Here is a 256,979-nt window from a genome sequence, read left to right as displayed (position 1 = left end):
GTATGTATTGTAAAACTCTACCCAAGCAGAACCTAAGTTTAAGATAGCCAAAAAGGGCATACCAGAAGCATCCTGGTGAAGATAAGAGAATGCTAATGTCCGGAAGACGACTGGGACCTGGCCAAGTAGAGGAAAGATGAAAAGGACAACCTGAGGAAGACTTCTTACTTCATCTGAGGAAGACTCCTTACTTCATTAGGCCGACCACCAGAGGGGGCGGCGCAAGCACAGAGGAGGCTGATGTCATAATAGATTGATGCAGCAATCTTTGATGCATATGTATTAGTCAATGATGTAATCTGTGTTGAATATGTATTAGTTATGAAATTTTTAGTGCATAAATTGCGAACGCGATGTGACGGGAATCGGAACCAGATTTGGGTGCGTACCCCTGGTTCCCGGCGCCTCAATAAAGCACCTCATATAACCATTCCAGGGGTTATGTGTTTGTCTCGACGCTAACACTTATGCGAAGACACCCTATGCCAGTCAGGACAAACTGACAAAAATTAGAACAGTAGCTACTATACTTTGTGTAGCACAACTAATGTTATGTTTCATACACTGAACATGCTCACAGCAGAACTTTACAGGGGTGAACTCTACAAATGCTGGCTGGTAAGTAATGAGGGGAGATATTCAACTAAAAATCTTCTCTATGTGCATAATAATAACAGGGAGAACATGCTTTTGCCATCATTTGTTTCATGGAAGCAGGTTAGATACAATGTCTGAAATAAGCTTCGAAAGCCTTGTTTTGTCACTACTAGTTGTATGTCTATGAACCAATAAACTGTACTAGGTCTTTGTTCAATTTTACTGCTGATGAGAATGAGACTGCCAAATTTTTGTTCCTTTAATATTTGTTGTTTGGCATTCAACCTGGAAAGATAATAAATATTACTTTTCTATCATTCAAATAAATAAAACAATGAAATTATGTTCAGAGGCAATAACCACGATGATACTTACACGTGACAAAATGCTTTCAAATGATTCTGTCAGAGATCTTTTTGCTTTGTTCTTTAACATATCTAATCTGAATCTTGAAGTACTGCTGGGCACTTCATTTACAGCATTCTCAGTAGGGGGTTGTGAAGCCTGCAAGTGTTTAAAAATATAAATGTGAAATACTCAACAGCATGGAGCAGGATCTCAGTGAACAGACTGAAGACTTCCATGACCTGGATCAATACTTTCTCCTGGTGTCCTTGGCATTTCATGCCTTTTGATCTTTTGATACTTATACTAAAATTTAACAAACTATCCTAACATGAGACCAGGAAATTCTCCTAAGGGAAATGTATTGAGTGTAGCAGCTTCAGAAGAAGTGCCCCTTCAATAAGGGGCTGTGTTGGAAAATTTTCTTTAACAACAAAGTACAATTGTACAAATTCCAAATGTTTAAGTGTAACAGATTAGAGATTGCTGAACGGATTTACTTTTCTTGCCAAGAAATTAATCAAAAATGGTGAAGCTCATAATTAACAAAAACTCTCAAGTGTCTCCACTATATTAAAACAGGGCTTCTTAAAGGTCAGGAAGATGTAAAACAATCTAATTTTTCTATATATTTCACCAGTTGAAATACTTCCATCTTAAAGCTAACAGTCTATTTAGAGTTTTGCTTTTTAAATAAATATTTCAGTTCATTTTTAGTGCTTGCAAAGACCAGTGTAGCAAATACAAAAGTGACTCTATGATGCAAATATTACCATTCAAACCTAATACCTGCAGTTGATACCAGAGTACAATGTTCAGTGTTGTTTTGGGGGTTTACCTTGAGGCTGCTCTACCTTTTTAGCTCTAACTTCAGAGCTCTGAATGCTTATTTTCTTTTTACCTTCACTCATTTTATCCACAAAGGACAAATTGGATGCTGCTTGCTATTACATTCTTATGAAAAAGACACTTAATTTGAAGGTCATTTTTGTTAGATAAAACCTATGTACTAGTATCAGGTTTTAGGGTTGGTTTTGTTTTTACATTTTTCCCTCCCCTGATTTAAATATTAGGAAATAAAAAATTATGAAAAGGAGTAAAGTGAATACCTTTGCAGAAAAGAAGGGAACAAGGACATCAGGGTGTTATAGGTTAATAATTGCTGAGACAAATAACACTGCCAGTGTACACATGTTCAAAGGTATCTGCTATTACACAGTGCTGGAGATAAATTATCAGAGTAAATATAAAATGTTGTGCTAAGACAAATGATGGGCTAAGGGCAAGTCAACTCTGTTGTTAAAGCACTGGCATCTTTGCAAATGTGAGATTAACCAATTTTGGTTCCAGAAACTGAGTAAACAGACTGCAACAGGCCTTAGGGATTTCCAAATCACACAGAAGACATATAAAGATATTATCTTGCTTCCTATATCCCTATTTCCAAGCCATTCATGACTGACAACTATTTGATAATTGGCTGGCATTAGACCAAATAAAAATATTTCAGGTACGATGATAGAGGACCTCAGGCAATGTTTCTTTCTGTCATACCACAACTACAATGCTCTTTTCTTAAAAGCATATTTCTGGTGAGATGCCCAAGGCAAAAAATCAGAACAAAACATGCAAAGGTTCTTACTGCTTCCTCAGGGAGGTCAATAGTTAGCCAGTAAGCCATAAAGAAGAGATTAGCAAAGTGAACAAACAGTAAATAAAGACTTGCTGCTATGTCCCAAATTTCTTCTGGGTCTCATTATACTCCATATATTTACTTGCTAGTTTATATCACAAATGGACAACAGCAGTCATCATGTTGAAATTATCAGCCAGCAGTGGTGGGACAGCCGAGATTTTTAAAAGGGTCAAATAACTGGAACCGAAAGTTTTCAGAGAACTGGTGCTGATCCTCTTTTAAACACAGACATCCTTGATGTGTCTCAAGTTAGTTAGTTAATCACAAAACAAGGCATCCAAAATCACTATCCCTTCTGAAAAATCTTAACTGTGCTGTATAAATAGCCAATTAAACAGCACTGATACAACCTGATACAGAATGAAAGGTAACACAGCTCTGCAGAAACGGATGACTTGCAGATGTGGTTTCTGCAGCAATCCTACTCAGCTACTCCTCCTTGAGGCCACTTCAAACGGTGGTTTGTACACAAGAAGTAACTTCCAGCTATCAAGTAAATGTAAATCTTTATCAAGAATCAAATCCCTTCTGTTTGTCAGGACACTGACTCATACATACAGTGGGATGGCAAATGACACAGACTATCTGAGAACAATTACAAATTCGTTCTCTCACACACAATGAATTTTCATTGCAGTGACAAGAAAGCAACAATCAGATCAGTGGTCTACCTTGTTTGCATACTTATCTCCTAGGCCTGAAATCAGACTGTACTAAGTACCTCAAAATCAGATATGCCTGTTGTGGCAAAGAACAATAATCATAAGCAAAGCCAGTGTTCACCGCTCCTGACAGTCTGAAGTTCCAAAATGCAAGCAATGGAAATTCGCCTTTGGAAAGGTATAAAAATGGAATGGAGTTGTTTTTTTTTTTAAAGATGGATCCTCCTTACACAAACTAAAACTTAGTGATTACTTACTTACCTGTTTTGCTTCTCCAACATGGACATGGTCCTTCTGTTTTTCTTCATACATGTTTCTCAAAACAGAGATAACCAACTCATTCTCTTTTTGATCATTCCTTGGTCTTAATTTCTTTAATTGAAAACACCACAAGCACAGTAATTATACATTTTTATAACAGTTAGCAAATATTTATTCTTTTCATCTTGCCACTGTCAATACATCACTAAGGTAAGAACCAGTTTAACTTCGTTAATGCTACTACTCCAGTCCACCAGAGGACACCAGTGTCCCAGGCAAAGAACACAGGTATGGAAACACTTGACCTCACTTCATGCACAGCATAATTTACATGGACAACTCTGGAGGTGTTAAATTGTCAGAAGCATATTAAGACATAAAAAATAATTTTCCAATCTGTTTTTGATGTAAAGAAAACCAAAATACTGTGGTTCTGCTGCAAAACCCTTCTGCTAGAAAACCTCAACTGGACGTTTCAGTTTTAGGAAATGACACAGGTATTTTAAAAATCAGTGCACAAGGTGAACATATGTTTCCCTGCTGCATTCTATTTAGATCTGAACTACTGTAAATGAAAATATTTTTAGAACAAGTTATTATAGAATTTAATCCCAGAAACCTAACTTTTGAAAAGTATATGCTGTTCTAACACTACTGATGTAATGCAGCAGATAACTTATGAATTCGGTAATGCCAAGATAGCGCATCAGATTAATAAGAATATCTTTAGAAAGACAGTTATCGAAAAATGCAAATCATGGTTACAACATACGGAGCTCTGAGAATGCTACAACTAAAATTTCAGGTAGTCCAACTCAAAAAAATCAGCTGAAAAAGGCAGACAGGAGAGACATACCCTTGGTTTGACCCAGTTAAACATTTGCAGACTCTCATCAGAATCAATTAACAGTTTCCTGTGACTACTAGAAGCTTCAGACCTTTAATATGTGTACAGAATACTAAAAGGCAACAGTGCCAGCTAGCTACTATATACTAAGAAATTACTTAGGTCATGGAATCAGTCCCACAGAGTTAACTTCCAAATTTGGTATTGGATGATAAACTGCCACAAGGAAACACACAAAGAGACTGAAATGACTCAAGAGAGGAAGGAAATATTATTTTTAAAGAGTCTGAAATTCCCTGTTCTTCAATAGTGTGCCAATCCCAAAGACATTTCCTACAATGTTCATCTGTCTTACACCCACTATGCTTTCCTCTGTGCTAAAATGGATTTGATTCAGAAGATAGAAAGTTAAACTTTTTTAGTTAGTTTGACAAGTATTAAGATCAAGGATAAATTTTAAGCAGGAATTCTTTTGATCTGGGAATGTTACAGTAATTTTGTTTGGTCAAGTTAACAGTTGAAAGTTCTCACAATGTAAGTTATTTTGCTTTCACCCACAAAAAATGTGTGCATTTTTACTCAGCAAGAAGTCAACTCTTTTCATTGAAAGCAGAAGAAAAATGAGTAAAATGAGACATGGTTATAAAAGGACAAGTTTTTAACAGCTCTAAAAAATAATGATATTGAAATTAAAGCACAAGGTGATTAACAGTTTATTAAATGAAGATAATTCACAAAAACACCCACAACTTCAGTGCTTAATGCTGATGTTAGCAAAAACATCAATTGCTTTAAAATCTTGTAGAAAACACAGAGTTTACCTTAACCTCTTCAAAAACAGAGGCCTGCTCCTCGTTATTTAGTGTTGTTAGATGCTTTTGTAGTTCCAATTTAGTCTTAGAAGGGTGTAACCCTGCCAATAACAATAAAAAGGAACAAATCACAGGGTCATATTTGTCAGAATTAATCAATCAACATAAATATGCTTGTCAGTTATTTGAGCTGACCCGTTGCAGTGATTTCATAATGGGGCATTAGAAAGAACTCTTGGTTAATTTAAAGCTGTTAGTGAACTCATGTCTTTAAAATGAGGGACATGAACCCTGTAACAAGGAGATTTACTGAGCACAGACCAGGATTATACTCTTAGCTGAAGATTCCATTATCACACAAGATAAAATAAACCCACAATTGACTGCATTTTAGCAGATTGCTTTGCTGGTGGTTTCTTCAGTACTACTTAGATTTTGCTAACGGTATAAATATGATTTCCATTGATTTTCTCCAATTTGTATACCCTAGCCTCTTCTGAAAAAGAGTAAATTTACTGCATACTAGTAAACTTCTTGCTGTGCCTCTCGCTGACAACATTTACTGAGGGACAGTCTAAAGCAGACTGCTCTCTCATTCAGATTATTTTTCCTGCTCTCATCCTGGATTAATTTCCCTTCCTCTATTTTCTGTGGAAAAAGAGCAGACCATCAACAGTATTTTGTACTTCAGTTTCTGATCATGGTATTTCTCCTTCAGAAGCAGATGATATATTTAACCAGATGGCATGATTAAAGGCATTAAGAATCCTTTGCCTTTAAGAAATTACTCAAAAATCATAGTAGTTGATACAAAAATAGAGTGAAAAGTACTTTTGGAAGTTCTCCAGTTTCATCAAATTAATACTAGATAGGTTTTAGCCCAACAAGCTACGGTCATGTGATCTGACAAGCTGCTGTTGCCCTTTATTCACTCAAGATATTACTTAAACAAACAAAATCCAACTGTGAAATTTGCTGAAATGCAAAGAGATTTTGTTTGTTTTGTTTTGTTTTTTTTCCTTTTAACTTGTTTTCTTGTAACACCTACAACTCTTAACTGCTGCATTTTCACGAAGGGGCATAAATCAACACCACAAACATGTGCATACTGCTTGGTTCATGTTTATGGTAGTGTAATGCTGGTATTTAAGTGGATTCCATAGGACAGGGGGTCAAAGCTATTGCAGGATATATTCTTAAGGAGTTTCTTACCTGCAATTTTCAGCATTTATGCAGCTAATAGAGCCATGCTAGCTGCAATTCAGTAATATTTAGACTCGATGAGTTTTCAAAAATTCAACTAAAATATAAGAAAGGAGTTTAACTTTTCTTTAGAAAATTCTTATTACCTTACAGATAACTTGACATTGCAGTCTGCTAAATAAAAAGACTGGCTTTCAACCCTCCATCCCAAGTTCCAGGCTCTTTTTAAGCATTCATTCCCATAGAGTTTAACATGTGAGACTGTCCCCCAGTAAAATTACTTGAAGAAATATTCAACTAGGAAGTTTTTAAACCTCACCTTCTATCTTTTCACAGAGTTTATGCAAGCTTTGCATAGGACATCCTTCACAGAGCTGGGGCTGTGCCTTGGAAGTCTGTTGCACAGCAGCTACGGTGAAAGCCTGTTTCAATGTCATCATGATTTCATCAACCTGAAAAGAGTAGAGTGCAAAAGAACAGAATTTCACTCTTCCACTGAGCTTCTGTTTTCCTTAACACAAACACAACAGTCTTTTAGAATGATACTGATGCTTGTTTGGGAATGTGGTTATGATTAAAAAGAAAAGCTGTTCCCCTGTCATTTCCACACACAAACACAAAGGGAAGACAAAACTTACTGTGAAGTGATATCTCTCCAGGCCACCTAATTTTATGACTGTTGTCTGTGATAAAAAAGCTTACTGCAGTTGTGATGCACTAGCCTGACCTAGAGCACAGTGTAGTCCTGATTTTCTGAATGGGTGCACTATGAAGAAATCCTCTTCCCAAAAAGAGGAATACAGTCTTAACTTCGTGCAATTAAAGGAAGCTTTACTGGATTTTAAAGGGGATTTAAGCTTCTGCCTTGAAAGCAAATTATAATTCTTTTGCTATGTCAATTGCATTTTAGTAACTTTTATGTTAGTATTATGTACTAACATACATGCTAGTACTTTTATGTTAGTACTATGTACTATAAAGTACATTTATGTTAGACTGCTATGTTAGTTACATTTTTGAAATAATTATATTTCCAAGCAGAGCGGGATTTAAAGACATTCAGCAAAACAAAGAGCATAGAGCAACAGAAGACTTTTAGGGCCTACTGTTCCATTAGGCACTTACCAGTGCTTCATCTGTACACTGAAACACGTAGCAAACAAAGTGGAAGCCTCCATTTTCTGAAGACTCTCTGCAGATAAACCCAAAGTGATCCACATGTCTAATTCCCTAGTACAAAAATAACAGTAATGAAGCAGTCACATGTACTTTCAATGTTTTGTGCCTGTATTTCTTCAAGTAACAGAAGCATGAAAGGCCCAACAGCATTACAGGTAGGTCCCATATCACTGTTACAGCTACATTAAAGTCATCTGGCCATTAAAAATCTATTCTATTACTTCATGAATCTTAAACTTCACTTAAGCCTAAGGTTGTTTGTTGGTTTTGGTGGGGTTTTCTTGTTGATTTTTTTCCTTTTTTTTTTTTTAATAGATCCATTGGAAAACACTTACAGAGATGAATAAATGCTATTCAAGAAGTATTTTACTCAGTTTTAGAAATACCAGGGGGGCAAAAAGTTCACTCTGTTTTTCTTTTCTTTTGCTTAAGTGGTCAACAATTGCTTTACATTTCTAAGAGCAAATGAAAGCAATAGTGAAAAATGGATAAACATTTTTTTAATCTAAAAAAAAAGCTTGGCTAGTAAAAAAAAAAAAAAAGAAAATTATTTAATATATGACTTAAAGATCACACATGGAAGCATCTATTTTCCCTAAAGGCATGCAAATTCAGGTACAAGCAACCCGCAACAGTAGATAAACATTACATCCTGGCAAAATGCTAAGAAGGTTTTTTAATTGCTGGGAATTTTTTTCTTTTATGAAAAGACTTTCAGATGAGTAGAGTTGGGTGATCACAGTGCATGTCTCCTCAATGCACCACGCTTGTTTAAATTAAAAACCCAGCAAGTCATACTTATGATGATGAATTACATGCACAGTGGTACAGTCTGCTTATAGAAATGCAATTATGCTCAGCACCATCTTAGTACCTGCTAAATGTTATAGCACAACAATATTAAAATCAAATAAAGAGAAGCAATACATTAGTGTATCAATAATCATAATGATGAATCACAGTAAATTAGAAATTTTAGTGAAATTTAAACCGTCTGAAGATGCCAAGCAGGAGTTTGAACAACTGTGCACCAGGCCTTCTGAAATCTTAAACCAGAGGTGATCAGGGTGTCCATCCTAGATTGTATTATTCATCCACTGCACACAGAAGTGAGTATTTATCTCAGAATTTACAATGCAAAGCAAGAGAAAATAACCATGGTTTTACAAAATTGCTGATTAACTAGCAACTTGTCATAGCAATCACTGACACTGCTGAGATAAGAATCCATTTGAAATGCTAGGAGACAGGAAGGAGTATGTGAACATTTACAAGTGGAGAATATAAAAATAAAAAAAAAAAGAAAAAAAAAAGAAAAAAAGAAAAACAGAGAGAATACACTGCACTCTTACCTGAGAACAAAAGGATATTTCTTTAAAGCTTTTCTCAATTGCTACTTTTTTTGTGTCAGGACTGATAAGGTAAACTTCAGACTGGCCAATCTAAAAAGAGCAAAGTAAAAATCAAGATGATAATAAATACCATTACACTTCCTTTTGTCTCGCTATAAAATGTTTCCTGGATATAAGTCTCTATTTTTTCTACCTGCATATTTAGACCAATCAGTGTATTCTTACCAGAGAAAGCAAAAATACTGAAACAACACTGATTTGGCATTCAGAGCTCCCCACATTACTGAATTAAGATTTACTTTCACAAGACAAGAGACTGAGACTTTAATTAGATGAGAGTAATATTATACCATAAATAACTTAGTTTGCACTGAGAAAATACACTCACACTCCCTTTTCTTATTTTCTGCAGTCTTGGCACATACCACATTTCCAAAAAGCTAATTAATCCTAAAATTTAAGTCCAAGTGCGTGCCTCTACCTATATTCCACCTGATTATTATTTTTTTTTTAGGCTTTCATTTATTTATTTAAGATATAAATACCATTTAATTTAAAGGCTTTAACTTGAACTATACAAAATGAGCTTACTGGAGCCCATTTTCTAACTTTTAATTTAATCTGTGGGCTGTTTGTACAGCAGTGACCCAAAAGCTCATGCTAACTTTTGATGGCAGAAGGGCATTTTTAAGGTGAAACTGCTGTTTTCAATTTTTCAGCTTCTTTGTATCGTTTTAACAGATAGAATTTAAATTCCTCATATTTTCTAGCACATCAAAAATTCTGCAAAGGACAAGTCTTATATCAGCTTTTAGGGAAGATGGGTGGAATCGCAATACATTCAGGAGTGTGACTTAACAACAAACCTGCTGAAGCTTCAACCACTACCAAATCCCAAAAGATGCACATAAAAACATCAGAAGCACCAATATATCCATAATTTCTTAAGGAAGGTGGAAATCCTGTGTATGAATGAAGTGAGATGTGCCACACCTGTGTGTGTCTAAAAATGGTCACCTTCCACCTCTTCTTTGACTTCAATCAGTCACAGTGATTTTCCCCAACCCCCTGTTCGTTTCCTTGTATTGTCCCCAGGCTGACCTCGTGTGTGCTCATGGGTTATTCCTTCCAACACTTACTCAGCAGCCCCCTCCTGCTTGCTGCTGCCTTCCCTCCCTTAACTCAGCCCCACATACTCCTTTCACACTTGGTCCCAGGGCAACAGGGATCATTTGAAGCCAACAGAACAAAGGAAAAAAATAAATAAAACAGAGCCCAACAACACACCCCTTCTCCCCCCCCCCCCCAAAAAAAAAAAAAAGGGCACAGCCAGGTGAAAAGCCTAAAATGAATTTAAAAAATCCTAAGAAATTGGGTAGGAAAGCAGTTCTTCAGGAAGAGACACCAAATCTGAACTGTCTGGACATGGTGAGGAGAGTCAGCAGGTAATGTTTTTCACACCTCATACACCAACTAACCTCTGCTGCAGACCTGGATAAGATCCAAGGAAGAACTTTAACTGTGAAAATACAAACAAGTTTTTCCCTCCTGATGAACTCCTGATGGAGTTACTTTTAAGAGCTTAATACGTAGCCATACACAAACTGATGAGCAATTGATTGACCTGTGCACACTGCATGCATACCATTACTTAGAACCTGCTGACCATGGGGGATGGCTAACCAACAAATTCAGCTCTGCCATGAATTTGTGGATACCAGAGGTACAAACCACAGTTACTTCACTTCCTTATATTCAGCTGAATTTACACTGACTGAATAGCAAAAGAATACAACTGTGCATTCTAAACAATATTTTCCCAGGCAAAAAGCAACCCAAGATAGAAAGCAGATCAGCAGAACCTCACAACTGGGAAATGAGCCTGTCAGCAGGTGACTGACATTATATTCAGGCTGAAGCTGCATGTGTCTTTGAGAACTGTTGCATCTATTTAATACAAATTAAAAATGCACTCACTGGATTAAGAAGATCTGGACTTTGACCAGTCCATCTATAATATAATATCCCTATCCCTATAGCATGTGCCACAAATGAACAATGAAGTCAGGAACTGTTTAAAAGTTAGGCATTATTATAAAGGTTGTCTATATTTTCTGTGTGAGATACATGCTCAGGGAAAGTAAACATGGAATTGTTTTTACTGTGGCATAAAATTTCTCTCCACCTTCTTCCACTTCTCTCTCTGATGCCAGCCTGCCACAACTAACCGGAAGTTTTAAAACAGGTATAGCTAACTATGCCTCTTTTTTTGTGTGTTACCTTTTACAGACATAACACTTAAAAGCAATGCTTCTCTTCCCCTCCTCCAAAAAACCTGCTGTAACTGCACCCACTCTGCTCTGCTGCTGTCCTTAAAACCTCCCAGCCCCAACAGCAGCTGACAGATCCAAGATGATCTTAGCCAGCGATCACAATACCAGCTCCAGGCTTGCATTCTGTTCACATGATACAAGATATATATATAAAATGTTACATAACTTATATATCAAGATGATTGTAAGAGAAGCAAATAACATTCTTTACTTCTCAGGTCTTAAAAAATTATTTTGCTGCTCACCTATCAAGGCAAGGCATTGTTAGCCACACAAAAGTAGGCCTGCAGTAGAGGCAGGTGTGGAGTAGTCTAGGAACTTACTACACTACTCCACCATTACCCAGGCATGTTGGCAGCAGAACACCTCCATGAATTATGCTGCCTATCACAGGACATAGAGTTTACTAGCCCCCAGGCATGGTTTGGCCCTTCTGCTCTAGTTACAGTTAACTCATTCACCTGGAAATTTATTTCTGCTGTTACTAGTTAGTGTAACTGTACATATCATTTTGCAATTGTATAGCTACCTGCTAACTTGCTGCAGCTTTCTAAAAGCTGTTCTTAGAAGCCAAATATTACAGGTAGTGCTATTTTAAACTATTCAATATAAACTGATTTTGACTATGTAAAACAATTTACACTGACTAGCAATGCTTTCTAGAGAAATAGGCACGTTTAAGTTAAGCTGTGATAATTGCAATTAAGTTATTAAAAGAAGTAACAGCCATCTGTCAGAACATCTCCTTTGGTGTTTGCCACTCCAAACTCCGAGATGAGAAAGCACCAAAAGCTGCAAATTTTGCTTTACCGTAAACAACATTGTCCGGTTTTCTGCAATGTCTGTTGGCTGCACAACACTGTGTCCATAGACGAGTTGACTTTTTAGGTTCAGTGAAATGGCATCTTCTTCGAAAGACCTGACAAAGCTGCTACTCCTTTGGCTTCCCTCTTGCAAATCCTTCTTAAAAGCAAAGGAACGCAGCCCAGGCTGGGAAAAGGATTTCCTAATTGGCCTTTTCTCCTCTTCTTCACTGACCAAGGGCTGGAAAACAGACCGAAATCTGTCGCTGAAAGAGAAGCCTCCAAAGTTAGTGGCAGTTTCATGTTGTTGAGATGATGAGTTGCAATCTGATTGTTTTGTACAACTTGCACGATTAAATTTCTCAATGCATTCATCTATGAGTGCTGGAGGTGCATTTTTATGTGCTACTGTCACCCGTCCACAGAACAGCACCTCAAACTTTTTGGCAAAAGGGTCTTCGACATCTGAGAGATTACTCTGAAACTCTTCCTGACGAGCAATTTTTCCAGCTTGTCGAATAGAACTTATGATCTCAGGCACCTAGAAGAGAGGAAAAAAAAATACACAACATTAGCATCTGGTTGTTTATGACAAACAAGTCACAATATTAAGAGGTGCTTCCTGCTGTTATTTTTCTGGGATGGCTAATTTGGGTTTGCTTTCTGAAAGACCAGTTGAAGTGATTTGTATTTGTCCAACATGCACATTATAAAAGTTAAAACACTGACTATTTGATCATTTGTCTCCCTGCCAGGAATTCACCATCACCAGCGCTTTGTCAATCTCCAATACACTATGTTTTCAGTAAAACTTTTGCACCTGAAGGAAGCAGTATAATGTGACAAATTCAAACTCAAAATGAAAAATACTTCAGAAAGTATGAGAGAAGCTACTGACTAATTACTTGGGAAAGTTATGCAATCTGTTATTTTTCACTCCTTTCTCTTATTCAAGCATTCATGTTACTGAGTCTCTTGTAAATTTGCTTTCATCATCATAATAGCATATTACCTTGTTATTGCAGTTTGGTGTTTGGGATTTTATTTTTTTTAACTGTAAATAGGTGTGTTTTTCAAAGAAACATTCCTTAATTTAGGTTACATTTTTATTCTACCATCCTAGATGATACTCTAAAATCTGTCTGCTGCAGCCACAGATGTTAAAATATATCCAATGCATAATTACAAGTATATTAAGTAAAATTAAACAGTCACAGTTTCTGATGTGGTTGTAAGATGGGAACATGCATATGTTATCTGTTAAACTGCTGTGGGGCTGATGCTTGGTTTTTGGTTTTGACTAGCCAAAGAATATTACAGTTCTTCTGCAGCCTGTGCTGCTTCTGTAATGACAAATGCAGGGCTACCATCTATGTTTACAACATATAATTCTGCCAAATTTTTAATTTCCCCAAATTACTCTGAGAAAAAAAAAAAATCCATGTTAAGTGCGCCAGTTTCCTGACAAAACAAATATCCTCTGTCAAGCATCAGTTGGAGCTTGCTTGCTTACAAGTAGCTGGTTGCAGAACGTACAGAAAGAAGTCTGAGAGCAGCAGACTAAAACAGAAACCCAAAAGAACCACATCCTCTATGAGAAAAAGCATCCCCAAACATTAAGAAAAACAATGCTTCAGAGACATGATCTCTGTCTTTCCCAGACATTTCTATGGTTATCCATGGCTTAAGCATAATGCAGTAATGTACATAAACCAATGGCAGAAACAGCAAAGGATTCCAAGGGGAAAAAAAAAGGCTGAACAGTGAAAACTGAATGGTGATCTTCTGGGTGCTCAGAAAGACCTCAGTAGGACTTTTTTAGAGACAAGGAAGCACAGATATATAGATATGGATAAATAGATAAGCATACACGCACATAGAGCTAGTGGATTCAAGAGAATAAGTAACAGATTATAAAATAAGACAGACAACACAGGAAACATTACTTCACCCCTGAGTGCAAGGAATGAGTCATGAGCTTATCACTCACCAAAGACAGAGGTAAGAAAACAGGGTCATGACTTCAGAAGTCTCAGCTATGTCATGAACCTTTTAGAAAGCCACTGTGAGCTCAAGGCTCATCTCAGTTTTACCTACCTTGTACTCCTTCAAAGACCCAATTTTTAGTTGCATAATGTATCAGGATGACAGTGAAACATAAAACTTTGTTCTACCCATATTTCAAGTGCAACTGCTTTAACATTTTCTAATAAACACATTTTACTCTTGTGGGGGTGTCCTGTCTCACCAGCCACAGGCAATTTTATTTCCAAGTTGCCTGGAATACAGAGAGACCTGCAATCCCACCTCTGCTTTTGCCAAGGCTGCAGAAGTGACAGCAAAGGAGTGAGGTATTTTCTGGAAAACACTCACTTTCCTAAAGCCAGGAACACCACCTCTCACCCAGGCAAAGGGTGCCACTATCTTAGCTAGCACAACCCATGCGGACAACTATATAGTTTCCAGCAGCACAGGTGCTACAAGGCTTATAGCTGAGCTAAAAGCCCAGACAAGGCATTAGGGATCCATCACAGATGTGTAGTTATTGAATTTGATTTTTTTAATGTCTTTTGTTATCAAACACCTTGGACATTGACAAAATTGCTGTTCAGCAGTGGCTAGACTTCATAGACAGAGAGTAAGAGAAAGACACTACATCACAGAGAATGACTGCAGTAGTTAATATGCTTCAGGTCTGAAAAGACCTAGGAGGCCTGTTGATGAAAACCAAAGGGAGTATTTAATTATTTATTTTCACATATGCTAAGGCTTGAATTACGTCATTTGTAAGTAACAGCTGGCTTTCGTGCTACACGTACTGAAAAACACTGCCTCCTCTGTTCCTGCTTGTTAACAAAAACCAACAAAACCCCCCTAGAACAACCAAACCCACAGCCTGTTACTATAATTTTATTCCTTCTGATTAGGCAACTGATGCAGTACTACTGCTACAGCAGAAGCAGCAAATCGTCACTTCACTTTCCTCTGACCCTTAAGCATGTTAAACTTTAATCTCCATTAGTATAAAAAAGCTACGATGAATGAGATAGATATTTCCCTGGAACTGTTCTTGGCCTGATCAGGATTTGTGCTTTTTTAATTTACCTGTACATTTACAGGTCTTTTATGCAAGCATCTAAAAACTAAGAATCCACAGGCTCTTCTGCATCCTCTGAATCTGGCACTCTCAGCAAACTTGGATGCTCAGTACGTGAAGATAAAGTAAACACTAGTTTAAATAAAGAGGGTGAGACATAAAGAGGACACCTGTGAAATGTAAATAAATACATAAATATTTTATAATTCTGTCATATTATTAATATAAACAATATAGGCTCTATCCTGGCAAATGTTTATTAACCGCAACTGGAATTTTTCCAGGTTAAACAGCATGCCACTGGGCAAACAGTAACCACATCTCTGCAAACCTCCGGGAATTAATTAAGATGTAAACTGAATCAGGTTTTACGGCTCTTCAATTTGTATCAAGAAGGAGCAAGAATCAAATTGTTCCTGAATTAACTTAATGGTTGTGGGGTTCTTCCTGACCATAAGAAAGTCTTTTTTTATAGTAAGGGTGGCCACGTGCTGGCACAGGTTACCCAGAGATTGCAGTCTCCACCCTTGTAGGTATGCAGATTCTGACTGGAAATGACCCTGAGCAATGTGCTCTAGCTGACTCTGCTTTGAGCAGGGGGCTGAATGAGGTGACTTCCAGAGGCCTCATCCCATCTCAGCCTGGTGACTTAGATACCAACATCTCCTGTACAGACATACAGGAAGTTGGTGTCTACCAATCTGAACTTGCTAAGACAGTGGGGAAGGACTGCTGCACATGCATGCAATTTCTTCCTGCCACACAAATTCTCTTTTCTCGCCTACTTCTATTCTTAACTGTTTTTAGACTTGATTCTCAGTATAAATATGTAATTACTGGATAAAGATTATTTCTGTAATCAGAAAAACAACTGCTGATGACCTAAAATTATTTCTCTAAGCCCACAAAACTAAGTATAGAACAACAGTGTAAGCAACAATGAAACTTTACTAAACACAGAACATTACCTTCTCATCACTCAGTCTGGGCCCAAGAGGACTGGTGAACAGAAGACACAACTGAAATATATTAGGAAATGTTTTTGCATTTAGAATGTCTGAATTAGATACAGAAAAAAATGTGTCTATAACCCTTAAAACTAACAGTGGACTGCTGTGATTTATTTTTTTTAAGTATGCCATGCTATTTCTGCTACAATGAGAATATTTATTTTGCAGAGACAAAGCACGGAAATGAAATGCTGAGTATTCTTGTGACTTGATTCTTGGGTAATCAAGCAAAACAGAAACCAATATCTAGAACTTCCTAATTCACATTAGTCTGCTACAAGACAAACAGCTTCTATGCCATGAACCAAATCATGAGAGAAGGCAGTAATTTTTAAACAGGCACAGATTTGCTGCACCTGAAGAAGAAAGAATAGCTCTTCCCCTTCACAGAAACAGTTACATGAAACCAGGAGTCACCCTGAAAGTATACATACAAACATATAGTAAGATATCAATGCCTTTAGCCTCTCAGTGTATTTGAGAAAGCGTGAGAAACTATTCTAACGAAAAAAAGCTCAGGAACAGCTGAGTGCAACAGCTGCCTTTTGGTAAATACGGGCAGACTAAAAAAACATGATTGTCTGTTTCTTTAATACACACTAGATAAGAAAGCAAAGCATGCCACAGAAAAAGAACTGTTAACACATCAACTAGCCAGGGCTCAGGAAAAAAAAACAACCAACCAACCATTAGATGCTGTGCAGGGTTTATACCTACAAGTCTCTCCATAAGGCAGTGAAGGTCTCAAGCACAGACTGAACTATTTTAAAGGAGCAGGTGGCTTTGTTTAATATAAAACAGATCTGAGAGTTATCAGGAATTAGTCTTACACAATAAACTCCATGAATTCTTGGGAGACTGAAAACCATTAGGGTCAGATCTTGAGCTGAACCTCAGAGAAGGCCTCACAAGAACAGAGCCTCAAAAATCTTTCACAAAGCTCTTGAAACAAGTAGATGTTTTTGATTGAGTTTTGCCTGCCTACTCAAGAATGAGAAGACATCTGAATTATTTTTAAGTGGTTTTACGTGCCTTTTTTCCTGACCATAGCAGGCTCAATAAAATATGTCAAGAAGTCAATATGATGTTTGCTGTTAATACCTTTCTGTCTCTATTTTACTAGAGTGCTGCTACAGGAAAAACAGGGTCTATAACTATGTATCTTGGGAGAAGACATCTAGTTCTAACAGGACAGACAGCAGTACTTCTGTCACCCATAAGGTATTTATAACCATGGAATACTTTGTAAAAGTAGTGGAACACAAGAAAGGAAAATCATTTTTGAGAGATATTAAACATTTATAAAAAGATGAAACAGCAAAGTATTTATTTGCATTTTTAAAAGACTGCATAAAATCTTTGGGCGTAACCTCTGAGAGCACAGCCCCCCACATAAAGCAAGACAAACTCTCAAGTTAGATCCAACTTCAAACTTAGACGAGACACTGGGGGTCACATCCACCCGAGTTCTAAGTAACTCCAACAACGGGGACCCCAGAACCTCCTCTTCCCCATGGGAAACCTACAGCTGGCAGAAAAAACAAGAGCAAGACACTATCAGCTGAGACTGAATCTTGCCTACTAGTTTAAACAAAGAATGAACTAAAAGTTTCCAGACAAACCTACAGTCTTTATTGTTTTGCTCTTCTACTGAAGAAAAAAAAAGTTCTAAAGGTGACAGAATTTCCCTCTTCCTTGGGATTAGTAGAAATTCAAGGTAGAAAAGAATTATAAACTTTCCCATTTACAGTTCAGTGAAAGACCTTTTATACTCATGTCTTACCTCAACAGTCCTCACAGGTTTTTTTTCTTCTATTATCTTGCTTAGAGACTGCTCTACAGCCTCCTACACCTTGCAGACTTTTTCCAGCCATTAAGCTCAATTCTCATTGTCCGAAGTTTCACCCCTTTACTTGTAATCAGCAGTTCCATGATACACTTTAATTATTAGCTTTCTTCCTTTGCTATTTGTTGACATTTATTCCTCCCACAAAGCCACTTTCAAACCAGATTTAATCCAGACAAAGGCAGAAAGATTAGTTTCTTCAGTTCCTGGATGATGACCGTCCATAGTAAACTCCCATCAGTTTTTCTTTGCATAACAAATACATGATGGATAAAGCAAAAGTGAGAATAATACCAACACTTCTTTAAGTATTTAAGATCAGTGGTTGGATTGGGAGACAGCTCACCTTTGCTCCATGATTTCATACCTCAGCACAAATGATCCAAAACTTTGCTGCTGTATCCTCACTACTCATAAAACAGCTATAAACTGTGCCACTCTCTGCAGCTTCACCAGTCATGCATGTTGGTCCAACTCATTTCTCTTTATAGTACCTAAAATGCACTAAGTGTCTCATTTAACCAGGGAACCTGTGGATCTTTGGAGAAAGGAGAACAGGTCAGAACGCAATCAGAGGGCTGGGAACGGCAGCCAGGCTAGCAGCCAACCAGGCAAACCACACCACAGGCATGCTGCTCAGGAAGGACCCTGAAACCAGACCTGCAAAGGCAAGGCAGGGATGTCATTCCAACTTTGATAAGGGAAAGCTCAAAGCCTGAATAATATCACCACAGACCTATGAAAGGAAAAAAAAATTATACATGTGTCTACTTTCAGGGGCAGTTTACTTGGTTAGGTTTAAACAGGTGCTATACAGAGAATGGGATAAGCGAAGGTGATGGGGCTAAGACTCAAGTTTTGTAGGTATGTATGTAAGAAGCTGATGAGCAAAAGTTCACTAAAACCCCGAAGTGGCAGAAAAGAGTCATGTGTTTAAATCTAGTTCTTTTGACTTTGAGCATGGTAGGTGAGTGACACTCATGTCCTCTGAGATGACTCTGACATAGTAAGCACCAAGAATGGAGCTCCATGTAGCCAACACGTACTCTTACCGTTTACACATCATCATAAAAAGCCATAAAGTTGACTAGACTTCCTACAAACATCAGGTAGTCAGATGCTGCTTCCAGAAGACTGCTAAGTAATGCAGACTGATTCTGTGAGTACTGTTTGTAACTTTCATGGTATCACATTCCTTTTAATATTACAGACAAATCTCAGCTCAAGAACCTTCCTCATGACTCCTCAGACAGATGGAAAAGGTTACACTTTTTGCAAGTCATGTGAGTTGGAGAGCACTCCAGGCAATCTGAAGTTGCAGAAAAAGGTTTTCTTTTCTTTCTGAAAGAACAATATTTGCAGAATCTGTTTATAGGTTATTGTAAACAAGCTCAGAAATAGAACATAATTGTACCCAGTGTTCTAGTGAAGCTGGACTGCTCTGTTTTGTGGTGGTACTTCCTCCCCGAGATGCACCATGCTGCTAATACACTTTAAGGTTTTCTTTCTCACGCTCTCAAGACATACCTTCCTTGAAACCCAAAATACATCAAAACCTGACTACTTCCCATAAATAAACCACCATGTCCCAGACTGCTGCTTACTTTTAGACACCTCCCCATGAAAATGAATAAACCAAAACTAAACTGCAGCTGACGGAAGTCCTCCACGGGGTTTTAGTATACCTCCAAATGCAACAGCACCTGACTGGCTCTGAAGGGGGTATTCCTACAAAATCTACTTTTGGGAAACCTATTTGTATATTCTGCCCTATACCTGGAAGATTTATCAGATGGCATTCATTAATTCATTTTTCCCAGCCCCCTCCTGTCTTTACAATACAAACTCTTTTTATCTTGTCCTGTTTCATCAGTTCCTCCATTCAGGACCATAAACTGAACTGTGAAATAAAGCAAGTCAACAGATATTTCAAATAGCCCATTAACATCTTCATAGTGTTATCTTCTCCATCTTTAGTTTCAGTTTTCACATAATTTCACAAATGAAAACAGCACCTGAAGACATTAACGTCTTCAAAGTTGGTCAAACCCGCAGGATTCCTGGCTCACATTTTACAAGGAGGTAATACCTGTTGTAAAGTAATAGCTAGAAACCTCTGTGCTCATGCATTATCAACAGAGATTAAATCCTTTTTTAAGGGTGTGGGAGTAGAATTCAGCTCCTTTCACAGGGTTGAGACAGGCCTAGGGGCTGAGTTGGAGGCTATGGGGTGGGAAACAGAAGGAAGCCTATTCTTAGTTATAAAAACACAGCAATGACATTTGAAAGTTTTTGGGACAAGGACTTTTTTCTTGGTGGGTTTTGTTTTGTTTTTGCTTGGGGGGAGGGGAGATTCTTCATAGTTTGGTGTTTTTTTTAACTGAAAGGCAGTAACAGGATTTAAAACAGGAAATGAGTTACCGAGAACATTCTGGGGGAAAAAAAAAAAAGGCATCTATTTATCAGATTAAACTCCACTTGTACAATATCAGACAGGCTCTCTCCCAGTCTCCTTTGCTCTCAGGCTTCTGTCACAGTTACCAAAATTGGTACAACTGGCAAAAGAAGAGCTACAAAACAGACAGAAGTGAATGCAACTTCTTTCCAAATGATACAAAGCCTGAAATTGCTCTGTCCTTTTAGCAATATCCAACTGCAAACAAGAAGGGAGGAAAACTCCATTTGCAATTTGGGTCCTTCTTACAACTGAAGTTATTTCTGATAGAACCTTCTTGGCCTGCTGATCCAAATGTGTGTCAAAATCCCCCCTCCCCTCAAAATATATTCTTGAGGTTTACACAGGGGATAAGGAGGATTATCCTATGAATACTTTTGCTTGACATGACACATAAATTAGCTCTACCTGCAATAGCGTAAAACATCCATCTCTTTGACAACTCAGTAAAACTTCGGGAGGAAAAGGTCAGCCCAGGGTCCTTCTCCCTAGAACTGCGGGGGGAAGAAGGGGGCAGAAGATTTTCATGGGAAGACTTTTTGGAACATTACACTCATAAAGGCCTCAATGGAACTGGAGTGTAGAAGCTGATGAGCCTTTTCCAGAATTCTGCCTGACTGGTATAAAATGCCAGTGAACTGATTTGCTCATGGATAAGCACGTATTTGCTGCTTTGGTGTGTAGTAGTACATTTCAGCTGCCACAGGTGACCTCGCAGAAGAGCAGGATGGGAAAGTTATGGTTAAACATCCCATGAAAACTACCAAAACTTCCACTTAAGAAAAGCAGTTATTTAGTTCACTAGTTTTAGTCCTTTTCGGATGTAAAGCAAATGGCTTCTCATGTCTAGGGATTTTTTGAGCTTTGGTGTTTTTTTTCTAAGTTATGCCTTCTAGTGATGCTCTATCATCAAAAGGTTTAATGGGATTTTAAAACTTGTCAATTAACTACCTACTTCATGAAATTCACAAGTGCAGTTGATACTAGTTTGTATTTTTTTTTCCTAAAATACCTTGCAAACCACACAAAATAACAATGTATGTATTTCTGAAAATTAACTTCCTTTGAACATAAGGTGTTTGCCAGCCTTTGGTTCCTACATGAATAGTCATCTTAAGAACATCTACACCTTTTATGGTACTGACATAGGTTAAAGTTTTATAAAGTTGAAGTTTAATGCTACTGTACATTAGGCATCCCTAATGTACTATGCATTCAATAAAATGGAAGAAGAGTAATAATACATCTAAAGAGCTCTCAGACTGTTAGCAAGACCTTTGCTACATATGAAGCATATAACGAAATTGTTAACCTACAGAATTAAACTGTATTTTGAAACAAACAACTCACAGAAAGCTTACTGACTTCCTATGATTCCTAAGGACTATTTACACTAAAACACTCATCATGTAATTTGAATTAAAACTATTCAGCTTTATGTGAAGAGATTTAGCTACAACAGGATAGGTCACGTTTTAACTCTCTTGGAAACAGTTGCTAAATTGTTACTGAGGACAGTGGAAAACACATTGTTTTCCTTAGGTTATGTTGCATTTACTGGAAGCTATCAGTGCAATGTTTTTGGGCAGAAAAAAAAAGGGTAATCTGTTTATTCAAGGTCCCCTCTATTAAGATACAGCCAGATCACATTAGGGAAACTACCAATTCTGCCTCCAGAGGGAGGAAAGGACTCCAAAGAGTCAAGGATCATTGTCCTAAAAAGTCAGTTCTCCTAATTCCTGCTGATGATAGACAAACAAGACTCTACTTCCCTTTTGTTAAAAGACAAACCTCTTAAAATTTTACAGTAGCTAAGAAGTTCAAGTTTTCTGTATTCTACTCTTCCTCTCAGACCCAGATTTGACAAAAATCTTGCGAGAAAAAAGAAAGAGCTTGGAAAAAAATGCTTTTATAGAATGGTTGTTCTGTAAGTCTTTACATCAGGTGCCTGTGAAAGTCACTGTAAGAAACCCAGAATGTCTGAACTAAGTACATAAACATGGTAGAAAAGCGAGGAAAGGAAAACCAATGGGATACTAGAGACCTTAAGAAGTTATTTAACAATGTATTCAGAGAAGACAACCAATGTGAAAAATGTGCTGTTCACTTAACAGACTGCCTGCAGGACTGCATTTCACTGCAAAGGCCATCATGTATGATAGGAATGCATCAGCTGCAGTGCAGGGTTACAGACCCTATGTCTGGCAGTCCTGCAATACCATCCTACGCAGCACTACTGCACTTGTCCATGCTTTTGGTCATCTTAACCAGATCTCATATCTTCATTTGAATGTTAGCATCTTCACTGGCTGTTCTCTTACCACTTTAACTGTTATAAGGCACCCAAGCATGCTCCTTGTGTTGACAGTCAATAGTGAATTTGCATGTCCCAACATAAACCCCAAGATGTCAATATCCTTTTTAGATAAAGCTGCACACTGTTTTAAGGCCTAAATGGAGAAGAGTTGTCAAAACATTGATAAAAGGCATCATCAAGACAAACGGAGCTATGGGATCACTCCTGGAAGCCACCCCAGAGCTAAGCCATCCTAGAAATACCCAAGAACAAGAAGCCAGAAGAGAAGTTTTAGCAGTGCCTCCAAATGATGAAAATGCCATGACGGTTCTCCCTGCTGACAAGAATTCTCATGTTTATGTCCCGTGCCAAACTCACTACAAACCCACAGTGGTACCTCTCTAGATCTGCAGCCTGTACCAACAACTGTTTTGGTCATCTCAGTTCAGCATATAGCCAACATCTCAACCATAGCTCAGTTCAGCACTATTACCTGGCCTGTGAAGGCGCTGCTACTTGGTCTCAGAAGCAGTGCTTATCTAGGAAAACCTTAGTAACTAAAGAGTAACATTCCTGACATCATGGACCAGATGGACTCAGCAGCTTTATAGGGACTGGTCCATGCACTTAGATAAGGGTGATGGTATATTGAAAATGTGGGATCTGAGCATGACGTGAATGGTATGGAATAAGGGGTGGATAATGTCCTGGGTTCAGCAGTAGCAGTCATGTTTCTCCTTCTTGGTAGCTGGTGCAGTGCAGTGTTTTGACTTTCGGCCTGGGAACAGAACTGATAGCGATGTTTTGGTTTGGCCAAGGACTTTGTGAGCCTCATGCTCTGCCAGGGAGGAGGGGAAGCCAGGAGGAAGCAGAGACAGGACACCTGACCCAAACTGACCAAAGAGGTATTCCATACCAGAGCACATCATGCCCAGGGTGTAACTGGGAGTTAGCCGGAAGGGCTGGGAGACGGCAGGGTTGGAGGAGGTATCGGTGAGAGCTTGGTTGGGCTGGGGGGGGCGAGTTATCGGTCGGCTGATGGTGAGAGGATGTATTCTCTTCCCTTGTTATTTCCTTTATCATTATTATCATTGGTGGTAGCAGTAGTGATTTGTGTTATACCTTAGTTACTAAACTGTTCTTATCTCAACCTGTGGGAGTTGCATTCTTTTCGATTCTCCTCTCCGTCCCTCCGAGAGCAGGGGGAGGGCAAGAAAGGGGGGGAAGTGAGTGAACGAATTACCTGACTGGGTTTAAACCACGACACTATGTAAGAAAGCAATACAGGAGAAAAAGGAAGAAAAAAAAGTAAAACCACAGTATGGAAGACAGTGCCAGACTGATTGAAAATGGAAGATATTCTCAAGATCATGTGTCTTTCTGGAGCTCCTACCATACATTTGTATTACCACTTAATAAATACCAAATTTGATCCACAACGTACTTTATTTGGCCACAATTTACAACAATACCCACATAAAAAAGCCAGAATCTGGTCTCTTATGAAATTGCTATTTTAAGCCTACCCTGTCTCTTCCAACAGTAAGTTTTCCACTATTCCTTTTTGTTCTTTCACTCTGTCCCTCAGTTTAAGGCTGGATTCCTTTAGAAAAATGGTGAACCAGACAGACAAGCACCAAACACTGAACTAAACTAAGCTGGACACTATGCTGTCACACCCCTTCCAGAGTGACTGAATCCTGACCTTCACAATATTTCCAGAATATTCTATACTTAAACACTTACTTGCTGAGGAAGCCCAAAAGGGTGTGGCGAGTATACAACATTTCTAAAGCACATATGTCACAGACTTACAGCATCTCCACAAGAACTGGAGGGCGATACAAGGATGATGTTCTATGAAGCACACAGACTAGCTGAAGGGAAGCAGGAAGAAAGGAAGGAAAAAAAGATTTTGAGGCAAGACTCCTTTCAATGCCAACTTCTATCCCCTCCAACAGACTCTATCAGCACTAAGGACTGCTGATATTTCAGCCACACCTAACAGACAAGTGGACTGGGCCTCTTGGTGCTGTTCTTTAAACATACATGAAAGCATTATCAAATCTTTAGAAGTAACAGAGAATACTGCCTGAACTGTAACAATTATAGCAACCTACAATAATTTTGTGTATAATTCTGCACTTTATAAACAAAACATACCATCAGCTCCATAAACTGTGTTTCCATATAAAAGAACATTTTTCTTAAGTGTACAGAAGTCAGCCTCCAATAACTGCATGTCACATGGAAATGGCAATTGCTTCCACAGAAGCTAAATCCTACAGATCCAAGTGGGACTTAGCCAAAATCTGAAATTCCAACACATATTTTTGGTTCATGTTCTAGATAACTGTGATCAGAGTTTTAAAGACAGGCCTCTTGTACATAATTGTCTAAAACGCCAAAGCACTTCTACAAATCTCCTTCTGCATGGCTTGCACCTGAGGAAATTGGAAGGTATACAAACATTCAAAGGAATAAAACAAACATGAAACATTTAGTGTTAACCATCCAAATTTCCATGGCAACAGCTGCAGTGAGCTCACCTTATTGGTACTAGAGCAGCAGAACAATGGTCCAGTAAATGTAGAGGCAAATGCTAAGATCTAATAAAAGTAAGATATTTGGTTACAGAGCTCTTTGAAATAAACATACAAACTCCCCAAAATGTTTGACTGAAAAAGGGGCTGTTTAGTTCAGCTCAGCTGTGCCACTTTCAGTAGCGGGGAGTGTGCCTGTGCAACTACATGCAAGTAGTCTCTTCTCCCCAAACCTGCAATTTCACAACATATCTACCTGAAAATCCTGTTTGGTTACTGCGTATCAAAGGTTCCCCTTGGAAAAAACATATGTTTTTGATTACAGTGATGATGCTGTAAAGGCACAAAGAGAAGCATCCACATGTCCAAAGCCAGCAACTTTTGAGTTGGGAAGAAGCTTCCAGATATTCAGCCAAGATGAAGTTTTGTTTCTTAAATGCAACCATCAACACATGCGCTTCCAAGCACACTGCCCTGAGAATGGAAAGCAGTACATGTTTTTACTCTCTCTTCACACTGGTTCAGTTAATGGCAGGCAGAATAGCTCACAGGAACTCTGGACAACCTCTTCAGGCCTGAAATCCTTGCAAAGCAGGAGCCAAAAGCAAAACAAAACCTCTCTGATGGTCCCCCATTCCTTGAATCAGGGCCATCTACTGGAAAGCTGTGTATATGCCGTTTGTCCAGGTTCTCTAACTGGATTCTCAAGTATTATATAGCTATGACTACACTATTTTAATTTGGACCAGGAATATGTTTGACAATGGAATCTCCCAATCTGCTTCTTGTGTGACAGCATTGTGGAGCTGTCACAAAGTGACTGAACAGCTCCACAATGTCCATTTAAACAGAACTAAGCCTTCACTTTGTGACCATTTCACTGCAAACAGGCGTCACAGCACTAAGTTAGGGCTAATTGAAAGTAAAACCAACTTCCTTAAATGAGGTACACTACCTATCCTCAGCACCAGCAGTTTCCCTTGAATAATCTGTTACTATATGCTACTTGCTAAAGTAGATGCAACCTACAGGTGACTTCATCTAGGTTACTGTGCAGCTTTCACACATCTGGCCAGCAAATATTGGCATGGCCTTTTGGAAATCTGCAGGCACAAGAGAAAACAGGTAGCAGAAACGCAGTTGTTAACACTCTAGTCCACTTCAACAGGATAAAGGTGCCTGAAACTCCCCTCTTGTTCCTCAGGAGCCGTGTTTTCATGAAGATTTTAATTTAAATCTCTCCTATTAAAATTTCATATTTATGCATTAATTCATCCAGGATTTGTTACTGTAACTTGGTTAAAAATTAAGCATAACCAAAACCAATGCAGATACAATCCAGTACACAAATAACTCAGTGATAAAACCGATACACAGCGGTTAATGTAATTCCTTGCCTCAGCTTCTGCTCTCTCAGTTCCCGCTGCTTTTTCCAGCTCTGCTGCCTTACCTCCCCATATAAATTAGTAAACAAGCTCATATTTGGGCACATCTCTTGACATATTTTGTGTATCTTTACTGATATGCAAAATACTAACAAAACCAAGGCTAAGATTTTTTTTTTTCCTCAATCACTGCCATCCATGAGAATTTCAGCTTGAACAGTTGAGCTGTAAAGGCTTCTAATAATAAAATAGAATCATAGAATAGTTAGGGTTGGAAAGGACCTTACGATCATCTAGTTCCAACCTCCCTGCCATGGGCAGGGACACCTCCCACTAAACCATCCTGCCCAAGGCTCTGTCCAACCTCGCCTTGAACACCGCCAGGGATGGAGCATTCACAACTTCTTTACATATACATATATATATATATATAAAGTTTTAATTCAATTAACAGTGTTTCTATTGAAGATTTACTTGTTAAGCCACTAGTCAACCTCCGCATACTATACACAACCCTAGCTCCTTCAATTTCAGTAAGTCTTTTAAACCATTTTATTTTAAAACCTTATTTATTAGTTGGCACAGAAAAAAACATTCCAACATCCCCTTAAAGCAGAGGTTTCTCACAAGTGCTGCAGCTTCTATGTTCAGGATGATGGGAAATTACAAACTGGAATTATCTTGAAGCTCTATGATCTGATCTGTGAAGAGGTGTTTTGCCTGACTTTCTACTTGCGGAACCAAGAGTCAAACTGCTGCTTTTGTGTTCTCAGAAACACCTCTAGTGCACATAAAAGACTGTTTCACTATAGCAGCATTCCAGAAAAGCAGGCTATGATGTGAAACAGTATTTTAGATCGTCAAATGCAAAGCAAATAAAGTTAAACAAACCCTTAGTTGTACTGTCCATCTCTGATGGGACCTGGAGTTTTCCCTGGTTCTGCAAGATTTACTAACACTTTTGTTACTGGTTTGGCCCAAACCATGTCAACCACATTAAGAGAGCTAATAGCACCGATTTCCAGAGAGCTCAGCAAAGGAAAGCAATCAGTCTTTGACTGGAACCTAAAAGATCTGTTTTGAATTGCAGGGGGCAGGACCTGTACAAAACAGCAAGCTCAGCTACCTTGTCAGGCTTGGCTTGTTATTAAATCTGAAGGTCAACATGAACCCAAAAGTAGACACTCATAAGAAATTAATTCAAAAACGCATAAATGATTCAGTAGAAAAACCTTGGTAAGCTGCAATCTACATGGCCAGGAATTTCACTACGGGAAGCCCCACTTCTTACTAAGCACCCATAATGTACTTTACAAATGCAGAGGACACTGCCCTACTCCATCTGCCCAGCCACGTAAAAGCCATGCGAGCCAGACTGTATTCTGTCTTTCTCCCATCGAACTGGGGATGTCTAAACAGAGTGGGTGCAATTCAGGCCTGGCATGCAAAAAAGGAAATGGAAGGATGAAGAATAAAAGCTAATAGCTCCAAAGGGAACATAACTGCTGAGTAACAGGGGTTTAACCAAAGGACTGAATTCATTTCAAATGCTGAGTGCATATTCCTCAGTCATCACTCAGACCCCCACGGGGATGGTGGGGAGTGACTGGCATACAGAAAACAGCACATTACAACCTCTTGGCACTCAGTGACAATCTGCATTTGTCTGAAAACCTGTCAATTGGTAACAACATTTTTTCCCCAGCATAAACTGACTTGGGGAGCAGCAACGTAGTGTTCTCTGACGGGGGCATTGTGCGAACTCAGACACTAAAACCCAGCTCCGGCAGAAATCCGAACATTCTCTTTGCTGCATTGCTGGCATCTGGCCTGGGAGACAAGTGAGGGTCTGTCCTTCCAGCCTTACCCACAGTATCTATGGCTTCAAGGAGATTTTTCCACAAGTGAAACTGTGGCATTTGAGCCTTTCTTCCCCAGTGACTCCTAATTCTTCCCCAACACTAGCTCTCTATTAACTCTCTGATTCTTGATATAGTATCCAAGTAGACAAACTCCTTTACAAAAAGGGCTATCAGGGGTAAATGCACTAGCACAAACAAGGGTTGTACCCCATAGGATACCACCAACATTTATTCACCTCCCAAAATAATTTACCAGCTTAGTAGTAAGGTGGGCTTAAAAAGTAAGGTGGGCTTAAAAAGTAAGGTGGGCTTAATATAACTCCTAAATTTATTTGGCTTCAGACAGTGTTAAAATGCCTGGTTATATGGGCTCCTTAAGAGACCAAACCTCGATTTGTCTGGCTACAATGCAAGTCATTCACTGAGGGATTAAAGACACACAAAGGTGCTCAACTTTCTGGAAGCTGTGGTGAAAAAAGGCAAAGAGACATGTCGGCTGGAACAAAACATCCTCCTAAATGAGTGTGATATACCCTAAAACTGAACAGTAAAAATGCCAAGATCACCCTTTCAGAACACTTAAAAAGGAAAAAGAGGAGAGGGCGATTTCTTGGGCTTCCTGATTTCCAGTCTCTCATTCCTTCTCATTCTGCTCCAGAAGGCAAATCAATTTCATTTTTAGCTTCTGACCTAAACTAAGTAGGTTGCTACTCCCATGCATTCTTTCTCCCTCAGAGGCCTACTAGGCACTCTATTCTACTATTCTCGCTTAGAGAATACTAGAAATAGTGGCAAAACACCAGCAAGATCAATTCTAACACAGCATATCAGGACTCTTAAGAAAAGTAAGTGGCATTTCCAATATTACTATAATTACTACTCCAGTAATGTTTCATGGCACAAGCTGAGCAACCAAGCCTTGCTCCACTGAATAGCATAGAAACTTTCTTTTTTTGGTGGCTTGAGAGCTTCGTAATTGAAGCAGGCAATTTTGACCCAGCAGTTCTTAGAAAACAAACCCACAATATTTCTTGCTTTGCTATTGGGAATTTCAGAGCATCTATTGTGAATATACCCTAAAATCTGTTCTTCAGAACAGAATAAACTCAAATAATCAGCTTCTCAGTCCATAGCCCAAGATAGCCAGGCCAGCTTAGGGGACAGCTATGTTGCAAACCTGCCCTTTTCTGCCAGTGCTGGTGGCCCATTCTCAAGAGTTTCCTCAGGCTGCAGCCAGAAACCTGATGGGATCTTCTGCTCAGGAGGGAACCAGAAGCATCCCTTTCCCACCTGCTGTCTTGCAGGTTGGAGGGAGCTGACCAGGGCTGATTGATTCACACCAGCAACATCATTATAGAGACACTTTGGTTTAAATAATGTGACCTTGCTTTGCATTTTCCCTTAGCTGTTTTCTTTACTCATTCCTTGTTGGTTTATAATCCTTTAGACAAAATAAGATAAACTGAGCTTTTATATTATATATGGAACTAGAAAGACACACTATATATAAATTGCTTACCTAACTGAGAATCCGAGGACACATTTACTCAAATTCTCTTTATATACAATTTATTACAGAAACAGACATGAAATTTCTCTTAACAACTATCACTGTACTATTACCTCCTACTAATGAACTAATGTTGTGCAAATGCACCACAAATCAGTAAAAATCTTCATTTCTATGATTTTTTTATTTGCCGAGAGCTTTGATGTTTTTCAACTCCAAAATTATTTCCTTACTTTTAGTAACAGCTATTGCAGTGAACTAAACTGATTATAGATTAAAATATGTGTGTCTACAAAAGTGACTGTATTATCTACCTACAACAATGCAAAGCTAGTTTACACTTTCAACAAACTGTCTTTTAAGGTGCTTAGTCAAAGGTTTCCCTGAAGTGAACTGTCTGACTTTGTATAAAACTGTGCAGGAAAAACAGGTATAACTGTTCTGTTTTATTTAAATAATTTTAGGAGACTAAAACAAGTCAGTACTTAAGAATTCATTATCTACCGAGTCATCATGTAAGTGGTTCAGCCAGCATCCACATGGCCAATGTGGGCAACATCAACCCACATAAGACTCGAGCAGGGCTTTATCCTCCAGCCCAAAATGGGCCCTACGTCTTGTCCTGGCAGTACCTCAGAACTCATCCCCAAGGAGCCTGCAAGTAGGTAGAAGACAAGCTGGGTAAAACAGAACGTAAAAACCTGTAATGAAGACCTATTAAAAGGTAATGTTTATACAAACACTAGGGACCAATTTTATAGTATATGGGAGTAAATTACTTCACTTGTAAGTATCTGCAGGCCTGAGGTGACACTAAGCACTCATATTACTGGATGTAGGGATTACTCACTTTTAAGTAATAGATGCTGGGGGTCGGTGTTGCTTTGAGGAGGGCAGTTTCCCCCGCCCATGTCATGCAGTCGCTCCCTGTTTTGGAACAGGTTACCCTCTTATAAAAACTGGAAAAGCTTGCATTTGTGTTGAAAGCCTACAGCAGTAGTTCCTACATTTTTATGGATCAGATTTTGGCAGGGAGGAAAGCTTTCTCCACTAATAAGTCTCATTTTATATTTCTGAATAGACTGCTTTGCTTTCCCTCCCAAATTAGCGCTGACGATTAGCGGACATTAGAAGAATAAAACTAAACACTTGCAAGGAACCAACGCTGCAATAATTAGTTTTGAAAGCCCAGAAAGCATTCCTTAAAGCAGTTAGAAGTGTGTTTCTGCAAGAGCTTCTGTTCCTCTCTCTAAAACACAGCCAATTCTGTGAGCTACATGTTCTGCCGTGTACTTCTTCCAAGACTAACTTCTCTGACTAGCTGCTTTGTTCAGGTGACAGGTGAACACCAAGAAGGGGAAACAGCCCGCCGTTTGGTGGCATCCCCGCAGTACTTACTCAACAGTATCACTCATTTTTTGTCAGCAGCCACTGGCATGTTTGTAAGAGTTGGCATGGAAATCAGCCAGGATCATTCCCATGGATAACATGGCAAATCAGGCCTCTCACATCACCCAGGAGACAGAGCCACAGCGATGACAGGAAAGGGAACTACTTTAACAAGCACCCCACCAGGCAGCTCTTTTAAGCAGATGAAAAAATGCCAAGTGGAAAGAGGAAATGGTATGTTTCTATCTCTCAGGGCATGGCTAAAGTAGATTTTTGTTAAGACAGAACAAATCCTTCTATCTCAGAATCTGAACAAAGGCAACACAGTCACACATGAAACACCTCCCTCTTACTGTCTTCCCGGGTAGGCATTTCACCTGTTACATATTCAGGAAGAAGGATGTATAACGGTAATTAAGCAACAGACCATTTACACCTGGCACAACAGAAGGGAGAACCAGGTTTTATGTGGTCTGCCTACTAGGCTAGGCTGCCTGTTAAATTTCAAGATAAAGTCTTATTCCACCCCCCACCCCAGGTAATTCTTCCAAAGAACCCCCAGTTCTTGGCTGTCATACAGCTGTTTCTCCTGCTTGTCTGCTTCTTCATGTTATACTGTGCCTCACAACAGGGTATCATATACAGCTCATTTTATATTCAGAATGACTGTTTCTTTGAAGAAAAAAAAAATTGAAAATAGCTCAAAATTATATTCTAGATTTCTTTAACCATCTGTATTGCTTTGCATCTGCATGTTTCACAGAAAATCCTACTGAAGCCCCAGGCACACAGATGTAAAAAGCCAGCATGACACATGCATGATCAAACTTAACACAAGTACGTCTTCCATTAAAAGCTAACTTATTGCTCTTCATAAACTCAGAGTATGACAGAACCCCGGAAAAAAAAAGGTCAAAACAAACAGTAGGAGTGCTGTTACACATTCTCCAGAGCACTAAGAAGCCTTAAGACTTCAGGGGGCAGCGAGACCCCACTTTCTGTGCCGTTTTAATTACAGTTTTCTACAGACCAGCAGCAAGGTAAGCATAGCCCGCCAGGACTGCAGCTGGGGTGTTAATCTCTCGGCCCAAGCCATGAGTGTTATCAGTTTGCTTCTACTGCTCAGTTTAAGCGCTTCTCCTGTTCCCTGGCTGAACAATACAGCAGAGCTCTGCTCCCTTCCCAGCGACCGTTGACTTGCCTTGAAATTAAGCGCGAACATCTGCAAACTCTTAGGCTGGACTTTATTTCCCGAGAACGGAGTACGGGGAGCGCGGTGCCGCCTACCTTAGACACCCAGCTGAACAATGGTGACATCCTACGAGCTCCGGCTCGGCGGCCGGCCGCGATCCCCGCCTCTGGCGGCTCCCCTCTGACTCTCCCCGCTGCCTCCCGGCTGCCGCCTCACTCGCTGGGACAGGAGCCAGCCCGAAACTTTCTCTGCTGCCGCCGACTCCGGGCGCCGGGCTCCAGCCGGCAGGGCCGTGAGCTGGCGGGCCCGGGAGAGTCCCCGCGGCGGAGCCGACTGCTGCTGCGGGGCAGGAAGGGAAGCGAAGGGAAAGGAAAGGAAGGGAAGGGCCAGGCGGGGGGCCGGGACCGCGTCCCGCCTCCGCCGCGCTCCGCCTCCGCCGCGGCGCCCCGGGCTACGGCCGCCGGTCCCCGGGAAGGAGGGAAGGGAGCGGGCTCCCCCCCGCAAAACCCCCGAGAGCGCAAGCAACCGCCTGCTACCTCATCGCGATGTCTTTCTATGAAATTCGGCGCGAACGACAGCATTCGCGACTGTTAAAAATCTCACGCGGTTCACATAACTTTCTGGGAATACGCTGGCAGTGAAGTCTGACTTAACACCAGCATCAAAACTCATCTGTTGGAAATCACTGCAAAACGTTACGCTTCCAGTCAGGGTCGCCAATCATGTTAGCTAGCGGCATCTGACATCACGCACTAGCAGCTCTGCTTCCAGAAATAAGCTGCCGAAGAAGAGAGCTATAAAACCAGCCCAGCAGAAGTCAATAGTACATACATTCCTCGCAGGTCAAGGGAAGTTACCTGCCACCCAGACAGGAAAGGTGGTCAGCCCTGTTGTTGCTCTGGCTGGACTGCCTGTGAACACACCCCCTGCTTATTAGAGTAGGGCTGCCTGAAAACAACTCATTTTCCTCCATTTGGAGGAAGGGCATAGAAATACGAAAAAAAAAAAAGATCTGGATTTCACAGGAAATAATCCACTGGGCCCCACGTAACAAAAAGCCCTTTATTTTCCATCACCTCACAGAAACAAAATGCAGAACTAGATTTGCAAAATCGTAACAGGAAAGCACAGTGGTCTGTTCTGCACTTGTGCCCAATAAAATTCAACTGCTCAAAATTAGACGTTGAAGTGCCAAATTCACCTCTTTGCTTTGCGGAAAGAGCAAAGGACAGTCACCTGGTGGAAGTATCCTGCATGTCCTTTGCTTAGGGCAAATGGAATAACCTCCGGGTTTACAGCTGACACTGTTCCACTTAAATCTAAGGTATTAGAGGACCACAGAAGCAAGAGTGACACAAATGCACAGGGGCTGGGGAGCAGCAGAGCCAACCTCACAGCTCAGTGAGACATAAAAGGAGCAGTTTCAGCTCCTGCCCCAGACTGCATAATCCTGCAACTGAGAGGTGTAACACCTACTCATGCTGCACTAGTGAGTGCTGTAGCACTAACTGTGTCTAATGAGCCACAGGTGGGCTGAGAGGGCAGCACAAAACAGTTCCCAGGTCATTCCTGCAGCAAACAGTCCTAAGCATGACAATTCCATCCACTTCCTCTGAAGGAATAGAGAATCACAAAAGAACAAACCAGAATGCTAATGCAGAACAGTAACACCTACCCAGAAAAGGTGCCACAAAACAAAGGACTGCATCTGTGAAGAGTGGTATCTCCATCATGGCAAATAAAGTGGTGATAGGCTGAGAATGGAGGTATCCAGCTGCAGTAGATGCACGAGCCAGTGCATGGCAGTGCATTCCCATGCCCTGGCTCTGCAGCCCAGCTGAGCTGATGCTGATAGGACTGGGGAAATCTGTTGCCACTGGATGTTAGCACTCTCTAGAGAAACAGGTTTTAATCTGTATATGTATATGTACAGTTTTTAATCTAGAGAAACAATTTTAATCTGTAAACTTAAGTCTTGACCAGTTTCACTGGCTTGCTCAAAGACACACAGTTAATCAGAAGAAATCTGATGCAGGAATTTGAAATCCTCTTCCTGAGCTACATTTGCCAAGGAGCCACAAAATACTAACCAATATGAGCTAATAAATCAGCATGCAAGTTACTCACAGTGACCTTCTCATGGTTGGAGAGCCCAAAGGTCCTGCCTAGACCTATTTTTAATCAACTGACAATCTACGCTATAGTTTCTTGAACTAAAACCATAACAAATACATTTGACATTTTCATAAAGGAGAATAGAGTTCCATTTTCTAATACTTCTACGGGTTAAAGTAGAGGTGATTCACAAGCCAACAGCTCATTCTGTGAGTACAATAATGGCCATGGGCAGTTTGATTGCACAGATATTCTTAGCCATAAGCCCAATTAATGACTAAATATGATCAACACTTATTCTGATGGCGGTCTCTAAAGGTTTCTTAGCATGATGGAAGGAGAAATTTTGACTGCTGCTATTGTTCATGATATATAGAGCACACACATGAATAAGTGACATCTGTTCTCAGGGCTTTAAGTGAGATACCTTCCAAGAACACTAGAAGTATTACCATCTGAAGTACAGAACTGGGTCTGCTTTTATGTCATAGAGCAACTGAGAGCAGGAGCAAGGCAGAATGTTCCTCATTATATGCTGCTTACAGCTGTACAGTATATTCACCATTTGGTGGTAGAATTAGAGTTGCATTTCTCTGAGTATGAACAATATTATTTCTAAATAATTATTTCTTCCCCTTTGAGGAGATCTTGCCTGCTTGGGAGTTTTTCCAGCTCCCCCTTCTTGACTGGCACCCTTCCACAGTTTTAAACTAACAGTACACGCATCTCCTCTGAGTCCACATTAAACTCTGATGTTAGTCAGAAGATCTGGCTTCTCATCCTGGTTGCAACCGGCTCCAAGAGTGTCAGAGTGACCCCAATCACCTCATACTACTTAGTTTCTATTGTGTGCAATTGTTATTATAGTGTTGTGTGATTTTAAATGCACTCTGAAACCCACATGCTTCTATAAAACTAGGAGGAAGAGTGTTGTTGTGGTGAAAACAATGAATTAGGAGATAGAGTAACAGTGAATGTATTCCAGTTTCTGCTAACATGATTTTCAGGCATGCTACATCACTGCTCTCTCTGCTTTAGTTTATCTGTTAAATGAGATGATATCTGCCAACCTTGAAGGCAGAAGGAGTGGGCACATTTGGCATTAGGAAATAGCTAGCACCTAGGCTTAAATGTTCAGACATAAAAACTTTTGGTAACACATGAAATTCTTCAGTGTAAATGAAGAGGTCACTCACTTTCCAAAAAAGATAGATTTAGTAATGCAGTAGGAACAATAAGTGCATTCATTTTTCAGGGTGTTCAACTTTCTAAAAACAGAACCTCTTTATTTCTCTATTTTAAGTTTGGCTTGTGCAAATAACTGTCTCTCCAAAAATACTATATATCCATTTTAGGTAAATGGAAAAATTCAGGGCCAGGGAATAACATCTGTATTTCATAAACAGTAAGTAGCACTTGACACCACCTTATCTAAATGTATGATCTTTTAAATAACAAAACAAAATCCTCATTCCTATGAACTGTTCCATGTTATCATGGAAAATATTATCAGGATATTTGTGGCTGTTTTAAAATAGTAGCAATTAAAATACCTCAATGCCACAAATTAGTTACATTGTCAGAAAGATGATCTTTCAGTTTTACAGATATCCTTCAGAAATTTACACATATACAACTACCCCCATTATTTCTTCTCCAAGAAAACTCTCTCCATTAAAAGAAACTGGAGATAAGAGATGTGAGATATGAGGAAATATTAACAAGAAAGGAGGCTGAAGTCAGCCTTTCAACACAAGAGTATTTTCTGACTCATTCTCTGATTTCAGCTTTCTTTAGGTTTAAGGGCTGTTAATATTTTTTAGAGTCTTCACAGTATGTCACCACTGAACAATGTCTCACAAGAAGTTGCATTAAGAGCATAGCCACCTGAGAACTGGCCTCTCCTGTTGATTTTCTGTTAACTTTGGTGGTGGTTTTACAGCACACCCCATTCCCTTTTGAAGCTTTTTTCCTTTGAATTGTACTTAATTATGTTTTGGCAGCTATTCTTTTCATTAATTATCCCCTATGCCCACATTCACTGACCCAAGTTTCATTTATCTCTTTTGTTTCTCTTAACACAAAAAGGCCTTTGTAAATTCAGCTGAAAAAATGCAGTAAAAGAATATGCCTGCCAGTAATTACCAGTATCCATTACCTGGTCTTTGTTTAAAACACCCACAATTTTTATCCTTTATTATTTAGTTGTCACCATTAATTAGGATTTCCTCGAGTTTCCTCTCATCCCTTACCATTTCAAGTAGTAGGCTAGATGGTTTCTATTTTATAGAACCATATTTTACAGAGGAAAAGATAGAAAGAAAGAAACTACTGTGAGAGTACTGTTTGTCATGTGAATTTAAAATGTAATCAGGTTTGGTTCTCAGATACAGCTGTATTAAAAGATACCGAAACAAAGGTGTCTATTTAGGGAAATCTCGGGCTTTTATATGACGCAAGATGCAACAAATTACTCATCTGGATCCACTGAACAAAAAGAATAATGAATTCTCTTTGATTTCATCCTATCCAAAGGCTCAATCAAACCTGACCAGCTAGCTTCTGAAAAGATACTGTGGTGAAGAAGAGTGAGTTTTGATACATCTTTTTTGCCAAATTATAAGCAACTTCCTTTTTTCTCAATACAAAATTAAATAAAAGATTAATCACAAAACCAAACTACCTTACCAAACAAGATCTGCATCAGCTCCCTGATGAGAGAGAACAGCAAGACTTGACAGCTAATCACTGCTTAGTAGTGGCTGTGCCCTTAACACAAAGTGCATAGGTGCCCACCACCCTGGACTGCGCATCTACACTAAGATGAAATACAGCTCTCACCAGAGAAAATGGGATTACTTTCTTGGTGGTTTCCAGATGCTCAGTGGAAACAGAAATGGCAATGTTTTGGGTAACCTTTGTACTGTTAGTGAGTTAAGAGTGCAGACTGAAGTTTTGCCTATCTGCTAACCAGTAGCAAATACGAAAAACCCTAGACACTGGGCCAGTGCCCAGAGATAACATGCTCCCCATGTGGCAGACAGAAGAGAACAATTCCTCACCAGAGCGGTGGGCACCGACTCAGCAGTGGCATCCTTTCTGCACTCTCCTGTAGGTTTTATCTTATATATGATTGTCTTCCAGCCACAAAATCTGTAACTGCTGAAATGCTTTAATTCGAGTGACAATAGCATTTCCTGCTCATGAATGAATAGTAGCATTGGTGATGAGTTATGTCTTCTTCCCTACCAGCAGTACCCATCTTCTCTCCAGCAGAGTGTCAGAACATGAGTGTTACAATGTGCTGAGGCTCATTTGGGATCCTTCGTCTCAGCAAGAAGACTGAGGGAAGAAGGGATCTGTGAAGGGAAAGGTGATCCCACAACATGTAGGAGAGAAGCACAAAAGGCCAACAACCATGTTGCTCAGCAGACAGTGAAGTCCTCCTTCACTGTTCGCAAGTGCCCATTCACAAACATTAAGGTCAACTAATTCAAAATGCTCATCTGGTCTGAAATAATCCTACCGCTTCAAACATTTCCAGAAACACTGATGAGTAAACTTTGGATTGGCAATCTTTATGCTGGATTGAGTATTTTCTGTCCTCCCACACACAGCCAAAAAAACCCCACAAAAACCAAAATAAAAACCTAAAGCTGTCAGGAACTTTGCCATGGTTTCTGACTAATTCTGCTTAAGCATAATTGTGTATCTGCCTTTGACCAAGATCAAATGTGCACTGCTGAATAATTCGATTGTGATCAACTGATCAGATCCCTGTAAATGGGTGAAAAAAACGCACAGCCTGAATCTGCAGATAAGTCCAGGAGACTTGTAAAGAGATCACTTTGATGTGAATAGTTGTATGCAAAAAAAAAAACCCCACAAGGACGGTGTGGCAAATGAGCTACGGAGAAAACTCACCGCACAGTGGGAAACTGCCACGCAGGGACATCAGGAGTTCCACACATTTATAGTGTTGCAATGGGGGGGGGGGGGGGGGGGGGTTGGGCAGCTGTGAAACTGGACCAGGAAGAGTAGAACACAGGCAAACTGGAAAACTAATCTGCAGGAGCAGATTAGAGAGCTCAGATCAAATGGGGATGTTCCCAGTGTTTAGTGACAAAGGTACAAGTTGAATCCTTGAGATCATCAACTAGGTATTGACTGTGGTTGAAATAGTTGGAAACCTCACATTTTTCTCAAGCTGAACTCTCCAGGCTGCTGAGATGGCTCTAGGAGAAAGAGCATCAGCCCTCACAGAGATGAGACACACCTGCACACTCACCCTGACACAACCATAAAATACTAATGATGCAGGAGGGCTCACTTTACAAATCCCTCTGACAATAAGGCATGAAGGATGTGAGAATTAAATTGAAATTAATGTCCCCTGGCACTAGATATATGTCCATGGAAGGACTTCCCACCCTTTTCCTCCAGCTTCCTGTGGATTCTTTGTGGCAAGCACTGAATGATACCAGGAGAAAGGAAAAAGAAACCACAAACCTCTCAAAGTTTAAGAAGTATTTTGTAAAATGCAATTAACTAAAGGTTATAATTAAAGATCTTGAAATGTGTATGGTTAACCCAGGTTACCCAGATGGGAAGACAGACACTTCATTTGAAAATACATCCCATTTCCTTTGTGGAGAAGGACTCTCACAACTCAAAAAAAGTTAAATATTAAGCACTTCTACTTACCATAATGGCTAAGTTATATAGCAAAAAAGGTCTAGAAAGTGCTCAGGAAGACAAGACTATGACCAAAACATGACAACTCTCACTTTACTGGTTAAAAACATAATTATAAAATTTACCAGTTCCCCAGGTGCTATGGGAGAGAGACATTCTATGAATGCCTATTTCCATTACATAGGACTTCATGTTAGTGAAGATGTCCATATTCACTTTATCCTACTAGAACACTCTAGTAATGAATAATATAAATCATGCAATTTTGTGTGCACAATTTTACAGTTATAGCTTAGCTCTTGGTTCACATAACTAACTATAAAATACCCCCACCTAAGCATATTATTTTGTGTAATTCAGTTGCAACAGCAGGAGACTAGGAAACTAGAGTTCTACAGTATTGAGAGCCATGAAAACTAACCAGTCTTCTCAATTCTCCACAATTTATTTAGTAACTTAATAAATCTACTTGTAACAGTATTGATTTCTCATAACTGAATTCAACCACAATCCCCATAGACAGTACACAGATTCTGCTGGACCTTTTGTAGTACAGGATACTCTAAAGAAACATCCATTTCAGTACACTGAAAAAAACAGTATAAAACTTTGTTAAACTATTCCACGTCCAACCCATAATATTCTTGGGTTTGATGGAAAGAGCTTAATAATAAAAATATCAGTTCAGGTTTATCTCTCAGCATGCAGAGGGTCCATAACTTACCTACAGTCAATGAAGCATTATTGCAATTTACATATGATGAGCACCTGGGTGTAAAAGCCATTCATTTGAGAAGGATCCGATCCTGCCCCCACTAAAATCACACACCAAGTTGCTACTACATCCTTATGCAGCCTAAGCACAGATAACAAAAAGAGGAAACAAATACCAGATGGTCCTGTTCTTTTCCAGAATCAAGCTGAAGAAATTTCAATTTCTGTAACGTTGCCTTCATATCACAAGCCACACTGCTCTAGTGCTCTTGGACAAAACCCCAGTGGGAGAACTGCAGCAGCCTGCTGAGCACTACAGCAGCTCCTCACAGCTGATCAACAAGTGCCCTCAACAACTCACCCAGCCCTTGCTCCACACAGTTTCCCATCACCATTTGGTTACAAGCTTCACCACAGTCCTTCCCTAGATATTTCCTGTGTAATATGGAATTGAGAATACCACTGGAACCCACTAAAATAATAGTATAGTAATTTGTATGGTGCATAAAAATCTACCTTTTTATTGAATTATCTGTGATTTTTATTTCACCGTGTTGTGCTGTAGATTATATTCTTTCCCAGCTGTCTTGAAAGTGGAAAGTTTTATCAGCAATGTTCCCTTGCACATGCTTTTAACTTACTGTTTCTTATCTCTCCCCTTCCTACTTTCCTCTCAAGGCTTATTAACCCATCTAGTGTTCCTTTGGCAATGATGTGGATTCTTGTGCTCTTGTGATTGATTTTATATATTTTCGTCTAAGTCATACTATCTTTCAGTTACAGCAAAAGCCACAAAATGGCAATAAACCATCTTTAAAACACGAGATTCAAGTACTGTCTCTTATTGATCTGGAAAAAACACCTTCCCCACCATTCAGTTAGGTTTTCTATTCAGAAATTTGCAGCTCCTGGTTTCATTACAATGTTCCACGTTCAGTTATTGTAAGCCAACACTGTTCTAACTCCTAAAAACATGCTGGAAAACACTTGTGAAATACAAGATACAATACAGAGACTTTCAAAATACAGTAACAGGACTTGTCCTTATGGCTTTTTTGTGGTTTTGATAAAGCTGCATCACTTCAAAGGTCTCAGAACGTATTACTGTAAGACATCACTGCACATTCTGGCCACATGTGCTGACTGTGCTTCCACTCCCCTGCCACAACAATGGAAGCCTCCATATGCTGAGTCAGCTATCCCACAACCCACGCAGACTGAAAGCATTCCCTCACTACATGGGTTTTTAACCATGTTTTATCACTGAGAATGTCAGACAGCTATGTCATCTCATGTAAGACTCCTGGAGTAGGTGAAATTTAGGAAATGTGTACATATTTTCAGGAATAAAGCCCTTTCCTCCTTCCTCGGTATTCCCAGTATCAATAGGGAATTCTAGCATTCCAGAAGAAACCTGCACACAGCTGGAAGGATGGTCTGGACAGCAGAGCTCTTCACTGAAGCAGTAAGTTCAGATATCTCTGCAACTTGTGAGTCTGAGGTCACATATTTGAATGTGTTCACAGGCACAAAGACCCAAATGAATAAGTGAACCTCAGAAGTTAGCTGAGCAGGGTCTTTTACCCCATGACGTAAGAAATTCCAGGTCTCCTGTTGATTTCAATCATAATTTAAGAGTGGCATGTAGGCCAGCTTTAATTTGTTTTCCCAGTTGTTTCTAAGATGCAAATAGATCCATAATGTCATCCTCATGCACATGTTTTTATTTCACTCACAACCCAGCTGGGACTGAGCTCCAGTTAAGACTAAGGCCTGCAAGTCTAATTCACCTGATGTCTCAAGCTGGCATCAGGGCTTCCAGAACAGACTGACATGCCTGTGCATATGTGTGTGTGCAAAAGTCAGGTCACTGAGGGTTACCCAGGCAAGGAAAATTTGTCACATACACAGTTTTTATATGGCTTGTTGGAAGTGCACAGTCTCAACTTGTGTGAAAGGATTTATTCCAGGACCTTGACGGTTTGAATTAACAAGAAATGTATCTATATCTCAGAAACCTATGTTTTGTTTGTTTGAGGTTCCTGGGAACTTTTCTGACTTTTCCAGTCTGTGCTTGCTTAAGGACATTCTATTAAAACACAAAAACTGAAATAAGAAGGGGCAAGGAAAAGGAAGGAAAAAAGAATTAATTTTAAAGAAACACTTGAAGCATGCCTTCTGCAATACACAACTGGCCTGCAGAATGCCCATTGAAAACCTCCTCCCAGTAGAAAGAAAGCCTGAACATGAGCAATGCATGCACTCTGAGGTTTATTGTTCCCTGGATGGATCTAGTTCATTAAGGAGTTAATAACATACATCTAAAGAATATTCTGAAGTTTCTAGAAGGTCAGCTTTGGTCCTTATCCAGCTACAAGCACATTATATCAAAGTCAGAACATGACTGAGAGCTGATGTTTTCATATCTATCAGATATTCTGCTGAGGGCAACTGAGACATCCCAGAACATTAGCTGATGCCAAATACTAACCCCAGTTCAGCATGTGTCTTGTTTTGTGAATTTCATACCTAAGAATAAACTCCAGGAATACTAATATTTCAGTTCTAGAGACAGCATCTTTAGTTACTGTTGGTTCTTGTACTAGCTTGCGCCATAGTAAAATATCAACTCATTACCATACTTTTACAGGCATTTAGTGCCCAAACAAAACAAACCCAACAACAAACCCCCCAAAAACAAACAAACAAACAAACCACACCAAAACCACAAGGAGAACCCAAGAATTTCATAAGGACAATTTTTTGGGGGAGAAAAAAACTCCAAAACAAACAAACACAGCCCCCCAAAAAAACAAAAACACACAAACCACACCAAATCAAACAAAAACAAAACCAAAAAAAAAAAACAAAACCAAACAAACCTGACTTAAAATGGGAATGACAGTACTGAAATTCTTATCTAAAGCCCACCAGGGTCTTTTAATTAATTTCAACCAGTCTTAGATTAAGCCTTCAGCATCTCTAAGATAAGGTGAGGAGGTCTGCTGCTGGAAGCAACAGGAGGAGAGGTGAAAACTGCTACAGCCATCGGAGCAGCTTACATTTGCTCTGGACAGCCACTAAGTGGCACTTAAACACCTCATCTTAAACCACGGTGAATCTGCAAACCTGTGTGGAGGGAGCGGAGGGAAGGGAGGGGGTGCGTGTAAAAAGGAGTTATGCGCTCTGGAGACTAATCCCTTTTAAGAACAGTGAAGTTCACTTCCTGCAATTAGAGAAACTTTCAAAGGGCCTGACTATGTATGAAAATTCTGTACAATGCTTTGCGGGAGCAGAGCTCCGCAGAAGCAGCTGCTTTGCCTCCTAAATCCCACTCCTGCTTTGGGAATCCAAGTGCCTCGTTAAAGCAGATCATTAGCTTCTGTTGTGCCATTTGAAATATGCACTTAAACCATGAAAATGAAAGTGTCTCATCGCCACTGGACTGCAGGTGAAGCTAAGGCAGCCTAGTATCTGCTAGCAATGCCTCTGAAATCAGTTTCAATTAGAGATCTCTGCAGGGACCAAATGCTACTTGTACCTGCAGATGCACATCAGGGGTTTCAGTAGTCATCAGAGAATAAAAAGTGATGGAGTTTTGCTCTTCCTAAGACATCAGTACATTATTGCTTCCTAGACATATGTTATACTTCCATTTGTTTTTTTAATCAAAGAAAGAAACCTAATTTTCCTAATAGTGGTGTTAATCATCCTCAATATGTTAATGCATTATAGTTATCATTTTTCTTTTTATCAGGTTTTAAAAATCCTTTTGCTTCATTAAAAATCTTTTTAAATAATTACAGAAATTGGAAACCATTTTTTCTTATATGAAGTTCATTGGAAACTGTCACTGGAAAAAACCTTAAGATAAACCCAAGAAGAATAATATATTAGGTATTTTAGGTGCTAGGCAGGCAAGTATCTACAAACATGTTCATTGTCATTATTGGAAGTATTTCTGTTGTCTTCAATCAAACTAGTCTGAACTTTAAAGTGCATACAGGTTTTCAGCATCAAAGACTCAGAAGTAAGACATGAACAATTCGCTTTTTAGACTCTCAAAAAAAATATCGCAGTTTCAGTTAGCCATGGTTTTAGATGTAAAATACATCACCAGGTTTTAGTTGCAAGCTGGTGTTCACCTTTGTCCTGAATGTGGCCTCCATAAATCTCAAATTAAGAGTTATGAATTTTATCTTTTGTTCTCTCTTCCTGTGAAAGCTCTTTACATTATTATTTAGAAGCACAGCATACCAGCAACAGAACAACTCGACAAGCCACAGTGGATCATGGTTACTAAGAATGCAATTTTTAAGCACATTCTGCACGTGTGAAACTAGCTTTGTGGGGTTCTTTTAAAGGCTGAAACGAGAAGCTTGCAAATGCAAAGCATTTAATCACTCATGTAGAAGGATCAAATTTAACTGGCAGCAAAGCTGTTTTTATGACCAGCAATAGATCTCAATTACTGTCACTCTGGGAAAAGTGGGGGGAGGGTGGGAAATAAGAAAGTCCACATCAACCAGCAGTTTCATACAAAGGACAAACCAAGTATAAACCAGCATTATCCACTCAATCCTTGTATCGGATCCTTGATTATCAACCTTTAGGGCAGACACACATATCCATTTAAGCCTGTATTTGTCCAGTCACACAAATCATTCTTTAGGCAAATATTTCCCACAGTCCTTACCATCACTTGATGCCCACAGAGAGGGTAAAAAACCCCAGAAATATATAACAACAGTGCCTGCACTGGGCAAGGGAAAGCACTGGTTTTACAACAGTGATTTGTTACTGTTAATTCACTTTGACATATAACAGGATGGGAGATTGTGCGGCTAAAGTAAATAAGCAGCTATATATGCCTCCTCTGCTTTGGTTTTCTGCTCCACTACAGCCAGAGAACCCACATCTGATGACCTTGAGGGCACAGATAAATATCAGCCCAATGCAGGCAAAACTCTAAATAAAAAGCCAATTGTATGGAAAAATAATGAGCTATTTCAGGAAGGTGATTACTCAGTATCATAATTTATGAATTGATATCTTCATATTTCAATGTGGACGGCTTGAATTTGACAAATTAGGGCCATTTTAGAATCTGGAAAAAAAAAAAATACAACCGCCTGAATATGAACGTTTAAATAGAACCAAGTGAGCTAAAGACCAAGCTTTTCAGAGAAACTTGTGAAGCAGGGAAAATAGGAAGGTTTTGGTTTTACTAGTCTTCAGGAAAATCAGTGATGTAGGACCCAGTCCTATAATCTGATTCATGCCAGAACCACTCCTGAGTCTGTCTGGAGAGATTGTACTAACATACATGACAGATATAACCTTTGTTTATTCATATATTTGACAAAAGCTATCTTCCCACATGTCTAAAAACAGATTGTACACACTCTGAATGCCCTCTTTCATGAGCTAAATTACACTGTCCTCAATATGTTGTTGTACTGTGTGCCATGAAAACTAACACTGTATTAAGTAAAACTGATATTTTATTAAAACTGTTCTTTTTCAAAGCAGTTTCACTCCCTCCTCTCCCCTCCTCCCCAGAAAAATGTGCTTTCTGGATTTAAATTGCGTACAAATATCATTGTGCCATGTACCCACAAAATTAATTTAAAAACATCATAAGCGTGCATACATTATATTCCTTAAAATCATTAATCAAAATAAAAACCATCTACTAAATCAAGATTAGGCTGACTTGCGCTTGGAAGTCAATAACACAGCATTCTTTCAAACCCCGAGTCTTAATTTAATTTCAGCAAACCACAGCAGTGGGTAACTGCTAGAAATACACTGGAGTTCCTTTATCATTAATTATTGCTCTTTGTAGTATCATAAATTCAGCTTAATATCCAGTGTTACTATAGATCAAACAGTACTTTTTATACTCTTCATTATGTATATGCAACCTGGGTTTCTAGACTCATTTTCTTTCTCACTCAGAACTTTCTCACAGGTGCAACTCCCACTTTCTTTTTTATTTGCCCAGAAATTTCTGTGGCTGTGAGTCGGCTTGAAGATGCAGGTCTGACTAGGCTTAGGCTCCAAGGTGGTGAGGAGACCCATTCACTTACTTTGTGTGTATTGCATTTGACACCTTTGCAGAAGGCAGACTTTACTGCACTACAGTAAGGTGAGCTGAATAACTCACCTGTAACCTATTTTGTTATTGTTACCACTTGTGAAGCGAAGGAATTTAATATGTTTAGTGCTGGGGTAATGTGTTGATAAACATAGCCTCTCATCTCAAGACCAACAGTGTACTTTGAGAACTGTGTGGACTGAAAGAATACCCAAATTTTCACATCAGTTTTCCACAGTAAGTTATCTTCAAGCTTTTCAATCAAATTGGAAGACTACAGCATCACCAAACTCTTGCAAAGTTTAGGAAGATGGTCACAATATTTTGGAATATTTAAATTGCTCTGAACTGCCCCATTGAGTGATACCACAGTGCAACATGAAACTAGAGGAAAAGCTGCACTCAGACTGGGTGAAGAAGATGTTAAGAGTGAGCTTCTCTTTGGAGATATGCAAGGAAGCTCTTCACTATGTGAAGAGGAAGTTTCGGAAGGAAACTGACTTTGGAGAATGCTTTAATATTATGGCTCCAATTGCCTGTACTGGACTTCATAGGCTGTAACTATCAGACCTTGTCAGACAAAAGGAATGGTTACCAGTCAGGTCAGAAGCTTGGTCACAAATCCGCTACTGAGATTTTTGCCTCAGTTCCACTGTTTTGTATATCTGCTACAATCCCTAACAGAAAAAGTGAAGGAACAATAAATAATCTTGGTGTGAACTCTGGCTCTAAAATGAAATGCCCATGGCAGCATAAGTAACACATAGATACTTTCACTATTATTTAAGTTGAAAAATTCGCTAACAGTGTCATCTGATGCAGAATCTTATACTAATCAGTCATTCTGTAGCAGAAATTTCTGCATGATTTAGAAAATGGAAGAAATCACAAGAAAATATAATTTCATGTTGCTGCCACTGTAAGAATGGGAATAGGCATCTCCTTACAAACCATGTGATTAATTTCATCTTCCTTGGTAAAGACTTTAAGTCAGGAAACAGCATTGGTATTGCACAAATGACTTCCTCCGTGTAGCAATCATAGATGAGGTTGAGGGAAATCACACACTATTTCTTGTAAAATAAGGGTGAAACAGGAGCACTTAGCTGAGCCAGGGTGGCACAAAGTCACTCTACCGTCTGACAAGAGCCCCATAAAGGCTTGGGACAATGCTGCTAGAGACAGGTTCATTGTCCACTAAAGCACCCTGAAAGAAGAAACATACATGAATCCTTTGAATAGATCCCAGGATAGAGCTGGTCTAGTCACAGTTATGCTCTAGGCTCAGGAGAAGTATAAATCCTGATTAATTGTGAGAGTGTCCAAAGCACAGCTGGCTGTTTGAATTACATAGGACATGCTGTTAAGACTTACACAGCTAAACTTTGACCTACTTTATATACCAGGCTATGTATGTGCACAATTGTGTATTTGATGTTTCATTTGTTCAGCTAATTTTTTTTTTCTTCTGTTTTTTATTGTTAGGGTTTTGTTTCTTTTTTTTTTTTTTTTTTTTTTTTTGGTGGGGGAGTGGGGTGTGGTGTTTTCTTGTTTTTTTTTTAACATTAATTTCTGCAGTTAGCATCTGGGAGACAGGCGAGACTACAGTATTAGCAGTTTGCATTTATGTAGATTTCATCAGAAAAAAACAAAGGTGAATACAAACAGGAGGCAGAAACCAGCCAAATTAAGCTCTCAGCTGCACTGAAATAAGTCCAGTTTCCTCATTTTGTTTCAGCATTTTATGCTTTTTTTCAAAAGGACAGTTTTAATCTCAGACTCATCAAGCAGTAAAATACAGTAGGAAAAGATCACCTCTATCTTTAAAATTATCTTTAATTGCCTGAATTCTTTTCTGAAAGGGAAATGGTGCTATTAAAAATGAGATACTCAGTGAGGCCACATCTTAGAGCCTAATGTAAAAACAAGTTGTGTAACAATCCTCAGTCATGAAGCTAAGCCTCACAACAACTGCTCTGGAGTTCACTGGGCCCTGCCATTCCTTTTATAGATAAATAATGTGAAGTTCACTCACATCAGTTCTGTGCAGCTCACAGGGAGCTACGTGTTGATTATCTGAAACCAGCTTCTCCAGCACATAATCAGATCACAAACAACATGTAATAAGAAGTACTGCATTCCAGGTAATACAGCATGATCTACTTAAGTGTGTAAGTCCCTCACAAAAGTAGGTGAAGGTTGTTTAAAAAACATAGTAACTGTTAAAGCAATTAGACCCAGAAAATGAAGACCTCTAACAAAAGGTGAGATTACTGTTGTAATCAAACAGCTCAACAGCAGGGCATTAATGCTTCAGCCCCACCCTCAGGCAGAAATTACTCAGTCATCAAAACTTCCACAAAATGAGGGTGAAGGGATAAAACACTCCACTATCTGTAACTTACTGAAGTTATGCATAGAGAAGGAAGGAAAGCTCCATATCCAACAGATCTGCTTAGAAAGGTAACTTTAACCCATAAAAGTTCTCCCTATGCAGTGTAAAACCATCCTTCTAGTACTAAGTGGAGTGGAATGATCTCTATATCCACGTGCTTGTTTTCAAGTAATGTGCAAAGGAGCAGTCTGACAGGAAACTTCTTACATCCTCTCCTATTTACTGCTGCACCAGCAGGGAAAGTCAGCCGTACACTGACATGATGATCCAATGGAAATAATTATACAAGATCCTACAGAATGAAGACAAAGACCACAGTGGTGCTCTGCCTTTTCTTTCATTTCTGAGGAGGAATAGAACAAAGAATTTCTTGCAAAGAATCCTGACATTATTTAGTGTTAATTACCTGTCTACTGATTTCTAAAGTGAACATACTGGTAATGGAGCAACAATGAACCTAACAGTCCTGTATTCATATCTAGAAAAAACATTACATGTTCCCACACCCCATCATTTTTTAGCTAAATATTACCCAGGAAAAGAAATCATTTCCCATTAACAAAATCCTTTCATATTAAACAGTAAGCTAACCCCTCATTAATCAAGTGTATGTTCTTGCTCAATATGTTCTCAATAAAACCACAGGTAATGGACTATAGTTAATGAACTCCTGTCTATCTGCAATGCTGATGCTAAAAGCCTGAGCAATCCTGGATTTCTACCTTTCTACCACCTCCAGTGCTATTCGTCTGTCTGAAGGAACTTCAAGTCTCTCGTACTCCTCTTCAAAGGCCTTAGCTGTTTAGTCTTCTACTCACCTACTTTTGTCTTAACATACTAATCTTCCCACTCCTCCAACAGACACCCCTCTGTCCTCTTTAATTCTATTTACCCTAAGGTGGGAATATATTCAGAATTTGTAAAGCCACAAAGTATCTTTCACTCCAAATTCTGAGTCAGACCTGCCCTAACGTGAGAACTCTACCAAATACAGCAGTACTACAGATTTATCTATGCAGATACAAAGAACTGTAACTCCTGCAGTTTACAGAATTATTGTAATTGTAAAACCAGTTGTTTGGGGTTTGTTTGGCTGCTGTTGTTTTGCTGGGTTGTCATGCCCATGCTCCTTCCCCCCCCCCCCCCCCCCCCAAAAAAAAAAAAAAAAAAAAAAGAAAAAGAAATAGACTAAGTGCAATTGTCCCTAAGTTTGGATGTCTAAGACTACTGGGTAAAGAGTTCATGAGAGTCTGCTGTGTCACATAGGTGGCAAAGGTCCAATTTCTCAAATTTGTTTCTTCTGAAACTAAACATAAGCTGCAGCAACATTGTGTTAAATTCTTCATCCTAACTCACTCACTTTTAACAAACAGCTCAGTTTGTAACAAAGGTATACAGTGCACTCCTATGCTTGCAAATTGGGTATCTGCAAAACAGGTAACATCATTTCATCTCTCTTGATAAATATAGAAGTACCAATTAGCTAAAACGCATTACACAACAACAACTCAGGGCAGAGTAACAACACCCTATAAAGCGTAAGTGATTTACTTAAAGGTAAGATTAATCAGAAATCACACTGAATTTAAGTACAACTGGCAGGGCTTCATTTTAGAAGATGAGAAGAACACTTGACATGCCCGTTATCATTTTGTTAAAACATAGATCCACAAATGCCAATTAGATGTCTACCTCCTAATGAGGTACCTAGCCTGCAAAAAAGTCAGGAGAAACAACCCTTGCAATCAAGGCAAGTTAAGAGCCCAGGTGGAGGGTAGTTTTTGAAAGGACACAGAGCTGTGCGAACCTATGACTAGGTAGTTAAAATAGGCCTCAAAAATTCTGGGTGTTTTCTCCAAAAAGATGTAGACACAGCTGCAAATTTAACAGGAGACTTATTTTGTTATCTCTAATTTCAAACATGTCTAGGGAAAAGTACTTCAATCCTTTGTTGCAAAAGAAAATGCACCAGGGATGATCAGTGCTGTGTACTCACCATAATCCTGTAAAATCATGAGCAAAAATAAGCGCATGAGAAAACTGCAAAATGCATTTACCAATTCAATGCCAAGTTCTGAAACATCTATTCCTTATTTCTGCTCCCTTACATATACAAATTTGGTATTAACTTGACAGGATTTCTCACTTGAATGCTTATGATCTACAACATATTTGCCTTCTAATTTACCGGAACTGACTTTTTATCTGGGGTGGATTTAACTAAACCTGTTTCCATATGTTTTGAGCTCTAAGCTCGAGACCGTAGATTTGGAACCGTACAATGTTTTTCGATTGCGCAGGTTGGCATAAATCCCATGTGTGGTGTATATACACATAATACCTTCACGGTGCTTCGGCAGGACATCTCCTATGAGTAAAGCAAGCAGCATGTAGTAATAGGCTGTTTTCCAACATTATAACTACAGTCTGCACTCAAGAGGTGAAGGATATGTCACTGGTTTGTCCCCAGTAGGTCACAGCAGCTTTTTGCCAAATCATACTCACGTTATGAGAGTTACTGTCTCACAGTGGCCTCAAACAAAAGAAGAGACTATTTTTCCACCTTTTCAGCAAGGACACAACTTGTTCCTAAGAAATGCAGACTGAGACAAATCTCACCCACAGCGCGCAACATGCACACCGAACTCCTGTCTCACACCATGCAGCAGAAAGCCTGCATGTCACAGTCACAACACTGCAGTGTGGTCGGTCTCTCATCCTCCAACACCTCTCACGAGGCTCTGGATTACAGAGCTAGGAAGAGGTTTCCACAGTGTCCTGTGGTTGGAGGTATCCTACATACCAAGGATCCACCTTACCCATTCCTCCTTCTGAGAAAGGAGCTATCTCTATTTCCCAGTCACACAGGTCTCAACTCAGGAAAACAGAAATTTGAGAGGTCTGACTGTAGGATTAGATAAAGTTCACAGTGACTCAAGGGTGAAATCCTAGCCCTAGTGACATCAACAGAAAAACTCTCACTGACATGAGGGAAAAGATTTCAGCCCATATCCCAAATGTGAGTGTTTTTTAAGCTGATGAAATTCAGGCTCTGATTCTGTAGAAGATATTTATACACCTTTCACTTCACATATTGTACAGTTCAAACTCAGTGGAACCAGTAACATCAAGTAAAGTGATGCTTGTCAGTACATTTTAGTGAGATCCAATCTCTAATTGTAAATACAAGCTTAAGATCTTACACTGTAGTGAAAAGTTTCAAACAGCACAAAAGCAACTCCAGTGCTGCTTGCTCTGGTGTTTTTTTTCTTTTTACTTACTTTTGTCTGATCATCAGCTTTAAATACATAGCAGATGCTTTGATGACTTGCTGCTCCATCCTTTATCAGACAAGCAAAGTAGCTTGGATCGTGGCTGTTGTGTATCAGTTTGTGGACATGCTGTGGCTTGTATTCAAACAAATCTGAATAATTCAAAGGGTCCCACTGCTGGATTTTCCCAGTGTCTGGTTCACATCGCAAACTCTCTGGTGAAACATACAGTCGGATTTGGCTGACGCTAGGTTCTTCTTTGGAAGCCCTTGCACTGAGCATCCGGATCTCTGCCACAATCCAAGGCAGCATTGACATGGTGGTTAGGGAATGCACTGGCAGAGAACCAACAAGCTGGAGACTGAAACTTGCTGAGAAATCATTTGATATGTGGTGCTTCTTTACTTTGAATGTAATTGGCTCCATTTTACAGTCCTTTACAGAACCTGGACTAATTCATCAATATTTCAGTTCCATGGAATGACTTCTGTATGGTTCTTTGATTAAGGAACAGAAGATTTCTGTAAGGAAAAGAAATAGTTATGTAGGTGGTGGAACCCTATTACAAATGAACTGGCAGTAACACAAATATTTGATAACATCAGAAGAGACATACTGATCCTCTACCATGACCTATTCAGCACATTTCCCCTACATTGGACCTTATCATTTCAGATACAACAAACATAACAGTAATAAATTCATTGCTTAAAAAAAAGTCAGTCCTAATTTAAAAGTTGCTTTACAACTCTTGCTAAACCACCTAGTAAGTAACCAGACTCAAAACCACACATTCTTTCTAACCTGTGTCTGTCTCATGGCAGAGGTACATGGATCACAATGGCCTGTTTCAATCCTATTATCACAGAAAAAACTCAACTGAGCTTTTCTGACCTTCAGGACAGTTGAAGGCAGTGCTTGCTAAGACACATTCACATTTGGGGAGGGAGGAAGGTCATCTTCCTTGTTCATAGGTAGACAATTTTGACTTTGGCTACTAACATGGGGTTGTTTCCTTGGGTACTTTGCCAAGTGATCATGGGCTGTTACCAAACAGACTTTTTCATTAAATAACACCCCAGAAATCTTCATCTGGAAAAGCTAGTAGCAGTCAACTGACTGACTGCTGATAAAGCTACCAGATAGCAGAGATAAGCAACAATCTTTACAGCATCTCACTAAAAAACATGATGATTCACAACTCATGATTACATTTTGAGGCCTGTCAGCCAGCCAGGAATACTTAATGTGTGTCACATTGATGTTGTATCATTTTCATTTCATAGAATATCAAATGGAACCAAGTTACATACAACCCTGTTATACCCAACATATAGTACCACCACTGCTGTTACTACATATTAGTTGGTTTAGTAACAAAATTCAATAACTGCATTTATCTGTCAATTTCATTTTGCAAAATATAGTCTATGAAAATGTAGATTGGCATGTGTTTTAAGTCCTCATTAATTGAACCTGGCTTTCAGCTGTTACATTATTTTTGTGTGAGACTGATGAGAAGCTGACAGGCCTGTAATTGCCTGTGTTTAAATACCATGACACTAGTTTACCCTCGGCCTTCTGAGAATTTCCCATGAAAAGACCTATTAAAAACAACATGAGCAGTCTGAAGAACTCCTTATGAAACACTTTCAATTATATTTGAACAAGTATTTAATAAATGGCATCTGTTTACTGTGGCAACAATATTTCGTGTCTTTGTTCATCTACAAGCATGATCGAAAATAGCAGTATTTTTCTCATGAGTTTTCATCAAACTGTGTCCTTTATTTGTCCTTATAAAATATTTTCAAGCTGAGTTTTTAACAGTGTTTCACCTTGTTGAAAATGAAAGGAAATTTAAGATGGAAATTCATTTTGAACTAAACAAGGTTTTAAAATACAACCAATTTACAAATGTCCACATGGGGGAAAATGTTTCTACAGTAAATGGCAAACTGTAAAAGCAAGAGAACTGCAGAAACCCTGGGGTTGGGTACATTTACTGGTTTGGAACTTCTGCATCTTTTGACAAATGAACTCTGTGGCAACATTACCACTCCCAAGGATGACAAATTTAGCAAGAGAATACAATAATGCAGGTTTTAAAGACACTATTTGAAGAAATTATTATAAGTAGCTTTCTAGGTGTGTAGAACAATTTCTTCAAAAGCCTTTTTATGAACCTGGAGGGGAAGAGGAGAGAGAGATGAGGGAGGTGTGGGGGAAAAAGGCAATGAAAATCCAGAATTTGGATGCCGCATTTCAATTATACGACAACTCTTTTTCTTTTTTGTTTCACAAGCAAGCAAGAAAATAACCATCTTTAAGATGAATATAAACGCATCGAAACGTATGGGATAGCAGCTTCACAAAGCATTTTTAATACCTGATCAACATAGACTGCTAAACACAATTGTCATTATAGTTTTGCATCTGTCAGGAACCAAAGTGGTCTCGTCTTCTTTGACAAAATATTACAAATTATTTTCTTCTTAACTGTAACAATGAAAAATAGCTCTGCAACTGCAGGGAAGATCATGATCATTCTTAGCTACAATGGTGTGTAGTCCAAAACACAAGGTTTGTAGCTTTTAGTGTTCTCGGTATTTAGTGGCATATACAATAAACTCAGGGTAAGAAAACATAAAAACCCTTCATTCTTAGCTAAAACCAGGAGAAGCGAGCTCCTACATGGGTGATGACCTATTAGCCATGTACCTTTTGTAACCATATTTCTCAGAACTCTTTTGTAAAAAATGCCATTAAATAAAATGCAAGTAAAAATACAACAGTCATCCTGTTTTTTAAATCAACTTTTCAAGGAAGAGAAGTTTCATTTGGATTACCACCATCTACCATGCTCTTTTACTCCAGACCTGCAAGGCACTGCAGCCTCAAATATTAATAAATATCACAATATATTACTTTGTGTGCTGACTCTAAGGACTGACCAGTATGTAAAAAAATTAGTTTGATACTCTGTCATACTTAAACAAACACTGTACTGCTGGAATGTATTTAACATAAATGCAAAACTTCTTGGCATTCACCTCTCAAACAAAATAAACACCTTACAAAGTCAACAGCATAAATACTCCTATGTCTGTATTTATTATTTCTAAAGAAAAGCAGTTCATACTAAATCAAAGCAACTAACTAGAAGTCAGAATGCTAGGGTTTTATTTTCTTTCCTAACATTAAGAGAGGCTAAAAGTGCAGTTTCTCAGGGCACTAATTTAGCAGTATCAAAAGGTCTCATTATCTAACCCATATCGTTCTGTACGCTACTGTTCTGCATGTTTCTTCTCCCTTTTCCAGTCATTCTTTCCTTGTTTACTCCTCCTGTCATCCTTATCCTAATTTACATGCAAAGGCCATCAGAGATTACACCAATTTCATGCTGCCAGAGTTAATGTCCTTTAAGTTTACACCAAGGACTAGGTTTTACTTCCAGACCATGAAGTATTTATGTACATGACTAATATAGACCTAAAAATAGTTCTGTACATCTTAACAGGCCTATTCCCAGCCATAAAATTAAGCACACATTATGACTGAAAAGTGTCTGTGCTCTGACCCATTCCCGTCTCCCCCAACTCCACCACTTGGAATTTTGGCACCTTCGCCCATGTCTGGTTGCCACCACTCAGTTCATCCTCTTTAAAACTTGGCTGCAGGTGCTGTACCTGTTTACTACCCATATTAGTACAGTAGGCTTCCAAGTGTCTCACTGATTAATTCACAGCTTCTTTAAAGCAAATGCTTATTTTGCCTTTAATCCAAGAGAGAATAGAAAAAGAATAAAAATAAAGCCACCCACTTGTTTCTTTCCACCTAAACTTTGATCTTCTGTTGACAGCTTTAATTGCCATTCAGCTCAGTTATTCTGGGCTGGGAGAAGATTGCCAGACTTGGCTTTGCACACAGGCTGAATGGCTTCCGTTGTTCTCCCAGTTCTCACAGACTAACTGGGACAGCTCCTCTTTCTCCCTTCCATCAGCATCTTCTGAAGGATGTGAGGTCGGCTGATGCCAACCTTACGAAGTTTAACCATGACAAGTGTAAGGTCCTACACCTGGGTCAGATCAATTCCAGGCACAGCTACAGGTTGCACAGAGAAGAGATTCAGAGCAGCCCTGCAGAGAAGGACTTGGGGGTGTTGGTTGATGGGAAAATGAACATGAGCAGGCAATGTATGCTCACAGCCCAGAAAGCCAACCGTATCCTGGGCTGCATCAAAAGGAGCGTGACCAGCAGGTCAAAGGAGGTGATCCTGCCCCTCTACTCTGCTCTTGTGAGACCTCACTTGGAGTACTGAATACAGTTCTGGTGTCCTCAACATAAAAAGGACATGGAACTGTTGGAACAAGTCCAGAGAAGGGCCACGAGGATGATCAGGGGACTAGAGCACCTCCCATATGAAGATAGCCTGAGAAAGTTGGGGCTGTTCAGCTTGGAGAAGAGAAGGCTGAGTGGGAACTTTATAGCAGCCTTCCAGTATCTGAAGGGGGGCTATAGGGATGCTGGGGAGGGACTCTTTATTAGGGCCTGTAGTGATACGACAAAGGGTAATGGGTTAAAACTTAAACAGGGGAAGTTTAGATTGGATATAAGGAAGAAATTCTTTACTGTAAGGGTGGTGAGGCACTGGAATGGGTTGCCCAGGGAAGTTGTGAATGCTCCATCCCTGTCGGTGTTCAAGGCCAGGTTAGACAGAGCCTTGGTTGACATGGTTTAGTGTGAGGTGTCCCTGCCCATGGCAGGGGGGTTGGAACTAGATGATCTTAAGGTCCCTTCTAACCCTATTCTATGATTCTATTTCCCTTGCTCTTGCACTCGGAGCTGAGAAGAGCTTGAAGGGCACTCCTCAGCTAACAGCTTTGCTGCTGTCTGAGAAATGCTAATATTCTCCAAACTGTATCTTAATTTTGCCACCGTTTAGCCTGCTTCAATTTATCTATATTTGCTCCATCAGCATAAAAACAGCCAGGCAAACTGTAGCACATGTGATATTTACATAAAACATGCTAATAAATTTTACCCCACCTTCTATACTAGGAGACACTAGACCGACTCACTAATGTGAAAAATATACATAGGAACATACGTGTGCTCTTTGTCCCCAACTTCTCTTTCACTGTGATTAACCCAGCCACTTCCCATAAACAGGGAGCAGTCTTAGAAAGCGCGCAACACTACACTGACAGTCCTGTAGCAAAATCTGATAGTGGTTTTCATCAGGCTCTTCTTCTCCCAAATTAAGTTGTATTCTCATATTTTAATGTCACCAGAAACTGAGAGGAATGCCTTCAGAGAGAAGTCAAGGTGATGGCGGGACAGATACAAAAATTAGTACTTCTGCCATTCTGAACCCCAGGTACTTGTCTAAGAAGCTGTGCATCATGCAGGATGGCACTCCTCAAAACTCAGCTTAAGACTATCACAAGGACTGAGGACAAGATACAGGCTCTGGGTGCCATTCAGCTAGATAGGGACAGGTAAGCTTTGAGTTTAGGAAGAAGAATCTTGTGGGGTACAGAGAACAGACTGTGTTATTAACCTGGGAGGGTGGGGCACTGGAAATCAGGTTTTGGCAGCTGGGGGAAAACGATGTAGATTTGGGATAGACTCAAACAAATACAGAAAAAAGGCAAAGAAGGGAGAGAGGTTGATCTAAACCGAAAGAACACACACAAATTAAAGGAAAAAAAAAAAAGTAGAAACTACATCAGTGGTGAAGAGTTACCCTTCTGCTGTTTCTTCTGGACAAAATATAGTACAGATATGCAGCCAAAAGTTCAGACTCATGTTCAGAATGTAGGTAACTACTGAGCTAAGCAATCTTTCACTCTCCTCCAGCTTGTCTCCTGATTTGGTAGCATTCATCTGGAGCTGGAGTGCTGGGATCCACAGGAGAACTGATGAGTTTATAAGATGTGTCAAGCAAGGAAGCAGTCAGAGCTTCCAGACTTCAATGATTAAATGAACTTGACCTATGAACTGTTGAACAGAAAGATCCCAGCTTCTCAGCTCATCTGAGGAAGATGCAGTTCATCTGACACAACTGTGACTTACTCCCTCAGACTGCTAACATGACAGCAGGTTTTTTCTGTAAGACAGTTTTTATTTCTCTTCTCTAAGAAGCTAAGCAAAACTTCCAACCATATAGCAAGGTCTTGTGAAAAACAGGTAGTCTTAAAAAGCACGAATTTGTTCAGCTCTTCTTTGCATGACTTTAGTGCTGAAACCTGCTCGCAAACGGAACCGGAGGCACTGGTACCAACTGCACTTCACCGCTGATTATTTTAGCAGAAATATCATACTACTTAAGGATTATGAGGAGCCCTGGCCTGCAGCCAGAGCTCTGGAACGCAAGCCAGAGCTAAATACCACTTCTCTCCTCTCTCTGACCCCGACAAAGATTTACATTGTCTTCACTCATGCTGACAGACTTCTCTATCCACCTAGCAGGACATATATAAAAAAACACAAATGAGAATATGTATTAGGTATGTCAAGATATGTCACTGCTGAGAAGTGGTCCTTTTATGTTTCCATCAATATGTATGAAATTACTCTCTTATCTACTATCACAACATCATTCATTACATTGTTGTATGGGGCATCTAGTTGTAAGCTTTACCTCTTTTTTTTTTTTTTTTTTGGGGGGGGTGTTTCAAGCAACTTTTTTGGCCTGTTTTCTACAGTTAGATAAGATAGTTTAGATACCATAACACAGGTTGCTCTCCATTTTCAAATAGTTCTTATTTAACTGAAACTGATAGTTGGAATCACGACACAGCCTTCTGTTGCAAGATGTTCTTTTTATCTCATAGCTACTTATCTGCTGTTTCCTTCTGGAGCTATGGCTTGCTGTGTGCAAGAGCAGGTGCAAGTCCAGAGAACAATTCACCTCAGAAATTACTTTTAATTTCCTCTTTCTTTTTTTTTCATATACATGCATTAAATGCTGACTTATGACAGATTCTTTTCAATGCCTTCAGCAACTTCAGACATGACCCTGAAAAATGTTTTACCACATACTCTGAGCAAGCCATTTGGCTTTGTGGTAGGAATCACATACAAGTTTATGATCAACTATCAAGTTAAGAAAATAGCTCACTGTTCCCACCCTTGACAACTATGTCCCTAATAGAGTCCACAGAACTTAATATACTTATGACTGAGGTCTTCTGAGTCAGCCTCAGATGGGCCTGGACACAATATTGGGCTGTTCTATCATTGCAGTGCACTGTAAAAGAAAGCTTGTTAGGTAAACAGCATTCTGAATGCCATACCTTTTTTTTATTCAATTGCATATCCACAGCCAAATACTTGCATCCAACTTTTCAGTTAATCAAATTATAAAGAAAAAAAAGTGTTGAGTCACCCACGTACCACTCAATGTGTTTCACATTCCTTCCAGCTTGTCATTTTTCTTACCTGCAGCATTTCTACTTTTGTGTATTACCTATGACCACCAGCATTTACACGAAACAAGCTGTGACGAATTTCCATTTTGGCATTTACAAGTGTTAAGAGGATAATCACAGTTATTGGCTCCGAGGTATTTGCTGTTAGGGAGACGAATATATTTATTAATTTTTACCCACGATGTTCCATTCAATCTCTGGGCTTAACAGCAGACACAAATTCCACCATCTGCACTCCTAAAGGTTCAGATCCGCTGTATTAGCCTCTCTCCCAAACACAAACACAGATTCGAAGCTCCCAGTCTTTTCAAACTGCACTATAAATAACCACACTTGTTTCATACCTCTCGTGAGCACAGTTTCAAGAGATCATCCTCGTGTTAATTTCGTATGCGAATTTAAAGGGCCACCAAAATAGTGCGCCAGCGTGTGAGATTTTAAGGTTAATCTCAACCGTGCTGCTGTAGGAGAGGTTAGTTTCACCCCTACGGAAAGAGTCGCTGTGTTGCTCTGATAAGGAGCAGGTTCTGGGAGGACTTACACTAAGCGACTATGCATTGATGGAAGATGCAGGCAAGAGTGAGAAAAAGAACTAAAAGCAGACGGTAGCTCATCAGGTCAACGGCAAGTTAAATTCAAGCAGGTCTTTCGGTCACTCCGACTAGAGACCTGCTCTCCCAGCTCTCTGCGAGCTGACAAGCGCGGCACCGGCTCCCCAACGTCCCGGCTCCGCTCCCGCCCGCTCCGTCCTGCCCCACGCAAGTACTGTCCCCAGGCTGCGACTCCACCGGGGGCCCGTTACGAACCGTCGGAGGAAAGGGAGGAGGGCGTCCGCCCTTGCTATCCTCGCCGCCGGCACGGAGTGGGGCCCCGACCTCCACCCGCCTCGCAGCCGTTTCCTTTCGGCCGGGTCTGCCTCCTTCTGCCACCTCAGGGTCCGGGTACAGAGCCCGGCCCGGCCCGGCCCCGCCAGCCCGCAGCCGCCCTTTGGCGGGGTGCCTCACTTCTCGCCTCAACTCCTTCACTTCCTCAAAGCTAAAAGCCGCTCTCCCTCTCCTCACCCCCCCCCCCAAACGCGGCTCGGCCCCGCCAGCGCCGCTTCCCCGGGCCGGCCCTCAGCAGGGGCACGGTGTCCCCCAGTGCCGCCCCGGCCACATCCCGCCAGGCCTGGAGCTGGAGCTGGGGCTGACCGGCCGCCTCTTACCGCCGCCTGACCGCCGCAGGATGTGCTCGCTGCAAGGAAGTGCCTTTGGCGGGGAGCAGCCGCGGGCTGTCAGGCGCCGCCGGCCCACCTCCCGCTGAGGGGCGAGGGGCAGAGAGCCGCCAACGAGCCGGGGGAGGGGAGGCCACACCAGCGCCTCCGCGCACCGGCAGCGCGGGCGGCCCGGCCGGGCCAGGGGGCTGCTCTCCGCCTCCTGTTGCTGTCCGCCCCGGTCGGGACGGGGCCGAACGGGCAGCCCCGCCTCTACCTGCCGGCGGTCCGGGCGGGGGAGGTCGAGCCGCACGACCGGCAGCTGCCAGTAGCCGCCTCCCCGCTCCCGCCCAGCCAGCGCGGGCGAAAATAGCAACAGGCGGCGGGTCCCCTGCCAGGCCGCGTGGAGAGGGACAAGCTCGCGACAGGGCTGCCGGGGACCGGGGGTACCCATATCGCGACAGCGGGCAGCTGAGGCCCCTTATCCCGGCCCGTTTCATCCCTCTCAAGGAGCATTTCGGCGACGCGGCCCCGTGTGCCTGTCACAACCTCGGAGCCTGTCAACTCCCACAGAAAGTATGTCGTTATCGTCTTGCCTGGTGAGCCCGGGAGGTTGACTGAAGGTGCGGGCGCGGAAGGTAAGGCGGGAGCCGCTCTCAGGGGGAAGTTTCCTCACAAAGCTGGAACTAGCCCCACACCTGGAACCTGAGGTGGTCAAGTCCCACTCGGTCTGGGGCCAGTCTTGCCCATGGGGCAGCCTTCCACAGGCTCAGCTTCTCTGAATCGCCTCACACCTTCCTCCACCTCTTCCACACATGCATACATATATTTATATAAAATCACTGTAGTTGGCACTAGTTGGTCTGTAAGTTGCCAAAGAGGATCTGGAAACCTAATTGAATACTCCCCTGTGAGTGCTCTTTCCAGATGATCAAGGTACCTCACATTCCCATTCTGCAAACCACTTTTACACTCAATTAATTTCAAGTCATCTTGGCAGTAGGACTGCTGATGTACTTACTTTTAAGCCTGTGCATATTTCTAGAATCAGAGCTTTCTCAGGGAAATTTGCTCTGCTGCTGCATGTGTACTGTTCTGTGAGGGAAACAGTCAAGTAAGCTGTCAAACACAAGCACAATGTTTCCCCAGATTATGAAAAGTCACATTTTGGTATGTAAACACGTCCCTACTTGCAAAGTGTGTGGTGGCTGTACCTACATGGCTTTTGCTTGCTTGTTGATTGTTGATACATGAATTGAAGTGTGAAGCAGCAGTTCCCTCAGAGCACTTGTTCCCAATCTGCACTCAGTTCATGGTTTGCTGCTTCTTCATACATGGGAATAGGTATGAATGCCTCTTTTAGTGACATCCTTTACATTCCTTAGGAATGGGAATGCCACCTCTCTGCAAACCATGTCTGTCTTAGTTTTTAAACCATCGCAGCTAAGGACAAGGCTTTTACTGTAGTTATCACCCGCCAGCCTCAGTATCTGAGACAAGTGTGTCCTTTTGCTCATTGCAATCCCTGCTGCCTATGCATTACATGACTCTAGTCATGTTCTAGGAGACAGTGAACTGCAGTCCCACTCGGATATCTCCAGCACTTCAGACAAGGCTTATACATTACCAGATCTTTTTGCTGCTTCATTGGGTGACTTTCAGAAGGTGGTAATGAAACAGAAAAGGATCCTACAATACTATTTCTTGCTGATTGGGAGATCCTTGAACCACAACAGAAGTCAACGCTAGAGCATCACAAATACAAATCCTTTCTTCCTCCTCTTTGATAGCTGGGAAAGAAATCAGACTGTGCTTGAGCTCGCTGACAGGGCCCTCTTATTTTTCTCATTATCTCTGGCTCATATATTTTAATTCTTTGCCTAGCAGACTTTTTCATTCAAATATGCATGAGATATTTCCTTACAGTTAATAGGAGATGAAACAAACCTGGAGTATTTATATTTGGCAAACACCTTGAAAAGCTGTTCAGGAACAGCCAATTATCTGTTTAATCCCACCAATTCCTATAATACTTAGTAAGGTGTGGTAAAAATATATTATTTGAGTGCTTCAAAATGAAAGTAAATTTTGGTATAACATTTTGTGATAATTTTATCTACCTAAAAATTTCCAAGTAATAAAAATACAACATCTGTCAATGGTTTTAGAAGGTATTAGTCTGATGTCTGCCACCAGCTCAACAATAGATGAAAACAGTCATAGTAAGAACAACATAGGACTAATGAGATAGAGTGGAGAAACACACAGGTCACAGTAAGCATCTGGAGTAAACTCCACCATGTTCAGCTGTGTACATGTAAGTGACCATTCATTTCAGTGCTGGTAATAGAGACTTAAAACAGTGCTATGACAGAAATCAAATTGTTTGTGGAGAGGTTTAGAAACAATGCACAAGAAAAAGTTTAAAGCTGAACCAGGTGAAACAAAGAGCATTTAGGTATGAACACACTTTGGTGTGACTGGTGATAGCAAGGAAAAAAACAGCTCTTATGGATAAAAGAGTGCTTCTGAATAGTCATGTGGTAAAGCTGCAACTGAACTATATGGTCTGTCCTTGCAGTAGGAGGGTATTTCAATGTTCCATAGCTCATGAGCTGCATAAGGTGATACGGATATGCAAAAGATGGGATTGTGCATAAAGTCACCTTCTCTTTGTGTTTTTAGCACCTATTAGGTCTAAAAGATGTAGTCCTGCATTCTCACAGTTCAGCATCCACGCTTTCCTGAAGATAGGTATTTAAATACTCTGTCTTGTTACATCTGTTTATCCAGAATACAGGAAGATAAGTTTGTTTCTTAGTTAGCTTGAGTATGGCTGAGAGTGTGCAGGCTGCCTTCCATGAAATCATCAATCAGCCTTCTGGTCTGACGATTGAACTGCATTCCTTCCCTCTGCTTCCTAATGAAAGTGTTACACAGGGGGAAAACCCCAGTTTCATTTGTGAATACAAGAAGAGGACCAGAAGTGGGGCATAAGTTCCAGCCTGTAAAAATTAAACGTTTCCCTATATTCCAGGGGCTGGAATCCCTGTATTCAGGTGAAAGCCCTGAGCACCAAACTTACTAATAATTTTTGCTTTTCTGATTCAGTAAATCTCTGTTCATTTTTCCTTCACAGGCTAGTTTTTCTTTGCAGTAGACTATTAACTAAAACATACCATCACATTAACTTCTTCAGACTGAGGAGGGAAATCAGCCTGGGGTTTCCACATCCTGCAAATGTAAAAGGACACCAGTTTAACCATTAGCTCTTTGTTCAGTCACACTTCCAAAAAATGCAGAGAAAAAGCCACCATTGCCTTTTGTACAGAACCTGGATAAACAGGCTTGTATGAGGCATGCTATGGCAACATGTGGGGAATGGAGCCTCACTTGTAGGCTAAGGAGAAGCATCTACTCACTGGATCCCAGTTGGGGTAGGATTCTATCCGGGGACAGATGACAAGCGAGTTGAGGGTCTGTGGGTGAGAATTAAGGGGCAGGCTGGCAGGGGGAATACTGTTGTAGGTGTCTGTTACAGACCACCAGATCAGGGTGAGGAAGTTGACGAGGCCTTCTACAGGCAGCTGAGAGCGGCCTCACAGTCACAGGCCGTGGTCGTCGTGGGGGATTTTAACTTCCCTGATGTTTGCTGGAAGGACCACTCAGCAACCCAGCCGCAGTCCAGGAGGTTCCTCCAGTGTATGGATGATAACTTCCTCCTGCAAATGGTGGATGAGCCGACCAAGAGAGGAGCGCTGCTGGATCTCATCCTCACTAACAAGGAGGATCTGGTTGAAGCAGTAAGGGTTGAGGGCTGCCTTGGTTGCAGCGACCACGAGATGGTGAAGTTCAGGATCTTGTGTGGTAGGACTAGTAGAATACCAAGTAGAATTGCAACCCTGGACTTTAGCAGGGCAAACTTTGGCCTTTTCAAGCAATTGCTAGGGGAAATCCCATGGGCAAGGCTGCTTGAAGGTAAAGGGGCCCAAGATAGTTGGTTGACATTCAAGGACTGCTTTTTCCGTGCTCAAGATCGGAGCATCCCGACACGTAGGAAGTCAAGGAAGAGGGCCAAGAGACCTGCATGGCTAAATAGGGAATTGCTGGGTATGCTCAAGTGGAAGAGGAGAGTTTACAGGTCATGGAAGGAGGGGCTGGCCACTTGGGAGGAATATAAGGCTGCTGCTAAAGGATGTAGGAAGGCAGCTAGGAGGACTAAGGCATCCTTAGAATTAAACCTGGCAAGAAGGGTCAAGGGCAGCAAAAAGAGCTTTTTCAAATACATGGCAGACAAAACTAACACCAGAGGCAATGTAGGCCCACTGATGAACGGGATGGGTGCCCTGGTGACAGAAGATGCAGAGATGGCAGAGTTACTGAATGCCTTCTTTGTCTCTGTCTACTCTGCTGCAGGCAGTCCTGAAGAGCCCTGTACCCCTGAGACCTTAGATGAAGTCAGGTCGAGGGAGCGGCTTGCCTTAGTCGATGAGGAATGGGTTAGAGATCAGTTGAGCAATCTGGACATCCATAAATCCATGGGTCCAGATGGGATGCACCCGCGGGTGCTGAGGGAACTGGCGGAAGTCATTGCTAGACCACTCGCCATCATCTTTACCAAGTCTTGGGAAACGGGAGAGGTGCCTGAGGACTGGAGGAAGGCAAATGTCACTCCAGTCTTCAAAAAGGGCAAGAAGGAGGACCCGGGTAACTATAGACCGGTCAGCCTCACCTCCACCCCTGGGAAAGTGATGGAACACCTTGTCCTTGGTGCCATTTTAAGGCATATCAAGGATAAGAGGGTTATGAGGGGCAGTCAACATGGCTTCACCAGGGGGAAATCATGTTTGACCAATCTCTTAGCCTTTTATGAGGAAATAACACGGTGGATGGATGATGGCAGAGCGGTGGATGTGGTCTACCTTGACTTCAGCAAAGCATTTGACACAGTCTCCCACAGCATCCTCACAGCTAAATTGAGGAAGTGTGGACTGGATGATCAGGTAGTGAGGTGGACTGTGAACTGGCTGAAGGAGAGAAGCCAGAGAGTTGTAGTCTATGGGGCTGAGTCTAGTTGGAGGCCTGTAACTAGTGGAGTGCCTCAAGGGTCAGTACTGGGACCGGTATTATTTAATATATTCATCAACGATTTAGATGAGGGAATTGAGTGTACTATCAGCAAGTTTGCTGATGACACTAAGCTGGGAGGAGTGGCTGACACGCCAGTAGGCTGTGCTGCCATCCAGCGAGACCTGGACAGGCTGGAGAGTTGGGCAGGGAATAACTGGATGAAATATAACAAGGGAAAGTGTAGAGTCCTGTATCTGGGCAGGAACAACCCCAGGTTCCAGTATAGGTTGGGAAACGACCTGTTAGAGAGCAGTGTAGGGGAGAGGGACCTGGGGGTCCTAGTGGACGACAGGATGACCATGAGCCAACACTGTGCCCTTGTGGCTAAGAAGGCCAATGGCATCCTGGGGTGTATTAGAAGGGGGGTGGTTAGTAGGTCGAGAGAGGTCCTCCTTCCCCTCTACTCTGCCCTGGTGAGACCCCATCTGGAATATTGTGTGCAGTTCTGGGTCCCTCAGTTCAAGAAGGACAGGGAGCTGCTGGAGAGAGTCCAGCGCAGGGCAACCAAGATGATTAAGGGAGTGGAGCATCTCCCTTATGAGGAAAGACTGAGGGAGCTGGGTCTCTATAGTTTGGAGAAGAGGAGACTGAGGGGTGACCTTATAAGTGTCTATAAATATATAAAGGGGGAGTGTCACGAGGATGGAGCCAGGCTCTACTCAGTGGCAAACAATGATAGGACAAGGGGTAATGGGTGCAAACTGGAACACAAGAGGTTCCACTTAAACTTGAGAAGAAACTTCTTCTCAGTGAGGGCGACGGAACACTGGAACAGGCTGCCCAGGGAGGTTGTGGAGTCTCCTTCCCTGGAGACATTCAAAACCCGCCTGGACACATTCCTGTGTAACATTATCTAGGTGTTCCTGCTCCGGCAAGGGGGATTGGACTAGATGATCTTTCGAGGTCCCTTCGAATCTCTAGCATACTGTGATACTGTGATTGCACATCAGTCCAGATTTAGGCTGCATGTGCCTAGCCATGGGTGAGGGCACAGCTTGGGGCTGCCCAAGGGTGACTGTGGGTTCACCCTTTGAAGTACCACAAGGCAAATGCGAAGTTTTTTAAGTTTCCACCGAAGATGCTTTCAAAGTTCAAGTCTCTCTATAGTTGGGCAGCAGTTGAAAGCACTAACACTTTGGGTTATGAATTTGAATGCAGGCACCTACATTATGCTTCAGTTGCATTATAAAGCCTCTGTGCTTCTCCCTCTGGATGAATTGTACATAATGATGGATTTCTATTGCTATTATGTAAAACAGTCTAAGTCTTTATTTGTCATTTGTTTCATGTAAATCTGTTTAGTACCTTATTAAGGGCATGATACTAACTGTTTTGCAGTCCTTTCACTTAAGTGAGCTCTGGATGAAGTACTACATTCTTATCCAATGATGTTGTATCTCCAGATGCTATTTTTATATAGTTCCAGACATTTCATAAACAAAATTTGAATTATAACTGTTATTATAGCACATTTGCCTACTTCATATGCTGTAGGAATGCATGCCAGCAACATTAGTTAAGGATTATCTTTGTAGACAAGAGGCTTTCTGTTATCACTGATCATGAGTAAAGTATCAAGAAAGAGTTGAGCTACTGTTACAGATCCTGCCTGCTGCTCTCTCTGTGGTTTTGCACATTTCAGATGTCATCATTAATCCTCCCTGCCCTTCATTCCCATAAATACATCTGAAAATTACTTACCAGTGATGGTTTATTTTAAGCTTTTCCTTTTGTTTGGAAGCTGCTGTTGCTATGACATCATTTATATTACAATTTATTTAGGTGGGTGTTAGGATATGATTGGACAGTTTAACAGGTTCATCCCATTATGCGCAGTGTTCTGATAGTGCATGACCTCATTACCTGGCGATTGCTATACAAAAGAGAAATGTTGGCTTCCACGCAAAAACGCTGTCCTTGATGAATTTGAGTGCTTATGTAGTGCAAAGAAATACCATGCAGGAAGGCAGTTCAACTTCATTTAATTACTTTACTTTTTATTACTTTTGTACTTAGGGGCAGAGGAGAGTTTTGTTGGCTATTATTTTTGTTTACAATTAAGTTTTATATATGGCATCCAGGTGCCTTCAGCCACAGAATCCTGAAAGTCTCCAGTCTGGTAAAGACTTAGGCTGGTGCTTAAATATGTTAGCTTGGTACCATTTTAATGTTGCTATTTGCAGTGACTGTTAAACAAGGACATCAGGTTTGCTTATTTTTGGGGTGTCAAAATAAATCCCACAACCACTGGAACTTTGAAAAGCAATAGCAAGCAGGAAATGTAATTTACAGAAACTTTGTAGGTGAATTAGTTACAGCTTTAAGCACATACAACATTAAAATAATTGTTTATATATTAAATATTCTTTTATAGTGAATTCCAGTTGTACAATTTGTCATTATATAGCAAAAGTCTCAAATAAATCCTTCTGCAACTCAAGTACAATACTTGTGTTTTTCATAATATGCTGTGGACGAGGTTCACAGCCTGTAAGGAAGATGAAATGCAGTTACTTCCATTTAGCCAAATTGGTCAAAAAGTTTACTGGGGGAAAAAAAAAAAAAAGGGTGAATTTAAGTTGTGGCTAGTAAACAAACTAATAAGTTTCAAATGAAGTCCATCAGTCTACTCTTAAAGCATTACAATGTTCTGGGTATTTTGGGACAAGTTTTTAGTACTATGCTAATTTCTTCTCCGTCTAGAGGCACTTTCCCCCTAGCCCCATAGGCATGATTCCGTATAGGATCAAACTTGTACAGCATTCATTGGAATTATGTGTCTTAATGTGGCTCATTTTTCATGGTTTTGGTAACTTAGGGGTGTGTCTTACTCTAGCAATAGTTAGGGATTCCCTGATACTTGAGTTCAGTCTGGGCTGCAAGCATTCTTTATTCTAGTCATGGCAGTTCCCATTTCTGGATAAAATATTAGTGCTTCTGCTCCCAGTTCAAGGCTGTTTATTCACAAATTATTTAATGTCTGCCCTGGGACTAATCATCTCTAAATTGGCTGCCTTATCTTACACAACATTTTGATGGAGGAATTAGACCAGCTGTGAAGAAGCTGTAGCTGCACACCCATTCCAACTTGCAATATTAAGTTCTTTCTATGGTATACTTTTACTGCCTTTGTTTCGGTTCTGTATTTCAGTTCTAGATCCTCTTTCTCTGATGCAAGACAAGGTTAGTAAATACTCTAGCAATGAGAAGTTTAATCTTGTAATTCTGTAGTTTGTCATAGTTGTTCAATGAGCTTCATAAATTACTGTGAGGTGTTTTTTTTTGTTCCCCCTACATGAAGTTGCGAAATTCTGTTTGGAACAGAGTAGGAAATGGAGAAGTAAATCCCCTGTCCCTGGGAAGACAGAATGATACAGATTGGGTCATCATCTTGACCATATCTGTACTGTTTCTGAGGATGCTCTAAAGCCATCTTAAGGATGTCTCAGTATGTGTCAGCTCATTGCTGTCCCCACTGCCAGACTTCTAAGACATTTGCAGAGTTCTCCAAATGCATCCGCTCAGTGTACAGCACAAAATCTCATAGGCCTTTGTGGGATGGCTGTAAAGGCCCTTTGGTCTTGCCTTATACTGTATTCACCTCCATAAGACCTTCTATATAACCTAAAAAAGGGGTTCTCAGCCTGATAACAATAAATCACAGTCATGCCATCCCAATACCTGGTAGAGATAACCAGTTTAGGGGATCAGTTAGGTGGAAGATGAGAGAGGGATGAGAAGGTTCCCTTTAAAGGTCTAAACAAGGAGAATTATGAGGGCAGTGGTAGTAGGGGCAGCAACACCATGATAGCTCTATTATCAGCATGTTAGCCGTTTTGGGTCGGAAGGGGCTGTTTAAATATCATCTAGCCCAATTCCCTTGCAATAGGTAGGGACATCTTTCACTAGACAGGTTGCTCAAAGCCCCATCCAACCCAGCTTTGAACACTTCCACGCATGAGCCAGCCACAGCTTCTATGGGCAGCCTGTTCCACTGCCTCACCACCCTCATCATAAAATTTTTTTGCCTTATATTCAATCTAAATCTACCCTTTTTCAGTTTTAAACTGTTACTCCTTGTCCTGTCACTACAGGCCCTGGTAAAAAGTGTCTTTCTTAAAAGTCCCCCATATATACTGAAAGGAGGCAATGAAGTGTACCTGGAGCCCTCTCTTCTCTGGGCTTCAACTCTCTCTCTCTTCAACTCACCTGTCTTCATAGGAGAGGTGCTCCAGCCCTCTGCCTGTTTCTGTGGCTCTCCTCTGGACCTGCTCTAACAGTCTTTCTTGTGCTGGGATCTCTAGAGTTGGATGGCAGTACTCCAAGTGGGGGTCTCACAAGAGCAGGGTGGAGAAGGAGAATCATCTCCCCTGACAAAGCCCAGGGCTACAGGCTTGTATAGGTGCACAAAGTCCCCCTTGCCCTGGGTATAGCTCATCAGTGCCCAGACTGAAGGCCCTGCCCCAACCTGCCTCCTCCAGAACTGTTCCTCTGGCTGTGCTCTTCAGCATGGGACCCCATACACACAGAGATGTCACTGGTGAGTACTACACCTGTGGTACATCCATCCACACTGTGGTTTAAAGTCAAATACAGCCTCCACAGGTGGAGGCTCCACAGTCTACCCACCCCATATGCCCTAGGTTTGTAGCATATCTAGGCTGCTTAGAGAGTGTTTTATGTTTATCATATGTGTACTACAACTCTTGCTTCAGCAAGATATGTGTGATGTCCCTGCCCATGGCAGGGGGGTTAGAACTAGATGATCTTAAGGTCCTTTCCAACCCTAACTATTCTACGATTCTTTGATTTTTCTTTCAAGAAGCTTTTGTCTTTAGCAGTCTGGAAAATGATGCACACCCCACCATGATACACCCCCTATTGCTGTATCTTCTGGCAAAGGTGCTGCCCTGTCTCAATCTTGATACTCAGTCCACAGTGATCACACTGTGAGAGACTGAATACCGTAAACAAATCAATGTCAGAAGCATTGACCAACATCATCTGACCAGCCAGTGAGCAGTCTGGTTTGGAAGGTTGTAAAGAGATATTTGCTTTGAAGTTCAGACTGCAGTGCAGTGCAGGAAACCATGTTTTGCAAGAGTGGCCTGTGGTTGAGTCACAAGACACATGTTCAACTCTACCAGAGTTGAACTCTACCTACACCAGAAATTCAGGTATAGGTCCAACATTTATCCTTCCACTTCTCACATAGCCAGTACCTCGAAATAAGGTGCCTTACTCTGTTCTGGGGACCATATGCCTGTGTCTCTCTCTCCTCCCCCCAGCCTGACATTGGCTAGAGAAAGGCATGGACATTCAGTAGTCTACTTGTTTTCCAGAACTGATAGTGCAGCTGGAACATAACACCCTACATCAACTGCTATCCTGCACACACAAAAGACAGCACTCCTTCAAGAGGATGTTCCACAAACATAAACAAGCTTTTACAGGAATGGCAGATAAAGCAAATTAAGGACAAATTAGGAGAATCAGATGTCCCAATCTTCCATTCTGTTTGTCATCCTCCTGCTTTTTTCTTCTAATCAATGTGCAAAAGAAATATCAATAGCATGTTGGAGCTATTCCTTTAAGCTTTGTTCTCCTACTTGAGTACTGGAGTACCCAGTCTCCACACTCTATCTCAATTTAAGTTTTCCCCTTACCTTCTTCTTTTCATGCCTCCCTCCTGCCTTTTCATAAATGAAAAAAAGCATGCATGACCTCATGTGCTGAGGGGCAGGAAAGAGGAAAAAAGGAGCCCTTGCAATAGCAAGGGTAGGGAGCAGTGGGTAAGTTTCCTGCTTAATTTCTCTTAATTAATATTAATTTCAAAAAAAAGATGACAAGCCCCAACATTTTAAAAGTCTGGTATTGTTGCCTTCAGATTTCATACAAAGATTGTTTAATCAGAAAAAAGTCCAACAGATTAATAGACTTTCTGGCACAAGGTCAGGTGGAAAGGGACTGGTGATTGATTATTTTTTTTTCAGTGTCTCAGGAAGTTCTACTTTCCTTTTGAGAATCAGTTCAGATTTACAACATGCCAAATGCACTGTTTTAGCACATGTAACATGCATGAAAAAATGTCTGACATACTGCGTAGCTATTTTAAGCCTTTATTTTGTCCTTAGCTTTTATTTTCAGAAGGAAAGGACAGCAGGAGTTCATATATGCAGAAATTTCATGCAGTGTGACAAAGCTGATTGCACTGTAGTCAATACTGAGATTCCGTTGACAGTTATTACCATATTCATTAGGCCCTAGGGTCCTATTTTGGAGTACAGACTGTATTATTCAAGGCACCAAATAAACATGTATCAATAAAAACCCATCTCATCTTTGGTTTAGTACAGAAGAAATGGGAACAGAAAAGCTGAGGGTCTGAACAAGCACTTTCTGCACAAACTAACAGCCAATCTTTTTAGCTTTTTACTTGAAAGGACTAGGATTTTATTAACAGCATACTCTTTCTTCAGTATCCTTGTTATTACTTTAAGTTAATTTTGTATGCCACACAGATGGAGCTTGATATGAATGATGCAGACATTGCCTTTGACTCTGCACAGCCAAGAAAAACTGACATGACAGCCCCAGAATACAGGGACTACTCCTTTCTTGTGTCCTCCAATGAATACACTAAAGTCTGCAAGGTGAAAGTAGGCATCCGGTGTTTCTTTACCCTCAGCTAGCAAGGTAAGTTAGTATTTACTGTGGACGGAACAGCAAGTTTGTTATTTTATGAATAATTTGCTAAATTTGATATACACTTGGTCTGGCAATTAGTCATTCTCCATGGAATAGCAGAAAGAGTTCTGGCAAAGAGATTTCTTTACCCAAGAAATACTAGGGCTGTTAGACCTGCACTGATATCTAAAACAAGTATTGAAAATGCAGGAAACCCTTGTATTAAAGTCAACTGGTAACCTCCAAATAACCTTCTTGGACTCTGCAAGTGCAGACAACAGCATGCAATAAAATGGAAGCTTCTGCTCTAAATTAGACATGCAGAGTTCTGCACTAAATCGTGGTAGCGTACAGTGTGACAGGCTCCAAGGCTGCAGTATGCACTGAACTAACTATGCTCAGTTCAGCAAAGCAACAGAAAGGTGTTGTATGTAAATACATTATCTTAATATGTTCATGGTATTGAAAGGCAATTTAGTACACTTAGTATCTCTAACTTGGAATAATATTTTTAGTCCCACAGCAAATAGGTCTTCAGCAAATTCACTATGAATTTCTTGTTCATTTGGACCTAAATCTCCAAGAAAGATCACTATTTCTGAAACATCTCTCCGAAGTTTGTCAAAGACTCACCACAGGTTTACAGTGCTTCTTGTGAACAGAATTTGCTTTGCAAATCTAAACCTAGATAAAGTTGGATAGTGTGATGAGATTACTCACACAGAAAAGAAATAAAAGTCCCCACAAAACAGGCTGCATTTCGAAAATCAGGATATTACTTATTTAATTAAAACAAGTTTTGATTGAAATACATTTGCAACTTTTATTTCATAAGGCTTGTAGGTCAACTGATTGGGATTTTTTGGTCCTTCAAAAGTAAAGGTACTTTCCTTCCAAAATAAAATACCAGATCCAAGAGTACCCAGAATAACCCTCAATAAAAGCAGAAGTCTTTTTAGTTGGGTTCTGAGATGTTTGGTCCTAAAAATCCTCACTACTTAAATAACGCACTTCTAATGCTACAGAAGCCAATTAAGGCAGTAATTTTGCTATTTTATTCAGTCTTTCGTTGAAGATTATTTTTTTCTGGTTGAAAGAAGTGTTTTTCAAGAGCATTGACCAATTCATCTAGTTCCTTCTTCAGCTGCTCAGCGTCACTGAGAAAACAAAATCCACACAAATATAGAAACACAGTGTCACAGTGAAGAAACAAAAAAGCGTATTTTCATTCTGAGGAATTTTTAAGTCTGTTGCATTTTTTAGACAAACATTTGCTATTGATATTAATATGTACACTTGATTTCTTATGTTAATGCACTGATGTTCACTTCCAAGTGATGCACATGCATAAAGGTACTTAAGACTATGGAGAAACATAAAACTGCAACATAATCTAAAAACAAACAGCCAGTTTGAGTTCAAATCTTTTTTTACTAAACATATGTGATTAGAAATGTAACTTTTATACTTGCAATAGTATCTGCAGATGAATTTTCATCTGTGAAACAGCATAATTTTCATTATAGAAGTTAATAATTGCTTATCTTTAAGACTATATAATTTCCAAGGGTGTCACTCAAGGATATAATTGCTAACCACAGAAGGGTTTAAAATATATTAGGACACTTTATGTATAGTTATATAAGTTTTCACTGAATGCAAAACTAGGTTCAAAGGAATTTCAGTAACAAGAATGCATCAACAAATTTTGTACAATTGAAGCTTTATGCAAATACCTTTGCTAAATTAATGACTGTACTAATATTATTTGATCATGGTGAGCCCTTTCCCTACCAAAATAATACCAAAAGCCACACAGCCCCTATTGCACAGATTTGACTGATATTGACTGACAATACCTGTTTCCAGGAGGTGCACAAAGTTCCGAATAGTATTTGATCTTTGGCTCCGTCCCACTGGTTCTCATTGTGGCTACTCCTCCATTAGCAAAAGTGAAAGTTATCATTTGGCTACTTTTACTAGTGGGAAGTATCTAGAAATAGTAAGAATAATTGTTTTAGAAGCTTGGAAAGTGGCTATAAATAATGAATTCAAGACAAAACCCATGACTTGATGTTGTATAATACAGCTAAAGGATCATGTAAAGTTAAGCTTTGTTCTGTTTTCATCATTATGGTCTTGAATCCACAACAGGCAAATGACAGCCTTACCCTCAGCCTAGAATGTGGTTGCAGTACAATGCTGCTAGGTAGCTCATTTCAAATCTAGTCAATATTTTTACTGCAGATAGAAATTGCTCTGTGATGGCATTTTCCAGGAGGAAAAGAAACATAAACTGTAAAACTAAAGAACCCAAAGCCACATCTCAGTAGACAGTTTAACTGAAGAAAATAATGCAAGATTGCTGTAGCAAGACAGCAAGATTCTCCTACCTCCCTTGACAGTCTGTAATTCTGGAGACAAAAAATACCACAAAACCAAACAAAAAAACCGTCCCTCCCTCCACCCTAACCTTCATTTCCTCTCACCAGGGCAAAGCAATCATCCCCAGTCTAACTCATTTTAAGACTCAGGATGTCACATAAGGTTTAGAGTGTTTCTCCATAGAAATTTTTATCTATGTGTATATACATACTTCTATGATTTATATATAATTAAAAAAATATACCTACAGCCTTTTGATCTGGCTGACTGCTGTCATACCCAGTAGTTAGATCCCTTATTCCAGAAACTTTAAATCTACCACAAGATTTTGGGTATGTATTTTTTCCATCAAAATTTCTAAGATTGTCAAAAAGCTGTTGAATAACTTTTGGATCATGGCAGATGAAATATGAAGCTTTGGTAATATGGAAGCCATATCTGTGAAGACACAATACAAATGAATGGAAGAAACAGTGTTCATAGAGTTGTACACCATACACATTATACAACTTTCTATAAAGCAAGAATCTCTTCTCATGTTTACCCAACTCTAGCATCAGTTCCCCCACTTTCAATCTTAAAAAGGCCTTGACAGCTTAATTGTCCTAATTTGCATACTTCAAAGAAACTTCTGTGCAGACATCTTTTCCTTTCAATGATTACAAATCAGAAAAAAGTCATTATTGCCTTGGAAAGATATAATCACCATAGGAGAACACTACATCTAAACAGCCTCTTTGAAGGGACTTCAGTTGACCTTTTCTGAGTAAAACAAATTCCAGACTGTTTTCTCTAGTCACACTTCAGAAGCTGCTCTCTCATTAAAGCATCTCTACTTAACCAAATTGTTCTGAACATTAGTTTTTTTACCTTATCTGTTTGCTGCCAGGTAGTATGATGCAGAATCAGCATCAAACACAAATGACCTGCTCATACAGACTTTTCAAAACAGCACACTGTTGAAAGGCATACAAGCCTGGACTGGTTGTTTAAGTGAGCTAAAGATCAGCACTTCATTTGTTTACAAGGTGCCAGGAAATGTCTGAAGGACAAAATCTTTTCATTAATACTAGGATGTTCCTTTTAGAAACCTGAAAGATTCCTTAAATGGGGTCATGTTTATAGCAAAATGGATGGTCTGTAGTTGGTAAGTCAGTCTTGAGAATCCAGCAAGGGAATTAACAAAACCTGTCCTATAACTTAAAGGAGTGATGAGTCTGCTAGGACTGTCCTCTTTCCGTGATCTGCATTTTCTTCTTTGAGATCTCCTTTCTATAATTCCAAAATACAGAGCAGTTTCTTCTGCTTCAACCGGAACTCACAAAACAAATCTGACAAATAACAAGTAACAAGGAGCAGAAAACTGCAACATTATACTACCCACAAATGAAAATCAAACACACATAAAACAAAGCCTCCCTCAAACAAAACAAGAATCCCCCCTCCAGTTCTAGTTATCAAACATCAATTTAATACGGAAGATTTGTATCCTTCCCTATAGCATAAGCAAAGAGTGACTATGCACAGTGACATCTTACTCTGAGGTGCATCTACAGACTGCTTTCATGCTAAATATGTTCTGACTTTGAGAATCCTCTCCAGTGGCTACGTACACAGCAACACAGCTAAGTTCCACTCAGGGAAATCTTCTGAGGGCAACCTGAAGCAGGTGTTTATTGAATTAGTATTTTAAAAAAAGAGAAAGTAAAAAGTAGGCGTGGGCCAGAGAAGGATAATCCTTTGAAAATACACTTCCAGCTACTACTAATTGAGAGAATTGTAACTTCAGATGCTATATGTGCAGCTCTAGGCATGAATTCCTCTTCCATGCACTTATACCACTGCTTCTGGAACCCACCTAAACTGCCATGTACAATAGCTGATAAATCCCACAATTTATTTCTGTAGGCCTTTGAACACATGAAAGAAAACAAGAGAAAAGTAGTGCCCCAGATTAAAACCTCTCAGAGGGATATCCAGCTGTATATAGCCAATAGTTATGGCCAGTCATGGCACTTTGGAGCAATCAGCTCAAATTCCAGTATTCAGGAGCAGAAAGAACCACCAGCAACCAATGTATACTATTAATAACAATAAAAAAAACCACCAAAACAACCAAACCAAAACCAAGAAACATACACAAAATAAAACCAAAAACTGGAATAATATCATAAAAAGCCTAACCTTAGAGCCAACTAGAATTAATTTAATCAGAAGTTGCCCTGCAAGCAGGACAGAGCAAGCTGGCTTCTATGAGTATCATAAATATGCCAGAGCTGCTTAGACCCATTCTGCCATCAACATTTTTGTGCATCTGGCACATTTTAGCAGCAAGAAGCACTATGCTTTCTACCACATAGCAATACTGCTAGCCAAAACCCAGGCCAATCTTCTGTAAGAGGATTCAAGAGTAGAACTTCCCAGATAGGCAAACATAAATACCTCAAAAATCTCATTAGTAAGGTAATGTTATTAGTTTTAAAATGCCTTAAAATGACACAAAATGAAGTCATGAATGTATTCATGCCCAGGAGGGAGGACTGCTTTCTAGATGGGTACTATGGTACAATAACCCAATTTTTATTTTTTTCATATACTATAGGTGCCATTGAGTCCCTATTAACCACAGTATGTGGAATGGAGAAAATCTGAAAATCAAACAATTCTAATTGAACTCACTCATCATAGACAGCTTTCAGCTGCTGAGACAAAGACAGATTTCTGGTTGCCAAAAAGCTAGCCATCTCTGCCGTTATCACAGCAGCGCTGACACCATCTTTGTCCAGAACAGCAGGACAGCACATATACCCTAAACAAAAGAAAATATAGAGTTAAATACAGAGTTAAGCCAAAAGTGGAAAAAAATTATCTTCTAATCAGTGTTATTTTTGATAAGCAAGATATTTAATGGAATTTCATGACAGAGGTGGGTTTTTATCTTATCAGTGCCAGATGCTCCTGAGTGCTTTTGGAGCTCTCATGAAGGAGAAATGCCACACTGCAAGTAAAAAGCAAGTAGAGCACTTGGTCTCAATTGTGATTGCCCTTACATGGTAACATATGGTAACACTGATAATGATCTGAGAAATCAGTCACATTTTCCCCGGTTTTCAGGTACTGAGATAGTCAAGAAATAGCTTTATAGCTTTACAATTTCATTTGCATGAATTCATAGCTTTTATTCATGGCTTTCCCGTTTACAACTTGGAGGAGATTTTACTTTAGTTTATTCTCATTTAAGCTTAGCTTCAAACTGTCAGGTAAATATACTCGAAGTCTGAAAAATGTGTTTTGTTTGGGTTTTTTTAAATAGCTTGTGCAGAATTTGCAGCCCAAGTCTACATAACTATGCTACTGAAAATACATACATCTAGCCCACATCATCATACTCGGTGCTTAACAGAGACACAAAGGATTAAAACTAGTAATATTAATCAGACAAATGGATGATTATCATTTACTCACTGGAAATACACCCGTTGTGTTGAGGACACCTTTACACTGCCATTTTTTGCAGTAGTCCTACTTTCACTATTTTACAAGGTACCAGAACATAATATTTTGTTTCTTACCTATAGCTTCCTCAAATGCAAAAAGAACAGCTTTTCCCTGGTCCATTAGCTGTTTGGCACGGTTGCCCATCCACTTGAAACCTGTCAGGGTTTCCTATGGCAGTAAGGAGAAAAGAAAAAAAGGCATTAAAAATAAAAACAAATTTTTACAAAGATGTGACACTGTGTAGGAAAGCAAATAAAAGAACATGGAATAATGTGTAACTGTTGCTTACCTCAAAGTGAAAACCTTCCTTGAGTGCGATTGCTCTCAGGATTTTGGAAGAAACAGTACTGGATAACATGTAGACATCTTTAATGGCATGGGTATCCCTGTTGTTATTTTTCCAGCAAGTGAAGATCCACCAGCCTAGAAGAGCTCCCAGCTCATTTCCAGAAAACACTTTCCATTCGCCACTGAAGGGGAAAAAGAATAGAAAGTACATGGATTTAAAGGATGACTCTGGAGGTGGGGGGAAAAAAAGCTATTGGTTCTTCCATACACAAATAGTAACAAATAAACCACTGCATGTGAATTCCAAGTTACAGTAACAAGATATATTGTGTTCATTATGAACAATCAAAAAAATTTCTCCCCCCAAAATTCTCCATCATACGTACCAGCTTTTGAGTTTATCCAAAGATGAAATGATATTTCCATCAGGTTTTAAGTAAAACAAAAATATGCAGCAAATTATAAAATTGGTAAGACAAAGCACAGAGACACGAAAGCAGAATTCTCAAGAGATCAATATTTTTAGTTGAATCAGTGACAAATACTTCCTATTTAATCACAAACACATCAATTTGTCATTGAGAAGATTGGAAAAAATCTCAAATGTGTGAAAAAGATTAACATTGACATGTTGCTAGAAACAAGAAAAACTGGAAGTAAAAGGGAAATACAGTTGTCAAAATTGCCTAAAAATTCCCAGTCACAAAAGGGGACAAAGACACTGCCAAATTGACAAAAACCAAGACCTACAGAAACAGTACCTGTTGTGAAAGAGGAGCAGACTCAGTCTCCTGCATTTATTGATGCCAACAGGCACAAAGCATTGCACAGCGACAAGTTAGTGTAAGAGCGCTGAGATAGTGTGCTCTAGCAGGAGTTTCTGTCAAAGAAGAAGTATACAGATACTGTAGAAGCCTATATTAATATTCAGTTAGTGTATGAACAGCTACAGCAGGAATGTGAGGACACAGGACTGACAGGAGACAACTAAGACTAGCTAAACAGTTAGCAAAGAGGTAGCAGAGTGAGATCACTGTGCTCTAAATGGTGATACATAAACTAGCACCCCCTCTTCAGGTGTCAGATAGCTCCACCTTTTTAGACAAAAAGAATAATTTTGCATTCTTGCTTTAACCCATCATAACTAGCACAAACTGAAGCTTTTTATGCCTTTTCCACAATGCTGAATTGCTAACTGAGGCTGGCAGAAGTCAAAAACATTAAACCACAAAAAATTCCAGCTAACACTGCCCAAGATGCAGCAGACTACGAATTAGCCCTTCTCCTAAAGGCAGAGAAGCCTACTTAGTTCATGCTGTGAGGCTAATGAGTTGAAAAAAAGCTCTCCAAAGCCCCAAAGAAAGCACCGCCACCTTTGAAGCTGCTACAAGACCAAAAGAGATTATCTTGTGAGCAAAACTGACATTTGCACTGTCTCCTTTTACTGGGTTTTTGGAATTTGTATAACTGGCACAGGTTCAAATATTTGCATCATCTGCAATCACTGAGGTGAGCAGGCACCCATCTCATCCCTTGGCTACTCAGGACTGTTGTCATGTCTTTATATCTCTTTTCTGGCTCTCATGTACAGGGAACTCATTTACACTATTTCTGCTCCAGGCCCAGCAGCAGATTTTTGTTCTGCTCCTCTCTGAGCTAAAAATCTTGAAGTTTCCATTTATTAAAGACTTAGAATTTCCAACTGCTCAGATTAGTTTCTGCTTCACCAAGGAAGAGAAAAGAGAAACACCACTATTTGTAGATATGATACCAAGTGCATACTTCGGCTTATTTTCATTCATCAAATTAACCACAAAACAGAAATGCAAACAATTGTAGAAGATACTGGGATACACAAGGGGATGGCAATATTAGGTCAAGAACTACAGGTTACACATTCCATTCATCTGAAAAAATATATGAAAATTGCTTGTTTGAGCAAGTTTACCTTCTGTGATCCCATTCTTTGACAGGTTATACATAGATAAACAATTCATGTATAGCTGGTCCTTAAAAGCAAGGGTACTATACTCATTTGGCACTGAGAAGTGCCAAACACTGATAAAGCTTAAGGTGAAATGCAGTACATAACATCATGTATAAAAGTGGACAACTGAGCAAAAGGGGCCCAAATCACCTAATAATTAGTAAAATGTTTGGTCCAACATTCAGGAAAGAAGCAGCTCACATGAATAACAGAGATGTTCCCTATTTTATAAAGGTTCTCCTGAATATTCAAGTTATTCTTTAATAAACATAGTATGAACGAATATTTATCAGTCTTATGAGAAAAATATCTAACTGAAAACCCACCTTTAGTAATGTCTAGCACAGTCACAGCAATTCACATGCTTCTGTGCATGCCTCAATTACAGCATATCAATTATTCATTATTTATTTGTACAGTGTCTAATATTAACCATTATTTCATTTACTGCTCCCACTGTGGTCTGCTTCATACAGTCCTCTCACATTTCTGTGTGGTTTTAGTCCAAAAACAACGACTGTGACTACTCCATCTTCCTTTGGAACACAGGTAACGAGAATCCCCCAAATGAGCCTAGCCTTTAAGTTAAAAATGTAATTTTTTTTTAATTACCATACCTCTCTTGTTTCTCTGCCACTGCAAGTCGATCAGCATCAGGATCATTTGCTAAAATGATTTTTGCCCCATCTTTTTCAGCCAAAGCAAAAGACAATGTCTGGAAAAGCAGTAAGCAAGTGTTAATACTCCCAGATACTTTCTTTATAGGTTTTAAGTAATTTCCCAATTTATTTAATCTCAAGAACCCCAAATCATGATCTGTCTCTACAAAAAAATAAACTCTGAGCCTGGCAGCAGTAGAGAACAGTCAGGGTATTTAACTTCAGGTACATCATTCCACTTCTGCAGCCTGAGCCAAACATTGTTTCAATTCAACCCGATCCTTTAATAACAAAGTGTAGCAGAAATACTTGTAGCAGGATTTCTAACCACCTGTGAAAACTTCTCCTGCTGCCGGTATTGTATCATAGAAGTTTAGTCTTTGTATTTCAGATGTAAACTGTAAAAGCCTTCCAAAACCAACTCTGATGAGGTTTTTTTATTATTTTTTTTTTTTAAGGAATTGTATCACTTAGTTCTCTGTGCAGATGCTGCCCATTTTGATACAGCACAGGACAAAGTAGTTTAAAGTTACAGCTGATTACTACCTGGCTGGTGGTTCAAAAGAGTTACTCATTTCAATGAAAGGGTTCCAGCTAAGTGGTCATTAAACATAAGGCTATGAAAACAGAAACAAAATAGTCCTTCCATGAATATTTATAGCCATGACTTCTGGAAGAAAGGAAACACTGCTTGAAAGACATTGAAACTCTTTTTTTTTTTTTTTAAAAAAAAAAAAAAGAAGGTATTTATTTACCAGAACACCTTTGCCTTCTTCTGGATTTGGATACTTCACTGTGGGAAATTCTGGATCAGGATCCTTCTGCTCCGGAACAGCAAAAGGTGGGCTAAGGTCAAATGCCTTGAAGGCCAACTGCACAAATTTATGACCTACACCATGTACAGAAGTATGAACAAATTTCAGGTTTGTTTCCTTGTTTATATTCCTGAAATGAAACAGATTAACAGTAAACATGGATATGGAAGGATATTATGCACAAAATTCACTATGTTTGGACACAGATGACTCGGTATACTGTCTTTCAAAATTGGATTAGCCTCATTTTTCAGCAATAAGTCATTCTTGATATCTAATATCCTCATATGTGAAAATCTCTGGGATAAGTTATGTTGTACACTCTATACTCAACTGACCAATAAGACTTTTCATCTCCATCTCTGGCACGCAAACTCCTAAGGAGACATTTAACTCCTATTCTGAAAAAGCAGCATAATTTTTCTCATATTCCTAACTTTCTAGTAATTCTTACTTTGTTTTTAGCAATTGTAAGAATATGGTTACTGATGGTTAAAATTTTGGTAAGTAAACATATCTAACAGGTTGCAGGTTATCTAATCCATAAACCAATTCTACATGTTAATCACAAAAAGCAACAACCATTTGACTTTATGGAGGAAGTGACAGGAAAAGGCTTGTGCAAGGTGCCCAAGGCCACCAGGAGCACATGCAAAGCTAGAACAACAGAGCAAGACCTCCTGCCAGAACTGGCTTAACAGCCTAGTTCACCGTCTACCTTAAAAGCCCATTTTAAGGTTGCTGGACCATTACTGTCAGCTCAAGCCCAGCTGCACAAGACAGCTGCAGTCTTGCTGTGGCATTTGGTTGATGCCTGGCCATGTGAATACAGAGAGATGATATAATCAGAAACTAATTGCTCACGTTGCTGGGTTCAACTTCTGCCAGACCAGCTTTATGAAATGGCTTACTACATCATCCCACAGCTGACAGTGCTGTGAAGCAAAGAAAGAATGTCAGGGTCACAGCTGCCCTGACTTCCATCAATTTAAACTGCCTCACTGAAGTACTAGATGGAAAATCCAGTATTCTTAATGGAGTTAAAACCAGTTACCTGTGAAAGCACTGTTTCTGTATGTCTTTGAAATACTCCTTATTGACCATGGCATATGGATCATGAAGTAGCGGGCTGCTGTCAATCAGTTTGTCATCCCAAGCCTGAGGCCATGGCTCTTGGTTCTCCTCAATAGCCTGAGAAATTCCTTTGTCATGAGGAGAAATGATCTGAGCACCATTTTCCCAGTAAACCTAAATAATAAATAGGGTGAGTATTTGGTCATTGACATTGTAGGATAATTTGGTAATTTTTTTTTCTAAGGTGCACTGCATTTGGTAGAGTATTGCAGTAAATTAGGCTTAAGTATAGCCAGAATATTCCCCTGCTCATATTCTCAGTGTTCCCTCTCACATCCCATTTTTGTTCTATAAAAAAAGCTCCTTAATTTTATCAGAAGATATCCAAATCCAAAATGAAACACAAAACAAGACCCAGCTCATTTACTGAGAAGACTCAATTATCAACCTGTCTGCTTGCCTTGGAATTGATAACTTGCCCAGGCTATGCCATATACTTTCTCCCAGATTTTGAGGTATTGTCACTAGATACAGAAGAATTCTTAAGAAGAGAAAGTGTACAAAAGTAAAGAATTAAGGAGTGTCCTGGGTTCAGCTGCATGGTTCTGAGTTACCGGCTGGGCTTAAACCACGACAAGGAGAAAGGCACAAAAACTTTGCAGCTGCGTACAGCAGCAGTGTTGCCACAACAGCAAGCACAAATACAATTAAGTTTCAGGACCTTCAGTCCTTGTAGTCTTTTGTTTTTTGTTGACTGTTTACACATCCAGGAAGAGATGTACTTATTAAGTTTTACTTTTTGACAGTTGTTTGCACACTTCCTCCTACTGATGGTTTACAGACCACAAGTTTAAGGAGAGATACCTAACAGCATCTGGGCCATGCACATATGTAGCCCAAATAAAAAAAAGCATTAAGAAAAAACTAAGTTGATTAAAAAAGCATTTGATAAAACACCCAAAGAAGTTATCATGATCAATACATGAAATATTAACAAAAAAATCAATTTTAAAAAGACACGAAGTTCTGGAAGGAGGGACAGCAAGAAATCATCCCTGCTAATGCCTCGTTTTTCTATTAAGAAGGCAAAAAAGATCTCCCAAATTCCATTTTTTTTAATTTTGGAAATAGTCCGTATATGACCAGTCAAGCTATGGGGTGACTGGCATTGAGGCAACTCAGAAATGTTTTTTTCAGTGGAAAGCAGGTTTCTGTTATAGAAAAAAAGTGACAGTAATAACTGTGTCACTTAGCAAAAGAAAAATGTACAAGAAATCAATGGAATTTATTCAAAACATTTTGTGCAAGCAACTTATCAGGTTTCATGTATTTTTAATTCTCTGGGTTTGTCAAATGAAAGAGATACTTTTAAATCATGAATTGGAGCAATTATTAGTGCTTTTGAAAAGAGGTAAGTTAATATTTTAAAGTGTTCCAAAGTATGCTTACCTTCCTGCTTTTTAGAGATGAGATTTTAATTATTAGTAAAACATACTACTAGCTTTAAATACATACATCTAGAAGAGATCAAATGGTCAACTAATTTGGTCTATACCGTGATAGAAACTATACATCATAGTACTGGTGTCTCTACATGGAAAAAAAAATGTTTGAAATAAACCAGAAAATAGATCATATAGGAATACCTTGTAACCATTATCTTGTTTTGGATTATGGGAAGCCGTAACCATAATTCCAGCACAAAGGTTCAGATGAGTTACTGTGTATGGCTGTAACAAGAGAAAGTTATCTGAACTGAAATGTTTAAAATACTGTATTATTTATTCTCATCCATATGCAATACTTCCATACTGCTGAGTGAAGAGAAAGCCAGTGTGCGATTCCTACAGACTGACTCTCTAAAGCAGATGCTAAGTAGAACTTGCTCCACCAGCCCCTATGTGGCACAACTTTAGCCCTTGCTTTTTTGTGTGCAACTTCCTATTTGCACATTCTCAGTGCTGTTTCAGACACTTTGTGGATCTTTAGAGTAGTGTTTTTATAGAAGGAAACCAGGTGCATGTGTTGCCTACTGTAGAATGTAAATTCTGTTGGGATAGTGACAGAAGTCTGTATAGAGTGAATTACAGCTGAAGCAGTCTCATGCGTGCTATATTTTGAGAGCAGTCCATGGAGCAATTACTCCATTGTGGTTGAGAGGAGAACTGTTCAGGACAGAGCTCTTATAAATTAATCCAAAACAGATGGTGTGACTTAAAAATAAAGCATTATTTGTGACAACAGGTCCAGTTCAAGTCCTGGATCTTTGATAGCAAATACAATCAACTGCAGTTCTTGCAACAATGCTTTCAGCTGCACTATGAAGAATCTGACCCTAAATCTACCAAAATTTGTATCAGTACAGGACTGCTGCATACAAAGCCTTCATCCTGCTGTGTTCTCTTTGCAGCACTCGCTGGAATAACTGGTAATAAATAGGAGAAACTTCCTTTAGTGCAAAGGTAGAGGTTTTCTTTATTGCTTTAGAGGACTGACACCTAGTGATGTGATGGTGAAAATGCGGACACATTCAACAACCCTCCCGGCACATCACTGCACTCCAACTACCTGTAGTAGCTATTTAAAAAGGCTACTTTAGATTCGATACCCCCCCCCCCCCCCAAATGACAATAAAAATAACCAACCAAACTGTAATGTGCCTACATGTTTCAGACTTCAGACTCCGCAGCAATCTAGAAATAATGAGATGTCTTTTACAAGAAATCTGCGTGAAAGCAGGAATGAAGAGAAACACATCCCAGTGTCACTGACATTCCACTAAGCTTCTTCCTGCTCTTGCTGTGGATATTGTAAACTAAATACAGCTAAATAAACAAGACTAACTGCAGAGAGATCTTAAAAAGTAAAGTGGTATGTCTGTTTTTTTTTAAATGTAAGTAATGCAAGATACCTGACAGAACTTTCGGTATATAAAAAGATATATTAGGGGAACCTACCACAAAAGGAGTTGGTATTATATCTGAGAAGAGATAAACTGGAACTCCTTGGCTGATGAAGGTATTAGCAGCAAGTCTTGCAAACCTAAAGAAGTAAAGATGCCAGGGAACTAGATTCATTTTCTCACCAACTGGATTTCTAGAATTCACAGCTTCCCCCCCCCCCCCAATTAAAAAAACAAAACACAACAACCAAAAGCAACCCCAAACAAACAAAACCCTACATAAATAACTATTATACATACCCAATTTAAAATGTGTTCCCTCACTATTCCCAGCAGACGAAGCGTAACTCCCAAGAACTGCTTTGGCATTAACAGAATATAAAAGTACTATAAATCCCTCACCTTAATTCACTCTCCAGAAAGAGAAAATACTGTTGAAGCAGATATAAAGGCATAATGGATCACACAAGACATCTGCAAAATACTTAAAAACTAAAAGGTACCTTTTGCTACTGCCTCCGCTGGAAAGATGAGCCCGAGCATCAAAACCGATCACAACTCCTCTTTTTTTCAGGTCACTGAAATTCTTCTCAAGGTACCTACAAAATCCCTGGAGACAATAACAAATCCACCTCATCAACCCAATCTGAACATTTAATTTATCACTGCATTAAAATGATTGCTAAGATGTTGATATCTTAAAATGTGAGCATGCATAACATCTTACTGAACTCGATTGGGATTCAGTTTGTCTAGGATCAAGAAACACCAAGAAATACCAAAAACCTTCAAATCAATGTAGTGAAGCAGGACAGCATTTAAGTCCAGAACCAACTCCAGAAACAAATGACGTGATTAGCTGTGATAGATGTCAGATGAGGAAGAGGACAACTGGCCAGTATTTCAGTTTTTCAGCTCAAATCCATCAGTTTTAAACTGAACCTCACCCTTAATAAAGACGTATGTTTAGGACATGATACACCACCACTCTGGGCTGCAGTAATTTAAGGTTTTGGGATTTTTTTTAAGCTCTCTCCAAGCAGATCTACTTTAGGACTTGCGTATACACATATAGCTTCTCTGCATTTATGTAACTTCATACATCCAACGTACACAAAGCTTAGCCAAATGCTGGCTACCTTTGGGGCTATCTGTAGTCCATCAGGACTAACTGATCCACTTGATCTTAACTGTACCTGTGTATAAATTCAATTACAAATCAAATATGGAAAATAACTTCTTCTAATGGTTTAAAGCTTACCCCTACTTGTTTTCAGAGATCAGCACTTACTTAGCTACTAATTAACATTTTTAAAAAAAATGGAGGAATAGAAAAAACTTGTACTTCCATATAATACCCCATTTGCTTGTCCTAAATGAGGCTCTCCCATTTGTATATACAACCAGTTAAGTGAGATAAAGTGCTGAACACAGTACCTGGGTTGTCTGGATAATAGTCAAGTCATTCATGTGGGAAATCCCTGCTCCCATGGCAGCTCTGAGCCCAGCTGTGCCAAACTCCATCCGTGAGCCAAAGTATTTCTGCAGCTCTCCGGCATTTCCTTCAGTAAGCAGTTGCTTCACTATTGCAGAAGTTTTGGGATTCTGTAAATACAAAATTCAGATATTCCAGAAAAGATTTGCTTTGGTTGTTTTTAACACCCTAAAGCTTCTTAACAGAACTGACTTTCTTTCCTGCTCTTTGTACTGGGTTATTTCAGTATCAAAGCATCATACACCACTTCAGGAACACCAGAACTCCTACTACATCTTCCTAATTTGAAGTCAGTACGATCTCAAGTATTACTTATTTTAGATTTAGCTCTTGAACTGCCTTGACAGCAGAATAGATATCACATTCTGGGAACTGAAAAGATTTCCAAGATGTCTATTTTAATATTTTCTGGTTTTAAAACCAAAACAAAACCAAACAAAAAAAGCACATTTACAGTTCAGAGAAGTGTCATCATAACAGAAGAACTACTCTAAACATATAAGAAAGTAAGTTAAGTTGATGATTAAGAAATATTTGGTAGTTCCAAAGCACTAAAGTAGAGTTTAAAAAATAAAATCACCACCTTGCCCAAAGACTGACTAACACCAGGGGAACTAAAGCAGACGCATCAGAAGATAAAGACGATAATTTGCAATATATTTGTGGGTAATGCTTGTAAAAATAAGCACAACTCTCAGGATCAAAGCTCAGCAACTGCAGCTGAATTCTTAAACAGAATGACTGTGCAGAGTGGCGAGGGAAAGGCCACATTGGACTGCTTGCAAAGAGTGAGGAGTTTCCAAGTGTCACAGTTTTTCTTGATATATTGCTTGTTTCAACTCTTTGTCATTATCAACCCTCTGTTTTTCAAACTTTGGAATTAGTAAAGTCCTATAATACCTACACTGCAACAACTCAGTATCATGGGACCTGTGAAGTTTAGTGTTTGATCTTTGAAAACTGATGAGCCAAGAGGACAGATGGCACACTCCAGGCACTAGGCAACAGGGTTATGTGGAGAGGCAGCATCCCTGCAAGTTACTCGTTACATGTTTGCGCACTCTTTACACTGGAGTACAAAGACTACCATATCCAAACAGACTCAAGCTTTGATTTCAAATGAAGGTCATAGACTATACTATTTATTGGATGATTCAGGTATACATACAGTGCAAACAAACAAGAAAAAAAAAAAAAAAAAGGTACTTTCTTCAGCTCCAGAAAATGCTGCAGAACATGCACAGCAGTAGGCATGTGAGTCAGCCTGCACACAAAGGTGTAAGCATTCTGAACACCAAACTAAAATCAGGGTGCCCTAATCACTGACCTGTGCACCTGCTGCTGGACAAACACCATAGTTTAAATAAATTCTCAAAAGCTAAAGAGCCTTTGGTGCTAATGAGCAAACTGTGTAACACAGAATAAACTAAATAATTGAAAAAGGCAGTTTCCCAGATACAATAAGCAATGAGGTACTCCATAACTACTGATTTCCAGTTTAAGAACTACCAATCCAAGAACATGGTACCTGATACTTCCTTGTAGGAGGCTCAACATAATTCTGTGTTATTATAGAGTAATTATATTCTATAATAATAAATATAATTCTATGTTATTACAGAATAATATAGGTCAGTGTAACTATTCTGAATTTAGGTTGTTTAAAAGTTGACCTGAACTTTTTGCTGCAGTATCAGGCCCGCATCTTGTAGGTGAAGCCTGAATGACATCTTTTGCATCAGGCTTTGTACGCTGTCTGGTCACCTTTTTTCCTCTCTGTGAGCGTTCTGCACAAGAGTTTCCTCTTACCATTGAAACAGGCATCTCTTTAGGTAGGTGCTGCACACGTTTGTACAGATGGACAGAGTAGAAGCTGTAATGCCAGTACAGAAAGGCAGCTGGGCAAGGCGACATCCTATAGCTCTCACCAGGGAAATCTTTGTTACTGTTGTTAGAGGGATTATCCAGGTTTGGTATTGACTGTGAAGCTGCAGGGATCCTCCAGTGTTTTACGTCTGGTTAAATGGTGGTACTCACCCAGGTGGCTGCCTAAGTCTCAGAGTTTAGGTCCACATTGTTTGCTACAGAAAACTTCACTGCATTGACTTAGTTGCTTGGGTTGCTCCCTGCTGCTCCCACCTCCAAAACAAAGTAATGGTAAAAGCCAGGCCTTCTGTTTAACAGCGCAGAGGGATTTTTCCAGAATTACTGTTACAATTGTTTATGGCTAAATTCTTCCAAGAATCTGCATTTTCTTTACTTACTGTACGGACAACTGTTCCCATGTTATTTGATTTAAAATTGAAACAAATGTTTCAATATGTTACAATATTGTGCGAATGTTACAATACCGATCTATGCAGCTAAGGAAAAAAGAAACATTAACTTTCCTAAGCAGAAAAAAGAAGCCAGACCCAAATCTTCACAGCATCTCCACTGAAGAAGGACCCAATTGTATCTGAAGGATGAAGTGCTGTGTTTTAACTTCCTTGCTGGTTCTCTCAGGTTCCACTTTTTGTACTCTCAAATAAAATTGGATGCAAATGCAATAACATGGATTCCTGTGAATACAGGGCAGGTGATTTAATACAGGGTTAATTTCCAGCAGTGCTTAAACATCCGTTGGGAACACTTGAGTTATTTACCTCAATCTACAGTGCGGGAAGGTTCCAGAGAGGTTTCATCAGTGCAGGAGGCCCCACAAGGTTTCAGAGTAGAGGGACAGCTATTCACTACACAGGTTTTACTTTTGACAAAAGCAGAAGCTACCTCTTATCCATACTTTTATGACCGAAAGAATGAAGAACATGACACCACTGCAATGAATACAGTGACGAAAACAGCTCTGTAACAAGCTCAGTAATTGCCATCCAGGTACAAACTTCCTGTTAAGTCAGCAGGACTGTCTTTAGCCATAAAGGCTGACTCTTGCAAACTATTATTTTGTAAGAAGTGCACAATGTATCATCATTAAATATTGACTTGGCTCCACACAACAAAAAGGAACCTTTTTTTTTAAGTGTCAGAGTAAATGGGCAAGGGTTATATTGGATTCTTCTTACGAACATGTAAGAGTGCCTGAAAGATGGAAATACCTCATCAGTTTTGAGCAATCAGCAATGGGTATTGCATACTGGTCAATTATTACTGAGTCAAAGGCACAGTCATTACAAAGAGCTAATCTTTCAAAAGTAGAGAGGCTATAAGGGATGCCTCAAGAGGTTTCACAAAATAATCAGAGTAACCAGCTGAAAATGAAATGGTCACACAGAAGACAGGAGAGGTGGGCCAACACAAACCTCATGAAGTTTAACCAAGCGAAGTGCAAGGTCCTGTACCTGGGTCGGAGCAATCCCAGGCACAGCTACAGGCTGGGCAGAGAAGAGATTCAGAGCAGCCTTGAGAAGAAGAACTTCGGAGTGCTGGTCGATGAGAAACTGACTCTTCATCAGGGACGCTAGTGATAGGACAAGGGGTAATGGGTTCAAACTTAAACAGGAAAGATTTAGGTGAGATATAAGGAAGAAATCTTTGTGAGAGTGCTGAGGCACTGGAACAGGCTGCCCAAAGCAGCTGTGAATGTTCCATTCCTGGCAGTGTTCAAGGCCAGGTTGGATGGGGCTTTGAGCAACCTGTTCTAGCAGGAAGTGTCCTTCCCCATGGCAGGGGGCTTGGAACTATATGATCATAAAGTCCTTCCCAACCCAAACCATTCTATGATTCTATGAAGTTATGGAAATAAGAGACCCTTTAAAACCAGACTGTTTTCTCAAAATCAATTATACTGGAAAAAAAAAACACAAACAGATGACGACAATAAGCGTATTGTCACTGGATGTGACACACCAGCAGTTCTGAAAGAAGGGCTGGTTTGGCAGTGCATTATCATTAATAAAACCAGAGCTGGCTAACTGAGCAGTTAACCACTCAAATGATCCTTAATAAAGGATCACAGCAAACTTGAGGTACTTCTAATGATGTCCTTTAGAACCTGGAAAGAGTACTAAAAACACAAAAGAATTATTCAGTTTTCATTGATAATCTTGAAATAAGCAGAAGAGCCTGTACCAAACAAGCCTCTGTGCTGCAGAAAACCCAGAGCAGACTGTATGGCGCTGAGCCCAGGGCAGACACTGAAGGGAGCAAAGGGGGACATGTGTGCCCCAATACACCCAAACAAACATATTTCACATATAAGGACAAAAAGCTAGAAACCCGATATCCTGAATACAGGCCTACATCCAAGTGCGAACTGCAGCAGCAAGCAACTACATTAGCATTATTCAGAACACCACTATGGCAAGATGGTTCTTTAGATATGTGGAATATAGAAAAATACTGCTGCGTGTAGTGCTGTCAAGACCAACACTGAAGACAAAGTCCTACAATGTTTAAGCACCTTAACACGATGGGAAATAATGCATGCTAAAGTGTTCCCAGACAATGGCAGAAAAAGGGAGAAGAACCATGAAACAGGACAATATTGAAGATTTGGAAGTTATCTCACAAACAGTGAGGCCCACTAAGCACTGGGCAACACCACCAGAAAGAAGAGGATGGATTCTGCACTTAACCAGTGGTTTTGAAGCAAGCCTGCCTGTCTTTTGGAAACAGTATTATAGTAAACAAAACCACTGAGGTACCTGGAGGTTTTTAACACCGGGAGACAGACAGCACAGCGATGTGTTCTTCCCTTTAATAATTTAAGCCTACCAAACGTCCCTACAACAGAAGTGGTCAGGAACAATACAGACCCTTTTAAATAAGGAATTCAATACAGCGCCGATACTTAACCAGACCAGCTGGATGTGTCTCTAGATTGAAGAGAGGGCTGCCTCGAGAACTGACCCGGCAGCAGCGGCGGGAACCGCAGACCCCACTGCGGGAGGGGAGGACGGGGTAAGGGGAGCAGCCCGTTTGCCAGGGGCCTCGGAGAAGAGCGGAAAGAGCCAGCAAGTGCCTTCGTCCCCCCAGGCACTGACACGGCTTGAAACCCGGGGCTCGCCCCGCACCTCCTGATGCTTGCCACGCCTGAGCCCCCACCGCCTGCCCCGCCAAGTCCCAGCGCGACCGGGGCTCCCTCCGCCCCTCACCTTATCCCAGAGCAGCCACTGCTGGGCCGCGCGGCGCAGCGCAGCGTCCCCGGCGGAGCCCCGCGCTGCCATGCTGCTGCTGCTGCTGCCGCCGCCGCCCCGCTCCTTCCCTCTTCCGGAGCGCCGCTGCTCCGCTCCGCCCGCCGGGCCGCGCCACCTCCGCCCCGCCCGCCTGCCCCGGCCCCACCGGGATCGAGGTCGAGGTCGGGGTCGGGGTCAGGAGCAGAGCCGGGACAGCTCCGCGCCGCCCGCCGTGGCCACAGTCGGGGAGCCGGGTAACGGCAGAAGCGGGATGAGCAGCGCCGCTTGTCTACACGTACCAAGCTGCTGCCTCCTGCTCGACGTGAGTGACAGGATAGATCTAACGCTGTTGTAGTTTGAAAGTGTAACTTTTCGTGGGTAAGGCTCCTTGGATTCCTTTCTAAGGTCAATGTAAATCAGGGATGACCTCAGAAGAATCTTAATTTGTGATAAAGACTGTAAGCAAAACACAGATATAGTCACCTACTTAATCTTTAAACGTAAGATGCGCATGTGGCATCCTTATTTACTCTTTACTGCTTGTAATGTGATAGTATGGAAAAGCCAAGACCCAGGCAAAGTTTTCAGCCGTGTCTGTCTGTTTGACATGCTAACAGTGTAGCCAATCCTTCCCATGATAAAAATATGAACAAACTGCATTCACCTGGAGGCAAAGAGAGAAATAGCCTGGAAAAAATCAGTTTCCATCTTTCCTTCTCAGTTGCTCTGTCCTGCATGTCCCAGAACAAGCCGGAATTCTGCACAAGCAAGCAGTGTGAAAGGGGGCATGTATCAGTGTACTGACCTGTAGCTGGGATGTTTTTTAGTGTTTAATCTCAAACTTTAGAACATGATGTGACTTCTGTTTCTCCTTCAGTTGCCAACCATCCAACTATAGGAAGTTCATTATGGAAGTCACAGTCAGAGCACTCTACTTCTGCTAATCCCGAGTGAGTGGCTGCAGCCTGGCCTCACATGCCAGCCCCTGCAGAGGGAATACCGGGACAAATCCTGGATGATTCCTATTTGGTGCTGTGAGAAGTTGGCTGACTCCATTCCCACTTTGGGGGGCTAAAAATCCCATTCCTAAGAAGAACTTGTTCAGTATTGTGAATGTGATTCGTGTTGAAGAATGCTTTCTGTTTGTCAACAAACATCCTATATACCACACCCTTTCAAGTCAGAAGTGCTCACTGTTATCAGATGAAACATGTTATTTCTACATGTTTTCATTTATACACTAAACCATCTATTATTGGCATGTATGACTGAGTAGAATAATGAGTACTAATTGGTAAATTTTCATAGAAATAATGACTTGTAGGGTATTTTAAAACCTTCAGAAGTTCATTAATATGTTACCAGAATGTATGTAAAGGAGAAATGGTACACATTGCTTGCGAAGATCATTGTTAATGAATCTCCTCCTGCACTACTGATGAGTAAAAATAACTATTAAGGTATCCCTCTGGAAAAGCTTTAAGATGAAAGATCAGTGGAACTGAAGAGGAAAAAATCAGACACAGAATTATGATGTTTGGCCACTTTTGGGATAATTTGCCTTCTCCCCTCTGGTGCAGGAGGGTACTGACTCTTCAGCAGCAGCACCCCTGGCTCTGCATCTCCCTGCCTTGACACAGATCTGCCATCAGCTGCAAAACTGAAAAAAAGTAAGAAAATAAAAAAGTAGCTAAGTTTCACTCCAGGAAGCTGATTGTGCTCCTCCTGCCAGGGCTAAGGAGCAGCCAAAGCTGCATTGATTGAGTAATTGCTCTGGTTTATAGCATAGTGTCTTTGAGAGAAGTGTGAGCTGCCAAGCTGTTGCTCTTTAAACAGTTCAATAACTTAGCTCAGGTTTTGGCTGCAGTCCCCTGAGGATGCCCCTTTGACCATTTTGACTTCTTGCAACTTTTCTGGCAGAAGTACAGTCCAGAGAACACTGAACTCTCTCTCTTGCATAACAAGATATCTGGCATCAACCTCGTAAAATACTAAGGGAAACAGCAGTCTAATTGCTCTGGAGCTTCATGGGCAAGGTGCTCACTGTCCCAGAGCTTTGCTAGCATCTGTCTGAAGCTGAGCTAGACCAGGGCTGCATAAATGCAGAGAGCTATGGGAGTGACTGGGATTTCCCTGCTTGACTCTGCAGGACAGGCCAAGGTGGGGGGAAATCCCTGGGTGAGGTCACTGGGAAGGTGCAGTACCAGAGGAGCAGACACTCTGGAGCCAGGAGAGTAACCTGCCAGTGCTGCCAAGTCCTGACTCAAACTCTCACAAGGGATATAGCTATCCAGGCTCTTTCAAACAGTGATTCAATGGGAACAACCTGAGCATCCCTTTTGCCCCATGTTTAAAGGATGAGGCAAATGAGGAAGGGGCTGCCCTTGGGGACCATGTCAATGAACTTCTGCCATGCTTCTCAAATGCTGGACAGATGTAATCACACAAAAAAAAGCCCAGCATTTGTGTAAGTGAATAATAATATAAGCCACTAAGACATTGACTTTGCAAAGCATCCTGCCAAAGTACCACTATTGACTCAACTAAAGGAGTGGCAGCAGACAGGAACACATCCATGGAACATCTTTCCCCTGAGTGCCTCAGATTGACTAGTCAGAAGACTAGGAATCAGTCTGCAATCCTTTGGAGGATTTTTAAACCCATGGGTCTCCTGCTGGTGCAGTAGATGTTACTACTACAGATTGCTCTCTAGGAGCAGTATAACTACAACAAAAGAGAAATCCTGAAAGAGATTTAAAGTTTAAATTTCAACTCAATCTAAAGACACAAACAAATCATTCCCAAGTCCAAATAGCATGTGATTTCTGTAATTGTCAGTAATCGTATCATTTTAATAAGTTATATATTTGATGCTACTTTTCTGGCTGATGAGAGGTTTAATATATCTGTATTGCTATCTATTTATATGTCTATCTATCTCTATTTATATGAAAGAGCTTTCATGTATCTGTGTATATATATATTTTTTTGGTTGTCGCTTGGCTGTAAGCTGCCAAGGAAGGCTATGTGTTGCACTTTGTAAGGTACTTCTTTGTCCCAGCTTTCACACTGAAGGGTGTCATTCATCACTGGAAGAAAATCAAAGACAGAAAATAGAAGGAAGAAAAGAGAAACAAGTATGAGATACTGGCAGATAGTTGTTTTGTCTTCTTCCGGTGGTGCTCAACAAGGTGTGAGCAAGGCTTTGCATTCCTATGCATGCCAGAGGAATAAGGGCACTGCAAAGGCAAGAGATGAGACAATCTGTTAATGGTTTGATGTAGACATATTTTCTCCCTTTTTGTCAGTGCCCACATACCAATTTGTCAGATTCAGTGTTTCAGTTAACACCTGAAATACAGATAGCATTGGCAAGTTAGAAGTGCCAGCAATGTCTTGCATTTTCAATGCGTCACATAGGTTCAGCACAAATAATTAAATATTACGTGTGGTTCTTTAGGTAATAGATGAGTTTGGTGTGTGGCAGAATAAAAGGCACATTTATTTAGAAAGCTGGTGTAAGCTGATGAATTCCTCCAAAGAGCTAACAAAAATCAGAAGCTGTTTAAGTGACAGACTACTTGGCCTTAACTATGTTATCTTGAAATTTCATAGGCATCATAAAAAGACACTTCCTAAAGAACCTTTCCATGTGGCATACTACAGCATACTCCAGAGGTCTCCTCCAACCTCAGTCAATCTGTGATTCTGTGATGGGTGAGATGTATATTCTGGCAAGGAGGACATTGCTGACTTCTGCATTACTGTGGTACAGCTACACAGAAAATCTGTGAAATGCTAACAGAAAGTGAGTATCACAGTCCATAATGTTTTCTTGTTATATATGCAGATATTACATTTAAACTCTTCTGCCCAGTTCCCCCATTTTCAGTATGCCTTCAGTGCATAATCATTCTCCACTTACTGCCAATTGGGACATAGTAATTAATACTTGTGGTACCTACAGACACAAAGAAAAGGATTAATGATTATAGGATATTACTGTTATCAAGCTAAAGCTAGCCCTTGGTTCTCCGAACCTAACGTGCGTACACTTTCAGTACACATACACATACAATGTAGTCTGAAAATTTCAGGGGATGTTACTAGTTTCCACTTGCATCACTAGCTTGAAATACCAGTGGGAGGCAGAGAGAAGGAAGTTTTGATTGCATAGCACAGATTGACTGGCAAACAGGGGCACACATTGCACAGTTCAAAAAGCACATACAGCCCTCAGAAGAGGATGTTGCCTTAAATAAAGCACTGTTCTTGTAACCTGATGAGAGGCGAGGGGGAAGCAGGGGAAGAGAAGGAAGGATGTACTGGATATTGTATTCCTGGCTTGAATTTTAGTATTTGTTCTCTACTTCTGTCATCTACCAGCTAACGCAAGAATGCGTCATGTTATTTTACATTTCCTTTTGGAAATTTTTCTCTATTGTTTATTGTAAGCCCCTTGTTCACAACTAGAAGTCTTTTCCAATTTCCACTGTTTAGCCTAAACTCCTGACCTCTGGCAGTTCCCAAATCCTGTGGCAGCTGAACAACTAAAACATGCTTTTTCTGTCTTGTTCTAGACAACACCTAGTTTCCAGGTTCAAGGATGAATTTACTTGCATTCGTTCAACAGACAGAACAAAGTTAGAGTTAATGCCAGTTCTTTTCAAGTGTATTTTGGATTGCTGCCCTTCTCTTAGATGTTGCTTCACTTTTAAAGCCCCAAAATGAAAGTTTTAGTGAAAAATAAAATTAGCCTGACTAATAAATACATGATCTTGAACTCACCCTTATGTAAATGATTCAAAAATTACACTGTGACAAGAATGACGTATTTAATGTTTTGCTTTCACAGAATTAAAGAGTAATATGCACAGATTATTTTGGCCCAATTCCTTTATGAAAATAGTGAGTGGAGTAGACTTTTTTTATATATGTTCTTCAGTTCTGTTGTAATTAAACTTTCTTCCCTTGTTAGTTAGATTTCTTGATACCTAGGTAGACTTACTAAGCCTACAACTTGATTAAGACAACACAGTTTTGTCACAGAAATGGGGTTGAGAGTGATTCTGACAGTTCTCTTGCCCTAAATTACAAAAAGTTTTCCTTTACCAGGATCAGTTATTCAGAATGGAAGTAAAAAAATCTGAAGTGGTTGCAGCATCAATATACTGGATAGGTGTTTGCCTCAACAACAATAAGTTATGGGGATTATAGACAAACTTCTCAAAAATGTTAAGCTTCTAAATCCAACATTCGACTTCTAAGTAAGCTGTTTCTCGAAAGTGCTGAACCTGCAGCAGTTCCCACTGAATGCTTAGGCTTGTAAATGCATGACTGAGAGGCACAATGGCAGTATCCAAGCGGAAAGGCGGTTGCTTTAAAAAACACCAGCACAGTATGCTTTTCTAGTATACAGCTACACCTCACACTTCATACACCAAGTTAAATATTTGTTTTAGTGCCAGCAAAACTGAGCTTATATGCAAAAGATTTATCCAATGTCCCACTGATGGAGGAAATAGTATCTAAAATATGGAAAGGTAGTAGATTCATATTTGTGCCACAAAGCTGCTCTAAGAAGAAGGTAAACATAACAATAAATGCCCTACCTTGCTTTTCCTAAATGAATAAAAAAAGTCTGCAATTAACGATCTGATTTAAAAGAATTAGCCTCTTACTAATGCAGTGTATTTACTCTTGGTAGAGGAGATAAAGCAAATTCTACTGAAACCATATAAGCACTAAATTAAAGGCTACACTGAGAAGTTTGTATAGCAGGTCTTAAAATGGCCTCAAACAACTTGGAAGATTGAAGTACATCTGTTTTTTAAATAGTTACATTTTTAAACTTCAAAAAGTTTTAGTTAAAATGTAGGAATAGTAAGAAATCTGCACTAGGTTCTTGACAAGCTTTGATTATTTCAGTATTCGTGTCACGATTTAATAGGAAAAGGATGCCCTCTCTCGGTCATAGCAGAAATAATTACTGAGATTATCTAATGCAAATAGTTGAGATAGAACTGTATTCCTAGTGTCCTGCCTTGTAAAAAATCCCCATGTTTCTTCCAGATAGTAATTGTTTGATAATTTAGTGCTAGTCTTCCTGTAACTTGAGGACAGAGTTTCCTCTGCTTGTCTTTAGAACTGTGCAATAGAAAACAACTGCCAGTGAGTAAGAAATATCTGCACTGTTCCCTCACACTGTTCCCATGAGGTTTCATTATCAAGGAATGAAAGAAATAATGAGAACATAACAGGAGCACCACACATTTGGAAAATGACCATATTTCCCGTACCTCATTTTGCATAAAACTTTAAGTTGAAGTTGTATCAACTAAAGTGTACTGTCTGAAATCCTACGGTTAATCTATCTGTAGAAAACTTTAGTAAATTATCATAGTAATATGCTTTAATAAAGACTCTGAAATGTCACTATGGGCCTAAGGGTGTTGTTTTGCTTTCTTCTTTCCACGACCTAATTGTTGAAAGGAATGAATGTCGCCATCTCTGAGAACAATTTGTGTCTGTAACCATTCCTGCATTAATAGAATTTTCTGGTGTTATGTGCTTGCTTGGTAAATACAAGTATCTCCCTAGGTATTTGACTCAATGCCTGCATTGCTTGAGAAATTGTTTGGAGATTGGCTTTATGATTAGCATAATTATGCTCATTTTTATTCTTGGTTTACTTGCCAGATACTCAGACTCAAAGCTACTTCCTGCTTGTTCATGTTTTGTAGGTGATAGTCTGGGCATAGGATGCTTGTTTTTCACAGCAAGACTGCTGTGATTACAGGATCAAAAGAAGTAGTAGATAATGTCTTGCAATTCTATGCAATGTCCTAGAATGGAAATGCACTGGAAAGGTTTGAACATGTTTGATTTAAACTGTAGTTTCTTATATAACAACAGCAGCTTCATAACATCACAATCAGTAATTAACTCCTTGCAAACATGCTCTAACTGATTCAGAATATTTCCCCCTCCAGCATAATTACCTGATACCAGTAAGAGACATTTCTTATATATTCTTATATATTCATATAATATTTTTATATTATTCATATATATGACCACAATATAATTATATCTATAATAGGAATTTTTAGCTCATAGTGTAGTGTTTTGAATCATATGGTAACCAAACCTTAGAAGAAAACTAGCAAAAAAAAAAATTTACAAAAGCTTTACTCTTGAGGAAGGGAAGCGTTCCATACACAAAACTGTACTTGCAGATAAAGATGGATAACTGGAAAAGAAGAGGCCTGAGTCAAATTCTTGGGAAGCCTGAAGTTTGTTTGAAACTTCATAGAAATATATGATGTGGTACAAAACCAGCACTGCAGAAACCCTTCTGTACAAGCTCTTCAAAGGGAGAAATATTTTCAGTTCTGAAGGACTATCTTTCCATTCCTAGTTGTGTTAAAATCAGATTTATCCTTAGAATATCTGTCTGGTCTGAAGCAGCAATAACTTTCCATTTAGCAAATGTATCACGCTGAAAAAAGGGAGTTTTATTAAAGTGAAAAAGTTGTTAGTAGGGAAGAGACAGAATCACAGTATAAAGTAACATAAAAGTAAGTTAAGTAATATACAGTTTAAACTCATGGGCACAAATCTGAAGCTTTCATTTGTCTACAAACAAGCCCCAGAGAACCCAAGACAGCTCTGCCTGAGGAAGTATTTATTGCCACTTTGGAAGTCAGGAAAGGGGTGAGGACGGTTTGGTGGCTCTACAGCATGTTCACACTGTTGACATGGAAGAGCCTAAATCTAGTGACATGTAGACAGGCTACAACTGCTATTGAAACCCTCTTTGGTGAACGAACTATAGGTATTGTGCACTGATGACAGAGGGAGAACAAAGTTTCTGTAGGTGCCAGCTGATGAAAGGACCACACTGAATGATACAGTTTTAACACTACATTCTGAAACTTGTTCTTTATTACAGCACTTTACTATTACTTTATTGTACACACTGCTGGTGTATTGCAATGCAATCTGACTGTAGAGGAAACTCTACAATTTCCTCTATAGACGTAAACATTTGCTGGAACAAAGTCTTCCTGACAAAAGCACCATTAAAGAGTTCTCAAGCAGCTCAGTGTCAATATGATGAGATAATGCTTTTGTATTCATTGCTTTAAAGCAATAATCTCTTATAAATTGAAATATTAGTGAGAATGAAGTAAACCAGAAGAATAAATCCCATATATAGTCAATACATACTGACTCATCATCAGTGTGAACACGCACGCTATGCAGGCATAGACATCTGTTCACAGCTTTCTTTTCATGAAGCAGCAGTATGTGAGCCCAGTCACATACCAGATAAATTGTCTGCAAGAAGACTTACTGAATGCACTACTCTAAATTCTTAGTTGAAATGATTAAACACAGCATTCAGCTCATGTTTGAGGCTGTTCAGGCAGTTAGATCAACTAGCTATGTCCCATAGTTTGTTTGGTCTGGCTAAACACCTACAGGCCTCAGCTGCCAATCATTTTGTAGACAGAAATGTATTTAAGGGAAAAAATTGTTTATGCACATAGAAGCAAAGTTTGTCCCTTCAAAAAAGTAACATAATTACATGCTGGATAGCAGCTGTTCTAACTATAGCATGACTAACATTGCTTTTCCTGCCAACCACTTCTTCCTTCCTTAGAGATCTGTATCCTCAGATTCATTTTGCTGCCTCTTATCTCTTAAAGACAACATATTAAAGAAATAGTTACTGTGTAAAATACAGCACTTTAAAGCAGATCCCAATTCTGAGGTAAAGATCTCCCTCATAATGCTCATTTTCTTTCAGAAATCTAAATATTAGCAGATCAGATGCAAATATTTCTATTTGTTGTCTCTCAGGATGCTTCTCAGCGAGACCTTTCTCTGTTCTACCCAGCCAGCAGCAGCGGTATCATTCACATTCATTACATTCTTCAGGGTGCAGTTCTAGAAAAACCCTCTTGTTATTATGAGTATTACTACTTCCTCACTCTTTTCTATTTTTTATGTTATTTTATTTTAAAAAGCAAATTGCACCCTGCCTCTCCCCTTTCCCAAGACATGCTTGTACACTACCTTGTTACCAACAATAAAGATAACACACCATCAGGTTATAGAGAGGACAACACAGTCCTGAAAAGGTTAAAGAAACACCACATAACCCACTGTTGAGTACAAAGGTGTAGTGTTTTTTTATAAGGTGCTGCAGGACAGGACCGACAAGGAGCATAAAGCAGCATATTAAGTTTGCAGCACAGATAACAGTTTGTAGTAATGTAGATAAATAGATTATAAAGAGTCACCACTACCTACAAGTTCCATCTACAGCACTACAGGGTGTAATGAGTGTTTTGACTTCCAGGAATTCTGAGCAATTTTAAAGTTTAGTATAATATTGCAGGTCAACATATTTCGCATTTCATAAAACTTGCATCAACTTAGCTATTATAAAAGCCTTCCATAACCGGTCTTGGTACCAGTAACATGACTGAAGAAATACAAATAGGGTAAGAAGCATTTTCTTCCTGTGGGAATTAATCTTTAAGAAAAATTTGCACAAGTTATCAAAACTTCTTTAAAAGGTGAAGCTCCCCCCAGCCCTTTCAGAAAATCTGATTCTGAGCACTTTGTCATGGAGTGACTTAAAAGAGCTCCTTCAATTACTAAGCACTTCATTAAAAAAAAAAGCTATTTTTCTCATGAGAATAAGCTAAAAACCACTGACAATTAAAACAATTTATATCTCACAGAAAAAAACTTGGCTCTTTTCATTCTCAAAAGCAAAAACCATCTCATGTAAAAAATATTGGAATAGTGTGAAGATTTTCAGTCATTCCACAGCTCCCATTAATGCTTTTGTGATTAAAAAAAAAAAACAACTAAACCCCATAACAGTGTAGATTTTTCTTGTTTGGTTCGTCTTCTAGGTAAGGTAACAACTCACACTGAAGACAAAATTCAATCTTACATTTGGTGAACAGCCATCACGCTCCTGAAGATACCTGAAATACCTTAATTTTATTGCTTTTTAACTGGAGCTCTAGACAAGCTAATTTAATGTGGAATCTCTGATTATTGTGGCTTAGAAGTTTATGCTGTTGTGATGCTGATAATGAAGATAGCAAAGCACGTGTATTTGAAGTGCTGTGAGAATGACAATGAAAATCCACCGAGTTTGCAGGGAGGCAGTGGATAAAAGAGAGGCCTTCAGACATAACATGCCTTCTTTCCTGCCTTGCTCAGAAGTGACTTGATGTTAAATTTTGCCTTATGTAGCCTACATTGCCAGGAAACTAGGTTTACCAGCTAAATTAAAATGAATGATTGTTTTTTAGCTGACATAACCTCAGAAGAGAAACAATGAGCCACAATTTCCATTTCACATTTATTGTAAGACTTATGAGCTATTTAGGATCCTTCTGGGTTGCTGTGATGACCTAGAGGTTCCCAGTAGGTCGGTATTTGGCACTGAGGCACCAAATACAACGTCAACATCACTGTTAACACACCTGGAGAAGTGTTAATTGTCAAAGAAAGGAAGATTACCATAGCGCAAACAAGTAAACCCCCTCCCTCATGATTTGGAATACTTACAGGTAAAGCCACTTGACCAGACAAATGCAAACCTACAAAACTCAGAAAATAAAAAAAAGGGTTGGAAGAAAGACAGAAGGACTGAATGAGACAGAATCCCAGGTGTAACAGGACAGTTCTCCACAGAATTATTTACAATAGATGGGGTTTCTGTTAATTATCCACTGGAAATACTACAGCCATTTGAACACAGAAACAATCAGCACTATAAACTTTACTTATCTGTACATCAGGTGGGGAAAATTCAAGACTGCACAAGGGGGCAAAAATAATCCCCACTGTATTCATCACCCTAAGTTAACTTGAAAACACTACTATCCACTGCTTGAAATGGCATACAAGCAGCTGTCTGTGTGACAGGCAAGGATCACATACCAAAGTTTCCTCATCTGATTAAACCACAAGCTCTTGACGTGGCTACACTGGAGCTGGTAACCTTTTCGCTTGCTAAAATAAATCTGTGTTTCTATTTTAAGGTGCAGAGCAACTTGCTGTGCAATGTTCAGCTGAACTGATCTTGATACCCAGCCTTATTTTTGTGCTGCCTTCCTTAGAAAGCAGCTGTGGACTTTGTGACTGCAAAGTGCATCAAAGTCAGATGTCCTCTGCAAGAGTCAAAGCTTTGTCAGGCTCTTTCAAAAGTCACAAACCTAAACTGGTTAGTGATTTTATTAATAGACTAAACATGCAGTCAACATCTCCCCTCCCTTGCTGAATCAGAATGTTCTGAAATCAAAACTCCCTGATTTCACTTAACCACTCCCAAATTTTGTTCTCATCCATTCTCACGGGTTCATGAAACTACCATAATGTTGTTTCCACATCAGGTTTAGCAATGATGACCACTGAGAGTGTGCCGATTAATCAGCTCTTGTTCCCCTTCCTTTTACTCTGATCACATCTTTTTTTCCAGCTCTGATACTACCTGTGGCCCCAAAAGAATCAGAAAAAATTATCTGCAGAATTTGTTTCCTAACAGCAAAATGTAATTCAAACTATTATTTGCTCTTCTAGACTTTGCTGCTTTTCAGCTACAAATCGCATGAAAGGCAGAGTAAAAAGCTGTGCTGCTTTAAACCACAAATATGAGTCTATAACAAACACCAACTTCACTAGCATCTCTTAGTCTCTCACTGATGCTCCAGTTACCCTTGAGCTACCAGAGGGACTGGTCCTCCTCCTGCATCCAAGCCCTTCTGCAACCCCTGAAAACCAGTCTGGCAGAAAGGCAGGAGGAAGAGCTGAGAGGGAAGCACCATAAAGTATTAACACCAAGTTTAGAGACTGTTACTACCTGATGATATTTTCTCTCAACAGAAGTTACAATTTGAGTTTGATCTTTTGTTTCAAAAACGTGTATTTCATATTTTAAAGGGAAAAAAATCCTCGTCAGAGTTCCTTGCAGTGGAGAATGAAGTGAAGGATCTCACCTTATACAGCAGTACTGTTTTGATTTGGCTTGCACTTTGTTGCTAGCATGGTGTACAGACAAATACCATTGGAAAAAAAAAGTCTTCGCTTTTCTTCAGTCAAAATATTTTGAACTGAAGTAATGTGAAAATATTCAGCAAGACATTCTTACCTTTACCTTGGGACTTCAATAGCTAAGACAAGATTACATTTTATAAACACCAGGTGGAAGTCCTGATTATGGCTAGGGTTTGTAATGTGCTATCACCAGAAGCAAATATTTGGAGATGCAAGGCTTTTGGTTGACTTAACAGTCTTGAGGGATGTTATGGAATAATTTAGGTGTTTATTTTAGGAGGCTGAGTAACTGTCAAATGAATCCTTCGGATAAAGGCCCTAGTACCATATACTGCTTGTATGTTGCCTGTGGTTTAAGTCTAGATTTTTACCTAACGTAATTCCAGGTGATAGATAATATTTCTTTATAATATGTTATACATTATACATATGAGAGATGTGTATATATATCATACAGCTACTATAGATACAATAAATTCTAGAGACATATATATCTATCTAGGCATTAATATAACTCTAGGCAATGACTCTCCTGAGGAAGGCTGGGTTAGGTATTGCTCCTGCAATAATGATAATTAAGGACATGATTATTTCAGATTAGTGTTTGGTGTGCATAGTAGTTCATACATAGTAGTCCACCCTAAAAATACCTTTCATATGTCTGTCCTCACCTTAAAGTATTATTTACACTATTCTGAAATAATGCTTTGCAAGTCTAGGCTTGTACATTTTTGTTTTGGCACTGTGTTAAATCATCAAACTACACAATGTTTTGAGACTTAGACACTGTTTTAAGTATAAAACTCCCCTGAAATAATCACTGAGGTAGCAAGAAAAAGAAAGACAATTACTCAATACCTTTGTGATTAGGACACAAGATACTGTTGACTAGTTTCTGCTGCTCTGAAGATCTGGCTGGCTGTATGAAGCAGAACAGCATCCACAGTTGAGAAAAAAGAGCAGCCAGCCTTGGCTTCCACAACCCTTTGATTAAGGCTCTGTTTAGCAAAGCAAGACCTATGAATTTCAGTCATTTCAGTTCCAGAAGGAAATCAAACAACTTGCCCATATCTGAAGGGAAGGCTAACATACTAGACATTTTGATTAAAAAGTGTCTTCTCCCTCTGCAAACATGTGAACTTGATCCCATCTTTTGTAGTCAGTTTTCTCTGTCATCATACTGCAACAAGTTTGACTCCTATTTAAGAAACAGTTTGGGAATATCTGAAATCATATGCTTTAATGAATGTACTATTCACTTCTGTCCTGCCTCACCACCACTATAGGCAAAACACGTAACTTGCTAAGACTTGATATGTATGGGCATGTCCTAACCAAAATCCTATTCAACTACAAGATGATTTTCATGTTAATTTAATTATCACACACCTACTAAAATCTTCAAATCCTGTGGCAAGAGTGGGTGATATGGGAGAGTAAGCAGGACAATTAAGACCATGGGCTCTGCGTAAAACGTGGGAGATGAGCAGCTCCTTTATCTGCTACTGCTTGAGAACACAACCTACTTGTTACTTTAAAAAAATTAAACACAACACAGTGCCTTCTGGTAACATAATTATTGCTTAAAATGAACTTGTATTGGAGTTACCAGTACAGGTTTTGGAAGTGTGACACTAAAGAGAGGTGAGCTCTGCAACGGTCTTAGTTTAAGCAGGGCAGGTCCCAGTTTGTGGCATTCAGTGAAAAGCACCAGGATCTTTCTTAATGCCACACGATCCTCTTCAAAAACACAGTGCCAGAGTCCATTTGCTTGCTGGGCTTTCTCTTTTTCCTGAGTGACTCCCAGCACTCCTGTTGGCCTTTGGCACTATTTGTTTTCTGAGTATACTTTTTTCTATCCCCAGTGAAAACTCCAATTATTTTAAAGCAAACAGAAGATTAATCTGGGGGAGGGGGAAATCTGACTTCTGAGAATTACATATCTTACCCTTCTGAAGCTGTCACAAACACAGTTTGTCCATGAGCTGTTAAACAAAAAAAAAATTTCTGTCTTAACCGTGATTCAGATCCCAGCTTTGTCCTGATATGAAAGACAAAAATCTGTCGAAACCTTGTCAAGTCCTCACAGTCATGGGGCATTATTTCCTAAACAGCTCTAGGAAGCTGCCCCTTCCAATTGAGATGCTTTCCTAGACTCTCAGCCACCTGCCTCTCCTACCCCATCTATCCCTTGATTCCCTTTCAGTCCTTAAAACTAAATCAACAGGGCTTCAGTTCCACATTCTCAGGTAGCTGATCCGACAAGGCCTTGTCAGTACAATGGAAACTCTGAGCATCAGTAATCAGACAGGATTTCACTCGCCCTTCTCATTTCAACCCCTGTCAATAAACTACTCCACATCTTCCAGAGAAAAAAGAGTTACTGCAAATGCCTCCTTGTCTGAAGATACTGCACAGCTCAGCTTAGCAAAGGCAAGAGAAGACGCTGACGAAATTCCCAATACTCATATTATTTCCAGAAATCCAAACATTTTCTGCCAGAAAAAAACCAAACAAATAATACCTAGCATGTTACATTAAATAAACATCCATAAAACCACACCATAAATGTGGTAGCTAGTACTTTGGTCAACCAACACAAGAAGCCTAACCATATCCGGCTAACAGATCACTTCCCAGATTTCCATCCTATGAAAATGTATGAGGAACTCTTATCACAGTAGTGTGACCTATATTTTTCATTAATAGTTCCAGCCTCAGTAGTATTTTGAAGGAATGTACTATTCCACTTTGCACAGCCAGCATGATTAAATGAAAGCAGCACTTCCTATGAGTAAACAAACATCTAAGCTAACAATTGAAGCACTGGAGTGCTTTTCTAGATGTCTCTTGGAGGTCTACATCTAACACCAATGTTTTTAGTTACTTCTCAAATGTTTAGTCTGACCAAGGACTTTGTGAGTCTCATGCTCTGCAGGGAGGATGGGAAGCAGGGAGGAAGCAGAGACAGGACACCTGAGCCAAACTAGCCAAAGAGGTATTCCATACCACAGCACGTCATGGCCAGTATATAAACCGGGGGCAGTTACCCGGAAGGGCTAGTTCACTTCTGGGTGGGGTGAATCATCCGTCTGCATGTGGTGGGGTTTTGTATTCTCCTCCCTTGTTATTTCCTTTATTATTATTATTATTATTATTATTAGTGGTAGCAGTAGTGATTTGTGTTATACTTTAGTTACTAAACTGTTCTTATCTCAACCTGTGGGAGTTACATTCTTTTTGCTTCTCCTTCTCATCCCTCCGGGAGCGGTAGGAAGAAAGGGCTGGGGTGGGGAGTAGACTGCGTGGTTCTGAGGCCTGGGCTTAAACCACGACAATGTATTTTACAAAAAGAAAGCAACAACCAAACTTTCATGAAATCATAAGGGAGCAAATGCAGTACAAAGCTACTTTTTGAAGAGTCCATGGTAGCCTATTTGCCATTACTAATCACTTTTTATAGGATTTAACTGCTAATCTCTCATACAGCTCTGGAGATAGAGTAAGGATTTGGTCTATAAAAAAAGCCAGAAAATGGGGAGAGGCAAGAAGTCCACTTCTACAGAAGAGCAATTTGGGCATTTGGGCAAAGTCACTCCTGAATTATTGTCTGGAAACTTGATTAATATTTATACTCTACAAAATACTTTGTTACTCTCCTTTTCAAATAAATGTAGAACTATCATATTACAGGACAGGTAATTTGTTATTGATGATCAAATCTCAGAAGCTAGGAAGATTTACTTCAAATCTTATCTGAAGTTTGGAACATCATAAATTATTTAACTTGAAAGAAATCCATCTTTCAATTATTCTGTTTTCCTAATAGGAAATAGCAGGGTTAGGGAAGGTGAGGATTAAGAAGTATCTTTAAACTGGATGGATAAAACAAATCAATAGGATTTGGTTAACTAGAATAATGAGGTTTTTTAATTTGTACTGATCTTCTTACTAGCTCTGGGAATTGGAAAACATCTGCAACACAACACACACTGCAAATCTGTCCCAGGAAGAAGATGGGGAAGACACCACTCAGAAGCACTTTCTGCCCCTTTATACAGGTAGCCAAGGTCCTTGCAGAACCAACACGCAGCTCCAGGTTTCCATGCACCTGTCTCCATGCATCCTTCCAGCTTTCCTGGTTGCTGAAATGCAGAAGCAACCTTCTTCAGTTACTTTGTTACTTTCATTTATGGATGCTTCCAAAATGATTAGAGATTAATAAAACATTTAATATAATATTCATACTTCTAAATATCATTTTGTATGTGCATATACAGCTTTAGCTACACAGAGCTGTGAATGTGCTATTTGTAATAATGCCATTAATGAAGCCAATTCTTTCATGCTTAGCAACTTCACACAATACTGCTGGGATTTCTTAGTTTTCTGCTCACCATCACTATCGTTGATTCCCCAATGAGTACTTGCCCGGCTGTGACAAGTTCAACATCCATCAGATTAATTTGTAATAATGCATGAATGGGGAATGGGAAACAGTGGATTTGGGTTTCATTACCTTAGATCTTTGCTTCACTTTCAATTTACTGAAAATAAGCATTATAATATAAAACTTTAATACAGTATTTACATGCTGATTTTAACTTACCAATTTAACTCTTGTGTGGTGACAGCATAAAACCCAGGGAAAAGCTGTCATCTGTAGGGACTTGGTTTACTTTGTGCTACTTCAGTTTCTGCCTCTACCACACACCAGGTAAGCTAGCCTATACATTGTATGTTTGTAATACAGTTCTCCACAACTTTCAAATCCCCTAGTCTTCTTTTGCAACTTCTTTCAGTGTAGGATGGACTTTGTTGTTTCCCTCTAAGTCCTCTTGTCAAGCTCTGAAGCTACTCTAGTACTTGCTTATGGTCCTCTCTTTTCCTTATATTCCAAGAAGCTAAACTAATAACATGCAACTCCTTATATTCCACTGAAGCCCAAAGATGTTGATTAACTTAGGAGGCACCTGAGCTTCCTAAGAGCCATACCATAGCCTTTAAAGTTTCCCAGGCACTGAAGCCATGTGTGCTTTGATGCTTAGGACCTAGCTAATATCAGAATATGAACATTCCTCTCCCTGAGGAGAGCTCTGTTTACCAGGCATTCTTGGGGAACACCTATCGAGTATCAACAGGATCTGGCATCTCAGGAAACGTAATGGCAACCATAACAGTACTAACAATTAAAGCTAATTGCATCACTTCCCCCTTTATTCCCTACCACAATTGCTATAATGTTAAGCATCCTGGAGGGATGTGCTAGGCTCCGGTAATTGGTTTCAATTATTTTTCCAATCCACATGCCAATGTTTGTAAAGTATGTGCTCTGTTCTTAGGACAGCAGCTGTAACGCTAGTCTCTTCTCAGGCAGGTAGAATAATTACTTAGCTCCAGAATCAAGTCCAGGTGTCTTTACTCTCTCTGGTCCAAGGAAACAGATTTTATCCTTATCAGAGGGACCCATCACAGAGAAGCCACAGTCCTGACCAAACCAAAAATCTAGTGGTTAAATTATTTCTTGAAAGGTGGCAGCCACAACCCTGACCTTACATAGGTACAAGTAAAACCAAAAATCCAAAACTGAATTCTTGCTTAAAAAGTAAATCCTGCAGTCTCTTATTGCATTAGAGGGATAGTATCATGAAAGAGACAGGAAGAGAAAGACATGGAGCAAGAGAGAAATTGCTTCTAGAAAAACACTACCTTTACAGCTTCTTTACTGATATATTCTCAAGCTGACAGGATGAAATATTGTAAAAATTGGCATTTTTTTCAGGTATAGAGTTTAGAATTTTAGAGCAAAACTGTTTTCTTTACAGCTCTGTTAGGCTAGAGAGATTTACTTTTCTGTGTAAGGCAGTACCTTTCAGAAATACATTTACTTTCATCACCAGAAACAGCTGCATACTGGGCAAAGTGGGAAGCAATAACTAGGACATTTTGCTGACTAAAAATTCGGTGAATATAGCTGCTTTGAGTTAGAGGTATCACTTCCAAGTGTCATGGTTTAACTCCAGTAGGCAGCTAAGCACCACACAGCCAAAACCAGTACACCACGGTAGGTTATACTGTCTGGGTCCATGTATTATTTTATAATATATAATTTGCCATACAAATACACAAATACTCAAGTGTCCTGGTTTCATCTGGGACAGTCAATTTACTTCTTAGCTGGTACAGTGCTAAGGATGAGAATAATGTTAAATAACACACTGATGTTTTAGTTGCTGCTGAGTAGTGCTTACCCTAAAGGAACCTTTTGTAATGTTTTGAGTGAGGTTTATTATTCTCTCTAAAAGCTGGCAGGTGGTCTCACAGACCTTCTACTGGCAAAGCTGATTTAAGAATTCCCCTGTGCCCAGGGGTGTTTGTTCCAGTGGGTGAAGAAGGACAGGAAGATGCTGGCTCAGAAGCTGTGCCAATTCACTGCTTGTGGGCTGTGTTGTAAACCCAGGTTAGTTCTCTAATTGGGTTTCTTTGTGGGTGTTTTTTTTTTTCTCTTGGTTGTTTTTTAACTACAACCCTTCTGAAGTCAGAGGGAGGCTCTGAAACAAAGGGGACCTCTGAGGAGCTTGTTTCATAGAGTCAATTTGGTTCAGAAATCCTGCTGAGTTCTGCAGTTACCTGTGAGTTGGGCACTACAGTGCCACACTTCACCAAAGAGAAAAAAAGGATTCCCCCTTGCCCTGAGTCCATCTCCTTTAGGGCAGAGTGCAGCTGACACAGAAACACACCCTCAAAAATTAAAAAAGAATAAATCAAAATTTAAGAGACAGAGCAGACCCATCAAGGGTAAGCAGCAGTACTTTCTGTAGGAGACCCAAGAGGAAGAAAGATTTGTTCTTGTAAGTGCAAAGAACCCCATCCTCCTGCTTGACTTCCTCTTCTATTGAAAAGGACAGTTAGTTTTCTTTGTTAATAAATATGTGAAGTTTCCTCCCAGTTCTTCATATCTGAGAAGCTCTTGGTTATCTATTTGACTGAGAAGAGGCATTTCCAATTACAAACATATTCATTAAATTCCTTAACTTCTTCACATTGAGCACTTGATATAAAAATTAAACATGGGAAAAAAAAAAATCAGCAATTCCTACTTATTCTGCTTATGTACTCTATTCTGTAACTTTAGTTGTTTGGTTTTTTGTTTGTTTGTTTGTTTTTTTTTAATTGGGCTTTAATACATTATCTTGATTATCCATGTTATAACTGTTTCTGAAGCTTACATCATCTACTCTCAGGACTGCTGTACTGCCTTTTCAATTTGGACACTTCTGATGAGCAAACAGCAGTCAAAGTCAGCTAAATTATTTCAGAATTTGCTTCTACCAGGACTCAGCCTTAAACTGTGAAAGAACTGTAAGATCATGGTACTAATAGATGCTAAAAATGGAAATGTAAACAAGTACGTAAACAATAAATAGTGCCCTGTCACTACACTCAGAAAATGCTGCTTCTCTGGAAAGGCCTTTTACCCTTGTGCCCAAATGGATAAAAGAGACCTTTTTTATTTTTTGCTTGTCAGCATGTTTATCTCAGATACATCCTTGTATCTTCATACATGTATCTTTGGAAGAAAATAATTGCATAAAAAATAGTGGCCACAGTCTAACATGAATAGAGCTGACAGTCAAGCACAGAGGGAAAGGGTTAAAACTTTGGTTATTTCCAGAGTGCTTTATGTTCTCAAGTGCACATATTGTACCCGATGTACTATTTTTGAGGACATAATTTTCTGCGGATTTTCTTCACAGAAAGGAAGCCAGGAGGGGTGTAGGGGAAAGGTTTCAGGTGGGCTGATTGTCCCAAACAAGAAGGTGCAGTCTAGTGTACTGAATCTAGCTTTGGATAAACTCTAGTTAGTGGCTGGCAAGGATATATCTATACACATCATTGGCACTAGATGAAAAATATCATTCAAGGATTTATCTGCCTTTATAATTACTGCAATATGGCTTCTTAAATGAATGGCAATTTTTGCTTAGGTATTTAAAATGAGTAAAAGCAAGGAAATACACTATTTAGATCAGAATAATTTAGAGTAATATATTTGGAACTACACGGAAGCTACAGCTGACTCTGCCTTGATACAAGAATATGACTGAAAGAGGGGAGATTTAGTTTAGATATTAGCAAAAAATTCTTTACTATGAAGGTGGTGAGGCATGGGAACAGGTTGCTTAGAAAAGATGTGGCTGCCCCATCCCTGGCAGTGTTCAAGGCCAGGCTGCATGGGTCTTAGAGCAACCTGGTCTAGTGGAAGGGCCCCTGCCCGTGGCACAGGTTGTGGAACTAGATATAGATGATCTTTAAGGTCCCTTCCAACCCAAACCATTACATGATTCTACGACTTGGTTTCATGCCATGTCAGTAGGGAAGTCTAGTTGCAGATGCTGAAATACAATGTGGGCCAAGGTTTAAGCATGGGAATTAGTTTACCAGAGTGTAAAAACTTTGTGAAAAACTAAGCAATAAAGGATGAATTTGAGGCCTCGTGGATGGGAAGAGGTAAGAGGGTGAGTGTTAGCTATGTCCCCATGCACTAAGGGACAGCTAGTGCAGGGTCATAACTAGTTTCTGAACACTTGCATGTCCGTTTTGAATGCTGTAGTGGTGGCAGTAACTTCACAAGACCCTGAAGCCCCTCGGCATAGCAGACTGCCGTGCATGTACACCACGTAGCTCCAGTGCAGCTCTTACAACAAACAAGCTCCCTGGAGGTGTTGGGGAGCAGGGCCCCTGACGCAGAACTGTCTTTGCTGTAAGCTCCTCAGCCTTTGTGCAATGCCACACCCTGGCAGGAACGGTGCTCCCGGCATGGTGAGCATGGCCACCAGAATGGCAGACCAGCCTTCTGTGGCCACAGCTGAGAGGCACCGGTCTCAAGGACACCCCTAAACCTGGGTGGAAGAGAGACCCCGGCCAACTTCACGATGGTGGCACAGCACTCCCGGTGTTTGCTCAGCCTGCCCCGTGTCCGTTAGGAAATGATGCCCCATCTCCATCTTGCCTCCCTGCTGCATCCCAGCATTGCCTTTCCGAGGCTGAAGGGGCCGGGCTCATAAAGCCTCCTCTACCAGCTACGATACTGAACTGCTTCTGGGGCCGGGGGACACCGCGGAACTACCCCCGCAGGAGTGCCTAAGAAACGCCTTATGCCCACCGCAAGATCAGACCAGGGGTCAGACCGAGCAGCCGCAGCCTCGGATGTCCCCGCCACGGCCACAGCAGCTGCCCCACACCAGTCAAACCCGCCCACCTCACGAACGCCGAACCCCGCCATCCCAGCACCGCCCCGACTCGGCGGCCTCGCGCAGGCGTCGTGCGGGCAGGGCGCGCCCCGCCGCCGGTGGGCTGGGCCTGACCGGGCCGGGCCGGGCTGGGCCGTGGCGGCGCGGCTGCCGACGCGGAGACAGCGCGGGTGAGGCGCTGGGTATGGCTCCGGCAGCGACGGCCGGGATCTCGCCGACTGCTCCCTCACTGGGCCCGGCAGGTGCCTGGCTGGGCAACCGCTCTGCTCTCGGTGGGTCGCTGCGGCCTCGGTCCTTCGCCGCGGGTGGGAGCTCTGTCGGAGGGGAAGCTTCAAGCCGGGAGCCCCCTCGCTCCCCGCCGACGGCCCCTGAGCCTCTCCGCGGGCTCCCGCCACCGGCTGTGACCTCGTCGGCGGGTGCGAGTGTCCGGGCCCTGCCGATATCTCCCGTCGCTCGGGTGCTTCGGCTGGCCCCGCTGCCTCTCCCCCGGGAGCCTCTCCTCACCGCCGCGGGGCCGAGGCGGGTGCCTCTGGGGTGCCTGTCCTTTGAGCCACGTGCCGCGGCCCGCCGCAGGGTATCAGGACTGGAGCGTGTCCCTTCTCCGGCCTGGCCCGCGGAGCCCGGCGGGAGCGGATCGCTGAGAGGAGGTCGGCGCTCTCGGTGGCAGCGGCCGGTCTCTCCCGGTGAGGCCGGCTGCGTTCGCCCGAATGCCGAGCGGCTCTGATGTCGCGGCAGTCCCCGCGCGGACTGTTAGCGCAGTCGGGGATAGCCTGGAGTTGCGAGGAAAAGACAAAAAACCTCCTAATGAGCTGCACAGAGGGAGTCTGGTAGCTCCTCCGTAGTTGATTTCACTTCAAGCTGGAATCAGATGTCTCGCAAGGTAGAAATGCATGGGAGAATTGGTTCTATTTCACCCTCTATTGTGAGAGTAAACTTGGCTTTTAGCGTTTAGGTTTTGGAAATTCAGTTGGCTGTAATCCCTAAGGTCTCTGAAGAGCAGTCGCACGCAGACAAGCGCCAGAGGAAGTTAGTCTTAAGTGACATTTTCTTTGTTTATAGATAACCACAAATGTTATGGTACTAATAATCTCAAAGCGAAGCAGATTTTGTTGCCTGTGTAGTCTGAAGTGTTTTTTTTTTGTGTGATGTCGATGCTTAAACGTTTCTTTTTAAGTTGATGCTCGTTTTTACCTGGCGTGATTTTCAACTTAAGCAGCTTAATTGCCTCCGAATGGTATGACATTGACAAGAGCATACCTGCTTGTTTGAGAGTAAACTTAGTGGAAACAGTTAACATGGGCTTTTTAGCATAAAACTAAGCAATAAATGTTTCTAGTCTTCCTATGCTTACTTTCGTACATCTGTAATCACTGATGCAGGTTGGCTCTGTCAGGAAGGACTGAGGTATCTGCCACCTGCTATTTGTTTTCTGAAACCAAGAGGAATGGAAGGCTTGTCATCCTTCTCTTTGGGGCACTGGAAAGAAATGAATACCACTAGGCACAAGTGGGAAGAGTAAAATGGTGGGAAAGATGCTAGCGTTATCAGACCTCTCCTCCTCCCCTCCCCCCCCCCAGCTAATTGATTTCACTGAAGGATTTTAAGCTCCTTGAATTTAAAATTTATGCTGACTGGTGTCCAGTGCTCTCTGAGGCCTTAGTTTGTTTTTGTTTTGCCTTTTTTTTTTTTGTGGTGGTTTTTTTTTCCTTTTTTTTTTTTTCAGTTTTTTTATGCAGAGGTTAGAGGAGAGGAATTATGGAGTTTTCTTCTGTCCTTGATCATTACCATATTTTTTTTTTTTCCTTCTCGGTTGCTTTAGTGTAAAATATTTTTTAATATATAAAAAAAATAATTTGCTCTTTGATAGTTATTTGGTATTTTGGCACATGTTGAGATGAGTGTACAGTTTACCTACTGCTGGCATGTTGAAGAGAGTGTAAACGTGTTTTAGTAAACCAAAGGATGTGTACACATAGGCTTATACTGGCTTTTAACAAATATTTATACTCAGGATTTCTTTATTGAGCTTGAAGGCAGTTTTGCTGGAGGATTGTTAGTGTGCCATTGGTAGGATTTGGTGCATTGGTAGGATTTAATACCAATAGCAGTAATTAAGTCTGGTCCTTGCAGTGTTCAAGGCCAGGTTGGAAGGAGTCTTGGGTGACATGGTTTAGTGTGAGGCGCCCCTGCCCCTAGCAGGAAGGTTGGAACTAGGTGATCTTAAGGTCCTTTCCAACCTTAACCATTCTATGGCTCTTCATGTAGATGAAGAGGATCATAATTTTAAATCCGGAAGTTGGGAAGTCTAGCAGGAAGTGTGTAAAGCTATGAAAGAATTTTCTTACTGCTGTGAGTTTGCCAGATGCTTTCTGTCAGTTTATCTGCCGTATCTTCACACAGGAAATATACTGGTTTGGGTTAAAATTGGGTTTTAACTCATTTAAACTAGTGTGGCTGTTAGTTTGCATAAATGTGATATGATGTGTGTGGTTTCATTGCTGCTCACTAGATGCTGCTTCTACTTGTAAATTTACCCGTTATATGGAATCATATCTGGTGTGAAGGAAGGTTGGTTATTTTTTTAAACAGCCAACCAGGTGAAGTTTGCTTTACTAAATGTGTGTGGTAGCTGCATCCAGTGCATGTTTTATGTGCATGTTTTATTTGAAAACTGAAATTTGAGGGGAAATTTTCCAACACAGATGCAAAACATCAGTGTCTGTGTATTTTTTTGCAGTAGGAGCTGTGTGCTGTGCAAGTAGTGACCAAAGCAATTACACCACAAGCACTCCAATTTTAACACTGTTAAACAGGGAAACGCAAGTTTTTTTGTCTCTGTATGTGTTTCTGCAGCATTATCAACCTCGTATTGTGTCACTTGCAAGGAATGGACTGAGCCTCTGTCATACCCTTCGTATTGCAATTTTTCCCTTTCTGAACATGATAAAACTCTACATACTCTTCTTGTTTTCTCATTGAATTCTTAATGTCAGATGCATTCATGGTGTGATTGTTCGGACTGATTAGGTGACCAATGAGATGATTTACTAGGTTTGGTCTTCCTTGTTGGTTCCTAACAGGCTCTGTCTGGGAGTGTAGAAATTGCTATGGTTTAAAATTGCTGAGGTTTATGTGCAATATACAGTAATGCTTTTAGCTATAGTTTGTTTGCTGTCAGTAGGACCTACCCTTACATATGGGATGTCTCCTCCCTAAATCCCCACTCCACCCTCAAGCTTTTAAGAAAACCCACCTAAAACTTTGTGCAGACAACTTACTCAAAGTGTTGGTAGGGCATGTAGTTCAGAACTAAATAAGGATTAAGAAAGAACTCGTCAAGGTGGAGACTTATCTCTCAGTTCAGAGTAGAAAGCTCTCTTTCCAAGACCTACTGCAAAAATTGCTGACAATCACAATTTTTGTGGTCACTTCAGTGGGTCAAAGACTTCTCCTTTAAGGACTGTAAGCAGGCTTCAGCTTGAGGTGCTGTGAAACATTTGCAGTTTTATGGTTATGAGCACAATGCTGGGTGGCAAGGAGGTTGTTGGGTATTACGTTTGGGTAACCCATCCCTGAGACTTGCTGCGAGGGTTCTCTAAGTGCAGTTAGGAAGAGCTTTAAAGAACCAGGGTTGATCCTTCTGCTTGCTTTGTTGAGATACTGCTCTTGACAAATCTAATGAAGGTTTTGAGGTCTGTTCTTAATAGCAAATCTTAACCTTGCTTAACCTCTAAGGCAATTGGCAGTACTGTTGTTAGTTGTCAGTACGTTCTTTCATCATGTGGCTTCCTTTTTCTCATCAGACTTCCTGCTTATTTCACTTCTGGCTGTACGTTCTGATTACTACAAAGAAGCTAGAAGTTCAGCGGAATTCACAAACTTGTTGAATGTTCCTCTTCAATGATAGGTGTTTTTCCTTTGTTATTCAGTTTGTGCATATTCCCTGAAGTACAATTTCCTTGAACAATAGGCCAGCAAATGGTAGGCAATAGGTTTTCTTCACTTAAGAGGTTTCTCCTCTAGAAAATTAACTTTTTTTTTTTTTTAACTTGTTCTTTGCAGCCTTGTCTAGTTTGCCTGGTCTCTTCTGTAGCTACCACCTTACTAGTAAGACAGGGAAGCCCAAACATTTTCTAAATGTCTTTGTGCTTGTTTTGGGCAGTGATATATTTTGACTTCTGATTGAAACTGCTTGTTATTTCATCTGCTTAGGTATGCATAGGCAATTTTACTGTAGTGTCCAGAACAGATAAATACTGTTTACATTGGATAACTTTTTAAAGGTACATTTAATTCCAAGTTGCAGCTAACCATTCTGGCTAAATTTACTATCCTTAAACTGACTAAAATCCAGTATTAAATCAGTACGTAATTACCAGCGGGGCTGTAGATAAATTCACTGCTAAGCACATGAATTAAGAGTCTGACAAAATGAACTAGACTTTGATAACAGCTCTACTGCAGCTCTAGTAGAATGCTTTATTTTATATCTAAATAAGTTGAATGTACTGAATTAAAATAAATAGATAGTTTAGACCTGCTTTATTTTAAGAAAATACCCACCACTTCTGAAATGCCAAGGGACATAAGGTGGCCATTTCTGGCATTTAATTAATTTCATTAAAACTTCATTACCTTAGCAAGTTTTTAAAAATAAAGTTTTCTTAAATTCTTGAGAGTGAGATATTTAGTATGTATATAGGAAGTTTAGCTAATCAACAAGCTTTATTTTTATGCCTGAGTTTAAAAGTGTGTAATTTAAAATAAAAGATTTGTTTAAATGATACTTAACATGAATGCTTTAAATCCAAGTGTGCTTCTATCCACCTTAGAGGTAAGAAGTGTCTTTATAGTTTAATGCAGTTCAGAGTCTGCTTCCCCTCGATCCAGGAGAAGATGAAGCACTAGGTATGATCATCAGGTGCTTCTTCCTTGCAGGGTGAGCTGAAGTTGCAGATGCCTGACTATTCCTCCTTGTGGCCTTGCCAGCTTAAGCAGTCCTTCGGTTGTGCCCTCTAAACAGTGTGTAGGTCCCCATGGTGAATTGAACTAGAAGTGATCCAGGTATGGAAGAAAGAAAAAGAAAACACACCCAAGCAAATCGTATTTGTCTAAATTACTTTGAACATTGAGTGACTGGTCTTTTTCCACAGGTGGGTGGTGAACTGGCACATTAGTGGTGGGGAGGGAGATAAACACATAAGCCGATATTGCTACTGAGACATGTTTTCCAGCTACGCTTAGCTGAGATGTTAAAGCATATTATATGCCATATCTGAATGTTTGTTTTGTACTTAAATAGGTTTTATGTTGACCACATTTAATTTCTTTAAATATTCATTAAGGCCAACAATAGTTTGTTGTTCTGTATACTCTGAGATTGATAGCTGCATTTCGGTTTTGTGCCTGAAAGCAGGAAATGTGGTCCTGTAACTTCTTGAACGTTATAGCAGAGGAGATGGTGAATGAGTGTACTTATTTTAGCAGGTAGATTGCTAGAACAATCAAACTCTTAAAACATAAACAAAGTTCTATAGAAGCCATGCCATAAGAAATAAATGGCGTGGGTTTAATGGACAAAATCCAGACTAACCAAATAGGATTCTTTATCAGTAGAGCAAAGAGCTTACATCATTGTTTATGGGTTGCTTTCTGTAAATTAAACAATACAAAACCAGCTGGAATGTGCTTGAAGTAGTCAGCTAGATGTAGATTATGCTTGAGTTTAGTACAGGAGAGTTAGAAAAATAAATAGAGTGCATTATTTTAATGGTGAGTTATATTGCTTATATAACAACTAAACAGGTTTGATCTTTGTTATAAAAATGATTTATTTTTTCAAGAATCCAGTCTTAAATATTTCTAGAGATGTCTCATGTGCTTTATGAAAAGCTTGAGAATTGCCTATTTAGATCAATACTAAAGGCAAAGCTTTGAGGTAACTGAGGCTGACATTGGGGAGATTCTGGTGATTGTGCCAAGTATGAAATCTTTTTGAGTACCTGCAGCTAAAACCAAGGAAAGAGTAATTCTGTAACTGCAGATACCAGTACAAGCAAAATCAGATATTGTGGTAGTAGATACTAAAGGAGGAATTGTTCTCACCCTCTGTTTGTAGTGAGAAAGAAAATAGGCATGGAGTGCAAGCTGTTGTCTTTGCAGGATCTGTAGCCATACTTGGCAGAGGGTTGTCTAGGTACAGTTAATCCTGCTTTTTGACAGTGGGATGAAGTGAGATGACCTTTCTAAACTGCTCCCTTCTCTCTTTTCTGTGAGTTTATAAGACTTTCTTTACCCTTTAAGTTTGTTATAGAGCAATACCTTCGCTTATGTGGTCTGCTCCTTTCTTCTCACAGGCTTCGAGACGCTAGTCTTGGAATATTTTTGTGGTCAGCCATTATTTTACTGATATGGAGGGAATACAGCGCTTAAGAAAAATGTTAATAGATGTGTCAAGGCCACGTAAAAATTGCATTTTAATGCAGGATGAAATATTCTTTCATATGCGAACATTTTCCTCGTATATTCTGTTTCATAAAGGTGCTGTAAAAAATCCTTTGAGCCATTGCTGAAAGAACACTATGTCAGACTAGTACTGATTAGAGCCAGTATAAAAGACTTGGCTGAGTTTGACTGTCCTTATATCTACTTTTTAGGTTAAGATTAAGTAAGGGCAGGCAATTCTCAAGTTCAATACCTAACACATACTCATTTTTAAGCAAACAAGAGTACATAGGATCTGAATTAATAGCAATTTGTGGCAAAATGTAGCTTTAAGTGTCACTTTAAATATGCTGAATATTGCTCCTAAACCTTTTTATTTATATCACATCTTCAAGTAATTTTAATGTGTAAACTGGTATACAGTGACAGGTATATAAAAATGCCAGGACAGCAAATCACCAAAGCAGATTAATTTCTATAGGAATTGACTTGAGTCAAGGAAGATTGCTATGTGCAATTAAAAACCGTTGTGAAGCAACATCAGACATCATGAGAATGAGGTAGACTATCAAGTCTGTTAATAAGCATAATATGCCTCTGGGGAAGAAGAATAGGGAGCATACAATGAATGATGTAGCTGTGACTTGGGAAATAAAATATATTGCTCATTAGCTAGACAAGCCTTGGTTTTGCATTATGTTGTAACTGTTGAGGTCTTTGAGGGCAGACATCTTGCTGTGTATGATAATGAAAGCTGGGTGCTGCACTCTGCTTATAAGGTTACCAAGTATTTGATACAGCTAAATACTTCTGGGATACTTTTTTGTTTGCTTTTGGTGAATTTTTACATCTCTGAACATAAAATGAATGTCATCAAGCAGTTTATGGACTTTCTGCAAGTTATGTATATTATTAATATTACTGATTTCAGGTTTTACTAGTATAATACCTCACAAATAAAGTTGTATATCTTGTTGAATTTTAATGGGAGAACTAGATTTTTAGGTATCTACAACAAGAAAAATCACACAGTCTTATCTACCTGGTCTGCTATGTTGGAGTATCTCTGCTAATGAATTTTTAAATCGGAAAAATACTTATGAGTATGTCTCCCTGCCTAGTTCAGAAAGTCTTTAAATCTTAACCCAAGTAGTGGGCTAAACTATGCTACAGAGTATGCATTTGATAAACTAAGAGTTTTTACCAACATGCTTCTGTCAGGAAAAAAACACACAAAAGAGTGTAGGCACAGGTTTTTTTTAATTTTTTTTTTGTTTTATTTTACCTTGTATGTGTTGCATCTGTCATTTGAGAATTTGTCTAGATTATCATCACCTTTTGACTGCAGATTAGATTGTATCTGATGAGATTTTCTCATTGGTGTTTCAAGTGGCAGTCTGAGAGGAAGTGCTAAATCCTGAAACAGATTGTGTAGCTAGAGAAAGAAAACTGAAACCAAAGGAACTCAAACCATGCAAGCATTTACAGGTGCTATATATTAGGTGTGCTGGGAATATGAACCTGAGGAGTTTCTGATGGTGTGCTTTTTTTTTTGCAGGGTGGGGATGGTATTTAGCAATTGCAGTGATCGTTGATTTGCAACATTCAGTAGTGATCTGTGTTTCTGCAAATGTGATGCATCTCAGTCACTGGAGTTGTTTGTGAATTTGAGATTGGTTCAGGTTTATATAGAATTTTTTATTGTTTGCTGTGAACATTTAATAGCATTTGGATTTCATTTTCAAATTTTCTTTGTATAATTTGTCTTCTGATTGTATGCAGCTTTGAATCAGCTTTATATTGTAAATTGTATATATGTTTTCAGTGGCTGCATCAAGCTGATGGGGTTTCAAGTTGGTGATTTAAAAATAATTGTATAGGACATTATGCTTCTTTAAACAAATAATCATCCTGGCCTTATTTTTGGAACATACTCTGAGACTATGCCTCCATATTACCACAATTACTTTAGGAAAGTGTGTTTTAGGTGTATTAGTCTGTAAGACCCACTTGCTTTAGGTTTGTAGTGGGTATTTTACCTACTGTGGTTATGGAGAAAACGCTGAAATGTGTTATTTGTTTGGGGAATGAATGCCTCTCTTTCCACAGAGAGAGGTAGAAAACTGAGAAAGTCAAGTCAGATTGATCTCATGGCCCTTCTACCCATTAATTTGAGTAGTGAGTGGTGGTTGATCTTAGTGTTGTAGGTCTTTCCCATTTGTTCTTAAAATGACTAATGTGCAAGCAAAGGCCAAAGCACCTGCCTATTTTTGTCTTCTGTTTGAACCTGAAGGGTGCTTATCTATTAATACCTCTCTGAGTTTGTGATGTATACTGTTTAAGTTGGATTTCTTAGATTCAGAGATGTTGTAGTAATCAAAATAGTACTACTTTGGTATGATGACTTTTCTCCTGCTTGGGAAATAAATTAAGGTGCTTTGCTTAAATGGGAGATTTTGTGCCCGTTTCTACCTGATGAGTTGGGGGGGGGGGGGGGGGTGGTGGAACGACACACCAAAACCCCCGCAAACAAACAACAAAAAAAATATTTTGGTATATTAAAATGTAAATTATAAACTCTTAGAAAGGAAATTAAGTGTATGTAAGATCAACTTCCTTAGTTATATGATTATGGCCGTAAGCCATTCCTGTCTCTTGTTTCTTTGTAGTGTAAAACAGTTGCAGCCTGAAAGTGTTAAATTGTATATATTGGTCAGTTGTCCTACTCAGGCATAAATTTAAAGCATCTAAAGGTTACTTGTCTAGTAAATTCTGTATACAGTTATCTGTGGGAATGCTGGCCTCTCTTATAAGTGAACAGCTTTCTCTTTTGTATTTGGGAGTAAGCTAGACCATCTGGCTTTGTCCAAAGCAAACATCCTGAGATTTTAACATTTAGCCTTGTGATCTGTTCAGTGGTTTGTTTGCATTTCTTACAATTTGTCTGCATTTCTGCTATTGTTTAGAAAACTAGTTTAGAGAAATGCTTTTAGCACACCTTTTCTTCTTGCTGCTGATTGTGGTTTTATCCACTGTTATTTCAATGAAGTTCCAGTGCTTTTTTCACTTTGAGCAAGTCTTGTGTACTATGTACTACTGAAGTGACAATTCACGACTGTCCTGAAAAATTCAGGAATACTTTAAAAATAAACGACTTAGTGTTTTGATATGAAAAGAGCTAGGCTAAATACATAACTACAGGTTTAAACAAATTTTCTTTTCAGTCTGTCACCTTACTGGTATTTTCAAATACAGCTTAGTTCTACAGCTAATGCAGTAGCGGTGTTTGTGAAATAAGAGTCTTTCAGTAATTTTCTGGAGGCTTCAATTAGGTTTTTTTTTTTTTTTTTTGTAAGGGAGTGATTTGATTGTTCTAGACATTTATGTTCTGAAAGCATCACTGTCATAAATGTTTTTTTGATGGATCTTTGTTTCTTTAACCAGTTTCATTCATGGAATGACTGTGAATTTCCCTGACCATTTTAATACAAGATGGAAAATATCTTGAAATAGTGTTAGAAATTTTTTCTATTGGTTGTCTTTATTGTCATTTCTTTTCTTAATCAAAAAAAAAAGTATTTTCAGTTGAAGTGGAGAGTAATAATAGAGGGTAGAAATACAGCAATATTCTTGTATGTTGGAAGAGTGATATTTAAATCTTTTTATGTGGGTGGGGAGTGTGTATAAACCCTAGAGGCTCAGAAGGAATTTTGGGTATGCAAATGTGTATTTTTGGATTTCTAGGAAGAAAATTAACTCTATCCCAGATGAAACCAGGACAAATTGAACAGCTTTTTATTTTATATATGAGAAGGTACTGAGAATTCAATTTATCTGGGTATATTAGCCATGAAAGTGGGCAAATATTAGAACAGGTTGCCCAGAAATGTTGTGAAATGTCCATCATTCAGATGGAGCTTACCTGAGCAACCTGATCTAATCAGATCCACTTCTAGCAGCATTTGGATTAATGAACTTCAAAGGTCCCTTCTAATGTGAATATTCTATACTTCTGGTAGTTCAAAAGCCCAGTCTATAGAATGGAATATATACATCTGTTAAATTCCGAGTTTAATTGAAACAAAAATGCGTAATTGTGAGTCTGAAGTTAGTGTGTATGCTGCAACTTAGATTCTTTGGAAACAAAACATAAAGCCTTTTTCTCATCCTGTTTCAAGTTTAAATACAAAATGGGTTCTGAATCTTAAACAAGGGAAGTGAGCTTATCTTATGCTGATGAGTAATTTTTTTTTTTTTTTTTTTTATTTCGTACTAGGAAATCCCACTATTAAGAAAAACATCATGGTATTTCTCTCACACCTGATGATACTGCTTTGCAAGGGTCAGTTCAAAGTCCTGTGCTTACATATTAGGGAGGAATCCATGTTCTTCTTCTTTTTTTTTTTTTAGCAATTTGGCATGAATTTAATACTGGAGAAATGGTATCACATTTTCCTCAGTGGTGGGGACAAGCAGCAATGGTGGTACACTTCTGGGAAATATGTGAGCCCTTTTATTGAGCTCACAAGCCTGTTAGGCTAGAATATTGTTCTTCACTCTTATGTTAGAGAAATATCATGTGAGGGTTTTGGACCTTAGATATCTTGTAATCATTTAAGAAGAGGGAATGTCTACTGTTACAGGTGTGGCTTCGCAGCCAATGAAGTATGTGTTGCCCATTCAAGTCATCACATAAGGTACATCACATTGATGCTAGAGGATTTATTCATGCTTGCAATTTTCTAAATGCTTTGAATTGATTTACAGAGTATAGTAATACCTGTGTTTATTCATTTGCATAGGTAATGGAGAGTTTTTCCAGTTTTTGTCAAGCAGTGACTTACAGACAACTACTCTGACAACTAAGACTGATGGCAATGATGGCAAGCCTGAACACCTAGAATATATTGCTTTTGCATTGGTTCCTGTTTTCTTCATCATGGGTCTCCTGGGGATCCTGATCTGTCATGTCCTGAAGAAAAAAGGATATCGTTGTACAACGGAGGCAGAACAAGTAGAGGAAGAAAAGTTTGATGAAAAAATAGGTAATCAAGAAGTCTAATAACTTCCTATTTCTCTACATTACAACTACTATGGAATAATTTATTGTGAGGCTTCTGTCATTTCTCTGTCTATATTTGACATCAAAACAATATTAAGGAAAATATTTTTGTTACCATTATATGTCCGTTGGGTTTTGATCTTTGCCAGTCAAAACTAGGAGTGTTCCAATTTCCCATGCAAGTCCTCTAACATCAGTTAAGAGCTTACAGAGGGATCAAAGTGTCCAGTATGTTTGTTTGCAGCTGTACACTGCAGTCACAGTCGCCAGATTGCTTTTCTGCATTCCACCTGCTTTTAGCAACAAAATATTATTATGCATAATTTCATCTGAGGAGAGATAAAAAGCCCTGCCCCATGAACCCTAAAATCTTAGTTTTGTGTTAGCAGTCTTTGCTCCTGTTGTGCTGTCATTCTCATCTCCCATCTCATTATAAAACAGCCTTTGGACTGACTGTCTACTTTCTGTTGTATGTAATGTGTACTGCTTTTATTTTTTTCCTAAAGATACTTCTTTTTGTTCTAATGTTTGTTTGTGCTTTTATTTTTATGGTTCCTTATTTCCATCTACTCTTACTTGAAAACAAAACAAGAAAAGAATGCTATCCCTTGGGAAGGGCTATAGTAAGTCACTATAGCATTTGGCTAAGTAAATATAAGTGTCAAGTCACTTGTAAATACTTTAGGCTTCTTCCTTTCTCCTAGTTAATTACTGTCAGTAGGTTTATAATAAGTGCAAATTACACTTTGCACTTTTTGGCTGTGTGGTAAGGGTAGAGCTGTGTGGTACAGTAATGATGTGTTAGCATGTTCTTAAGCAATTGCTGCCTGGGGCATGCATGTAGGGAATGTAACAGGCTGATCTGTTAGTTCACCTGCTTGGTAACAGCAAGGTGAGCAGTCATGATAGGGGGATAACTTCTAGGTCTTGGGGAGGTAGCTCAAAGTTGCATTGCAAAGTTGCCTGTATTAGAATGAAGATGGAGCATGGGTACAGAGATGTTGAAGCCCCTAATTTACTAGTACTGAGACAGATTTAGGATCTCACCTATCAAACTTGCCACAATCCTGTGATACTACTTTTATTTTGATTTTTTTTTTTTTTTTTTTTTTATTTTTAAACCTAGTCATAATGATTGGAAACGGCAGAGCTGTGCCTCCTCATAGTTCCATTTTTCTCTCCCATCTTTCTCTGCCTTCTGAAGTTTTTCTGGGGAAGCTTCCAGTATTGTTAATAGGTGCAATTGATTCCAGAAGTATTTAGTCATAAGGTTTCTTTCTTAAATTGCTTGCTCCTGCAAAAAATCAAATGTGGTGAAAAGCTTAAATTGAATCCCTCTTATTCTGGAAGATGATAATATCTATTTTAAAATAGTGACTTGGGCAGACTAATGATTTTGTTTTCCCTCCCTATTGTTAGGATGACAAATACTGCTGTCTTGTTTCATCCTTACTAAATATAGCAGGAGTTTTGACATATGCTTTTGAAAATTCAACTTTAATTCAAGTTAGTCAAGTCTTAAATTAATATGTTAGAGCTGATATCTAGACTCCACAAACTTATGTTCGTATTTTTTCTGAATAAGGACTAGAAAGTCTTCTCTAAGCTTTCACTCTGAAGTGGCAATAGATGTTGTCTGTCTTTTGAAGTAATTTCTTCTGGTGTTTGCTTTGGTTTTAGCATGGGGTCTTGTTTTTACTTTGTTTTAAAATAACTCACTTCTTGATTTGAAAGCCCAAGATATTGATAACATATTTATTTCCTTGCACAGAAATGAATGAAACAATACATGAGAATAGCGACACTGTGGGACAAATTGTTAACTACATTATGAAAAATGAAGGTATAGTATTGTGTTGTTCAAGACATGGTGTTCCATAACAAGTTTTTTTTCACATATTCTGAAGTATGTTATGTTCATGTGTTTTTATTAACCATTTTGTACATGCTGAACTCTGAGATTGCCTTTAGAAGGCAATAACTTCAAACAAAGTAGGGAAGGTTTTGCTTACCTGAGAATTATTTTGTATGGTAAGTTTGGTTCATGAATTTCTTGATACTATAACTATTTGGGTGTTTGATTTTTTGTTTTTTTTTTTTTTGTTTGTTTGTTTGTGAAAGAAAAACCCAAGGTTGCTTTCTTAGTGGCAATGTTTAAAGCATGTGGAAATGTTGGGTTTTTTTGACCAGATTAAACTTTTTGTCTTGAAATTATTTTTGCAGCTGTTCTCTGAAAGGTTTGTGCATAACTGAGACTAAGGGGTAGATGAGCACTAATTTTATGTGCTGTGCGTGTAGAATAAAGGATAAAGAAGATGATATGACTGCAAAAATAAAATCAAAGTTAAGCAGCCTATGGAATGCTTGGTTAGTTCAGAACTTACTTGCCTAGTAGAAGAAACATTTAGGAGACTGCATGTTTTTATAGCACAAGAACCTGCAGCCTTTTAATTTTACATTTGTGTAAGCTGAAGTTCTCTGAAGTGTTGAGCTAGCTCTGAGTGTTATTTTTGAATGAAGACTAGTCCTCTGGAAAAGCTGTATTTTTGGGGTTGGTTTGTGTTTTTTTTTTTCTTGTTTTTCTCTTGTTTTTTCTTTTTTTTTTTTTTTGTTTTTTTGTTGTTGTTGTTTTAGTTTGATTTTTTTTTTTACTTAACTGTCAGGGCTTTGAGTTTGTGTATTTTTCATGGAGGCTGGGATTAAGTGTAGCCTGTATGTGTTTTAGAATATGTGAGCAATTGGTTGTTTTTGATGGATAATTTGCATTTTGTAGGGCTCAATTAAACCAGTGTTTTTCATCTGAAGTTGCTTTATATATGAGGTGATGATAATCCTGTGGTCAAGTGGATGTTTTAAATTTTTCAGAGACCTTGTCTGGGAGTGCTGTGTAGATGGCTGTGTTACATGGCTTAATTGGGTGCTTTTGAGTGCAATATGAACTGTACTTTTGGTAGCTCATGTTAAGAAAATCACACAGAATTATATTAAATTTTTTTTTTGCATAATTTTCTCTTGTGCCTTTTTGGAGATATGCATGATGCAGTCATCTTTCTTCTAAATGAAGTTTCTTTGAGGACCTTTAATTTTGCTGTTTGCTTTTTCTGAGGTTAGAGTTGTGCACTTCTGAAGAATTCTGTTTATTCTCATTTTAGCAAATGCTGATGTGTTAAAGGCCATGGTGGCAGATAGCAGTGTCTTTGAACCTGAAAGGTAATTACTCATCTTCTTAATGCATATTTCCTGAGTACATCAGTTCCTTGATTTGCCAGCTAAAACGACAGTATGTTGATTTCCATTGATTTATGTTGATTGTGGTGTCTCTGAGTCACTCGGTTTTAATGTGTGCCCTGGGTTAGTAACTGGCTCTTCTGGTTATGTGTTCTAGGTGTGTGATACAGGTTCATTGCTTTTTGGGTTAAGTATTTACAGAGGCTGCAATACTTGTTTACTTCACTGTGAAGTTACAATTTGTCTTAGTCCAAAGTTCCTCTGATTTGAAAAAACATAAGCAGCACTTGGTTCTTTTGTATGGATGCTAACTTGAAATAGACATTTCTTTCTGTGTCTCCTGGTTTACTTTTTTCTTTATAATCATGGTAATATACGTTGGCTGACCCACCTCTTACTTTTTTCACTACACATTTAGAGAATTACATAGAGAATGTAGTTCATCCCTTGAATTACAGATGCATTATTTATGTATATCTATACGTAAGTACCTTTAATTAATACCCGTACTGTTCTACTTTTCATATGTAACCCTCTGTTCATGTTCAAGGTAGAGAAGATGAAGGTTCAAATAGTACTGTATCACTAATAAAATAAGTAGGAGTGTGTAGCTTTAGCAAAACAAAGGGTTGAGTATGCAACTGTTTAAACTGTTAAACCACCTGTTTAATGCTAAGAGGCTTGGTTATTGTAGAAAAAAAATGAATTTAAGGAGTTACTCTCAAGTACAGGACTTATTTTTAAATTTATGGTGCAGCAGAAATATTTGAATTTAACTCAGTCTTTTTGCGTAGGTATGTGTGATGTTATTTTGGGAATTTTAACTATTGTTTCAGTGGTGAATTAAAATACAAAAGGTAAAGGGAAGGGGAAAATAATTATGTAATTTCTGACAGATACTCCCAAAGCTTTAGTAACTTAAGTGCAAATCCACTGTATTTTTTTCTAAGTTTGATGCACTATGAAACATTTCCTACTGATATGAAAAGTAATGGCTAAGCAAAATCTTCACTTCTGCCACTTAAAGCCATTAATTCCTGTCTTTGCTTCAGATGTTGAACAGATTTCCCTTAATAGCATTCTCTTATGTATTTGAAGACCATTAAATGTCTCCTGTCGATATTTTTGTTTTGAAAATAAGCATCCAAGTAACTCCCGTCTTTTACGGCATATTTTATTTCTTTTGTTTGTCTGTGCTCCTTTGGAGTCTCTTCAGTTTGATAATATTTTTCTTGAAATAACAGTTCCAAAACTGGATGGAATGATCAGCTGAGGCATGATTAATGCTGAGTAATGTAACCCTAGGTTAGCAGGTTATACTCCTGTTATTTCCACTGTGAAAATTGTCCTTCTTAGCAACAACATCATAATGACTCATGTTTAGCTTGTGATCTTCACCTTCTTTTTCTGCAGAATGATCCTCTGGCTAGTTTCTTTGTAATCTGGGTTTATAAAGCTTTTCTGCTAAAGCACTGAAACTTGTTTTGTCCTTCCTGCAATACAGCCAGTATTTTTAATAAGGTTTATGTGTGTGTATATGTGTGAATGTGTCTTTTATACATATGCTCTCTTCTGATCATCCTCATTTCTCATCTTGTCCTCTACACTTACTATGGGTGACCCAAAGTTTATGGGTACTTTAGTTATTCTTCTATTCCATTATGCAAGGAACTATTAAAACACTGAATATCATCACAGAATAACCACATTAGTATGCCTTTCCAGTTTCATAGTAAGCTACTAATATGTAATTTCCTGGTATTTCCTTTTTTTTTTTTTCAAACAAGGTGTGCTACCTTAAGCTGCAGAAATTTCACGTTTAATGCACTGAGAGGCTTGATTTAGGAGAATGTGTTGCAACATGGTATCAAAATTGATGCTGAAGTCAAAAAAAGTACATCTTCTGGTTTCTCTATATGCTACCTGCTTTTCTGCTTTAGAAGAAAGTCAGATTGAATCAATCAGATGTTCTCAATAGGTACTTCTTGGTGGTTATACTGCTTTTTCTTTCTTTCAAAGTACTTTAAGAAAAAAGTAAGTGTTTCTGAAGCTTAAGCCAGATTATCTGTTGAGTCTTTTTCTCTTCATGGTAGATAGTTTTGTCTCTTTGCAGTGTTGTAGGACAATGCTCTTTTGTGATTTCTTGGGGATACTGTAACAAGGCTAAAATAGTTTCCATAGTTCTCCAAGTGTGAATTTAACAAGCTGATTACATGTCTTCATCAGTATAATTTCAGGTAAACTGTTTTCTTTTAGCCTGATTTTTTTTTTTTTTTTTTTTTTTTTACATTTCCTTTTCCTTTGTGTTAATTATCTTAACCACATGACTGCAGCTGAATTAATTTATGGAAGTGATTTTAACTGCAAAAATAGGATATTGGAGGGAGACTTAAACCAGACATCCTTACAAATAAACGGTCCCTGAAAAAGTTAGTTATTCACAGGCATAACTGAAGGTTATATCTTACTCTTCTTTTTCTTCTTAAGAATCAGGACGTTATAGTAAACACTAAATTTCCTTTATTCTTTTTCCTACAGCCCTTTATCTCCTACCTCTCCTGGGAGTCCAACAAGTCCAGGATCTCCTTTGTCACCTGGTGTTATTCCATTTAAACACAGCTGTAAAGGCCATCACTTCCATACTGTTGGAGGAGCAATAGAACAGGATGTTTGTACTCGTTGTAGCCACAAACGATGGCACCTCATAAAGCCAGCTCATAAATCTAAAGAGCACAGAAGAAGTCGTATTGGAGAGGTTACAGTCCTTTCTGTGGGAAGGTAAGGCTTGGGTCATTTTATTGTATGGTTTTCTTAGGGAAGATACAGTGACCCATTTTGGATCAGGTATCTATTGATTCCATGCTGTTTATAGCATCAGTGATTGTTTTTTGTAACCCTATTACTATTAGACTGAGGTTATTTCTGGAAGAAATAAACATGGGTTGGTTGGTTGGGTTTTGTGTTTGTTGTTTTTTTTTTTTTATTTTATTATTATGTTAATAGATGGGGATTTACTGTGGGTATAAATCCATAGCTATTGCTCTATTGATACTGGCTAAAAAGAAACAAGGGTTGCACACTAATAAATTCCTCTTTCTGAATTTGGTATTTTTCAAGTAAGTGTGAGCTATAGAAAGCATTCTGTTTTGTTATTTTTAATTCCTAGTTTATGTTGTAGTTGTCTTAGAAAATTACTCCTCTAAGAAGTAGTATGCTACCTGTGGATTTTGCATGAAAACATAATTCCCAGAGAAAGTGTGATTTTAGCAATAGTGAGTATTATAAGTCCATGTAGGTAATGGGAAGGAAGACTGCTTTGAAGTGAAGCTGGTTCCATGTGGATGTCAGCTCTGAGGGTCTTGAGGAACTGAAAACATGTTCCTGTCCTTACACTGGGTACTGAGTGCAATCTAACTAATCTGAGGAAATACAAATGAATCTTTTCTTTTGCTTACCTCAGATTTAGAGTCACAAAAGTGGAGCACAAATCTAATTCCAAAGAACGGAAAAGCTTGATGTCTGTTACCGGTGTGGAGAGTATCAATGGTGATATGCCTGCCACACCTGCAAAACAGGAGGACACTGAAGTGCCTGCCACACCTGTGAAACAGGAGGTGCGAGAGAGAAGAAGCTCCGAGTAAACTGCAGGTAACAAACAGTGGGAACTCGTGCTGAAAGTTGTATGTTGTCAAATAAGTGAAGGTAATTGATAACGAGAAATGAAGTTGAAAATGTATCAGTTCTGCATGAAAATTCATCTTTTAATTTAAAAAGTTTCTACAGAAGTTTGCAAAAATTATATTTGCTCACTCAGCTAATGAGAAATTTGTAAAGGCTAAATTATCCACCAAATTCTTATCTAATTGTTTATTTAGGCTTTGTAATGAGAGTAGATGTTGAAATAAACACTTTGTGGAGGGTGGCATCAGAGGTCCAAAAAATTAAACATCTGCATATTAATTTTTGCAATAAGTGGTGGTTCAGATTTAGTGGCAATGTGTTTATTACCCAGAAGAAACAAATGCTGCTGACAGCTGCATCACTGGAATAACTTAAGTGCTTCTTCCTTATGCTTGCTGCCTTGTACTGTGTGCTTTTATGTAAGTGACTGCTTACAAGGTACTTCTCTGATAGATCAGTGGATCTTTGGCTAATAAGAATGGAGACACATGAAAATGCTCATATCACAGGGATCTAGGTAGGTTACTAAGGAGGTTGGGGTTTTCTTGTGCGTCATCAAAGTTCAGTGAATTGCTTGAGGTACCCCGTGAAGCATGTCAATGTGTCCAGCATGGCTTTGGAATGCACCCCTGACTGTTTTTGGTTTTGTTTTGGGTTTGTTTTTTTGGTAACAGCTGGGGTGAAAAGCCCCTGTAAGTCAATGTGATTTGCTTCTAACTGATGACACACTGACTGATCATCTGAAGGGGAAAGGTGATTTTACATAAATGTATTTCAAATACAGAGCTTTCCCTTTAGGAAAAAAGGGGTTCTGGGGTGATGAGGGCACTAGATTTGAAGACATTGAACAAAGTGCACAGTGCCAAAATCTCTGTATGCTGAGAGAACAGATAAAGTCATATTGTGGCAGCTCAGTCCATTTCAAACTCTTAGGAACTTCAGATATGAGGGAGATGCACCAGTGGAAATTGTGTATGTTTAACAGCATAACAAGACCCAAACCCCCTTGAGTGTCTTGAGGTTAAATTTGAAAAGCCAAGGTTTGAGATGTGGCCTTTTCTTTATATCTGTTTTTTATTCATTAAGACATTCTGTAATTGTATCAGGAAAGGAAGACAAAGTAGAGAACTGGTATGCATTGGGATACTTCCTACCAACTGTTATTGGCAGCACAGTTAGGACTGTTGACCTAAGGAGTATGTGTTTGTCTGGACTCTGTGCCTTATCATTAAATTATACCCAATTTATTTGGAACCACTGTCACAGAGAAAGAAAGACTTGGAGATGTGGTATGTTACCAAATGTTTAAAAGGCTGTGGAGTGTAATGAAGTAAATTCTTCTTGCTCAGTGGGTTAGAAAGTAAACAGTGAGCTAATTTGCAAGGAGGTGGAGTTGAGGTTTCAAAGTTTAAGAAGTTGAAATAAGCTGTCCTATCTTTATTGCTGGGCATCTGTAAGACCAAACTGGACAAATGCTGGTCAAAGCCAGTGTAAATACAGCTGCCTTGCAGGTGTATACAGCATCCTTACAGATAGACTGTAGTCTGTACTTACATAGACTAAGTATTTTGTTTCTGCATTTTGTTCTATGACAATTTTTGGCAAATTGTAGCTTTCTAGTGGCTGCTGACTTATTGCTGCTCTTTAATCTGCAAAGGATCTGCAGATGTCAGTGAAAGACAAACTACTCTTACTTTCTGATTCAGAATTATGTCCTGATGCTCAGCAGGTATTTTGTTGGTGTTCTTTCCTTTTACTCTCTTTAAAAAATCAATATTAGCTAAATGTAAGAAGAAATAACCTCTTCCTTCACTGGCTGCATTGACATTTTCATAGCCAGCTAATTGTTTTGTTACTCCTGTGACTATTCTTTCTTTCCTGTATCTCTATATTTAGCATGATCAGACTGTTCGTAATATTTGTTTTTACTTAGACTAGTTAGTCTCTGTAAACATTTGAAATAGAAAAAGGTATATATGAAAATAAAGCTAATTCCAGTGCACTTTGATTTAGAAAAAAGGAAAAAATCGTATTTTAAAAGTGACTCTAAAGATGTTTTGTAGTCCAGTTTTCTTTCTAGTTTGTTCTCTCATAAATAAAAAATATATTCCCTGTAATTACCTAAAAGTTGTTCTCTAAATTTAAACCAAGACTACTTTAATCTAAAAATAAGCTGTTCTCTAGGGAGATACGATAGATAGACATTTAATTTTTTTTTATAGCTATACTATGGCAGCTTTTCATTGTAGAGCCTCCCTTAGGATTAAAGTATTGCCTTTTCTGAAAACAAATGTTCTAATAGCAGAATCTCTTGTAAAGGTCTCTCCAGTCCAACAGAGCTGTTTTGTAAATCATCCGGGAAACTTTCCAGGCTTGTTTGATGTGCACTACAAAAAAATAAATAGATCTTGCTTGAAAGACTATGACAGTGCTCCTTAGCATGGCTTAGTTTTTGTCCGCTCCTGTGAAAAGCTGTTCACATGTAAAAAGGTAGTAGTTAGACCTTTACTCAACTACTTCAAACTTTTAATAAATCATTATAGTTTCATTTACAGAAACCGAACAGATAAGTGTCATTTAAGATTTCTGCACCCTCAGCCAATAAATTTACTATAGAAAGCAAATGGTTTTGGAGAATTTGGCTCAGATCTTCAGATGCAGAGGAAGAAGGCAGATACAAATGTGTATTTAACTGTTGACAGAAAAGGTTTGTTCCAGCATTTTGAGGCAGTAGATTTGTGCTTTGTGATCTGACTTTAACTGATGTTACTTGAGAGTTCCTGTGTGAAATGGTATTCCTGAGTTGGGCAGTACCTGAATGACATAATATTGCTGGTTGCTTGTTTTCACTGCTGCTTTTGAGTTCAGGTTTTTTTTTTTTCTCCTAAACTGACATGTTCTCAAGTATTTTCTTAAAGTGACCTCTGTGGTATTTCAGCTTATCCTAGTTCTTGCTGGCTGTGTCATTTGAAGCTGTAGCATGTCTCCTCCATGTCTCCAAGGTCCATGTTCTCAGCAGACTCCATTTCATCACTTAAGTTTATTTAGAATATGCTTAGTGGCACATAAAGTAGTAGACAGACTGATGGTTGAAGTCAGAATTTTGAGTTGAGCTCTTGCACATCTGTTGTAAGCTACGGGTAAACAAAAACTTAAAGTACTGGTGCAGTGAAGCTATGTAACATCTTTCGTTCCTAGTATCCTTTCAAAGTTATGTGTGCTTTGCACTGTGATGTGATTTGTTAGTTTGTCCATGTGTTTGTCCATCATTTTCATAAGTACCAGCAAAATTTTCAGTTTCTTTCCTTTAGGATTTCACATGCTAAACTTGCAATGCACGGCAACCACTTCCTGTGATTGTGGCATTTTTCCCCATTTCGGAGCATCTGCTAACTTTTTAATTGTGGTATGTTCAGTCTAAAACTAGTTCTGTTATTTAGGCTTATTTTTGTTCTTCTCTTGCAGGTGGAACTTTTAGAAGAAACTTGTTCGCTAGCACTTTGGAAAAAAATGAAAACTCCCAAGAGAAGTATACTATTTAAGGAAATGTATTTATGGCATTGTTGCATTTTACAAGTTCTGTGATGGCATTCATGCAAGGGTAAACACTGATTTTTACTGGTGCAAAGCCATTAAGATTTAGATACTTAAATATTGTTGACTTTTGTGGGCCTCGTATCAAATGTTGGGCTTCATCTGGGAGAGAAAACCTAAGGTTTAGGACAGGAAAGTTAAAAGACTTACCAAATCTTAATTTTTTTTTTTTTTTTAAACAAGCATTTTTAGTGAGCTCAGTATTACATGTAATATGATTACCCTATGGATAAACTGTGTTCACCCCTCTAGTCCATCTGGATTTTTCTCCTTTGTTTTGCCCTTCCAGAGTTGACAAGTGTTTGCTGAAGATAAAAGCAAGCCTTTGGAAGATGAAAATACTCTTTTAATCTAACCACTAGTAGCCAAGCAAAACATACAGGGAGATCATTGTCAGCCAAAATCTGCATGTGTGCCTTTAGTACGTAAGCCCTTGAACTCTAAAGGTTACTTCACGTTAGAGTGGCTGAGTTATATGCAGAAGTCAAATTGTTTTCTTCCTTCTCCTTACTCCCCCTTACTACTTGACATAGGCTGAACAGCATTTTTTTCTATGTAGCTGTGTAAGCTATTGGGAAGTTACTTTCCTCAAGGCCACTTGTTTCACGTTTTCTTGTACCTACTCGCTTGTGTTTGAAGAATGTCTAATAGTTCTGCCTTTTTTTTGTTTTTATCCACAGGCTCCTAATTAAGCTAAGGCAACACATTTCAAACATTAGATAAGGATATGGAATATCTGACATAAAAAGTTTTCTGGGGTATATGCTAAAGTACTTCAGAATGGCTTTATTGGACTGAGGGTAGTTTTTTTTTCATTGGCACTGAAATCTTGAGCCAGTGTCACTCCCTTCATGTTTGAAGTATGACTTACTGCTAAAAATACCAGTGATGGTTCTGTGATATTAATTCTTTGTGTCAGCTTATCATGATTTCTGCTTTGTCCTGTTACTCGTTATGGGGAGGCAAATCTTTGCAGTACTCCAGCAAACTTTGCTGTGTATAATAGAAACTGAAAAATATCATTTGCTCTGAGTGCCTAAGAATATAAGTTCTAATGTAATGCATTTTAGTGGAGATTGCAATATATTCTGAGAACTATAAAGTAATTTAATCTATTGTATTTCCTCAGTTAAAATCAGTGTTTGCATTGAAATAGATTTATTTTAAATTCATACTTTCAATCCTTTCAGTCCAGTTGCTCTAAACTGTTTCTCCTTCATATCTGAGAATTTGGTTTCTTCATCAGTTTACACAGTGTTAACAATCAATGTGTAAAAAGATAAAATTTAGTCTCAATGCTTATATATTAGATACTCGCATGTCTTCCCAGGAAACATGAAGTTTATTTTCACTCTTGCTGAAAGTATATGTTGCAGATGGTCTTTCTTCTACTTGTATCCATGAGATACTATCTGGACGTCATAGAATCATAGAATGATTTGGGTTGGAAGAGACCCTAAAGATCATCTAGTTCCAAATTCCCTGCAATGAGCAGGGACATCCTTTACCAGACCAGGTTGCTCAAAGGCCTGTCCAACATGGCCTGGAGCACTTCCAGTGATGGGCAACCTGTTTCAATGCCTCAGCACCCTCATGGTAAAGAATTTCTTCTCAATATCTAATCTAAACTTCCTCTGTCAGCTTAAAACCATTCTCCTTTGTTCAGATACTACATGCCCTTGTAAAAAGTCCCTCTCCAGCTTTTTACAGGCCCCTTTAGGTACTAAAAGTTTGGAATAAGGTCTCTCTGGAGCCTTCTCCCCTCCAGTCTGGGCAAGACCAACTCTCTCAGCCTGTCTTCATAGCAGAGGTGCTTCAGCCCCCTGATCATCTTCATGGCCTCCTCTGGACTCACTCCAACAGGTCCATATCCCTCTTGTGCTGGGGTCCCAGAACTGAACATAGTACTCATGAGACCTGAGTAGAGGGGGAGAATCACTTCTGTTGACCTGCTGGCCACACTTAATCAATATATACACTTAACAATATATACGTTTCACCAGTGCTGTATTTTGGGGAAAACAAAACAATAAGCAAACCCCAAAGCAACCCATAATCAAGCAAAGTTCTGAAAAGATGAAATGGTTTATTTTTCCTTTTAAAATGTGTATTTTTTAGAGATACTGTTTGTCCTTGAGAACCCAAAATAACTGTTCAGCCAGGACTGGAACTCGAGTATTTTAGCAACCCTGCTCCCATTAATTTAAATCTTACTTAGGAAATCTCTTTCAGGTAAACACCAAGCTCGCCTTAAAGGAATACATTTAATATTGTTGATTTATTTTTTTTTTTTTTTTCTCCAAGCTTCACTTAATTATTTATATGAAGAGCTAGTATTTCTAGAAGAACTTAATTAGTATTGGTTATAGTAATTAGCTTCAGTTTCCAAAAGACTGAGAGCTATGAGTATAAAATGTTACTGGAAAAAGAGAATACTGGCAAAACCAAGCTATTTGAGTAACTCTCACAAAGGAAATACACAGTTATAGACTGTTCTAAAAGCTTTAAATACAAAAAGGGGGGTTATTTTGGTAACATTGTTTGTCATGCTTTGATACATGATGGGTTAGTACTGCAAGTAAATTTGCCAAAAAGATGGAAGAAAGCTGAAACAGAAATATGTATTTTTTTACTTAATTTAAAAGTAGTTTCTATTTTGATTCCATTGGAGATATGTAGAATAAAGGAAATGAAAATGGGTTGGATATATAAAGCATTATTTACCTGTATAAAATACATAAGGTATTACATGACCTGATATGTGCAAGAATTGAATTTGTGCATTGTTACTTCAATAAGAGGATTTAGAAACTGTGCCTGTTGAAGTGCATTTAACACTACACTCTGCTATTTTGTAGGGGTATGGATATTGCCATATTAGTCTGCCTTTGTTAAATTTGCATATCAGATGTATTTTTAACAAAATAGTTTATATACAACTTTTGTACTACCAAGCAGTAAATAAAAAGTATTGATTCTTAAGTTGGCTTGTGACTTCTTTAAGCCTGCATCCATTCTGTGGAACTTCGCCTTTGCACAGTCTTAATGTATAATGCAGTTTGTATAATTTGCATCTTGAGTTTTTGTTTATGGGGGTAGTGAGAATATTAGGTTGTGGCGTGATATACTTCAGAGCAGCTCTATATTCTTGAGAAAAGACAAATGCAAATATTACTTTATTTCCATATTTTATATGGGAAAGAAGAAAATTTGTGCTTTAATCCATGCTGGTATCTGATTATCTTAAAGGCCTTTTACCTTTAAAGGATCAAGACTTTAATAACTTTAAATTACAATCTTTCTAAAAAACTTTAATTAAAAAATAACTTGCTATATTTGACATTGAGCTTTTAAAAAGTACACAGTACTATCTTTATTCTTAATTGTTTTCATAAGGTATGGAACAAAAAATTACAAATGACAAGAAGCTCTTGGCAGTTGCTTCCTCTTGGCCTGTGTCCCTCTGTGATACTACAATGCTTAATTTGTTGCATTACGTTCTCATAGATAACTATGATCTGTAAATTGCATTAAAATTGAGGTTTTGTATATCAGTGATGTCAAGGAGTCTCAAAGCAAGTTTTGGCTAGTTGAAACGTGATTATCAGTGTACCATCCTGTTTCCAGGGGTGTTTTTTTTGTTTATTTCAGTGTTCCTAGCTGCATCACAAAAGGTCTATTTTGAGATCTGTATTTGAATTTTAGAGGTTTATACACAGCTGTGGTTTATATTCAGAATTAAACAAACAAACGAAAATTCCTCCAGGCCTTAATTTTCAAAGAGAATTAAGATACTGATTGTGAAGCTTCTGGAAATTGAACACTTTCTGATCCTCTTTTGGGGGGATTTTTTTTTTTTTTCCTTTTCTGCATAAAAAAATAACCTGAGAGTAATACGCTATCTCCTTTTTCCCTTAGCCTGTGTTCCCCTTGCCCCCTTTTCCTTCACTTTCTAATGTTTTCAGTGACAATTTCAGTTCATGTTGAAGTTTAAAACTAAATGCAGTATAACCATATCAACAAGCTTTGACAGAAGATACATATAGAAGATTATAATTTCATGTAATACACAATTTTTATTAGATAATGTGTATGTATTGAAATGCAAGAGGCTTGCTGTATTAAAGTTCAAAAAATTCTATTATAAATGGACTGACATAGTTGTCAAAAGAAACGTGAAGAATTTCTTCCAGATGGATTTTATTTTTACCTGGGTAATACTTCTGTTATTTTTTCACCACCACAGGCACTTTGTTTTTTTTTTTTTTAGTACAGTATTATGCCAAAATTCAGGATCCTAACTCATGCTGTTGGAGTAAAACAGATGAGGGAGCTACTAGTAAAATCTGATTTTACTTGTAAAGTACACAAAGCACATGTGCACTGTATTTTTGAAACATGGTAAGCATTAAAGCATTTCTTTTCTATTATTACTAAATCTCTTTATAAACAACCTCAGCTGGAAAACATGCTCTAATGTACTTCATAGCTCATTGTTATTTTCTTTCTGAACAGTCCTCTGTTTTTCACAGTCACAGAAACCTTGACAAAATTGGTATCTTCAATGATCCCTGTACTTGCAAGTGTTTTGTGTGTCAGCTGTAGAAAGACACTGTTATTTTAGCCAGATGGTCTAATCTAAAAAAAAAAAAAACCCAAACCTAAAGCACAAGTGTTTTTCTGTGTACTTCAGGTATGTGGATAGATGTTGCATCAATGCACTTTCTGTAGAAGTGAAGCCAAGTTCCAGGATTCCTGAAGTGTGTCTATATACAGCATGGAACAGGGGGCACCTGAGCCTCCTGGGAGATGTGATTGCTTGTGGTGCCACATACCAGAGCCAAACTGAAAGACATAGAAGGCGGAAGATAGGCACTAAAAACACAGTAGGGAAAGACAGGAGAAAAGGGTGTCACATAAATTTGTTTTTTGGTTGTATGGTTTTTGGTTTTGGGTTTCTGGTATTTTTGTTTGTGTTTTTTTTTTTTTTCTTTCCCTAAAAGTGAATTGAGTTTGTACTTATTCCATACTAATACAAAATGATGTGGGTTAAAACATACCTGTTTATGAGATTGTTCATGTCTTGATGAGAGGAGAGCTTACAGCCTGTTCTGGTAATACTGAAAGTGCCTACTGCATTGGAACATGAGGCTGTATCTCCTAAGGAATTCAGTTTCCTGAATATCTAATGGATTTTGAGTACTCACACCTGTGTCCCAGATGTAGTTTGAAGTGTGAATCAATTTGTATCTATTAAACTAGGGTTTCTGTGCACTTTCAGAAGTTGGGTTGAAAGGATCTAGTTCCAGTCCCCTGCCGCTTCAGGCCTGTTCTTTCGTTTTTGCTGCTAGGTGTGTAATACTGCTGCTAATGAATAAATAAGAAAACAGAGTGGTTAAGCCTTGGCTGTCTATATATGATATCCATAAAGATGGATTTGGATTTTTTTTTCTCAGTGTTTTGTGAAGTTGTGTATTCCATGACTTTGTTGAGGGAGTTTTGCAAAGGGCTGGCAGATGCAATTTCCATTTCTCTTGTTTTCTGTATCCTTGCTTTTTCTTATTTTTTTTTTTTCCCCTTCAGTTGTAGGGGGTGTGCAGTAAGGTGCTGCTGGTCTATTCACCTTGCCATACTTTGTGTCTCTTGTTCTGGATGCAGCATTTCGCCTCCTCTGTGCACCACCCATAGTGGGGCTGGCTGGTCAAACTGCCACAGCACAGAGCTGCAAGGCTCCCAGTCAGCCTTGGAGGTCTCTTCCTAGCAGGTTAAGATCAGTTTGTGAGCCAAAACCAATAAAGGAGTATGTAGAGTTGGCACAAGAAGAGGAAAAAGCTGAGCAGTTTGGGAAAGTGGAATCTATTCCTTTAAGCAATCAGAAAAGAAAGTAGATGCTAGGCCTATAGGGCCGGAACCATGAAGATGGTGGAATCCTGTGAGGAGACCTCCCTCGCAGCAAGGTCTGAAACAGCTGTCTGTACTGTTAAAGTAAGAAACCTCTGAGTTTTTTGTGACTGAGGGGGTGGTGAGTGGATTGGTGGTGTGTTTTGCTAGTAAGCTTAGGTAAGAAGAGATGCTAAGTCACCTGTGGCACAGGTGCGCCTTAGTGCAGAGCCATGGTGGGTACCAGGCCATCTGCCTGGACATGCAGTTAGGCTTGCTCTGCCCTGGGTTTGTCTAAGGTCTTTGTAGAGCAGGCCTCTTGTATCGTAATTGAAACATCTCTTAAATTATATGTGTGCAGCCCCTAGTGCTGTAGAGGTGCAATGGTATAGCTGCAGTGTGTGTGTCTTGTGCAAAGGAGAATATATTGATGAATCTATTTTCCTATCAAAGTAACCCCTCATTTTTATAGGTGTAAAACCTCTGGTCCCCTCATCCCCCATCCCTCCTCCTCTGTCCCCCATTAACGGTCCTTTCCTTGCCTATTTTCAGTTAGTCAGCCTGGTCTTGTTTCTTCTGGGCTGTGGTTTATATTTTACAGTCAAAATAATTATCCTTTAAAAGCAGCAATCTTAGCGTGTTAAATTAAAATATTCGTAGCATTTCCCAAATCTTATTTTTGAAGGTTTCCACATACCGATGTGTTTACACACACACACAGAGATATATATACTTAGAGGGAGAGACAGGAAGGTGATGTTTTCTGTCAGCTGCTAGCAGGTTTTGCACAGAGCAGCTGAAATATGTATTTGCTGGCAGCAGAGGGAGCTCTTGAAGCTTTTATCTATCATTCGCGTTTGGCGTGTGCCGGCGTAAAAATACAACATAGATAAATTTAAAAGCCCTAATTTAATCGATCGAGGGTGTCTCACTGTCTCTCTGCATTAGCACTTTAAGTGGCCAGGGCTCCTGTGCCTCGGGAAGGGAAGGGGGTGGCTGCCTCACCTCTGCCACTATCCCGCCCCGTGGCTGGCCGGCGGCCTGGAAGTAACCGTTGCAGTTGTTAAAAGGAGAGATGTAAACTTCTCCGTAAGCCAAATTTTTAATCAAAGCAGTGCGGAAGAACGGGATCTGTTTGGCATATGTCGAAACAATAGCGGTGTGTGTCAGCTGGTGATCAACACTCATGCGTGGCTCTGGAAAAGTAATTCCCAGTCAGGGTGGAGTATGGGTATTATTTTGTAAGGCTTTCGATAATTTGTCTTGATTTTGATTGGTGTTGGATCTTTTAGTACAGTTCTTTTTTTGCAGATGCTTACTGTGGGTGTGTTTTGTATGCAAGTCTGCATAAACAGGAGATTAATGATGACAAATTAACAATAATCAAAATCAGACATTATTCTGGCAAAGTAAGCTGTATACTTGTTAGATTTGCTCCTGTGTTGCTCCTATATATCAAACTGAAATTCATGGGGTTAAAAGTCTTTAATACCATGGAGTTAAAAATGTTTCCTCAGTTCTGGAAATAGATTCTGGAGAAACTCATACCACTTTTAGCCATGGCCAAAGTCTCTTCATATAACACACCTTATTGGAAATGTGGAAATTTTTGCATGGATCTTATTATTTCTTTTTTTGCCTGAAGATTGTATGGAAAAACTAATCTGAAGAATGTCCCTGAGTTTATTTGCTATTGTCTTTTTTTTTCTGGAAGAGGTTCTCAAACGCAAAGGAAAGTTTTATTTAGATAACAACCTTTAGACACAAAATGGAAACAACCTAGTTATTCATTCTTGTCCAGATCCCTACAGTTTGTCCTTGAATACTTAAACAGTATTTTAATCTCATTTATACAAGTCATCTTGCCTTTGTTGCTTACCTTCCTTTCCTTTTGCATAAGTTACTTGCTATCATTTGGTGCAATTCCAAGCATTAAAAGCAAGGGATAGCATATGTGATCACAGATTATTGAAAATCTGGCCATGCTTGGGGTTAAGGTGAATAGTCGAGGGTGTTGCCTTGCTCCTTTCTGCTTCTGCACCCTCATAAAAATCAAGCTAATCTCTAGCTCAGTGTAAATAAAAGGAAGCTCAGTGAGCAAACAAATGAAACTGCAGTTTTCATGTGACATGGTTTTATTGTGGGGTTGGTTCAGTACTTAAGTCATCTGCCACCTGATGTAATATTGGGATGCTGTATTTCCTGAAAAACTTGGAGGTTTTTTTTCCTGTTTCGCTACAGAATGTAATTTTTTTTTTTTTTTTGGTTGGTTATGTATAGTCACTGAATTACGAAGTACAGCAAAAACCTGATAAATCCTGTTTATAATAATTTCAATCAAGATACAGAGGAGGAAATGGTGTAACTCCCATAGTTTTTTATATGGTGGTAGTGAGATGACTGCTTGGGATCTGTACTTAAACAACTGGTTAAGAACAAAATCAAGATAGCCATTGTCTTTCCTGCTTCATTGTCAGAATCCTGTTTTCTGAATTAAGTTGTACAAGGGAATATTGTTTTTTCTCTGAGTAAAGGAGGCAGAGGTGAGGAGTAGATCTGTGTAGTAATGTTCTGTCACAAAATTGGATTTAACCATGTTAATGTTAAAATTTTATTTAACTATAAATTTTAAAGTCATGACTATGTTAAGGCATAAAATACTATAATCTATTTCAATCTCTGATGCAATCCAGGATGCACATTTTGCTTCATCCAGAATGTCAACAGCTCATGGTTTAAAATGAAAATGGCCCAAAGCAGGTGGGACAGAATTTGCAGAAGTGATCAGTCAGTAGTGCTCTTATTTGTAGGTGTGGACAGTATTTCCTGTTCTGTGTTTATCCAACTAGTTCAATTCCAGGATTACCTGATTTGAAGTTTAGAAAATGCTTGTGAAGGTTCAAAATTAAGGAAAGTTTAAAACCAAGCCTTCCTGAGATGTCAAGTGAAATTGTTAATGGAGAAGGGAGTCCTGAGACTGAGGTCTCTGTGTATGTAAATGCATGAAATTTGGAAAGCCTGGCCAGGGAAGGACCTGAGGAGTTTCTGCTTTGATTTTAAAGGTGGTAAGGACTGTTTGTGTTGGAAAGACCAATGAAAAAGTCTGTATCTGTTCTAACAATTACTCTTAAACAGGTATTCTAAAACCTAGAAATACACAATGTCTGAAACAATTCTGTTGATGGAACTTCTTTTAATTTTCTTTTTTAATCTAGAATGACTTCGATAAATTTGTTTCTGCATTCAGCATGTTAAAGAGGTTCTAAGATGTTTAATTTTGAAATGATGCTCTTGTGCAGTTTAGATGGATTCCAGTTTCCATCTACATGCAAGGAGAGATACCACAAGTAAAGATAATCTATTAGAATTCATTATTTCAGTGTAATTAACAGATGCAATATAAGTGTTGGGATAAATATATGAAATATCACATGCACAGGCCTTAAATGTTGAGATACTTTATTCTCACTTAGCAAAATATGCTACATTGGCAAGAATTAATCTTCTGGAAAATTAAATCACATTTAGGATATTGAAACTACAAATGCAGTGTAAGGTCAAGATTTTTTTTTAATAAGTGTTACTTGTTTCATCATTTAAATGATAAAAATGGTATTTCTTGATTACTCTGAAGCAATCAAGTCTGAAGTATTTAGGAATATAATAGACTTTCTATTTCTGGATTTGAATTTTTAATGGGAAGTCTCCATAGCAACACTTGCCAAGGCGATCGCCTTTATTCTTTAAAGGGAAGAAAAAAAATTTTGTGGAATTTATCTATTTCCAGGTTCCTGCTTTCTTGTCTGGGTTTTATTCACTGAACTTAAAATTTCTGCAGGATCAAATTTCAGGTTCTACTGTTACTCTGTAAACAAACATCCCCCATAATGTTTTTTCTAGGAAATAATTATCTTCCTTGAGTTGGGTGGACTGTCTTCTACCCCTGTTGTCATATCCGAAATCCCTGCTGTGATCTGAAATACTTTTCATGATCTGGAGGTGACCCACTGTTAAATGTGAAAGCGCTAAGCTTACTCAATAGCTCTTCACTTATATGTGGAAAATTTACCATTTCCTTTTAAGCTGTGTTGCTAGTTTTGGAGAATGAGTAAAACATGAGGTGCCAAGATGCAAAATCTTTCCTAGAAATACCAGCTCTTATAATAGTTTCCCATCCTGTTGCCTTTTATTTAGTGCTGCATATGTCTTCACACTCACCTGTATAGAATTACATCAAATACAGAAATATTGGCCAACCAACTCGCTTGTTATTTCCTTTTGTATTGAAGGAAACTGAAACATTTCAACTCTACTTCATAAGGCCTCTGAATATAGTAAACACGATTGATATCTGAAGTTAGGGTGATTGGGGTGAAGAGAAAGAGGTATCAATCAAACTGTGTAGTTTTTAAGAGAAGTCTTAAAACACATAGTTTACTTTGATTCCTGTGACCTTTTCCTGTGGCCTTCTCTGTTTTCTCAAGATGTTAAATTTTACTCTCACAATTTTCTGAGCAAAATGATTGTTCAAGCTAGCAGTGTGTGTGTTTCTTTGGATCAGATCTGAGGACACTGAGTAAGATCTGGTTCTCACATAATTATTTAAAAACTGATTTTCGGTATTTAAAAATTCTTTCTGAAATAACTGATTTTTACATTTACTGTGAAAAGTGTACTGCAGTCTCAGAAACGGCTAAGAAATCATTCCTGACACTCAACTGTGGCATGGTAGAGTTGAAGGGATAGAAACACATACATAAATATAAAAACTATATATATAGGTTTAGAAGGAAAAAAAAACAAACCAAACCCTGCACAAGGCACTTTTAGATAACAGGTAAGTGACACCTGAATGCTGGGGATACCTCATAGGTTTATTTTATGGAAGGTTTCCTTATCCTGCAGGTTTGAGGTGTGTATATGCCTGATTGATTAACTTTTTCTTTGGTTAAGTGAAGCATTGACCAGTTATTTCCAACACAGCGGGTATACTTGCTTTACAGTAGTTTGCCTTTCTTGTATTTAAAACAATGAAAACTTGGGCTGCAAGAAGTGCTGTGTTTGTGGCCCAGCTGGTCTCTTGTGGGGGATTTAAGTCTGGTGGTCCACAATTGCAGGCAGTTGCCTGTAGAAGAGATGCTTGGTTTGGAGTGTCCATACACTTGTTGGGTTTGACAAGCTGCTCACCTCTAGTGTGCCTTAATTCCTGGGGAGCAAGATGAAAACTTGCTGTGATTTGTGCTCAAAGTGCAGGTTGTAGTTCAGTCGATATTGAAAAATTGGGTAAGTTTCCTTGAGTGTTTTTGCATTTCTTTATTTTTATTTTTTTTTTTTTCCACTTAAATCCTTTCTCGTGATTCATGTCATGGTGCAGTAGGGGCTGGCAGATCTCTGGGCCTGGGATGTGGGGAGCAGTGCGGGCTCCCTCAGGAGCAGCTGGGCTGGACCTCACAACCAGACCTGTCTTGCCATCCCAGTGGGGAGCAGGGCCCTGGGGGGACACTGGGGCTACCCAGCTCCGGGTGTAGGGCATCTCCAGTGGGGCCAGGCTGAGGCTTGGCCAGGCTGTCAGCCTGCAGGTAGCCCCAGCTCAGCAGCACCTGTGACCAGGCTGTGGGGAGCTGGGGCAAGATCAGATGCTTCCCAGAGGCTATTGACATGGGGTCCTGAGGATGTGGGCAGGAACAGCCAGGCCTGGTGATGCTCTCAGGTGCCCTCACAGCATAAAAGCATATGCCATGTGCTGTCATAACCATAACTAATAATATGCAGTGTGCAAGTGGTCTTTCACTGTCATTCAGTTATTATAGCAAGTTTTGATACATGAATGTGCACAAAGAACTTGTAAGCATTAGGAAAATGCTTACAAGGGCCTTTTAAAGGAGGAAAGTGGTAGAGAAATCAACAGTACTACAGTATTTCACAAGTATATAAAGCTGTTTTATTCTACAGATACGATGTTGTGACTTTCATCTGTAACTGAATAGAGACACAAGAGCTTCAAGATAGTCTCTTGAAGCTAAGACTTTTTTTTTAATTGCTCATAGAGGCATCATTAATGTTTTGAGAAATTGAAATCTTCATTTGATCAGTTTAAACAGAATCTGCATTTAAACAGAAATAATTTCAATATCTATACATTTCTTAAACTCCACCTCTAATATTCTGATCTTTGTGTGTATGTTAATGGTTGACTAGAATTCAGCATATACTGTTGGTAAATACACGGTGCTTTCCATGTATCTAATGAGGGCTATATGTAATAGTACTTCTGTTATATGTAACTGTTATATAGTAACTGTTATATGATCAGAAAACACATAAAGCACAAAAGTTGCCAGATAATTTTTTTTATATGATAAAAGACAATTTATTAAGAATTTAAAACGGAAACCACATTTCAGTATAAAATGTCAAGCACTTTTAACCATTAAGATCCAACTTTTGATGAATCAGCACCTAACTGGTCTCTAATTTTTTCCTCCATGCTCACACAGAAGATCAATGTAGTAATCTGACATCAGAGGGAGGGTAAATGCTCCAGGAACGCAGCTGGTATTTTCAGGTCTTATGCTTGATTCAGCTTGGAAGCTCAATCCCTCTCCTGCTGTAATTTTTAAGGACTACAGCAGAGCCAGGGAGGGGTCCACACTGTTTGTATATAAACAAAACACATCTTGCTGGGGATGTTTATGAGACACAACCTGTTTGCAAACTGTGTTGTTAAGGCAAGTATGCGTGCCTGGAAAATTTAGCACAATTGAGAAGTCTTGGGCTGTAGTTTCACAGCAGTTTTAACCTATCCATACAGTTAAGACTGAGTTTTGATCTCTCTCCAGCACCTCAGTTTTTATGTGAGCTACTTCAGCTCATTAAACCAACACAAAGTTACCCACTCTCTTGGATTTGGCTAGGCTTCTGCTGTTTTAGTGAACTGAAGCTGGTCACTTGGGTATCAAACGAAGTCCAGGAGATGTGCAAGGGAAGAGATGAGTTTGTCATAATGCCAGCTGTACAGCCACAGATTTAGGCTTGATCTGGACTGGAACTGTCCTTCTTTATTTCATACATCATTAGATCATGGAATTCTGGGTCAGGTTTGGGTTGTTTTTTTGGGGTTTGTTTTTTGGTTTTTTTTTTTTTTTTTGGTGCTAACGATGAAAATCTGTGGTTTCTAACTCCATGTCTTCTATAATTCTGTTTTAAATAATGGAATTCTTCTGAACCTGGAACATGCAGTATGCACAGACCCTCCTGAAGGTCAAAACCAAAGGGTTTTGCATGAGTCCAGGTGAGGTGGGTATACAGCAGAATATCCTGTGAGAAAGAAATGCCACTCTGCCCCCCAGCTGGTACCATATAAAAGTGTTAGTACTGCCATTAGCCAAGGGAGTGCTTCTGTACCACAGGCAGTACAAATTAAAAGCTGTACAAAACAGCTGAAGGGACAGAGGTCTAGTCCAAACTCCTTTTATATGTGCTGTTCATAACAACTGTCCACATGTGCTATACATGTAATACATAGATCCAGAAATAAAATCTGGATCTTACCCAGTGTATGAGAAATAAACCTTCATCTAGTACTCGTCGTCATCATCCAAGTCTTCCCCTGCAGTTGCAGCTTCCAGTGCAGCTAGAGCTGCTGCAACTTCTGCATCTTCCTCCTCCATTTCTCCATTGATGTCTTTATGGTTGGGGTGTGTGGGTTCCTGTGCTACTCTGGTAACAGCCACGGCAGTGATACCACCCATAATGCCTGCCCTCAAACTTCTGGAGTCAGTTTTAAAAGGTCCAATACTGCTCTCCTTCATAGGTGGAGGTGGGGTCACACAAAGGTCCTGGTCCTGCACTGCTGAAGGCCCAGTGATTTGGTCTGAGTGTGCATAATTGACTAAAAAGCTGTCTTTTTCAACATAGTTCCTGGTTTGGGGGTAATTAATATCTGGCAGTTGTATGGCATTGTTTTGTGTCTCCAGTATTGCACTTCCTTTAAGAAAGATGATGTCCTCTGCAGACTGGGAGTTCTCATCTTGAATACTGTTTGGCTCATTGCATGTTGCCTTCCTCTGCCAGCCCACCTCTAGGTCAAGTTCTTGTCCAGACCTATTTGATCTGGTGTAAAAGTCTCTACTGGCTGAAGAAGCCTCTGACTGGCTGGAGGTTCCCTGTTCACTGGCCTCTTTCACTGGGTTTGTGTTGGGGTTGAGCACAGGGTGCACTCCAGCACAGGAGGTGCCACCATTGACTGCAACATCAAGCTTTGCAACACACTTCAAAAGGCCATCCTCTTGAAAATCATTGCCTCCATGATTCCAGAGAGTTTCTTTTCTGCTATTTATCTGACTTTTATTTTCTATTCCATTCAGCTCATCCTTCTGGAGTTCATTTTTATGTTCTTGAATTTCACTGTTCTCTTTGGATTTATTGCTGCCTTGCTCATTGTGTTTATAGCTGCTTACTTCATGAATGCATCCAGGTGATTGTACTTCTTCTGGATCAAAAATGTAGCTGGAGAAATTTGCGAAGAAAATGTTAATTATGCTGTTTATCAATCTGATTAGAAAAAGAATTAAGCTTAATTTTTAAGCTGGAGACCTAGAGTAACTGCTGTCACTAAACTTTACCTGAGATCCTGAGCATGAATTAGACCAAATGGAAATGCTGAACTGTGCTGCTCTATCCTGGGACTGATTATAACTAAGCCCTGGATTGGCCAGGAGCATGAGGAGGCTGACTGAGAGCTATGCGGTGGTGGTTGTGTGTTTTCAGCTTTATGTTTTTATTTTCTCAAGGGGGGTGCTGTTGATTTGTTGATTAGCAAATGAGTAGTAGTCATAGATTGTTCATTGATATGTCTTCATGTTATTGCTAAAATATGCCCCATTTTTTCCCTGGTGTTCTTAAGTGTTACCATTTTGCCCTTTTCTAGTCTTCCCCCCCCCCCCGTTTTTCCCTCCTCTTTCTTTTAGAATCATAGAATAGTTAGGATTGGAAAGGACCTTAAGATCATCTAGTTCCAACCCTGCTGCCCAGGGATACCTCACACTAAACCATATCACCCAAGGCTTCATCCAACCTGGCCTTTTCTTACTTAAGTTTTTCTCTTGTTCCATATTTTCCTTAACTTATTTCTTCCATAGCCTCATTTCTTTGTCCCCCCTCTGTGTTGCATAGCACCAGTTTATTTTCCCATTATCACTTTTCCCACAGAGGTGTGGCGAAGGGAAGAAGTAACTTCCAAGTGGGGCTGAAGCATTGTTCTTCTAAAAAATAGCTAGTCTTCCTCTCAAGAGATACGTTTAATGTGGGAATTGTTCACACATTTAACTACATTTAAAAGCTATGATGGAAGTAAGGATCTGTATTTAATTTCCATTGTTTAGGAAACAGATCTGACAAAGTCTGTGCTCCCTGTTCTACTGAAGTGAAGGGTGCTAGAGATGAATTTTCGATGCCACACAGATTTTCTGTGGGATAGGAATGATAGCAAAAGGACCTGAATTACAGTAAATCAAAAGGACATTCAAAGGACATCAGTATGCCTATCCTCTGGCAAGACTGTAAAGATACTGTAAATCTGGAGGAAAACCCCAACTTTGTAAATAGGCTTAATTTAAGCAACAGGTATAGAGGAGCACAGACACATCTTTTAATGCATTTCTTTTATTGGGTCTAAGCAAATCTTGTTTGATTGTACCTTTGTATCATTTTGCAGCATCTGCACCCCATCTGGATTTTCTTTAATCTGAAAAGAGAGAGAGGGGAGGCAAGAGGGTGAGTGAAGCATTATGAAATTAATTTATGGGCAATTGCATTGAAAATGATGCTTATGTTTAGAAGGGGTCTATTATCTAAAAAGAAAGATGCCTACACAAGAATGGATACAGTTCAAGGACTTTCTAGGTTTCTATCTTGAATTGACAGCAGCTTTCATTTGAGGAAAACCTGGGGAAGAATTTAACAGTTCTTAAACTGTGGTGTTATCCTAGGATAGTTCCCTAAGCGTCTTTATGACTTAAGAGACTTCTAAGTCAGAGTCAAAATAGTTGGTTTCTGTGTTTTGCTTGTGGGGTTGGATTTTTTGTGTGTGTATTTGGGTGTTTGCTGACTTGTTGGGTTTTTTCTTTTTTTTTGACAGCTATTGATGGACTTTTCTTCCATTAATGTGTCCATCTGTATTCTGAACTTCAGTAAACTGCTAGTGTCTACAGCATCCTGTTTCACAGCCCAGCCTTATCTGTGTGAAGAAGCACCTGCTTTTGTTTGGCTTGAACCTAGTTCTTCCTAGCAGTATTTGATGCCTTCTAGTTCTTGTATTGGAACAGATGGAGAGCATCATGTCCTGTTGTCACTATAGTACAGGTCCAGTACTGCCCCTTCAGTTCTGATATGGAGTCTGAAGAATCCTCATCTTTCTAAATGTTCCCCATTCTGACATTGTTTCATGCCTGTAGATGGTTCTTGTGATGATTCTCTGGGTCTTCTGCATTTCAACATCCTTCTTAAATGAGGTGTGGGAACCACAAAAGCAGAGTTCACAAGGTGTGGGAAACCACAGATTTATTCTTTCCTCAGTTGGCTTTGTGACAGCTACTGAGTAGAGGTGACATTTTTGTGGAAATGTCTCTTAGACACAGTCATATCGCTGTGATTGGCACCTTATTATGTGGTGTGTGTGTTGCACCTGAATTTCACTAAAGTAAACTTCTGAGTTTGACTAGAACTGCAGAGAATTTGCATTCTGCTACATCTCTGAGAACTTTTTGTGCATGTGTGTCATTGCCTGACCCTGTGAGATGCTAAGAGTTAGCTATTACATGGTTCAAATACTAAAGTCTTTTATTATGGGAAGAAATGGTTTGCCAATTTGGATCCTTGAGAACTTTCATGTTCTGAACCTAACGTGAAGATACAGGTCTGAACATCCCAAAATACTAGAAAAAAAGTTATTATCTTTGGGTTGGGGCTATCTTATTTCAAGTTGATCAAGTTAGGGCGGGGTTTTAATGTTTTGTCCATTGTTATTCAGGCCCTTTCATTTCCTCTTGAGATGTTCTACCACCTTTTATACTTTTGCCATTGCCTAAGGACAGTAGTTTACTTCTCATAAAACAGAAATGGATGATACAAGGTCAGAGTATTTTCTAGAGTGATTTATTCACAAAACACTGAAGGAAAATAGTATTGATTTATTCTTACCAGGCATAGCCTGAACTGCATGCTAGTGATATGCTAGCAGAAATTAAATTAAAACTTTGTTGTGTGGGCTTACTGTTTCACTTCCTTCCTCCTCTCTCTCTCTCCTGTATCTGGTGTTAGCACTAAACAAAATGCCTGAGTCTCTAAGGACCTACAATCATTTAGCAGCTGGGTTTAGCTCCCGTCTGCATCTCTGCTGATCTTGTGCTGCAGGTTGTCATCCTCCACCCCTCAATGACGTCATATTAGGAATACTTATACAGGGTTTTTCATCTGAAGAGGATGCAATAACTGGTAAGGTGGTCATTTGTACTGACCAGCCTTATGTGCAGTTGCTTTACAGTACAAGGGCATTTGGACAGGTTTGTTTAGGTACAGGCTGCATTTGAGTTGGCTGATAGCCATCTTTTCCAGCCAAAGGGGAATTCTTCATGCTATTTACTTGATAATGTTAAAGGCTGAATTAGCTATAGGCCTTCTTTAGGTTAAGACTGATTTGAAGCTAATTCACTAGAGCTAAGCCCTATGTGGACACTCGTTTTGCTTTGACTAACACCTTCAGTTTTAGCTTAAACCTACTTATAAACTGAAAGAATAAAACCTGTATAAAGTTGAGCAGCTGTTGAAGATTGAGTCTAACAATTCTCAGTAGCTGATGGGTTACCACTATCACAACTTCAGTTGCTGTCAGTTGCCATAAAAGCCCACTGAAATGCCCACATGGCCTGTGGCTTGGCTTTAAAGTTCATAGGTTTGATGAAACCAGTCCCAGTTTGTATTTTCTGAGAACAGATACTGCTTCTAGCTGGGTGTGGGTACTGCTTCTATTTATCCTTTTATGTGACAGATTTCCTACTCAGTGCTTTTATGTGTGATTTTTTTTTTTTTTTAAGCATGATATCTTGCTCATTGGTTTTAACCATTGGGAAATGCTAATTCCTGTCCTTTCTTCTGTTGTAAAGACACTTGTGATAATCATAGAAGGCAATTAGAAATGGAAATTACTGTTGTTTTTCATAGGAAGCACTTTCCTAATTGTTGGTGGTACTTTGTTTTTAGTTTAATTACAGTCCCTGTTTGAATCCTCTCTGCAGCTACTGCATTAAGCTTTAAGCTTTTCCACTGATTAGTTACAACTGGATCTGTCCTTTGGCATGAATAAACTATTATATATGGAGAGTGCTTTATGGTGTATTATCTTATAAATTATTTCACATCTCAGAAATTGAACATGGTTTTACAATGTTGTTTTCTGAACATTGGTTTGGTTTTTTTCCTTTGCCCTTTTCTTCCACAACAATCAAGTCAAGTTGCAAAATAATTCTTTATATATATATAAAATAGCTTTATAGCATGAAAAGGCATGCTTTAATTGTACTTGTTTTGGATACCTTGCTCTAAAGACTTCTGTATTGTGTGATGTTGATAGTTCCGTTAATGGTTAAGTAGGTTTAATAAGCTCCTGTCTGGAGCAGTTTGAGTCTAGCACATGCTACAGACTTGCAATAAAAAAGGGTTAGAGAGCTCAAGCAACAGGTGATATGTTATACAGTACCCAGTTTAGAAACATTGCATCCTTTTATGCTCTAACCTCTTTTGCCTTTTTATAAAATGTGTATTTATAAGTTAGATATTCTTTGCTGCTGAATTGATTAGATAATTTCAGATGAACATGACATGATGTGGAATGCTCCTTTCAGAATGCTCTGGGGGCTATTTTCCCCCCCAAGAAAGGCTGCCTGTGTCTAAAGTGCCTAAATCCTTGGTGCTTTAACATTTAGAGCTTCACAGTTCAGATCAAACTGCCATTAATCCTGGATATCATTCTTTCTAGATCATGAAATTTCCGAAGGCTTGTAAATTTGTCACTGGTATTATGCAGTCATTTAATCCTGAATGTTAACACATTATCTGTCATTGAAGGTCTACTAAAATGTTAAGTACAGATTTTCATATTTTTTTTAGACACGCACTGGAACACTTGAAACATTCACAGGAAGGGGACAGAGCTGCTCAAGGTGAGAGGAATTGAAGGAGACCTAGAACTATTTTTTTTACTCTGCTAAATTGTAAACTGTTCCTTCCTAGCTTTGAATGCAGATTTGCTGCTGAATTTCTGAAGAGCGCATCTGAGGTTGAGCGTGTACCAGTATCTATAAAATAATGAGATTCTTGCCACATTAAAGAGTAGGACAGCCTTGTGATTTGCATATTCAGTGTCAGTGCCATTTCAGTTAATGATAGCTTTCTTCAGTAAAAAATGTGGAAGAGGCCCAAATCTGTGTGTGTTTGCCCCAGCTGCTCCAGCAGACCTTTAGCTGATCATGCAAAAGATAGTCTAGGTATCTTTTAGATATCACAAGTCTTTAGAGCAAGGTATCCAAAACAAGATGAGAAGGATTAAAGCATGTCTTTCCATGATATAAAAGATATAAAAGATAGTCCTTGCCATGAATTAAACGAGTGTTCACAGAGAGACCAGGGAGACCTGATGTTATGAAAGAGTGACTTTCTTCCTTTAAAGGAAAGTGATACAGAAGAGCAACTATTTCAAAATCAGTTGGGGAAAACCCTACTATGGAAGGAGGAAGTAATTAGACTTAATTAGAGGAAAGCAGAACACCAACTCCCTTAGTAAAACATTCTGAAAAACTGGGGGGTTATTAAGTATTTTTACACTGCCACCTGCTAAGAGTGAAATTGGACTTCTCTGAAGTGTGAGACCTTGCTGGGGAAAACAAAACTAGTGTCTGACTCCAGGAAGATAACTTTGTGTTTCAAGCCACAGAGTGCTTTAAGAGATGTCTGCTTTGCTTTATCAGACTTGAGAAGCACAATGTATCTGATTTTAAATTATGCAATAGCATAGCTTCTGTTGTGTTTTTAAACTGTAGCTGTGTTACGAATAAACAAAAGACAAATGGAAGGTGGTGCCATGAACAGTGAAGGAGAAATATTTTTGAGAAATAAATGGGTTGACAACCTTTCTCAATATTCTTGGAAGTTTACATGGAAACAGAAGAAGTCCAATCTTATTTTTATTCATGGAGTGTTTTTTCTTCTGTATTTTATTTTATTTTATTTTATTTTATTATTTTATTTTATTTTTTAAGCCCCCTCCAGGAGCAGAGGCAGAAAGCTGAGGGGAGAGTATATTAAAATAGCTCTTCTAGTAGGTCTCAAATTGATAAACTCTGGCTTGGTGACTTTCGATCTGAGTCATTCTTTTTAAGCCAGATGTGGGTTTTGTTGTTTGGGTTCACATACACACACCAGTGCTTTATCAGCTTCTGCTGTTTCTTAGGCTTCTCCTCCATCCTTTCCTGCTCTAGATTACAAAGCAAGGTGTTTTTTTCCTACATGTGCATTATCTGGGCTGCTGAGCCTGAATGACACACCTTCCAGGGGCCTGGGGCACCTCTTTCTGGTGACTATTTCCAGTAGGGGCACCATTCAGACTAGACCCTTCTGGTGTCTTCCTCATTGCTGTGCTTTGCATTCCTCAGTGAAACCTGTCTATTTTTAGGGTACCATCCTGAGCTACCAGTCTCTTTGCAATGAACAGAAACCCTTGCTCATCAAAATTAAGCTTTTTTTTTTTTTTTTGCTAGCTAGGTTTCATATAGGTGCCAAATGCTAACCAGTTAAGAGCTATACTCACAGAAGTAAATGTGGGAAGAGAAAGTGTTTGGAATCAAATCTGTGCAGAGGGAATAAAGAATTTGGGATGGGAATAACAGAGAGCTCTAGCACTTAGCAAGCTTTTCCTAATGGGAGGTGTGGTTTGCCTTCTGTGCTGAGTAGGCATTGACATCTCTTGGAAGATTTTGGAGTATCCTCAGCATGTGCCAAGCTCTGAGAAAGGGTCAAGCATGTCTAGGTTGGAGGAGGGAAGTGTGATGTCCCTGCTCATTGCAGGGGAGTTGGACTAGTTGACTTTTAAAGGTTTCTTCCAACTTAAACCATTCTATGATTCCATGATTCTATGTGTTACTGAGGAGTGGAGGCAGAGAAATCTGGATGACAGATAATATATAAGAGGCATAGAAAGATTGTGGACAGATGGTAGAGCTGAGAAGAACTACACTTAGAAATTCAGAAAACTAGTAAACATACAGTAGCATGTGTAGGCTATTCAGTGCTACTGGATGAATATGAGCTGTAAGAACTGTCTCACTTTGCTTAAAATACAGAGGACACTGCAAATCCTGTGGGTATTTTTCCTGACAGTCACTATACTGAGGCCAGAGGGACTTTGGGGGCAGCTGGGGGGAGGACCAAACCTGGGCCCAGTGTTGTCTGAGCAATCTGATCCAGCTGAAAATGTCCCTGCTTATTGTGAAGGGCTTGGATTAGATGACCTTTGAAGGTCTCTTCAAACCCAAACTATTCTATGATTCTGTAATGGTCTCTGGAGACTAACCACTGACAAAACCTTGAGCTGATAGATAAATGCCTTCTGAAAACAAATTACTTTCCTGCAAAGCTTCACATCAGTTCTACTCATGTACCTGAAAGCTGCAGCCCAGTTTGGCTGGAACAGTCACATTTAGGATATAGGTGAGATCCCCCCCCCAAAAAAAAGGGAAAATCAAAGCATAGAATACCTGACCTTTTCCATCAAGTCTCTAGAGTCTTTGGCAACTTACCTTAGCACGGTTGTTACAGAGGCAACGATTTGCTAACAAATCTGTGCTTAACTCTGCATTGAGGTTAATACTTAAAGCTCCACTGAAGTCTATCTACTTTCATTTTTTGTAACTGAATCTTAGTCCGAGATTTATTTTAAAAGTGCTTCAGGGAATAACTGATATAAATAAATGAATTAACCTGAGGAATTATTGTAATATGCTCCCTTATAGGAAGCAGATCCCACCTCGTGGGCACTTTTTGTCTGTTTTTCTGTAGCTAAATTGGCTTCAGTCTCTTTGTTCACATTTTCTTAAAGTGCAGCACCGAAGTGTTGTTTCTGTGCCTGTTCATTTATTGACATTTACTTTACAAAGCTGGGGAGCTGAACAGGTGTACCAACCACTTTTACTAAAGCAGGTCTCCACTGGCCACTAGGCTGTTTGCCTGCATCTCTAGTACAGCTAGCAGATAAGTACAGCATGAAGATAAGAGACGTTGACACAGAGGGACCCATCAAAGACTCATATAAAACTTCTTTAGCCATAGCCTAAATACAGTGGTGACTTATAGCAGTCAGCTTTGAATGTTTGACTCCTATTGGTACCCTCTGCTTGCTTGCTGTTCTAATTGGATTCCCTGTTTATCTGTAACAGATAAATATAATCATTGCATAAATGCAAATAATCCTTACACTATCTTCCATTCTTGAGAACAATATTTATGGTTTTTTTTTCTGAACATGATTCTTTCCCTCTTTTCTCCCTGGCCAGGCTGAACTGACTGAGATCATGGCCTGTACATTGTTCAGGCATTGGCCTGATTCTTTATGAGTTTTCATGACTGAAGTATCAGACTTCTGAGTGATATTGCACACTAATACTATGTACAATCAACAGCTGTTTGTTTCAATGAGGCAAGAATTTGATATATTCTCTATGTTATTCAACGTATGAAATTTCGTTTTATGTGTTATACTACGGGTATAATTTACGTTTTGTTCCAATGAAGCCATGATACTGATCTAGACTTGTATTTTCTTCAAGGGAGAAAAATGGCTTTAACTGGGGCAGGTGTCAAAACCTGAAAGTTCTCATGCATCAGAAGCATGTGTTGCTTGTTATCTGGGAATTTATAGGACTCACTCAGTTATGGCTTCATACATTTTGATGCTTTGTATTCTGAAATAGAGTAGTTCTTTTGTTCTGAGGAAGTAGCTCTGATATCACATTATGGTTTTGCTTCATCAAGGTAATACATGGCAGGATAACAGAACCTTAAATGAGAAAGGTATGGAGCAGTCTCAAGGGAGAAAACAAACCAAGTGACACTTAAACAGAACTGTTTCTAATTAGCTGAATCTTGCAGTTCTCAAGAAATTACAGAGCAAAGTGATCTAATATCGAAGACCCAAATAACAAACACTCTGCTTGCCTGATAAACCATCAATACAGAATCAGCTAATCACTAAACTATGGCCTACTTATAACCAGTGGGAGTAATGTTACATTAATTTAACTTCTATCTGCATGGCATCATCTGGAAATGTATGTACATATTAAGTGGGATTTTTCCCAGGAAGCTTTCAATAATAGTAATTGACAAAAATTTGCTGCTCTTGTGCTCTTTGTCCAAGGATCACAATGTTAGCAGTCAGCACTAATTACTGTGTACATGAAATAGTACAAACTGCATATTATATCTTTGGGTTATTCATAGCACCATCCAAGGGAGAGTGCAGTCTCGCAGCCGAGAGTTGTGTCTGCTGTGCAGCAGTCAATTATGTCCTCTAACTTTGGGTGTGTGTTGTGGCACCTCTCAGCACTGGGGAAAAGTATCCTGCCAGTGTGATGTCCAACTACAATCTGATTAGAAGTGACTCTCGCAGTCAGGATGCTGAGAGTAATGGAAATATCAGCTTACATTTGTATTCTCACTGGAAGAGCTGAGAAAAGGCCAGATCTAGCCTGATTCTGCTGATGTGAGAGAAGTACACACTAATTATCTTACACGGGGGTAGTTGTACTACCGAGAAACTGTACCAGCACCAATATACTGGCAACAGCAGTACCTGCCAGTTGTTACATGCCATTGTAAATACTTTAGCTGGAATGGGGATCATCTGAATGAATGCAAATACAATGTGACAAACTGTTCCACTTCTTTACAGCTGTTCTCTTCCCCATGCCCCCAGGCATCTACCAATGTTGTTATTCAATCCTGATGGTGTTTATACTCCCACCTTGCCACTTCACCTTCTTGCTTTTTCATGCAGCTGTTTGGCATCAAACTGAGATCTAATGCTGGGCAGGTCTCAAGGCAGGGAAGCTTGAATGTTCCTGATGCAGCTTGAGCACACCTGCACTTGCTGTTTGTAGGTGTGCTGGTGGAGGGGAAAGGTAATGAAAAGTAGATGCTGTCAGTTTTACAAAAGATATTTTGTATTAAGTTGTAACTGTTGGTTTATTGCCTAAGCTGATCTTCCAAAAGAAAAGTAATAATATGTATATCTATGTAAGTCCTGCTAGCTTCTCTTGTTAAAATGTCCTTAGCAAACCAGTAAGGTTAGCCAGATCGTACAGTTACCCCTAGTGGCTTCCTGACAGTATTAGTCAGTATACAAATTCCCATGTTTTAATCTCATCAGAGATTTCTATTTCCACTCTGCCAACTTCTTTTTCTTCTAAAGTCATTCATGCAATATTTCATTCACTGAGTAATCTCTCTGGCAGCCATAGGCTTTTTTTATAAACGCTTCTGGGAAAGTAATGCCAGCTCGCAGGGAGGGTGAGCCTTTTTGTGAGGCCCTTGTAACTGGAAGAGTGTGCCCTAGAGGGCACCTGGGCTACAACTTGGAGGTGATCTGAATGTGTCCTTTTTCCTGTTACGCTCTTTGCAATTGATTTTAAATATTTATAAGATACTTACAATGAAATGCATTTTCCCTGACTAGTTCCTCTAGTGTTCTCTCATAACATTAGGTCACAGAACATTTCCTTACCCCCATTATTTACCATACAAACCATTTGTTTTATTTTTGATGAGTAAGAGTAGGACAAAGGGTAAAACTCTCGCAATCATTAGCCAGTTTGCACAAAGGAAAAACAAATATAGCTTGTAGCATAAACCCACTCATTTTCTCCTCAGCCAAGCTCATTCCTTACATCTGGTCTTCCTAAACTTACATCACTGTGTGGTGTTTAAGTTACTAAAATTTATATTTCCTGTCTTTTAAAATTGTTAACCCCATAAAATATAATAGCTTCTACCCTATGGGATCCTAAAACCCCAAATCATGGTTAGGGCCATATTGTGCAGAAGCAAACATAGGAATGCACTTCTTCCCAAGGGATGCATGGTCTAAACGTACGACAAGGCGAAAAAAAGGATATGATAAGCAGATGGTCATGTATGTATGAAAGAAGCAATCAGCAGAGAAACTATATTTGATTCAGTAATTGCGTTAGGCTGGGCCCAAGTGAGGATCTATGTTTGGGAACACAGCTGGAGCCTCAAAATAGTTATAGCCAATTTTCATGTCACAAAGAGGACTATATCTGAAATCTTACCTCTCTTGGGAGGTTAAAGTGCCCCTTTGCAATCTTGTGCAACTTTGCATCTTGCAGAATGGATTCTTGAGTTCCAACCCTTGGTCTGAAAGGGTTCCAACCCTTGGTGTGAAAAACCTTGATTTCATCCAATGTCTTGTTAAAACTAGAGACAGCTAGTTTCAGGACCTTTTGCTTAAGCTTTGCCTGGAACAGCACCCTTCCCAGTGGCAGGCTTTAGCAGCCTTCTTCACGGTGTACCATCAAGGACATGACTTTGGTAGCTGTGAGACACGGCTTTGAGGCTGAGGGTCAAACTGATGTAAGAGAGAATTCTCTACCCCATTGAATATTATATAAAATAATCACTGTCTCCTTTGTGGTTTTAACTGAGAGTTGTTATGGCTGCTTTGTTTTAGGTTGAACACTTGCTGTTAGTCTGTGTGAGATGCCAGCCTTTGAAGCCTCAGCAATACCACTTGGTTTTAGGCCACAGGAAATCTGCTGTAGTCACACGTTAGGGCAGGGGGTTCATAAACTCTCAGCAGACTTGGCTGGGTATCCAGACTTGTCCGGGTATCCAGACTTGTCCCTCCTGGCATAGACACATGTGGATATTAACTTATAAATTCCTGCTCTTAACTTGGATTCCCTGTTCTATGATGTCTTTGGGTGAACAGCTTTTCCTGACTCCTAATACGTATAATCTGCTTGTTTTACAATTCCTGGATAAGCTCGCAGGAGATGTTTTGCTGAGACCTGTCAAGAAGATAGAAGCTCTGGTATGTCCATCAAAATGGGCACCCAGGTTTTTGACATCTAGCTTTAGTTAGCTGGACATCTGGGTGGAAACGTGGAGTCTATTGACTTCCAGAGTATGCTGTAAATTTCAGTTTGGGGCTTTGTTCTTGAAATTCACCAAAGTGTTACTAAGACACTAAAAGTATTAGAATGAACACAATTAATAATGGAGTTGGAATAAAAAAGAGTCCTTTAAAAAGCCTATTTTCCATCCTGACTGGATGATACCTGTGTAATATACAATAGATTGGCCTAGGCTTAGTGAAATGGAATCTTGAATAGGCCTCTGAGGACAGGTCATATGGATAACTTCTTCTGCTAGCTAGGAATCATGCTGCAGAGAATCTGGTTCCCACTGGCATAGCAGTGGTACTGGTAAAAACTGAGCACTGGCTGCTGATTTGTGACATTCCTCCTGAGGACAGCGGAGACTTCATGTTCCGTGATGCAGTGAATCTTCTAAAGAGAAAAACATGACTCATTTGTCCAGCCTTGCAAGACAACTTAGATTTAGCTAGAGTAAACAGCTTGTCATTTTTATGCCATAATCTTTGTGATTAAAAAAAAGGCAGGTCAAGTTAGGTTTTAAGGCTGTACTTCTATATTCATGTACCTATCCTTAGGTGTTTATAGTACCTCTTCTATGTGTGGGAAATCCATCCATGGTAGTCCAAGAAGTTTTCTCTTCCTGTTAGTAAAATTGTCTCATTAATTGCTTCTCAGCTTTGGAAACACAACTATTGATGTCCTGGTTATGGATGTCAAAGGGTCATTATTCTTATGTGTCAGGCACTTCTCAAAGTAACAGTAGGAAGATGCCATACAGAGAACTTGTTTGACTTGCTTGCATGAGGTTGCTGAAAGAGAAGTGCATGATGACTGATGCATGCCATATGTTCAAGTTCTGTATTTTAATGTTTTAGAATATGAGATATCTTACAAAGATGTTGCAGTGAAAATAAAAGCTATAATTTTGGAGTTCTCTTCCATGTGCACATCAGTTTAGCATAGCTGTTGAAAGTTGTTATTTGCTCCTAATAATTTCTGAAATATTTGAATACTCCAAAATACTGCTCTGTTCTTTGTCTTCTCATGTAGTTCCTGTTCTGTACTTTCACAAGAGCCTGCTTCCTGATTCTTGCTAAAAGTATCTGTACTTTGAGTTGTTAACTAACGCCTGTCCTAGGTATTTCCCCTTGTTATATTAGCTGGAGAATCAAACCTACATTCAGAGTTCTCTATCCTGCTTCACTGATATTCTGCAATTACAACACTGCTTAGTAGACTGGTCTGAGCATCCTGAAGACCACGAGCCTTTAATATGGGATGCATTCGTATTCTGTGTGCCTACTTGAGAGACAATCATACACTGAAACCAGTGGAGGCATTTCAGATTACTTAAAATAAATTGAGTCCCTCCACTGACTGATTTCTGACTAGTTGTCTGTTTCATTGGAAACACTGAGGGTCCTATATGTATGCTATTGTTCTTTACACTTTCTTTTTTTCCTAATGATTGAACCATTTCTCCTGGCATAGAAACTATGTACAAATCCAGATCTGGTGATTTTTTAGTTTCCTCCAGTAGGTGTCTCAGACATCTTTAAAATATAAAGGAAATCAAAAAAATTAAAGGTCTTGTGATAGCTTTCTTACAGATGCTTCTACTTCTGTCTACAGGGCTAGCTGAAGTGAGATTTTAACCTTTGGATTAATGATGAGGTAACAAAGAAGGACTTAATAACTTTACAGGGCTCAATAAACTTAGGTCTCAAAGTGTGGAGAAAGAGAACATAAGCATGATGTTTGATCCGTTGATATATTAACAGCTTTGGTAAATTTTGAGGACTGAGAAAATTCAGCAGTTGCAGAGGGCAAAGATATGCTAAAGATAACAATAGTTGAAATGCATTGCTGCTGATGATGAAAGATCAGATTGGAATTTTAGCTGAATTTGAAGAAGGGCAAATGCTGAGGTCAGACAGGTATGTTTGAAGAAAACAATATGTCAGGGTCTGCAGCTGCATTCAGCCTTTGACAGGTTTACTATTGACTATATCCCTTTTTGGCTGCATGTGAGATGCTGCTGAGCAAAACTGATGAATTAGAGTGCCTACTGGGGCATAACTGGGGTACCTCAATACTTATGTGTGACTTAAACATGAAGTAGTACCAAAGTTAAGTACTGAGCTGAAAATCTGGTTACTGCTTGTCGCTCAGGTCACTTTTTTGAACTGTTATGGTGGTCCCTAAGATCCTGTAGCAATGCAGGATCCACAGGGCAGTGTGAATACGAAGCAGATTCTCTTTTGGCCTTGCTGTGGCTTTAGTTTCCTGCACCCTCACCAGAGGGGACTGAGAGAATCCAAATTAAGGACAGAATCTGCCTTTAAGAATGTCTGTTACTCTGGGGCTGAACAAGCCAGAAACTGCAGTTTGACTTTTGCGGCTGTACTGACAGGAAAGCAAACAAATCCTTCAACTTGAATCTTGCATGCGAGCACAACTGGTTGTGGAGCTGTTTGTATTCTGTCTTTTGGCTCAGAAATAACTTTTCCTTAGATTGCCATTTGCAGCTGAAGACTAAGTCTGCTTAAACACAGAAATATTTTCCAGATGTGGGTTGTTTCTCAATGGAAGATATATATATGTGAATATATATATATATAAAAGGTGTCCTTTTTTTCTTTTAGCCTTCTGAAATAATATACTTTTTATTGTATCAGTTCTATGGATGCTGATGTGAATGAGAAATTCTACTTGGGATGTCAGAAAAGTTGAAAATAGCAGACAATGAGCATGAAAACTACAGTATGCTGCCACAGGTTTAGTCTGTGAGAAAATCTTGGCAAGCCAGACTGCTTCCCGGCTATGTTATGTGATTATGTGTGTAGCTGCCACTAGCTTGTAGCATAGCAGCATGCTGTATGATGCTATGATATCAAGCTCTTCATTGATCCTTCACCTGCTGGAAGCTGTTGCCTCTTGTGTTTGCCTATGAGTTCTGTGCAGCAGTGATGACCCAGAAACAATTTATTAGCCTTCTGCAGCAATTTGAGAGCTACAGATAGCAGAACCTTAAAAAAAAATGCAATTGAAAGAATTGAAATCTTTAGGTCATCTGAGAGTTACCTCGTGAGCAGTTTTGATTTGTGGGTTTTTGTATGTTTTTTGGCCCTGTTGAGTTTTTGGCAGTGCGCATGAAGAGACATTGCTGGAGTTTTCCAGGCCTTTATCCTTCAGGTATGACATACATTTTTACTTCAGGGAGCAATATTCTGAAAGCAGGCCTGGATGTCTATGGAGATTGCTTCAAGCAGGTATTGGAGGTTTTTGTGTATGTGCCTCTAGGCAGGACTGAGGCCAGGCAGGATATGTGACCTTAGTTGTGGCATTCAGTTGTAGCTTTGTGTCCCCAAAAATCATCTTGCCCTGAATATTTCAAATGCTTCTCATTTATTCATATGATCTGAAATACTGCTTGTGACAGGCATTGTGGTGTTGGTGGTGTACTGTTCAGAACATCAGCCTCTCTTAACATAAAGAAAATTGGATAAAGCTGTAAACAGTTAGTATGAGTCAATGATTCTCTTCTGTAAAAAAAAACCCAAGTAAGTAACAAAAGGAATTTTCTTAAAAGTGTCAGGATATTGTGTTTGACCCTTTAATGGAATAACCTGCAGATCTTTGTAAGGGAACTGTCAGAAGTCAGCGTACTCTCCCTCATTTGCCTACATTCCCACGTTTTCTTCTGCCTTTTCCACCTGTGTTAACTGATTTAGAATGAGTCAACTTTGTATTCCTGTAGTGGTTCTTTCCAGTATCTTTTCAAAACTTCAGAGTGGAAGCTTTTATTTGTTACATTAGAAATATTAGGGGTTGGAAAGAGTCCTAGTTCAGAAGCTGTTCTGTCAGCAGTGCTTGTAGCAGCAGAGTATCATCAATAGAAAATATGGTGGAGTACTGCAGAGAGAAAAATAATCCAGTGATGTTTTTTGTTGTGGAGTGCTGAAGTTACAATAGTGAATGGCCAGTAAGTTTTAAACATACATAAGGAGAATAAAAATAAATAACCCTACCTTTCAGATTGTGTTCCATCGACTGCTTGAAAGGTTTGGTTTAAATGTCTTCATCCTGCAATAGTAAAACACTTGGCAAGTGGTTTCTTCATATGCCCACACATGTAAGAAGGATACCCTTGAGGGATAGGCCGACTACTGCAAACAATGTGGAAATATAACAACTTCTCTTTGTGCCGTTGTGAATTTTTAATTTAGACAATGATCAAACAAATCACTGGAGTAGCATGCTCATCCTCTTGAGCTGAACTGGAATGCTAACCTGCTTAAAGTGAGCATGAGTTTGCCTGCTACAGTGGATTAGGATTCATGTGAAATATTTATACTTTAAACAACAATAAAATCAGAAAAACTTTCAAATATGCAGTATTATGGGATTTCTTTTCTTCTTTGCTGGGAACCCGGATAGTTACAGTATCAGCTAGAACTTCACTGTATGCTTGTCACAGCATATCCTTCAGATTTTCACAAACTTTGGAACTTATTGCAATGCCAGAGGCATTTCTTAATATCATTATTGGGAAAGCTGTTCTTTCAGATATGTGCACTCCAGGCTAAATGGAAAATTCAGAAAAATGTTTTCTATTAAGAATTTACAGAGAGACAGATGAGTTAATGAGATAATGACAGAATTAGAATGAAACAATGCAGATATTAAAAATACTAGTATCTTCTGTATTTCTTGTAGTGAGTGGAATGTGGGTGTTTGCTCATGTGGATCTGTATGTGCACACAAACCTATTATATTACCAAGTTGAGTTCACTTCTGTGAAATGGGCAGTGTATTTTGTTGTGAATTTTAGAATTTGGGCCATGTGCTTTCTTTCTCAGCATCTCTCTGCTTGAGTGACAAGAACTTGAAAAATCTCAGTGCAGCTTACATTACAAGCACCATTCTTGAAATCTGCAAGACTTTCCTTCTGAGAGAGAGGGTTTTTACTGGCCTTGAGATCCCTTTCAGCAGAACTGTCCTAGGATCTAAACCAAGGCAGTTCATTCCTGAATTCCGCATCTGTAGGTAATGTGGCTGGGGTGGAACAGAACAAGGCAATTTCAGGGCTGTTGCTGCTGCTGCTGTTTATGCTATACTGTCTTTGCATACATAGTCCTTGCAATTATACTTTTCAGCATTTATGGATAACCTCTGAAAAGTTCTCATAAATTTCACTGGTAGCTTTCAGATTTGAAAGTACCCTTGGCTGTATAAGTAGCTTCATGATTGCTGATGGCCTACAAAGTCAAGAAGACAATAATGTATAGTGTCTGACCCATGGGTGATATTTGAAGATTTTATATTAAATGCCTGAAATATGGCTGAAACCTAAATGCAAAATTAGGTGCTAAAGAGAACCTGGGAACCCTTGATTCATTGCATTTCTCTGTTGCCCTGGAGTAAGTACTTGTCTTGTATGCTACCTTTTCATATCCTTCTTGGAGCTTAGTGTTTGTGCAGCACTTTGGAGATTTATAGCCCTATTCGATCTTATCATAGTGTTAAAAAGGGTTGAGAATATTTCTGTGCATCTGTTAAAGGTGCTGTCAGTACTTTAGATGGAGTCAATAATAAAGCTTCAAGAATGAGTCACTGTATGTTCCTATTTTTATGCAACCTCTTTACTGGTGTCATGTCTCTGTTGACCTCAGTTCTGTTTGTGTTTGATATAGCTGTCATTATTAATTACCAAGTAGAATCTTCCATGTAATTTTTGGTCCAGTCTCTAACTAATCTCACAGTGTGATTCTGTCTTGATGTCCATATTTGTTTTGTGTAAGACATGGCCTAAACATTTATGTGTACAATGAAAATAAAATTACTAACAAAGTCCATGACCTCTTGCCCCTTGTTGGAAGGATGCAATTTTATTTAACAAATGCAAAAGAGGGAGCCAGTTTAACTAAACTTTACAGTATGTTCTTATCTGCTGTGAATTGCTTTTGTCTGTTTAAAAGATTTTGAGGTAGTAGGTTAGCTATAGGGTTTTTTTTATAGTTGGGTTTGGCTTGTTTACTTTTAGTCTTCTTGGAAATATCTTTCTGTAATTCTCTGTAAATTTAAACTGAAAATGCCAAAAAGGAGAGCTGGTGGGAGTCATAGCTGTTGGTAAGTTGTAAGCTTACCCATTACATCATGTCAAGTGATAACTGGTTTCACTGTGAACTTCTGTCTGTCTGATGCATGTGACTGGCTTTTGACCCGAAAGTGGAGTGTGTGTTTTCTTTAAGGAAAAGGAAAAGCAATGCATTAGTGAAACAGTTTGCCTGTAATGTTAAAATAAGTGCCAAAACCTCAGTCTCAAATGCTGGATATTTAACAGAAGAATATATGTAGAAGCTGGCTTTCAATTGAACCAGTAGTTCATTTTCTCCATGGCAGGCAGGATCAGGCATAAACCATTCTATATTTGTACTTTAACTTGAGTTAAAAATATCCCCTTTTCATTGTATTTGGAGCTTTTTCCTTTTCTGCTTGGTGATAGTTTGGAATGTGGCTGTTAGTCCTGCAAATCACATTCAGACATCTTAATTAAATACTCTTTTTGCCATCATCTTTGCTTAGCAACATCCCTTTTGAGATATTCTGGGAAACTTAATACTTGTCTGGTGTGTAAAACAGTGTTCATAAATCAAGGGTTGTTGCCACATCCTGCTTGCTTAAGTTGTTTAATACTTTCTATATTACTCTTTTTGAGACAGAAACACGAAGCCTTACACACCCAATCATTCCAGTTTACTTCATGACACAAGTGCCCTGAAACCCGATCTTTGAAATATGGCTTACCATGCTGGTGTAGAATGTTAAAGTAAGTGAACAGTATCTACATGGTTGTCATGGATGCCAGCAACAAGTAGTTTTCACATTCCAAAATAACCTGTAATTTAAACAAAGTCATTAGGCCCATAGAAGCTCCTATTTGCATTTTCTATTTCATTTAGTTGTTGAAAAACATGCTATATCAAAGAAGGATATCAAAATCTAACTGCAGTATCCTAAGCCTACTTTGCCATAGACCGTGGGTACGCTTCAGATCCTGAGTGTATTTTGTGCTGGACAATATTAACCTCTTGGGCACTGAGCAATTATTTCCATGTTTATCTTCTAGTGCTGCTGTTGAATCTCCTAGTTGGATGGGGGTTTTGTCATTGTTTTTGTTTGTTTTGTTGTTGTTTTGGTTTGGTTTTTTTTTTTAAGTTGTATTAGTCCTCAGCTTGAAGTGTGACTGGGGCCTTGCTTTCTCCGCTTAGGCTGGACAGCGGTTGCTCTGGTCCATGCTTCGTTACGAGCTCTCACGCTAAAGTTTTCAAGCGCCCATGCAGTTTCTCTGTTGTATATATTGTGTGAAGTTGACCAGCACTTTTCATCACAAAAGAACTTCCCTCCCCCAAGGATTAAAGAAAACTAATATGTTTTACTCAATAAATCCAGAGTTTTTTCTTTCCAAAATTTATAACTTGGTCTTCCAAGCTGGTTGTAGCCATTACTTGTTTTCCTTTGTTGGTCTAAAGTATTAGAACTCCATGCTGCCTCTGACAGTTTCAGAAAACGTTTGGCTTTCAACAGTGGTTTTAATTTATGTCCTGAGGTTTGCATTCCCCTCACAGTTTCCTTCCCTTCCCTAAAGCCTTGGCTATGCCCTATGTGTGCTTTTGTGGTATTGTACAAATACTTTCTCTGCTGCAAACTCTGTTGACTATTTTTCTGGGGGGCTTTTTTGATCAGTTTAATTCTTCATCTCAATTCAAATTTCAGTGGAATAAGCCTCTGATTTCCATGCATTCTTTGTGTTTCTGCCCATGTGTTTCACTGTAATTGTTTACATATGGGTGTATTAATGTGCTCTTTGCACAAGGCAAGCTGAGATACATTTTGTATGAGGGATACTGTATAAAATGTAGGCCTGCTGCATGTTGAGTTAAAAATTGATTGATCTTGCTAAGAGTAGAATCAAAGCCCTTAAGATTCTGTTGCAAGGTCATGAGAGGGAGAAGTTTTGTGAAATCAAAGCTGATTTTGAAAATCATAAATTGTTTCTCTGAATGCTTGGAGTGAAGAAATAATCTGTCAACTGTAAAACTACACACTTCTCCTCTAGGATCTATAGGGATGAGCAGAAATGAAGATGTAGGTAACTATAGCTGTTCTGCTTTACTGGGGAAGTTGAGGAGAAAAAAAAATGGTCAGCTTTCTTTATGAAGAGTACCTAGGAAATATAATCGTGTTGAGGTTAGTTATTCTATCAATCTCTTGAATACAGCAAGTTTTTCCGTGACTTTTTCTGTATTTATCAGTACCCTAATTCTTGAATTCTGTCATTATGCTCCATGTAAATATGAAACTTGTCACTAACAACATGAAGAACATAAGCAGGTGACTGGGACACCATGCACCAGTTAACATTTGAGTGAGCACTGTTTAACAGCTCTTACACTTCATAGAGGTCAATATATATCTACAGCATGGTATGAAACATAAACCACCCATGTTTAGCTCATTAATGCAAGGGAAGCTTTGATCTTTATTGGCAGTGTCTGTAGCAGCAGCATATGGCTCTGCTGGGCAGGTGATACAGTGTCAATATACTCTGTCTATGTTTTTATAGTTCTTTATTAGTAAAAGTCTCCCAGAAGCCGAGGGTGAAAGTTCAGCATCCAAAATTTTCCACTTCTGTATAAGTTTCCTGTTCTTAGCTTGGGTGTTGAATGTGTTCTGATTGCTTACCTCCAGATTTCAGCCCAAAATGACAGCAATCTGTCTCCTGTTTGAAGAACCTAGAAGAAAAGAACATGCTGGTGTATTGCTATTTGCATATATCACTATGTCTATGGCAATACGGACACATTTATATTCCCTTTAGAAGAAGGTATCTGTGGCAATTTCTCTGAGCCTGTTAAAAAAAATTTCTTTGTTGCAGTAGATTACACTGTTCCTCAGGTACTGCTTTCTCATGCTAAAGTTTTTGTTGTCAGGACAAGTAAAATAATCACTAGATAAGAAATGTCTTATGAGCAGAACCTTTTACAGCTTCATCCTGCAAGTTTCTTGGGCACAGAGATGTTCAGGTACGAAATTCCTGTAGTCACTATTCAGCCAGCACTGAGAAACCATGACATTCTGCCATATCGCACTCTGCATGGAGCAGCTTCCTTTACTTTCTTCATAGAAATTGAAGACATGCAGCTTTTCATATGATCAGAATCTGAGAAATCAACCTACCCAGATGCTTCAAAAACAAATAAGGGGAGGGAGTGAACAAAACCAGCTCATGGTTCCTGCAGCTGTCAGTGCCCATAAAGCAGGCTCTGGTTTTCCTTTAGATGCAGGACAAGAGCGTTAATTTAATTAATGGGTTTGACTTGCTCTGGAAACACAGTAGAGAAATCGCCCTACCCACACCTTTCACAGAAGCTGTAAACATATGAATGTTATTGTGTATTTACTCATGAATGCTTTCCACATCGTTGTGCTAGATACAGTCAAATGCCTCAGGCAGGTGGCAAGCCAATGACTGCAACAAATCCTTCTTTGGACACCCAGATCAGAGCCACAAAGGAGAAGCAGGTTAGCTCCTGTTTTCTTGGTTCTACCCGAGTTCTGCTTAACAAAGGCATTAATAATGGCTGCTACAGAAAACTCGTGGGGGAAACTGAAAGTGGTTTTTTTCTGTTTTCCATGATATGGGATTTAATTATAATATGGAAAAAAAAAATAAAATACATCTAGTAGATCTATCCTGTCTCTCTGTCTAAAAACCAGAACAGCTTATATTTTCAAAACTGTCCCTGCAATGTGGATCACCAGCAATATGTCTCTGTTGTTTGAGTTTTCTTGTAGTTTTAATTCTACTTTATTATGTGTAAACAGATACACAAACTGTCAGACGGGGTCAGACCCCAGTTCAGTGCTGTAGTCAGGTACCTCCGAAAGAAGCTTGGGGAGCCGGTATTATGCAGCTTTTACATCACAACAAACATTGCTTAAGGCTCTGAGTTTGAAGACTTACATTCCCCTAAAACTTTTAACTTTTTAAACTTATACTTGATTTTGTCCTTTTCACTGTTGTGGTGCTGGGTAGTGTTTGATGTTTTCTAGGAAGACCTCATTATATTCTTTCCCTTAGTAACAGAGCTAGTTATACTGGAGGAAGAATCTTGATTTCCTCCATTCTGAGCTAGTCCCTTTTTTGATCCGATGGAATATTCCCTGGTATTTATGTTATAAATCAAATTGGTTACACTTCCCTTTTAGTTTACAATGAAATGTAGGATTTAGTTGCCCAGGCAGCTAGAAGACTTTGAAAAATGTATACTGAGAAATGCAGCTTTTTTATAGAAGAAAGAGTTATTCAGAGCATTCTTTGAGCTTTTCTATATGGATGAGTCTTTTTCGTTAGTGTGGATGACCTATCTGGACATCCAAGGAGAATTGGGCATCTAAGTTTCAGGATAACGTTACCAGACCTGTGGTAAGTGCATTGATGAATACTTATCTGGAACTTCAGATTGAGTGTTAAGAGTGCAAGTCAAACCAATGCACATTTTAATTAGGCAAAATCTTCACACTTCTGTTCCTTTCCCTGTTGTGCTCATATACTGACAAGGTCCAGGATCCTTGCTTTTAAACACTCATGCCAAAACAAAACCATCTGTTAACAAATTTCAGTCAAGAAAAATGCTTCTTCTGATTTTAAATATTTGAACACACTTATAGCTGTCCTGCCCAGCACTGACATTGGTAGTGCTGGGAAATGTTCACAAGGAATGCCAGACACCAGGCAACTGGTGCGCTGGGTCTTTGTGTTTGTTGTAAGAGAGAATTTTTTCATTTAACTGTAGAATAAATATTTTAGCTTTCTCATCTATATATAACAGCTTTAATCAAAAGACTTTAATAATTTCTAAAAATTATTATTAAAGCTATACTTGGCAGCATTTTATCAAGTAAAAATGAATTCATCAGCCTGATTTCATTAGCATGACTTTGTGTAAATGCTGTGTTGCACACCCTGGGCTTTGACCTTGAGATGGCTGAAAAAATAAATCATCATCCCCAGGTGCTGGCCTCATATCAGTACTGGATAAGGCCATTTTCAGTGTAGGGACAGTGGAAGAGTTTGCCTTTCTTATACTCCTATTTACTGGGATTCACAGCATGTGTTAATGTGAACTAAAATTTACTGCAGTTTACAGCCTTCATTGCTGTATGTTCTACCATGCCTTCTCCACAGCAGTGGGCCTTCCTCCTAGGGGAAGAAACTTGTGAGGTTCTTAAGCATGGTAAAAGCTGGACTGTAAATCACTGGTATTTGAGTGCTAGACTTAGCTCTGTGATATTTTATTGCTTAGTTACTGGAGCATCTGACAAATTAAAGGGATGGACTTACCTGCAAGTCATGCCTGCCTTTAGTTGATCAACCCATCTCGCCATTATGCGAGGAGTGTCATGGGGATGCACTGTGAGGAAGGCTTGTTTTCAGGCTCTTTGTGCTGTACTGAAAAACGCTGAGGCTCAGTGCTTGGCTGTAATGCTATGGTGTCACCTAACAGTAGGATGGGACTTACAGCTGGGTAGAGCCAAGGGCATGCTGAAAGCAATGACCTCACACAGTTCCGTGGATGCTCTGCCTTCTGCAGTCCCTCTCTGCAGGTCTGCCATGGATCTTTTCCTTGCTTTCAGTTACCAGGCAGCTTGTGTTGTCCATATTCTTACAACAAGTCATGTATTTGCTGGTGAAGGGGAAGGGAAGATGTGTGTACTGTGGATGTCTTCTCCTTCCACTATCTTATTCATTAAAACTTGTGGCATGCACTACCTGATGCAACTGTGATGAGCCAGTCTTGCCAGCTTTTATCTGGGTTGCAGATATGTCTCTTATGACCCAACTCTGTAAGCAGTATTCACAGACACCCAGCCATCTCCCAGTCTCTGGCTATTTTCAGGCAGTAGTGACAAAACAACATCTAATTTAGCTACAAAAAATATGGAGGTTTCTGAAGAGTGTAACTCACTCTCATAAGCTCTTCTGATGGCAAAGAGCCACGGGGAGCCACCTGCAGAACTGGGATTTCCCTCCATTCATGTTTTTGAAGATGTGGAAATGGGTGACATTGAATCACAGGCTATAATTTAGACAGTGAGAAGACTGCAGACTGATTCTGTAAGTAGAAAAATCCCTTGAGGAAACACATTACATCTACAATCCTACCAGTCAGAAGATTAGAGATTTGCTCAAAAACTAACTTTTATAAATGGCTAAATAGTAAAGATTGTGCGAGTAAAGGTAAGAAATGTATTTTGCTGAAGGCTATAAAAATTGAGGAACTTACTTTGAGGACTGGAATTTCTTTCCCAGTAGATGCAGTAGCAAAATGTTCTGAGCTATAATTAGTTGAATATGACTCTTCTATTGCAGCATTTGAAATAATTTTCATTACATAGATGTGTGGTTGAAAGAATCCCAATCTGCTTAGTATTTGCTTATAAAATTGGAAAACACTTCCAGCCCCAGCCTCAGGGTGGGACTTGTTCATTATAGTTCTAAGTGCCCCAGTGTGGGTTGTGGCAATCCCAAGCAGGCTGGATAGAGAATGTATTGAGAGAAGTCCTGAGAAGAAAGACTTGGGGGTGTTGGTTGATGAGAAGCTCAACATGAGCTGGCTGTGTGGGCTTGCAGCCCAGAAAGCCAACCATATGCCTGGCTGCATCAAAAGAAGAGTGACCAGCAGGTGATTCTCCCCTTCTGAAGCTGTGCTCTCGTCAGGCCCCACCTGCAGTCCTGCATCCAGCTCCGGGACCCCCAATGCAATAAGGACATGGACCTGTTGGAGTGAGTCCAGAGGATCACCAGACGAAAGTTATCAGTGGGCTTGAGCCCATCTCTGAAAACAGGCTGAGAGAGTTGGGGTTGTTCAGCCTGGAGAAGAGAAAGTTCAGGGGAGACCTTAGAGTAGCCTTCCAGTACCTAAAGGGGACTACAGGGGGCTACAAGGAAGCTGGTGAGGGACTTTTTACAGGGGCATGTAGGGAAAGAACAAAGGGTAATGGCTTTAAACTGAAAGAGGGTAGATTTATGTCAGTTACAAGGAAAAAATTCTTTACTATGAGGGTGGGAGACACTGGAACAGATTGCCCAGTAAAGCTGTGGCTGCCCCATCTCTGGCAGTGTTCAAGGCCAGTTTGGATGGGGCTTGGAACAACTTGGTCTAGTGGAAGGTGTCACTTCGCATGGCAGTGGGATTGGAACTGGATGAGCTTTAAGGTCCTTTTCAACCCGTATCATTCTATGGTTATAGTACATAATTGTGTGAATATTCCACTGAGACAAAGAATGAACCAATGAGGAATAGAGGTGCTTCAGATGACATTTTGAATATTCAGTGCTAGCAAATACTGGCTTGGGAGCAGGTTTTCCCCATCACTTCTGTTATGTGCATATATATATATATATATATATTCCCACTTGCAGTGGTTGGTGTGTGGAAAGCTGTGAACTCTACAAGTTCATTTTTAATGGTGTGCATTCCTCTAATTAGAAAGAGAAGTGAGTCACAGTGGCTGTTGGCTCTTCTTCCTGCTTTTGGCAGGGTACATCCTCCTTTTGAAAATGAGTTTTTTTTTGAGAGGGTGAAGCCAGGATTCCTCTTTCTTAGGAAGTATGGTATTTAGTGGAACAAATGGATGGATCCTTATTTTATAGTTGGCCTACATTTATGTAGCTTATTTTACATCAGTAATCAGTGTAAACAATATATGCTCTGCCACATATATTTGTTCTGCAATTTGTTATAAAATACTTGTACCCACAGTTTGAACACCCCTGTGACATCTAGGGGGTGGGGGTTTGCAGTCCAAGGGAGCTCGGCTGACAGATTCCTGGTTATCTGCATCTCTCAGAGCACCTAGTGCTGGAGAGCCAAGGCTGGAGCTGGTGTCAGTGAGGTGAAGTGTTAATGATGCTTACTGGAGGCTTATTGGTTTTCCTGAAGTTACTAAAAGTGTGAGGGAGGCGTAGAGCTGTCCACAAAGGTCAGAAAGCTGCATTGCCAAAGTAGTCAACAGGTCTACCCTTTTCTCCTGCTTCCTGTGCAGCTAGCACACTGTGTAAACCACACCAAGACCTGACTGCAGTAGGGTAGCTCCTTTGGGTAAGAAACAAAGATGTTTTTGATAATCTTTAATGTGCCCATAAGGGCTTAAAAGGCACATAAAATCCTGCTGAAGCTAGCTTCTCCTGGTCCATTTGAAAGTTCTAGCTTTAATGGTAGCAATGTTTTCATCCTCCAGCAAAATAAAAGCAAAATAAAGGAGGATATATCAGCAGTGATTTCTCTGAGCAAAGCAGGCAGTAGCAAAGATGAAGATTCTGGAAGTCTTCTTAGCAAAGCAGGCAGAAATGAAGAAGGTGATTTTAAAAATGAAAACATTTCCCTAGTGTCTCTGGTGCCCTTTCAAAGTGAGTTGCAAAGGTGTTTTTCAGACAAGCTACTACAGTTCAATCAGACTGACCTAATTTTTAGCTCTTCTTTTTCTGCCACAGTTTTCCACTCTGATCAAATTTAACTTTCTTAAGATCATGTCTCGTGGTTATGGCCTGGATGGGACTTGGGTTACAGAACCTTTTGTTGACAGAGTTTAAATATAGAAAATATCCCCTGAATGGCTGCCTTGTGTGTACGCTCATCTGAGCTAAGAAAACTGAAATAGGACTTTTTGTGATTTGGGCAGACGAAACTTTTTAGAAGGAAAGTAAATGCTGTTACAGCCCAGAGCAAATGTTACTGAGTATGACTTGCGCTATTTATATACTTTGTTAATTAGATGAAGTGAAGGTTATAGGCCCACTCTTCTATATTTGTATCATTATCTTTGTGCTGACTGCTCACAGTGACATAATAAATGGCATGAAACTCTCACTAAACACCTATAAACTCAGTCGTGTGCATCACATCCCACAGTTACAAGAACTGGTTATGCATTTAAAGCAGTTTTATCTAGAAATAGAAATTCTTACTGGGCATTTTTTTCAGCAGCATCTGTTCTCTTCATTTAACTGAACTAAAAACTACTTTAAAATGCGTTGACGACATCAACATTTGGGTAAGACTATGGAGTGATGGTTCTAGGTTCCAAGCATTTGAAATAAATAAAAATTATTTTCAAAGCATAAAATTACTTTTTCTTGCAACCTATTCTTTAAGATTGCTAATCCTGTGAGTGTGACAGTCCAAGCATCTATTTAAGACTGAAACCTTGTTTGCCCACAGAAATGGCACTCTTATGAAGCAAGAGTAAACTAATCAAGATAAACCAATTTTAAATCAGTGCCTCATTCTTATGTACAAAATTGCTTTGGTTTAACTACACCAGTGCAACACATTTCTTTTTTAGAGCTGTGTGTGTAGTACACATTTGTCTTTCCACAAGCTGCTCTGAGCAATGGTTTTGCAGCTGAAGCTGTGCCACTGCAGTATTTTATCCGGGTTGGATTCTCACATCTCCTTAGCTGAGAGACCCCTGCAGTGCCATGGTGTGAGACTGGCTTCCTTGGGGTTTGCCAGGTGTTGGTATTTACTTGCAATCTGCAAATGCAGGAATGAAACCAAAGGGATAGTTTTAAATAATAAGAGACTTCCCTACTGTTTGCAGTCTTTGAACACTTCATCTGCAAAGAAGGCCTCAAATTCAGGTATTTATTTTCTGTTGTGGGTTTAAATTAACTAACTGGTGTAATTTGTATGTATTCCTGGGATTTTAAAGAGTCAATGCAAAGGTTATAGTTAATCAGTATTCCCTTTGATTTTATACTAACAAATGCTATGTATCACATCTTGAATGAGCTTTCCTTAAATTTGGAGTTGCTGAGGATGGTTAAGTCTGTAACAAAGGCTTCCTTTATCTGTAGTACAATCAGATATGATTAACCTAAGTAAGTCCTTCAGTAATTTGATTTGATTCTCACAATGGATGGTTCCCTGGTTGGATGGTTCCCCGCTTTTGAAATAATCTTTTTTTTTTTTTTAATTTATTTTTATGTTTAGATCAGTTACCTTCATTACCCATCCGAAAGCCAGTATTGATGCAATAATTATCTTTTACAAATCACCTCTAATTAAGGGCTTAAGTGATCTGTGGGAACTAAAAATGAGTATTATCCCTAATGGTAAGGACTTTTTCCCCCTCAGCTGTTTGTTTCTCAGTTCATAGTGGCAGAACATGTATACAGACTGGAGACACCGGAGCCCATAAGGGTCTGTCCTGTCCTTTGCATGGCAGTGTTCTAGGTCTTTTGTTGTGGTGATTTACACCACACTTGCCCAACATTTTGACATCTGAAGACATTCACATTTATTGTGTGCATTTTTTTCAAACGGTACGTTGTAATGAGGCTGAGTATGGAATGGTAAGTCTGGTTTTCAGAAGCCACAGAAAATGTAGCTTTGTGCTGGTTGAGAAAACACACATTTTTGTTTGTAGTTGCTTTTTAAAATTCTCTGTGAAAAGACAATTTCTCCCTTAACTTTATAAGATGATCTTTGTGATGGTCTTTCCCTATTTGAGAGTGCTGTGAGGCTCTTGTACCCCTGGGAACAAACATCGGGGCTTGGGTTTTGTGCTCCTTGTTAGGCTACCAGTTTGACATTGAAAGAACTGAGCTTCTTTACTGGTTTGGATCACAGTGCTGGTAAGATGAGATGCCGAAGTGACAGGAAAGTGGTTTTGTTGCTGATGGAGACCCAGAAAGCTGCTAGATTCTATTAAATTCTGCCTTGTTTGTGTAAAAAAGACACCAGAATTCATTTCAGCTAGGATGGCCGGGCAAATCTGCATAAAATTGTAGTTGGTGCTTTTCTAAACCTTGTGCTATCTGATCAAGTTTCAGTCTACAAGGCTCATTGTGATGAAATGAGGAAGAGGTCTGAAGGAATAAGATATTTTTCTCCTTTACAGAAAAGAAGGCTTTTTCACACTGTGCTATCTGGCGTATTACCTCTTGAAATCTTTTAAATGTATCAAGCTTACATCTTTATTTTCTCTGTAACAAAACTTTCTTCCAGCCAAAGTGACTTATGAGTGATTTGCACTGTACATTCCTGTAACAACTAAATTCCTGTGATGCTGAGCTGCTGCTTAGAGATGGCCCTTCTCTCACCTATTCTCTGTGTATGTATTCAAAAGGAAAAAGTTAATTTGAATATTCACAATGAACAGAAGTAATGAAAAAACCTATCCAGTCTGCTGTGGCTAAAGCTTAATCCAAGCCTATAAGGTGAGAGAGAGCCTGTGAACTAGAGACCTTGAGACCCACTGAAACCATTGCATCGTCCTAAGACAGGTGGAGCTGAGGGTGTCTTGAAGGTGTCTTTTTGGCCACTGCTACCGAGTGCAGCATCTGGTGGCCCCCAGCAATGGGGGGCAAGGTTTTCCCCAAAGGTGAGAGGATAGAGAAGCAGCTCTCTGCTGATATCCTCCTTTCTTCCTCTAACAAAGGTGGTATTTAATAGTGAGAGACCAACAAGGGAGTTTGCAAAACAAGCCTGCTGTTTAAATTGCAGTGCTTGCACTGGTGTGACATTGTCTTAAAAAGCAGGCTCTGCTACAACCTTTGTGGGGAAAGGTGAGTGGAAACCCATCACTGTTGTTGCCTCTGGAAAGGAATACATTGTGCATAATGTGTACCAAAGATAAAAAGGTTGGCTACCTCAAGCTCTTTTGACAGAGTCCCTGATACGGATTTTTTTTTTTCATTTCTTTTTCAGATGATAGAAAGTTTTACATGCATGGTAGAAGTGTGAAAGCTTTGGAACTTGGGCTTAGGGAAAGGATGTCTCCATGCGCAAACACTAAGAAGAGGGAAACAGGTGGCAAACATTAATATTAGGGCAATTAGCTGCATCGTTTGGGTGGGGTAATGAATGAGGAGGACAGCTCTGTTATTAAGAGTCCTGACTAAGACCCAGCAGCCAGTGGTTTTCCTGTTGATGTTGCCTGCTTGTGCTCTCTGTTGCCCAGTGGTGTGTGGGCTGCAGGAGTTATTCATTGCTCCAGCAGCAATGTGCCCCATCACACAGAACAATTCACAAAAGTCCTGCCTAGCTGTGTGGGATATTAGTGCTTATTATGTACAGGATTTTGCTCTGCAGAATCTGTGTAGCTGTCTGAAGTCCTGGGCTTGGCAGTAGTATGGGCTTGGCAGCAGCACGGTCATAGCAGGTCTGAGCAAGACAGCTTGACAGCCACGTTGTCCAAAGCAACTTAAGGTTCACAAACCTGGTGTTTTATTGACCTTTAAGAGTGTCTGCTGCTCTGGGTTTACTCTGAGCCCACCTCATGCGCAGGGCAGACACCAGAACACACTGCTGTCAAAGCCACACAAGGCAGTGGCCACTAGACATTGTGCAATAACCTCCTGATGCCACCTATCAGTTGGGATTTCAGGTATCTGTTGTTAAGTGCCTCCTAAATCCAAAGGGATTAAAACCCAGAGCACTGATTTCTCAGGGATAGTACACTTTTTACTAATAAGCAAGATGGGATTGGGTTATGATTTCTTATTCTCCCTAAACTGAGCAGATGCCAGAAGTCTACATCCAGTCTGGTACTGGATGTTTGGCTAGGGTGTGTCTTATTAGGTGTCTTGGTGACAGGCAGAGAAATGAGGCTTTTATCACTTCTGGTGCCTGTAGATGCTGCTGTAAAACAAACAAGGAAATACTGCAAAAACCTGAAGGTAACTCAGAGGCAAAGCACCTACAGCGTTTTTATACAGGGAAATCCTGCAGGGAGGGGGCAAAAGCCCTGAAGTATAATGGGAGCTGGGTAATTGCACACTGAATAACAAACACCTCTGAATTTTTCAGCCATCTCACCAGGATGCTTCAAAAAAGCCATTCAAGGAAAGCTTTGTGGCAATCAATTGTGATCTTTGCTTTCATAGAGATCTCTTCAGACCTCATGGAAAGCAAAAGAAATGCCTGGACAAAGTAAAAAAGTGAAGCCCAGGCTCTGTTTCAGTCATATCTTTGTTGTCTGGCCTTTTAAAAGGGCTCATTGACCCAAGTGCTAAGTGTTGTTTGTGTTGTTTTCTGCTGGACTAGAAATACAGTGTTTCTTAGTGGGAGAAAAAGTATTGGCTCCACGAGGAGATTTTCTCCAGTCAGGCATTTCAAGGCTTTATAATGCTTTACCCTTCATCTGCCACATAGGTGTGTTGTTTATTCCATGGGAGGAGAGTAGCAAAAGATCTCTCCACGTGGGAAGGTAGCATGGGAGGAAGGTGAAGCAAGTTCAGCAAACAGGCTTGTTTGAAATAACACCCTAGAGAGAGAGATTGCAGATATTTGGAGACTGGGGTCCATGTGGTAGGTGGGAGGGGATTTCTGTGCTATTGATTAATTTCAAATTGTGTGGGATTTTCTTGGCATAAATGAATGGGGGTTTTGCCAACTTAAGCTTAATTTTCCTTCTGTCAAATGAGTTGCTAGAGCTGTGTGATGAGGAAGTTTTGAGGATGAAGGACTCTGGAATCTGCAGGACTTGACTGAGTTAACCTTTCTATTTGTCTGGGAGAGGGAGCGTGGCTTTTCCTGGGTGGTAGCATATTTACTTGTGTAGTCCCTTTCCAAAGTTTCCAGAGCCTTGTTCAAAAAAAACCTGTATATCTCCTGGAGTACAAAAAGCTTTTTTTATGATATCTTTGTATATTATGCTCCTTACCGGGGATGCCATGAAGATGAGGAAAACCAAAACAGCCTGAATAAAGTATAAATCCTGCAGGGTGACAATAGAGACTTGCACATATTGGGAAACAGAAGGCCAAACCTAGAAAACAGGTGGCTCTTGATGGACTCAGTCCTTGGGTTAGAGAATCTATGCCAGTATCTAGGTGAGCTGTTCAACTGCATTAGCACTGCACTGCAGAGTGAGTTCTGCCGACAGAAGAATATTGCAGGCTGTAGGAATGTGAGACAAAGTAGAACTGAGGCAGGCCAGAAAAAATCTGTTTTGCTGAACAAAGAAATCTTAGTCTATGATTAACTTTATTTCATGTCAAGAGTAGAACATACAAATCTAGGTTCTTTCATGGCATGATACTGAACAATATAAGCCCTGTAGCACAGAAAGCATACCGCTGCTTGATTATCTGTCCTAAATGTACTTTAGAGAAATTTATTCAGGTTTACTTTATCCTAATACTCATTTAATGCAGCTGTTACAACAGTACAGCCCATAGCTTTGCAATAAGCCGTGCTTCTGAGGCTCATCTCAAGCACTGGCCTTATGAAACAATTTTTTTGCAGATTCCTCGTTTTGCATCAAGTTGCATTGATACAGACAATGGAAAATACTTTCATAAGATTGGAAGAATCAGTGCTTCACAGACTTGAAAATTGTGTGACAAAGGCAAATTAACATGTGGAAGCTTAACAGGTTAAGGCAACTCAACATTTTGTTGAGGTTTGTTGGAGAAAACATGAAAATTTAGCTCGTTGAAGGGCAAACAGAACCCACAGGGAAAAGAGCCGATATGGGTTTCACTGTTTCACAGGAAATTGAGGCAGATGCAGGAAAAATGTATTCTGTGTATGTTTAACAAGATTTCAGGTCATAACTGGATCTTCAAACTGGAATGTAAACAGAAGGAAAAGATACTGAAGCCTGTTTGCTAATAGCTTAAGTTTGCAAGAGTTGCATCTCTGGTTTGTTACTGCTAGGCCAAAGTGAATCCTACACAGAGACGTAAGTGTAACCCACAAAATGCGTGCTATAAATTCATTGTTCAGCCAAAACTTTTATGTTCCTGGCAAGACTGAAAGAGAACACCATGAATCAGAACACTCAGCCTCCTGCCCAAATTTATGGCTTCCTGCAGGTCTAAGAAATAGAAGGTTGTGCATAAGACAGACAGTGTTAGGGCTAAGGCATATACAGAAGAATGGAGTTGGAGAACTACATGTAAAGCTTGCAGAACAATATACTTGGTGCAGGTGAGTTGGTTTGAAAGAAAAACCTGACTTTGCTCATCTTAAAAAAAATAAACCTCAAACTTTCCTTACCCAGTTGTCCTGTATAGAAATCAATTTTCTCACTTTCATCATTATTCTTTATCCTTGTTGCTTTTTAATTGGATCATGACATGAAATCCAAATAAATAATACAGCTTGTGTTGTGTCACCTGAAGAAGAGCCTTTCCTTGGCAGAAGAATTTGGGGGCAGAGTTGGTGTGTTTTGTGAGCAAAAGGGTAATATTGTTTGTTAGGTCAGATATTGGTGGTTCACAGTTTGGATGAATGCCTAGCATGTAGGGGCACCAAAAGCTTAGATCTGGTATTTCTCTGAACAGTAAGGCTGTGGTGTTCCTGGCTCAAGGAGTTATTTCCGAGATGATCTTTAGCTATAAGTAGAACTGTTTAGACTCAGTTAAGTATTGGGATGTTTGAGAATGATCAAATACATACACTGAACCTAAGAATCCATCTAAAACTGTGTAAGCCATATAAGTAATTTTCTTATCAGCTTATATCTGTATCATCTTTCAGATAAGGCATAGCCTGCAAGATATTAATATGCTTGCTACATTTATTTTTCCTCCACTCATTTTTGTTTGTTTGTGTGTGTGTGTTCTCCCCCAGTTTTAGTGCTCAAGATGCTCCCCCTACACTATATTGTTCCTACATAACAAGTGCAGGAAACAAACATTTTTTTTTACGTCATTGTTCCTGAACATTTCAAATAAATAATGGTCAGTGAAGAGTAGAAAAGCAGAGGATTATTTTGTCCATAGTTACAAAGTACTGTGAAAACAGATAAAGAAACTTTTTAAAACAGAAAAGCACAGAAAACATTAAAAGTCACACTCAAAAATCTTGAAGACTCGGATACAATACCTTAATAATGACCCTTTTATGTGATGTGACTTTTTCTCTTACATCAGTTCCTTTTTATTCAAAGGGTTTTTCTTTTAAATGCAGCATTTAATGTGTAAAGCATAAGAGATAATTTAATCTAGAGCTGTTTAGAATGCGGGTGAGCTTTTCCATTTGGTTATTTAAAGCCAATTTCCTTCACAGACATTGAGTGATGATGGGTGGCTAAGGGAATGATTAGATGCAACGATTTCATGAACAAGAGCAAAGAGTTCTTATGTTATAATTACAATAATTATTGCTTAGAACAAGGCAGATCCAGAGTATTGACCACTGCATTAAAAAGGTCCAAATGTGGCTAAGATATGGTAATGGCGAGATAGCAGTGAAATACAGCTGCCTTTCTGTAGTATTATTGAATTGCTTATCTTGATTGTATTTGCAAGCTTTTTCAGTCTCTCAGTACAATACTTGAATGCTATTGAAAAACATTCATTGCCTTAAAAGACTTAGTGTTGTCTGGCATTGAGCCTGTTTAGAAATCCTTGTTGTTTTGTGGGTTTTTGTATTTTGTTTTGGGATTTTTTTTATTTATTTTTTTTTCCCCTTCTTTTTCTTTTAATCCTGTGGAAAAGAATGGACTGCATTCACCAAAATTATCAATGAATATTTCAATATTAAGTCTGACTTGCTGGACTGTGTTTCAGCAGTGGAGTTGCTCATGATGCTGTACGCTAAAAACAGGCTGACATTTCCAGCAGAGCTCCTTTTCCAAAGAGTTTATGCCCTGGCTATAAATGGTGTGTCTCAGTTACTTCTGTTATACAGCAAATACCTGCTGCTTGTGTGTTAGACCTTTATATATTGGCCAGGCTGACATATTGTCCCAGGACAAGAGAGTTGCTGACAGTGAGCTGGATTTTTAAAGGGTGTTAAGTCATTAGAGGCAGATTTGGCTCTTAGAACATTTGGGAGACCCAGATTCAGATTCTGCCTCCTGCACAGAGCCATAGGGTTTATTTAGCTCAGTGCTTCTCCCGCCGGCAAGCTGTGGGTAGCAATGTGTGCTCTGAGCTAATTAGGTCTGCTCTCACTCTTTCCAGAGGAAAGTCCAGCCACACTGACTTCAGTGTAGAGCTTTATCATGGAAGGATGGCAGAGAAATGAAATAAAGTTTAGGGTGTAGTTTTATGAATACTGGGTGCTGATATTGGCTGTGAAAGCAGCAAGCTGGCCTTCCCCTAGCATCTAGTTTTTTGTCCTTGGTTTTGCTCTGTTTTCTTAAACTTTGTTGTTTTGTTTTTTTTTTTTTATGGATCAGCTGCACATTATCAAAGCTGCGTATTTGTTCTCTATATAAACATGAAGTGAATGCACGTGTTTTTATGGAAGGTAATTAATTGGATAATTGAACTAGGATAATTTCACTCTGCATTAGTTTTTAGTGTATACTGGTAAATATGGACTAGCCTTTTAGCAACCTGTGTGCATACATCCAAAGCATCGGAAAATATTCCCAAGTGATTTTAAATTAAAAAGAGATGTTAAGGACAGCAATTGGACATTGTACATGGCTGTAGCTTCTCAGGCCCCTGGAGGTCTTCAGTTCAGGCCTGATGACTGTTGCTTTTGTTTCATTTACATTGCAAATGAAATCTTATGGTATTTCTGGTCTTTATCCATGTTTTCCTCTGAAATGGTTGACTCTGTATCTTTGCTGCAGATATTGACTGTTCATTACTAATGTTCAGTGGAGACATACACATACTGACAACAGAAATGGAGGGCTGATATCAAGCCTTGCAACATCTGCTAAACTCACATGGGGAAAGGGAATATGAAAACAAATACACAAAGGACAGAGCCACTGAGATGGTAAATATTGTTTTTTCCACGCCACACCCAAACCAAAAATAGAGACAGAGAGGCCCTTAACAAAGCTTTATTCAGGTTCCTGACAGCTGACAGTAACTGCTTGTTTTCCACTGAGCTATAAGTGAACAAGACTACCAGCTTATTTCAAAAGCCTGAATTTGCCCGAGACTTAAATTTCTTTTGCTACGAGTAGATCAGAAGCAGATGAGAAGAATAGCTCTGTGGACATTTGTAGTGCTAAAGTCATGCAAATGTAGTAGATAACAAGCTTGCATTCCATAACGGGAGTAAGAGTTGATAACATTTTTCTGGGGGTGGGGGTGGTCAGCAAGAAACTGCCTGTAGAGTGGAGCAGTGTGGATTTGCTAGCTGGGCAGGAGGAGCAAAAAGCAAAGGAGCTGGAGGGCTGGCTCAGGCTGCTGACCTGAGAGCTACTCTGGATCTGGGAACTACCCTGGCATGAGGGGGGACCTCGAGTTTATTGAGGGCCCCCACTATACCAGCACGGCTGCATGAGAGAGCACACAGCCCAGATGGGACAGGAGGAAATTGTTGGGTGGCTGTGTCAGGGCATAGGTGGTATTTTCTACATCCTAGGCTGCTGCACAAAGCTCGTGTGCTTACTAAGGTAGATAAAGCTGGGCACTCCTAAACCTACTGCTGATGAAACAGTGGTAAAAAGGGGAAAGTGAGTGTAATAAATAACAGCCCAATCAATAAATACGGTCATTGTAATAAGTACAGTGGGCAAGGTAGGCAGAGGATGAACAGACCTACAGCCTGGCAAGTCCTCAGGACTGTGGGAACGTGTCCGTGTATGGCTCATTTGGAACACTCCCTGCCTCTCCTGCCTGGAAGCTACTTTCAGGTGAATCTGCATCAGTGTATCATAAGAGGACATTAATGCCAACTTGCCCAGGGAAAGTGCCTTAGCATCCAGATGTCCCTGTCCTGAGCTTGAGAGATGGGGTGGAAGTGAAATAATCTGTTTTGAAATAGTCTGGAGAGCTTCTGTCCAGTATAGGTGAAACTATTTGAATGGCTGTGGTTTCTGCTGGCAGTAGGGTAGCATCAGCACAGCTTGCATTGGGTTATTTCTTTTTCTCCTGGTCTCTGTTGACAGCGTGAGGATTTGATACTGTTCCCACCGAAGCCAGTATGAAAAGTTGCCAGAGTGGACTTCAGATTGAAGAGGTTTTCAAGTCACTGGATGTGTGGTATCCTTGACATAGGATACTCTTGTCTTTGTTACTCATCTCTTTCAGAAAAGCAGCTTTCCTGCTATAGCAAGCCTTTGGACCTTGTTTACATAAAATCAGACAAGTAACTGCCCTTAAATAGAAATACAAAACTATATTGAATAGCTGGGAAATGATGCAAAGTTGAGCCAGGCCCAGTTGGTAACACTAAAAAAATAAGCCCCAAGGAGATGGCTTACTCCTTGCTCTCCCAAATGTAAAAGCGACTTATGTGAATTAATAATAGAATAGTCAACCAGAAATATTTTTCTAACCAGAAAGCATCTGTGGCTTTGCAGCAAACATCTGTGGTTGAAGTGAAAAAAAGGAAGTTAAACAAACTTGTATAAAAACTGCAGACACAAAAATGTCACAGAAAAAAGAAAACTTGGGCCTTTTTCTTCCCTGCTTCCTGCTGTAAGTGATTAAATGTTTAGTTTCCAAACAATGTACTCATCTCAGGAATATCTTAAAGTTCCTCCAAATGTCTAAGTGAAAGTGACTCAGAGGAGAGCTCACAGGAAAATTGCTGCCTTTTTTTCCCCCTTTCCAATGATCCCTTTTGACCTTTCTACAAAAGCTTATTTCTTTTATTCATTTTGATATCAAACTTTCAGTAAGTAAAACTACATCACGTTTTCTACCTGTTCTCCTTAGCAATACATCCTGCTTGCCAGCACTCTTCTGTAGCTCAGCAAAAATCAGTGATTTCCATGCATCACTGCTTGGGGGTGAAGTTTTGTCATTACTTCTCTGGCATGATCAGGTGCTAAATGAGGTGCCGGCTTAGTCCTGGCTAAGGAACAATGGGGATTTGGCCTCCTGCTTGGTGTTAGCTGTGCCCTCCCCACAACAACCTGGAAATCATGGGCATACTCTGCTGATAGATGACCATATATAATCCTCAGATAAACAGAGTCTGAAGGACGAATTTTAAGTTCCAAACAAACATTTATTGATTAACTACATTTCAGTGTGTTGCCTGTGTTGAGCCTCCACCACCCCAAGTCTTTTGTGAAACAGTATCAGTGGAAAATGTAGACAATGCTGAGGCCATGTTTAACTAGATACTGTGCAAACTTAGCAAAAGACCATCCCTTCCTGAAAGACGTGAAGAAAGCCTTTCCTTGGCTTTCATTCAGTAAAGCCTAAGAGCAAATAGTTTAAGTAAGTTTGTTTCCTTGAGATCAGATAGAAACAATGGTGTGGTTAAGAAGGGCCTCAGCACTCACACATTAACCTTGCACAGTGACCACTTTCAACCAGGCATTCCTGGTTGTTCCCTTCAAGCCATAGTTCCCTTCACTTGCAGGTTTTGCAATCTGCCCTCCTACCTAGAGCTATGCAAAAATCACTGGGTGGGTGATTTTCAGTATTAGCCTTCAACCTGGTACAAGTTTCCTGAACTTTGCAAGGCTTTTGAAAGATCTGGATTGGCTTTTGATCAACACTTGGTTTAGCTCTGGTTTTGGGGTAAAGAGAAAACCGTTCCAAAGTTCTGGTAGTGTTTTGATTTTTATGTTTGCTGGACTTCCTCCAAAATCCAAGTGAAAAAATATTTCTTAAGTTTACAATAATCTCAGTTTCCAAGAACCTCTCTCTTTCCTTGTTTATGAGCAGGAAGTGTTTAATTTGTGTCTTCCCCATGAAACAACAGTACGTTTGACTCCAGATTCATGTGAAAAAGCAGGAGAATAGGTTGGCTCATTTAATTAGAAAAGGTAATAATTAGAAGAGTACAAATTCCTTTTGTAAGGAATCAGTAAAATCATGGGTATAATAAACCATCTGAACTCCTAGAGTGCTAGGCAGCAGATGCTTCATTTGTATTCATTTAGGAAAGGAGTTACGGCTCCCTCTCATTCAGTGTCCAGTCTGGTAACAGAGTAACTTTAGTGTCCATTCTACCTTCTACCCTACAACAATTCTTTGTGTAATTAACATTCAACAGATCTAACTACTGAGTTACTAAGTGCTGGTTTACCATGACACACCCAATTTGCACAAACATTTCTGAAAAGGGACGGGCCAGGCAGGCTGCTCCTAGCATGTCAGGTGCAACGTTCCTCCTCAGGCAAAGCCTCTCTAAAAGGTTGGCTGTTGATTTGCGAGTGGGTGTGTTCCTCTCACTCCCCTGAGATTTAAATTTAGCTTAGCAAATAAGCCCCTTATCTACAAGAGTTTCAAAACAGATTTTTGTAAAGAATTTAAGTTCAGAGGTCAGTTATAGTAAATTCGGAACAACTCTTTTAAAGTGTAGTGGCTTCTTGCTGTGTTCCCACCAGTGTGGTTGTGAGTGACTCTGCTGGGGCAGGGGGGCAGTCAAGGATACGGTTCAATTTGAGAAAAAGATGTTTGATGACTCAGGCTGAACATGCTAGGCCAGATTTGCGTTTAGGCTCAATTTTTTTCAAATTTATTTTTATGTGCTGGTAATAACCAAACCCTGTTTTTTTTTGTTTTGTTTTTTTTTTCAAACAAAAATGAGAGCTTATCTGAAGCTAGTTGCTGTAGCTATTACTGTTCACTGCTCCTTAGTATCTCCTGTATGAGGAAAAAATAAAAATGGGGTTTATACAATAAACTGAGGAAAAAATACATTGCTTACAATCACCACCCGACCATTGCAGGAGTAAAATAATCAACACTGCTTGCTGGTTTTGTGCAGTGGGAATCCTCAGGGGGTGGACATCTTAAGTATCTTTCAGTCAATATAGATTCTGTAGCTCTATAGAATGTAGTCTCTAACTGCATTCCTCTAAAGGGATTAAAATGCTGAGTATTTAGAACACTGAAAACAATTACAGTTTAAAAAAAACTGATGCAAAAAAGGTCTTTGTGATAAAAATGCTAATGCTGTATCCTGGAAAAATCCTTCCACACAAAGAGAAAACCATGAACTCCTGCAATATTGGCAGCAATTCTTAGTGAAAATTTATCACTGCATGTGAAAATGGATATGCTTGAATGCAATTTAAATTCTTGATTAACTGGGTTTTAACTGACTTTACTCTTACTCCCTATTTTGTAATTTTTTCTCCTTTTATGGAGCACAGCAATATTCCCCATCTGCCTTTCATTTGCTTTTGTAAGATTTTTTTTTGTTTTAAATTCACCAAATTCTAGGTGGGGAAATCAGAAATCCTTTTTTTTCAGTGAGGAAGCCGCATCCATTAAAATACCCTTGGGTTGAAGTAACTGAAACAATGTGCAATTCATGATATAAGTAAGGTCAGAAGAGTTCTAAATCCCTTCATTGCAGACATCAAAGATATGTTAACTCCCCCTTTACCCCACAAACTCTAACACAACCACTTCAAAAACTGAGAAATCTCTAAAAATACTACTTTTTATGTAAATTTGGCTTAAAAATATCTTTTGTTTTGATTTCTGCTGAGCCGAGTGTGTTTCTGAGAATAAAAACAACACTGAATCTACAACAGGTGGAACAAGAGAGATCAGATATTTTCAGGATAAAACTATTAGATTATTTTGAAAGCTAAAAAAGGAGTACAAAATATGCTCTCTAAATAATTTCTCTTGAAAGCCCAATGTTACAAGTTTAAAAGAAGAAGAAGTTTTCCTACCTGCAGCTTTTGTGTGGATCAGGAAGTGTAGCTTTTTTCTGATTACAATCTTCCATGGCTTAGCTTGGCTTCTGCATTTGAATGTTAAATATGTAAGAATGCCTTGTTTAGCTTGGGAGTTTGCATGACCTCTTAATGAGACACTGTAGTTGGTGTCATTGGGTATTAAGGTGTCATGTGACTGTAGATGAAAATAAAATCCTTTAAAGTTTGCATTTAATACTTCCTAGAATGTGTAACCCTTTACCTGCAAGCTGGATGAAAACCTGACAGAACTCACCACTGTCTGGGCAGGGTTAGTAAAAGAAGAGGAAGAACATGTGCCAAATATTTCCTTTTCTGCCGGGACAGTCACTTACAACCACAGCAAAGTCTGAGCCCGTCAGCGTATGAGTGCTCTCACTTGCGTGTTCTTAAAATTAAATCTACCTGTATCACAATCGGTGCTGGAGGGATTTGGCAGAAAGCTCCTCTGTTACATTTTATTTAGCACTGATGTTTAATCCCCACTGTTCTGGGGTAGTGCTCCGTAAGGGAACTTGGCTCTAAGGTATATTTGCAAGCACTGCAACAGGTTTACCTGTGAAAGTTGCTGACTTTCCTGGAATCATTTTGGTTTGGGTGTGCTGTTTCAAAGTGTGCTAAAAAAGAAGTTCTGCTGCCACAATCCAGTTAGGAGAGTGCTCCCTGTGCAGGATGAGAGATTTAATTTAGCCAGTCTCTGCAAGCAGCTGGGTGAGGTGTTCCCAGCTTTAATCTTTAACATATATCGATGTACCTGGAAACTGTGTTAAAACCCCAGCCTCCTGGAAAGAACTGGCACTGACATTGCATCACCTAACTGCATGGGTCATAGCCGGGGGTCCCCAGCAGCGCTGACGCAGCCTACTGATAGTACCTTGGAAATGTTCTGCTAAATCCCTTCTTTCTTTGTGGTGTTAAGCCTCATAGCAGCAGATATAGGAGGTTCAGCTGCTGTATGAGTAGGTGTGCTGTTCTCGCCCTGAATAATGCTGGGTTTAGGGTTGCCTCCTTGCCTGGGGGGCGGATTGCATCCCTGCTTACCCAGCGGAAGGAACGTGTTGGAGCCCTGCTTGTCTTTCTAGTGCAAAGTATCTGCCTAAAATCCCTCTAAAGCAGCGGTCTCGGTTTGCCCTGTTACACTTCCCCTAGTATGCGCTGCAGTGAGCACTGTAACAGGCTGCCCAGGGAGGTTGTGGAGTCTCCCTCTCCACGAGACATTCGAAACCTGCCTAGATGCATTCCTGTGTAGCCTGCTCTGGGTGGGCTTGCCCTGGCAGGGGCTTGCTTGGACTGGATGATCTCTAGAGGCCCCTTCCAACCCAAACCATACTGTGATTCTGTGATGAGACTGTCAAACTCAGTTCAGTGGTGGCTGAGGAGGACTGGGGGGCAGGGAATCAGGGACATCAGGGACACGCCCCCCCATCCCCAGTGCTGCCAGGCCCTGTATCGGAGACTCATGCATTGCATGCCAGCAAGCAAATTAATAAAAGCTGCTTTGGATGTGCTTATTTTAAGCAGAGAGTTATGTCATAATGTAAGGGCCAAGTATCATTTACAGTCTGTGGGCTCACGAACTGCAAAGCTCTGCAGCAGCTCTTTGGCAGATTTTATGTTGTTGTTGTTTTTTGTTTTTTTTTTTTTTTTTTTTCTCCTGCCAAGCTTTCAGTGTTAGCTGAAAATGGATTTTGAGAGCCAGGAAAAGTCTTATTACAGAACCTTCACTAAACTCGCCCAAAGGCTCTCTGGCCAGTAAGTAAAGAATTGTCCTTAAGTTGTTAGGGAGTTGAGGAAGGCAGTAGATGCAAGCAGCTGGGGGCTGCTCCTGCTCATACAGCATGGTGCTGTGTGTACACCTGAGCACAGCCCTTGTACTGTATGCCTGGCTTACAGCCCTGCCCAGATGGAGCCAGTCCCCAAGTGCCAGCTCTGCACCCGCTGGTATTTTGCCATTACCCTCCTGGTTGTGGTTGGGCTAATAGGCTGGGCTAAGAGGCTGAGAAATGACCCAGCCCCAGAGCTGTGCAGTAGGACAGGAGATGACCTTGGGGAGGCTGCCTCCCCCTTGCTCCTGATGCCTGGCCTCCTTGTCAGACCCTTTTCATGGCTACTGCATTTTTTGATGTTTCACAGACTTCATTTTTGTGGTTTCTTGAACCTCCACCCAGTATTTCTACACCAGTAGAGAAATTCTGTCCGACCCCAGCAGTCCCAAGCATGCTAAGCTGCTGTAGTACTGTTTCTGCAACCGAATGTTTCCTATGGATATGTGCAAACTGATGGATCTATTCTGGCTGCTTGTTTGGTCAGGTTTTCATAGATGTGTTCTGGAGGAAAAGATCACTTGTCTCACCAATCTATAGTCTTTGTTCAGAAACACAGGCATGACAACATTTATTTATTTTTTTTTTCAAAAATACTTGAGACATTCAGCCTGCAGAAATCCTTTCTGTTTTAATCACATTCTTGTGCCTTAATCGACTGCTTTGGCTGAGGTTTTCTGGAGAACCTTCCTGCTGAGATAGAAGTCTGCCTCGAAAAATTAGAGCCCCAAAGGTTAATTTTGCAACTTCAGATACTATTGTCAACATGATATTACAGTGGGGACTGCTGGGCAATTTACTAACAGGCAACAGAATAACAGAGACAAATGGCAGCAAACTATCCTGTTGCTTTTGGGATGTTCTATTTTCGCTTGTGCTACAGCATATCTAGAGCTTTGCTTCATCTCTCATCTTGCAAGTGGGTGTATTTCCCTTTAAATATTCTGAATAGATCTATTTTAGTCTAGAAGCTTTCTCACATGCACTGAAATATATGTGAAATCAGAGCTATGGCATGAAAGCAGAGAGATTAGTTTATACGATGTAAAAGTAAGACCTGTGCTGGTGTGCAGATTGTGTGGTGAAAGCTGCAACAGCAGGCGCATGGGTGTGCCTTAAATATGTATCTTCTGTATATTCCCTGCGGGAGAGGAGACTGGTGTGCTGCTGAGAGGGCAGGTGCTGTGGGTGGAGAGTGTACCATGGCTGGGAGCATGTGAGGGGCTTTGCTGAGTTGGGATGGGAGCCCCCCCTCACCCTGGTAAGCAGCAGCAGCATGGGACTGGGATGATGGGGCATTAGGGGCAGGGAGAAGAGCTTGCTAGGGGCAGATCTCAACAGCCCCTTTGGGAAAATCTTGTGATCTTAACAGCATTTTCTACTGGACTAGACACCTTGTGGTAACAATCCCTCTCACTCTTCTGGTTATTGGCCTGTGTTTTTAAGTGAATGTAGCCCTGCATAGCTGGTTCTCGACAGTGAATGTCCCTTTTTCACAGAAGTACAGTGGTGCAAACTGCCCCTTCTGGAGAAGCACATGATAAAATGCCTTATCCCATCCTGGGAAGGATCACGATGACTGTTCCTTCAACCTTTGACCTCTCTGCTGAAATCGAGAATTGAGACTATGATTTAGACCCACACTGAGAGCACCACTTCATGTCATGAAACTGAGAAGACTGCCTCCAAAATGCAAGGAATGGTCTTCAGTGACCAGGCTGGAAATGTAAACCAGGGAAAAAAGTATAGCTCATTACTCCCCCTGCAGCAAGGTGGTGTTTCAGGAACAGATATTGAGTAGCATCCTCAAGGGGGTGAAAGAACTTTGAAGTAGGGTATGTCTGTAGCATAAACACTTGATAATGATTCTTAGTAACAAAAAGAAAGAAAAAAGAGAAAACTGTCCAAAGGCTGTAGTCCACATGTAGGTGATTACATAATCAGTTTAATGGTTACATAAAATATGTGTAAAAAGGTAAGATGTCTTTGGTTTTATACTACCTTCTTAGAATTAGAATAAATAGATTTCATAATTGCCCTTTTACAATCTTAATATTTATATATTTTTTAATCCTTAATCAACAAAATAGAACAATTGTAGCAATGATCTGTAGTAGCAGATTGCTGCTAAAAGTCTAATGGTAATTAGCCAAAGGACCCATACAGACATACATAAGGAGTTTTTGACAAAGGGCAAAATCTCAGGATTTTAAGCTGATCTGGGGTTGAAATGGTCCTCACACATGTAAACACCATTTTAGTGATGATTTTTTGCTTTAAATTTGCTTTGCTAGATGGCTAAAACTTCTGTTTCTATAGGTTTACATACAGGGCTTGAGTGTGCAGCATAGAGAAAGGAGGGCTGGGGAACCACTGAAACCTGAATGCCTTCTGAATGCTTTTTGCAGGCTACATGTTAACTCCCATTTTGATGTTATCTGACAATATGTTGAATGGCCACAGGCTGTATGAAATGAAGTCACGGGCCATGCATTCCCCAGCTGTGGTGCAAAGGAAATGACTGATGAAAACATTTTTTCTAGCTGACCTCCGGCTTACCTTTGTCTGCCAAAGAATTTCTGGCTAACTCCCCTTCAAAGCTTTCTTGCAGCTACAGCCTATTCCTAGAATCTTCCGTGTTAGAAAATATGGACCCCGTCTGAGCCTGTTTATTGATGCACTTTAGATAATAAATGAAAGCTTTGTTCTAGATACACTGATAATGCTCCTTAAAAGATAAGAAATTGCTTTATTCCTAGGTAGGGATAGAACAGCACTTGGCATTTGCATGGCTCATTAGTAGAGAAACTACGCTGTCCCTGTACCACTGCATAGAGGTACTCGGGGACAGATTTGTGAGGGGCTACAGAGTGCTCGCTCTGCCAGCACCAAGTATTTGGACACTGAGCAGCCTACTGCAATTCAGAAACCTGCATCTTCTATTTATGTCCAGTGTGAGGAATCTGACCTGTGAGAAATAGATTCAGAAAGCTGAAAAGCTGAATGAGATAGTTTATCTATTAAGACATAGGTAAATTATAAGGAGGGACAGGACGTAAACAGCATCCTTTAGTGCGATTAAGAACTCAATACCTGTCTGAAGGGCTTAAATGAATTAGGAGTCATGTTCATGTTTGTCTATCTTGTTATTCTACAATTAAGAAAAACAGTACTGCTGCCCCACTCTTGCCATCCTTGCTTAGAACATAAAAACTAAAGTTTAAAGCAGGACAGGAACATGCCTTTTTATATACAGACTCACTGCTTTCATGGGTCAGCCTATTCCTTTGACCAACTAGACAAGGCCTAAAATCAATTCTCTTTGGCCCAAGATGAAGGGAAGACTGTTCTCATGTTTAGGTCCTGTGTTTTGCTGGGACTATCTCCTGTCCCAGGAACCCATGCCATTGTGTAGAAGACCACAAAGTTCACTGAGCCAGAAAATAAGAGGAACAAGTCTGGGTACTCTATGGATAAGCTGCTCAGCTGAGCCGGTACTAGCTGGGCTCTAGTATTGCTTCCCCAAAAGGAAGAACATTTATCTGGGTTTGCTTTGCTTCTATGTTATGCTCCTTTACTACCCAAAGTTAGCTACTCTCCTGGCAGATAGAAGGTGTATTTTTACTCTTCCAAGATAATGAAAGAACAGATTATGCACAAGGAGTTCAAGGCTCACATGTGCAAGTCATACCCAGTGCTTAAAGAAGGTGGAAGTCACTTACCTACAGGACATGATCCTGGGAGGCATGGATCCCACAGCCCCTTTCTGTAGCTCCACAGGTCTGAAGGGGAGTGGGATTTCAGGTGTTTCTCTCTTTTCTGGGCTTTCTATTGAGTAGGTTACACAAACCTTCATGTCTGTTGACTTGCACACTGGCAGCATGCAATCTAGTCATAAGCAGCACCCAAGCATGCTTTTTTGTTGTTTTTTGAATGCTTGATTTATTTAACTGAAGTGGGAAAAATAATGGAGTTTTTCCTTATGAATAAAGCCCTTAAAATTATTTAAATATGGACTAATAGGAGATGCAAACGCCTCTGTCCCTCTGCCAGCATGAAATTTCCCTGAAATTAAGGGAATCACAGAAGTCCGTTTTCATAGTTTATTAGTACAAACAAGGCATACACAAGACTGTATATTATTTGAAGACTGCAATAGATTTCTAATTTAACAACTCTGTAACAAAATTTAACTAAATTTGACATTTATGAAAATATAAATCTCTGCTTGGGTAGGTTTTCCCAACAATACAAAGTTTACATAAAAACATTCAATATGATCTATTAGTTGCAAACAAGTTAGGAAAAAAATCATTCAAGTCACTTAATATACTATATTGGCTTGTACATTGAACATTCACACACTACATTAAGTTCTAGCTTAGCATTCATTTCTTGGAAATTTGTGGCATGGAGTTCTGATTTGAAGAATAAAATTGTTTTGTTTAAATAATTCGAAAATATTTCCCCAGGTGTGCCATCTTTAGGATATGGAAGGAGGGAAAAATCCTTTCAGATGATGTTCAGTGTTTTTGTTTAATTGGGCAAAATGTAACTTTTTTTAAAAGCATTTGTCATTTATTCACAATTTCTGCCTTGAAACTGGTAAAATTGTACAAAAGGCTCAGAACAGTTCTAAAGCAGAAAGTGAATCTTGTAAGTATGTGTAAGTAAGAAAAACCCATTATAAATCAGAGCAGTAAAGGAGCTTTGGACAGCCTTTACATATAGTGGGGTATTTCAGCACATATACAAGTAGTCCCAGAGTGTTTGGTCATCTGATCTGTTATCATAGGAAAGAACAGAAATAATAGTAAGGCAAATGTTATCAAGATTAATACATGGCATGTCACAAAACTTCCTACTAAGATTACTTTGGGGACATACGAGATAACTTCAGACTTTCTTATAACAAAATGGATAGCAACTTTTTAACACAAAGAAATTAATGTGTTTAACTCTTTGTCTGTAACACCCTTTCCCTTTAAAAAAGTTTTCGTTATGACCTGTACTAATACACACTGTGAAGATGAAAAAAAATCCTCAAACAAAAAAATACCCCCCCAAATCCTGTATTCCTTTTACGACCCAAGTTTTTGTCATTGTTGCCACAAATCCTTGCATGCAATTAAGAAAAAAAAAAAAAAAATCTTTCAGTCCATTCATTGAGGTGAACAAATACTTATCACCTAACAGGCTGACATGTTTGCACTGACTGGCACCTACCCCTTTTAACCCAAACAGTAATCCCAATTAAAAAACAATAAAAATCAGTAGGTATTTTTTAAATGATGATGGAATGTATCAAGTGTTCCAGGTTGGCAGGTGACATTTTGTCATTGCACCATCAAGCAAAAAACCACATTTTTGCAAGTGGGTATAAAGTTGGCTGTTAGCTATAGACCCATCTAGGCGACTTGGTGTATAAAACAGTGGTCTGACTTTCTCATTGGTCATGTGGCGCTTTAGTTCTAGTTAAAGCAGTTTGTCAATCACAGATAAGATCACCTAACTTCTGCAATAGCATAACAATTTTGATAGTATTGCTAGAAATTTTTAATCAAGACCCTGGTGAAATCCTGGACTGAATCTTGTATTCCAAAATTTAAAAAAACCCTGCAGCCCATTTGCTTTATGTTTGCTTTTATGTTTACATAAATGTAAGAATATTTGTTGAGGAAAAAACAGCTGCTCTGCCCCCTGCTGTTTCTGTCTGTCTTCCAAGAAATGCACTGATTTTTACACGAATTCAGAAGACAAATCTATGCATGTGTACTATTATTCAGATAAACTCATCCAGACAGTTACTCAATTGTCAGAAGCAAAACTGTGCCCTCTGCAATCTATGGCTGAGCACACTCTCTCATAGCAATAGTTGTGTTTTTTGGTTGGTGTTGCTTCACTCACCTCAGGCTCTGTCACTGTAATGGGGCTATCCCTTGCAAACACTTCCGTTGATTCCCTCCAAATGCAGTCTGCAGTGACTTTGAAGCTATAATTGTGGCATTTTGGCCTGATCACTTGTGTTGTGTTGTTGAAAATCTGACGGCTGTTTGAAGTAGCAATTTTGATTTTCAGTGCAGCGTCAACTCGATCCACTACAGTGTAAGTACCTATACTTCCGTCATCAAATCCAATAATAATATTTAAATGTCTCTGTGAGAGGGCAAGAAAAGTGGGAGTTTTATAAAGAGAACAGGCACCAATGTTTTTGCCATCTGCTAGCCTCATTACAATTAAACTAGAGACAGCACCATTATCATCATCTTCTTCACTGCGAAAACAGATGTACACAAGATAGCGGCCATCACGAGACAGCCTCTGCCGCCAGATAACACCCGGAGCATGAACCACACGAAGTTTTCCACTGTATAAATCAAGCACATTGATATTCTCATCACCATGGGTTATAATTCCTAACTTCCCATTTGGGGATATTTCAAAGTCTTCCAAATTTTTTAAGAAATTGGAAGGCAACTGTACGCGTCTGCAGATGACTTCTTCTGTTAGGCTCCAGATGTTCACAGTTTCAGTAGATGTTATAAATACTATAATATCTGGGCAATCTGGTATTAGCTTAATATCCACAATGCTTGCACCATCATCACAGCAAAACTTCTTGGTTATACTGCCTGTCCAGAGACTCACTGCCAACACTTTATTCTTTGCCATTCCAACTACAAATGTGTTTGCAGTTGTTATAAATGCATTCTGTAAGGCAACTAAAATATTGCAAACCCTATGTCCTGTAGCCAGTCGCCAAACTCTGGATGCATTTTGCTCACAGAGAGAGACTACAAATTGATCATTATGAGTAATCATTAGCTCTGAGATTTTTTGTCCATTAATACGAAAGATATTTTCACCACTAACTGTGTGCCATACATACTGGCTGCATTTGTCATCTGATGTCACCATTATCTCTCCAGAAGAGGTTAGCACACAGTTTTCAACGATACCTTCATGCTTGAATACAGCTTCAATAAATCCAGTGCTGAAGTTCCACTTATGGACAGAATCTGATCCATCCAATGTGTATATTAATTCACCTCTAGCTGGCAACACCAGCCTTTGGATAGGCTTGCCAGATTTGTCAATATTGGACATAGCAGTTATGATGTCTATATCCCAAATAGAAAGGACACCACTGGTGGATAAGGATAGCAGCATGTTATGATGATTTGATTTAATTAGCCTGACTATAGTTCCTGAGATTTCTTGTAAGCTTGCCATACACTGTCCTGTATCTCTTCTCCAAACAAAAATGGCTGAGGTATTTTCCATTGAAGCAATTATACAGTTGCCATTTTTGGACAACACGGCAGATATAAAGCGCTCATTGTGTTTAGCTCTAAACTTTTCAGCCACCTTCCACACACGAGTGTCAAGAAGTTCAATGCCGAGAGCCTTACAAATCAAAACTGCACTTTGGTCTTCAGAAAGCTCTATGCTGACAACTTCACTGTCTTCTCTCCTGCAGTCAAAGTCATCTGTAAGCTGGGGATTCACGATTTCCTCCGTATTCCAAACAGAGAGGCTACCCTCACTGTCTACCATCACCATTTCTTGGGCTGTGTCTAGAATGAGAAGGAATTTCACAAATCCACTAGAAAACTCAGACGTCACGGTGGCCAGTTTCTCTCCACTGCCCAAGTGAAAAATGGTCGCAGTGTTCAAATACTGTCCGCAGAATGCATAGACTCCATCTGGAGAACACTGCACACAGGTCACTTCGTACCAGCAGTGGAAGTGATAGAGAGGCCAACCGTAAAGCAGATCTATTACAGTAACATCTTTGCTGGCCTCCAGCCAAGCAAGTGCATGGTTGACTGATAAGGTAAATCCATTTATAAAACTGGAGCTCCCCATAATTCCACAATGCTTTGACCCCTTAATTTCCACCTCAGACAGAAGACAGGAATTTACATTATCGTATACCAAAAGAGTGTTTTTTGTTGTAGCCACTACAAGATACTTTTCATCGCTAGTAAGCTTCATCCCCAGGATAACAGATGGAGCTGTTGTAATCTGCCTTAGTAACTGGCGGGTCTCTACATCCCAAGTACTGATGGAGCCATTTTCTAAAGCAGCAATAATTGTGCTGGGATTAAAAGTAGGCAAAATCTCAGTGACATGCATGCAGCTGGAAGACAGCGGCAGGCGCTCAGGGCTGTAAGTCACATCCATGGAGGAATGTAAAGGGACAATAGAGCAGTACTTGGGTCCATCCTTGTCACATTCTAAGAGGAGATGTCTGAGTTTGGGCAATGAACTTACTACTGGGAGAAGCCGCTGCTGCAATTCAGCAGAGAGTGAACCTGGGTGTTTTACTACTTTGAACTTAATACTGCGGAGGGTACTGGCCAGAAATTTCAGCTCCTTTTCCTGAGAATAGGTGTAAGCCAGTTCTATGTCAGAAAGTGCTTTATCAAACTGCCCTATTCTAATCATGGTGTACAGCCAGCTGAAGTTCATAATGACTCCGTACAGAAGATCATCTGCTCTTCCACATCTTGTCAAGTGATGAATAAGCTCTGTCATTTTTCTGTGATTGATAAAAAAGATATCAGGCTCTAATGGATTACACTGAAAGACCCATGGTTGATCAGGTGCCTGCCTGTCAAAAGCAGTCTGATCCATGCAGTGCTTTTCATCCTTGTTCAGGCCTCTACTGTCACGGTCAGGACAACTGTTCAGATATTGGCCATTGCTGCAAAAAGGTTTTCTTCGTCCACCTGACCAAACACCAAGGAAATACTCTGCCATGATTGTGTGCATTTCACGCAACTCTTCTTCATTGTGCAGGTACAATTTCTGGGCAATTAGTTGCAAGTGCCTATTTGCCCAAAGAAGCAGTGTTACATTTTTCACCTGTCGCTCTATTAAGTACCCCTGTAAACCCTCCTTAAGCCTTGCTATGTATATATATGGAATTCTCAGTGGGTTACTCTGTCTGACCCTCTCACTCAGCTCGTACATGACACTATTGTCCAGGGCTAAAATATCTTCCAGTTCCATTTCACTCAGGCCAGATTTGGACATAGTGATGTAGCCAAGTGCTCTTGACAATAATCTTGATCCACACTTGCTTTCCAGTGACCAAAACAATTGCTCTATGCTTTCATGTACAGTGACACAGAGGGAGGACTCATCCACATCTTTGTGAGATCTCCAGTTCCTGACCTCTCTGAAGGTTAAATTCACAAACATAGGCAGAGTGCACTTGGAGAATGCTTCATTGACGTAAATTTGTTGCCCCGATGTTACTTTTCTTTTAACTCGCAGCAGCTGATGTTTCAGTACTTGGCTACACATCTTTCTGTCCCTTGCAGTCAATTCAATGTAGTTGTTATCTTCATGAATAAGGCACCTCAGTTTTTGCAGGATCCCATGCTTGTTTGGCAGTGTTGACAAAATGATCCGTACTGAACGGGGAAGGTGAATGGGAAGCCACCAGAGCTTCCTACCATCATCACTATCTGTTAGCTGTTCTAGGGCATCAAATATTATCACCAGCGGCCTGTGGAATGAAGACTCATTCAGGAGATTTATGAACAAGTCCCGAAGGTCATGAATCTTTTTTGGGTAACTTTGTACGAGGCAACGATAGTTGACTGCTAATTGTTCACAAATGCTTTGAAGTATATTCTTCAGATCTGTACTTGTTTCGGTGGATCCCAAAAATCTTATAATTACCACAGGGTCAGAATCTGGTCCCATCTCTTCTTGCAACCAGGAATAGGCCTAGAATATAGAGCATAATTTAGATAATATCTAAATGAAGCACAGTAACAGAGTTTATAAATAGTGATTGCCTATAGTAAATAAACATTTTAAAATGTTACTGCTGAATGGAAATGCTTTCATTGGCAGAGTTCAAGGGGTGTTTGATTTATGTGCACTGAATGAAATTCATATAATGTCATCTTTGTTTAGCACAGGTAGTACCTCACAACACACTAAGATCCAGATCCACAAAAAGGCTTGAGCAGAATGTAATCCATAAATCCCAGGGTACTCTTTGCAAAATCTGTGTCTACTTCTGAAAGTCAGTAGCTAGATTCTCTTACAAATAAATTTTCTTAGACACTAAGGAACGTCATTCTCAGCCAGGCAGACCAGCTTGCCACCTAAACTTGTTTAACATTGATTCCCAGCTGAGTATAACTGTATGCTCTGATGATTTTGGAAGACAGGGATTAGATTTGGAGGAGAGTACAGATTGCCCTTTACTAGCTGGTTACCTGAAATTCTGGATCACAGAAGTATGCTCTGTCTTGGTGTGCCTATGACTTTTGCTCTTAGACGCTGCTGCAAGGGGTAAAAAGTATTTCTTGCTGTTTTTTTTGGCTGGCATACTCTAAGCAAGTGAGGAATGTGGCTTTAAGCCCTCAGTCTACACAGGCTAACACACTCAGTTCTTTTACTTGCTAAGTCTTTTTACCTCAAGTTATTACAGAATATTTTAAAAGAAAAGCATAATGGGAGTCTCTAGGTTATCTTTTGTACTCAGATCTCAGGTGCAAAACCCAGTTTCACTTATGCAACTAATGTGAATCTACAGGAAGTCACATTTGTGAAAGATACGGAATTTAAAACATTACTGTTCCCTTCTCTAGTTCCTTCTTGCTGATACAGCTGTTTCCCAGCTACTGTGCTAAATTCTCTAAGCACCCTGCAGGACACTCAATGTGGTGACTCCCAGCTAGAGAATTAGGCATATTGATGCCAGCTTGGTCTTTTTCTGCATCTGGTCCTGCCTTGCACAAACTGTTTCACTCATCTCCCTGTAGTACTCTGCTCAATGACTTAAACAGCGTATGTCAGATAAGTAAGTACAGGTATTTTTGCAAGTTATTACAGACAGATTTGTAGCAAGTGTATCAGCCTAATTCCAGAATAATTTCTAATGAGAACATAAGATGGCACGACTTGGAAAGATATATTCCATTTGTGATTAAGACTAAAACCAGCATATGATGTTTAGATGGTTCCAGGTTTGCAGAACCTCGATGGAAAAAGAGGGAAAGAGATCCTTCTAAATTACATGTTGTAAATTCAAAAATATATTGATTCCTATTAGGTTTTTAAGAGCTCTGACAAAGTATTTTTGGTCTGGCTAAGCATGATACAGACAACATGTTACTGAAAGGTTAAGTTTTACTTAGTATGTGTACAATAATATGTGGAATATAATTTTTATTGTTTTAATTTTATATATTGAAGGCTGATATCAAATCTGTTGACAAAAGGAATAATAAAAAATAAGTTGGCCTTCATGCACTCCTAAATTCACCATATTATGTATTTTTTTACCTTCTTTGCTGCTTCGGCTAATAAAAGAGTCTTCCCTGTGCATGGTCCACCATATATGATAAGAGGGTTAATGTGTCCTATTTTGCTGGGTAGAATATACCTATGAACTATGTTTAATGCTTCACATCTGTATTCATAAAAAGTGGAGTATGTTTTACACAGCGATGAGTGTTGAAGAACTTCATCGTACAGCAAGTCAGTCTCGGTGTCAAAATTCTGCTGCACTGTTGCCTGGATTATGTCAATCATATCTTCATAGAACTGTTTACCAAGTCCTTCGATGTAATGGTTCTCCACTTCTTGGGAGTAACCCAGTTTCATGTCACAGTGAGTGACAGATGTGTACACTCTCAGATTGGATGATGCGACAATGGTAGGAATGAATTCATCCCTGAGCTTGATCAGTTTCTCATGGGCTTCTGGATCTCGTAGGTACTTCCCGGCCGTATGTATCACATCCATGTATTTTCCCATCTCTGGAATTTTAACGAAACGCTCAATGTTGGCAATTTTCCGAATGTAGCAAACACACTTCTTCAGGAAAGCTGGTGTTTGTTTACCCAAAGCAAAATCAAGTTCATCTTCAACAGCTGAGGATGAAAAGAAAACAGTCTGTTAACCTTTCTTTATAAACAGTTCAAGAACATCCCCCTGACTCAACATGAAGATTCTTAAACGATTGCATCTGTTTTCTGTGAAAAACAGAAAAAGCACAGAAAAATTGCTGAGTACTTTCACAGAGGTTTTGATCTCAAGCAAGCACAGTGAACATTTTTTTCCCTCTTCAATTATATGGGAAATGCGAACAGAAATATATTTTCATGTTTGTGGAAAGGTTGATAGAAAATATAATAAATGAATATATATAAATATTTAGTCTGAACTTTACCAGAGGAAAGATATCTCTTTGCTTGGCTGTGTTTCATTTTTCCTTTCTCATACAGCAGTTTCACAGCAGTCTTAAAAATCTTCTTGATCTCTTCTGATATATCTTGCCATTTGTTCTCATTCATACAGCTTGAAGAAGATTCCATCTTTTAAAAATATCCATAGTTAAACAGTAGCTGGAATACACACGTCTACAGCTTCAGAAAGTAGAAGTCTATTCAAGGTCATAAATAACATTGTAACACAGAAATGCATACAATAAAATAAATGAATGAGTTCAACTTTTTATACTGCAGATAATATTAATGCATTCCATTTTAGAGGTATGAAAGTTAGCTACTTTGAGTATTTTCTGAATTCCTGCTGTAGGCAGCTAATGCAATATTTTTCAAGAATAAGACCAATAACACCTTTATAGAAAGAGGGTTTTGAGAATCCAGCCTGAAATAAAGATAATGAAGCAGCAGTAATCCTGCTAAAATTATTGATCCTTCAATGAGAAGCAAGAATACCTGGATCTCAAAACCTAAAAACTTGGATCTCAAAACTGAAATGAGGTTCCTCGTACCTGTAATTAAGCACCTCATTTCAACTACCATATTTGAAAAATGCGGGATTATGTGTGACATTACTTTCATTCATTGCTATAGCAACGGCAATCTTACTGTCTTCAGAGACGGACTCTAATATAAATTCACTAATCCTTTCAGATGCTATCTCACAGATGCTGTGATGGAGGTTTTCCCTAAGGCAGCTGGTGGTCACTGCTGCTTTACTTACTGCAAGTGAAGTGTTTAAGGGGTCTCCAGTTTTCCTGGAGGAAAAAGACCAGCTTCCAAAATAAGCTCCCCAGCAATTCCATCTTGACATGTTCAGAGCTGTGTATCTTTTATTACTTTTGTACATTTCTGAGATATAACTCTATGCTAGCTTTAGGTTATGAACATCTTTTTACTTACTCTTGTGTATCAATAGCTTGAGGAAAGGTACTAAGTTTAAACAACAAAAAAGCCAAGCTTTATTCATAGAGATATTGTGGCCATTAGCAAACAGTGCAAAGTTACAGAGCTCGATTTCTCCCTTGTGATCAGTACTTCAGAATTAGCCACATTATACTGTCTTCAACTCACTAAAACTCTTTCCATGTCTTTTTTTTTTCATGTTTTCAATGTTTTTTCATGCAATAGAGAAAAATAATCTGCTACACAATTAAGTGAATGCAATATAATGATTTAATTTCATTTTCTTGCAGAATACAGTATGTGCACAAAGAGAAGTGAATACTCTGTTAAGGACTTCATTTTTGTACACTGAAATCTGTCCCTGGGTATATTGGATGTAGAGGAGTATAGAACTGAGCCCTGGGTGATACACAGTTTTTATTGCCATCAATTAAAGACAAATGCCTGTTTTAAAAATTATAATTAACAGTATTCAAAACTCTTCTGCTATAATACAGTTAGTAAATTAAAAGTATGAGATCTGACTTGGGATAGCATTAAGCACTTTTTTGACTGTTAGAGAGTTTTCTTATATGGGAACTGAAGGGAAAGTGTGTATTTCCTCTGCAAATCCTGTTCCCTGAAATCTAGCAAAGGCACAATACCAGAGCAGGAGAGCCTGAGCATTCCCTATTCCAATATCACAGAAAATAAGAGAAATCTGTGAAACTGCCTCACTAGCCCCAACAGGTTGACTACAATGCACTTGTTCTGGCTGTTACCAGAGCCATGACCCATCATATTTCTTGGGAGCTGCACCATATATGGGAAAGGAGTGTTACAGCACCGGTTGCTTTGGTGTGGACAGGGCCGTAGAAGCTACTTCAGAGACAGAAGCAAGTGCTGACCCTAGGGACTGCCTGCCACTGTACTGAGAGAAGAATTTTGTAAGTAGGTGACTATGACTTACTGTATTCTGGTAGCTCTTCAGCATTTCAGATTTTGGTCTGAGGTAATATGCTGGTGGCACTGCATTCTCATCCCTGCAGTACCACTCTTCTAAAATCCTTGTCTCTAGCTTGGCTTCTATAGCAGCATCGAGGATCATTTCAAATTCTGCTGACTCAACTTCCCCTGGTATTCGGATGTTCCCGTACTTCTCTCCCAGTAGGCCCTGTGTATTTGCAGGAAAGTAGGGATTACATTTTTCTTCTTAGTTATGCCAAACCCCTCCTCAGGATCTGAATTTCATAAAAATCAGTATGGTAGTAGCTTAATGAATTTGAAATTATTAGAAAGGGAAACAGATACAGTGTAAAATGATTACTGTTAAAGGTACAGTACTGAGCTGTATCCTATTATGATGGCTTGGCAAAATTTCAAGTAGATGCATTGTCTTTCATAATATTAACTGGCAATAAAAATGCAAAGGCATTCAAAAGAAGTAATTAAAAAAAATCCCAAATACTTAGCACAGTATTGACTCATTTATTATTGATTCCCATTAGTCACAGGTTGAGATTAATTTCACATGCAAAAGTGAATGTGGAAATCCTTTTCTCTGGACTCAGGATAAGGATGTAACTCTGGATTCTTTACCTCTTGGCTTCATTCTTAGTTCACAGTAATGGAACATATGATTTCATATTTTGTTTGATGTAAGTTCACATGATGTTATGTATCGTTCATATTAGTATTATTAAATATGTAGCTTATACCAGCAGTACCAAGGATCAATGCAGCCGAACCACAAGCTGCTTTGCTGGCTTTATATTTCCTTTTTGCAAAATGCGTTCAATGTCTTTGCCCCAGTTCATACTGGGGCAATACCCCACCCAATGAACAGTGGGGCCATGGAAAACAGTTTTGACCAAATATCAAGTAGATATGGATCAAACCCCGTTTTAGTACTTAAATGCATATTTTGTTCTAGAAAGGTAAGTTTGTAATATTGCTTGCAATGCTCTGAATACACATTTTTGAATTTACTTCTGTAGCTTGCTGTCCATAAGTGTTTTATAAAAATACGATTGTAATGCCCTACATCTTTACAGAAGATAAGAGTAGTAGGAAATTATTGCATTGCTTTGATGATTTTTTTTTCAAATTTGTGATCGTTGGATTATTTCTGCATTCAAATCTTGGTCCACAGAAGTTAGCGAGAATTCTCACTTCATTAAAAATGTGATTTTTTTTCTATTTCTTTCCTCATTTAAATCTATTCAGTAAAGATTTTGAGTTAATGAGGAGTACTTGATGTGGAGAGGATCCAACAATATCAGCATCTTGATTTGAATCAGAAAGATCTCAGTAAAGTAATGCTGATGCAAATACAGTAGTACCCTAAAAATGTAAATGACCTTGTTTGTAAATAATAAATCCTAAATATTCATTATTTTTAAGCCACTCATCATAATGAGAAGCTGTTTTAAACTCTTCCAGCTGTAACTAAACCCTGAAAATCAATAACTGATGATGATGAAGCCTGCTTCAGTGATTATAAAAGCATGGAGCCACAGACAGCTTTCTGAATCCAGTTGTGTTGGCAGAAGGTACTCAAGCGGCTCGTCTTGCTAGTTCCTGTACCCTCAGAGCAGAGACATCAGAGCAGTGCATGTGAACACTTCTTAACCTCTTTCAGGCAAAACCACCTCGGTTAGCTCAGACCATAGTTCACATTGTGTAATGATCAGTGATTTTTGCCTGGAGCAGACAAGGAAGAGCTCACATGAACTAGAGGGCTGGCTCTGATGGCTTCTCTAGCAGAGGAGTAGTGGCAAAGTGCTGGTGGACAGGAAAAAGTCAAAGTCTGTCCACTGCTTAGGAGAAATGAAGAAATGCAGAAGTTGTGCTAGTTCCTGAAGTCCAGGTTCCAGGCTCTGACAAGTCTCTGCACCCAAGTCCTTCAAGAAGCTGCTCCAATGGAGAGGCAGTAGGGGAAAGATGGGTTTGCCTCGCTGCCCACTCAAGATCCCACAGTAGCTTCATTCAGGGTGCACATCAAGGAGTAAGGAGAAAAGAATAAATGTGTTTAGAAACTAGAATTAAGTAAAAATAATTTTAATGAAATGATCCAGTATTTTTGTAATGTGGATTTATACTTTTTTGTGATCATTCTAACTAGTAGCTCCCTTCGTAGACAGAGCTATGTTGCTTCAGATAATGAGATAGCTGGGGAAAATTTCTAAGCTTTTACTGTTCTGATCTATTCACAGAGCCCTATAATTTTGGAATTCTGAATCCACAGAGGTTAAACAAAATATAATATTCTTTTCCTTCTTTATTCAAGAGAGGTTAATAACTTGTATCATGCTGAATTGCAAGCCTTTGCACTTTCAGATTGATGTAGAAATCTAATAAATTTCTCTCAGAGGAGCTTCACCATGCAAATTTTGCAGTTACCTTGTATAGCAATTATTACAAAAATTCATTAGGCTACACTTTTTCTAAATTTAAGTCCAGTGGATTCAGTAGACAGTTGCTGGAGGAAAGATCAATAGCTGGGCTCTTCATTAACAATAATAAAATGTCAGGATTAAAATTTCTGGTTTTAATGTACTGCATTTAATCAACTAAATTTGTTTCGGAATTATTCTGCGTGCTTTTCTGCTTCTCTGGTACAGTTTGTGCTGTTCCCTCTCCACTCTTACAGGTAAACAACAAAGAGCAGTACTTTGAAATGAAGAGATGGATTTCTTTTTTCTTGTAACTTATCTGTCATTGCGACAGACATTTTGTAAATAATCCTGTATTAAGAAACATCCTCTTGGCTACTTGAGCAATACATAATAAAAAGGAAGGTTGACATGATCAGAATACTAGAACCACTGTGGATGGCTCTGTCACGAGCTTTTACTTAAAATGGAGGCTCATGCAAATATTACTTGAAAGCCTTCACTGTTTCTCAAATCAAATGTTAAACAGCAGAAGGCATACATTTATCATGGTGTATCTCTGTGCTATAGATGGCATCGCTAATATTTCGCTCGAAGTCTAGCATTATTTGAGGGAAGAACAGACATACATAGAAGACGAATCACACAGACAGAAGTGTCCTCCATTTGGGATGATGGCAGTGAGTGTCCATAAAGCTTAATAAACAACAAGATAAGCCTTGTACTATTTTGCTTTGAGGTATTTGTCTCTTCTTGTTTCGCTGTGGTTTATGAAAAGGTTTTAAGATTAATCTTACAAGGTGACTCATGTATAGTGCTTAGGAAGCAAAGGAACAAGGAAATGTGGAGGAAAGAGAAGTCAGAATGAATATCTATTGATTGCACTGCAAGGTGAAAACTTAATCTAGCTTGTTATTGTTGGTGTCTAGTGTTTGGAAGAGCTACCAACGGTACCAAGAAAGGAACACATGAGTTGAACATCATGTAAGGATCCATGTCTGGTAAAACATTTATTTTTAGAACTTAAAAAGTGGACCATGGCAAACACAAGTTGCAGAGGCTATGCCAGCACCCCACTGCCATGTATTATTTCCCCTGAGAACTGCTCAGGGAACAGCAGGCAGGAGGATACTGACCAGACTTCTGTAGCTGTGTCCACTGCACACCAGAAAACTACTGTAGGGATTGTGGTGGCAACTCTTCATGCAAGGTGCATGAGTTAGCCAGGCTCAGAGGACACTTCTGAAATTTGTGTTAAACTCAGGAATCATGGGGCTGGTGTGAGCAAGGGCTCCATGTTTTAGCCAAAAAATTAAGGAAAGGTTAACAAGCAGCTGAACAGAGATTCTTATGACACTTCTGGCACCTACTTGATGACTATGTGGATTTAGAAAGGCAATTACGTGACTTGGTGATTTTGATGTTCTAATACAGTGGAATGGACAAGTAAACAAAGAGGAATAGAAATAATAACATGATAGGGAATGAAAGATAATAAAAATAATTAAATTTTTAATAAAAAATAAATAAAAAAAAAATATTCTAGCACTAGAATGAAGAAGGGAATTGATTACACAAGCTGAGGTTCTGGTATTATTAGTACCTGATTCTGTCTATGACTTTGATTCAACAACATTTGAAAAATATTGTGGTAAAAAATTTATGAGGTAGAAAACTCTTCATGGACTCATTCCTGTGCTTTCTGATAACTCCAGACTAGCTTCAATTTACTGCCTGGTTTCACTGCCCATTTAACTGAGGTATTGAAACACAGCTCCTTGTCATTTTTCTGGAGAGGACAAAAGTAACTGACAATGTTTGTCTAAAGGACTGCAATATCACCTCCCAGTGTTGGAAGCAGGAGGCATGCAGAGTAACTTCAGCTGTTTTCTACAGAGAGACTGATACTTGAATGCTGGGTTATGTCACATAAACACACCAGGTTCCTGGGGAACAGTTCCTCACCTAAACACACCTTCCTCTAGATGTACTGCATGCTTTCCATTAACAGTGGTGACTAGTAAAAAAAAAAAAAAGGCTGAGGACTATAAACAGACAATATGTGTTTGCTAGAATTTTAATAACCTGTTTGTAAGGCTACATGACAGCCTTAGGACAACATTTGCATGCACAGGCTGTGAAAATGACACCTTCCCATGTTTAGAGATGGAGGTGAGGCTTGTAAGTATCTCCTTCTAGCCGGCAGCAGGGAATAACCACCTCCCCTCCATCCCTTTGGTGTCATTATGGTTAAATTTATATCTGGCTGTATAAGTGTACCACAAAACCACTCAAGGTAGTTGTAGAGGCCTAAATGAGATGCTCTGAGCTGCAGTTTTTTCCAGAAGCTTCAGTGTCTGAACTGCCTCCATCCATGCTCGCAGCCTCTGGCATGGATATCTGCCCTTCCTCCATATTCCCAATGCATTCAAATAAATGCAGCTTTCTTCATAGAAAAATGAAGTAACAGAATTGAAAGAAAATATGGTTTCCTACAATCTTTGTTTTATTTCACCCTAAATCTGCAAGTAAGAATTATCATTATTTCAGACCTCAATGAAAAATATCATAGTACTCTACAGTAATAACCTGAAACTTCAATTTGTGGTAACAACATTGCAGCATTTTGATGATTATTATAAGAAAGTATTTTTAAAGGGAACAGTAATGTTTACACTCTGTTCAGTACCAAGAGACAATTTTAAATGCAGACTTGTGAATCAAAATCTCCCACCTGATGAGTCATTTTCCTTTAATAGTAAACCAACAAATTAAAGATTCATTAGATTGAAGGTGATTGAACTGTTTAAAGCTACCAGGCTGACAACATGTATAGAACACTCAGCAACCATTTATATCTAGCAGAACTTTATAGAATTAACAAAAAGCAACCTCAGCTTGTAGTCTTGTTAGCTTTGTTGAGCCCGAGGCTGAAATTACTAGTAACTCAAGATTAAAAAGTTACTGTTTAGATCAAGATGGGAAATATTTTCCTTCTAATATTTGTGGTGTGGAAAGATATTAAATTTATAGGCACAGTCACCATAATGACCAAAAGGAGGAAACTAACCACATTTGGATTTGATCTTGAGATATGCTGGATGAATAATGCATGCCATGTAATTAGTTCAGATATCATCACTAAAATGTTCATGAACCCTAATAGCATACCTTATATTAATACAAGAAAAGTTAAAATTTTAGATACATTTAATTTCAGCTAGGATATTTAGTGGATATTTTAATAAAACACAAGCGCTCAAATAACAGCAAGTTATATTCGTTACTGATTGGTTTCATTAACCTGTTTTTTTTTTTTTTTGAAGAAATTAGATATTAACATCTGCAAACCAAGTAATTTGCTAAGTCAGATTTGTAATGTTTTGTGAAGTGATTTCAGATACTTAGAATCATAGAATAGTTAGGGTTGGAAAGGACCTTAAGATCATCAAGTTCCAACCCCCCTGTCATGGGCAGGGACACCGTACACTAAACCATGTCACCCAAGGCCTCGTCCAACCTGGCCTTGAACATTGCCAGGGATGGAGCATTCACAACCGCCCTGGGGAACCCATTCCAGTGCCTCACCACCCTAACAGGAAAGAATTTCCTCCTTATATCCAATCTAAACTTCCCCTGTTTAAGTTTTAACCCGTTACCTCTTGTCCTATCACTACAGCCCCTAATGAAGAGTCTTGCCAACTTAAAAGCAACATTTTTTTTTCTCTTTTGCCAAGACAGAAAGTTAGAAATTAATTGAATATACAGTTTTGTAGCTGGTGAATGATCTGAGCCAATGAGCTTTTGCTGGGCTCCATGGAATCAGTCCTACCAAGAAGTAAAACTTCTTGGTCTTTATGAAGTTCTACATGTGACACTGAAGCGCATACATATGTCCTCTCTTCCTCTTCTCATGGCAGTCCTGAATTGCCAACTTTCTGAAGAATAAGCATTCAAGAAATAATCTTTGAAGGAATTAATTCTAACCACAATTCATTTTTTAACCTAAGATACCTCTGTGTGTCCAGATTTAAGCAGCCCTTAAACAACTTGTTTTTGCAAGATGCATGGGAGATTAGGAAGTATTATTTTCCCCATCTGACTTAGTAATATGATGCAGGGAATTAAACCTGGGCAGGAATTCAGAGCTGTGACAGGTATGCAGCAGTTAGTTATGTATGTAGTGGCAGCTGTCCCTCATTCTCAGCCTTGGTCTTCTTACAGAAACTGCTCATTACTGAAGGAGGAAAGCCTTGCCCACTTGTGAATGAGGTCCTGAGTGACTCACATTTCAGCCTTCAAATTAATGCAAACTTAAACTGAGATCACTTATCCAAATTTGGACAGCTCCATTAGGAGAAAGAGTTATCTCACATTACTGAAGATGCAGTGAATACTTCACGCTCTACGGTGAGAATGGCACCCAACATCAGTATTCAGGGGCCAATGAGATGCACCAAGCGGTTCTTCACCAACTGCTTAACTTTTAGGGACTGAAGTGCTTTTAGGATGCCTTGGGATAGTATGTTCACATATTGCAGGGTGTTGGCAAAGGCTGTTCTCGCTGATGTCCCAGAGGTGTCCTTCAATTTCTTCCAATTGGTATGTAGGTACATGTGAATTGAAGACAGAATCACTTCAGCATAACTACAAGAAATGTTCCAACATTTTCAAACCTTCCTTTTGATATGTATAGTGGCTACATTCTATGTCCTGTCTTGCATATTAAATTTGGAGGTGGTAACACAGTGCACTTGCCTGTGTGAACCTGCCTAGATGTCACATACAAGTCAGGGCAGCCATGCAGGATGTGTGATGTGTAGGTGTGTTTACCCTCCTCGTCTACGGAAATGTGGCTGAACTGACATAACCAAGTAGAGAGGAAAATCATGTCTTAAAAATCTGGAACAAACAGTCCAAAAGGGCCTTTTATTTAACATCCCATTCAAAGAAATTTAGTAGAACTATAGCTCTTTTTGGTTTGTTGGCAGTACATAGTAACTCTATTCTTGCAGTAGTCTGTAGAAATTATTTATGTGATATGAGATGTTCAGGCACAGCCAGAGATACTTTTTTTTTTGAAAAATAAAAAACAAAACAAAACCAAAAATAACTGGCTTAGCTGGAACCTTGTTTCTGAGAAATAAATAGGATTTGAATTGAAACTGAGAATTTACTACCAGAAACAAACAGAAAAGAATGTACATTTTCTTTTCCTTCTTTCTTTAAGGGAACAAGAGCCAATTTGTTTCAAACTCAAAGCAAAAATGCTAATGGCTAAACAACAGTGAATCATCTGAACTGAATCCAGAAAAGAATATTTACTTAAATTTATTTCCAATGCACTAATGATTTCAGTAAGAAGAAAAACAAATAAATGAATTAACTGAAAATCTCAATGGAATATATATGTTAATTGCTCAATGGGACAAGCTCCAAGACATTAAATTTAACTGAACTGAACAAGTGAAACCAAGATGGAGAAGGCTGTAATAATGCGTTTTAATTGAAGCCAAATTTTAGGAAGCTAGAGTTCCAGGGTGGCTGGTGCCCAAGAGATGTCCCAAAAATAACTACCTCTACTCCTTTTCCTTCTAGCTGCATTGTGGTACAGTGTCAGGACCTCCTGATACAAGTGCAGAGAGAATATTCTTCAGTTAAATACATCTGACTGCTTTTCTTGCCTTTCCATGGTGGTGAACAAAGGGGAAAAGTGATGTTACATTGGGATTAAGTCTCCCAAAAATACCTCCATTAGAAATCAAAAATACGAAAAAAAAAAAGCTACAAATGTAATCTGTGATTTCTAGGATGTAAAGCTCAAAGTGCCTTCAGAACAGCAGTGTGCTTCTACTGCCAGCAGTTGCAGGGCAACTGAACTGAACTTAGCAGACAGAACATCAGAGCTGCTGCAGACCTCTTAAATCTTCTTTCCACTTTCTATTCATTTCAGTATGGAAACTAGTGACTTCCTGGTGCTTTTGCCACTGCCTCAGATTGCCTATCTATAAAATGAGGCTAATGATAGCTTGTAAAATCAGCATTTCTATTCTGAGTGCCAATATGCAAAGAAGCTTGTGTATTTATGTACAAGTAGGGATGGGACTGTTGCTTTATGTTATTTGTTCTATTTAGTTTTTAAGGGAAAAATGAAACTATAGAGTGGTATCAAACATTTTAATTTGATTTTTCTCCATAGCTATGTGATAATAATAGTGTCCATAGCTCAGGCCTTTGGTTGAAGCTTATGAGTTAAACAGATTTAGTGTTAGAACTTCAGCTGACTGTACAAAACATAAAATAAGAAATACAATTTTTAATTGAAATTACTGAAGTGAATAGAAAACTGATAGCATAATAAAGACATTTCTGTGCTGAGAAAGAGATTTTTTTTTCCCCATCTGCCTGGATATGCATTTATATTTCTTGGCTTGAGAAACATTGCTGTGCGTTGTTTCAGAGTCATGCCCTAGATTCTCTCTTATTGCCCTAGAGGCACTGCAGAAGTACAGTGGGGGTAGGGCTATATGTATTTGAGAAACTTGAAATAGGTATTGGTTTCAGTTCCATGAAAGACAAAAAAGGGTTGTTGGACTACCTTGTAAGAAAACTGACTGGAATTGGGACTGGAAGGATGAGGGGCAATTGATGAAGTCTTTTTCTGTGAGAGATCTTTTTGACATAAGGTGTAAGAAGAAAATGATGGTGGAGTTACTTGATGCTTAACCCATCTTTGAGAAAATTAAAGAGAGCAGCCGAATCCAGCTGTAAATGAACCAATTCCCTGAACTCAGAACTTTACCCACAGTGCAGTATTTCTAAATCTCAAAGCTTTTCCTTAGTGCTAGGGAGATATGAAATAATGATAAATCATTTCTCAGGACATAGTGGGTAGGAGCTAACAGTCCATCATACAGAGTGAATGCACTTCCCTACAAGAAATTCATTGCCTACTTCCCTGATACACTTTGCTTCATCAGAACTCACTCCTTTCTCCTGGCTGGGAAAGTATCAAAGGTATTCTTCCTTCCACATTCCTTCTCCTGTGTTCTACATGATTGTCAAGCACCAGTTTAGTTCATTTTGTTGCCTTTTCCTTCACCGTTTGTCATTGCTAGGTCACTGATCTCCCTGAGCATGGGTGCAGGTGACAAAATCAGTCAAAAAGAATAAAATTAGGAAAGAGGTCTGGGAATAAAGGTAGGCTAGAGGAAGGACTCAAAAAGTCCTTCCTCCAGCCACAGTGTGTTCCTGTACCACTCTACAGGCACACTGCCTACCTGTGGCTACAGATGTGATCTGCTCACTCACTGATCCTCCTCTGAGCAAATGCAGCATTCTCACTTTCCTTTTTTTTAATTTTCTTTTTTTTTTCTTTAAATAGGGTGGGATATTTCTTGACAGGAATTTTCCCTCTCATATAAAGCCCAGGACCTTACAGGTAACTCCTACTGCAGTCCAGATTCCTGTCAACTTTCTGACAGGTCCTGTAACACTTCATAACAGTGAAGCTGGGTAGAAAAGCAAACTACAAGGGTAGTTTTAATAAAGGGCTTTAGCACACAGCCCAGACTGGAGTCAATAATCTTGTCTGTGGAAATCACCACCCTTCCTACAGAGACTAGAAAAAATAGCTGTCCTGGAAACAGCAAGGAGATAAATCTTGTCTCTTAGAGTAGGTCATGGTGGTGTAATCTCCCCTGCTTTGTAAAATAACCACAACAGTCACCCAAGCAGGAAGGAACTCTGAAAGGGTTTGAAATCCTGCATCTCATAGGTAAAATACGGCTAATGAAGAAAAGTTCCTCCTACTATTGCTGTTTCATGTGCCTTACTGAGCATCCAGAGATAGAGGCATCATGGAGTCAGAAAGATGACACTCTGACCTACCAGTGTAGTCAGCTGCGAGGACAGGGCACTGGCTTCTGGACACCAAAACCTGGAGTTAAAAGCTAGGAGTCTTCTGCATTCTTACTGCCTTCTTTGATACGCTTCGTCTATAAGCAAGGGTGCTGCACCCTGCTGCACTCAGGTACCCTCTAAAAGAAGGGGCCGTATCTTTCTTTTCTGAGAAATATGATCTTGCTAGTCTTTTATCAGAAGGGCTGCTTAGTTTCTAAATTCCCATTATTTGATAAATGATGAGCCAAAGAGCTTAGGTTCAGGCAAAGTTGAGCATGGCAAGGAGAGATGAATCAGGCGTTTATGGGATTGACAGACAGACATCTATTCTGCAGTAACCTCCAAAACTGCAGCAACTGAGGATGGGTTTTCAGGGCTGCAAAACCTATCCAAATCCTACTGTAAGCACACTGTATTTCTTTAGTGGAAATGGACCTATATATTTATGTTCTTCTGTAATACAACTAAGCTGTGTTACTCAGTAACATACACAGTCACTATGAAGGTATTGGAAAGTGTTAGTTAATAACCATTATCAGAGGCAGAGATCACTGATGGTATAACAGAATTGTTAACAGTCCTCCCAACTTCATTTTTTACTAAATATTCTAATATGATATGACATTTCACTGTGAACTTTTTTTTTTTCTTTTTTCCTTCTTATTAGAGCTAAACAGATTGGTATTCATTGAGCCTACAAATGAAAACCTGATCTTGTAATTAAATGCCAAGAAAATGATCTCACAAACTGCATAGAATAATATAGTCACCGTGTGCCTGATATCACCTATGACTGTGTAGCATGTACAGAAACACCTAAAAGACCATTAATAAACATAGTTTACAGGGATATGAAATAAATGAAGGCCCAAAAGCAATTTTTTAATGTAAGGGACATTAGCTCTAGCAGATTGTAATGCCACCTCTCTACAGTTCCCAGAATTTAGCATTTATCACAGAATGCAGAACAAGTAGCATAATGTAACATCAAATCTGCTTTGCAAGTACATGTTGAGTGGCCTATACAATGCATTTTGAACAGTTCCTGAATTTTGATGATTTTTATTTATGATTTTTGAGTCCTTTTGTGCCAACTGTAACAAAATAATCTTTCCTCCAAGCCAACTGGCATTGGTTTTAGGGCTTGTTATCTGGGATAGTTGGTGCTGGTACTTTCTGAAGATACTATCAATCTAATCCTTCAAAGATGAAAAGAAATTATTAGATAATTCCTTGCACAAGAACAGTATAGTTTTTCTTCCCCAACAATGCTAGCAAGATGATGGCCCAGTAAACCTAAGACTGATGTAGAAGTATCAGTCCCTTCTGTGTGTTCTTAAATGATTTGCATGCATTCCCTACTTTTTATGTGGTTGGAGGGGAAGAACCATTTTTTCAGTTTTTTAAATTACTATAAATTTGGAGGAGGCTAGAAAGGACAGTAGCATAATTGCAGGATGAAATGAACTAATTCCTTTGACAAGAAACTAATAATCTAAACTGTAATAACAGTCAAGGAGAGAAAGCAAAATGTGGATCGGGCCTTCGAAGAAAATACTAAGATAGGCACTGTGATAGTAAAGATTAAAGCTTTCCTTGGCTTTATAAATCACAGCCCTTGTGTACTGGACAAAGGTTTCAACTTACGAAGAACAGTATTAGAATCAAAGAATCATAGAATAGTTAGGGTTGGAAAGGACCTTAAGATCATCTAGTTCCAACCCCCCTGCCATGAGCAGGGATACCTCACACTAAACCATATCACCCAAGGTTCTGTCTAACCTGGCCTTGAACACCACCAGGGATGGAGCATTCACAACTTCCCTGGGCAACCCATTCCAGTGCCTCACCATCCTTACAGTAAAGAACTTCTTCCTTATATCCAATCTAAACTTCCCCTGTTTAATTTTTAATCCATTACCCCTTGTCCTATCACTACAGTCCTTAATGAAGAGTCCCTCCCCAGCATCCCTATAGCTCCCCTTCAGAGACTGGAAAGCTGCTATGAGGTCTCCACGCAGCCTTCTCTTCTCCAGGCTGAACAGCCCCAACTTTCTCAGCCTGTCTTCATTTGGGAGGTGATCCAGTCCCCAGATCATCCTCGTGGCCCTCCTCTGGACTTGTTCCAACAGTTCCATGTCCTTTTTATGTTGAGGACACCAGAACTGCACACAATACTCCAAGTGAGGTCTCACGAGAGCAGAGTAGCAGGGCAGGATCACCTCCTTTGACCTGCTGGTCATGCTCCTTTTGATGCAGCCCAGGATACGGTTGGCTTTCTGGGCTGCAAGCACACACTGCTGGCTCATGTTAAATTTCTCATTGACCAACACCCCCAAGTCCTTCTCCACAGGGCTGCTCTGAATCTCTTCTCTGCCCAACCTGTAGCTGTGCCTGGGATTGCCCCGACCCAGGTGTAGGACCTTGCACTTGTCATGGTTAAACTTCATGAGGTTGGTATCACCCCACCTCACAAGTGTGCCAAGGTCCCTCTGGATGGCATTCCTTCCCTCCAGCGTATCAACCGAACCACACAGCTTGGTGTCATCAGCAAACTTGCTGAGGGCGCACTCAATCCCACTGTCCACGTCACCAACGAAGATGCTGAACAAGACCGGTCCCAACACCGATCCCTGAGGGACACCACTCGTTACTGGTCTCCAGCCGGACATTGAGCCATTGACCACAACTCTTTGCGTGCGGCCATCCAGCCAGTTCTTTATCCACCGAGTGGTCCATCCATCAAATTGATGTCTCTCCAATTTAGAGACAAGGATGTCGTGTGGGACAGTGTAGAACGCTTTGCACAAGTCCAGGTAGATGACATCAACTGCTCTATCCCTGTCCATGAGTTCCATAGCCCCATCATAGAAGGCCACCAAATTGGTCAGGCAGGATTTCCCCTTAGTGAAGCCATGCTGGCTGTCACCAAGCACCTTCTTGATTTTCATGTGCCTTAGCATGCCTTCCAGGAGAATCTGCTCCAAGATTTTGGCACGCACAGAGGCGAGACTGACTGGTCTGTAATTCCCTGGATACTTGAAATATTCAGAGTGTCAACAATCTTTGCAGCCCATTCATATCACCAAATATTACAATGAGAATGTTAACCCTTATAGTTCATTTTATATTAAATATAAATCAATCCTTTCATAAAGCCACCTTAAAAAACCTATTATTTTTCAAATTTCCCCAACATTAATTTTACATTTATAATATCGATGAAAAAATATCACCCTTACAATTCCTCTTAGCTTCCACTTCCATAGTTCTTCAACAATGGAATAGATCTAAATAAAACTTTACCTATAGTAGCTTTCCATTGGGATATCTTCATGGGTTTTCTAGCACTTTTTAACTAAAAGGTAATCAGACTTCATGGTAAGCATACAAGCACTCAGCACTAAATACTGACTGCAGGTAATAGGTTAAGTCATTAGCCAAATATTTAAAAATTCTGTAGTAAATTCCTCATGAAAACAAATGAAATATAGCAAAGAAAAGAACATCAGGTCATGACACTTCTTTCTATAAAAGCACTGTCTTGCCTATGCCATGCAATGGCATGATTGAGAGGCAGTATATGCTCTGCAAAATTATGTGTCCAGGGAACGAGCTGTTTTTCCAGTCATGAGTAGCACTACTATTCTGAGTTCTTCTAAAATCTACCACTATGAAGAACACTGTAAAACTAGTTACTTTATGGGTAGGTGTTTGTTTACTCTATTTGAGAAAAGGGAAGTCACATACACTAGGTGCAAGTAACAGCATTAAGATCTCTCTCTGAACTTATCAACTGCTTGCTAAAAAATAGTGAAGTATGCTGTATGTATGTATCTTTACACAGAATTATCACTACAAGGTTCAGGATTTCCCCCCCTCACTTCTGCAGAACAGCTGATGTTGGTTTTCTGATCTACTGTTTCATTTGTAGAGCAGACCATTGTATCTAGCTGATTACAATACTACCTCAGAGGATGGTTTGGTAAAGCTTCTGAGGGTAAACAGAAAATAAATCTCATGCAGCCTATTTTTTCTCTTTACACATTACATACAATGATGGAAATTTGAGTTCATGCTAATCTTGTTCTCATTAATATTACATTATTAAATGTAATACTTAACCTTCCTGGAAGGAAGCACCAAAAATTCTACTTATGTCAAGAAAAACAAACACAGTGAATTAGCAGAAAATATGTAGAGTTTTCTGACTGCAGGCTGAAAATGCAAGCTATTTTAAGACTACATCAAAACCCATGCAGTTTCTATGTTCCATGGAAAAGCTGCCTGATGATGCTATTTTCAATGGGTATGTTTAAAAAATGGGTAAGCATTTTTAGACTCTAGATTTAAGATTTAGAGAAATTCACAGGAAAATAAATTCCCAGCCCTAAAGCAGATCAAGGAACTCACAATAGCTTAATCATATAATAATACCCTGTCCTTGATTCTACTCTGTGTATATCTGTTGTTCAGAGATAGACAACATGGAAAGGGATATACACCCTTTCCCTGTCAGTCTGGAGGCTGTGAAAGACCAAGGCTTGCTGACAGGAAAGTTGCATACTATGTATTTAAAGCTTAATCACTTTATCTGTTTTGAAGGCCTTCAAAAAATATACAAAGCTCTGCTTTGAGAAAAATATTTCCTGTTGCCAAAATCCATCTAAAACAGGATTAGTGTCTGCAGACGTATACTTTACTTCAGACTCATGCCAACAAGGCTTATGGAGCCATTTCTGATATGCTTTATGACTCCAAACCCTCCTTTGTTAGAGGGAGTTCTTGTTTGGATGGGTTTTGCATCAGGTGTGGAGTATGAAGAAAATTCATAATTCAATATTTGTTTCTTGGAATAAACTTCACTGGGAGAGGTAGGCTGTTATGCCATGTCTGGTTCCAGCTGTTTCTCCTCATTCACATAAAAACTATATATAGACCTGCTTCCTGGAGGAAAATTAGACTCTGAAATGTATCTAGCACTTGTAACTTCTGCTGAGTTCCCAAGGAGCACTAGGTGCGTAGCATTCCTCATAAGCTGGCTGTTTAAATATAGGCACATTTGGCTGAGTTTAGAGTCCCTAACTTAAAATGTATAGCAATTTTCCCAGAAGAGCAAAAGAAAATGTAACTCAGGTGTTCCAGAACCATTTTCCTATTAGGGATAAACCCTAAAGTAACACCAGAACTGAAATGGGAGTTGAGGAGATTCAGTAGAGCTGGGGGGAATATAATTTGGAATTTTCTCTGAGACGGAATGTGCTCAGAATTACTTATCAACCATTTGTACTCAGCAAAGAGAACTAAGTAGTAGTGTACTTCATGGAATGATTAAAGCATTCATTGCACTGTAGGAACAAAAAGATCCAAAAATGTAAAAAAACATATCACTCTAATTTGCCATATTTCATCGTCAATTTCAGGGTGATTTAAGGATTTGCCAATATTGTAAATTGCCAATATTCTCTTAAAATCCTACTGGAACTCCAGTTTCATAATGCTAGGTCTTTGTTAATGGTTCATTAATGCTGAAATTAACAACAAGCTGTCAATAATTTGAGGGACAATGTAAATTACAATGTAAATGTATTTTAAAATGATAAATATAAATTACACTAGCTGTTCAGAGTAGGTAGAAAATATCTTTACTGTTCTTTGAACCAGATATCTGAATGATGGGTGAAAAGAATCTTAGGTTTGTACAAACCCAGACATATTTAATTGAGCAAACCATTACAGGCGACAAGCTAACATTTCATTTCCATTTCTCCCTTTCATTTTACAATTTTTCAGAACGTAGTCACACAAGAACTGCCATTCAGGCAGAGACTGTGAGGTGCCACACAGATGGAGGAGAGCACCCATGTGTTGTAACTTCTTGTGTTTGAAGAGAAACACAGAGAAGCCTGGCAATTCTCTTATCTCTACTAAGGCATAATCAGCATCAGGTTAGTACTGGAGTATTAGTTAAGGAACCCTGATAAAACGGCAGTAAAATAACCACTGTAGACTAAAGATACCCTAAATAGGTCAAGGTCTTAATTGGTACCAAACACTGTAATTGGGTTCCTAAATTAGCAGCCTAACTCTCTGGCGTTTCCTTGCTGTTAATGGAAAAAGAGTCACCCAGAAGATGACTCAGATATTGTTGGAGGTACCTATATCTTTCTGTTAGTTGTTAAAGATATTGAGACTAGGTCCACAGCAGATAAATCCTGTTCATAATCAGCTGTGGGATGATAATATAACCTTTATTGCCACTCTACCATCCTGTTTATATTGCCTTCTCTTATGAATTTACTAGGAAACACAAGTCAACAAAATGTAAAGGTTACAGTGATATACTGAATGTATTTTGTCTTTGGTATTGTTATGCAATGAAGAGTTTAAGCAGTTCACAGCTTAATAAATACACTGCATTTCAGTCTCTCCGTGTAGATTCCAGAGACAACCAGTATGATTTCTGCATAAAATTTTATGGAAAGTATTTTTCCTGCAGAACTAGTACTGTTTCCCTCATAAACAAATCTTCATAAATTATTCTGCAGATCAAAAATAGCATGGTATGTTTTTACCTACAGTAAAGGCTATAAGTTTTTAAATGATCACATATAGTAGGCACTGATTTTACACAGCAAAAACCGAACCTAACCAAAAAAACCCCAGCTCCCCTCTCCCTTAATTGGATCAAGTGTTGACAGAGCTCAGGCAGTAGCTAAGAGGGGGACTATACATTCCCAAAACAGTGTCACAGGAAAATTGATTACCCATTTTTTCAGAAGTGCTTCTTCCTTTGTGTTTATGGATATGTGTTCATTTGGATTTTGTTCTTTCGTATCTGAAGAAAAGCTTAGGACTTCCAATTTATTCACTGCACTAATTTAAGAACTCATTTTAATTTCTCTCCATCTGATATCACAACGCAGGTACAAAGTGCCATAAAGAAACACTTTATAAAAATCAACCCATATCTGCTAGTTAATTCTGAATAGTCCAATTTAATCCAAGATCTGTGTCTGAATTAAGAAAGCGGTAATTGAAAGGTTAAAAAAATGCCAGCTGAATGGAAGTGGCACATTTTATACGACTTTCTCAAGAAATGGGAAGTTTCCCAAAGCCTGCTGTGCCAAAGTCCATTTTTAATTATGTTACTATAAATTAAAACCGATTATGGTTGTTGGAGTAGAATCATCTTCAATTTATGTTGTAAATGAAATAAACTCCATCACCCTAAGGTACAACAGAGCAAAAAAATAAATGTACGTGAAGAGATTTCTGTAGTTTTGCTGGTATAGTCATTGGGAGAGGTATCACTCTGGCCCACATTTGGAAAACCTGAAATATTGGAGACATTGGTTTACTGCAACCTCTTTGTTAGCTGTTTTGTTCTGTTTCAAATTTATGATTTCCTTAGTAACAGTATCACCAGGCAATTCTTAACAGCTTCAAAATTCTGAGCTGCTAAAATATGCATAAACATATGCATAAACACAACCAGGTTTCCTTCACTTCTTCACAGAGATTTTAGAACATCCATGTCTAAGGACACTAGGTGTTGCTCAAGGAAAAACGCCATGCCCTTCTATTCCAACACTGGATTTTCATCAAAGGGAAGACAGAAAGAAGAAAAATAAACCCAGAAAACTAAATTTAGTCACATCAGATGGAAGCTACCCAAACCCTCTAAAGATCTGGGCCAGTGTGTGCTTGTGAAAAACAGTGTCATGATGGCATCAAACCCAGTGCAGACTCAGCACTCCAAGCTCTGGGCTTTTTATGGTCAAGTGCTGAGGACGGCCTTCATTCCCCAGGACTCTGAAGGTAAATAACAGAGTGAGGCAAACGGGTGAATGAAACAGCTAGTGAGATGGTTGTAAGGGTGTGGTAAAAACATGGAACAACACATGCTGCAGCTTGCTCTTTATCTAATCTTTGGTATGGAGGGAAGTGATCTCCAGCCTTCACAGCAGGCAGTCTTTTGTATACCTTCTATCCCCATGGGATTCTGTGGTTTCAGTTCCTTGCATCTTTAAAATTCTTAATTTAAAAAAAAATAAATCAAGGACTTGATTTTTTTCAGAACCCTTCTCTGCCTTATCTGACAACTCTAGGAATTACAGTTCAATTATCTACTTTCAAGTATAGAGGAGAAATCTACCTTTTCTAAATTATTTTCTTAGCAAATACAGAAAATAAAATCTAGAAGAGCAAAGGTATAGTCTTAAAATTGTTTTCCATTGAATTAAACTGTCAAAGGAGAGTTGCAGATGTCCTTTGGTGTCTAAACTACAAGCATTTCCAGTACCCTTCCAGTTGCAATAAACAAGTGACCATGGAGAGGACAATCAGTAGTATACCAGCAGTAAACAGAAGCAATGTATTTTTGTTTTGCTTTCAGACTTTATTACAAGAAAACTTGTAATAAAAACATTAATATCAAAATGCTTGTAATTTAGTAAAACTTATACTAACAGTATAATAATTGACAAAACTAGTGAAGTAGGATTAGGTATGTCTACTTGAAAATATTCAGCTTGATGGACAGATACTGAATGAGTCTGTCTTGCTCTGTATGCTCTGGTATGTCTGCAGCACTATAATGAAACTGGAACTGTATTTATCTAATGTTGGCAGGATGTCTATTTTTTTCTCTGCAAGCACTATGTCTTAAAATAATGTTGGTTATTCTCCTAAACACAAGTGAAGAGTTTTACAGAAGTTAATTTAACTTGAGATTTATCCTAATATTTCTACTCTCCTACAACTATGCATAGAAAAATAATTGTATATCCCCCATTTATTTCTCACAAAGAATGGAGCCTCAAGGCAGCTCATAAGGAATTAAATATGTTTTGGAATAATGTAAATATACTTTCAGAGAAGTATTCTTGATCATAGCAAATCCTACTCATTGTGGCCGGTTTTGTACTTTCGCTGAAGTCTCCCTTGCGCACAGAACTTCTCATACACAAAATAAACTCACATTCTTCCCAAATCATCTTCTCTTTAGTTTTGATGCATTGATACTGTAAATATGCAGTATATACAACTGAACAGTGAATCTCATTAGAGAGATTCTCTATCTCAATCAGCCCAGTAAGTTAAAGCACAGCCTTACCCTTCACAGATAAAACAGGTATGCTACTCTTTAAGCAGCTGGGAAAATGTGTTTATCAAGAGTCATATATTTTTGGTCTGTGCAGTGAAAACTAACACAGTCAGCATACCGTGAGCTGATCTGGTCTTTAAATATTTTTCAAGTTAACTCTGCTCGTATTAAAATATAGTATATCTCTTTCTAAGCACAGAAGAAAGAGAAAAAAAATCACTACTCTGAATTGTGTATTTAATACAAAATCAGTGACAGCAAAATCTATTGTATGTGATTAACTGGAAGGTGGGAAAGCATACCTGGCAGGACACTGTCAGGACACTGCCTACTCCCAGTGCCTTTGAACTACTAGAACCATACACAATGTTTGGCATGACTTCATAAATTCATGCTGCTTCAGCTGTAAAAGCTGTAAGGAACAGCTGAAGACTGTTGAGCTTGATGAAAACCAACAGGATCATCTACACAAAAAGATCTCTCTTACACTGAAATAAATATATAAAGCTTTCTAAACCACTGATGTGAAGTGGTTCAGTCTCTCCTTTGGGTCTAATAGGAAAAGCCAGTAAAAATTTATCTTTTTTGCCGGCTTTACTGACTACTGAAGAATCCTAAAAGCAACTGTTGTTCTGACAACAGTAAAGAGAAGACAGAGTAAGAAAAAAAAAAAGTCTCAGAGCCTCCTCAGGTTGTCACTGACCTCCAGTCTTTTCACACTCTAATACCAGGCATTTTACACTAGGTTTATGATACAAAACAGCAAAATGCAGGTCACATCAGATAGTTCTTTGCTGCTGCTGTGCTTTTGTAAGTACGCCCTTCTAGGCCAGCATGTGTAAGAAGTGCCAAGAATTAATTAACAGTGGCCTCCTTAAACAAGTAGTCCATACTTCCGTTGTTCTAGTATTACAGTCATACCTTGTGGTTTCTAAACCCACCTCACTATGGGGACTGATCATGAATGATCCTTCTTTCTTCTCCATTAACACTGAGTAATCACTGTTAATCTGCTGTATAGGGAAACATCTGGATGCAGTATAACTAATGTACAGTGAGGAATATAAAATATTTTAGAAAGAAGAAAAGAACACATTTGTTACTGAATCATGCATGTTAGGATAGCTGACATTGTATTTTTGTTGTAAAGTAAAACATTATTTGTATACCCACAACAAAACATGGACCTGCAGAACTTTTCAAGCAATCTTCTAACAGCTTCATACGACTCTTTTGTAGCTCAGGACTGTCCCATTCATCTGCTTCAACTCCCCAGTATAGGTCTATGACCTGGAAAACAGTATGCAACATTGTTACTTTATCATATGCCTTTTCTACCTATTGAAAATTAACTTTGCCAACATTTTGTGTACTGCTAAGCACAGTTCTGCAGTGCAGTAAAAGGCAATGAGGTCTATATCCAGTCTTTACACAGACTGGCAGGGTTTCCTTAGGTGAATGACAATTCAAGTCTCTTATTTTCCCTCCCAGGTAGTCCCTCCTGGGACATTCTCTCATTTTATATTAATATTTCTTTGCAGACATTAGCATGACAAGATCTTGATTTGGTGCAGGCTTTACTTGCTACTAAATTGTATATAATGGATAGGTAAGAATAATGACAAAAGCATTGATAAAATCCTGGCTCCATGGAAATGAACGGAAGTTTTGCTGTGGATCACAGTCAAGACCATGACTTGACACCTTGTGTCACTTGTATCCACAGGATATAAACTCGTCCTGTGTTCATGGCTCAAAAGAAATAATATGTGCAACTCTGTACTATCATACTTCTTTTGTTAGCTGGTCTTTGTTACTTTAGAATCAGAGATTGTATAGATATGCAATGGCAGACAGCTTGCTGCTCAGCTTTTCATCTGTAGCTACAGACTCGGTTTTGTGATGGTAATTAGCTGCAAACAAACTGGAAGAAACTGGACTATGGATGTTAAACTTATTTGAAGAAATTAAGCAATGAAGTGTGATTTCACTACACATTTTAACTAACAGGCTGAATTCTTACTGTGGAAAATTAAAAGAGTAGAAATCATAGGTACACATTTCTTTTGAAATAAAACTTAGGCTACATGCTACTACTCTCTCATTTAAGCTACTATTGATTGTTAACATCATCTATGTAACTTGAACAAAAAAGAAAGTCCAAATGGATAGTTAAAAAGAAAATAAATTAATGTGACATGAATATATTACAATATTGTTATTTGTAATATAATTTTTACAATTTGTATAATTTGCTGTAATATTATTTGTACAGTGGAAGCACTCTGCTATTTCCATGAGAAACAGAATCAGCCTGAAGACCTAACATAACAACTAATAATGGGTTGATGTAAAAGTAAAATTCACTGTTCTTTTCTTTCAGTCTGATTAGGAAAAAAGTGTTCTGTCTTCCTCCCTCCCTTCTGTTATTTATCACTATGACTTCATTACTGAACTTCACATCGCATTCAGCTGTCCGATTACTTGAATGATGTATGATAAAGCTTAAGCATTCTAGTCATAAAATTAAAGCATCTTAGCATACAGTAAAAAATATTTGAACTACTGATTGAATGAATTTATTGTGCAGCTCAAGTTCATCTGAAACATAAAAGCAATTTCTATTTTAATTAAATGTTCAAAAATCATGTTAATTCTGTAATTTTTTTTATTAAGAGGAAATTCCCTGGAATAGCAGATAGTGTAGTGGCTAGGCAGCTGCTTTCTGTGTGTTATAATGTTATAGATATCACAGAAACATGGTGGGATGGCTCCTATGACTGGAGTATTGGAATGGAAGGTTACAGGCTCTTTAGACAGGCCCGGCAGCTGGGGAGGGGGAGTTGCTATTTATGTTAGGGGTAGGCTGGAGAGTATGGAACTCTGTCTGGGGACAGGTGAGCAGTCCACAGAGAGTTTGTGGGTCAGGGTTAAAGGGAGTATAGCTATGGGAGACATTACTGTGGGGATCTGTTACAGACCGCCTGATCAAGGAGAACCTGCGGATGAAGCACTCCACAGACAGATAGGAAAAGCCTCACGCTCACAGGCCCTTGTTCTCATGGGCGACTTCAACCACCCTGACATCTGTTGGAAGGACGGTACGGCCCGGCACAAGCAATCCAGGAGGTTACTCGATTGTGTGGAAGACAACTTCCGTCTGCAAGTAACAGAAGAGCCAACAAGGAGAGGTGCCATGCTTGACCTCATGCTCACGAACAGGGAAGGGCTCGTTGGAAATGTGACTCTCCAGGGCAGCCTTGGTTGCAGCGATCATGAGACGCTCGAATTTGAGATCCTCAGGAGAGCGAGAAGAGCGTGCAGCAAGCTCACTGCCCTGGACTTCAAGACAGCAGACTTTGGCCTCTTCAGGAACCTGCTTAGTAAGGTTCCATGCAATATAGCCCTAGAGGGCAGGGGGGCCCAAGACTCTTGGCTGATATTCAAGGATCACCTGCTACAAGCTGAGGAGTGTTGCATCCCAACTAGAAGGAAGTGCAGCAGGAGGGCCAGGAGACCTCCTTGGATGGATAAGGAGCTCCTGAGGAAACTTAGAGGGAAAAACAAGGCTTATAAAAGGTGGAAGCAAGGACAGGTGGCCTGGGAAGAATACAGGGATGTTGTCTGGGAAGCCAGGGACCAGGTTAGGAAAGCTAAGGCCCAGCTAGAATTAAACTTGGCTAGGGATGTGAAAGATAACAGGAAGGGTTTCCATAGGTACATTGTGAATAAAAAACAGACTAGGGAGAATGTAGGCCCCCTCTGGAAGCTATCAGGAGAACTGGCTACACAGGATTTGGAGAAGGCTGAGGTTCTGAATGACTTCTTTGCCTCAGTCTTCACTGCCAAAGGCTCTGACCACACCATCCAAGTCTTGGAAGGCAGACACAGCGACTGTGAGAATGAAGACCCTAGACCCACTGTAGGAGAGGATCTGGTTCGAGACCATATTAAGAACCTGAACGTACACAAGTCCATGGGTCCTGATGAAATCCATCCACAGGTCCTGAAGGAGCCGGCAAATGAAGTCGCTAAGACGCTGACCATCACATTTAAAAGATCATGGCAGTCAGGTGAAGTTCCCAATGACCGGAAAAAGGGAAATATAACCCCCATTTTCAAGAAGGGGAAAATGGATGACCCGGGGAATTACAGACCAGTCCGTCTCACCTCCGTGCCTGGCAAAATCTTGGAGCAGATTCTCCTGGAAGGCATGCTAAGGCACATGAAAATCAAGAAGGTGCTTGGTGACAGCCAGCATGGCTTCACTAAGGGGAAATCCTGCCTGACCAATCTGGTGGTCTTCTATGATGGGGCTACAGAACTGATGGACAGGGGTAGAGCAGTTGATGTCATCTACCTGGACTTGTGCAAAGCATTTGACACTGTCCCACACGACATCCTTGTCTCTAAATTGGAGAGACATCAATTTGATGGATGGACCACTCGGTGGGTAAGGAGCTGGCTGGATGGCCGCACGCAAAGAGTTGTGGTCAATGGCTCAATGTCCGGCTGGAGACCAGTAACGAGTGGTGTCCCTTGGGGATCGGTGTTGGACCGGTCTTGTCCAACATCTTCGTCGCTGACATGGACAGTGGGATTGAGTGCACCCTCAGCAAGTTTGCCGTTGACTCCAAGCTGTGTGGTTTGGTTGATACCCTGGAGGGAAGGAATGCCATCCAGAGGGACCTTGACACACTTGTATGGTGGGCTGATGCCAACCTCATGAAGTTTAACCATGACAAGTGCAAGGTCCTACACCTGGGTCGGGGCAATCCCAGGCACAGCTACAGGTTGGGCAGAGAAGAGATTCAGAGCAGCCCTGTGGAGAAGGACTTGGGGGTGTTGGTTGATGAGAAATTTAACATGAGCCAGCAGTGTGTGCTTGCAGCCCAGAAAGCCAACCGTACCCTGGGCTGCATCAAAAGGAGTGTGACCAGCAGGTCGAAGGAGGTGATCCTGCCCTGCTACTCTGCTCTTGTGAGACCTCACCTGGAGTATTGTGTGCAGTTCTGGTGTCCTCAACATAAAAAGCACATGGAACTGTTGGAACAAGTCCAGAGGAGGGCCATGAGGATGATCAGGGGACTGGAGCACCTCCCGTATGAAGACAGGCTGAGAAAGTTGGGGCTGTTCAGCCTGGAGAAGAGAAGGCTGTGTGGAGACCTCATAGCAGCCTTCCAGTATCTGAAGGGGGGCTATAAGGATGCTGGGCAGGGACTCTTCATTAGGGACTGTAGGGATAGGACAAGGGGTAACGGGTTAAAACTTGAACAGGGGAAGTTTAGATTGGATATAAGGAAGAAGTTCTTTACTGTAAGGATGGTGAGGCACTGGAATGGGCTGCCCAGGGAAGTTGTGAATGCTCCATCCCTGGCAGTGTTGGATAAATAAAATGGATAAATAAAAAAAAAATGTTTTGATAAAGTCTACCTCAGAGCCTCCTCCAAAATGCTTTACGACTTTCCCTTGGTAATGTTTTTTACAAGCTTTTCTACTTTGCTTCCACACAAATGTGATAGCTTCCTAGCTGTTTTCAGAAATGTGTCAGTGGAGCTGTCTCTCAGACCTCGTATCACATAAGGATGCTCTTGGTGCTGAAACTATATAAAAAAATAATTTGCTTCCATGAGTATCAACCAGAATAAACTTAATTATTCCTCCCCCAGAGACTACATTACAATCCATTTGAAGAAAGACATGTTTTGTCTCACAAAGAATTCGGCAGTGGATTGCTTGGAAGAGACATTTCCCTTCTGTCACTGAAATGTCTCCTCAAAGATGACTGAGAAATAAAGTTTATATTTTCCCTTAATATCATATGGTAGCAACAGGAGAAAAAACCTTTATTATTTAAATATCTTTTGCTATTCCTTTCATCCGCCACTGCAGCTGGGACTTCCCAATCAGCTGATGAGCTAGGACCTTCAGATGAAAATTCTTTTATAGCCATAATCAAAAATCAATCTGGAATTTGCCACCATGCAGATTCAGCAACTCCACAGTGACTCAGGGAATTAAAACCAAGTATCATCATTTAAGAACTTGTTATTTTGATTAAAAACCAGCTGCATGTGTACCAAGAATAATACACGGGGAGGAACAGGATGTTGCATAAAAGGCATTCGCTGTTTCTAAATAAGCTTCACTCTGGAGACCTGAGTTTTTGCGGTCAGTAAGACAGGAGGTTAATACTAGTATGTGAGGAAGGCTTGAGGATGTAGAACCAGAATTTTTCAAAAAAAACCAAAACCAAAACCCAAACCCATTTTTACACCATAGCATGCTGTATGTATTTCTCTTTGCTGAGAGTCAGTTCCAGGCCTGCTGATATATATGGGACTTGATGACTTTACAGGACTGTGAATTTGGACATAGCTGACTTAAAAGCACCAGGGATTTTAACTGTGATGCCAAACTCATGTGTTTTAAGTTAAATGCAACTTATAATGCAATTTATTACCAACTAGCTCTTACTAAAGATGTGGATGGGTATAAGTCTTCCATGACACAAAGGAAAATTTGAACTGAATGAAGCAATGGGAATTTTACAATTGGCATTAAAGTGAGCCAATTCCATAGTATACAATCACAACAGAAATGTTCCATATTCAATTCATTTTGGTAATCAGTTTCAATATTCAACTGGTTAAATTATTTTCCACATTACAGTGGAAAACAAACCCACAGGTAGAGTAGATATAACAATTATGTGAATATATAGATGGCGCTACTTCAATGTTGACTACACAAAATTAAAAATAGGTTGCTTTAACTTAAGTACGGTTTCATAGAATCACGGAACCATAGCATCATAGAATAGTCAGGGTTGGAAAGGACCTTAAGAGCACCTAGTTCCAACCCCCCTGCTATGGGCAGGGATGCTTCACCCTAGACCAGGTTGCTCAAGGCCTCATCCATCCTGGCCTTGAACGCTGCCAGGGATGGGGCAACCACAGGTTTTTGGGGCAACCTGTTCCAGTGTCTCACCACCCTCACAGTAAAGAACATCTTCCTTATATCTAACCTAAACCTCCCCTGTTTAAGTTTGAACCCATTGTCCGATTGCTACAGTCCCTGAAGTATTTAGAAGTATAACTTGGTAATTCAGATGTAACATTATTTCTTCTTTATAATTCTTTGAATATATAAAATAGAGTTGTTCTCATTAAGTTTCTAATGTGAAAGATGTCAGTTTGTTGCCATATTGCTTGTACTATCAATGCGATCTCGCATTGTAAAACTGTGGTTTTCATCTATTCAGAATTTACCTCAAATCTGCCTGTAAAATAATTTAAGTACATCAACTCAGTACAATTAAAGTGAAATACATACGTTGCAATTTTCTATTTTACCAGTTACCCCTAAAAATGTTATTTGTTCTAGATAGGGTTAATTTCAAGAAAAAATAATGCAAGATTCAACACAAAAAAAACCTACCTGAAATTCCAATCCATAGTTTTCCCTGCAGAATTCTCTCAGCTTGGGATACACATGTTCTCTTAGGGCACTTCTTTCTGCCATTGTATCTGTGTTGCAGAAAGAGATGTTATTAACAATATTTATATAAACTTGGGTTCTTTTATTCAGAAATACAGATTTATGACATAAAAAAAGAGCCCTTAACATGCACCCATCTCCCCCCCGCCCCATGATCAAGCACTGGGATTTGATCCCCCAACAGTATGTTGTGCAACATTAGGCTTCATACACATCTTAATATTGCAGCATATTTCAAAACACTCTGTCTGAACTAATTTTGCAATTCAGCAGTCAGAATTTCTTTATCGGTTTGACTTCTATTTAACTTTCAAGAAGCTGAATTTTATGAATTAGAGACATCACAGGACAAAGAGATATACCAAAGATGAATGAGATCTTTGTACTTCAGGAATAAATCAATAACATGAATTAAGAACATTGTGTCAAACACTATCACTTTCTTCATCATCTTTAGTCTGATACTACCTTAAACAAAAGATAACTGTTAATAGTATTATTTATGGTAAACTTTGGTCCAGGTGATTTCTGCTATCATAATAAACTCACATTTCTGACATTATATATTCTTACCATACAAAAATGACATATGTTTTGATAACAAAGTACAAAATGGCAATGACACCAAAATGGTTAAGTTCTGTCTGTCCAAAGTAATCCAGACACATTTATATAAAAGATATCACATACTATCAAATGTGAATTAAATTTGGTTAGTAATGAAATCTTGTACACATGAGAAATTCTATTGTCTTTCCCAATAAGACTAAGATATGTGATGGATTTTACTTGGTCTAGATTCTGACCAGTGTTGACTGAGTTCAGACACAGATGGATGAGGGATGACACCTTTGCTAAGTTATTTTTGAAAATAAAACACAACTGTTGTAGAACAATAGATCTGAGCATCATGTGATGAAAAATAAAAGCGTTAACTTATGAATCATGGAGAACATCTGCTGCAGTTAAAGCAATATTTGTATCACTGCACTAAAACAAAGCATAGGTTAAAACTGATTTAACAATCCCCATGTTGTTGTATACTAGATATACGTATGCAAATCTAACAATGTTTTGTGTATCAGAGCCATAGTGTATCAGTGTTTTGTGTAGCAGTGCTGATAGATTTAAGTCAGAGATCTGTTCATAGAATCATGGTCACAGATTTATAATATTTTTTATTTTGGCAATTCTAGAAGAGTCCATAATTTAATTAATCACACCAAATTCGTAATACTCTTCTTAATATTTAAATATACCTTTGAAATATTACACAAATGTATGGTATAATTACCGTTTATGTTTATAAATAGAAAGCAATCCAGAACACCTCCCCAGAATTATTTCTTGTGAAATCTTCATCAAGGTAAAAAGGCTATACCACAAAGGCTTAAAAGTACAGGCATGAGCTTTACTGAGTATATATGAATTACCACAGCTCTTTCATAAACTATTTGATGGGGAAAAAAAGACAAGGCATAGTAGTTTCCTAAGTAGTTCCTAAGTGAAACAATATTATGTATTTATGATTTAATATTTTAAAACATATTAACTATGCTAATGTGTTCTGAAAACAACAGTACAAAAGCATGAGGTTCTTGTTCCATCACAAGCTTTCTATTGACTGTGAGCACACCACTCAAGGCAAGATCCTAAATGCGAAGCGCACAGCTTTTATATACCCAGTTTGAAGACTGCAAATAAGACAGACCCTGTCCTGGGCTACATTCAGAAGAGTGTGGCCTCACCCTCTCTCTCCTCACCTCTCAGGAAGTTACTACCTTCCTCTCCCTTGCACTGAGGAGGCTGCATTAGGAGTGCTGTACCCAGCTCTGGGCACCCCAAATCAGGAGGATGAGGAGGAAACTGGAGAAGCTGCTGAGACGGTCAGGGGACAAGAGCACATGGCCTACAAGAAGAGATTGAGGAATCTGGGTTTGTTTAGTTGTAGTGAAGAACAGAAGCGGGACCTAGTCACAGCCTGCAAACACTTGTAAGGCACTTAACAGAGATTACAGAGTCAAGCTCTTTGGGGCAGTAACAAACAGTGCAACAAAGGCAATGACAACGTACTACAGCGTGGGAAGTTATGGCTGGGCCTAGGAGAGGCTCCTCTGACCTTGGAGCTATTCAAGACTCAACTAGACAAGTTCACAGTTGACCAAGTTACTGTTGGCAGCACTAATACTCCCTCCCACTTAGAGGACATTAGCCTAGATGACCTCCTAAGCCTCCTTGCAACCAGCAGTGACCCTGTCTCTCATAAGAACCTGTAGGTTTGGCTTACTCATCCAGGCTCCTTATACAGTGCCTGGAAAGACTTTTGCTCCTGTGTTGGGCCAGTAGGAGCAAAACTGTAGAGTAAAATAGCTGGTGCCAAGGACCCAATGTCCATGCCATATGTGTTTAAGGGATTTTACTTTGGATTAGGCTCAACCCCCTCAAACATTTGGAGTGCATTAGGTGAGATCATAGAATCACAGAATCATAAAATAGTTTGAATTGGAAGAGCCCTTCAAAAGTCATCTAGTCCAACCCCATGCAAGCAAGCAGGGACATTTAAAACTAGATCAGGTTGCCCAAAACCACATCGAGCCTGGCCTTGAACGTCTCCAGGGATGGCGCATCCACCACCTCTCTTGGCAACCTGTTCCAGTACTTTACCACCTGGAGTTATCTTCCCATTTTTCATCCAAAAGGAGCCCTGTACATGTACACCATGACTGCTCTATGATTTGAGTCACAGTATATTAGATAGTGACAATCAAGAGATTCACCTCAGAAGTGTACTCCAGATCTGAATGAATACAGACATATCGCACAAATATTTAGGTATGGAGCGCAAAAACAGAGCTCCCAGCCTAGAGCTGCCTGAGTTAGTACGTAAGGGACGGATGAGTTGCTCTCTTCTTAGGATCCACAGTCATTAATTTTCTCTTATGCTTTAGTGCCTAAGTCAAGCTTTTCTTATAGAATTTAGTACACAGCTAACAAAACTAATTAGCCAGAGGGTTGCACTGTGCTTATGCAGCAGTATTATTCTGGCTCCAAAGCAACTTTTCTCTTTGCTAGCTTGGATTCATTTTCTGCACAGTGTTGCTGTACCTTTAGATAAAAGCTACCTGCATACTTTGCTTCACTTGAAATACTTCACCTTTTTTTTTACTCCTTCACAGTACCTGAGGCCCTTAGATCAATCTATATATTCTGCCTTTTTGCCTTAATACAGGTTAATTTTGGCATGAAAGTCTATGAAAACACAAAGCATCCTACCTTCACGACTGAGCAGAATAAACTCTGTTGAAAACCAACTTACTACTGAGTTACTGAACTAAACCTAAACTAAAAATTTAGAAAAATGGAAATTAATCACAACTATAGCTTTGTTATTAAGGAAGCAACCTTTCACATATACTGTTAGCAGTTACTTAAATGATCAATGTGACAGCAGACAGAACAGTCTTATGAGGGAATTATATAGGCTAAGTTTCAGGAACGAAAAAAAGAATATTGGAAAAGGGCATAAGATAAGATTAAACACAATTAAATGATAAATGGGAAATATATTTTCTGAGGCATACAATAGATATTCTGCTTCTTTCCATTTATGCCCATAGGATTTACACTGCAGACCCCCACTGGCTCTAGTTTTAGAACACTATTCTGTTCCCTGCAGCATAACTTGTAGAGTCTTGTTCAGAAAATTAAACAACACACTGCAAGAGTAGTGCTACATTCCTAACAGCTTATAAATGAAATAGATAAAACATTCCTTGAACTACAACTGTGTTCTGGATAAGACGCTCAGCATACCTACCCTGTACTTTTATTCCTACCTCCAAAGCTAATGGAATGTTCTTACCTAATTCGAATTTGAGTCTGGTGCTTATATTAATGAATTTTAAGAATTCCTGTATTTGTAACAAGTTATGAAACTTCAAGGAAACAGAAGTGCATGTAGTTAAGAATAACTACAGTAATTAGTATGGATGGCAGATAAGCTGGTTTAATTAAATGAATTTAACCTGATTTACAGTGACAGCAAATCTGTGAAGCTGGCAGATCCTAACAACAACTGTGTCACACAGGCAAAGTCGACCTTCCAGGCTGCTGCTGCAGATGAATGGATTAACTAAATGACATTTTTCTAGCAGACAAAATGAGGGAGTAGCTATGAGATGAGCTTCATACAGCTCCTTAATTCTGATACTCTGAAATCCAAATGACAGCCTACAATAAACTGTGAGAATGAAACTACATCTGCAAAAACATTAGGACAAAAAAAACCCACAAACCCAATCATAAACATGTGTCCAATATTAAGTGAAACCAAAACCAGCCAGCCTTGAGCAAGGCAGTGACTTGCTGAACACACATCTTCCAGTGGCAGCTCTTGTGGATATTTACTTCCTAAGCGTGTTCCATAACCACGCTGTCCTGCCCAGCCCTACACTTTGAACTGACTAGAATGCAGATCTCCTCCCCAGGCATTCCCAGCGTAATGCTGAGGACTGAAATGAAATAGCCACATAGGCATTTATAGCCTTTCTGCCAAGTAATAGGCAATCACTGTTTAAACACAACTGTTTGGGTGAGGTGTGATTTCTGAAGGCTTGTAGCTCAGTCAAATCACTGCCAGTTTTCATTAGAGTACTCCAAGGTGCTGCTTCTCAGCATGAACTATTTCCACGCCAGAATCTGACCTTCAAATACAAGCTGTTCTGCTATTAAAGTCACTTATTTTAATAGGGAAAGCACATTTTACATTCCTGTGTTATTAAACTGATGATGTGTATTTACAAACAGTTGCCAAACATTAATTTCCAGGATAAAATAACTTATGGAAAATAGCCTAGATAAAGAACATTTCAAAGCACATATTCAAGTGAACAGAAAGAGTTAACATGGAAGCTCAATGGAAATTGCCCATTTTTAAACATCAGTTATTCTGCCCTAAGACCAAATAGTTCCTCTTCGTGCTGGTGGTCATACTGGTCTGGCCGTACTGGTGGCAGTGATGCGAATGGCTCTTCCATGCATTTAGGCTGCAGTCACACGGAGTCTTATTCAACTATGGCTTGATGCAGCTGAATAAGGCAGTTGCTCAGCCCCATCCTGCTACTGTGTGTTGTGCAGGGGGTGCCAGTGTGTGGACAGTGAGCCCCACTCAACAATCTCAAATAAGCAGCACATTCAATTTGACAGTCTGTTCACAGAAATGTAACCCACAAGTAACCTTACCCATGCATGATGCAAGCTAAGGCCCTCTAGCAGGGAAAATCCTAAACAGGAAGGGTGTTTGCACTGCCCCTCTTTGACTGACAGAGGAACACTGCAGTACCCAGCTCACAGGCGCTGGCAGGAAAACTTGACTGACGTAACAGGTTGAGGCAGGCAGCTGAACCTAGAAGAACGAAGGCAGAAATAGAAGAACACCAAAAGAAAAGCTACCCTTGTAGCTGTTCGAGGCATCACAGAAATAAATGCGATATGGGGCCAGAGAGCTGCCTGCAGGTTTCAGCTCCAGCCCATCACCCAGGAAAGAGCAGCTCCTTGTATGCACAGAACAATTTCTGTATCTTCCCCCATTCTTGATGTTCCTGTGCTTTACAGTGGGTCAGGACAGAAGCTTCCTGGGGGTCTTGACCTCACCTCTTTCACGACCTACTTCTCTGCTAGCTTAGCCTTAGTCTCCTGTACAAAATGCACATAGGTAATGTTTATTAACACATAATGTTGGAGTCTCTCATGCATATAGAAGCCCTGAATGAGCAGAGCATTTCTAATCTAGTCCTGAATCCACGAAGACACCCAGCTATTTGCTTTAAGTATTCCAAATGCTCACAGGTCAGGGATGGGCAGGACAGCCTCCTGCCACAGGATTTTTTAAAATGCATTACAATATTAAAAAATACGGGTATTTTCTAACCATTGTCCATTGTCTATTAACTGCAGTGGGGATCTCTGCGCTTGAATTATCTGAGGATATGAGGCAAATAAGTAATTACTTAGCAGCGAAACCAAGTAAGGAACTGGCTGCCAGCCTCTCAGTGATAGTACTTTCTTGTCACATAACAACTATTCAACTAAATTATTCCTTTTAAACTGCCCTTTTTACTAGTAATACACAGTAGTATTGTCTATTACCCCTGCTACTAAAAACTTTGAATACTAGAAGGTAACAAATGTCCCTAAATATTATGGAAACCTTGTGTCTGAAAATAATACCATAATAATAAGCAATTTGCACTTCTATAGTGCTTTTCATCTGAGAGTCTCAGAGCACTTTGCAAGCAATGAGTCTGAATCATAACAGCCCTCCAGTATCTAAAGGGGGCCCTACAAGGATGCCAGAGAAGGACTCTTCATCAGGGACGACAGTGATAGGACAAGGGGTAATGGGTTTAAACTTAAGCAGGGGGAAGGGTTAGATATAAGAAAGAAGTCCTTGACTGTGAGGGTGGTGAGGCACTGGAACAGGCTGCCCAAAGAAGTGGTAAATGCTCCATCTCTGGCAGTGTTCAAGGCAAGGCTGGACAGAGCCTTGGGTGACATGGTCTAGCGTGAGGTGTCCCTGCCCATGGCAGGGGGGTTGGAATTAGATGATCTTTAGTCCCTTTCCAACCCAAACCATTCTATGATTCTATGTAGCTGGTAATAAAAGCAGAAATGACTTGAGCTACCTAGTACCCTTGCCTTCCTAGAAAATTAAATCCATAGACTTGTCATTTCCTTCCTTTGGAGTTTCTGTGAGTAGAGAGCATTAGAATAAGCATCCAGAGCTTCCCAAGACTCTACTTAGGTAGACTAGGAATGGCAACACGTAGGTTTGGCTCACTTCTTCCAGTGTCCCGTCCCCAAACAGCACTGCCAACATTGCGGTCTCTACCAGCTCTCTATGGAAGGCAAGTGAGAAACTGGACAGACTGAAGGCCATTCATTAATTAAATTAAACCCTATAAAGTCTAGTAACCCCCCAAATAAATTCTGACTAGCAAAATAGTGCAAGATTACTGTGATGTATACAGCTGTGTCCTCTCCCAGCCTACGGTGATCATGAGATGTGCACAAAGTGTGCTTGACTCTGCTGGACTAGGGAGGATGTAGACTGCAGTTCTTCAGCTCAGATGTTAGTGCTATAGCCACCAGACTATTGCGTAACAACATTGGTGACATCTCCCTCTCCTCAATCTTCTCAGTGCTTAAAAAAACCAACAACCCAACAACAGTGGGCTGAGCATTTGAGCCCAAAGCAATGGGCTTTCACGCTTGGCATGAAAGCCAGAAGTAATAATGAAAAATAACATTAAATAGTAAGTAATGCTGTGTCTCTCAGTTGTGAAGGAATGACAGGATGTGCCTTTGTGGTCTACACTAGAACATTTAAACAAACACATTAGCAAAGTAAAAGACCCAGCTACCTGAGCCAGGATTCAAAATGTAGGACATAATTATAAGCCTAAAAGTTCTAGTTGCAGCAATAATTCTATATTAGCGCCAAATCAAGCAATATCCAATTTAAAGAGATGTAGTTTTAAAACTGATTTCTCTGAAGTTTTCCCTACTCTCAGTTCTATAAGATGACAGATTTAAAACAACACATACAGGATATGTATTTCTTATTTTTTTAATTATAATGTTTAATAACTGGCCACATTTCACAGTGATATCATGCTTAAACAATATTCTGCATCTTGACTGTTAACATGATTAACCAGTGCCACCTATTGGCTTACCAATAACACCCAGTTATCAATGAGGCGACTAGTAAAATCAAAGGGGACAAGACCCAGGTTAAAATACAGAATTTAGGGGAAATATCAGTATGGAACTGACTTGACAGAGGGAAAAGCAAATACCGAGATTCAAATTTTCATTATTCACTCATGATTGTGTTTACAATTTCAAACAAATCTTGGTTTCTGAGAGATCTGAGTTTCATTATGTGTACACTATCCTTACATGAAACAAATTTCAAGTCTGATCCAAAGGTTGGTGATGTTAAAATGGAAAGATCTGTTAATCTCAGCAGATTGAAGGTCTACATTTGTGGCTCGTATTGAAACCCAAAAAACTTTTGATGGCTTACTGTCTTCCACAGTTTGGATGAAATCCTTCAATCCATAAATAAATTAATAAACAAACACTACATACTCACTGAATCTAGTGGGTATGGTCCGGGTGAGGACTCTGATGCAGAATTTTATCTCATAATGTATCCTAATAAATAACCTCACATTATCCCTTGGGAGCACAGCACCATTACATGCAGAAGTTCCTGAAGAAAAAAGGAAGAGTTGAGTTGACTCAGAATCCTTTGCCAATCCCGCAAATGGTCCCTAGATTGCAGACTGGGACCTACGCATCCTTGCGTCCCTTGACTATGATATGTGGCAATCACTGCAAATGCAAATGCCAGTGCACAGTGGGAGCTTTGGCAGCACCATGGGTTGAAGGCAAAATCTCTACAGGCAGAGAATTTTGCATTCTGCAAACTGCATAAGTGGAAGAATTCAACAAAATCTAATTCTTTCATTTAATAAAACAACCTAGGAAAAGCTCTTGAAAACATGACAATTCACAAACAATTATTGTTACACAATTAAATGATGTGACAGGAGAAACTGAAGATGCAGCACATTTAGAGACACCAAAATTAAATCTGAAAATTATCTCTGCACAACACCAGAGCTTATTACAACTAAGAACTGGAAAAGAGCAAAGCCCACAAAGACAAGAATTTGCAACTAATAATCAAAACTAATATGAAAGAAAAACTTCTTGTGAAATCTAAAAGAGGACTCCTGACTGAGCTGTGAAAAAAATGTGTAACAGAAGACATAAAAAGGGCCACTGCAGTACAAAAGACATGTGCCAAAATTCTAGTAGTTCATCTAGAGGTGTCAACTCACATTTCAAAAACTTGTGGAATTATCTAGAAAGCAGAAAAAAAAGCTGTACAACGCTAGAAAATGTTTTAACAATTAAGTTGTATATACTGCAGTAGCTCTACTTTTTTTTTTTTCTGACATCACTAGACCAAAGAGAAAACAATCAGAGCATGCTACTAAAGCACTTGAGGTAATGAGGGAGTGGCAATCAATAAAGAAATGGGATGTCACAGACATTCTGCCTCCAACTGAACTGCAGATTCAAGTGCTGGAAGCCAGCAAAGTAGTATATTATAGGTTTTGAGAAGGCATAAGCAGAGGTAGGTCATAAAAAAACATGAGAAAGCAGGGCTCATAAAAGCACATGTATTTCACAGTACAGGCCGGCACAGGCCCATTAAATACACCGTGTTCTGAAGAAACTCCAATAAACACTCCTATGTGACTTTACATCTGGCAGTGCTGCAAAGCTACGGAAGAGCTCTGCAAGCACTGTTGGCTCTCTGGTAAGGTTGCCCTTCTCTCCTCTAAATGTTCTGTTTAAGTTCACAAGTCACAAAGCTCTAGTCCAGGTCGTATTCTTCCTTAAGTCTGATGGAACATGGCCACGGTTTGCAACACTATAAAACTGCTGAAGTCAGTTAGGCCAGCTGGAAAGCATGACTGATAAATGCAGCTTACTGTATGGGCTTCAGGTGAAAGATGTAGAGGACTTTAATGCCAGCAGATGAAAAAGTGTTAAACATGACATTTGTGGGTGTGCAGAGACACCCACAGAAGAAGTGAAAGGTGCTGCTTGCTTCAGTGCAGTAAGTCTGCATCAATAGTTTTTCTTTGCAACAGACTTTTTTTTTCTTGATGCTAAATGGAGAGGACTATTAAATAACACCACTGCACAGTCAGAATAGTTTTTGGCTGCTGTAGAAACAGCTATCAAAGATGAAGAAAGTACGTGACAATCTCAGCGAAGGAGAGCAGCTGCAAGAGGACTATTTCACATACCACCAGACAACTTCTACCTAGCTACAACCACCCACTTACACGCACTGCAGTACAACAATGTTAAAATTGATAATTCCAGGTGGGGTCTGCACTAGAAGTCACTGAACATAACCACATAATTCATAAAACTGGCTCATTTTGATGGATTATGTAACGTCTGAGAGGAAAACAGTGATTGACATGGAAAGGAAGTGATTTATCTTACCTCCGTTCTCCCTTACCCTTTCCAATTCCAATGATTCATCTAAGCATTATTTTTAGTGAAGTTTATATAATACAGTTGAAAAGGCCATTTTTAATAAATTCTAGAATGTATCTGCTTTTATGAGTCAAATATTCTTCTGATGCCTTGATATTATTAGATATTGTTTTCTTGTTCCAGGTTTCATTTTTCTGTTTGCTAACCACATTTGCTTGATTATATATATCAAGGTAATAGTAAATTTGCAGTTTAACCATCTTGAGGAGTTAGTAATCGAAAAAGGACACGTTCTAGTAACTTGCTGCATTCGAGAAGCTGATGTAATTGAAACAACTACTTTCAGTTTCTCACAAATATCTTTCACCAGTGTGATACAGCAAATAGTATTTGAAGAACTGCCAGAACTGGCATAAGAATTTAATCAGTCAGTGACTGAACTACAGACTGTCTTCCAATTTAGTACTTGCAAATGACTTTAGCTATCTTCCACAACTCTTTCCTCTTATTTTCACAATAGTGTTACCCAATGATTTACAATTACCTTTAAAGGAGGATAAAGATCTTCTATGACAGTATACTCTCAGTAGCAGTGTAGAAAATGTCTAGCTGCATTTCCATTTCTTGCACTGCCAGACACTATCAGTCTGTCTCAGTGCCTGTGAAGATATTTGTCCCTTGGCCACAGAATAGATGAAAAGATGTGCAAGCCATCTTTTATCTTCCAGACCTACAACTGAATCCCCAACTGGGGATCTAAATTTTCTTATTTGAAACAATTTTCAATTTACATAATGACTATGTGGAGATGACTGTGGTATTAACACTGGAACAATACACCAGCAATGGAATTGCTTAACTTATAGTATTATACTTGGCTTAGTTTTTCAGTTGTTTATTATATATGGTTTGATTGCTTAGTGGTTTAGTTTCTCAGTTGTTTATTTTACATGGTTTGATTGTTTAGTCTGGAGAAGAGAAGGCTCAAGGGGGACCGTACTGCTCTCTACAACTACCTGAAAGGAGATTGTAGTGAGGTGGAAGTCAGTCTCTTCTCCCAAGTCACAAGTGATAGGACAAGAGGTAACAGCCTCAAACTGCACCAGGGGAGGTTTAGGTTGGATATTAGGAAAAATTTCTTCACAGAGAGGGTGGTCTGGTATTGGAACAGGCTGCTCAGGGAAGTGGTGGAATCACTGTCTGAAAATGTTCAAAAACTGTGTAGATGAGGCCCTCAGTGATATGATTTAGTGGTGGCCTTGGTAGTCCTGGGGTAGTGGTTGGACTTGATGATCTTAAAGGTCTTTCCCAATCTAGTTGCTTCTATGATTCTATGGTTGATTACAGAAAGTATAAAATAGAACATTCAGAATTAAAACAGGTGGAATGTAAGGATATAATTTGCATTTAACTCTGTTTTCTAAAGAAAGGAGGAATGAATGATCATCTGTGTCTTCTACATGTCTTCTGTTCTCTTTTGAAAAATATTTTGTAATTCATTGACTGACATTAAACAAATTTGACCAAATGATATTAATCTCAAATATAATGAATACCCTACATGAGAGTAAATTAGCAGATAACTAAGAGAAATCCTGTAATATTTACATGATTTCCCTCCTGGGATTACTCATACCAGTCATAAATAAAGCCCCAAAGGAAAAGCTGTAACATGAGCTATTAGACACTTTATAAATGCCTCATTAGCAGGAAAGCTTATCCTGAAACACACAGGCCATTGCAGGACAAATATCCATGGTAAAATATTCTTTATGGGAGTTTACTGCTTTGTATTATCTGTCTTTTGCATGGATGGATATATCAGTTTCCTATCATAGTAAAAGGATGAAGAGGCATTAACGGGATTTGAGACATTTATGAATAATGACATACATTAGTGATAGTCAACGAAATTCATTCTAAGCAGGGAAATTTTCAGGGAAGTTTTTGCCTTTGGTAATTTTTATTGATGAATGAACTTATTTTGTGTCTGTGTATGTTGCTGTAAGCCCTAGCAGTATGCTGTACAGTCTGCTTTCCTGTGTATTTTCTTAACTGGTTTGGACACAGCTCATCAAGAGCTAGACAACCTTATGTCAGGAGTGGCACACACATGTTTGATCCTGCTTCAGAAAGGAGGACAGATGCAGAGGCATCAAAGAGGTCCCTTCCAGCCTTCCAGTCTGTGATTTGCACTAATATAAACAACAGATTAATGAAATAACTGCCTGAGGTCCCATAGTCCTCTGTTACAGCCACATAAATTTGTGGCTGTGGTTTAAATTGTAACTCAATGACATTCTTTTTGCTAACCATAGATTAGTTAATTCTTTATAATCCCATGTTGTAAACTACTTGCTTTTCAAAGTAAATCATCATATGAACTTTGCTAGTGTCTTGATACATCAAATTAGGGATCATGTAAACAGGAATGCTTCAATAACTTGCTTCAAGAGCATTGCGTAATTCTTGATCACAGTTAAATGTAACCCAATAAGTATGTAAGTAAATCAAGGCCATTATCAAACAATAATATGATTTTATAATTTTCCTAGTGTTTTTCAGTAACCACAGGAATAGAGAATCAAGACACACTGCTCACTCCTCTCAGTGTCTGAGCTATCAGGAATACTATAGGGTGGAAGATGATGGAGAAAAATAGGCATTTTCTTCAGAACAAATTACTCTTTCTTGCCAGAACAGTACAGACTATGAATCCAGCCACCAGGACTATTACCAAGTAAGAAAATATATTTGTTTTGATATCTTTTCTAGAATTTGTGGGGCCTTTATTAAACATCAGTAGATATGAAAAGAAAAAAAAAGATTAAGTCTTTCCTTTTCAAAAAAATCACTTATCAAGCAGTCATACATGATTTATGTTATGTTTGATCGTGAGAGTAAAGGAAGATTCTCTAGATGCGTCATGCTGGCATAATTAGGTGTGGAAACTTCTTGGTAATAACATAAACCTCAGATTAGAGTCCTGTATGACACACTGGACTCCTTTAGACTCCATACGTTGGGCTCCTTAGATTACTGAATACTGTAATGTCTTTATTTCTTAATATGGCTCAGTTTTAACAACCCCATAAAAATAAGGACATTTAGATATAACTAGATCTTCACAGTTAGCCTCTATAGTGATAGACAAAAATTGATCATTATGATGATGACTTTGGATAAAGTTACTCTTTTAGGTAGATCTGCTTTTAGGTACTGCTACTCCACAGATATTTCCACTTCTGTTTTTTGAGATCTCTTCTTTGGGTGAATGCACATGGTCTTGTTCATACGAAATTCCTACTGAAGTTAGCAGGATTAGGCATTTCACTGGGCAATAATCTATCTCAGGACTTGGAGAGGTTGTTACAGTACAAAGACTATTGATTAACTAGTAAAGCAACTAGACAAATTCATGGAAGCAAAGGACCCCATAGATTATTAAATACATATATCATTATCATTCTTCCCCTATTGTGATCTCTTATTCTTTCATCATTCTTTCACATATGAAACTGCCAAGGTCAGAGGAGTACTGAGCTCCTTTGCTCTAACTCACTAACTCCGATTTTACTGCATTTGATTCTCATTTATCTTGCATGTAAGAGCTGATGTGCACAACTCTGCAAATACAGATAACTCCTCTCATCTAAAAGTATTAAACCCACATGGTTACTCAATGGTTTTCAATCATTTAAAAGTAACCTTAATCTAATAAAATCCAGTCAGTGAGATCGTCTGTGAATAAACATTGAGTGTAAGCTCAGGCAGCATCAGGACTTCTGTTACATATACTCTGAAGTACCAGTCATTTTTTCCTACATTGCATGGTCAATTGCATTGCATCAACCCTGTACAACACAAACAATACTAACAGATAATGTACATTGAAACTACTATGCTAAAAGAGATTTTTTGAGGGTTTGGAAAAGACATTTATTTTGCCAATGATTTTTAACTTTAAACTTCTATATGCCTCTGAATGGCTGTTTTGTACTTTTATCAAGTGCTGCAGCTTCTAAGAAATGCAAATACGGTTTAATTATATGAACATATCAAAGGGCCTAGGCTGCAGAAATGCCCGCCAATAGCAAACACTACAGTAGGGGAGCTCTCTGAAACTGAAGCTGTCCAGATACGGCTCTTAGTCATTAATGCTCATTTAATCTTAGTGTTTGGTAAAAGGTTACTAAATAAAGACTCTAAATAATAATTTTACAAATGACACTGCTATGTATCACACACATGCTATAATAACTGTACGTCTCAACACCTGATTCAGGTAACAAAAAGTTGGAGGACAAAGCTGGAGATCTGTAAGGCATGGATGAGATGGTGAAAGTACTCTATTAATAAACATTTTTGAGTTTTTACTCATACCACAGAGGCATGTTACTACACTGAAGATTGTAGCCATGCCACCCCAAGCAAACACTAGGAGTAGGTGGTACAAGAGTATCTGTCAGGCTCTGACAGTTTGATCTGTTCAGCTATCTGATCAGTCCCAATGACTGATACTTAAAAACAGAATGTCTCTGGATTAAGTCCAGTGTGGAAGTCCTGCCATTTGCTAGTCTTTCCAGTTTCTGGCACTAAGTGTATTTTGGACATCCTGCTAAATATAGTCTGTAGAGGTGACTTTTTTTTCTCTGCATCCGGATCCTGTACAAGAGTGACTGTAGCTGCTCAGGCATAAAGTCTGTCCAGCATACTGTCTTGTCTTCAACAATGGGCAACAGCAGACGCTTATATGGAAGCTTAAGGCCAGGTCAAAGGTAGAGGCAAGCATGTAATTATGGTAGTGATCAGGTGGCTTACAAGAGGTGCATGCGGTACATCTTGCTCAACACAGGAGCCTGCACATGGCACCCTGCACCTCGGGGCAGACTTGGGGCTCTTTCCTCTTTACCTTGTTACATTCCTTGTCTTTGGCTACCTGTGATTTTACACTATTCTGCTTTTGACTAAAAATTTTGTAAGTAAAAGCCTCTCTATAATACAACATCTATATTAGTAAGAGTAGCATCAGGCCAGTGGAGTTACTTTAGAGCTGCACTTGCAAAACTATGATTAAATTTGTTTTTCTAATTCCATCTATTATTATCTTTCTGTAATTAAAATTCCAGTAAGGGGATAAAGCAATTTTCTTGAACAGCGCTGCCTATATTAAAAACTGCCACATTTCTTTGTATTCCATACACACAACTATCTATGACTACATTATATTTATATCTACCACCTTCAATACATTAAAACCCCAAATTACTGCTAGCTAAGTATTACTAACGTATTATTACTGTTGCCTGAAAGGACATCTTATTATGAAACAGTCTTTCAGCAGAAGAAAATGCAACAAAATTTCAGCTGACAAAAAACCGCAGCTCAGGCACTGCCCTCATATCTTGAATTAGAAGTTTAGGAATTCCTTGATCAAAAGTTCTCTTTCTGTGATCAGTATTTTAAAATTCCCCAAAACCTGAAAGTCTAATGTAGGATTTTCTCTTAGGTATTTACACATCTGTGGACACATGCATATGCCCACACAGTGTAAGTTTCTTAAAAGGAGTTATTTCTTTGCAATAAGCTTAGAGACAGGATGCCAAGTTATGTACCCTTTGTACTACACTGTTCTTAATGTGATTACAGAAATCCCACCACCAAATACGCATGGTCTCCTTGGAACACAGCCTCAGAAATCCTCTTTAGTTTGCTGTGCAGTAGAATGTGGTTCAGCTGAGAGGTCATCCCGCTGTCCTTGATCGGGCAAGAAAGTAGCCCTTCTGTGTTGATGCACTGATTGTAAAGCTGCCTTGCACTGTGCTGTCTCTCAAACGTGGTCTCACACCTTGCTGAAGGAATAATTCACAATAAGGCCTCAACTCAATACTACTGCTGTCCATCATCTATCATATTATTTGAGAAATTAGTATCACATGGAATTTGCACAAGTGTTTCATTGTCCCTCACTGTACTAAGAAACTGTGTCAAGAGTACAGGGGCCTCCAGCTCCTCTTTGTCATTAAAAGCGTGGCCAGTCTGCACAAGAACAATCCATGCTCCAGTGTCCCATGTACATCCTGACTGCTCTGTATTTCTATTTTAATAAAAAGATACATACATTTATACTTATGTATATACACCTGTATATACTTATGTATATACAGTCTAGTGTGCAGACACATCTGAAGAAACAATGAGATATTTGCAAAGTTACAAAGGAAGAAAAGAACTTGTAGGTTCTGCTCTGTTTTAACAGTATTTCTCCAATACTAAGGAAAAAGTCACAGAACCTAAGCTGCAGGTGCATACAACCCTGAATGTTTACAAGTATACTTGTGGATAAAATCTCAACTCCTCTGTAAAGCTTTTACAAAAGCATTTAACAAGACCTAGGCTGTTCTTCAGTAATGCTAGAATTACAACCTTCTGTGATGCCCTTTGAACATGAACACTCAGTTCTCACAAGGCGTCTGAACAGCAAGTTTGAAAACAGCCTATGAGTTTTATAAATCCATTTATAACATTTTATACAGTTTGTACTATTTTACATAACTTGGGTGTGTATGAGCATGTGTGTGTACATACATATTTCTAATTTATTTTTTTTAATTAAAAAAGAATAGTCATGTGGTTAAAAATTTCAAGTGCTGCTTTTTAAGTAGATAGGATAAATAACTAATCCAAACTTTTGGAGCTGATAATTTCAGATGCTGCTTAGCAGGAAGGTGACTGGGTTTCAGGTAATTTTTCTTATTTTTTAATAACAAGACAAAAGAACAAAACCAAAAACTTAAATAGATTACTGTTTTACTAAAAAAGAATCCCACATCTCTTGATCTTAGTCTTATTCCCCAAATACACATCCCATCTTTTCAGTATGTGAGCAAATCCTTAGCCCAGCCCCCAGACTAAGCAAAGAACCCACAAAAAGAACAAGGGACATAAAGAGAAGTTCTTCTCATGCAGTTTATCAACAGTTTCTCAAGTTTATCTGCCTGGCAGAATAAATTTCAATTCAGTCTCCATCCTAGCCCAAATCAGTCGTTTTGTCTAACAAGAATAAAGGCTTCAGGATCTGCTTGACAAAAGCTCATCTTGTACTGGTTCTGCTTGAGACGTACCAGCCCTGCCTTTCAAAGAAAGTTAAAGCCTCCATAAGACTTGGTCCTACAGTTTCATGGAGAGTCAGATCTTGCCTTCTGCTCTACAATAGTAACAACAGAGTTGTTCTGTGGCACAAGATGAAGAGAGAAAACTTTGCATAGAGGCAGAAATACTGAAAATGGCAGGCTTCTGTCCAGCGTGATGAACTGTAGGTATCTCTGACCTCTGGGCCTCCTGAAATAAGACATATTTCAAACCAAGGCCCACACCAAACTCATGTACTTGAACCATGTTGCTCTCCCAGATAAGATACTCAGCTTTATTTCTAAAATTATTTAACTTATTTTTTTCCCCAAGCGTAGCTTAGTTTGTAGATCTTAAACACTACAGTGATGTGCGTCACGTAAAACCATAAATAGGTATAAAGTTAGGTAACCAGAACTAACACTTAGCATAAAAAAAGTCTTGGAGTTATTTGTCTCCACATCTCCGCAACACCTCCCTTGCAATTTCATACACTTGAACATCTGTGTTTCCCTTTAGCTAAGGAATAAATTCCACCCAGATTATATAAAATTGTCTTTATAAAAAGATCTTCATGCAATGTATCCAAGTAGGGACACCATATGGTATTTTGGGGCTGACCAAAATGGACTGTCATTAACTAAGCATTATTCTGGCTTCTGAGTATTTTTGTACATTAATATTTCCTCAATTACATTTTTCTTAATGGAAACAACATTTCAGATAAAAATAATACAATACACCTGGAACATGCTACAAATGTAAGATTCTAGCTTTCTTTTATTGCATATGGCAATAACTTTAGAATTAAAGCAGTCATAATTCTTCATCTGTTAAGTTATCCACCCTCATGTTCAGTAGCACCACACTACAAATGCACATAACTTTTTCTTTCACATGTACATCAACATGCGTAAAAATGCATGTAATTCCTGCAAGCAGCCTGCAACAATAGGTCCAAACAAAAACATCGTTAAGACCAATTTCTGCAATCACTATTTATAGGAATAATCCTTTTCTATTCAGCAAAACTAATTGCAGGTGAGAATTTTGCTCTCTGTATCATGAGAAAATACATAAATTTGACATCAGACATTAGTACTTTATTAGAATTGAGTGTTTTTCAAATTAATACAATGCTTGGGATGATGTATGTCAATGGAAATAAACTAAGTTGAACAATCACTGAAGAAAACTGAAATTCATTCCATAGTGTAAGATAAGGAAATCTCACTCAGGCAATCTATGGAGAAGCTGGTGAAGTTCCAGACATCCAGGTTAGGTTTATACAGTGCTTGTACAACAGAGGCATTAAAGTAGTGGCACTATCTTCTATTAGAATAAGATCTTAATTTTACATTCCTACATGTATATATAGCTTTTCATACTTAAGATTGTTAATCATGTCAAAACTAGGATTAGTTAGGTTTTTTATATGTAGTTGGGCTTACAGTTTAATAAAATGGGTACTGGAGACATAAAACCTGTGAGGAACATAGCCTTTCTGTATTAATAATGGCTGTTAAAACAAAGCTTGCTCATGATCTCATCACAACTATTTCTGTTTGTATAACAGAAATGTCTTGAATGGCTAAAAAAGTGGCTAAAAACTATTAACTGTCAACATCCCGTAAAAGCAGTCTTGTGTTGGAACTTAGGAAGTATGTAGAGGTGCTGCACAGAGAAATGACTAAAAAGTGTTAAGTATCAAGATCCCATAAAAGCAGTCCTGTGTTGGAACTCAGGAAGCATGAAGAGGTGCTGCACAGAAGACAGTAAACAGTAAGCAGTATGCAGCCGAAATAATGGATGGAAAGGGGAGCATCCTTACCATGTGAAGTGCTAAATGCAACCCTGCTTACGCTTTGAGATAAGACTGGCTAACACCATCTATGTCAGAACATGCTCATATGCTATATAAAGGTATTATCCTGTCTTCAATAGAACCACCTGTGCATAGGATTTGGCTTTATACATATCCCACGTCAATACATTTGTTTGTCTCTACTGTATGACAGATATGAAAGACACCTTCATAGCCAAAAGCAAAATTATCAATGTCTTAACTAATCAAAACAATAACAAGACCTGAAGTTGACCTAGCAAAGAGCTAACTTCCCCACTATCAGAAAAGCCAAGAGAATTTAAAATTATCAGAATTCTGACTGTATGATCTAATTCACAGGTTCTCATTTTAAAGACAAATTCCTAATTCTCATTAAGGCATCAGTTTCAAGCAGGGCTTGTAATATTGCCCTTATATCACCACATAACTTCTTGAAATAGCAAACTTTGCTATTTCAAATAAATTTCTGTTTGAAGTAGTGATGGGAATCATTGGAATGTTCTGAACCTATATAGGGCTGATGTCACAGCTCCATTTAATGGGACTGTATGGAAGTTGGTACCTGTTGTATTTAATATGAAATGTATATTAATAACAGGCACCTATTCAGGCACTGCTGAGCAGCAGAGAAACTGTCATTAACTGACTGCTGTTACAGTCCACAGATTTCTACATGCAACAGCAAAAGCACTTATTACAATCAGGTGAATATAACTTACTTTCCTTATCACTCTGAAGCAACACAAATACTTTGAGAAAACCAATTAATTATTTAAAGCAAAATCCTCAACCTCTCTCAGACAAAATACGTATTTAAAATATGCATGCTTATACCTACTAAAATGAGAAAACAGACTTATTTATAGTCAAATAATAAAGCAAGTTCAATGTTTCTAAAGATCAAATCATCTTCAATGATATGAAGATTGATTAATTGATACCAATTGAGCAAGATAATTGTCAGGGGAAAATACAGTTTCACTTATCTACAAAATTTCCTCTAGAAAACAAGAGCCTTTAAAATGAAGCAATTCTGTGCCTATTACCCATGCTCACTGATGTCACTTACTGTTCTTTTCAGGGATGTCTGTGTAAGAAGTTTTATAAAAAAACATTTTCCTACTTGCATAATAAAAACATAATACATTTCGATCATACTAAAGACTGTGGACGCCCCATCCCTGGAAGTGTTCAAGGCCAGGCTGGATGGGGCTTTGAGCAACCTGGTCTAGTGGAAGGTGTCCCCGGCCATGGGGTTGGAACTACACAATCATTAAGGTCCCTTCCAATCCAAACCATTCTATGATTCCATGAGTCTATGTTTGTAAAGAACAGACCAAACACTGTTTCGCCGGAGGTCTCCAATACACACTTATTAAACTGACATAACTCAAGGAAACTACTTTCAAGTTTGCACACTTCAAGTTGCAGGTAAAATTTTCTTGTGACTGGTAGCAGGATTAATTCCTTGGCTTCAGTGTCACCCCAGCTCCTACAGGTACAGGGTGCAGCCAGGAATATTCTGTTCTACTTCTGTGAGTCTGAGGACTCCCCATCACTTTCAGGAATGCTCTGCATAAAGAAAAATGGGTATAAACTGTACTGAAATGCTGAGAAATACCAAAAAAGGCCTTGGTCATGCAAATATACATAGCGGTTGAGGGTTTAAATATGCTGGAATGGTTTACTAAGTAGGAAGAGTTTAACCTCTCTTTCCAGAACTCTTGCATTGTGAACTCTTCTAGGCATTTTGCCAACGGCATTTCTAAGTACTCCACCAGATGATACCTAAGCGCCATTGTAGGCTACTTGTTTATCCATGCAGACTTTCTTTAAGGTCACATGCAGTTAGCAATACTTCTGTTTTACTAGTATCACTGATAGTCATGATGGTTTCTCATCATTTACAGTCCCTAGATGCTCATAATAAAAATCTGTATCCACTCTGAAATGTCTGTCCCATACTGTCATTTTATAAAGCAGGAGCCATGCTGCAGATAAAATTTTGGACATGAGAAGTATTAACTGCTGTGACCATGTGAGTCTGCAAGGAAGCTAATGTAAATAACCTTAAAATTATTTTCTTTCTCTCAGTGTTTGTGTTTTTTTTTAAAGCTGAATTTTTCAAGTAACAATGCAAGGGTAAAACCTTGCAAATGGATTATATAGGGCTTCAAACCTCAACTTTTAGAATAAATTTAGTTTTTTGGCTATTAATATTTTAGGAAATATCTAGCTAACATACCAAGCTATCTTAAATGCAGTTCACATCAAATATGGAGCACTTCAGTTAAGGCAATGCTGACAGAAATCCAAAGCCAAATAAACATTTTTTCCTGATTATCACTATTTATATACGTTTCCTTAGATTGCAACAATAAATCGCAAGCATTCTCACGCTCTCTCTAAAGAATGGCATCTTTTTAAACACACAGGGCTGTCAGATGTGAGAGCTGAGGGTTTCCTTGCGCTGAGAGGAACCTGGAAGACCTGGAGGTGTGGGAATTCTTTAAGGGAGTGCTTTGCCCATTTTTGTGCATGTGAACACTATTTCTCATACTCCCATAAGTAATAGTGCCAAGACAATTTTCACTTCAAAATTTAAAGTCTTCTGTGATTTCAGGCATGGTTTTCAGACCTCTGATGTTTGCATAGAAGGTGGCAGTACTGTTGAATTAGAAGTGTTTGGGGGGGGAAGGCAGTGGGTGGTGGTGTGAAAGAGAATTGTGAATACCGTGGGCTCATTTTTACAGACAAGAAATGTCATAGGTGTGAACGCTTAATTTATTGTTTCCGTGCTTCGAGTGGGAATATGCTTCAGCAGCTTCAATGTTACGAGTGGGAATGACACCTCCTGAATGTATGCAAATTCCTCGTATCAAAGGGTAATTTTAAAAATAGCTTTAAGTAGCAGGATGACTATTTAGTTCAGATACCGAGTATGCGATCCCGACTTTATTAAGCTGAAACTGCAGGTTTCAGTGCCGGCTTCCTTGGAAGCCGAGTATGACCGGGATCAAAGGATTATATTTGCTGTAGCCTCAGCGGCTAAGACCTGCTTTCACTGTGCTGTGAAATCAATCGGGAACTCTATTAACCGGCCTCCCCAGGAGAGCTCCACAAAACGTCCCCCCAGGAAAGCTTCCCCTTCGCTAAAAGGCAGATCGTTTCCATGTTCCGACCCCCCGTGTCCCGTGTGCCCTGCTGTTCCGACACCGCAAAAAAGACACCACCCTCCCACCTTCTCTCCCCCGACCCGGTGCCTTTTAGACCTGTCCTTTAGGGTCATAAAACTTCAGGAGCGGAGTACATCGGCGCCTCCAAATCCCGTTTCATCCGACACCAAATAAATCGAACCGCCCAAAGCGCTGCCACCCTGTTCCACACCCCCTACTGCCGCCTCGCCCTGTACCCCACACCGCCCGCCCCGCCCCGCCGCCCCACACGGTGCCCGGCGGCGAGGAGGAGCTGCCCCGCTCTCGTTAACTCGCTCCCCGCGCTCGCACCCTCGGGGCCGGCTGCGGAGGGGCACAAGGAACCGGTCTCGGCCCCGCCGAGGACGACCTGAGCGGGGATGCCCTGCGGTGCCCGGGAGCAGCGGCAAAAGCCACGGCGGCCCGGCCCGGCCCGGCCCGGGGAGCGGCGCGGCCGCTGCAGGCGGCAGGGGGAGCTGCGGGGCGGGCGGAGGGGAGCGGCGGGGCCCGCCGGGCCCGGGTTACCTTCGGGGTTGGCGCTGATGAAGACGCGGACGCTCCTGCTGCTCGGCACCAGGTGGGACGGCAGCGCCGAGAGGTTCCCGGAGAAAGCCGCCCGCCGCAGCGCCGCGTCCCGCGGGCAGGGCACCCTGCCGCCAGCCCCGGCCGGCCACATCGCGCCGCGCTGAAGGGCGATCCTCGCGGGCGGCCGCCGGGCCCCGGCTCAGGGCAGCCCCTGGACCGGCGCGGCAGCAGCAGCGCTCCCCACCGGCTTGGCAGCGGCCATGCGGACCCTCCGCCTGCCCGGGGGCCACCGCCCACCTTCTCGGTGGCGGCGCGGCTGGGGCAGGAGCCGCCGTCCGGCGCCGGGGCGAGGGGGCAGCGAGGAGGCAAGGAGAGGCGAGGCGCCGGCTGACGGCCGAGCCGCTCCCCGGCGTGGTCGGCGGCGGTCAGGGCGCGGGAAGAAAGTTTGCGGCGGCGGCGGGACGGAGGCAGCCTGGACCGCGGCACCGCCCGCCCAGCCTGCGGTCGCCGGGGAGAGCAGCGGGAGGCTGGGCGGTGGGAGAGGCGCTCGCTGCGCGGTCGGGCCGACGAGTGTCTCGGGTTTGCGGTGTCCAAAGCAGGGACGTCACCGGCGAGGC

General features: G+C 39.5%; 5 protein-coding genes across 25 annotated transcripts; 1 reads left to right on the top strand and 4 right to left on the bottom strand.

Annotated features, from left to right (window-relative positions):
* Window positions 1-593: 593 nt before the first annotated feature.
* Window positions 594-61,000, bottom strand: LOC134163697 (TBC1 domain family member 1-like). Of its 3 annotated transcripts, none has more exons than XM_062618799.1 (10): window positions 60,593-61,000; window positions 51,976-52,487; window positions 12,098-12,631; window positions 8,955-9,044; window positions 7,549-7,653; window positions 6,743-6,875; window positions 5,230-5,321; window positions 3,562-3,672; window positions 973-1,101; window positions 594-882 (listed from the first exon to the last, which is right to left on the bottom strand). In XM_062618799.1, the coding sequence occupies exons 2-10, from the start codon at window positions 52,390-52,392 to the stop codon at window positions 817-819; spliced, it is 1,677 nt and encodes a 558-aa protein (XP_062474783.1). In that variant the 5' UTR covers window positions 52,393-52,487; window positions 60,593-61,000; the 3' UTR covers window positions 594-816. The 3 variants fall into 3 exon arrangements, with proteins under 3 accessions (XP_062474783.1, XP_062474782.1, XP_062474784.1); XM_062618798.1 differs by having other exon boundaries at window positions 595-882; window positions 60,607-61,000; XM_062618800.1 differs by lacking the exons at window positions 51,976-52,487; window positions 60,593-61,000 and adding an exon at window positions 32,771-33,233 and having other exon boundaries at window positions 598-882.
* Window positions 61,001-73,178: 12,178 nt separating this feature from the next.
* On the bottom strand, window positions 73,179-92,749 carry PGM2 (phosphoglucomutase 2). Its single transcript, XM_062618796.1, has 14 exons — window positions 92,608-92,749; window positions 87,457-87,624; window positions 86,523-86,629; window positions 86,075-86,159; window positions 84,764-84,847; window positions 83,098-83,291; window positions 81,984-82,173; window positions 81,187-81,284; window positions 78,584-78,764; window positions 78,369-78,462; window positions 77,476-77,605; window positions 75,045-75,234; window positions 74,271-74,404; window positions 73,179-73,568 (listed from the first exon to the last, which is right to left on the bottom strand). The coding sequence occupies exons 1-14, from the start codon at window positions 92,677-92,679 to the stop codon at window positions 73,466-73,468; spliced, it is 1,830 nt and encodes a 609-aa protein (XP_062474780.1). The 5' UTR covers window positions 92,680-92,749; the 3' UTR covers window positions 73,179-73,465.
* Window positions 92,750-114,049: 21,300 nt separating this feature from the next.
* RELL1 (RELT like 1) lies at window positions 114,050-138,963 on the top strand. Of its 2 annotated transcripts, none has more exons than XM_062618794.1 (7): window positions 114,050-114,244; window positions 125,219-125,461; window positions 127,250-127,321; window positions 128,631-128,688; window positions 131,245-131,484; window positions 132,167-132,354; window positions 135,853-138,963. In XM_062618794.1, exons 1-6 carry the CDS (start codon window positions 114,157-114,159, stop codon window positions 132,345-132,347), a joined length of 882 nt encoding a protein of 293 aa, XP_062474778.1. In that variant the 5' UTR covers window positions 114,050-114,156; the 3' UTR covers window positions 132,348-132,354; window positions 135,853-138,963. The 2 variants fall into 2 exon arrangements, with proteins under 2 accessions (XP_062474778.1, XP_062474779.1); XM_062618795.1 differs by lacking the exon at window positions 135,853-138,963 and adding an exon at window positions 132,841-132,864.
* Window positions 138,964-148,161: 9,198 nt separating this feature from the next.
* CUNH4orf19 (chromosome unknown C4orf19 homolog) lies at window positions 148,162-190,972 on the bottom strand. 17 transcript variants are annotated; one of them, XM_062618785.1, is made up of 7 exons: window positions 190,677-190,938; window positions 170,835-170,884; window positions 168,897-168,987; window positions 168,236-168,333; window positions 166,118-166,172; window positions 151,559-151,606; window positions 148,162-150,369 (listed from the first exon to the last, which is right to left on the bottom strand). In XM_062618785.1, exons 6-7 carry the CDS (start codon window positions 151,588-151,590, stop codon window positions 149,439-149,441), a joined length of 963 nt encoding a protein of 320 aa, XP_062474769.1. In that variant the 5' UTR covers window positions 151,591-151,606; window positions 166,118-166,172; window positions 168,236-168,333; window positions 168,897-168,987; window positions 170,835-170,884; window positions 190,677-190,938; the 3' UTR covers window positions 148,162-149,438. The 17 variants fall into 17 exon arrangements, 11 of the variants coding, with proteins under 11 accessions (XP_062474769.1, XP_062474768.1, XP_062474772.1 ...); XM_062618784.1 differs by lacking the exon at window positions 168,236-168,333; XM_062618788.1 differs by lacking the exons at window positions 168,236-168,333; window positions 190,677-190,938 and adding an exon at window positions 174,881-174,947.
* A 5,643-nt stretch (window positions 190,973-196,615) lies between these two features.
* NWD2 (NACHT and WD repeat domain containing 2) lies at window positions 196,616-256,550 on the bottom strand. Of its 2 annotated transcripts, XM_062618780.1 has the most exons (7): window positions 256,363-256,550; window positions 233,515-233,603; window positions 227,248-227,364; window positions 206,639-206,842; window positions 204,729-204,873; window positions 203,840-204,429; window positions 196,616-202,267 (listed from the first exon to the last, which is right to left on the bottom strand). In XM_062618780.1, the coding sequence occupies exons 1-7, from the start codon at window positions 256,511-256,513 to the stop codon at window positions 198,332-198,334; spliced, it is 5,232 nt and encodes a 1,743-aa protein (XP_062474764.1). In that variant the 5' UTR covers window positions 256,514-256,550; the 3' UTR covers window positions 196,616-198,331. The 2 variants fall into 2 exon arrangements, with proteins under 2 accessions (XP_062474764.1, XP_062474765.1); XM_062618781.1 differs by lacking the exons at window positions 233,515-233,603; window positions 256,363-256,550 and having other exon boundaries at window positions 227,262-227,370.
* Between the last annotated feature and the right edge of the window lie 429 nt (window positions 256,551-256,979).

Source organism: Pezoporus occidentalis, unplaced genomic scaffold, assembly GCF_034315485.1.
Source record: "Pezoporus occidentalis ecotype Australia unplaced genomic scaffold, CSIRO_AGI_Poc_V1 ctg203, whole genome shotgun sequence".
Classification (NCBI taxonomy): domain Eukaryota; kingdom Metazoa; phylum Chordata; class Aves; order Psittaciformes; family Psittacidae; genus Pezoporus; species Pezoporus occidentalis.
This window is presented reverse-complemented; position numbering and strand designations above follow the sequence as displayed.

Excerpts from the sequence above, each read along its gene's own strand:
- RELL1 (XM_062618794.1), top strand. The coding sequence starts at position 114,157 with ATGGCTCCGGCAGCGACGGCCGGGATCTCGCCGACTGCTCCCTCACTG. Across the intron at positions 127,322-128,630 it reads CTACATTATGAAAAATGAAG|CAAATGCTGATGTGTTAAAG; the intron begins GTATAGTATTGT and ends TTCTCATTTTAG. Across the intron at positions 131,485-132,166 it reads ACAGTCCTTTCTGTGGGAAG|ATTTAGAGTCACAAAAGTGG; the intron begins GTAAGGCTTGGG and ends TGCTTACCTCAG.
- CUNH4orf19 (XM_062618782.1), bottom strand. The coding sequence starts at position 161,386 with ATGAAATCAAGGTTTTTCACACCAAGGGTTGGAACCCTTTCAGACCAA. Across the intron at positions 151,607-161,258 it reads ACTTTAACCTCCCAAGAGAG|ATTAAAGAAAATCCAGATGG; the intron begins GTAAGATTTCAG and ends CTCTCTTTTCAG. Across the intron at positions 150,370-151,558 it reads TGCTGCAAAATGATACAAAG|CTACATTTTTGATCCAGAAG; the intron begins GTACAATCAAAC and ends AAATTTCTCCAG.
- LOC134163697 (XM_062618799.1), bottom strand. The coding sequence starts at position 52,392 with ATGGAGCCAATTACATTCAAAGTAAAGAAGCACCACATATCAAATGAT. Across the intron at positions 12,632-51,975 it reads AAGCTGATGATCAGACAAAA|GTGCCTGAGATCATAAGTTC; the intron begins GTAAGTAAAAAG and ends CCTCTCTTCTAG. Across the intron at positions 1,102-3,561 it reads ATGTTGGAGAAGCAAAACAG|GCTTCACAACCCCCTACTGA; the intron begins GTAAGTAAGTAA and ends AAACACTTGCAG.
- NWD2 (XM_062618780.1), bottom strand. The coding sequence starts at position 256,513 with ATGTGGCCGGCCGGGGCTGGCGGCAGGGTGCCCTGCCCGCGGGACGCG. Across the intron at positions 233,604-256,362 it reads CATCAGCGCCAACCCCGAAG|ATACAATGGCAGAAAGAAGT; the intron begins GTAACCCGGGCC and ends TCTGCAACACAG. Across the intron at positions 204,874-206,638 it reads TGAAGAGCTACCAGAATACA|ATGGAATCTTCTTCAAGCTG; the intron begins GTAAGTCATAGT and ends TATTTTTAAAAG.
- PGM2 (XM_062618796.1), bottom strand. The coding sequence starts at position 92,679 with ATGGCAGCGCGGGGCTCCGCCGGGGACGCTGCGCTGCGCCGCGCGGCC. Across the intron at positions 84,848-86,074 it reads TAATACCAACTCCTTTTGTG|CCATACACAGTAACTCATCT; the intron begins GTAGGTTCCCCT and ends CTCTTGTTACAG. Across the intron at positions 75,235-77,475 it reads CTGAAAGCTGTCTATGATGA|ATATGGCTTCCATATTACCA; the intron begins GTGAGTTCAATT and ends GTGTCTTCACAG.